Source organism: Parasteatoda tepidariorum, chromosome 4, assembly GCF_982258835.1.
Source record: "Parasteatoda tepidariorum strain Cologne lab strain chromosome 4, Ptep-v5.0, whole genome shotgun sequence".
Lineage (NCBI taxonomy): Eukaryota > Metazoa > Arthropoda > Arachnida > Araneae > Theridiidae > Parasteatoda > Parasteatoda tepidariorum.
The window spans coordinates 27640609-27928966 of record NC_141758.1 but is presented as its reverse complement, the minus strand read 5'-3'; the positions used below and the strand labels follow the sequence as shown (position 1 = coordinate 27928966).

Genomic DNA, 288358 nt, shown 5'->3' with positions numbered 1-288358 from the left:
CTGTATGGGGGTGCTATAACCCTATTAAACAATTTTTTTCAATTATATAACCACTTTTTGATACCATACGAAGCTGATGAGTGTTACGTATGAGCATGTTAGTGCATCAAACAAAATTTTATTAAATTCTGCTTTGTAGTTCTGGAACAAATATAGAAATTCTCTTAACTTTGAACTCCATGGGTTGATCTTGCACCTGGAAAATTATTTGAATGAATGATCGTCATATGAGATAAAAATGAAATTTTTTTTGGCAGAAAAAATGCGTTTTATTGAGCATTTGGGTACAAAAGAAAAAAAACACAATTTGTGCGTATGAGAAAAACAAATGAAAAAAAAACGTGTTTCTTTAAAAGAAAATCGTTTTTAGCTATGGTTTCCTCGAACTGCGAGGAACGTTTAACACCTTTGAGGCATCGAATCAATGAGGTTTGGATTAAGTCAATGTGGACTCAATTGGGTTCGTGTCCGGAGAACACGCTGGCCATTACAATCGTATGATGCCTTCCTTCAAAAGGAAATCATTCACCAAGTTAGCACGATGTGGCCAGCAGTTGTCTTCAATTAACATCAAGTCATCTCCAATTGGTGCAGAGTAAAGTACTACAATAGGTTTCAGGATTTCATCCCTATATCGTCAACCGGAAAAGCTCCGTTTCGAATAATATGGAGATCGGTGCACCCATCAATGGAAATGCCAGCATAGACCATTACTCCCCCAGCTCCACATATTACACTTTCGTGTACGAAAGCAGGATTGTTTCTAGTGCCACATTGCGTCCGGGTGACCGTACGCCGATTATCAGGATGAACCGTAAAACGGGACTCGTCAGAGAAAATAATAATGCGCCATTCATTGCTCCTCTAGTTCACATTCTCTACTGCGTACTCATTCCAGTTCGCGTTGTCTATTGCATAAATTCGTTGAGGCATCGCACTCATTGGAGCAACGCGCTTACTGAATATAGATTATTCTTTTCCGCTTTGTCTTACGTTAAGTTGAAAACCGAATAAAATAAAAAGCCGTTAAAACGTCGTTTTCGACGTCAAACTCAAAATTTGCATTCTACGAAGTTTGAAAATGAGTACAATTTAAATTTGTGACTTTCTTCTTCCATTTTATGAAGAAAAAGAAATTATATCGTTATTTTATACAAGACTTACAATATCCTTTAACTGTTTTGAACAGTGTACTTTAGTATTCATTGTGCAATCGCTTTTAGTTCGAATTGCGGTTTCCTAATTTTGAAAAGTTCAAATTTTAATGTTCAAGAAAGAGAATGGAGGAAATTAATATTTCAAAGTATTGAGAAATGAAACTCAACGAACTTTAAAAAAAAATTCTTAAATAAAATCCAATAGAAAATATCTGAGATCCGTATCTTTAGCAAAAGAAAAAAAGTGTCCGACTTCTACCGCTGCTACGCGAATAGGAAATATATTTTCTGAGTGGAAAAAAATACCGTAGTAGTTTCGATATATGCTTCAAACGTCATCGTATGTGCCAATAACCAACGAGATTACTGGTAGAGAGCGAAATAGAATTATTCTTAGATCCCAGCTATCGATAATAGATAGCTTTTTATCAACAATTAGCTACAATTCTTCAATTTAATCAACATTGTAACATACCAAAACTATTATTTATAAAATATATTTATACATATAAAGAACGTAACTAAATTATTTCATTCTTAGCATTTATGTTTAAAAATAAAGACGTTTTTGAGCATTGTATCAGATCATTATTATCTATTAGGTTTATCGGCAACCTTTTTCAGCGGAAGATCACATCCCCTTTCACAGTAATGCTGATGGTTCTTTTATAAAAGAAAGTGGAACGGTATTTACTCACAAATTCAATGGTAATGTTCTACTTGAAAGAGATACGGCATAGATGGCGCTGAGTACGCTTAATTATTCAAATTCGTAACGGAAGTATCCGATCGAGTTGCTGTTGTTTCTATTGACACTTGACCAAGCCAAGCTTGTCAGCCATTTGACATTTGCGTTACGTTATAGAGCAACACACGTTTGATAACAGAGCACAGCAAAATTAAAAATGCGTCCAGGCTTAAAGACCGCACGAATCGATGGCATCCAGGGCATGACTTGATCCAAACGAAAAACTTACAAATTTTACACTGTACTGATATTTCGTTTAAAAAAAAACGTTCAATAAAGAAGGATACGTAAAATAAACTTTCTATTCGATTTGGGGCCAGGGGCAACTGCCTCGTATGCCCCTGCCTTAGTCAGGCTCTGATGGCCTCACTACTGATTTGTGACGCCGCGACCTCAAATTAGCCGTAGATTTATCTGAATAGGAAAGAAATTTGTTTCAGATTCCTGGACTCATGGTACTGCTCAGCTATTGGATTTCAATTTCTCAGATTTCAAAACCAAGTATATTGCATATACTTGAATGGGTCTTAGCGGAGTCAAGGATCGAACTCCAGTTCCTCCGGTCTCAAATCCAGTTCTTTAAATACATGACTACCATTGACATATCTGACAGAACTAAACCATACAACTGATAAGTAAATTTAAAGGTTAATGCCCTATTATTATTTTTATACAAATGCCTTTTGCGTCCTTGTATAATAAGGCGTGTTCTATCTCGGTCAGAATTTTCGGTACACTAAATATAATTAACTTTCTATTACTTTGAAATGGTATCACTGATATTTTTTTTCTGCAAATATTACAGATACGTATCGCACTAAGAGCTATGGTGGCTAGAGCACTCGCCTCCTAATGATGTGAACCATGTTCGAATCCCAGCAATGGCTGATCGATTCGAATTCTACACACGGCTCGCACCGGCCACAGTGCTGATGTAAAATATCCTCAATGATAAACGGATCATGGGTTAGAGATCCCTTGTCGTCAGGCAAATTGTAGGAGGTGTCCGTGGTTTTCCTCTCTATGTAACGCAAAAGGCGGGTGAGTCTCGAAAAAAAGTCCTCCACGAAAGCAAATTTCTCCGAGTATTTGGTCCAGGAGATTCCTTGTCTTCTGATTTGGGTTCAAAATCACAATGCTACAGAGTCGAACAGTGGTAGTCTTAAACACAAGACTGAGTCGGCTGTTCAACGGTAGTAATAAAATAAAACAAAACAGAAAATATTAGAGCGGTGGTAGCTCAGGGGATTCATTGGTAGCCTCCCAATAAGGTGAATTGGGTTCGAATCCCGGTGATGGTTGGTCGATTCAAATTCCACATCCGACTAGCACCGACCACATTCCTGACGTAAAATATCCTCAATGGGTTAGAGTTCCCTTGTAGTCAGGCTAACCGTGGAATGTTTTTGAGGTTTGCCAGTCTATGTAACGCAAATGCGGGTTAGTCTCATCAAAAAGTGCTCTACGAAGGGAAATTTCTCCGAATACTTAGTCAGTTCCCCTGTCTTCTGAATTGGGTAAAAAGTTGAAAAGCTACGGTGTTGAACAATGGTTATCCTGAACACAATACTGGGTCAGCTGATCAACGAGGGTTATAAAATGAAATATCCGCTATAATTCCTTACTGCTTTTTAATATTTATAAATGCAGTTTCATATTTTGTCCCCACTAAATGTAGAATTTCCCCCAAACAATGAGGAATGGATTTAAAAATAATAACCTTGATTGTTATTGAACAGTGAAAAAAGATAGTTAAAAGCATGCTTCGTTGAACCTCTGTGTGGCATATTTTCCAATTGAGATAAACAGAAATTCCTTTGTAATAATCCACTACACAATAACTAAATTCTCATATGATGGTATTGCCGGATATCACACCTGCTGGGCTTTACTATAAAACTATCACAAATCAATGATCTACTAGTAACTCAAGAGATTAACGATTCGGTTAAAATAATATTTCAAATAAATGGATTTTTCAAAGTGAAATTTCGTTTTCCAATTGAGACTCTCACATCAAACTCACAGATACATGTGAAAAATGGGAAGTTTTAACGCACCAAACGCTGTCATTTCTTTTACGAATGTGTATTTATAACTTACCCTGAGGTTGAATAGTTGTAATTTTCGATTTAAAAAAAACGTGTCTAGACATTGCTTTTATCAAGAGCTGCACTATTGATTGTTTATAGTCTATCTCTGTAAAGAAAAGTTTTAGTAGTTCTGTTCTAATAAACCCGAAAATCGTTTCCCAAAATAAAAATTTGTACCTAGGTATTAAATGAGTGTTGCTTTGTATTCATGTTAGATGCTAGTTTTCTCTTAACTCTTTCTCAGAGCTACCAGACGTCCAAAAAGGGTACCAATGAATTTTATCGCTTATAATTTCTATCCCCTGGTATTTTTAAGCTTTTTTCGTAATCATATTAATATTTTTTGTGCTGTGTGTATGCTTGATTAACTCCTGTATTCCTACTGCTTACCTGCCAACTTGTACGGGGGCTGAAAAAGATTTTACAAAGAGGTAATAAACCAGAATTAAAATTGAAAATAATTTTTTTTGTATTTATCTATGCTAAATTCATACTTTTTTTCATTGGAATTGTATGCATTTTAAGGCTTGTGAGTTCAATTTTGGCTTATAAACGTTAGTCAAATAGGACAGACAGCACAATGTTGAGAAGAGTAACAACGGGCTTTGCACAGCGTTTGGCGGGTCGGCAAGATAACAAATCGATCATATCAACATATTTTTTAATTATTGATTTGTCATGGAAGGTTGTAATTTTTTTTTAAACTTTAAATTTAAGATTTAATATGCTATAATGTTGCTACCACTAAGAAATAATTTTCCTGATTCCGTCCGAGCTGACAGCTCTAATTAATTATTATCCGATTATTATTTTTGCGAAGATGAATAAGGAAGTGATAGTATAAGTGCTTTAATATTATGATTTATTTTGAAGAGATCAGATAAAAACCTTACCGCAACATATAATTTAAAATAATATTTAGATTTAGATTTAAAACCTCAACTAAGAGCAGCCAGAATAAAATCATTCCTTCATAACTTCAGAGCATAGGACAAACCAGAATAAGATCAATCGGTTGGTGGCGCTATGTCCGAAATACGGAGGTATCATACGCACATATCTAGACCAGGGGTTTCCAACTTACATGAGGTCGTGGGGCCACAATTAAAAATACAAATCAAATGGCGGGTCGCAACTTTGTCAAAATTTTATGAAGAACTCTTTTTATGTTTGAAGGAACATTAAATATCACTGTCAGATTTTTACCAAGTAGTACAAAACAAAAGTATTGAATTACAAATTAAAATATGAAGTAGTTAATTTAGAATTTCACAGAAACGAAGAAATTAGGTTTTATTAGCGTGAAAAGTATTTTAAACCCATATAGATTTTTAACAAAAATTGTCCTCCAAAAATGACAACTAATATAGTTTAGTTCGCGGGCTGCAAAAAAAAGCCTTGCAGGCCGGATGCGGTCCTCGGACCTCCAGTTGGAAACCCCTGATCTAGACCAAGAGAATTTCTCCTCATCATGCCTGATACATCACTCAAGATGTTTTTAATTTTTTACAAAAGGGCCATTATGTCCTCAGATGCCCAGTTCCTAGGCAAAGAAGAAAAAGACCAAGAACATTTATAAAGGTTAAGTAAAAGTTAACAATAATGCGCTACTAATGTTTTTACATACGTTTTATTTTGTAATAGGAACCACTTTTTGTCGCTAGGTTAAAAAAGAGATAAACTAATCTTATTAAAGAAAAAGTATTTATGCATCTTAAGTCAACGATTCTTAATTTATATTATTTAATGAAATAACTTGATTAATTCTTATGTAAATCAAATTCTAACAGTTATTATAAATCTTCATGTTACAGAATAACAAATATGGTGGTAGTGGTAGTAAACTTCTTATCAAAACAAATAAACATTTCATAATTTAGTAACCACTTCAATTTAAACTATTTTCACCCCTCACATGTATCACATTTCTGCAAATGTAATAAGTTGCTGAATCATAGGGGTAATAAAGAACACTTCATCAGGGCTGTCAACCTTCTACGCTTTGTGGGAACATTTATTCCGGAGATAGCGAATAATATGCGTTGATGTGTGAGTCATTGTTTAATAAATTTGTTTAAAATTTTAAAGCTACCACATGTAAATGGTTCAGAAGCTTCTGTAAAAATGTTGAAAGCCACTTTGCTCCATCTCTCTCGTTGTGACGCTTTTAAAATGTTGGCAATATAATGAAATTTTTGCGTTTATTGATTGTTTACCACACTATAAAATATCTTGGAAAAAGCGTAATAGCTGGCCGCTCTGCTTCGTGATCAGTTTTTCGAGTTCAATGCCGAGCACGCGATATCGCTTGGGGAAATATTTTTCAGCTGTCACAAAAAAAAAAAAAAAAACAAGTAACATGATGAATATAATTATCCAAATATTTTTACTGAAATATGTTGTTTTCTCATAACAATGTGTTATTACTTTTTCTAAATAAACGACTGTAAAATTTAAAAACTATAATGATTTAATGTGTGGCGTAACTACCACTATAAATATCAGATACCAAATCACCAGTATATAACACATGTTAACTCGACGTTGTCTTGAAGTGCCGTTTGACTGTTAAAGTTAGTCATAGTCGGTTTCTATACCACTTCATTGGTGCTGTGGAGATTTGGAAAATACTGTGATCGAATAATGGTAATGAAAAATGAGTGAAATACTATATAACAATAATAAATGAAGAAAAATTATAAGGTGCAAATTGAAATAAAATTTTCTAAAGTGCCAGAAAAAGTCAACTATAGCAGTAGCTTCCAACTGGCTCCCCAGATGCCGCATCCGGCACGTGAAGCCTTTTTTTGGGCTCGCGAACTAAATTATATTAGTGGTCATTTTTCACGGATAATTTTTGTAAAAAATCTATAAGAGTTTAAAATACTTTTCTCGTTAATAAAAACCTAATTTCTTCGTTTCCGTGAATTTTATCATACCAACGGTGCAAAAATATTGATTTCTCAGGTTTTGCATCCAAGAAAATATTTATTCAAATGGAAAAATAATCGTGTATGTTGCTCTTTTTTTCATTTTGTGATAATAATTTAGCACGTGTGTATCAGAATTTTTCTCGAATATATTCTCCGATTTAACTTTTTGAAACCACTCATTTTGGACGAAAATATTTACACGCACATTTGTAAATTTTAAATGTAAATATCCATTCTCTGGTGGTTGCAGCAGACAACCCTCAATTTTGTCACTGAACATTTTGTGTGCCACTATGTAAGTTTTAATACCAACCTTTTTAAAGTTTTATATCTTAACAATTAGATATCTGCTGTACATTAATTGTTAATACATGGGTGCACATTAAATTTATTGTAGCCCGAAATTTTTAATATGCAATTAAATATTTTTAAAAGTTTACTTCTTATTTTAATTTGTAATTCAATGCTTTTATTTTGTACAACTTGGTTAAAATCTGACAAAAATATTTAATGTTCATTGAAACATAAAAAGAATCCTACATAAAATTTTGATAAAGTTGCGGCCTGCCATTTCATTTATGTTTTTAAATGTGGCCCCCGGCCTCATGCATCACCTCCTACATCAAAAAGCCTCCCCGCGGTCTTTTATAAGTAGTCCGCGCAGACTATTTAAAAAGTGAACCAGTTCTGCGCATGAACCCAAAACCTTTTATAAAAGTAATGGAGAGAAATTTATCATATATATATTTGAGAATTGAATCTGTATTGGTTGATAAGTGAATAAGACAAACCAATAATATTCAAAAATAAAACAAATTTTGAGTCATATATTTGCTACCACTTTCTTATTTTAACTAGATTTTGTATTAAGTGACTCGTTCGGAAAGTGGATATCCTTCACAGTGGTCTGATCGGACTACTTATTAAAAACCGTGTGGAGGCTTTCAGTTATAGGAGGCGTTGCCTCATGTAAGTTGGAAACCCCTGATCTATAGTGTCATTCGTTCATCGAATTTTATAACAGGTAAAATTGTAGAAGGTGAGTAATTTGGTGTAACTACCACTATAAATATTATATTATCACTAGTTATATAAGACATGTTATCTTGTTAACGAAAGTTGGTTTGTTAAAATAAGAAAATTCACTTCGATTTTATGTTCATAGATTACCACTCTTCAATCATAGGTATATTATGACCGCATGCACTCGGATGACAATGAGCGAGTTAAAAAAAAAGACAAAAAATTATAAATGCAAAAATTCCTGCATTATTCTGCTATTGTAGCGTATTTTTATATTCACGATTTATTGACAGAAATACAAATCTAACGAGAATTAGCTTGAAACTAATTTTTACGAAACATATTTAGCGTTATTTTTCCCTGGTGTATTATTTATCACACATTTTAGCAAAATTTCTGCTACTCTTAACACTTTTAATTTTCTCGAACTTGCATTTTCAACAATTAATGCCTGTGCAAGCCATGCGAAAGTTGACAAAATGTTCAATAAACAAATAAATACAGTGGTGGTGTTCCGAATAAATAAATTGTTTATTCGGAACATGACCATAGGAGCTATATTGGAGGATTAGACAATTGGTTTGACAATAGAGTACAAATGAATCTGAAAAATATAAAATATGCAAAAACACAATATTAATGTAAATAATGCATAATATAAAAAACGCACGAAGTATAACATAAAAAATAAATACATGAAAATACAAAAAATACATAGATGCAAAAAAAAAATAATACACATAAATTATTCCACATCATCAGTTTTTTCAAAAGAAACTGGCTCTAATACAAATATTGCAGCTGGTATAGAAATTCGGGTACCTTGTTGTGTTTAATTGCATTTTTAAAAAAAATTTGGCATTCCAACAGCTTCAGCATACCTTGTGTCTAAGCATTGTAGACAGGACAACAAACCTATATACAATTTTGTTACTATTGGTTATTCGGAAAGTTAAGGGTTTGGTTTCAATTAGTTTGCGATACTCATCGTCTAATTGTTGTTTACATACCTCAGGTTTAGGTTTATTCAAACAATTTGCTGCATGGCTAAGGTATTCCTCTCTTTCTCTTTAGGAGTAAGTTCAGTATAAATTTTATTACCTTCAGTACCTAAAAACTTCTCCAGGTTCTGGTCATAAATTCTTGAAAATCAGTTAACTCGTGAGGTAACTCATCATGTGACCAATCTTCCTCCAAGTAAGCTCTGTTTTCAACGTCATCAACAGAGTCAATTTTTTTCTCTAATTTTTATATTTATTTTTTTGAAGTTTGAATATATAATGCACCTTATAAAAGACACTGTCTCCAATGCATTACTAAATAAAGAAGACATATACTTTGCAGTTTCCGTTTTTTTTTTTTTCAGAATCCATCTGCAAATACACTTGTAAAGAAAAGAGAATATTCAAAAAAAATTTAACCATCATCTTAAGAGGCCGTTTCCAACAATTCCTCATCCACGTCAGTTTATTACTGTTAGGCAACTTTAATCGAATGGCGGCTGAGGTTCGCTGTTCTGAGCTGGCATAATGCTGAATTCCCTTACTCCCCTCCAAGTCTTTGAAAGAAGTACGTTGACTGATGTGAGGTGTATGGACGAGGTCTTAGAGTTCCATGTTCTTTTTTTTTCAGGGGTGCAGTTGGTCATGATTTCTTTTTAATGGATTCAATGTGACACCAAACAGGGCACCTTTGATCGACCATTTCAGGAAAAGGAATGTATTCACCGGATGGATTGACCAGCCAAATCTCCAGACTTCAATCATACAGAGCATGTCTGGGACACTTTTGGGCAATACTTAACCTCTTTCCGAGAACAATCCAGTGTCCAAACACAGTAGTACTAAAAGGGTGTAATATACTGCCATAGGAACTCATAAACTGCTTTATTTCCAGTTTGAAATCACGGTGTGGGGCCGTGTACATCTGTACGGAGGTGGTGTACCCTCTATTAAGCCATTTTTTTTTCATTTCTATTACCACCTTTTTGATACCATTCGACACTGATGAATGTTGCTCATGACCATTCTAGTGTATCAAACAAAATTTTATTAAATTATGCTCTGTAGTTCTAGATCAAATGTAAAAAAATCTCTTAATTTTGAACACCAGTGCAATTTTTAAATATTTACAATCAAGCCGACGGATACAATGTGAATGGACTCTTACCATTATTTAAAAGAGTTTTTAATTTGCAGAATTACTTTTCAACAGTTCTGAAGAATTCAGATATTTGTGTTATTCCATACATTAGAACATAGCTGCCAACTCTTCCGGTTTTCCTGGAAGATTTTATTTCCATATTTAAAGTGGTAGCAAAATTCATGTTATTCCGCTAAACTTTTTGATTTATAATAATAATTATAAATGAGTTTGAACACCACTACATATAAATAATTACAACAAATATATAAAAGCATATTAGTCCTCATGATAGCGAATTACCACCTGATTAAAATATAAATTTATTTTTGAGGAAGATAGTTTTTCGGTAATTGTTTTACTACTGCTCGGAAAATCTAGGTTTTTCGGTAATTGTTTAACTACCACTTGGAAAATCTATTCTCGAAAAGAGTGAATGTTGGCAGGTATGCATTAGAGTATAATTTATAGAATAAATAGCAGTAGTAGTACTTTATTTAAGACGCTCTTTTCGTAGTTTAAATTTTGAGTATTTATTCATTGTTGTAGAGAAAGGTTTCTCTTTTATTTTATAAGCTTGTGCTTGGCTTAATGGCAAAAATAACAAAAAAAGAGTAAATGTAATTAAAAAAAATTCTCAATATGTAATGAATGTAAATTAAACGGTGTGTTTATAACAAACATTTCACAATCATAATAATCGACAAATCTAGACTAAAATGCACAGCTCAAAATAATTAAAGGATATTGAGGTTATGGGTTGATCTTGCACCTCGAAAATTATTTGAAGAAATGATCGTTATATGAAATAAAAATGACATTTTTTGGCAGTAGAAATAAGTTTTATTAAGCATTTGGGAACAAAAGGAAAAACACACAATTAGTACAGATGAGAAAAAATAATAAAAAAATGCGTTTCCTTAAAAGAAAATCGTTTTCAGTAGGGAATGGTTTCCTCGGCCTGCAACGTTGAACACCTTTGAAGCATCGAGTCAATTAGGTTTAGATTGAGTCAATGAGTTCTTGATTGGGTTCAAGTCCGGAGAACGCGCTGGCCAATACATTCGTATGATTCCTTCCTCCGAAAGGATATCATTCTTCAAGTTAGCACGATGCGGCCTGCACTTGTCGTAAAATAGTATGAAGTCATCTCCAATTGCTGCAGCGGTATGGGACGACAATAGGTATCAAGATAATACATTTGGTCAATCGGACAGAGCTCCATTTCGAATGATATGGAGATCGGTGCGCCCATCAATGGAGATGCCAGCATGGACCATTACTCCCCCAGCGCCAATTCTTAGACTTTCGTGTACAAAAGCAGGATTGTTTCCAGCGCGACATTCCCTCCAGATGAAAATAAGCCGATTATCAGGGTGAACCGCAAAACTGGACTCATCAGAGAAAAGAATAATGCGCCATTAATTTCTCCTTTAGTTCACATTCTTTATTGCGCACTCCTTCCAGTTCGCGTTGTCTATTGAATAAATTCGTTGAGACATCGCACTCATTAAAATAACGCGCTTACTGAATATCGATTATTCTTTTCCGCTTTGTCTAACGTTAAGTTGAAAACCAAATGAAATTCAGAGCCGTTAAAACGTCGTCTTCTACTCCCAACTCAAACTTTGCATACTACGAAGTTTGAAAATGAAAAAAAAAATTATAGACGTTTGTGCGCACCATATCAGATCATTATTATTAGGTTTATCGGCAACCTTTTTCAGCGGAAGATCACATCCCCTTTCACAGTAATGCTGATGGTTCTTTTATAAAAGAAAGTGGAACGGTATTTACTCACAAATTCAATGGTAATATTCTACTTGAAAGAGATACGGCATAGATGGCGCTGAGTACGCTTAATTATTCAAATTCGTAACGGAAGTATCCGATCGAGTTGCTGTTGTTTCTATTGACACTTGACCAAGCCAAGCTCGTCAGCCATTTGACATTTGCGTCTTGTTATAGAGCAGTCTTTCTCAAAGTGGGCGATAACGCCCCCTTGGGGGCGTTTGAAACCTAGAGGGGGGCGTTAAGGGGCCCAGAAAAAATGGGGGCGTTGATGTGGGTTAGGGGGGCGATGCATAATTTGTAATTTCATTTACTTTATATAGTATTTTAAATTTCACTAAAATTAAAACCCACCTACAATACAATAACGAATAATTAGTTTATATTTCTACCCTGTATGATGTTATAAAAACTTAAAATACTTACATAGATTTCGTAGAATTGCCCGCACACCGTACGCAATCAAGTTGTAACAAGTTTCTGCGGATAGATAAAGGAACATGATCGATGATAGTTAAAAAATTAGAGCAATTTTGCCTTAATTATATTGCACCGGAAATTATTTTAAACATTAGGAAAAAAACTACCATGCAGAGTTTTAAAATATTATACATGCGTAAACTAACATAAATTGAAGTTTTCTTTACTTTCTTTCTTGTTTTTAACATAAGGGCATTTTATAAGAAATTACTTATGTAAGAATCATCATTTTTATATAAAATGGAAATACGTATATAATTATTGTTCAAAAAGTTGCGTTAGAAATTTTTGCTCAGTCAATGCTCAGGAGCATAATGCTCAGACAAGTGTATCGAAACTTTTTTCGATGGCTGCTAAGCAAGACGATGACAGACTTCGAGCTTCATACAATATCTCTCTGTTAATTGCTCAAACAGGTAAACCGCACACCATCGGAGAAACGTTAATTTTGCCGGCGATAAAAGAAGTTATAACTACTGTGCTCCATAAGCCGGCTGCAGATATAATTCGAAAAATTCCTTTGAGCAATAGTTCTGTCCAAAGACGAATTGATGAAATGTTTGAAAACATTGAAAAGTCATTGTGCAATCATCTGAAGACTAGTAAATTTTCAATTCAGTTGGATGAGTCCACTTTACCAACTAATGAAGCATTGTTGTTGTCTAACGTGAGGTTTATTAAAGATGAAAAAATATGTCAAGAACTTTTATTTGCTAGAAATTTAGAGACAGACACGAAAGGAGAAACCGTATTTAAAACACTGGAAAAGTTTTGTGATGAAAAAGGAATTCCGTTGAAGAATATTATATCAGCTGCTACAGATGGTGCTCCAGCTATGACGGGGTGTCAAAAAGGCTTCATATCGTACTTAAAAAAGAAAATTCCTGATGTGCTTGCTGTACATTGCGTTATACATCGACAGCACTTAGCTGCTAGAAATTTAAGTGAACGACTATTTCAATCATTGCATTTATCAGAGCAGTCAATAAAATCCGAAACAACTCTTTAAATGACAGATTATTTAATCAGCTTTAATGATGAAGATTTCAACAGATTGATCTTTCACACAGAAGTGCGTTGGCTATCAAAAGGAAATTGTCTGACTCGTTTTTACAATCTGTTTGACTCTGTCATAGAGTTCTTGGAAAACAAAGACACAGAATTGCGCGAAAACCTCATCACATCAAAGAATGATATCGCATACCTGACAGACCTTCATACATTTCTTAATGATATGAATCTCCAACTTCAAGGCGATGACTTGAACTTAATAAAAACAAAAAATGTCGTCGCTGCTTTCGTAGCTAAGCTGCTCTTACACAAAAAGAATATCGGCTGACGTGAGTTCCATAATTTTCCCAATTACTCAGTATTCTGCAACAACGACGACTTGCTCGTCTACTGCCAACATTTGGAAAATCTTCACAGTGATTTCATTGAAAGATTCCAGGACATTTTGAAATTGGAAATACCAGACTGGGTGTTAGATCCTTTTTCAAATGTCAACATAGCAATATCATCCCAGTTGGAAGAAGAACTTATAGAACTGACAACGAACGAGAAAATAAAAATCAAATACGAAAATGGTTACCAACAATTTTGGCTACAAAAGTCAATTCCTCAGTTGTGCCCTGGATTGTGGTCTATCGTTGAACAATTTTTGATAGCATTCCCATCGTTATATTTGTGTGAACGTGGATTTAGCGCTGTGATAACGCTGCTTACTAAAACGAGAAATCATTTGCAAGTTACCAAACGCGGCGACTTACGACTGTTTTTGAGTAAAATCGAACCTGATATCAACAAACTTATTAAATATCATCAAATTCATCCATCTCATTAGATTAGTATAAAAACGAAAACTAATTACATATTTATATTGTTTCTTTTAATTTGATTAAAATATATTATTAATATTATAAAGTTGGGTTTTATTTGCTCTCACTGGTAAAAATTTCTAGTTTAGAATGTAAGTTTAAACATCAGAACCGACTAATACATATAACTAAATTAATTAAAGTAATGAAATTGTGGTTTTTAAGTTTTAAGGGTATATAAAAATGGGGGGCGCTGAAAAATAATTGATTTTCAAAGGGGGCGGCAAAAGAAATAAGTTTGATAATCACTGTTATAGAGCAACGCACGTTTGATAACAGAGCACAACAAAAGTAAAAATGCGTCTTGGCTTAAAGACCACACGAATCGATGGCATCCAGGGCATGACTTATTCCAAATGGGACCAGGGGCAGAAACTTCTTTGGGACTCCTTCTGCTTTTATTGATTGCTTCTTCATTGCTATTTTAGCATTGAAGAATCGAACTTCATGGAGGTATTTGAATTGTCACAGCATTATAGATACGAAATATAGATTTTTTGTGCTCATATGCTAGATTAATGAAGAAGTTAGCATACAACTTACGAATTTTACACTGTACTGATTTGTGACGCGGTTACCTCAAGTGAGAAAGAAATTTTTTTCAGATTCCTTTACTCATGGTACTGCTCAGTTATTGACCACAGGGTTTCAGATTTTAAAAGCATGTATATTGCATGGGCTCGGTGGATCTTAGTGGAGTCAAAGATCGGACCCCAGCTACTCCGGACCTGAATCCAATTCTTCAAATACATAACTACCATTGACATATCTGACAGAACTAAGCGATACATCTGATATATAAATTTAAGGGTTAATGCCCTATTAGTTTTTAATACAAATGCCTTTTGCGTCCTTGTATAATAAGGCGTGTTCTATCGCAGTCAGAATTTTCCGATACACCAAATATTATTAACTTTATTACTTTGAAATGATATGACTGAAACTTTTTTTATATGAAAATATTACCGATACGTATCGCACTAAGAGCCGTGGTGGTTAGAGCACTCACCTCCTAATGATGTGAACCGTGTTCGAATCCCAGCAATGGCTGGTCTATTCGAATTCTACACACGGCTCGCACCTGCCACAGTGCTGACGTAAAATATCCTCAGTGATAAACGGATCATGAGTTAGAGTCCCCTTCTCGTCAAGCTAATTGTGGGAGGTTTTCGTGGTTTTTCTCTCTATGTAACGCAAAACGCTGGTGAGTCTCGCCAAAAAGTCCTCCACGAAAGCAAATTTCTCCGAATACTTGGTCCAGGAGTTCCCTTGTCTTCTAAATTAGGTTCAAAATCTCAAGGCTACGAAGTCGAACAGTGGTAGTCTTAAACCCAAGACTGAGTCGGCTGTTCAACGGTAGTAATAAAATAAAACAAAACAGAAAATATTAGAGCAGCGGTAGCTTAGGGGATTCAGTGGTCGCCTCTCAATAAGGTGAATTGGGTTCGAATCCCGGTGATGGTTGGTGGATTCGAATTCCTTACCCGGCTGGCACCGACCACATTCGTGACAAAAATATCCTCAATGATAGACGGATCATGGATTAGAGTTTCCTTGTCGTCAGGCTCACCGTGGAATGTTTTTGAGGTTTTCCAGTCTATCTAACGCAAATGCGGGTTAGTTTCATCAAACCGTTCTCTACGAAGAGAAATGTTTCCGAATACTTGGTGCAGGAGTTCTCTTGTCTTTTGAATTGGGTATAAAGTTGAAAAGCTACGGAGTTGAACAATGGTTATCGTGAACTCCAAATTGCGTCAGCTGATCAACGAGAGTTATAAAATGAAGTATCCGCTATAAGTTCTTACTGCTTTTTAATATTTATAAATGCAGTTATGTATTTTGTTCCCACAAACTGTAGAATTTCCCCCTTAAAAATAATAACCTTGATTGTTATTGAACAGTAAAAAAAGATAGTTAAAAGCATGCTTCGCTGAACCTCTACGTGGCATATTTTCCAATTAAAATATAAAAAAATTCTTTTGTAATAATCCACTACACAATAACTAAATTGTGATATGATGGTATTGCCGGATATCAAACTTGCTGAGCTTTACTATAAAACTATCACAAATCAATGATCTAGTATTCACTCAAGAGATTAACTATTCGGTTAAAATAATATTTCAAATAAATGGATTTTTCAAAGTGAAATTTCGTTTTCCAATTGAGACTCTCACATCAAACTCATAGAAACATGCGAAAAATGGGAAGATTCAACGCACCAAACGCTGTGATTTCTTCTACGAACGTGTATTTATAACTTAACCTGAGGTTGAAGAGTTGCAATTTTCGATTTAAAAAAAATATGTCTAGACATTGCTTTTATCAAAAGCTGCACTATTCATTGTTTATAGTCTATCTCTGTAAAAGAAAGTTTTAGTAGTACTGTTCTAATAAACCCGGAAATCGTTTCCCAAAATAAAAATTTGTACCTGGGTATTAAATGAGTTTTGGTTTGTATTCTTCATGTTAGATGCTAGTTTTCTCTTAACTCTTTCTCAGAGCTACCAGACGTCCAAAAAGTGCACCAATTAATTTTATCATTTATAATTTCTATCCCCTGGTATTTTTAAGCTTTTTTCGTAATCATATTAATATTTTTTGTGCTGTGTGTATGCTTGATTAACTCCTGTATTCTTACTGCTTACCTGCCAACTTGTACGGTGGCTGAAAAAGATTTTACAAGGGTAAGAAAACCACAATTAAAATTGGAAATATTTCTTAAATATTAAACTACTTTAATGCTAAATAAGCCAATTCATTTTCATTTTTATTAAAATTGCATACATTTGCAGGTGTGCTCAATTTAGGCTTATAAGCCTAAGTCAAATAGGACAGATAGCACAATGTAGAGAAGAGTAACAACGGGCTCTGCACGGCGTTTGGCGGGAGATACCGCTCGGCAAGATAGGCCCCTCTAGATAACAAATAGATCATAACAACATGTCTTAATTATTGATAAACTGCTGTTTGTAGAAAATGCAACACCATGAAGGAATCATCAGAATCAAATGAAATTCGCAGCAAATGTCAATTATAGGATATTATGCAAATTAATAAAGTTTCAGAGCCATCGCGCGTGCGTGGCGCGCGCAGCGCCCTCTGAATTGATGCTGAAAGCGTATAAATAAAGTGCTGTAGCGGGACGTTGAAAATAGTCTATGATTATTTGTTAGTGGCAAACGTTTAGTGAGACCTGAGTATGCCTCCACGACGGAAGAATAAGAAATTCAAGCAACTTACGGAGTTTGAACGAGGGAGGATAATCGGCCTTCGAGAAGGAGGATTTTCCTATCGCGCAATAGCAGCTCGTATGCAGCGGAACAGTTCCACAGTGATGCGAGTTTGGAAGCAGTGGACCGACGAGCACCGAACAACTCGAAAAACAGGCACTGGACGACAGAAGGTGACGTCAGAGCGCGATGATCGACACCTGCTCCGCATGGCGGTGAATGATCGCACAGCTTCCTCCAGGCAGCTGGCAGCACATTGGTCTACTGCTACAGGTGTACAATTGTCGGCTTCGTCAATTCGTCGTCGTCTGCTGCGCCGTGGATTGCGTGCAAGGGTGCCATTATACAGGATTCCCCTCACGGCGGATCATCGACGGCTGCGTCGGCAGTGGGCTCTTGAGCACAGAGACTGGCGAGCTGATTGGCACCAAGTTGTCTTTTCAGATGAATCACGCTTCAATTTGTGGACCCATGATGGCCGTGTTCGTGTTAGACGTTATGCCGGTCAACGCTGCCTTCCTGAGTGTATTATTGAACGACATAGTGGTCGAACACCCGGAGTTATGGTCTGGGGTGCGATTTCGTATCATGGACGATCCAATTTGATACGAATTGAGGGTAATCTCAATAGCAACAGATACGTCCGTGAAGTGCTACAGCCCGAAGTCGTTCCTTTCCTTCAAGGCATCCCTGGAGCTATCTTTCAGCAGGATAATGCACGCCCACATGTTGCGCGGACTGTTAGAGACTTCTGTTCAGCACAACGCATGCAACTTCTTCCTTGGCCTGCTTATTCGCCGGATATGTCGCCTATTGAGCACGTGTGGGATATGGTTGGTCGGCGTCTCACTCGTGATCCGCGTCCTGCAGTTTCCAAAGACGAACTTTGGTTGCGCATACAAGCGATATGGAATTCTCTTCCTCAAGCAGATATTCAACATCTGTTTGACTCCATGCCACGTCGTATAGCAGCACTTATTGCAGCGCGTGGTGGCTGCACCAAATACTGATTTCGGACGCTTAATTTGTTTCTTTTGTTTTGAAAATTTCATCATTTATTTGTATCAGTACAAGTCGTTTCTGCATTAAATTTCATTTGATTCTGATGATTCTTTCATGGTGTTGCATTTTCTACAAACAGCAGTTTATGTCGGGGAAGGTTGAAATTACTTTTTGAATTTTTAAATTGAAGATTTAATACGCCAAAACGCTATAATGTTACTATCACTAAGAAAAAAAACTTTTTTTAGTGACCATGTGAGACGACTGTTCTATTACTACAGATTTAGGAAAATTATTATTTTTGCAAAGATGAATAAAGAAGTGATAGTATAAGTGTTTTAATATTATGATTTATTTTGAAGAAATCAGATAGAAACTTTACCACAACATATAAATTAAAATAATATTTAAATCTAGATTTTAAAACCTAGGTACGGAGCATTTCTTACTTTTTTACTTCTGATGTTATTCTCACACTTATAAACATGCACTGAGTAAAAACACTCAGAATGAAGTTTTTTTATGATCTTAACGTTATTTATTATAAATATTTGTTAATTCTTACCATTTTTTTAAACAGTTTTCCTGCGTGTAATTTTCATCTCCCTACTTGCAAATATGTCTTGAACTTGTCTAAACATTCAATTATTTGTTGCTTATTACCATGGCAGAGTGCCATTCTTTTTTCTCTACCTTAACATGTGCCGTTATTTGTAGCATTTTATGTAATCTGTCAATTGTTTTTGCTTATGTTCTCATTACAGGATGAATGGGAAAAGGGCCATTATTGGCCTCAGAAGCCCAGCTAGACCAGACCAGATCCAGAGCATTCATAAAGGTTAGGTATAAGTTGACAACAAGATGCGTTACTAATGTTTCGTACATGCGTTTTATTTTGTATAGGAAGCTTTTTTTTGTCGCTAAGCAATAAAAGGGTTAACAAACTAATTTTGTTCAAAAAAAATATTGCATCTTTATGCATCTTAAGTATCTCTATATTATATCATAAAAATAACTTAATTGACTCTCGTGTGAGTCATTTCTTACAGTAATTATAAATCTTAATGTTACATAATAACAAATATGGTAGTAGTGGTAGTAGTGGCTTCTTATCAAAACAGATGAACATTTCCTAATTTAGTAACTACTTCAATTTAAACTATTTTAACAATTCATGTATCACATTTCTGCAAATGTAATAAGTTGCTGGATTATTGGAGTGATAAAGAACACTTCATCAGGGCTGTCAACCTTCTACGCTTAGTGGGAATATTTATCTCGGAGGTAGCAAATAATATGTGTCCATGTATGAGTCATTGTTTAATAAATTTCCTTAAAATTTTCAAGTTACCTCATGTAAATGGTTCAGAAGCTTCTGTAAAAATGCTGAAAGCCACTTTGCTCCATCTTTCTCGTTGTGAAGATTTCAAAATGTTGGCAACATAATGAAACTTTTTTGTTTATTGATTGTTCACAACACTATAAAATGTTTTGGAAAAAGAGTAATGGCTGGCAGCTCTGCTTTCAGCTTGTGACGGAAGAAGAGAAAAATCATGTAGTAACATGATGATTATTATCATCCAAATATTTTTGATGAAAATATGTTGTTTTTTCATAACAATGTCATATTGTTTTTTTTTTAATTAATGATTGTGAAATTTAAAAAACTGAAATGATTGAGCGCTTGTTAAAATTAGAAAATTCACTTCGATTTTATCTTTATAGATTTCCACTCTTCAATGATAGATATAATAAGACCACATGCACTCGGCTGACAATGAGAGTGTTAAAAACAAGAAAAAAAAGTGATAAATACCAAATTTTCTTCATAATTCTGCATTTAAGCGTGTTTTTATATTCACAATTTATTGACTGAAGTACAAATCTAACGAGAAATAGCTTTAAATTAATACACATATTTAGCGTTATTTTTCCCTGCTGTACTATTTATCACGCATTTTAGCAAACTTTTGCTACTCTTTAAACTTTTTTTTTGTTGCTCGAACTTACATTTTTAATAATTAATGTCTGTGCAGGGCCAAGCAAGAGTTGGCAAAATGTTATGGATACATTATTTCATAACAAAAAAAAAAGAAAAGAAAAACTAATTATATAAAAAATGAACACTTCGAATTGCTTTCCTAGTATTTAGAGCTCATTGAGCCACTTCCTGCATTTTATACGTTAGTTATAGAAAAATGCTTTCAAATCTGTTTTGTCTACATCAAAAGCAGACTTATCGTTTAAAATAATGATAATGAATGCTAATTATTAGGTAAATAGTCATTATATACATTTAATTCAGACTAACAATCGAACGATTACACTTTAAAATGATTAGATTTCGTATCTTTAGCAGCAAATAATCCAGAAAAAATTATAAAAATGCTTAAATTAGTAACAAATAGGAAGTAAGTAGTTCAAACGAAAGGTCACAGAATCACGTGCAATATAGCCCTTGTCTATCTCGAATATATAGAAACAATGTAACACTTTAAATCCTTCACAAAGAGACCCTAAATGTTCAAAGGTTAAAGATTGTTTAGCCACATAATCTCAAAGATTATTTTATTTATCAGTTGAAATGTATGAAAGCAGAAAACGTGACTAATGACTCGGTGAAAAAACCAATGTGAAACTATAGTTTTTTTATAGTACTTTTAAAATTATATCAATGTAATGAAATAAAAATCATGTATAAGAAAACTGGAGTTTTCTGGATTTTGGTTTTAAAAAAATTATGAAAGTTAAAACGCATTTAAACAGAAAACGTGACTATTCAGTCTACGACAAAGAGTGTCAAACTGTAGTTTTTTTTGAAGAGTGCCTTTAAAATTAGATCAGAATAATAGAAAAAAGTCATGTATAAAAAGTCTGGAATTTTCTTGATTTTGATTGAAAGATTGCGATGACGTATTAAAACAGAAAATGTGACTAATGAATCCGCGAAAAAATAAACCCAATGTGCAACCGTAGTTATTTTTGAACAGTACTTTTAAAATTACATCAAAATAATGAAATAAAAACCTTTTATGGAAAGACTGGAATTTTCTTGATTTTGGTTGAAGGAGTGCGATGTTTAGCTAAAACCTATTAAAACAAGAGAGAACATGACTATTGACGCTGCGAAAAAGATAGTCAAAGTATAGTTATTTTTGAACAGTACTTTAAAAATTAGATGTGAATAATGAAAATAAAAAAGCATGTATAAGAAAACAAAAGTTTCCTTGATTTTTGCTGAGGAAAAACTATATTCAGATTATAACATATTGAAACAAAAAACGTAATTATTGACACCTTAAAAGAATTGTGTAATCATAGTTATATTTTATAATAGCACTTTTTAAAATTAGAACAGAATGAAAAATTTAAAAAAAAAACTGTTATAAAAAGACTGAAATATTTTTGATTTTGTTTGAAGCATCACGACATTAAGAATGTATTGAAACAGAAAACGTGACTATTGACAACGCAGAAAAGTCAGTTATGATTTTAAAATTTTAATAATAATATTCCTTCGGGGTCCAGCCCAGTTTTCTTGACCTTTAACACTGGGATAGAAGAATAAGTGTAACGGTTGGAGGGTCAGCCTACTGAGGAGCCCTCAGTATTTAGTCCCCAAGCATGCCTGATACTCATTTCCTCAACCTACAGAAGGACTGCTGAACCAATCTGGCCTGGTTCTAGGATGAAACCTCGGAACTGTGGCACGATAACGCAAAGCATTTAACTCAGTCAACGAAACTTAGGGGGGGGGGGGGATTTTTTTACCATTATAACCAGCGATGCCAACTGCTCCGGACAAGCCAAAATAATTAATAAAACGGTTGATAATTACCAAGTAAATTTAGCAAATATTTGACTATTTTTGCTTGCTTTTTAAAACGTATAGCATGAAATAAGTAATAGAAGGTGGTGAATTATATGAGCCTACAAATTATTTAGAAATAGTGGTGGATAAAAATCTACTAAACTGAATTTATTAAACAAAGAATCACAATTGATAAACTACCACTTTAAAATATACATTTGCTGTCCGGAGCAAGTTGGCATCTCTGTTATAACTACAGTAAAACTTGTGTAAGTTGACCACTTGTGGTGCATTGTTTTAGTGGTCAACTTAGACAAGTGGTCAACTTATAGAGGGGGTGGGTCATTGTTTACTTTTTCGTTTCCTATATCATGTTGCTATATATTTAATTTTTTTTTTTTACTTGACTTAAAAATTTTATTCAGAAAATATGCAAATGAATATCTTAAGAAATGTGTTTAAACCTGAATGAACTTCAATTTGATACATATATTTCTAATATTTAACTAATTTTTTTTTTAAAAAATTATTTCATTAGTTATGCATGTGAAGTGTTTAATAAATATAATTTCTTAAAATATCAGAACACGAAAACATGTAATTTGAAAACTTTAACAAAATAAAATTATTTGAACACTTTAAAATTTATTTACTACACTTTAAGATCAAAGACCATAAATAAAGGATTCAGCATTCATTTATTCAAATGCTCACTATTGCAACTGGAAGAGCAACTTTTCAACTAACGCACCTGTTTTCAATGAACGGATGAAAGAAATGGTCAAAAGCTGACCCCTTACAGTTTCCCCTGATGGTCAACTCACAAAAGGGTTTAGATTAGTTTTTTACACTATTTCACCAAACAAGTGAAATTTTAACATACATTGCCAAAATGACAGAAAATTTTCTGATTTTTTTTTCTGGTCAACTTATGAGGGTTTTGGAATAGAATTTCATAATACTCCTAGATAAAATTGACTTATTTCAGTGGTCAACATACAAGATAGACAGGTGGTCAAGTTACAAAGGTTTTGCTTCTTTATATTATATAGGAAAAATTCCGTTCTTGATAATTGAGGTCAACTTATGCAGGTGCCCAACTTACAAGGGTGGTCAACTTGGCAGGTTTCACTGTACTACTATTCTATTTTTTTAAAAGTATTATAATATCCAGGAAAATCAATTGTTCCTATAATATGAAGCATTAACAACATTAAATAATGATCTTTAAAGTTCTTAAGTTAATATTTTTTATAATGTACACCGATCGCTTTTTTGGAATGCATATACATGATTAAAAATCGTTTCGTAAGAGATATCTTTAATCAAAAACCATATCCAGTAAAATATTGTATCTCTTATTATCTAATGTTCGATTAAAATGTAATTATTTGCGTCAATCGTTTGAAAAAGGTATTGTTTGAAATTTTATTGAACATTTCATCAGTTTACATTGCTTCTTTCTTTATCAGAGAATAAGAGAAAATCAAATTGTGTTACAAAATACACTTCACTGTAAACTCTTCCGGATTTCGCTGGGAAGATTTTATTTTCATATTTAAAGTGGTAGAAAAGTTCATGTTATTCTTTATTCATGTTGTTCTGTGACTTTTTGAATTATAATAATAATAATTATAAATAAGTTAGACTACCACTACATATAAATAACTACAACATACATACTTAAGCATAATGCTCTTTAAAGAAGCGACTTTCAACATTATCAAAATATAAATATTTTTTTGAGTCAGATTGTTTTTCGGTTATTAATTTACTACCGACAACTCTGAAAAAAAAAATTGAGCTTCGATCATTCTGTAGGATGAAAATGAAAGGTTAACAGGTGGTAAAATATATTTGATCTACCTTAAATACATGTCAGGTTGGCTCAAGAAGCAAAATTCAAAAATTGGGGACCAATATTTTATGAGGTTATCGCAAATTCCATAAACTTTAGTTACATGACCATTTTAAGGACTTGGCCAGTTGAAACACAGGTATATTCAATTTACATGTATTTTTGGTCTATAACAATTAGTTATATCATGTAATTAAAATATTTTGTTTCTCTGACCTTTATCTACCAACTTTTAAATTTTTCTCAGATGGAGCTGCGGTTCTGTATGGAGTGACAAAAAAATGTTCGGATAGGGTTTAAGAAATATTGAAAAGATAATTTGTTTTTACTAATTCCTGCTTCAAAAAATATATTTCGAAACTAAATTCATATAAACGATAATACCGATAAACTTTATTCCTAAAATTAGCCTGCAGTTGAGAAAACTGAATATTCCTAAATTTATTACTTACTCATCATACTATATATATCTTGCTTTGAAATCGAACAATAGTAGCCTTTTTTTAACGTAATTAGTAAACTAGAAGAAAAAAAAAATTTTAATCTAATATTCAAACCTACTACCACGTTCTTCTGAAAGGAACTCTTTCCTATGGATGGTCCGGGTTACTTACTATTACTTATTCCAATAATTATGCATTTAAAGACTACCATTTGAAAATATATACATACCTGCCAACTTTTAATCCTTTCGAGGATGGTTTTCCCCAGGGGTAGTAAATTCGAATTTAAATTACAATTCTAGGCAGAAACATATGCTATTTTTGGATAACGCTTATCTGGACAAACACGACAGTATTTTACATCAATATATATGCTTAAATTTTTTGAAAATGGTGGTGGTCAAAAAGATTTTAAATTAATTTTATAAATGGAAGGAATATATAGAAAACATACATTTTACTACCACTTTAAATATGGAAATAAAATTTTACGCCAAATGCGTAAAAGTTGGCAGTTATGTAATATCATACCTGCCAACTCTTCCGGATTTTCCGGAAGATTTTATTTTCATATTTAAAGTGGTAGTAAATATATACTATTTCTTCTTTTATAAACTTAATTCTCAAATGATTTTGATCACCACTATTCTTACAAAAATTAAGCACATATATTATTATGCGTTACTATCATTGTTTTCAACTTAAATTTTTTCAAATACATCGCATTTGTTTGCTTAAAATTGAAGTTTTAATACCACTGGGAGAAATGATAATGGAAGGGATTAAAAGTTGGCAGGTATGTAATATATTATTTGTCAAGAATACAATTGCAAAACTAATCAATGTTCACCTAAACTGTTTTTTCAACGATAAAGACTGGTAAAGGAATTATTTCGTTTTTTGAATTTATTTTGGGGAAATAAAGCATTCGCAGAGATGCCAACCTGCTCCGCTTTGTAAAAAAAATATTTTCTAACGGTAACGAAATTTAACTTATTTTTATTTTATTATTATTATGTCAAGCAATTTTTCTATCACCACATATCGAAAATTCAATGTATCATATGAAATGTAACTTTATTTTAGTTTCATCGTGGTTACACTTGTAAAGGGTCGGCTTAACTATCCCTACTCTGCAAGTTTTACTATTTCATTTCCATAGCTGCCAACTCTTCCGGTTTTCCCGGAAGATTTCATTTTCATATTAAAAGTGCTAGCGAAATTCATGTTATTTCACTAAACTTTTTTAATTATAATAATAATTTTAATTCAGTTTGACCACCACTACATATAAATAATTACAACATATATATAAAAACATGTTGGTCCTTACAATAACGAAATTCAACCTGATTAAAATATAAATATATTTTTGAGGAAGATAGTTTTTCGATAATTGTTGTACTACCACTTGGAAAATCCATTCTCGAAAAGAGTGAATGTTGGCAGGTATGCATTTCCTACTAATTAATTTAATTTTTTACAGTAAGCGTCCCTCCATTCGTATTCCCCCAAAATATATGACAGTTGCAAATATGAATATTATTATCAGAAATTAGGTGATTATCATACATTAAGTTTAACCTTTTGGGGACGGGAGTAGTTACTGATGTATTCGTATGGAATCTGAAACAGGATAGTAAAAATAAAATGCAGTAGCTTAAGTTTGGGCATGACTACTTTGACAGACTTGTTTTTGCTTTCACTTTAAATCTAACACATCCAATCCATGTTTGCTAACACGTTGAATGTCACGCTAATATTACATGGCTTGCCCGTATGGCCAAGCGGTAAATAACTACAAACTTAAATGGTGAAAATATCAGACAAGTTTTGCTGGTTTTTATAAGGTTTCAAATAACATTGCTGAAAAAGTGGTGAATAATATTAGCCTACAAATTGTTTAGAAGAAGTGGTGGATAAAAATCGACTAAATTGAGTTTATTAAGCCAAGAATCACAATTTATAAACTACCATTTGAAATTATTTATTCTCTGTCCGGAGCAAGTTGGCATCTCTGTGTATATAAATAAAACTATTTTTGTGTGTTCTATATTGCATTAATTTCTTTAAACCATTTTAGTAACGGTAATAATATAAAAAAATTAAAAAAATTTACTCGAATTATGTGCTCTTAATAATCTTGGCTTCGCTGGTCACCGGTGACCCCCGTGACGCTGCGAACAAACTCAGTGCCGGTCACCGATTACCCCATGGCATTCAACATGTTAAAAGATTAACAAATAAGTTTTTATTTGAACTAAGTGGTGAATTAAATAAAGCAAACTATTACTACCCTGCCCGCAAATAAACTGCTGTATGGCTACCACCAGCATCTTATTTTTACCCTGATAGTCACCACTTGAGAATGCATATTTGACTCGCTCGTCTCGAAGTGGTTAAAGAAGTATAGTTCATTAACCAGGAGTTGGCACTTGGCTCCGCCTTCGCCACGTGGTATCGGATGATACTATTTCGCTATTTTGGGGAGAAGGATGTGAACAAGGCTGCTATTTGGCGATCGTATGACAAAAATATTTTTTTCACAGTCTTCATGTGCATATTTTGAACATGTGCATTTTATCTCATAAACTTGTTGATATTTCTCTCCTTTTATTGAATAGTTTGTTCTTTTTGAGATATTTTGCTGGGAAAATGTTTTTAAATATAAATTAGCTAGAATAATGAAAGGTATAATAGCTAATGATAAAGCGAAGTAAGTGACTGAAAAAGAATTCACTGTTTGTGTTTGGCCATCACCTTCTACATCAGAAAGCCTCCATACGGTTTCCTATAAGTAGTCTGCGCAGACTATTTAAAAAGTGAACAGTTTGAGCGCATGAAACCAAATTCTATTTTAAAAGTGACTGAGAGGAATTTGTCATATATATTTCAAAATTGAATCTGAAGAGGAAGACAAGTAAATAAAACAAACTAATCATATTCAAAAACTAAACAAATTTTCAGACTCATATTTGCTACCACTTTCTTATTTTTACTAGATTTTTCTATTAAAGGCTCTTTCATAAACTGGTTTACCTTCATAATGGCCTGATCGGACTACCTAAGAAAAACCTTGTGGAGGCTTTGCGCGCATTTGAGGTTATCTCGATTTCAAACGGGGAAATGTTTTTCCTCTTACTCCCCCGCGTTGAAATGAACTCTGCGTCCGAGGAGGTGGAGCCAAGTGCCAACTCCTGGTGAACTAACTATAGTTACTAACATAGAAAATTCAAGACTAGTTTAATTGTTCCACTGTATTTCCCTGATGTGCTTTCTAAGCCGAAACAAACTCAAGGTTTTTGCAACACTGTCTTAGATACCTAATTCTGAGGAAAAAAGCAAGCTGAGAAGCAAGCTATCTTGATTACTATGTGAATCTTCGAATTTCTTTTGAAATAATATGGTGTAGGAGAAATTTATGAATTATAATAATTAAGTTTTAATAAGTGGTAGTGACTTATCTTTCATAAATGATTTTGCCATTTATAGAATTATGTTTAATGTACTTAACTTTTTTCAACCTTTATTTACTAGCAATACGTTATATGTGATGTTATATGTACGTGTGATTATATGGGATGTTTAAATTCCTCTTCCCCAAAACAGTGGTAATAGCATCTATTTCTTTATTAAGCTAATAGAGACGAGATCTGTATTCATCATTATATATTAACGCTTTAAATATTCTGATTTGTTATTTGTCGTGACTTTTTTTAAACTTTATGTTATCTAAAACAGTGAAAATAACTACTTACTTTAAATGTTACATTCTTTTGAGAAGTCACCATTTTTGCAGCGGGAAATTAAATTAAGTCTTTAATTGAAATGTTATTTTTATTTTATTCTTATTTTATTTTTTATTACTTTTTAATGCTCAACTCCGTAGCTTTGTAATTTCAGGAAGGACATTTTGATGAAACTCACCTGCTTCTGCGTTTCTTAAGAATAAAACCTCTACTTCTCGGTTTGCTTCAGATTCAGTTAGCTAGGACTTTTTGATAAAACAAACTCGCATTTGCGTTACGTGTACTTTAAAACCACGAAAACATTCCAAGGTTAGCCTGACGACAAATGAATTCTAACCTATAATCCGTCTACCACTGAGGATATCTTTCGCCAGCACTGTGGTCGGTGCTAGCCTGGTGTTGAATTCGTATCGACCAGTCTTCGCTGGAATTGAAACCTGGGTCATCTCATTGAGCGTCTAGAACTTTATCCCCAGAGCCATCCAGGACCCTAAATAAAGGGTTAAGTGGGAAAGTAACCAGCCAACATATCCTATCTTCCCATGATATAAGCCACATACTTGAGATCAGCTATCGGACCATTAAAACAGTCGAAACACTGCTTACAAAAATCAAGAACTTAAAAAACCTGATTCTGCATTGTAGCCATTTTTCTTTTTATTATAATGTACTGTTCACAAAAAATAAATAAACAGACACCCTTAATAACCTTTGACATAATGATTGGGTCTTTACGTTTTAGAAATCAATCTTAAGGGCGCTTTTTCATTACACGACACGATACCGACAAAATCGGACGACAAATGTGTGAACGACAATATGGTTGCCGGATCGTTCAAGCAATTGTTTTTTCACTTGTCCGATATCGTTCGTCCGAGAAGTAGAAATTCTTGTTCATTCAGTGTTTTGAGCTTCAGTGAGCAGTTGTTTGTGTTCTGCTGCTATTCTTTTTCTGCTAACTTTATTTATGCCGGATGATAATCATCGTCTCAAACTTCTTACTTTATTTTAGAAGAAAAAAGCTTGCAGTGCAAAAACGTTTTTGGGTGCACGAAATGGTACTTACATATTAACGCCACCGCAGCTACAGATTTGGCTGTTTTTAAGTGCCGCCAATCTACTCCTAAAATTTTTACGACAAATCATGAAATAAAAAACTTTATTTAAAATCTAAAAATTCAGAACACTTTATTTAAAAACAAAGTAGTCAATCGGATTTCGGTGGAAAATGGGCCGATATAGAGTTTAACATATATTCAAAACAGTCTCTTTTCTTTCATCAGATGCTGTCGCCATATCGTCGCTTTCAAACTAAACCGTAGTAACTCAAAAACGAGATATTTAGGTCATTTTGTGTAAAAAAAATCACCCTTTTAGAGAAACAACGTGTCATCTTCATAGTTCCATAAAATTAATTTAGAGAGCAGATAAATCATTATCGCATTGGCGCGATTCGCCATCTTAGTTTTAGGGAATAGTGTAGCAGTGTGCCAGTTGCAACAAAACCTTGGAGGAGATAACGTCGCTTTGAAACTAAACCGTGGTAAGTCAAAAAAGCAAGTTTTTCAGGAGAGCGATTTTTTTCCTACACTGTTGTATGTCAAAATTTGAAATGAAATATGTAATATTTGGGAGGATATTTTGAAGAATACCGTTGTATTTTGAAATAACTCTCCACTTTTAATAAAAGTTTTAGAGAAAAGTGTTGCAACTCAAAGTACCTTAACTTATTTTGAAATTACCACAAAATTAGAAATGCTACAAGAATCTGGCCTGGTTCATTAAAAAATGTAAAGAAACAGAGCTTTTTTAAAGTAAACTATTTTGTAATAGTCGCCATAGCTTTGAGTCAACCTGCGGTGGAAGGCTTTTATGTTCATATTTTACATTTATGACATGATCAAATAAACGATTGAAATTGCTTAAAAGAATAAAATAATGATATCAAAAGAGGAGATAAAACAGGAAAAATACACAACATCTAATAAAATCGCCACGATTTGAAGAGAACTTGCTTGCCTAACCGACATTTGATTCCGACAAACGATTTCGCCTTGTCGGATACGACATAATCGTTATCGTATCGGTGAGTGGAAAAGCGCTCCGTTGCTGACCATGTATTTTACTTGACCCTATGTCGTTCGCCGACAATCGGATCCGTTTTGTCGTTATCGTGTCGTGTAATGAAAAAGCGCCCTAATGATTCGAGGGGATGACCAGAAATATGTTGATTAACACGTTGAATGCCAAAAATAGTGGTGGATAAAAATCTACCAAATTGAATTTATTAAACCAAGATTTACAATAATTAAGTAAATTTTGAATAAATTTTCTGCAATTCCATAAAAGAGTGTAAATTTTATAGTTCTATATCATGTTATACGCTGTCAGCCAGCTGTTTTTCGCGGCCTACGTGAAAGGTCAGTGTCAGCAAGCGGTGGCAGACGCAGCCTAAATGTAATTTCAGTGACAGCCACCGGTGGTTGAAGCAGCCTAAATGTAATTTCAGTGTCAGCCACCGGTGGTTGACGCTGCCTAAATGTAATTTCAGTGTCAGCCACCGGTGGTTGACGCGGCCTAAATGAAATTTCAGTGTCAGCCACCGGTGGTTGACGTGGCCTAAATGGAAAGTCCAGTGTCAGCCACCGATGGCTGACGCGACGCTCAACGTGTTACTTAGTGCAGACGAAATTTTAAGTTCCAAAATCAGACACAAAAACGTACTGTCAGTGAATAAATATTTCATTTTTTCGACGTATTCGGATTGCTGATTCCTCTAATATAGAGTGTTGCTGCAATCTGGGAAGTATAGTACGAAAAGTTTGGTCAGGAGAGTAGTTCATTTTTTTACCCCTTAATATTAATGTTAATTTTTGTGTATTCTTGCGCCATATCTCGAGTAATTTTTAAGCGAATTGAAAAAATTTTGCTAACAATTATAAAATTCGTTCAGCCAAAGATAATTCCATGCAAAAATTAACTTTCTGTGAGTATTAACTAATTTTTATTATTCTATTTAAAAATAGTCACAATGATTAAAAAAGCATTCTAATATAAATATTTCAATAATACAGAATGATTTTGAAATTTCTGGGTTTTTTTTAATTTAAAAAAAAAGATTATTAACTTAATTCCTCTACTCATTTTTATCCATTTGAAGTTTACATCTGTAAAATGGTCGTCATTTCAGAAAAGCTTAAAGCGTGATCCTTCAAGGTCTACCAACAGTTAACATATAAAATTTCCCAAAACATTTGCTGCTGTATTGAGTTAGTTTAGATGCGTTACCTTACTTTTGACCCACCTTTATAGATTGTTTACATCGATTTTTTATTTCGCGAAATATAAATTAATTAAATTGAAGCCATCTTCATGAATACATCTGTATTACAAGGTACACAAATGTTTAATTTTTGCAAAATAAATCAAAAAAAGTTATAAATTTTTATCTTTATTTAAAAAACGAGGGACTAGCTGCTCAAAAGATAATATTAGCACTTAAGGTATTAAACATACAATTTCTAATTTTCATGATTGAGTAAGATTGCAAAAATGGTCATAAATCGTGCTAGTTTTAGTTTAAATACTTCTGATACACATTTCTATAAATATTATATAAACTTTTTCTAAATTTAATTACTAAATTGTAATTTTTTTTAAAATTTTGGCCAAAGTAAAACATAAACTTATTGAACTAGAAATTAATAAAAAACCTAAATGGAAATAGATTGGATATGTTTTACGTAAACCTAAGAAATTTAAAGTAAAACAAGTTTCCGATTGAACCCTCGAGGCAATAGAAAAAGAGAAGGAACTAAAAATATTTGGCGAAGGGTGATAATATTTTATTTTATTTTATAACCTTCGTTCAACAGCCGACCCAATTTTAGGTTTACAACTACCATTGTTGGACTCAGTAGCCTCGTAATTCTGACCCCAATCTAGAAGACAAGGGAAATCCTGGATCAAGTATTGGGAGAAATTTTCATCGAGGACTTTTTGGTGGAAATACCCGCATTTCCGTTACATGGAGAGGAAAACCACGAAAACCTCTCATGTTTAGCCTGGTGGCATGGGGCATATCATCCGTCTATCACTGAGGGTATTTTACGTCAGCACTGGTCGGTGCGACCCAGGTTCGGAATTCGTTTCGACCAGCCAAAGTTGTGAAAGTAACAGTAATTGAGCAGTAAGTGAACAGTAAGTGAGGTATGAAGAAGAAGCAGAATATCTAGATACAAATAAAGAGAAATAGCGAGCTATGACAGACTTCCTATGTTCTGATTAAAAGTGTATGTCTTTGTATGTTATCTTTTCTTAAAGCATATTTTGAGAAATTTCTAAGAATTGGTTTAGTCGTATGGTTATAGTGTGTAGAAAAGCTGTTACTACAGAAAAAAAATCGGTTGAAAATAATTGTTATAAATGGAATTTTAATTGCTTAAAATGTCTCAATAACCCAGTTTTTAAGATAATATTTTGCTTTGATTGATTATTAAATGTAATAAAACATTAAAGAAAAAAAATCAGTAGTTTGCAAAATATTTCATAACTACAAATTTTTATACTAAATTTAGTTACCTAAGTTCAGTTTTCCTCGTTTGAATTTAAGATAGAGAATTAAAAATATTCTTTCATCCTTTTAAATAGTCCTTTTTTTCTTTGTTTGAATTGTATAATAATAATTTTATAACTTGTTTGTTTGAATTGATTAATAATAATTTTATAGCTTGTTAGTTTGAATAATAATATTTCTTGTTTGAACTGAAAAATAATATCTTCTTTTTTGAAGAGAATAACAATTTTAACACAGCTTTAGTGAAATTTTCATCAAAAAATTATTCTTAATGCCATCAACTAACGCTTTGCCCTTATAAATAAATTAAATTCTATTTTCATCCAGATCTCACAGAAGGTGGTCTCATTAATTAGCACAAAGCAATGTTATTAAACCTACTGACCTCTTTTAACAACTACAGCACATTTTTGTAAAAATATTTTCTACATTCTTACCACATGCTTCTCTGGAAGGAGCTGTGTACAAAATCAATATGACAATTCGCTTAATTTTTTTAGCGTAACATATTATCAATATTTATTCGTTAATCCTTTTAAACTACGCTAGTTATAACAGTAATTTAAGAAATGGTATTAAATGCAATATACAATTTCTTGAATATGTATTTTGTATTAAGTCCACACTTTCAAACACGCAACTTGAGCTTTATCTAATTTTTTTTTCTCTATATGCATTTTAAACTACGTATTTGTTAAATCTCGCGTATATCAAATTTTTGAACGTGCATTTTGAATTTTATCTCATTTTTTCTAAACCCAAATTTGAAGCGAGGGTTATTTTCTCAAATCCCCTATGCAAACTATGTTTAACACGTCAAATGCCACGCTAATTTTACATGGCTTGCCCGACTGGCCAAACGGTAAATAATCACAAACTAAATTTGCAAAAATTTGACAGATTTTGCTAGTTTTTTAAAAAAGGTATAGCATGAGATTGCAAAATAATGTGGTGAATTATATAAGCCTACAAATTGTTTAGAAATAGTGGTGGATAAAAATCTACTCAATTGAATTTATTGAAAAAGAATCACAATTAATAAACTATTACTTGAAAATATTTATTCGCTGTCCGGATGCAAGTTGGCATCTCTGTGTATATAAATAAAACTATTTTTGAGTGCATTAACTTCTTCAAACTATTTTTGTAACGATTATATATATAAAAAAATTTACTCGAATTATGTGTTTCTAATTTTGACTTCTAATTTTGTTCAGTGCCGGTCACCGGTGACCCCATGGCATTCTACGTGTTAAAGATTCATTTGATGTTTAGACACTAAGGAAGGTTCCCGTACATAGAAGTGAAACTATAGTTTGTCCAATGTACTTTAATTCTTACATTCTTTAACAATGCATAGTCCATTGTATTGTGTCCAATATATCGATAATTGACACAAACTCACAATGTACTTTCATTTGTGTTTTTTTTTTTTTTTTTTTTTGCTTTAGTCTGCAGAGCACAAAGTTTACCACATACTTTCTTGGATCTGTCTAAAATATTTGATATGTGTCCAAAACAAAATTTTACCAATTTTCGAAATTAAATTCTCTCTTCCCAACTTTTTTTTCTACTTCTTGCATTACTTAGTTAATCAATCACATTTTTGTACCAGCGTACTATGTAATTAGAAATGCCAATTTGTAAAATAGTACTTTCTAGTGGTAACGAAATTTTAGTTATCTTTAGTTAAATATTTTTCCTTCTAGGAAATATTTCCACCGCTACACAGAGATGCCAACTTGCTCCGGACATCCGGTTATCAATTGTAATTCTTGGTTTAATAAATTCAATTTAGTAGATTTTTATCCAACACTATTTCTAAATAAATCGTAGGCTTATATAATTAACCACTTTATAGTACTTATGTCATGCTATACATTTTACAAAGCAAGCAAAAATAGTCAAATATTTGCGAAATTTTCTTTGTAGTTGTTTACCATTTTTTGAATTATTTTGGCGTGTCCGGAGCAGTTGGCATCTCTGGCTACATATAAAAAATTCTAAGTGTCATATCAAATGCAACTTAATTGCAATTAAATAGTGGTGACAATTTTAACCCTTTAGTGATCCATTTCTAGAAAAGGTAAATCAAAGACTTTTTGGAATTGAAATTCATATAAGAATAGCAATTGTTATAAGAAAAGAAGAACTCAATTATCCTATAAAAATTTCATTTAAATTTTAATGCCATTTTTTTCGTGGTAAGTATATTTAAGACGACCTATTAGGAACTAAATTACTTTTAATTTTCTTTATTTATTAAATAAATTTTATAGATGCTATAAACTTCAGAAGGAATTATACATTTTATAACTTTTATATGTTTTCTGATACTAAAAAATGGTTGCCAGTTTTATTCAAACGCACTCTAAGAAAACTGAAGTTATTAACAAATGGAAACCTAAATTAAAAGTGGTAGAAAAGTTAATATGGACATTAAAAATTGGTGGTAAGTATACTTACCACGGCTTTAGAAAGGGTAAGTAATTTAGAAGGTAAGTAATTTAGAAGGGCGTAATCATCTTTATTCTACAAGATTTACTATTTAATTGCAAACAATTTACGGAAACTTTTCCAAAAGAGGAACAGTTGGCATCCCTGTATTATTTTGCTTAATACCGCTCAATTTTTATTTTTCATTCTAAGCTTATAAGTTAAAAACTAAATACAGCATCAAATGAAACCTTTGAGCTTCTAATATAAATTAAACTATTTAAGCTCCATATAAAGAATCTTTCACAAAGTTTTGAAAACAATATTTTATTGTCACTCATGCACATCCAAATTTACAAAAAATAAATAAAAAAATCCAAGAGACCGATTTCGAAACGAGGGAAAAGTACAAAATATGTAAGGAGGGCAAATCGATAGTGAAGTCGTTATTCTTCCATGTCAACTTTTCCCAAGAATCTACAAAAAAAAAAAAACTATGACAGATGATCCATGTCTGTGACGGAGGGTCAACCCAAGCCTATCTTTCCACTTAAGCCCTTTTTGGAATAGAAATGTAAAGCTTCATATTGTAATGGATTTTCTCTTGTTGGAAAGAAAGGCTTAGAAACGGTTGATTCTCTATGTTCATCGAATTTTTTTAACTTGTCAAAATGAATTTGAAAATGGCGAAAAGAAGTCTTTGAAACTTTGAATAATGTGACAATTTCATGTGACTTATTGTGACAATTTCTCTCTTATTTTACATTGAATTTGCTTCTATTAAATCCTAAAAATTACTTTTATATGTTTTTATTAAATTGCTTTCGTGTTTGCAAGAGTGAAATTATGCTATAGAACTTTTGAGAGCTTTCTGATTATCATATAGCAGTCTTTCTGAAAGTGGGCGATAACGCCCCCTTGAGGGCGTTTGAAACCTAGAGGGGGGCGTTAAGGGGCCCAGAAAAAATGGGGGGCGTTGATGTGGGTTAGGGGGCGATGCATAATTTGTAATTTCATTTACTTTATATAGTATTTTAAATTTCACTAAAATTAAAACCCACCTACAATACAATAACGAATAATTAGTTTATATTTCTACCCTGTATGATGTTATAAAAACTTAAAATACTTAACATAGATTTCGTAGGATAGCCCGCACACCGTACGCAATCAAGTTGTAACAAGTTTCTGCGGATAGATAAAGGAACATGATCGATGATAGTTAAAAAATTAGAGCAATTTTACCTTAATTATATTGCACCGGAAATTATTTTAAACATTAGGAAAAAAACTACCATGCAGAGTTTTAAAATATTATACATGCGTAAACTAACATAAATTGAAGTTTTCTTTACTTTCTTTCTTGTTTTTAACATAAGGGCATTTTAAAGCATTTTCCTAGCATTTTATAAGAAATTACTTATGTAAGAATCATCATTTTTATATAAAATGGAAATACGTATATAATTATTGTTCAAAAAGTTGTGTTAGAAAATTTTGCTCTGCCAATGCTCAGGAGCATAATGCTCAGCCAAGTGTATCGAAACTTTTTTCGATGGCTGCTAAGCAAGACGATGACAGACTTCGAGATTCATACAATATCTCTCTGTTAATTGCTCAAACAGGTAAACCACACACCATCGGAGAAACGTTAATTTTGCCGGCGATAAAAGAAGTTATAACTACTGTGCTCCATAAGCTGGCGGCAGATATAATTCGAAAAATTCCTTTGAGCAATAGTTCTGTCCAAAGACGAATTGATGAAATGTTTGAAAACATTGAAAAGTCATTGTGCAATCATCTGAAGACTAGTAAATTTTCAATTCAGTTGGATGAGTCCACTTTACCAACTAATGAAGCATTGTTGTTGTCTTACGTGAGATTTATTAAAGATGAAAAAATATGTCAAGAATTTTTATTTGCTGGAAATTTAGAGACAGACACGAAAGGAGAAACCGTATTTAAAACACTAGAAAAGTTTTGTGATGAAAAAGGAATTCCGTTGAAGAATATTATATCAGCTGCTACAGATGGTGCTCCAGCTATGACGGGGTGTCAAAAAGGCTTCATATCGTACTTAAAAAAGAAAATTCCTGATGTGCTTGCTGTACATTGCGTTATACATCGACAGCACTTAGCTGCTAGAAATTTAAGTGAACGACTATTTCAATCATTGCATTCATCAGAGCAGTCAATAAAATCCGAAACAACTCTTTAAATGACAGATTATTTAATCAGCTTTATGTTGATAATGATGAAGATTTCAACAGATTGATCTTTCACACAGAAGTGCGTTGGCTATCAAAAGGAAATTGTCTGACTCGTTTTTACAATCTGTTTGACTCTGTCATAGAGTTCTTGGAAAACAAAGACACAGAATTGCGCAAGAACCTCATCACATCAAAGAATGATATCGCATACCTGACAGACCTTCATACATTTCTTAATGATATGAATCTCCAACTTCAAGGCGATGACTTGAACTTAATAAAAACAAAAAATGTCGCTGCTTTTGTAGCCAAGCTGCTCTTACACAAAAAGAATATCGGCTGACGTGAGTTCCATAATTTTCCCAATTTATCAGTATTCTGCAACAACGACGACTTGCTCGTCTACTGCCAACATTTGGAAAATCTTCACAGTGATTTCATTGAAAGATTCCAGGACATTTTGAAATTGGAAATACCAGATTGGGTGTTGGATCCTTTTTCAAATGTCAACATAGCAATATCATCCCAGTTGGAAGAAGAACTTATAGAACTGACAACGAACGAGAAATTAAAAATCAAATACAAAAATGGCTACCAACAATTTTGGCTACAAAAGTCAATTCCGCAGTTGTACCCTGGATTGTGGTCTATCGTTTAACAATTTTTGATAGCATTCCCATCGTCATATTTGTGTGAACGTGGATTTACCGCTGTGACAACGCTGCTTACTAAAAAGAGAAATCATTTGCAAGTTACCAAACGCGGCGACTTACGACTGTTTTTGAGTAAAATCGAACCTGATATCAACAAACTTATTAAATATCATCAAATTCATCCATCTCATTAGATTAGTATAAAAACGAAAACTAATTACATATTTATATTGTTTCTTTTAATTTGATTAAAATATATTATTAATATTATAAAGTTGGGTTTTATTTGCTCTCACTGGTAAAAATTTCTAGTTTAGAATGTAAGTTTAAACATCAGAACCGACTAATACATATAACTAAATTAATTAAAGTAATGAAATTGTGGTTTTTAAGTTTTAGGGGTATATAAAAAATGGGGGGGGGGCGCTGAAAGATTTTCAAAGGGGGCGGTAAAAGAAATAAGTTTGATAATCACTGTCATATAGAAATGATCTTCCTCGAAAGAAATAAGACATAAATTTTTCTTTCAAATTTACTTTAGTTGTTGAATTTAGTTTGAAGTAGAAGAGAAAATTTTGTAATCCTGAATTTGTAGCTTAGTAAGACAATTTCCCTGTTTTTTTATTCGAATTCCATTTTGCTACATCCTTAACAGTATTATTTCTATTTTTTATCAAAGCGTTCCAGACTATGCAATCTTACTTGAAATCTGATGATTAGCTGAATTTCCTGATTAGCTGAACTTTTTCTGATTAACTAAACTTCCTGATTAACTGATAGGACTTCTTGATTAGCTTATAGGACTTCCTAATTTTGTTTAGAGCTCCTTGGAGCAATCTTGTTTTCCTAGAAAATGAAGCCACGAGTGTAAACAACTATTGTTTTGAAAAAATATTTTTAACTTTGCCAAACTCGAAGCGATAGCTCAAATCAGGGCTTGTAGTGTCCCAAAAAGAGTTTTGAAAGTGATAGCAAAAATTGAAAAATATAAAGTGCATTTTTATAAATTTTTGTTCTCTACTATTCTTAATTTTTCCAAACAATCATAAGTTAAAAAATCGCAGTTTATAATGTTTTTACTATTTAATTGGAAGCCTGATAAAAATAAATGTTTGACTTTTTCATTTGAATATTGTCATCACTTTTTTTTATATTAAAGAACAGTTTGTGCCCTGCTTAAATAATGAACTAACCATGACGCTTGAAATCTAACAACCATTTTTTTCTTATTTGTGACGTTTTGCAAACATATCGTTTTTGTTTTACAGATTTTATGTTTCCTTTAAATATATATATATAAAGGGTTTAAGATTTGGTATGAACTCATGTAAATAGTAATAGTGACTTAGACATTAGAAAAGTTGCTTGGAGTAAAAAAATATTGTTCGTAACAACTTCAAAAATAAATGAGTATTTCAAAAGGATATAAATCTTTAATCAAGATAAAACATTTTATAAACTTTTATTTATTTTTTGTTAGTCTCTAGGGCCAGTATAAATCAAGCATCTACTAGCGAAATTTTTGTTCCGTTTCTTACACAAATAAAAAAAAAAAGTAACGTCTGGAAGGACAAATACTAGCAAATATTTCAGAGAAATAAATCAAGAAACGACATATGAGAAAAATAACTAAGATTGTAAATGGCTTAAGGGATCATGCTGCACAATGAACAGGAAAGAATAAGTATTTATTGGGAATTTAATACAACTATTGATCGAAATAATACGAACATTTCTATATTAACTCTATGTCAATAAACTTTCTTTTAGTCGAAAATGTTTTCGAAGATTTTACCATGGCAAAACAGTTGAGGAAATTTTAAAGATAATGCTTGATACATATCTGCCAACTTTTACGCATTTGGCGTAAAAATTAATTTTTATATTTAAAGTGGTAGTAAATATATACTATTTTTTGTTTTATAAACTAAATTTTTAAATGATTTTCATCACCACTATTCATAAGAAAATTAAACATATGGATATGTGTTGCCATACCTGCCAACTCTTCCAGATTTTCCAAAAGATTATATTTTCATATTTAAAGTGGTAGAAAATATATACTATTTTTTCTTTTATAAACTTAATTTTTAAATGATTTTGATCACCACTATTCTTACAAAAATTAAGCACATATATTTAATATGCTTTACTATGTCAACTTAAGTACTGGTGCTTAAAATGGAAAACTGCAGTAAATGCTGGAAAATCACAAATATTAATTATACAAAAAAGAAGAATTAAAATACTTCCACAACTTCAACCAAAAATGTTCAACATACCAATACCAATAGTTAAAAAAGCAAATTATCTTGGCCTTATAATCAATAGCAAACTCACATGGAATGATCACATCAAAAGCACAATAGATAAAGCAAATGCAGCAATAATAGCCATACAACCATTAATATATAATCAGAATATGTCACTTAAACTAAAGAAGCTACTATATACAGCAATGATCCGCCCAATACTTACCTATGCCTCACCTGCCTGGACAACGATACCTCAACATCTACTGAAGAAATTAAACCAATGCCAAAACAAGATCCTTAGAAAAATAACCTGTGCAAGATGGTTCATCCGGAATACCAATATACATGCAGATCTCAAAATACCAACTCTATCACAGCATATATACAAGCTAAATGCAGATTTTTTCGATAAAGCCATAGAATGTAAAACAGCAAATTTTAATGAAATCTTTAAATTTGAAAATTATATCAAAGATAAAAACTACAGACCAATAGCTGCACATTTCACCTCCGACGCCTCATATCATAACTATCAAAACAAATAATTTCATCAACTTTTCTGAAAATAACGTTTACTCATGCTGATACAATTCTGAACAACTCCAAAATCAAACAAACACAGTTTAGAGCAAGCTGCTCAATTTATTTTTGATTCTTTTTTAGTTATTCAAGCAAAGAGCTTGAAACATTCATAAAAGCAACTCCATTGCCTGCTCACCTCATTGCTCAACCAAAACTGTTATAAAATTCCAGATGAATGGGATAGGGGCCGCTTCGCGGCCCAGGTGCCCAATAAAATCAGAACACTAGGACTAGGATGTCAACTTAAGTTTTCTCAAATACAACGTAATAGTTTGCCTAAAATTAAAGTTTTAATTTCATTTTAATACCACTGGGAAAAATGATAATGGAAGTTGGCAGGTAAGTCTTACTATTATGGTAGGCCCAGCTAGATGAAGAAGTGAGATGCCCACTCCGCGGGCAGGTACTTTGCTCAACATCCCATCAAGTCAAGTTATGGTAGGCAGCTTAAGCTTTCTCAAATACAACGTATTTTTTTGCTTAAAATTGAAATTTTTATTCCATTTTAATACCACTGGGAAAAATCATAATGGAAGGGATTAAAAGTTGGCAGGTATGTTGATGCTTTTAAAAATACAGTGAAACCTTTCAGGAGCGACCACTCTCTGTTCCACAGTGAAATGGTCGTTAATGGAGGTTGGTCGTTCTAAAAGGTTACCTCCATTGACTTCAAAATATTTTATCGAAGGTGCAAATTTTTCGCAAATGATTTTAATCTTAGTCTGAGTTATTTTCTTGCTGTGGAATTGTCACTTATGTTGGTGTAATGAAAACCGGATCGATGGATAAAATTTAGCGTCAGTAAAGATAATTCCTATTGATATAATTATGTGTAAAAACAAATTTACCTGCATAAATGTGAGAAATATTTTAAATAAATAAACAATTATACTTTTTTTTTGTTTAAGTGTGCATATAATTTTATGTGAAAAAAATTAGTTAGCTTTAAAAAAATAAGAAGAGATTTGTTAGTTTGTGATGCTTAGTTTTTTTCTAAAACAACCTTTTTTTTCTATTTTATTAACTTTCAACTCCAAAAATAAATCATTGATAGCTTCGTTTTTAGTGACTGCAATATGAGGTTGCAGATCTCTTTCAGAGATCGTCAAAAAGAACGCTCTGAATAACAATATGAGAAGCGAATATTCGAAAATTGCAAAGAGTGCTCTAAAAAAACAGCGCTTCACACAATTATTTTGAATACATTTGTATCTATTTATTTGTTTTATTAATATTTTTTTCGTGTTTCCTCAATTAGCCATTTTCGCACTTGGTGCAGAAGTTTGCCCAGTAGCTGAAAAAGGTTTTAATGATCTCTACTAAAGGTTTCCTTCAACACAATGTCTACAGAAAAAAATTCCGTGCCATCCAAAAGAAGTCGGAAATAGAGGAGATCGCTACATAGAGATGATCTTTCCTGGAGGTTTGACTGCAGTATCCTTTTTACTCATGCAAAATTTGCATCATTCAAAATGAAGCGAGGAAAATAAAATTTGATTTGCTTCTCCAATACTACTTTAATTTCAAAAAAAACAATCTTTTATGGATACTGCAATCCTATATAATCTTTTCAAAATTGCTGATATTAGTAGTTATTAACTTTCAAAGCCCATTTTGGTCGAATGAACTTAGCCTGGTTAAAAATGACGTCATTTCCAAAAGCTTCAAACGTGATCTTTCAAATAATTGTGCCCAGCAGCTTTGTCATGTAATATCTAACAAAACATTAGTGCCTAGCAGAAAAATTATTTGCACAGAGTAAATAAGGAAGTGTTCCGATTATTTTCATCATCCTCTGATCATATATTTTTGCAAATCTTACTTGAACTCTTCTACTTTTTTTTTAACTACATTGCATTTGTTTGCGTATGTTCTTCATCGTATCTAGGATGAAGTTTTTACATTTTTAATTCCGATGAAGAAGAAGTCATACATAAAATTGGAAGATATGTAACTTTTCATTATAGAATTACGTTGGTTTTTATTTTAGACTTTATTGTTAGCGAAATATAACATTAAAAAGTAACTGAGAAAAAAACACTGATTCATTGAGGGAAAAGAAACAGCTTTCATGTTCCTTTAACAGTGTTTTAATATTAAGTAACAAAGTATGAGCCAAAAAAAGTAAAAAGTGCTATAAACTTTGATATGTTTTTTTAGCGAGAATTTTAAAGGCAATCATTATTATTAATACATTGAAAGAAATGTGCTAGAGAATGTTCCTAATTTTATTCACTTTTTGTCTCACATAATCCTTTAACGCGTCATAAAAGTCCTTTTTTTTAACCCATTAACTGTGTTTTCCGAAGCTCTGTCACCACAGAAAGTAAGAAGACCATAATTTAAGTGTTTTACACTTGGAGCTTAGTGATCATTTCTAACCATATAATCTTGATGCGAAGAATTATCTGGACTTAGGAACAGAGAAATAACTTTTTTTAAAAATCGTCAATTTGGCGACATAATTTCCATCTAGATGAAAAGTATCAGAATCACTACTGCCTTATTCTCAGTTTTTGCAATTTTTTAAGAGTCCAGTTAATGTAGCATTGGAGTAAGTTTTTAAATATTAAAAAATGAGACCACAAACGCTTATCATTTCTTCAAAACTGTGCCATTTTTAAAATAAGCTTAGACTGTGCTGGCTATAGATAGGCTAAACCTGACCTAACAATCATGAGTGAAAGTGGCAAACTCCCAACATTATATAAACATCATTTCATATTACGACGGAGCCTTCGAAATACAGGCTTAACTAAGGCTCCTATACTATCAGAGCTGACCTATCAAGCAATATTGGAGCAAACAAGTTCGCAAGTTAACGTTATTTTACTATTCGCTATGTTATTACAGAGATGCCAAATGCTGCGGACACGCCAAAATAATTTAAAAAACGGTAAATAACTACAAAGTAAATTTTGCAAATAGTAGACAATATTTGCTTGCTTTTAAAAATGTAAAGCATGTTATAAGTACTATAAAGTGGTGAATTCTATAAGTCTACGCATTGTTTAGAAATAGTGGTGGATTAAAATCTACTAAATCGAACTTATGAAACCAAGAATTACAATTAATAAACTACCACTTGAAAATATTTATTCGCTGTGCCTATGTTAGCTCTTTGCTCCAACAATGATAAGTCGGCCTGTCTAATAAATGATAAGTCGATAAATGATAAGTCGGCCTGTCTAATTCAGGGGCTCTAGGCTTTACCAACAAAAATCTTGTAATATTGAGTACTTTTTTCTAAAAGACAATAATTGGTTACTTAAATATTTCTCTTTTTAAAATTTTTCAACAAGAACGTTCGTTTTAAACTAATATATTAACAATATTATTTGAACTGTGACTTTAATAACTGGGGCTCCAGAGGGCGCTAACCGTCCATCTTGAATTGTGATCTTTGTGTTGGTATTATAGGTTAAAGGAACTCAAATAGTTTTGAGCATGGTGGGGACAGATCTCAAACAAAAATACTTTGGATTGATGCATTAGTCATATCGGAGAGACCATTGAAGATGACAATATAATTTCGAACTGAAACTATTAATTTGAAATATTTTCTTTAGAAAACTAAAGTGATAGATTGTCAAATTATTTCGTTTTATAACCATCGTGAAACAGCAGACCCAATTTTCGGTTTACGGTTTCACTGTTCAACTCCGAAGCCATGTAATTTTGAACCCAATTCAGAAGACTAGGAAAATCCAGGATCAAATATTGGGAACGAAAATATACTGGGACCCAGTATAAGATCATACCAGTACTGATCGTAAATACACGATTCCGAGTAGAACACCGAAGTCAAGCATCATTGGCTTCGGTCAGTAAGCGGATAGGTGATCACTTTGATCAGCCTGCATAGGGATTGAGGGTGAGCGATATCCGTCTTCGTTAAACTGTCCAACCGTAAAGTGCTCGACTTCTCACGCAGGTCGTCGGGATACCAAAGCAGGGGAGTCATCTCATTTGCAGAGGATCAAAAATGTGATGGCATGTCTTCGGATTATCCTCATGGATGTTTCCCAGACCACCGACAATAGCCTATTGTGCAGTTCTAGTAAGACGTAAATAAAGTTCATTCTAAAAGCATACATATGCTGTCTTATGTTGTTCTCAATTACATAATTAAGGCTTATAAACATTTGCCAACTAGAAGAACAAATAGCATGATTCAGAAAAAAAACAGCGCGATGATACGTTCAGAGCTGCGATGGGATTCGAACTTGCTACCACCACTCTACAGAGCGTTATGCACCATTCGACAAGGGAGGCTTCTTCTGTGATTAAATGCTGCGAACCCCATGCAGAAAATCCTTTCGTCTTTCTGAAATGTAAATTGAAGTTTAATTAAAGAAGCCCTAAAATTTTAGATGGCGCTGTAAGCTTTGCAGCAATTTCTCTTGTAATAAACTATGCAGGAGCTGTTAAACAAATAACCCAAAGAAACAGAAGCGGTAATATATTACTTGATTCAAAAACTTCATTGGCTTCAAAAAATGCAAATGAAAATAAATGTCGATATTTTTCTAGCACTGAAATATACTTATTTATTCTCAGGATTTGCGAGGAGTGTATGAGAAGAAACAAAAGTGATTTGAGTTGTTAGTTTGGTTTAGTAACTAAACACTTTTGCTTTTTCTTATTCGATCTAATAGGTCTTGAGAATGGGTGCCTACTTTCAAGCACTTAAAACGTATCGAATTTTATTTCTATCTGCATACTTTTGAAGCCAATGAAGTTTCTTCATCAATCAAAGCAATATTTGTGTAGATTAGGTTACAGGTGATTTTATAGTAACTGATGAGTAATCTGTAAAGCAATTTCTAACAAATTTATACAAGATATTTTTACAGTGTACAAAGATATAAAGTTTTGCTACCAATTTAATTTTAGCTTACAAACAAAAGTTTTAGTTCTATTTAAAGGTAATAAAAGGAAATAAAATAATAATGTATTAAATAAAATAATAAAAAAGGCGGTAAAATAATAAATAATGTAATAAAGGTAATAAAAGAATATATGCATTTCACCTTAAATTAATGATAACACAGTATGCAGTTTTAGAACTAAATATTGTTTGTTCAAATTGTGACTTGTTCGAATTAATGACTTGTTAGTTCAAATACTTCGTTTACTATGAAATATGCGAAAATGATCATAATTTTCCTACCACTATTTTAATTTTATAGGGACCATGCGACCACTATCAAAACAGGATATTGCAGTAGATTGTTGTCTATTTCAAAAGACGTTTTTCTTAATTCATTAAAAACTCACTTCACTTAAGAATATATTATTTTTAACACGTTTACGCCAGAAAAAGTGAAAATACTGGTAGAAGAACTATTTCTATATTCTCAACAGTAACTATTCACTGTAGGGAAATTTATCACGGCGAAGAAGTAATTCAATATAAAAATTGCATCCGTTAAAAACAATTGGTAGTTATAGATTTTCATTATTCCCGGAAAAAAAATAAAAAATGTCATTTATTGTTACCAGTTTTTACTCCGGTGCGCTGCCGAAATGAGAAAATCTAGCGTGACCCACCAAAGGGTCATCCCGGAGTGAACGTGTTAAATAATGAGAGGGAAAAAAATTAGTAGTAAAACTGCAACTTTACTAGATTGTTTTCAGGTGTAGAAAATATACGTGTCTAACACAACTTATATTACTGATATTATCATAAGAAAAGTTCATGATAGGTGAAACTTTTAACACGTTGAAAGCCATGGGGGTCACCGGTGACCGGAATTGAGTCAGTTCGTAGCGCCACGGGGGTCATCGGTAACCGGTGAAGCAAAGATTACACATAATTCGAGTAAATATTTTTTTGTTTTGTATTATATTATTATCGTTACTAAAATGGTTTGAAGAAATTAATGTAATATAGAACACACAAAAATAGTTTTATTTATATACACAGAGATGCAAACTTGCTCCGGACAGCAAATAAATATTTTCAAGTGATAGTTTGTCAATTGTGATTCTTGGTTTAATAAATTCAATTTAGTAGATTTTTATCGACCACTATTTCTAAGCAATTCGTAGGTTTAGATAACCCATCATTTTATTCAGTTATGCCATGCCAAACCATTTAAAAAACTAGGAAATTCTGTCAATTTTGCCAATTTTGTTTGTAGTTGTTTACCGTTTGGCCAGACGGGCAAGCCAAGTGAAATTAGCGTGGCATTCAACGTGTTACATGCCTGCCAACTTTTAATCCTTTCTATTATCATTTATCCCAGTGGTATTAAAATGGAATTAAAGCTTCAATTTTAAGCAAGCAAATATGTTGTATTTGGGAAATTTTAAGTTGACAACCATGATAGTAACGCATATTAATATATGTGCTTAATTTTTGTAAGAATAGTGGTGATCAAAATCATTTGAAAATTAAGTTTATAAAAGAAAAAAATAGCATACATTTACTACCACTTTAAATATAAAATCTTCCGGAAAATCCGGAAGAGTTGGCAGGTATGGTGCTAAAAACCAAAGTGAAAGCTAAAATATTTGCTTGTGTATGAAGTGATATACAAAATATAATTCACTATTTTTCGGATGGTAACAATGATAATTCGCCACATTTAAAAAGAGATAACGTCTATGTTCATCATCTTATATCTATGTAACATCTTCTTAAATTTCCTAGAAAGTTATAGATATTTTACAACTTAGAGAAATCGCGGTGGAAGAATTGTTTTACTACCAGTTAGTTCATCTACCCAGGCTACAACTCTTCATCTCAACCAATTAATGTTTAGACGCAAAAAGTGGTACATAAAAAAAAATTCCCATCTGAGTAAAAAATTGGTAATTCATATTCGTTTATACCAAGTGGATATTTGATTACACCAATTTAGCTTTAAATAAGCACTGTAGTCTGATTTTAAATCCAAATGTAAATATTTATGTATGATGGCAGACAGAACTATTTTGCTTTAGCAAAATAAACCGTAATGTTGAAACACTCCACCACTACTTTTAACACTTTTTTTAATAACGTTGATTTAACCAGACGCAAGGCATGACACCAGGCTTCATACACACTCATTTAAAAGTAGTAATAAATTAACATAACTTTATATATTATTAGATTTATAGCTACCAGAACATTTTATTTTTCTAAGTAAATATATATTTTTGAAAGCGGTGCTAATTATTAATCATTAAACAAGCTTATTGTTATTCGAAAAAAAGCAGTTAATTCTAAGGAATTTACAGCTTTTTCGAAATGAATTTCATACCAATTATTATTATTTTCCAGCGGCGTACGAATCTTGGAGTGAGCTCTTTAACCCTTTGACGGTCAGGGAAATGAGCAGTTTTCGTTTCATTAATTCGCACAGTATTACGTGCAAACAGCAGACCTGCGAACTTTTACGCATTTGGCGTAAAATTTTATTTCTGTATTTAAAGTGGTAGTAAAATGTTTGCTTTCTATACATTCCTTGCATTTATAAACTTAATTTATAATCTTTTTTGACCACCACTAATTTTAAAAAAATTAAGCATGTATATTAAAATGCATTACTTTCTTAGCACTCTAAGCTTTTTCAAAATATAGCGTATGTTACTGCCTAAAATTGTAATTTAAATTACATTTTACTACCACTTGGGAAAAGCATCCTCGAAATGATGAAAAGTTGGCAGGTATGAAACAGTAGTCGAAAGTGGCATCTGTTTTCCACCTCCGTTCTTCCGAAAATGTCACCCTTCTCTGGTGATGCCAACAGCTCCGTCTTCTGGAATTGTTATAATAAAAAAGTAGCAAATTATGTAGTAAATTTCGTTGGAGATGACAATTACGCCTACTTTTTAATTGAGTAACCAGTATATTGTTGCTTTAACGTTGCATTTCATATGTTACTTATAGTTTTTGATATTTAGTGGTGAAAAAATTACTTATAAGGAAAAATACTAAACTGAAAGTAACTTGACTTTCGCTATCACTAGGAAATACTATTTTACAAAGCGGAGCAAGTTGGCATCTCTGGATGTGGTAGATAGCTCGCCTCATGCGTTTTAAAAATTTCTTAAAGTATTCGTAGTACATAAATAACAGTTTTTACGTACTTTTCGTTTTCAACATAGTCAATGCAGAATAATAATGGCGAACGAGCTCAGCTCATCAGCGCGCATTGGGGAAAAATTTCACTACGCGAGTAGTGCTCGTTACTAACCATTACGGTCAAAATCTTGCTCCCGAGCGGAACTCGTTTGTGCGCATTATGAGGTACGATTCGATTGCGAGCTGAACTCGTTCATAACCGTCAAAGGGTTAACACTAGAAAGACTGAAACTTAGTATATACCTATGTCAGGATCCTGATTCCTCTCCCACGCATTTGATTGACCCCTTGACCTGAGGGTCAGAGGGTGAAGGACACTGGAGGTGTCGTCCCCTACATTGGGGGTGGAGCAAAGGACTGTTTCTTATGGGAAAGAGGATTTTTTAGAGAGGAGATTAGTTTTGAACGCCGAAGAGTAGAGTTGTAATTGAACGATGATAGATTTAGTATGAACGGAAAAGAAAGGGAGCAGTTGCGCTCCAAAAACATTATACTCAACAGCTCATGTATCTATTTGTAACTTTTCTGTAAATAATTCTATAATCAAGAATTTAATAATAAATAAGCTATAATTGAAATAATCCTTGGTCATCCTTAATGAGGAGTCTTTAAAAACGAACCAAGAGACAAAATGTCTCACAAATTGTCGCAGCCTGACAGGATGGAAGGAAGACTGCTATGCTAGAGAAAAGAATCATCGCCGATGCCCACTATGAGAAATGCCGAGTACAGAGTGTTGCCTGATCTTGATGGAAGGATGCCTACTATGATGGGAAATGCTTAGAGCGTGGCCTGAAGGAATATGTTGAACGACCACATCGACGGGTGCAGAGTTGGAGAGACGGTACTGGAAAGGGACTGTTATCGCCGGAGGCGATAGGCAGCCAGCGCTACCCCCCGTGACTTGTGACTATAGAGAATAGAGTGGTGGTTTCAACATCGACTCTCTGCTAAAGAGGACAATTGAAAAGATAATAAAGGGAGGTAAGCTTTATCTCATGCATGAAAAGATAAATTACACGCTCACATTTCTGGGTAGAAGTTTAACAAAAAGGGTAGTTAGTTAAGGGGATAAGTTTATTTTGTTTCGGTTTAAAGTCAACCTGATGTGTTATTTTATTTGAGCTTAAGGGATTGGCCAGTTAGCTATAGTATTGTTGGTTTGTTTAATGAGTATAATTATTATTAATAAGTATAATATGTAATGATTTGGTGATTTTTTTAAGTAACTTAGTGTATTGGTTGGTTAAGAGTGTATTTTTTTTGTATTGCTTTATTAAGAGTGTATATGAAAGAAGAAGAGTATTGATTCAATCGCTTGTAAAGAAGTGTAGGATTATTTAAAGATGGTGTTTTTATATGTCAATAGCGAGCTGAGTAAACAAGATTCTTGGTTTATTATTATTTAGTAGTGATTATTATTTATAATGCATTCTGTTAAAATAATTTTGGACCGAAAAAAAAGGTCAAGGAAGGGGTTTGCTTTTGTTTAAATGATGAAATGGTTAATTATTATGACTGTAGAATCTATTAAATTTAAGAGTTTTAATTTTGGGGAAAGTTTAGGTGTATATTTTAGGGGTACCAAAAGAGTACAAAATTTTATTATTTTGCAATGAAAGTTGAAAAGAGTAACTTGTATTTATGTGCATCAAGAAGTAATGTTTGAATAGTGCATGTTTTGAATATTGCATGATACAAATTGTATTGTATATGCTATGGTTACATGTGAAGGGTTAAATTTCATAATAGAAGGTCGGTGTATGAGTATAGGGGAAGGTGTTGCTAAGTTTAATTTTTTTAAATTTTATTTTTAAATGGGAATATTTTTTTTGTGATTAGGGAATTATAATTATATTGTCAGTATGAGTTTTTTTACAAAAGCAAAAAAGGAAGATCTGATAGTTCTAGCCGAGGAGCTGGGGATAACGGTTCCCGAGAGCGTTAAGCTGGTTGAGTTAAAAACATTGATCACCGGGAGTTCGGATTACGACGAGCAAGGTACGAAAGAGATTTTGAATGGGATTAAAGAGGATCGGGAACGGGAGCGAGCGGATCGGGAACGGGAACGAGAGGAGCGGAAGCAGGAACAGGAACGGAAACGAGAGGAGCGGGAGCAGGAACAGGAGAGAGAGGATCGGGAATGGGAACGAGAGGAACGGAAACGGGAACAGGAGCATGCGGTTAGAATGCAGGAGTTACAAAAATTGATAGACGATAGGGAACGGGAGAAACAAAAATTAAAAGAAGATAGGGAACGTGAGCAACAAAAGTTAAAAGAAGATAGGGAACGCGAGGATAAAATAAAGAGGCAAAAAGAGCAGGAACGAGAATTAAGAGAAGGTAGAAAACGGGAGTTACATAGAAGGATACGTGAACTGGAATGGCTAAAACGAGAACGGGAATATGATCATGAGTGGATAAGATGTACTATACTAGGGATTGAGATGTTAACAAAAATTTTAATGGAGGACCAGGATGAGGAAAGTAAAACCCAGGATTTTAAACCCTTAGTCAATTTAAATGGATCGGTTGGATGTTTAGGCACCGTGGAATCAGCGGAGAGGCCGGAGTCCCGAAGGTTTGGTTTTGGAATTGAAGGAAAGGAGGTGAATGTGAAGGGTGGGGTGAGACGATTTCCTGAATGGAGTGGTCCGAATGTTAATAGAAAGGGTAAGTTTCCGCGTGAATCGCTGAGGAAAAATAGTACCAGCTCAGGAAAATGGTCCCCGAAATGTTATAACTGTGGAGAGGTAGGACACTTAAAGAGGGGGTGTCCGAAAATTAATAGATTTAGGTTAGATCTGAAGAAAGATCAGGCTAAGCAAGATTCCGTAGAACGCGTTAGTCACGAAAAGAGGGTGAAGAAAGACGAATCGGATTTGCGTAAAATCGAGGTGGTTGAGGAGAAGTCTTGTTTCTCAAAAATAATATACAGTGTTCCTAAATTAAGCGTATCAAGGCAATCTTTAGATCCTGAAGAAAATTTTGAGATAGGGAGATGGATCTTTGTAAGTTCAGAGATAGGCCTTGCTGTAGAAGAAAAGTTCAGTAATGTTCCTAGTAACTGTGGGATAGGGGAAGGAATTGTAAACCCTAGTGAAAAAATTCAAGTAGTGGTCAAAAGTGAAAACGAGACGACGGTGATAAGGGATAGGGAGTTTAAATTAAAGGAGCAGGTTTTTGAAAGTGTAAGGGGTGAACGGTGGGGAAAAGAGTGGGAGAAAAAGCTGATCGGTTCTGAGGGAAAAGAACAAGAAGGGAACAAGGGGATTGAGGCTAAGAGCACTGACCTTGATTGCGAGAATTCGGACAGGAGAGGAGTGCGAATCACTCCGGGGGGTCTCGAGGTGTTGGAGAGAAAGTCAAGTGGGGGTGAGGACGAAGATCCACCATGTATTTTAATGAATCCGGAGTGTGGGGAGAAAGTAGGGGGTGGAGATAAGGAATCACCCTTTTCTCATAGCCAAAGACTTAAAAAGGAGCAGGTGCAGGGCTCGGAATTTGAAGGAATGTTAGAGGAAGTGAGGGAGGATTTTAAAGGCAAAGAAGTTTGTGGTCAGCGAGGGGTTGAAGTGAAGGTTATAAGTCCAATTAACGCGTTGAAGAGGATGGATTTGTCCTGTGAGAAAAGAAAGGGAGATAGCGACGGCGTGATGGAATCTAAACTTCGGTGGTTTGAGGGGAGAGAAAAATGGTTTAAGTATCCTAAGAAGGATTTGTACGCAGCTGCGAATTCAAACACTCCCGATATCAGAATTAAACCCCGTAAGGTGCAGATGAAAATAAGGATTTGTTTTCAGAAAGGGGGGTCGGAAAGAAAAAGTAGAGCAAAAGAGTTAGCTAGTCACTTAAGAGGAAGTGGTATAGAAAGAGATATGTTCCAGGGGATTAGGTCAATGAACTTGAAAGAGTGGACATTTGGGCAATTTGGACGGTTAATTTTGTATGCTAATTATTATTACTTGTTAGGCAGGAATTTTGGACATGACTTTAAGGATTTTATTTTGATGGAATTTTATAAATGGATTTTCGCATGGATATTTTATTTTTGGCCTGATAAAAGTGATTTTAATGTTTTGATTGTAAAAATATTAGGTTCTTTTGTGCTATGTTTTGATTTTGTATTTATTAGTTTGTCAAGTGTCCTAAGTGTAATTTTATGTTTAATAAGGTATAATGCGGCCAATCTCTTTTGCGAACGGGAATGTGTGCGTGTTATTATTTTTTGGTGCAGGGATGGGCTTGCATTGATTTTAGGTTTCACTTGTACGACCAGGGAAGAAGGTCGAACTAGATGAAACCGGGGGGGGAGGTGTCAGGATCCTGATTCCTCTCCCACGCATTTGATTGACCCCTTGACCTGAGGGTCAGAGGGTGAAGGACACTGGAGGTGTCGTCCCCTACATTGGGGGTGGAGCAAAGGACTGTTTCTTATGGGAAAGAGGATTTTTTAGAGAGGAGATTAGTTTTGAACGCCGAAGAGTAGAGTTGTAATTGAACGATGATAGATTTAGTATGAACGGAAAAGAAAGGGAGCAGTTGCGCTCCAAAAACATTATACTCAACAGCTCATGTATCTATTTGTAACTTTTCTGTAAATAATTCTATAATCAAGAATTTAATAATAAATAAGCTATAATTGAAATAATCCTTGGTCATCCTTAATGAGGAGTCTTTAAAAACGAACCAAGAGACAAAATGTCTCACAACCTATATTACCCAAAAGCAGTCAAAATGACTGGGATTGTGAAAGAATAACTAATGTGTAAAAAAAATTGTTTAAAATTAATTTTTTTATATTACCTACAGTTATATAACAAGTTATTAGTAAATATTAACAATAAAAAAAATATTTGTTCAACAAAAAGTCATAAAATTCTAAGAAATTGTGCCATTATATACATCATTGTTTTTCTAATTGAAATTAAAAAGCAGTCCTTGTCTATCTAGTGTTAAACAAAACTGAACATACGTACAAATATATTCACGAAACAATCCCCATTAACATTTAAATATACATATCTAAATATATTTATAAGAGAGATGATAATCATCCGGTGATTTTTCTGAATGCTGATGTTTTATTATTTATTTATTTTATTTTACTAGTTAATTATTTAAAAAAAAATAGAACTAACTTTTCCTTTTATAACTGTACTTTAATTGCTTTTCTCATCTACAGTGTTATAAAATCTTTCCAAGAAAGTGTAAATGTTGGTCATTATGAAATAAAGAACAAAATGTAACAACACTCAAATCTGTCAGAAAAGTGCATTTACATTTCTTAGTCACAAAATTATCTTAAGTAATTATTCTTGAAATCTTATCCATCAAAAACCCATCATCTACTCATAATCGAAAAAGTTCTTTTTCAGGAACTAATGGAACATTCCTGGTAATAAATCCAAACAGAACATGATTTCCGGAATCTACTAAATCGCTAAGAATAAAGGATTTTTTAAGTGATTGACACAAGCGTCTATCGATCTTCTAGTCTATCACGAATGTGAATTTCTTCTAAGAAGTGTCAGGAGACAGTGTTCGTGTTCTGAAAATCCCCTTTCAAGGGTGGGGTCAAGGACCCTAAAATAAAAGAGTGGGCATGGTCGGCAGATGGGTTTAATGGGAGGGTGTGGATTTATCTTTTCTGTTTCATCATAATGCGGATTTACCTTTTCTGTCGTCTTCCAATGATTTTGCATCTTTGTAAATCCTTTATTTTATCTTTTATGTGGAAAAATTAGCTAATTTTTCAGAAATTGTTCGTGTTTCCTCGGCATTAAGACTTTATTTTTTTACTTAAATTTCAAAAGCAACGATACCAGATAAATATATTCCTTAAAATAAGCAATATCTTTTTTTCATAAAAAGGAAAAAGTGGTAGTTTAAGTGCGTTTATTATTTACTCAAAGAATTTGGAGTTTTCTATCATATGTTAATAATTAATGTAATCAGCATATCACGCAGCTGCCAGTTTTTCTGTATTTTAAGTTTTAAAAAATATATACTTAAAGTGGTAGTAAAACTAGCTGTGGCATTACTACTTTTCTCGTCTCTTTAGCATGAGCTAAAGCGAGTTAAATTTACTTCTGTTGCAAGAGCTTGTGGCGAACTACCACTACGAAACTTAAACATCGATTCACTGGTATATAAGCCATGCTAGCTGAATTATTTGGTGCCTTTTAACAAATGAAAGTGGGCCCAATTAATAATTTTTTGCATACCCTCCAACTTATGAAGATTTTGAAAATAATTCTTTCTAGTGGTAGCGAACCAAAGTAGAAATTTTCAAAGCAAATGGATATCTCATAAAACTCTTATCAGAAATTAAGAATCTAGCCATATGGCCTGCACTTTTATAAGTAATAGTGGACAAGTTACGCTAAAATTAATTTTTTTTAAATATTAAGACATTAATTTTGCTACCGTCTGAAAAGAAGATTTCTGAAACTACGGAAATTCCGTAGCAGTTGGAGGGTATGATTTTTTGGAACACAAGCTGAAAGTAATAAAATAAAAAAGTTTAAAATTAAAGTGGTAGTCACCATTAATAAATATTAAATTATTCTTATCTAGCCCACTTTTATATCTCTCGTCAATGGTCAGAAATAAGTTAATAGTTCTTCTTTTGATACAATTGCATACCTGCCAATTTTCACTCTTTCCGAGAATGGATTTTCAGAGTGGTTGTAACACAATAAACGAAAAACAATCTAACTCAAAAATATATTTATATTTTGATTCCGTTGAAATTCGCTTGCTCTTGGATTATTATGCTTTGATATATTTATTATAATTATTTATATTTAGTGGTGGTCAAACTCATTTATAATTATCATTATAATTCAAAAAGTTAATTGGAATAACCTGAGTATTGCTACCACCTTAAATATGAAAATAAAATCTTCCGAAAAATCCGGAAGAGTTGGCAGGTATGCAATTGTATTTCTATTAACAGGAATCTCGATATTTTTTCTTAATGGCATCTTTCTCAGTGCAGTGTTGTTTGAAAGCAATTTTTTCTTGTAACCAATCAATACCTTTAAATTTTTTTTGTTCGATATTATTTTGAAAAATAAATAATTAAGATTAAATAATGCAGATTAAAACAAGCTTTTCTTGCATTCAGTAGAACTGTGCAAGATAACTTACGCTTCTGATTCCCTAACTTTAATTTCTATTTCATAAATAATTTAAGTTATGCCGCCCTGGGATAAACTCAGTCTTTGCGACCCCTTTCAAGATTGTACGGGAACTTATTGGAATCACTTTAAAACTTAAATCTATTACATTCAATTTATTTTTTACAAATTTCAATTAGAATAAGATTTTGCAACTTTACGTAATGGTTTTTAAGTAACTTCATAAATTTTCGTTCGATTCGGTTTAAAAGTAACAGTGTATGTTACAAAGTAATTTCCATTACACTTGGATGCTTAAAATTGCATTTATTGTTCCTACTGAAAAATAAGCGTTTTTGAAAAGATATTTTTCACTAAACAAAACTCCAATTTGTGAAAATTATAAAAACAATAATAATAAAAACCTACGTCCGAAACAAACTATAATATTAATAGACATCTCGATCAATTTTAGATAAATCGAATAAAATTTTAAAGAAGTTATGGAGCTTTCAATCAGCAAATGAAACAAGGGTAATTTGAAAGAGAAAAGTATTTTACTCTAGAATTTATCTTTAAATTATTTTTCATAAATTCTGTGCACCTTTAAGGTTGTCCCCCTGGAACATATATTTCCTGTCACCCGCTATCTACATTACTGTATAGTCTAAACATTAATATGCTACCAATTTACGTTTAATTTAAAATTGAAGATCGTATCATTTAAGCTCTGCAGATGGCAGCACTGGATCGATACTTACTTTAATGTCTTAAGTTTTTATTTTCTTAAGATTTATTACGATCGGAACATGATAATACAGCATCAATAACAAATTAATTTTCAAAAGTTCAGCTTAAAATCAGAGAGTCAAAACAAAATTATATCTAATTGTTTTAGTTTTCGTTGGAAATATTATTTAAAATTTAATTTAATTCCTCCAACAAACACATTTTTAAAAATATCAAAATAAATTTTATATTTTCAACATTATCACCATACATATTTGTTTTCAATCAAACGTTTTTTTTTACAATTAAAGAATGTATAAATAATTTTCTAAACTAATTTTAAAAAAGAAGCAAATTTGCATTATCGGTTCTTCTGATAGCTGATAACTATGCTTATGTAGAGTTAGCTTTTAACTTTTATTTTACTATAAATTTTATTTTAAAAAAATATATTCATTTCTAATAAAGGCTTTTAAAAAAATATCAAACATATTATCAGATCGTTAGACAACATTTTAATTTAGATATTGCTTAAAATGAGAACTCTTTGATGCAGAATTTTTATTAAACATGTTTTTAATTTCTTTTCATTATTTTGCATTAATTTATTTTAAAATAAATAAGAACATATTGTATTTAGCATTTTAATAAGTTATGGTTATGAAATACAGCATAAAACAACTGAGTCTTTTACAGCATTAAAGGTAAAAACTTTCAAACAATAATTTCTCAAATTAGCACTTATTTGCAGTTATTTAGATCTAAGAGAAACAGTTATTCATCATTAAAATTTATTTAGTTTACTAAATCAATTATTGATAAATTTTTAAATATGAATAAAAAAAATACTTTTTTTGGATTTTATATTTTTGTACAAATGCAATCCCGACAATTTAATAGATTTTTTTTGTAAATATTTGATTATTTTTTATAATTAAAAAATTCCGAAATATATTTTTGCTTGCAATTAAAGCGTCAAGAAAAATACAAAAGAGATACCAGAGTCTTATCTGCGTCAAAGGGTTAAAATTTGAAAATTATATACAATTAAATAATACGACACAAAATTATATACAACTAATTTTTGTTTGAAAAATTACTTTAAAATTTAATTTGATACATCCAACAAACATATTTTTAAAATTATCTTGATTAATATGATATTTTTAAAATATCCTCGCACTTATTTTTTTTCAATAAAACGTTTTGTTTATAATTAAAGAATGCTTCCATAATTCTCATTAAAAAAATAATAATTATAAAGACAGAAAATTATGGTTACAGGTCCTTATGATAACTCATAAACACGTTTATGTTGAGTCAACTAATGAACATTTTCATTATAAATATTATAAAAAATATTTAATAACTGTTTTTAAAAACAATATTATGCTTATTGTATCGTCGGAGAACATTTAAATTTAGGCACAGCTTGAAATGAACGTTTAAGAAACTAGATATTGCTTGAAATGCATGAAAACTTTATTCAGACGAAGTGTTCATAAATCAACACAGTTTGATAAATAGTTGTTTGGAAAGAATTTACTCAGAGCGCCTCGTGCATGTATAGAAAATGGACGAAACTTATAAATATATCACTTGAAACTAACTTTATAGCGCATTTCATATGTTATGTCCATCTTTTCTTCAAAAAAAAAAAAAAAAAAAATTAGGTATCTTTAGTATAGGAATTTTTAGAAGCATATTTTTTTCTGTATTTTGATCTCAAAAAATTTTCTTCTAATACGCATACTAGCTAAAATAATAGACCTCAACTTTAACACGCATTTTTAGCTATGTCCATTTTTTTCAAACACGCGTTTTAATTTACGTGTATTTTCTTTGAAACGCATTTTGAGATAACCATTTTTTTTTAATACGCTTACAAGCTATGATTTCCCTAAACGCGCATTTGAAGCTATAGCTAATGTCTGTTTTCTTCGTTGCGCATTGTGAGATGCATAGTTTTTTTTTCCTAAGGCGCATATAAGCTATGTCTCTTTCATTTGTTGTAGTTGTTGTTACTAATGTCAAATGTCAATATCAGCAAGCCTGTTAAGAAACCAAGCGAATTTTAAGGCAGAGGGTGCGTTTCTTATTTTTCAGGGGCGTCATCTACTTTCAAGCATCTATGGACTTCAGCTACACACACGTCACAACCCGTTTTACTGGAAGGAACCATTTATTCATCCATATATCGTAATTTTGACCTGAACCAGGAAATGTCCCTTTCATTAAGCAAACATATTGGGCTACGTTCATTTCCTTAAACTTGTATGTTAAGTTATAATGTCTGTTTTCTTAGTTACGCATTTTGAGCTCTATCAATTTTTTCAAACGCGCATTTTAAGCGATGTCCATTCTTTTGCCAAGTCCGTTTTGTCAAACGCAGATGTCCGTTTTCTTGAAAGTGCAATTTGAACTTTGCCCAAAATAAAAAGTTTATTGACATTAGGTTAATTATTTGTGCAACTTGTAACTGAAATACTATTACTTAAACAGGAAAAAAAAATTCACAGGATTTCAAATTATGACGTTTTTGCTTCATAGAATAATCAAGCGACAACAAAACTAAGAGACAAAAAAGGGAGAATAACCTTCTAGTTAGCAACCTTTTCTTAAAGTAAGATTGTTTTTATTCCACCAGTATAACAAAAAGATGATTCACAAAATATAACTCCAGCCTTTCTGTAGGGGTTTTTTATTGCACCGAGTCGAACCTTTTTTTTTGAAAAGACGCCAATCTAAGTATATCCTCCAAAATCTTCCAGCACAGACAAGCCGCAAAGACGTTTAAAAATATATCCCCGCTGCGTTTCTTTTTTTTTTCTTGTTGATTTCCATGGGATGCTCTACCATCTTTTAGTATAGGAAGAAATTTGTCGACATGGTAAGAGAAGTAGCCACAATCTAACGTTGCTGTATAAAAGTGACTAAGGTCAAGGGATTGTTATGATTGGCTACTGCTTGATGGATTTTTGTATGTTTTGAAGCGAAGTGTTTTACGTCATTTTATATCTGTGTTGTTTTTTTGTGATTTGTTCGGAGATTTTTATAAAATTATATATTTATAAGCAATGTTAAATGCGGATACTTCTTCTTATCTTGATTAATTAAATTATAAATATTAAACAATAATAATTGGCGCTTGCCGGAACTTCTGGAAAGGACAGGGTAAGTTTGTCTTTAGTATGCAATTTTCAGCACTTACAAATTGTAATTTTATACATTTAATGTTACAAATCTGTTTATGTACAGTTTTTTTCTCCAAAAAAGTAAAAATTGGATGTACAGATTTTATATTATTAGAACTTATATTGAATAAAAAATATGGTTCAATCAACCAGGACTATAAAGATATATTGCCCAAGATTATCGAATGAGACAAAAATTTCAATTGGTCATGTATTTTTACCCTTACACGGCCTATCGGGTTTGTAAACAATTAAATGAGATTAAACGCAACTCAAGTTTCGACAAAAATCTATTATATTTGTTAAATATTAAAATAAATTTAACTAACTTAATATCAATTAATAAACAAAGCTAATTTATTCAATATTATTTATTCCCTTTACCAATTTATAAAGGCATAGCCAGATCATAGATCATAGCCTCCAACTCATCACAGAATTTTCGTATTTTCAGAAACAAATCTCCGTTGTAATAGTAAAAATAATGCTCTCATATTTCATTAATTTAGAATTAAGAAAGTTTTGCCAAGCACTATTGATAAACAATTTGAACAATTATATTGAGAACAGGTAGGTGTACTTTGATTCCGATAATAGTTTTATAAAATTCTTTTGGTCTTATGCATTTCTGTCATGATTCATGAGCACGCAAAAAATCATTTCTCTAAATCATCAAATATATCCCGATAACCTTGCATGAAAAATTCAAATTGCAATGTAAAGTTTGTTTATAAAACTTGTCCTACTTGTTTTTTTCTTTTGCTGTTTTTTTTTCTTTCTTTCTTTTTTTTTACACTTTCTGGAAAAAATGAAGCATTATCTTCAAATAAGTTTCTTTAAATGAATTGTTAAACATCCTAAATCAAATCGTGCAAAAATGCAGCTTATAGTTAATAATTTATTAATAATACTAAAAAATTCAGATCCTTGAAGTTAAAATAAGACTATAGGTTATATAGTTATGCAATGTCTACAGATCAATAGTAATTACATTCATGTATTTCCTTTAACGTGCATTAAAAAAGAAGTTAGAATTTAAAAGTTTCACTCGGCATGTATTCTGTTAGACCTGAAAATGTAAATTTTCAGTTAGTAGCCGGTTTTTGATACACTCTAATAATTTAATAGCCATTTTTTGATCAAGCCTAATTAGTTAGTGACTGATATCGATAGGAACTTTGCATTTAATAAGCACTTTTTGCAAACTTTTTATTTGCTTGGATAAGATTATATTTTTTTAAAAAAAACTCATATTAGAAATTATCTGCGGTTTTAAACACTCTCAATTCAACACTTTTAACTCAACAATAAAAATAATATAAATATATGACAAAATTGAGTTAAACGCTCTGACTTTAAAGAATTTTATTTAAAAATAATTTTGGAGGCTAAATGAATTGAATGCATACATTATAACTTTGAAATATTTGAACTGTTAAATAACTCTCCTTTCACATGAATCTTTCCACAACAAATTGATGGATTCTGAAAGATCAAAATTTTGAATGGAAGCATCTGACATTTTAATGAAAATTCGATTTTTTAGTCTTTCGGCATTAATGTACTTTTATCATTAAACAATCTTCAAAAAAATAAATAAATAGATAAATGAAACGATGTGGCCGGTTGCTCACTTAACCCCTTGGGGACGGGTGATTCAGAAAAGTATTCGTACAAATCAGAATCAGGATGTAATTAAATAAAAATTGGTAACTTAAATGTAGTCGTTTCTGATTTGACAGACTTACTTTGCTATTTTGAACAAAGTAGTGGTGAATTAAATAAATCAAACAATTATAACTCCTCCCACAAATAAACTGCTAAAGAATTACTTTGATTACCAGTTTTATCTTTTTACCCTGGTTGATACGGCTTTATGCTGGCACGTATTTGTGACACTCGGCGCGAAAGGGTTAATTTCAGTCGCCACTTTTTTTGTTGAATCGCCATGTAGCGAGCGGTTCATGTCCATATTCTGCTGAGAATAACATGCCCTACAGGGTATGTAAAAGGATTGTTTACCATAATATATTAAATGACAAAAAAGAGATTGCGTTAATAGATATGGATTTTTTATGGTAATATGGTGAGTAGCAGAAGCTATATGTGTTTGGACATTAATTACAAATCTGCCAAACTCTGAAAATTCCAAGTCTGTTTTTTCTTCCATGTATTATTAAAGTGCTGTGGCATAATGTTTAAATAGAGCATGCATTCAAAAACAGTTCTTTTTGGACTTTGTAATATTAAGCAATCAATACTTTCCAAAAAAAAGTTATATATCTTACATAAAGTTAGAGTATTATTTAATAAATACGAATGATTATCTTGAGACTAATAAAGATTTTCAGTATCGTTAAAAGTATTTGTCTAATAGTAATAAACGAATAGTGTTAAAGATTAAAAATTGTAGTGAAAAAGATTTGTCAATTCTAATAATGTTTTGAATTTTTTGATGTAAGTATTTATTTACGACTTTAAATGTATTTTGATTTAGTTTTTTGTGGTGAATGATTTTGAACATAGTAAAAGCGATGGTTTGAGAAATACATTGTAAAATAATTAACTATAATATTTCGAGTATTTATAGAAGAATTATGATTCAGAAAAAATGATTAAAATAGACCGCACAACTATTTTAACGAAAGGCATTGGCGCGATAGCCCATGAAGGGCCAAGGAATACTGTGCGCATCCCTGTTTGCTTGATTTTGGGCTCTGAGATGCAGATGTTCTAATTGGGTGGTCAGCCGAACGTGGAACCCCCGTGTTTAATCCCCAAGTTTGTTTGGTACACATTTTATTGATCCATTGCAAGGGTGAATGAAAGGCTGAGACAACTATTTTAACTTCTTCATTTATACCTTAAACTACTTTTAGGTTAAAATAAGGATGTTTTTTTTTCTTTTCTTTAATGTTTTATGAGGTTTTTTGAAAGGTAGCTGATTTCAAATCTACAATCGGTTTCTCTCAGGAAACAAAATTTTTTATGCAATTTAGTTTTTTGTTCCTCACCAGGATTTTTTAAAATTCACTCGGGTGAATATTTATTTGCCCCACTTCTCTCTTACGCAGGAAGTGGTAGGAAGACGATAATAATACGTTAAGGTCATATTTGCAAACGTATTATGCTTGCAGATGTGTCGTTTTAGTTTTGAACCAGCGATATGTTTCGTGTCTTAAGTGTTACTTTCAAACGAGAAAACGAGTGCATATGCATATTTATAATCGAATGCATTCTTTATAAACTAAACTAGTGCATTCAGATAAAAATCAGTTTATGATGAGATGCACATTCTTGCCAACTTATTCCGATTTATCAGAATATTTTTATGTGTACATTAAGAGTGAAATTAAATTTTATAGTTTAACATTTTATTATAGATTTAATAAATTTAATTTAGAATGAGTCTACCGCTACATACAAGCAACTTAAAACAACCGGGTTGGCAGCTATGGTCAAGTGTTGTTTCTCAAATGTTATATCAAACTCAAGTGTATATGCATGTATATAAGTTTAAACGTTCTTTATAAACTTGCAAATTCAGACAAAGAATAAAGTAAAAAGATAATTTTGAAAAAAAAATCCCTAGATTTCCGAACAAAACTAATTTTAGATTTGAAATCCCCGGCATCCGGATTAGGTAAAATCAATATAAATCTTGTATAAATGCAGAGACTTTTATTGCTATGGATTCTCCGTTGTTTTTTTAACCCTCGTTGAACAGCCGTCCCAATTTTGGGTTTACGACAACCAATGTTCAACTCCGTAGCCTTGTAATTTCGAACCCGATCCAGCAGACGAGGGAGCTCCTTGATCAAGTGTTGGGGGAGAAATTTGCCTTCGTGGAAAACTCTTTGGAGGAACTTATCCGCAATTGCGTGACATGAAGAGAACAACCACGAAAACCTCCCACTGTTAGCCTGATGGCAAGGGCACTCTAACCCTTAATCCGTCTAGCACTGATGATATTTCACGTCAGCACTGCGATCGGTGCGAGCCACGTAAGGAATTCGTGTTGATCAGCCACCGCTGGGATTCGAACCCGGTTCACCTCATTGAAAGGTGAACGCTCTATCTTCTCTGTTGCTTTATATTTCTTTTATATCCGTCGTTGAACAGCTGACCCAATTTTGGGTTTACGACTATTAATGTTTAACTCCGTGACCTTGTAGTTTAAAACCCATCCAGAAGACAAGGAAACTCCTGTATCAATACCCCCAGAGGTTATAATTTGTTACGGGAACATGGAGAACGTTGCGATTTAACGTGCATCAGTCACCATTTACTACACGGGGAGTCTTCGACCGGCGAGGATCGAACCCACGGACTCTTGAACATGGGTTCAGTGCCCTACCAACCAGGCTATCCGGCCTTCTGCCGCTTGGAATTGAAAATTGGCTTAGAAAATAGGCCCCCTGATATAAACTTTACCATTAAATATATATTTTAGTAATGGCCTACAGTCGCGAAAAAAAGCTTAGCAATTTGCTCTTTCTGGAATCGTAAAAGTACTGGTTGTAAAATCATTAATATGTAGCTTATTTTCAGGGGAAGTGATAATTTTTGGCAAACAGAGGAGTAAATAACACCCCCGCATCCGCCGCCATGCAGTAGTGAGGGACACGAGATTTGAGGGCGCGCAATCCAGAAATAATACACTAATGACAAGAGTGAACAATCGGCGGCTCGCCAGCTTCTGATGTGTGGCCCAAGACAGCACCTGAACATAACACAGAAAAATTATTATAATTTTTATGGAAATTAAAAATATCGGAAATTTTGAAGAGCACATTTAAGTTTTTGAATCATCAAATCTAAATCAGGGCAGTGCTTCGATCGCTGTTTTCTGTGATTATCGCTACGATTTTCCGAAGTTTCAAAAATCACATTATTTTTAATTCGACAAATTATGGTGCTTGAATTTCAAATTTTAGTAATTATTTTAAAGCTCTTTATTTGTGTCCAGTTTGTATATTAACTAAAGTTAATTCATGTGTTTTTTCGATAGTATTTTCGGTGGCTATTATCGGATTTCAACGTGTTTTTCAAAATATCAATCTTTTTAATGCATACATAATAACCACTCTCGAGTATTGTAACGTTTATCTCAGTATATTTTTTCTTTTTTGTTTTTTCAGCACTTATTGCTACGCATTTCCACATGTGAACTTGTAAATCCCGATTTTTTTTTTAATTTGTATTAATATGAATATACATTGTGTTTAAACGGTTTATATAGCATTGCGACATGGGTGTGCCTCTTTGTATATTCTTTAAGCTTAAAGTAATAAATCCGTTTATTATTAACCCTTTCGCGCCGACTGTCACAAATACGTGACAGCAAAAAACCGTATCAATCAGGGTAAGAAGATAAAACTGGTAATCAAAGTATTTCTTTAGCAGTTTATTTGTGGGCGGAGATATAATTTTTTGATTCATTTAATTCACCATTACTTTGTTCAAAATAAAACTATTTAGTTATACTTTGAATTAACATTGATTATATATATGATTAAGCTAACAATAATTAAAATAAAAGCAAAGTAAGTCTGTCAAATTAGTAACGACTACATTTAAGTTACCGTTTTTTATTTAATTGCAACTTGATTCTGATTTTGTACGAATGCTTTTCTGAATCACCCATCCCCAAGGGGTTAATACTCACCGGTCAATATTAATAATAACCGGTTCTATTGGTCAGAGTGAGAAATAAAAATTACGTGATCTGTGGCACGATAATCGAAAATGCTTGGTAACTTTCGGGCAGCGGCCCGCGAAAAAATATTATAAACATCACAAAAAAGTAACCAATTTGAAGGGTATAACTCGCAGCCATCCCCAAACAAACATCTACGAGTTTTTTTTTTTTTTTTAATTTTTCCAGTTTAAAATCAATTTGGCCCCTCAGTGATTGTAGTTAGTCTAACAGATCACGATACGGAAACATTCCTATTATATACGCAAAAGAATGACATTGCATACCTGCCAACTCTTCCGGATTTTCCAGAAGATTTTAGTTTCATATTTAAAGTGGTAGCAATACTCAGGTTATTCCAATTAACTTTTTGAATTATAATGATAATTATAAATGAGTTTGACCACCACTACATATAAATAATTTCAATAAATATATAAAAGCATAATAATCTATGCACAAGCGAATTTCAATGGGATCCAAATATAAATATATTTTTGAGTCAAATTGTTTTTCGTTTATTGTTTTACAACCAGTCTGAAAATCCATTCTCGGAAAGAGTGAAAGTTGGCAGGTATGACATTTTCTTAACTTCATTGGTTATTATTAATAATAACCGATTAATGTGATAAATTTGCTTCATTTATTCACTCTTACTGGCTTATTTGGTTGTTATTAATATCGCACTATTCAAATTGACCGTAACATAAACACTACAGAATCATTTATGTTTGTAGAAATCACGAATGGAAAATTTCTTTGAAAAACAGAGCGAAAAAGAAGTAGTTTTGCTACCTCTTTTTAAACTTATGTATGGATCGCAATAATTTCAAAAACGTATTTTTACGTGACCCGCTTTTAATGTGTATGTCAGCCCTTTTGATGCGCTTTATTTGTGCTGATTTCCTCATCAGACCAAGTTATTTTTCAATCGTTTATTTTTTTTAGTTATAAATGGTTGCAATTTACTAGTTGCAACTAGTTAAATTTTTTTTTTAAATCTTGATATTCTTTATACAATATTTTTATAACCCACGGAATTCAAACCTGAGTTTTTTTAAACTATTTACTGTTTTTGTACTTTGCTTCTAATTTTTTTGTAGCTTAAACCATTTCAAGATTTAACATTTATAAAATACTCTTATAATTCATTCATTCAATCAAATTATTTTTTAAAATCATTTTAGACGGAATACAATTTCTTGCATTAAAAAACTTAATTCGCATTCATTTGTTCTACTTTACGTAAATTATTTTATTTTGCTCCATAAAATAGTTATCTATTCCTCTTTTTTCTTTTCTTTTTTTTACTTGCATTCAAGAATATTAAAATTAACTTATTTTAAAATTAAACCTTTGCGTTATGCGATATGATTAAAAAAACTTTACTTTTCTTTATCTTTATATTTTTTTCGACAAATCTGTTTTTTGGTTAGAAAGATTTTTTTTGAAAAATATTAGGTAATATTTGTTTAATATTAGGTAATATTTTTTTTTAATTTTGAATGAATTTTAACATTTAAATGAATTTAATTTTATGCTAATATATTACTAAAGTGACAAATGAAAATAAAAAAGAATTAATTGAAAGAATTAAAATAATAAAAAAGAATTATAATTATTTAAAAGAATTTAATTTAATGCAAATATTATAGTAAGTTGAGTGATGAAAAGAATTTGTCTGAAACACTGATTTTTCTATCTGAAACACTGATGTCATAATTGCCTCTAACATATCTATACTCTGTTGCAAATTAAGAAAAAAACCATTATTCCTAAGAAGAGAGCCTGTTAACATCTAAATGCACGCCAAATGGATGCCAAGCTCCCAACGAGAATTTGAATAAATAGCGCCAACTTTTGAAACGACGTTGCACAATCTATTTTTTGCTTACTTTCTTATGTAATAATAGTAGTTTTTAGCTAGAATAATCAATTAACAAGTAATAAGAATTAATCAAAATGTAACAAACGTACGTCTTTCTGTTCGCAATTATAGAAACTGATGAAAGAATAATAAATATTGCTCCTTGGATACGATTTTCTTCTAAAGCGAAACAAAAGTAGAAATTCTTTATCTCGCATTTGATTTGTTAAGGGCAGATCAGTATAATGCTCTCCATTTTAAGTGGTCCAGTCAAATTCAAAACTCTTGCAGTCATATAGTTGTTTCTTTTAGGCTTCCCGTATGAGTTTTCTCTTGACGGTCAGTCAATATACACATCGAAGATGACAGTATTTTTAACCTACATTCTGCGAATCTCAAAGAGAGTTCAGTACCTAAGCTGTTAGTTCATGGATCTATTGTTTAAATGCATAATGGGATTCAACGTAATTGAAAAGAAGTCATGAGTAAGAAGTTGAAAGGGAGCCAATATGTTTATTTTTTGCTCTTCCTCTTTGAGAATGGTACAAACAGCCAAAGTGGATCAAATAATTCATTCAATTCTGAAGATTTTTTTTAAATGCATTAAACAAAAAAAGTTTTTTTTTTAATACAACAAGTTTAAATCATGCAAAACACGCAACATAGCGAATGTTTTCGCAAAAGAACAAACTCGATAACGTAAAATATAAAAGTTCTAATTCGTTATAATGAATAAAAATAAAATCTTTCTTGGCATGCAACCATTCAAATTGAAGCAAATGGAACATTTATGAATTAAACGAGGCCGCATCATTGCAATTGTATTATTCCACAAGTGTATCCGTTAAGTAAATTTATTTATTATTATACTGTGAGTAACTGGTAGCAAAATTATTTTGTTTTAGAAAAATAATATCAGTTTAGGTATATAAATAACATTTTTTTCCAATGCCCACCAGGAGAATGACCTAGGTCCTAGGTCAGGGGTGGCGAACCTTTATACACCAACGTGCCGTTTTCTCTAAAAAAAATTGCTTAATGAGGTCATAGACGTGCCGTCAAGTAATTTTGACTTCGTGATTATTGGGAAAATAGTACTAAAAACTATCAACTCAAAACTCTTAATTTACATTGAAAAAAAATACATTTTGCAATGTCTCAATTATACAAGTAATTCAACTTAAAGTAACATCAATGTGACTTTTGTTGTTGCAGATTAGATGACTTATTTTAGGTTCTAAGATGTTAGTTTAAGCAGGACCGTTGATTTTTTTTGCTAGTTATTTATTGTTAGCTTGTTTTTTACGGTTATTAATTGTTTTTTAATATTAATTTTTAATTTTTTTATTAGTAAATGTTTAATATTTTGTTTGTTTTTTGTGAATTTTAATTTAATTGTTTCATAGCGTAATAACAATTGTGATCGGTGGAGTGCCCAAAATATTGTGTCGCGTGCCATAAATGGCACGCGTGCCATTGGTTCGCCATCCCTGTCCTAGGTTAAACAGGCATCTCAGGGGTGAAAGCGAGACGGAAAAGAGGAAAGGCTGGTAGTAAAACCATCTCAGTTATAGCTAGTTTTGGGGAGGAGTTTACTTATTCTTTTTTTAAATTTTTTAACAATATCTACTTTATCTTGGAAAAGAAGCAGTTTTATATATATGCCAGAATTATAAAAGAAATCTTGATAGTTACAGATATTTCATTTTTTTTCGAAAAAAATGCTGGAATGAAATGTTTTACGTACCAGGTTTTTCTCTTTTCCGTCTTGCTATATAAGGGCTTTCACCCATGAGGCATCTGAAGGGCAGATTTGTTGGCCACTCCTTCAGGGGCACCCACAGTAAAAACAGATAGTACAGGGAAAGAAAGAACATTCATGCATTGTCCGGGATTCGAACCCAGGAACTTTCTGATGCAAGGGCAGCTCCCTAACCCCTACGCAGGCCGGTCGGCTATATAAATAACAATAATCATCTAATTTAGATTTGTAATCTTATTGTAGAATTGGGATTCTCTTAAAAATTAGATGGTAGCTAATGAAATGAAAATACCCAGTTGATTTAAATGTTTATGTACCATCAAACTTTTTAAAGTACTTTTCAACTTGTTGCAATGTAAAAATGCCGAAGCTTATGGGTTCGCCAAATAAGGAAAGATATGTGAAGAGCCCATGATAGTCAAGGTGAGCAATTGTATTTTTACTTCATACGAATATTGTGATCAAACAATAAAATAATTTAAATATTAGAATTATATTAATACAATCTTTCATCTTGTGCATACTGTTTCACTGAAATATTGATAATGCAGGACTGCAAACTACTACACTATTTTAAAAAAATATTATAGGGTTGTAGAGAACTACAGATATTCAAACTTGCTCCTCTATGGTGAAAAAAAGAAATATTTTCTTTTGGTAACGAAATTTAAGTAATTTTCGGTTTAATGTTTTTCATTTTAAGCAATTTTTCCACCACTACATGCCAAATATTCAAAGTATTGCATAAAATGCGACTTTATTGCCGTTTAACCTGCGAAAAGAATGCAAGGCGTTCCCTCATGTAGATACTTTGCTCTCATCTGCGAACAAAAAAACTAATTTTTGAGCAAATTACATCTGTACTTTTACGTATACTATTTCCTGGGGCTAAGAACCTCATCTACAGCTAGATAACTAAAGTTTTTGAGCAAGTTGCTTCTTCAGCCAGCAAAGTGCTTGAACTACTTATCCAAAAATCACACGTACAGCTGACCTCACCATGGGTGAAAGCGAGGCGGAAAAGTGGAAAAACTGGTAGTAAAACCATTTCAGTTTTAACTAGTTTTCCGGAGGTGTAAATCTATTCTTTTCTTTTAACTAATCAACAATATCTACTTTTCCTTAGGGTTCGTTCGTTGTAGTGGAACGGGGCTTGTGAGGCCTTACGGCCCTTTTCCCATTCCTCCGGAAATTAGACTAAGAAACATACATGACAAAAATAAAGTTTGGGGAGCAAAATAGAGTTCTTGAGAGAGAGAAAAAAAATGGCACTTACCCATTATTAGGTAATAATAAAATTACAAGCAATAAAAAAGTGCATGAAAAAAGGTAGAATGCATTTTTGTAGTGGTAGATACACTACAGTACTCCCCCACCAGAATTACATCTGTGATAGAATTCGATGAATGGATACCACTAGTTGAATCATTGCTGCTTTTGTGCGAAGCCGGGAGAGCTGTATTAAGATCACCGTACTTTTGAGTGCGGATCGTGAGAGCCGTGTAGTGTATCTACCACCTCATAAATATAATTCTAATTCACTAGTATATAAGACATGTTAACTCGATTCGCATGGTGCGGTACCTTTTCATAGATGAAGGTTAATATTGTGTGCGATTTGGACTGAGTGGCAACAACGCGAAGACTTGGATACACTACAAATTAAAGTGCAATAGTAAAATAAACACTAATGAATATTTACGGTTTGGGAATGCATACGAAAGGTGGGTGAGTTAAAGCATCACCTCCTACATCAGAAAGCCTCCACACGGTTTCTTATAAGTAGTCAGCGCAGATTATTTAAAAAGCGAACCACTTGTGCGCATGAACCCAAATTCTATTCTAAAAGTACTTAAAAGAAATTTATAATGTATATTTGAGAATTGAATCTGTAGTGGTTGACAAGTAAATAAAACAAACCAATTATATTCATAAATTAAAAATAAATTTTAGATATATATTTGCAACCACTTTCTAATTTTTAATTGATTTCATATTAACACTTTCATGTCCGGTGACACCAACGTGTTGTCACGTGACAACCAAACGTTAGCTGCCGGTGACAACACGTTGGTGCCATACGCCATACCCTCCAACTTATGAGGATTTTGAAAATAATTCTTTCTAGTGGTAGCGAACCAAAGTAGAAATTTTTAAAGCAAATGGATCTCTCATAAAACTTTTATCAGAACTTAAGAATCTAGCCATATGGCCTGCACTTTTATAAGTAATAGTGGACAAGTTACGCTGAAATTAATTTTTTTTAAATATTAAGACATTAATTTTGCTACCGTCTGAAAAGAAGATTTCTGAAACTACGGAAATTCCGTAGCAGTTGGAGGGTATGCATACGCAAGCCATACACTAACAGCCGGTGACAACACGTTGGTGTCATGTCCAAGCCAAACGTTAGTGGCCGGTGACAACACATAGATGTCGCGCTTTGCAACCTGATATTCATGTGACATTTTGTCAAGGGAGAATAGAGTACAGGGATGCCAACTGCTCCGCTTTCTGGAAAAGTTTTAATAAAATGGTAGCAAATTATATTGTAAAATTCGTTAAAGAAAGATAGTTACGCCTACTTTTTAATACAGTAACCAGTTTACCATTGCATTTTATATCATACTTATAATTTTTTATATTTAGTGGTGAAAAAATTACTTATAATGAAAAATACTAAACTAAAAGTAACTTAAATTTCACTACCACTAGAAATACTATTTTACAAAGCGGACCAAGTTACACGGAACCGGTTACATGGTAAACTTATCACTAAATATATGCGGACCGCATAGTATTAAATGGTTCTTTCACTAATTGGTTTACCTTCATAGTGGTCTGATCGGACTACCTACAAAAAACCACGTGGAGGCTTTCAGTTATAGGAGGCGTTGGTTAAAGGGATGTGTAAGTAAGTGTGCCGGATTAGCTTACCCCTAATCAGACCCCGAGGGGTACTTTACCTTAGGAGGGGGGGTAAGAACATACCTGCCAACTTTCACTCTTTCCGAAAATGGATTTTCAGAGTGGTTGTAAAACAATAACCGTTTAACAATTTGACACAAAAATATATTTATATTTTGATTCTGTAGAAATTCGCTGGTGCAGGAATTATTATGCTTATATATATTTATTGTAATTATTTATATGTAGTAGTGGTCAAACTCATTTATAATTATAATTATAATTCAAATAGTTAATTGGAGTAACATGAGTATTGCTACCACTTTAAATATGAAAATAAAATCTTCCGGAAAATCCAGAAAGAAAAAAAATCTCGGTAGATACATACATTTAATTTTTCTCGAAAAAATGCCAGAATGAAATGTGTTTCATACCAGTTTTTGCACTTTTCCGTCTTGGTATATATATAGGCTTTCAGTCCTGGACCTCACACTTTAAACCAAAATATTACTTCAAATCATGACGGATGGGATAGGAGGCGCTTAGCTGTCCTGTTCCAGAGACTAGTATAATTATGGAGTTATCTCGTGTTGACACTTTTAAAGTGTAGGTGTAGCAACCCTTATTCTACAAGTTTGCAATTTAATTCGCTACCAGTTTATTAAAACTTTTCCAGAAAGTGAAGCAGCATCATCCCAGTTAAAAAATTGAGTTTTCAGATTTTTTTAGTAATATTTGCTAGCATTTTAAAAACCTTGCAACCACAATGATGACATGAAGCGACATTTTTTATGAACTTTTAAATTATTTAGACGTAGTGGAATGTTAATAAATGCTAACTTTAGAATAATTTTACAAAACATTTTAATTTCGTAATTTTGCTAGCATTTTAAAAACTTTGCAACGACAACGATGTGTGGAAGTGGCATTTTTTATGAACTTTTAAATAATTTAGATGTAATGGAATTTTATTAAATAATTGTGAATTAATTGTGAATGAATGTGTTAAATAATTTTAGATTAATTTCACAAAACAAAGAATCACAAGTAAGCAGCCTTGATTCGATAAATAGAATTTTATGCACAGCAAAATTTGTAAACTACAAATCGTTTGTAGTTGCCTCATTTTTACATAATGGACGCTACAGGATGGGGGGTTGGACAATGTGAAAACCACCCGTAGGGTCAGCTAGCTTATGAATTAAATCAAAGACATTTTACATTTTCTAAATTTTTATTTTAATTATTATTATCATTATTATTATTGGATTTCTAAGCCCTTTTTGGCTGGTTTTAACATTTTGTGATTCATTGGGTTGAAAGAAGATATTAATTGCATTATTCTTCCTTAATTATGCAGCGCAATATGAATGGTGCGATGACTGTGATATTTGAGAAAATAAATGGATGAAGCAGGTAAGTGACATTTTCAGGGGTATTTATTAAGTAGGGAAAATTACATGAAATGGTCACATCAATCCGTATATGTTTAAAGTAACAAAGTTCTTTTGCGTAGCAAAATCATTTTGATGTAACTAATCCAGAACAGATTTGAGTATGCTCTTGCATGATTCAAATTAGGTAGTGGTAAATGAAATAAAACAAAACCTAATAAATTGATAATAAAACAGTTAGGGGACCACTGTTTTTCCTTTTCACCCTGATTACAGCCACTCTGAAAATGTCACTTACCTTGTTCATCCACCATTCTCTTCAATCGACGTATTATTTTTAGTGAAATTTAACATTTTCTATATCACGGTATTTCTATCATGACACTTTGACGCAAATGGTACACCCCTCCCCCTTTTATATATTTTTTCTACACCTAAATTACAAGCAAAAACCTATTTTGGTATTATTTAATTTTAAAAAAACAGTCTAATAGTTACTAAAAAAATCTGTTAGATTAATCGAAATTAATTTATACTAAAATATAAAATTCAAATAAAGTTGTTAGAAATTTTTTTCATACATATAGAAAAAATTATCACTATTTGATTTTGTAAATTAAATAAATTTCAGAATAACTGTTTCTCTTAGATCTAAATAACTGCAAATTTAATAATTATTTTTTTGGAAGTGAGCCGTGTTTGTAAGATTTTACCTTTTTAAGACACCGCTGTTTCATGCTTTATTTCATAACTGTAAGTTATTAAAATGCTAAATATAATATTTTTCTCGCATTTTGACATAAATTGATACAAAATAATGGAGCAAATATAAAGCATGTGTTTAATAAAAATTCTTTGTAGAAGGGAATTTTGTGTCTAAAATTGCAGAATGTGCTCATCTATAAATTATACAAACACTGAGGCAGAAATATTTTGCTAGTTTAAAAACGTAAAGTATATTCCCTTTTTAATGTTTTACAGGCTGTTACGACAATTGCTGTGAACAATCACTGGACGGTGATAATGCTAACATTCGAAAACGTTATAGTGTTAATTTTTTTATGATACAATTATCACCATCGCTTTTATATATCTCCAATCCTTGTTAAAAGTCACTTGAAATGGTACACAAAATCTAACGTTTCTAAATAAACTTGAAAATATAGTAGAAGTAGAAGGAGATCTAAAAATAAAAGAGCCATTGCTTTAGACGTTCAATGACACATCAGCCATGTTTTTTGAAAGAAAATCTTCGAAAGAGACATACAATATAAGTCAATCCCCCTTACACCAACAAAAACTTTGGCGACATTATCCTCCTCTTCATATTTATTTATTTCTGGCAGCTGATTCCAGCATGTTTTCTTCTGAGATCATTGATCGAGTTCGCCTCAGATGGCAAATCATTTTTTTGCTTTTCCAAGTGCTTCAGCAACCATTTAAAAGTAAATTAAAAAGCAATATTTCAGTATGAAAACAAATTGCATAGCTTAGATAGAATTGTTTCGTGAGCTTTCACAAAGTGGATGGAAAAAAACATATTGAAACAACAACACTGAGAAAATATCGTTTCTATATTGTGGAAATGAAATTTTAATAGCAAATTTTTTTATTTTGTTCAAATGTATTTATAGCAACAAAAAACAATTTGTTTTTTTAATAACTCAGTTTAAATTCAGTTATTTGTTTTTTTAATAACTCAGTGTTTTTTTAATAACTCAGATAATATTAAATTAATAACTCAGATATTTTTTGATATAAAGGTTTATAAAGCTACAGTAAATAAAATCTGAACTATCTCTTTACGCTTTCCTTTTTTTTAGGGATATAGGAATGATTTTTGAGTGGGGGAACTTAATTGGATGAACCTCTGGGGGTACTGAATTGGGGATTGATCATTCTCTGATTGAGGTCAAAATTACGATCTGCGGATGAATAAATGGATGTATGGTGATTGGTTCTGCCATAAAAACGTATTGAGACGAGCGTGTTGCTGAATTCGTATTCTTGGCCTTGAATGGCTCCACTGAAAAACAGGAAACGCACCCTCTGCCTTAAATTCTCCTGGTTTCCCCAGCAGGCTTGCTGGATATTGGCAGATGTTATTTAGAAACAATAACAACAAATTTAAATCAGACTTTACATTCATATGACACTTTTAATTGGTATAAATAATGTGAACTTTTGATTGCCAATCAGTTTTATTCAACTTTATTAAGCCAAGGCAAGATATTTTTTACTGTTACATTTTTTTTTTCTTTTCTTAACATTTATACTCAGGATTTGAGATTTAATTTGGAACGCACAATATAAAATATGCATGTTTAATGCATATAGCCTCTCTCGGTGAGCCAACTCTCACCATCAAAGATTTGGATTATTTTCATGAATTTTATGATATTTTAATTTAAAAGATATAAATGTACAAATAGAGAGTAGAAATTCGTGTTAAAAATATGTAAAAAAATGTTAATTATAATAACATTTGGCATAAAAGTGTAAGCATTAGAGTTTAATAAATTGAAACGCATTATTGTTGTTACCGTGGGGAAATAAAGCAAGGGGTGCGATTGTTCTTGTATTCCAATGGGTGTTCTTTTGGGTTTGATGGCGCGCGCACCTTCACACTTTTCAACTGTGCTCAAGACTAATTGTAAATAGTGCGCATGCGTCGTCATTGCATGCGTTACTATGGCGACCGCTGCTGTTTGATAATTTTTTAGATTTCTTCTTTTTTTCACTTTTAATTTTGTTATGCATTAAGCTGGTAAGTTTATTTTTGAGATATCAGATATGAAACCAGAGAGATCCCATAAATACTTCTTGAGTTGGGAATAAAAGAGAATGTCATCATTTGAACGATATTTTTGTTTTATTGTTTTAATTAAGAATCAGAAATTCTAACCTTCAGTTCAAACTGGATCGTTTTCAATACTAATTTAGGTGAATATTACAAATAAAGGGGTTTCCAAACTGTTTGTCACGATCCCAAAGGTTGAAGCAAGAAAAAGAAAAAAACGATGCCAAGGCCTAAACTTATCGAGGCTGAATAAAAAAATTAGACAACAAACATTTTGCCTATGGGTAACCTGTGATAGACTTTCGGCGATCACATTTTCTTCTTTTTTTAATCTTTGATCTTTCTTCAAGAATTTAATAGGTAGTATTTGTATTAAATTTGCTTGCACTATTGTATTTATTATAAGTGAGTCGATTCACTTATATTTACGAACAGTTTGCGAAAAAAAGAAATATTCTTAAAATAAAAAAATAAAAATAGATTACAATTCAAATACATCTTTATTTATATCATTTTCAGAAAACCATACTTAGAATGTTTTTTAATTTTTCACTTTCAAAACATTTTGTATAATTTTTTTCCGACAGAATGAGATTTTCAAAGGATTCGCTGTTTTAAGATTTATGTTTTAGTAAAATTTTAATTTGTTCTTTTAAAATTTGCTCACGCCATTTCTAAGAAACCTTCTCAATGAAACGCTTTAGTTATTAATGAAACATTTTTCACGCTATCTCCACGTACTTAACTTTTTCTGCTTGAAGGTCAAACTATAAATAAGTTCATCTTATAAATGTTTTGGTAAAGTAAGAAAATTATTTTGAAAGAGACTTGCGCTTGAAATAGTAACATAATTGATAAATTATAAAGAGAGAGAGTTTTTGTATGTTTTCTGAACTTTATAGAATAAAATTGCTTACACGTGAAACAAAAGTTTTCGCAGCTTCTATCAAAACATTAAATTTTTTCTTCTGGTATATGTTTAGTGATTACAGACAAGGAGCTAAATATCTAGTTTTAACTTTATTTTGAAGCTACTAACTAAATTATTTATATATTTATACATTTACAAAACTAAATGCACTAGTAGAGAGATGCCACCTGCTTCGCTTTCTGCAAAGGTTTTAATAAATTGATGGTGAATAAAATAGAAAAATTTGTAGATTATGGAAATGCCTACACTTCAAAAGCGTCGTTACCGCAGTAAAGTTTCAAATTCAAATTTCAAACCTGCCAACTTTTACGCATTTGGCGTAAAATTTTATTTCTATATTTAAAGTGGTAGTAAAATGTATGCTTTCTATATATTCTTGCATTTATAAACTTAATTTATGATCTTTTTGATCCACCACTATTTTCGAAAAAATTAATTGTTTACATAAATATGTAATACTGTTGAAGTAGTTTGCGTAGACAACTCCAGAATACTGCGCATATTTCTGCCTAAAATTGTAATTTAAATTCCCTTTTACTACCGCTGGGGAAAATCATCTTTGAAAGGATTAAAAGTTGGCAGGTGTGTATTATAACACGTTCACGCCGGGTGTTGCACCTGAAAGCGGGACGGAAAAGAGAAAATACTGGTAGAAGGACTATATCAATTTTAGATAATATTCAGGAGGAGTTAATCTATTCTCAACAATAACAATTCACTGTAAGGAAATTTATCACGGCGAAGAAGCAGTTCAATATAAAAACTGCATCCGTTAAAAACAATTGGTAGTTATGGATTTTTATTATTCCCGGGAAAAAGCTAAAAAATGAAATTTATTTGTTACCTGTTTTTACTCCGGTGCGCCGCCCGATGAGCGTGACCCACCAGTGGGTCACCCCGGCGTGAACGTGTTAATATTTCTTTGAGTGGTAGACATTTAAAAACTAAAAGCTTTCAGAATTTTAGGCGAATTCGCCAACATTTTAACCCGTTTTATCTCGACTTTTTATATTGAAGTGGTGCAAAAAGTGATTTTATGAAAAAAGTGGTATAATATGTTATTCAACTAAATGGTTAATATCAACTATTTGTTACCATTTCAGTTCGAAATGTCCCTGTACATTATAGTTCTAGATATAGTGATAGAAACACTAATAAATTATGGTGGAAGGGAAACTTTTAACTCTCCTAGATAAAAGACAAAATTGAAACAATTATCTTACCACAATGTATGTTTTTGAAAAAGGAAACTGTTCTATAAATATTACACTGGGCATTAACAGGTTAAGAGACACAGGTTTACCACGAAATATTAGGAATTAAATGATTTTTTACAAGCTATCGAATATTTACAAACCGTGAAGTGAAAAATAATTTTAAAGCAAAAATTTATAAGAGAAAGATTAATATATTAAAATATAAATTTAGCTACCACTCTATGAATTTTCTCCAAAACGCGTAGAACGCTAGCAGGCCTGCTTTGAATTTTTGATATATAGTGGTGGAAAAATGATTTAAAAGAAAAAATACTAAATTAAAAATAATTTAAATTTGGTTACCACTAGAAAATATTTTCTTACAAAGCGAAGCATGTTGGCATCCCTGCTGGTGTACAAAATGTTTAAAATCATACTAAACTTTTGGACTTCGGTGCATCTGCTCCGTTCTATGCAAACGATTTTAGAAAGTGGTAAGCAATTAAAAACTCGCAAATTTTTAGGGAAATTTGTAAACTGTGAAAAACACTCACCATAAGAAAACAGGAATAAAGTGGTGTTGTGGTGCATGAACATTTAAATAACTTGCATGTAGTGGGGAGAAGTGTAACATTAAAAATAAGGGGAAACAATAACAGTGGGAGTTCTTTTTTTTTTATTTTTGTTTCTTATTGCAGGTGATCTTAGATACTTTCGCATCACTGATTTCAAATCTGCAATCAGTTATCTCTCTAAGCTACGGTTTTTTTAATGATATTTTTAGTCGAAATGTACAACATAATGTACGAATTTTTAACCCTGTTAAAAACATTATATATATATATATAACAGAGGGTTGCATAAATGTTGGAACAATTTGCAAGGTGAGTAAAAGCATGTCCTCGGGATTAAAACAGCATGTAAACCCATGCTCGGAAATGTCATAAGCCGCAGTAGGGACATTTCATGATCGTGAATATTATTAACTGTCTTTATGTGGGCTTTTAAGCAGATCATAATAGGGAAGTGCTCCAGCTGCATACGACGACATTTACGGGCTTGAATTTCTGGGCAGTTTTAATCCTAATAATATGTTGTAACTCCCGTAGAAGTTGTCGCAACATATACGTAAGTCAACAGTTATATATGCCTTTAAACCTGCACATGTCAAGAAAAAATACACTAAAAAAGTCATTTTAAAAAAATCTTTAGCAACAGTACATATTTGAAATCCCCATCCCCAATAAGGCTAGATCAAGTATTTGTATAGATGCAACAAAAATGTGCTTCCCTGTGTTATTAACACGTTCACGCCGGGAAAAGTGAGAATACTGGTAGAAGAACTATTTCAATATTAAATAATATCAGGGAGGAGTTAATCTATTCTCAACAATAACAATTCACTGTAAGGAAATTTATCACGGCAAAGAAGCAATTCAATATAAAAATGGCAACCGTTAAAAACAATTGGTAGTTATAGATTTTTATTATTCCCGGAAAAAAACTAAAAAATGAAATTTATTGTTACCAGTTTTTACTCCGATCTGCTGCCAAGATGAGAAAATCTAGCATGACTCACCGGTGGGTCACCCCGGCGTGAACGTGCTAAGGAAATTTTGTCAAAATATGTTGACTCGATGATGGTGATTTTCGATAGATGGAGCTTCTAATGGTCTTCCAAAATTATTCAAGTAGTCGCAAACTACTTATCAAAACAATTTGAAGTTTTCCTAATTCCGCAACTACTTTTATTTAGGTAATTTACATATATCAGACTTTTATGCATGCAATAAGTTTCCAAATCTTTGTGGTGATCAAGAGAATTTAATACCCCTTTTTTACAAAAAACAAGAAATTTTATATAAATTTTTTTCTACTATTTGAATATTTTTGGCTGATTTTTTGGGAGTTCTTCCTGTTAGAAATTGGCACGAAATTTCTGGACGATCCCAATATAAATCGAAATTAAATTGATTGTGAGGGCAAAATAGTCATGCAGGCGTAATGATCATGTCGGTGAAACAACAGTGTGATTAAAGTGAAATATAGGCGAACTAATCATGTCTGTGAAATGATTGTTTTGACGAAATGATCGTGTTGCCGAACTTAGCTGTTGACAAAATGATCGTGTCATGGAAATGAGCAGTCGGCGAAATGATCATGTCTGCAAAGTGGTGTTGATGATGTGATTTGCTGGTGAAGCGATATGAGGACAACTCAAATATTCGTTTAGACACATCAATCAAATCATTGATACTACTAAAATTGCCTGTGTCAAGAAAAGAAAAACCGATTGCAGGTTTAAAATAAGCGACGCGTAAATAATTACGATCATTTAAAAAATCTCATTCAACGGGAAACAAAAAAAAATCTTGTGGCCCAATATTATTGATTTTTAAATTTGCAAGAAACTACCATTTAAGAAAATTTTTGAAAAAAGCTAATAGGTTAGCTCTGATTAGAATTAAATTTTATGCTTGTACGCTTGAACTATTGATTTATTTTTCTTTTGATAACTTAAAAAACTAAAACATACACATTGAAATATACTATTAATAATAAAGTTTTTATTCGATGAGTTGACAGGTATGCATTACGAATTTATTGGCTGTATGAAATGAGAAACCTCGCCAAGCAACTCGTCATTTTCTTCAATCAGAAAAAAATTAGAATAATTATTCGACGTCTTCTGTTTGGCTTTGTTTCAAACATTGACTTAGTATTTTCCTTTTAGGTTCTGTAATTATAAATTTTAGGAAAAACTACGAAATTTCGCAACTAAGCGGAAATTTTTATTAGAACAATCTGCAACAAAAAAACGTAATTTGATCAACAAAATGTTGACAACCCACGATCTAAAAACCGGAAATGAAAACAAAACAGAGTTCTCGTCATTCGGAACAAAATCTAAAATTAGCGCCAGCAAAGAAAACTTTGTATGTTAAACTTAAGTTGGCGAAGTTTCAAATGGACGGTTAGAATGCGAGGCCAAATTTATCGTAATCTCAAAAAATAGAAGCAATGTCAGGAAGATTAAGAATTTATCTTAATTAATAGGTGCGGAGAAAAATATATGAGCATACATTATTTAAGGGAATATAAAACGCGACAAAAATAAATAAATAAACATCGTTTATACAGATACACGTAAGGAAAATTACAATTCATCTTAATTTTGATGTATTCCTAACACTTTTGGCATTACACCCCTACGCTAGTGACGTTAAATATATTTTTGATACACGTATTTCAATCGTAACAAATATCTGAGACGTAAAGATAAAGACTGGTAACTTAGTTACTTTAATGTTTGCATTTATCTAGGATAAGCAAAATATTCGGATTCACCGAACTATTTTAATTATGAACTATATATTTCATTTTGAAATTATGTCTTTTATGAATTTTTAAACCCGCTTAAGAGCTAATTAAATAAAATTACCACTAAATTTAATCATAAATGTGCTATAACTTTTTTTCTAATTTTTTCTTTTTACTTAAAAAAAAATATATTAATTACTGATTCGTCTAAACCTGTTAAAGATTAGTAAACTTCATGGCCTGTATATACGTGATTAAATAGTTAATATGAATCGGTTGGTGGCTCTTCGCGCCGAATACCAAGCTCCCACCAATATCCAGCATTCTGCTTCTACATCAATTAAGTTACGGAGCTGCCAACTGCTCCGAACAAGCCAAAATAAATAAAAATACGGTAAATAACTACTAAGTAAATTTTGCAAATATATGACTATGACGGCATGACATAGTCACAAAAAAAGGTGAATTATATAAGCCTACGAATTGTTTAGAAATAGTGGTGGATAAAAATCTACTAAATTGATTTTATTAAACCAAGAATCACAGTTGATAAACTACCACCACTTTAAAATATATATTTGCTGTGCGAACAAGTTGGCATTTTTGAAGTTATTAATTACGCAGCGAATGTTTTAAAATTTAACACATTAAATGAAGGTGTCAACCTTAGAAAACTAAAGAACTAGCAGCAAAATTTCTTAATTAACATTCAAAACTCATCTGCTTACTTTAACAAGTTTTTAAAGAAATTATTTCAGTAAGAGAATCACTGCAAATGTTTTCTGTTCTCATAATATTAAATTGGGAAGGTAAAGCGGTTAGTTTTCAAATGGCCATATATAAATTTAATTACCAGTTTTTTTAGTTTTTTGAGGAAGCTGGTTTCATTACCTTGAATTATTATTTATTGATAAGTAAAAGATGTACTGTGATTGCACCTGCAGTATAAGTTAATTGTGTAATAATAGTCACAAAAATTTACTTTTAAAAAATGAAGAAAAAATTTAAATGTTCTTATTTATTTTTTTTAATCTTCTCCGGATAAGTATTAGTTACTTAGTTGAGTTCTAACTATAAAAATTTTAAAAAAAAGTAAAAACCTAAAACCACTTCAACGCAGATGGGATACCGGTATCCCTTTTACAGGAAAGCTGACTAGAAATGTAAGAAGTGATAAAACTTCCATTTATTTTTTATTTATTTAATACATATAATTATTCACTCACATCAATTATTCAGCATGACATATATTGTAAACTACTCAAAAGTAAATTTAAAAAATTGCATTCTCTTTCAATAGGCAACTCGTTGAACGGCATTGCGGTCACCGGTGTCCCGCACTTAGTTTGTTCATAGCACCACAGGGGTCACCGGCGAAGCCAGGATTATTCGAAACACATAAATCGAGTAAATGTTTAATTTTTTCGTATTATTATTGTTACTAAATAGGTTTGAAGAAATTAATGCGATGTAGAACACGCAAAAATAGTTTTATTTATATACACAGAGATGCCAACTTGTTCCGATAGCGAATAAATGTTTTCAAGTGGTAGCTTATTAATTGTGATTCTTGGTTTAATAAATTTAATTTAGTAGATTTTTATTCATCACTATTTCTAAACAGTTCGTACGTTTATATAATTTATAATTTTTTAGTTATGTTATGCTAAACCTTTTAAAAAACTAGCAAAATCTGTCTAATATTTGCAAATTTAGTTTGTAGTTATTTACCGTTTGGTCAGACAAGCAAGCTATGTAAAATTAGCGGGGTATTCAACGTGTTAGCTAAAAGAAGTAAGCCAGAAAAAGTTGCTTATTTTAATGTCTTTAAATAGATTTTTGATTTTATTCAATCACTACTTTTTACATTTTTAGTCGCCTGTGGTATCCTTGCTTCATTATCTTTTTTTTTTTTTTCATGACGCTCTTATTACAAGCAAAAATAAATCTGTGTATTTTTTAATTGTAAAACCCAGTCTAACTAAAAAAAACAGAATATCGAAATTATATTTGTACTAAAATTTAAAATCCCAAAAAAGTAGTTTGAAAAAAATAGTGCGTGGAGTCCGTCCGCGCGGAAGAAGTTAAACTTCGCAACCTGTGACGTTAATTGTAAAAGAATCAGCAGTCGTAGAAGGATCACTAGTTCTATTCAACGACTGATGTATGTGAATGTGACTGATGTATTGTCGACTAATGTATGTGAATGCGTCATAATGTAATTTCAGAAGAGATAACAATCAATTGATATTCACAAGAGACGTTAATTGACATAACCTTAAATCCGTTGCATTGTCCGTGGGATTGTTTTCCACTAAATTTGAAAATAAAAAATACTATCCTATTAAATTATATGTGTATTGAGTATTGAGTATAGTAAACTGCGGCGTGCTCTCTGCTTTCGTTTATAGCACTGCGTTTCAATAGGTAAGGCTTAATTTAGTCTAACATTGTATATTAACATTATATAATATTATATGTGTATCAAAACAAAATAAAAAAATATTTATAGAAAAACAATACTTTTATGACTTTTATTATTTTTATGCAAGTGAGAACCAAAACAATATGGAAATGAATGAGGGAAAACTGGATTTCTACCACGTGATTTCCCGGCCAATAAAAATGTAGCGTTAAACGTTTAACGCAACCTTGTTGGAAGTCGCATAGGAAGTATAACTTCAAAAAAAACTTTTTTTCATTCTTATTTAAAGGTTTATCAATGAGTGATTTTAGACGTTAAAAGAAATTTCAAAAATGAAAAACTATTTTTCTTAGATCTAAGATAATTGTAAATTTAAAAAAAATTCTTGTTTGAAAGACTTTACCTTTAATACAGAAAAAGAGATCGATGATCCATGCTGTATTTCATAACCAGGATTTTTTTAAATACTAATTAAAATATGCTTTATTTGTTTGGACCTAAATTAATTCAAAATAATGTAGGAAAAATGTGTTTAATAAAAATTCTACGTCAGAAAGTTAATATTTTATTTTCATTGCCAACATGGACGTAAACTTCACGGTTATCATTAGTTTTTACAATTAAAATATATAGGTTTACGGGTTCATGAAAATCTTGCGTACTGCTCAAAGAGTTTAGATGGATGTTATTCATATGCATGTAGACATATTTTAGCATACAATAAATGTTCATACATTGTGAATTATTTTCATCTTTCAGGAGTAAACTCGTAGATGAAAATGCGGAAATTTTTTTTTAATTTGTAATACAGCTGACTAAAATGATGTAGTGGCATTTCTTTCATAAATTTTTTTCTTTATTTATGCATTTTTTTTCTAGTAATTATGCAATTGCATACATATTTATGTCTAAGATTTACATGTGTTAATTATAAATAATGAAAATAATAATAGTCAGGATAAAGTTTTTCATTCAATGTAACTGCGCAATTTTATGTTATTTTTACTCAGTTTCAATCATAAATGTACCGGTTTGAGAACATTTTTAAAAAAATGCCTTCCATAATTGTTATTATTTCTTTCTTTTTTTTCAGGAATAATATCTGAATGAAAATATGATGCATAAAGTAGAAGTACGACGTGAGTATTATAACTCGTGATTATTTTAATTCTAACATTTATAATATTTATGAAACATTTCGTTATGATAAGTTCTATCAAAAGTATATATAGCGTTAATAGTACACAATTTAAAAGGTAGAGTAATAAGCAATGACTCTTAACCTATGAAAAACATCAATGTAGGGAATACCGGGTTGGTACCGGGAAATGTCTGCAAGTTCTGAATTGAGTTTCGATTCAGAACTTGCAAAAGGTTTTTTTCCTCGAGTTGACGACAGCATTCACCCTTAAGTTAAATGAGAAAAATTGTCAGCGTCTTATAAAAACGGAAGTGCGGAAAATACCTCGGTACAACTTCAACTCAGGGAACATAAGTGTTACGTCAAAACCCAGGAACCCAGTGACACACACATTTCCGGGTTTTATTTCGGTTATACCACGTAGACAACACTTCGGTAACACCCACGTCCTTAAATAAATGTGTTAAAAATGCACATTATCAACATTGCCCGATATTCCTCATGCTGACATTTTTTTTTGTGTTTCGAGCCATTTCCCAGTACATACCCGGTATTCCCCACATAGATGTTTTTTTTTGTTTTTGTTTTTTTTGGATAAGAGTCGTTGCTTGATATTCCCTATATTGACGTTTAAGGTTAAAAGCCATTGCTTAGTGCCAAGGCGCACCTGAGCGGTCTGGGTCCAAACAAGCATAATTACCAATGAATTCATTAAAATTGAGATTTAGTGCAATTTGAAAATAGAAAAGTCTATTAAATCATATTCGTTTACTAAGCCGCATATAAAATATATCCTCAACCAATTTAAAACCTCTTCAAAAAAGACAGTTTCGTTCTATTCCAAAAATAAGTTAACACGTAGAGCGCCGCGTCAGCCATCGGTGGCTGACACTGACTTTCCATTTAGGCTGCGTCTGCCACCGCTTGCTGACACTGACCTTTCACATAGGCCGCGAAAAACAGCTGACTGACAGCGTATAACATGATATAGAACTATAAAATTTACTTAATTATTGTGATTCTTGGTTTAATAAATTCAATTTAGTTGATTTTTATCCACCACTATTTTTAAACAATTCGTCGGTATATATAATTCATCACATTTTCACTGATGCGAAATGCTAAGCCTATTATAAACAAAAAAAAATCTGTCTATATATGCAAATTTAGTTTGTAGTTATATTTACCGTGTAAAATTAGCGTGGCACTTAACGTGTTAACTTACACTAGTATTAACTTTCGATATTTTAACGATATTTATCTCCCTGAAATAAACATAAGAAGCAACTATTTTTAGGTACTACATAATTATAACTTTTACATTTTTCTAGCAAATAAGCCGAGGGATGGCCGCCATTGTGATCTTTGTGGATGTTCGCAACCTGCTGTCAGATGCGACAAATGCGGCTGCCAAATATTTTGTCTGTCGTGCGATGACATGTACCACAGACATCCAAAAAGACGATTCCATCTCAGAAAAGCTGTGGATCCAACGCCACCCACTTCACAGGCACGGCCTGTTTTGCCTATGAAGGTGGCCCATTTGGCTACCTCTCCTGGTGACCCTTCGAAAATGCCATTGCCACCACCCAGGAAGAAGAAACCAGGAAAGTCATTTTTTGACACTTTCAGGCGCCCGAGTCCATCTTCAGATGTAAGTGTTTCTATCAAACATCTCCTAAACATTTATTAATTTGCTAAAAAAGGAAGGCAAAGCATCATCAATTTTTAAGGACAATTTAAAAACTAATATATTATTTAATAGATTATTTCATGGATTTTATAAATTACATTAGGTTGTTATCAAAAAAATGCATTCCTTTGTTATTCACTAAATTCATCGTCGCTTATATTCAAACTTATAACACTGAAAAACAATTCATTTTTGTTTTGCTTTCTGTTCTTCCAGATTTATGAATGGATCTTAAATATTTTCGCGTCTCATTTCAAAAATGCAATGAGTCTCTCTCTACAAGCTACGATTTCTGAGCAACTTAATGATTTATCCCTAACTTGCAGTTTTTAAAAAGTGCAACTTTGTAAAATTCTCTCGAGTGAATACAAAGTGCCCCCGCTTCTCTGCAACGTAGAGAGTGGTAGGAAGAAGGTAATAACATATTTCAATTTATGATGTGATACATCAAGAAGTCATATGTTTTTTTTTTCCTCTTAAGTGTTATTTTCAAAGGAGCTGACTAGTGCATATTCACATAACGTAACCTATACATAACCTATATGTTCTTTTTAAACTAACCTAAATGTTCTTTTTAAACTAACCTTATGTTTGTTCGTAAACCTGTAAGTTCTTTTTAAACTTGTACATTCAGACAAAAACTAAATATATCATTTTAAAGAAACTGTAGCTCTTAAAACGAAACTAATTTCAAATTTAAATCCTTGTGACCAAATCAGATAAAATCAAGTCCTTGTCTAAACGCAACAAAAAATGCATTCTCCAGTGTAATTGATCTAAGAGAATAAAAGCAATAAGCAACATTTTAGTGAATTTGAGTAAGTTAGCTTTAAGCTTAAACGTTATGAATGATCTTTATTACTTCAACACTCGTTATAAATTATGAAACTTAGAGCTGATACTGGTTCACCACTTCAAATTAAAGTGAACGCACAAATTAGTAGTGACCATAACGACATAAGAGAGAAATTGTATGTTTACATTTATTGAAGAAGAGGATATAAAGACAGAAAATAGAAACTCGCGTAGACTAACGACACTGGGAATGACACTAACTCGATGACTTTCAAAATCAGCTAAACAACTGAAAGCCTCCACACGGATTTTTGTAGGTAGTCTGACCTGACTACTATGACGGTAAACAAGTTTACGAGAAGAACGTTTAATACAGAATTTAGTAAAAATAAGATAGTAGTAGCAAATATATGTCTAAATTTTTTTAAATTTATGAATATGATTGGTTAGTCTTATTTATTTGCCAACCACTACAGATTCAATTCTCAAATAAATATGATAAATTTCCCTCGATTACTTTTAAATTTGTAAATAGTGTAAATATTCTTTCTTTATCTTCAATTTGTTCCCTTTATTATGTATCAACTTGAGATTTATTTTTATGTATGACTCAGACTTGATTTTATCAATTATTGTTCATTCTGAGATATAACTTAATGTTAACGCAGTACCTCCCTTCCCTTCCACCACATATTCTTCAATTTAGATGAAAGAGCAGATATCCATACATGGATAGGTACTCTGAAAAACTTGATTAGTTAGTTAGTTAGTACTTTTAAAAAAAGATTTTCGAATCATGTGCACAACTGGTTATAAAAAGCCATGTGGAGGCTTTCTGATGTAGAAGGTAATGACTTAACAGTGATTAATCGACCATTCTGCCCCTTGGGAGAAAAACGTGCAACCACCAAAAACCAAGTGAAAGCTAAAAGATCCTCATACATAAATAAAAATAATAATTTGGCTCGTAACGTCAGTAAATCAGGGTTTTTGATGTCAACAATAGGCGAAACTTTTGAACTGTACAAATCACGTAGCATTTGCCCTCTATGCGCTTTTATTCGATACCAGAAAAAAAGCAACTTTCCAAAGTTTTTCGTCGATTGTTTGTTCTTAAACATGTTTGGAACCTTCCTCAAAACCGAAAAGACCGACAGAGTAACTTCAACTATTGAGATATGTATGACAAAATAAATTAATGTTGCATTATTAAACAAACTAAAGATATTTCTTTCTCAAATGTAATTTTTTTAGCGTCGTAGAAAGCCTTCATCCACTAAAATCGTTTTCCTCAGCTTTTCTTTCTTATTTTAAAATAGTTAATTTAAACAATTAATACACGGATTAGTTTGCTGAAAAAAGAACAATATTTGGTTAGATAGATAAATAAATACTGTAAAAAAATTTTAAAAAAAAGCCCCTCAAAGTTTTAAGACTTTAATTTTGAAACTTTTACCCTCAAGATTTCGAAACATATAAATAATTATTGTGCTGTCTAGTAAGGACTTTATCGAAAGCAGCTAAATAATACGTTGAAAAACGAATCTAAGTTTATAATAAATGTATATAACAGTTCTTTTCTTCATTTTAGCACAGTCCACCTCTTCCTAAAAAGGAATATTCCTGGACAGATCGACTTGGGAGTATAAAAAAGTTCATGAGCAACAGACCTTTACCTCCACTCCCTGCAAACGATTTAGAAGAGAATAATATTCAGTTAACAGGTGTAACGCAGAAACACGATCTTTCATTCATTCACAAAAGAGGTAAATTTTACTGAATATTCAAAGTTTTCACCTTATTATATTAAAATCGCGATATTTATCATTATTATTAAATTTTCTTTCCCAAATAGTGTAACAAAACTTTTAGCAACCAAAAAATTTTATTGCTAATATGTTTGCTATGGATTCTTTTTTCACTATTATATTAATGAGTGAGCGATTTTATACTTATTTATTCCACTAACTAAAAAATAATAATTAATGAACCATTTTTTAAACAAATATAAAAATAAATAAATAAATTTACAGTTAAGATGAAGACATCATTTTTCATTATCCCATGAACCGAATAACAAATAATTTGTTGACGGGCAAATTTCGTCGAATACTAAATAGAAATAGAATATTCTGGCAGCCGTTCTGGGAGTCGTTTTAGGAAGTCGCTCCTAGTTAATAATCCATTAAAAAAAATCATAAATAAAAAAAGCTGTAAAGATCAGATTATTCTACTCACAAATGTCTTACCACTTTTCACATATAGGATTTTTTGAGGGGCCATAAGAAAATTTTTTGCATTTTCACAGCAGTAATCAGATAAAGTTACTGATCTGACTACTGCTGTAAAGTAACTTGAGTTAACCAATTAACCAATAAGTTAAACCAATCGTGTTATCATCATGCATTTTTAAACATGTTTAATTCAATTACATGTAGAGCTAAACCAAAATTATTTTGAGTTAAATTTAGAAAAAAGAAAAAATTAAAATGAAACAGCATAAATTATTCTACCACTTCAAATTTAAAAAAAAACTCGAATTTTCATTCCAGTTACTAGAAAATACTACCTAAACGTCATTAACTACAAGATGGAAGGGAAGAGAGTCGAAAGCAGATTTTGGTGCCGGAATAAATATTGATGATTATGTTTAGAAACTCAAATAGTCAGTTTTTTCTTGTTAGATTCCTTTTTACATTCTTAGGTTAGATTCCTAATATACGTTGCTAGATCAAATTTCATTTAATTATTCCGAATCCTCTATAGATATGTATCACATAGGTAATTTTTTCAGGCAGTGGAAACCAAGCGAAATTTGTTTTGGGTGTCATGGAGATTAACCCCTTGGGGACGGTTGATTCAGAAAAGCATGCGTACAAAATCAGAATCAAGTTGTAATTAAATAAAAAACGGTAGCTTAAATGTAATCGTTGCTAATTTGACAGACTTACTTTGCTTTTACTTTAATTATTGTTAGTTTAATCATATATATAATCAATGTTAATTCAAAGTATAACTAAATAGTTTTATTTTGAACAAAGTAATGGTGAATTAAATAAATCAAACAATTATAACTCCTCCCACAAAAACAACTGCTAAAGAATTACTTTGATTACCAGTTTTATCTTTTAACCCTGATTGATACGGTTTTATGCTGGCACGTATTTGTGACAGTCGGTGCGGAAGGGTTAAGACTCCACTATTTCGTGAATAACAGCATGATTGTGGCAATGTGGTCAGTTTTGCGTTCAGGCCACCTTTACCTCCCATCCAAGCTGGTACAAATTGATCTGAAGCTGGGTGACATCAAGCCGCCACTGTGGATCGAACCCCAGTTCTTCATAACGGCACTGAGGCAACGAGATGGATATGTGGCTTACTAAAATATTTAGATATAGGTTTCGAAGAAAAAAAACGTAGTTTTTGTGATTCAATCTGAAATAATTCTTCTCTTTATTAAATTCAGAGAAATTTAAAATCTAGGATGGGCTTTAGAGTGTATAAATTAAAAATAGAAATCTGATGTTTCTCTTTTCTTTCTTTTCATATATCTATTCATTCTTACTACTTAAATTTTTCATTTTAGTTGACGAAAAGCCCCCTCAACTTCCACAACGTAGTTATAAGCAGCCACAGGAATTTTTTGGGGGTATTGAAGAAAAGGAAAACCATTCCCATGGTGAAAATGGTATAGATGTAAGTATATTATTTAACTATTTCAAAGTAACTATCTATTCTCAAATTATATATATATGCTACAGTTTAAACTTGAAAGCGATTAATATGCTAATCGGCGGATTAACTAGGACAATCAGTTAGACCGTAATCGGCATTTTTCCACCTATATACCTACGTAATGCGCACATTAAGGGTTTTCATATCGTCAAAGTTCAAGAGTTTGTTTCTGGCATATTATGATATCGATTTATTTGCTGATTGTAATAATCGATTGGAATCTTTCAATAATGAAAAATAAATAAATGATATAATGTTAATTTCCTTAATTGTAAAAATATTTTAAACCATTTGATTCTTTATATAAAATATTTTAAAGTGATTGAATATTAATTCATCCAACTAATGTGTTAATTGCTTGATTGTAGGTTCTTGAATTTTTAAAAAGCAAAAAAAAGTAATTATCTTTTTCTTCAGTTAATAAATATTTTTCAGTAAAAAAGTAATTATTTCAAGAAAACTGATCTGGGCACAGTAAGCCTTGGCCTTCTATGGGTTGTCGAGATACTGAGTTTTTTTAGTACCAATTTAAGCATGAAGAAAAATCCGATAAAGATCTTATTTACACTTCAACGAGTGAGTATTAGGTAATGTGCGTAGTTTTTAGAAAACCTAGTTCACACACTAACATACATTAGTTAATGAATTATTGAAAGATAATAAACAGTGTTTATATTTAACATTATTTTGTTTTTCGTTGTCACCTCTGAATAGACATCAAAAATAACTACTCTGAAACTTAACTTTTTTATATGAGTCGCTCAAAAGCCAATGCGGTTAAGTCCAAAACACAAAAATTGAGAAAATTAAGGTTTTTTGATACATTAGTTTTTAAAATTCTTGGTTTATTAATTTAATTAGAAAAGTGTATGAAGTCTTTTTTCGAGGTGTAAACTCTGCAAAAAAACAAGATATGTACAGGATGTGTAAAAAAAAAGGTAAGTATTTATTGAAATAATGACAGCATCTTAAAAATTTTAAGACTTATAACTTTTGGCAGCTGAAAAAGATAAGAAATATATATAGTCTACTAGTATAAACGAACTTTTATTTTTCACAATCATCACTAGATACAGTGACTAATAGAAAATAAACTGTTGGATTATTTCAAAAATTGTTTTTTACTTCAAAACTAGAGTGGCACTTTTCTTTGTTTTGGGAAATGAAAATAAAATAAATAAATAAAAAAAAACTAAAAATACCACATTTTAAAAAAATACTACGAAAAATACCATACCCCTTTTTTTGGTGAAAAAATACTACCGTAGTATTAAAAATACTACGTCTGGCAACCCTGATTACTAAGAATTTCTTGTTTTTCAGTGTTACCAACAAATATCGAAAGAAGAAGAAGAATTTAATTTTTATTTCAAAGTTTATGTAAAAAAATACTGATAAAAGGTGGACTTATTCACAATGGCTTCTGAAATTATTATACAATATATTCAGAAGCTATTAAAAAGAGGGCTGTCTAACCTAGAAAAAGTAACCAACGAGTAAATCCTTTAATAACTAAGAAGATTATTATTTATTTCATCAAAATTTCCAAAAATCAGAAAATATCAAAAAATGGACATAACCGCATTGGCTTCTGAGCGGCTCATATCGTAATAATTAATTACCACAGTGTTTTATGAAAACAATATCAATACAAACGAATAATTTTATTTGGTTTTATTACAATACGAGGTCGCAATCCATAAATTATGTAAAAAAATATTGAGCAGTGAAGTTTAAATTATTTAGTGCTTATGTTAGTTTAAGCAGCATAAATATTCGGAGTGCAAGAGATTTAAACTAACTCAATCTACTCGTTTTTGGAATCGTTCCGTTTCTTAGTTTTGTAAGCCATCGTGAGCGATCTTGTAGAAAAACATCTTCACATGTTTATTCATTTACATTTCTTAAAAAAAACATTAACATTTGTCTAACACTGTTACATTACTATCTTATTACATCTACTCTGTATTAATATGTGTAAGTAACTGATATAATAACGCTTTACAGATTAGAAATGGTTCTGTTCATGGACCACCTGTTCAGAGAAATGGAGGTTTCAGTTCTCCAGAAGATAATCAGTGGACAAATAGAAAAAATGAAAATCAGTTTCCTCGCCAATTACACACCCTGGACAACAGGCAAAACCATCCAGGATTTGTGCAACAGGGCGGGTATGTAGTATACATTATACAACAGTCTACAACAGGAGAACAATTTTGTTAAATTAATAAAAATAGCAATTAATGTTTTTCTTAACTCCTGGTCTACAAAAAACAGGAAAAAAGCTCCTTTTTTTATAAGTATTTAAGAGATTTGCGATTTTAAAATGAACCGAGCCTAACCTAAATGTCGATACATTTTGTAGATCTATAGACCTATAGACTCTGTCTGTAGAATGTCTGTCTGATTCTCACATAATTTTAAAATTAAAGTAGATAAGTTTAACGTTTAAATTTTTTATATCGAAATCTACTACGTCTAAATTGCTCTTTAGGATTCGCTGTAATATTATGTAATCTACTGTTTCAGACCTGGATATCCACACAATTTTAACCAACCACTTCACCAGAGCATCAGTTCGACAGATCTGCAGAGTCTACCAGGCATGGATGGACATCCAACAATGCCACCACACTATCCTCATTATCCTATGAATGCCCCTATGCCTCCTCATTATCCTTACCCCATGTATCCTCAGTATCCTAATTATCCTCCTTATTTCGGAAATTCTTTTGCAAACCTCTCAAGTCAACCTAATACAGAAAATGACTTCAGTGATAATTCAGAGGCCTCGTCCAGACAACACGGAGGAAGAAGATACCCATTCCGTAAAAAAGCCAAGCGTAGTCAGAGTGTGATGGTTGACAGAATGGGTTATCCTGGTAAGTTATTTCAAGAGCTACACGATCTTTGAATATTTTACTCTATTAGTCAAGTACTCAAAATAATATTTTGCTCTATTAAGATTTTAAATCTTTTTGACTATCAACTTACATCTAAATTTACCGATACTTATTGTATCGTTTTTATAAAGTGTTAGAGAAATGTAAAACTATTCTGCTTAAAATAATAGTTTTACGAAATGTCTTTTGTGACGAACGTTAGAGCTAGACGCTATCATTTAAATAGTCCTAATCTTATATATGTTATTAATGGATATCTTCATTGTAGGACAATATTATCCTTTTGGTCCGTATCCACCTGGTTACGCACCACCACCCTGGGGTCCACCTTTCCAAATGGAAGCACCTCCCTCACCAGCCAGCTCCATTAGGTCGCTGAATCGTGTGGGTAGGACAAGACGTCGAAAGAAGATGACCAGTGAGGACGATGATGAAGAATTTTCGGTTTCGAGTTCTCCTCTGAGTCGTCCAAAATCTTCATCTTCAGAAAGACCTGTTCAAGGATTCAGAAAAGCACAACCACATCCTCAATCCTCCTCTTCAGAGGAAAGTGAAAATGAAAAAGAAATCAGTAGGAGCAAAGGATCTAGGGTGATTATTTTGTTGCACAGTACGGAACAAGAACAAATTCGCACAATAAAAACAGACATTTAGATGCTAGTTTAACACGTTGAATGCCATGGGGATCACCGGTAACCGGTACTAAATTTGTTCGTAGAGCCGCAGGAATCACCGGTGACCGGCGAAGCCAAGATTATTAGAAACACATAATTTGTGTAAATTTTTAATATTATTGTCGCTACTAAAATGGATGGAAGAAATTAATGCAATATAGAACACACAAAAATAATTTTATTTATATACGCTAAGATGCCATCTTGCTCCGGACAGCGAATAAATATTTTCAAGTGGTAGTTTATTAATTGTGATTCTTGGTTTAATAAATTCAATTTAGTAGATTTTTATATACCACTATTTCTATACAATTCGATGGTTTATATAATTCACCACTTTTGCAACGGCGTCATGGTAAACCTTTCAAAAACTATCCAAATCTGTCTAATATTTGCAAATTTAGTTTGTAGTTATTTGGTTAGACGGGCAAGCCGTGTAAAATTAGCGTGGCATTAAACGTGTTAAGGATGTTTTTTAAGGCTCCTCCGTCTCGTGAAATACCGCTTTACAGTGCATAATTTGTAAATTTGAATGCATAATGTTTTTAACTTCATCTCTGATGAAGAACGTTTGAATGTAATTGGCGACAATATAACAGTTTTAAGAAACATATATAATGTGATAATATTATATTTACCGGAAAAAACACGACCCATTCTACAAGCATGCAAAAGATGCCTTTAAAAAAAGTGGTAGGGCGTTTTCTCTTAAATATATGTATCAAATGTACCACTCATTTCTGTCGAATACTTTTGTTGCAAGTTTGAACATGCATACACGTGTTCTTTCATGCCATACATGTTGTGTCTCTTTAAGCTAGAACATAACCATTGAGTTAAAAGGTAAACGCCCTACCTCTTTATATATAAAAAACAACCTTTAGGATTTTCCAGTAAACCATATGTGTTTAATTCTTTAAGACGGTTTGTAGTACTTATTTAATTTATTTTAAAAAAATAAAAATCAGTGGGATTCTTTTTTTAAATAAAAACAACGAATGGGCAGTGGTAAACATACTTATCATCAAAAATGTGGTGTTAAAATTTGAATTAATTTTATTTTATAAGGTAAATGAGGTTTTTTTTTCTTTTATCAATACCAAAAATATTTTGATTTACGATCACTAGAAATGAATGGTTTACTAAGGGATTGATCAAGAATTTAAGGTTAAAATTTACCTTTTTTTAGCCTATACTCTTTATACTAATTCCATAGCTGAAAGACCTCATATAGCAAGACAAGTGCAAAAACTGGTACGAAAGACATTTTATTTTAGCATTTTTTTCTAGAAAAATAAAATATCTGTAACTATCAAGATTTCTTTTATCATTTTAGTCTAGATATGAAACTGCTTATTTTCCAAGGATAATGTAGATATTGTTGAATAGTTTTAAAAGGAATAAGTTAACTCCTCCCGGAAACTAGTTATAACCGAAATGGTTTTACTACCAGCCATTCCTCTTTTCCGTCACGCTTTCACCTCTGACTAATTCTAAAAACGGTGCAAAACGTCTATGAAGAAAGAAACCCACATTTATAAAAGCGAATAGTGTATGTTATCTAATTTCTTAAAATTTAAAAATTTACTTCGACATAACACTATTTACGATTAATTCCAATTAAAACCTATTGTTTCCTTTAAACAGTAAATTTTTGCAATGTTTTAAATTTTAAAATTTTTCAGTAGGCTTGAGAATTACAGTTCGAATTAGTCAGAGAAAACGTTAGTTTTAAAAATACACCACTGTATAAACACTCTTCGCAATACCATGACATAAAAATGATCTCACGTTTTTTGGAAGGCAGAGTATCGTGTAAAAACAAATTTATTAAAACCAATATTCAAGCAGTAATAAAACATAAATGTTGCTCGAACTGAAAAAATCATACTCAAAATAAGTAGAAGATTACAGGGAATTGATAATATCAACGTAATAATGAATTTATTAATGATCATTATGCCATATTAAAAGTTTATTGTAACCATAACGGTTTCCAATACTTTTAGACGAATAGAAAAGATTCAGATCCGAGACGGTTGCCATCTCCTGCAACAAGAAGCCCTCAGGTCCACAAGAAAAAAACATCGAAACAAAAGAAAACTGCTGTTTCGGAACATTCCGATGCTGATGACAGTGAACCGAAACCTTCCAGAGTTGAGACACAACACATAAGGGAAATCGTTTCGAGTAAGTTATATCATAATTCATTTGCGTCATATATTTTATTACAGAACCCGTTATCCGGAAATCAGAAAACCGGAAAACCAAAAAACCGGAACGAAATTCGATAAATTTTCCCGCTATTTTAAAAAAAAAAAATTTTTTTCCTCATAAGATTTTAGGATTTTTCGTTCTTTTTTGAAAGATGTTTACCTTACCATCATTTTGGTAATAATCATTAGTGTATTACTTCATCGTTTTTTCTCCTTTTTAAGATTATTTCCAATTTTTCTTTTTTTTAGTTGGTTTTAGCAATAAAAAAACGGCTTTTTTTAGCGATTCAGAAAACCGGAAAAATCAGTTATCCGGAATATCGATGGTCCCGATCACTCCGGATAATCGGTTCCCTATATTAATTTTTTAGTGTTCATCACTAGATTGTTGGAACAAAATGATGCATAGCGTGAACAGTCGTTCACTTATGTAAATGCAGTGATGGAGAAAAATATTGTTTATTTCAGTTAAAATATTTTGTTTTGTTTTCGTTTTGTTTATTCTGTATTTGTTTATTCAGTATACTTACTCCTACGGGGGGGGGGACAGAACTACTGAAATGAATGACTTATTCCATAGGTTAATAACAAACATAATTTAAATGAACTATACTTGAACGTTTTCAAACCATAAATCATCTTATAAGAAATATTTTCGCATTTTAATCTGGGGTTTTGCAGGAATCACCAAACATTTTACAGTTTGTCCAAATGAAGATAATGTATACTTTATTTTACTTATGATTAAAACTGACCAACGTGTATAAAGCGCATATATCGTTTCAAAAATGGACCATTTTGGACCATTATTAGCGCTTCATTCATATTATTTAGATACATTCTATAGAATTCTAATAACTTTTTGCATGACTGTTCTAGCGTTGTCAATTGTGCCTTAATCCTAATTTTTTATTCACTTTTCTTTTAATTCTTAGCAACTGGGTTGAAATTTGTTTTTACATTTTTGATCTGTATTACAAATGGAACATTAAAGAACAAATCTAGAACATAAATCTAGTACAGAGTGGGCTCCATAAAATGATTCTAATGTACTTCTAAGATTCTTATGTACTTCTAAGATTCTTATGTACCTCTATTCTTATGTATTGTAAATGTTTCTTATGTACTGTTATATGTTCAGTATTTTTCCCTTTTCCCATTTGTAATTGTTTTAGAGCATTGTCTTCTTGCCAAAATGATGTCTGTTGCGGGATAGTTCGGCATTTTCTTCATACTGTGTCTTGCACTGATTATAGTACCGAAACTGTTATCTATCTAATTTGCTTTTGTTTCATATTGGTTTTATATTAAATTCATTACATTATAGGTCCAACACCACCACCCGGTCCATCAGTGTCATTGACTGTACCATCCAGCCAGTGGCAGTGTAAACATTGCACATTCATCAATTCACCGCAAAATAAAATATGCCAGGTGTGCTGCAAAACAGCGTCTCCTGCAGAGGACACAACAACTGCTTCCAGCAGACCAACCAGTGCGAGCAGTAGAAAACTAAGCCTGAGTTCAGAGAAAAGTTGTTCTTCTCCAGAGAAAAGAATCGAGGATGACACAGAAGACATGAAAGCCAAACAGGACATGGAAAATTTGAACTCAGCCCTCGATGAGGCCGAAAAAGTGAGAATTGGATCATTTATTCTGAAAATAAAATTATTAAAAAGAAAATACATATATAATGATTGCAACTTCCTTGTAAAACATTTTGCTACCTTCCGAACCAGACTAACAAATTAATGGACCTCTTAAAAACAAATTTGATCTTAAAATGTTTTTAATTACCATCGTTGTAAAGTTTATGAAAGTTAATACGATTTTTGCTTGTGAAATATTTATTTGTACCTGAAATTATCTACGGTATATTTATTTTTTATTATTCTCTGCTATTCCGTTTATTTTTAGTAAAGTAATAACTAAACATGCATAACATAAACATTCATAACATGCATAACATAAATATTAACGTACATAAACGTAATATACTTTGAAAAACGTTTTTAGTTTTTACTTGCTATGAAAATCATTTTTACTTGCATTATTGAACTCTCAAAAATACGATATGATGCATAAAAAGAGCCACCCATAGGTCATTTACAATTATTCTAATTAATTTTGTGTTAACATATAAACTTAGAATATACTTTATAGAGTAAATATATCCAAAATTGTAAGCAGAATTATAGATTTACTTTTTACAGAATTGTTAAGTAATTTCATCGTAAAAACATGAAACGGATCTTTTTAATACTCAAATAAGAAAATATACAAATTCATGCATAAATTTGCAAATACTGTAGGATAGAAACTGAATTCCTTATTGTAAGCTTGTTTGATTAACGAAATTATTAATGCACTGTTAAATATTGAACCTAATTATTACACTTAAAAAAAACTAAATCGATTTTAAGACGTTTTTTAACCTTGGAAAGTATTCAATGTTGACTCTTTATAGTAATTAAATCAGAAACAAATCTTTAGGAGTTGCGAACGTAAACAAACAGTTTTTATACAGAATGTGTTACAGTTACAGAATATTTCTTTCAAAAAACATTAATAGAATTTAAAAAAATTGCAACTTTTAGCAAAACAAAAGCTAATACATAAAGAATTGTAAACAATTTTTAGAATTCAGAAACGGTGCAAAGCTCACATTCACAATATAAAGTCCTGTTCATATGTCCAACATATTTATAAGCAAGAGCCTATAAATTCCGCCACATGATCGCCTGGGTGGCAATTATTTTAGTAAGACATAAACCAGAAAAATCTGAAGATATTTTGGGAAAAAAATGTTTGGAGAAATAATTCTAATCATAATATCTAATTAGAACATTTATATAATTTACACTTCCGATAAACTTAGGCGATCTCGTCACTTGTACTTTATTTGTTTTTAAATAATACTCTTAAATTTTAAGAAATACTTACCGGTATGTAATTTCTAAAAATAAAAATCTATTACCCTACGTTACTTTCCATAAAATAAAAGTCCTTTACGCTAAAGCTCCTTAAAATTATACCTGGCTCTTAGAAATTTTACACTTTTACTGACCCCTGTTTGTAAGTCATATTACATTGAATCGCGATGTGTGGTCTCAATAGTATGATATAATTGCATTTTTTATTTTTAGGAGATCAGTCGTGGAATAGAAGAACTCATGAAGCTTAAGGAAGACTTTTCTTCACAGCAATCAAATTCACCGAAAAAAGACTCTCCATCATCGAAAAAGCCACCAGTCGTCAAAGACAACGTGGAAAACTCAAAACCAGTTTACAAATCATCCGGTAAAATGCGAACAAGGATGCTGGACAAACTGAACTTAAGCTTAGAACCATCCACCGCTTCAGCATCGACCGAAACCCAAACTGGCACCAGTCCCGTTGACTCTTACGACTCAACGGACAAAATCATAGAAGCAAGACGACCATCAACATCTTCCACAACATCAGATGCCTATAACTCGCCAATAGCACAAAGTCCAGATCCTCAACAAGCAGCAAGCAAAACAAGCAAGCGTAATACTCAGAAAGATTCTTCATGCCAAACACACCAAGATAATAACATGGATTATCCAGATCGGGGGCCGATGGAAGATGAACCACGTTTTGGAAGGCAGACGAATGGATTTGGTTATCGCTATGGTGACAGATTGGATATGGTTACGTCACCTGTGCCTTCAATGTATGACAGGGAATTTGGTGGTGGTTTTGGTATGATGCCAAGATCTCGTTCACGAGCTTCGTTGTTTACCGGTAGAATGAATGATCCTGGGTTAATGGAATATGGAATGGGAGCGAGTCCTATGTATAGGAGCGTAAGCCGAACTTCACTAACTGGTGACTTTTCTGTAAGCGTTTATTTTATTATGGTTTTATCAAATTGTTTTTTAAAGCTATTTTCTAACCCATTTACGTTTATTATCCTTCAAAAATAACGGGTTACTTATTTTCATTAAATTTTGGAAAAAAATCGAACTCATCTGTTTTATTGGAGACAGTTTCATGCCTTCCGACTTTTCTGAATTTTCTGGAAAATATTAAAAAATATTATCTCTATATTTAATATGTTAATAATATTTTTACATTCATGCTTGATTGTTATTTTAAAATATTTAAATTGAAATGATTTTATCTACCATTACATTTACACAGTATAAAAAACACAAGGGTAAATCACTAATTATTTTGTTGCGTCAACAGAGCATATTTACAGATTAAATGCCGACTTTTTTGATGAAAAAATTAAATGTACAGCTGCAAACTTTAACTAAATCTTTGAATATAAAAACTATAATGAAAACATCCATCTCTGACCTATTGGGGTAAACTCAGGCCTGCCAACTACTATGCATTTTGCTAAATATTTTATAGAGTAGTAAACATTTAAAAACCAAAACATTCTATATTTTTGGTAATTTTGCAACGTTTTAAAAGCCTCACCACTGAAGAGCTGGAACAAAGTGAAGTTGCCTATGAACTTTTAAATCACTTATGTGTAGTAGTGTAGAAAATAAGCTTAAATGAATAAGAAATAATACATGAAAGCTAAAACTTAGCTACCACAAGAATAAAATTTTATAAAAAGCGTAGAAAGTTGGCAGCCCTGCACACTTCTTCAGCGACTCCTCACTAAAGAACTACCAAAACAGATAATATTCAACCTCACCATCTCCAACAAAAGAATAATTGAATAAATATTATCCAAAAGGCCTTACCACACGTCTGTGTCTCACCTCCATGCTAATCATCCTCAACTGATTTCACTGCCTGGTCGTTAGGAAGCAAAACAGCTGGTTTTCATATCACATTGTTTTTATTTTACGAGGAAGGACCGCACATATATAAATATCAACCCTGCTGACTACCAACTCCAACAATTTCAACTCATTGTTTTCATGATATCAAGATGAGTGGTATAAGATCCCAGATCCCAATACATACATAGGACTAGGATTTTTTTATACTCTAAGTATTACACAAATGTCAATAAAATGTATGTTAGCAATCTATATCCCTTCAATTGGAATTTCAAACTACTTTGAAGAGCGTAAAATTTGGTAGGTATGCAGTTTCATTAGAGAAATCAATCTTTTGTATCTACCTATATAAGACTTGAATAGAACACAGATTGTATTATTGTACACAGATAACACTATAATTTTATTGCTTATTAAGATCTTGCAACTTAACTTTAAAAAACAAACATGGAAATTTTGTTGCAAACAAATTTTAAATTGACAATCTTTAATTTAATCACTACTTTTCATTAAAAAAAATAAAACCTTAACTAAAAATATTAAGTTTACCGTAAAAAATTTTTACGAAAGATTACGTTGTATTATACAATGATGCGAAAGGTAGGCACGTTTTAAAAAAAATAATTAAAGTGGTACATCATTTACCCTTTAATCCATTTAATGAAAATATTGGATGTACCACTTAGTTCTTTTCAATACTTTCGTTACAAATTTGAATATGTATGCGCATGTTCTTTTGCGATATATACGCTACGTCTCTTTAAGCTAGAACAATACCATTGATTTAAAAAGTAAATATAGAGATGCCAACTGCTCCGCTTACTACTAACGTTTTGATAAATTGGTAGTGTAAAACTAATTAGTAAATAGTAAAACTAATAGAATTAGGATAATTACATGCATTTCATAAAAGTCTCACAAAGAGTGAGCTACAATAAATATGCTTTCACATGATATTTTGAATTTTTGATATTTAGTGGTGGAAAAATTACTTAAAAGGAAAAATACGCAACTAAAAAATAACTTCAGTTTCATTACCACTAGAAAATATTTTTTTACGAGGCGGAGCAAGTAGGCATCGCTGTAAATACCCTATTTTTTTTTATTTTATAACCGTCGTTGAACAGCCGACCCAATTTTTAGGCTTACGACTACAGATGCTTAACTATGTAGCCTTGTAATTAATTTTGAACCTAATACAGAAGACAAGGGACCACGAAAACCTCCCACGGCTCGCTTGACCGCAAAGGGACTCTAACCCATGATCCGTCCACCATGGAGGATATTTCACATCAGCACTATGAACGGTGCAATCTGGATGCGAAATTCGTATCGACCAGCCATCGCTGGGATTCGAACCCTGTTCACCTCATTGGAAGGCGAGCGCTCTATCCATTGAGCCATCGATACTCGTAAATACCCTATTATCGTTAATTTGCATTATGCACGCTTCTCATCCTCCCCCCTCTTCCATCATTTTAATATTCAAATTATATTAAGGAGCATCTAGTCCTTCGAGCTAGGTACTCCGTACACTATATTTAAACCGGTAAATGCCCTACTACTTTCTTTGATAAAAGAACCTTTTGCATTTGTTTAAAATTACGTTACTTACGTGGATAGAACTTATCGGTAGACCTAATATTTTAAGTTTTCAACTATAATCTCTTAAGCGTAAATTATTAATGTAAAGTACCAATGATGGCGAATATTTTTAAGAAAAGGGTTTAAATGCTGTTTTTTAATTTTTCATTGTTTAATTTTAAATCTATCTTTTACGTTTAATCAAAAAATTTGCTTGAATGTTTTTTGTTATTTTTTCGATCTTTTCTTCCTTTGTATCTTTTCAATTTCTTACAATAATGTCTTCACTTACTGTACCACTTGTTTATTTTATGTTTTGTAACAATCTGGAGGTTAGTAAACCAACAGACTACTATAGTTACTCTACGGCAAGAACTCCCTTCGCCCCAAAGTCTGAGGCCGTCTGCTGCTATGGAAACAAGAATAGTGCATTTCAGGGAGGGTAGCTACTCTTTCTTCAAGAGCTAACATAGACCAAGGTTAAATTACTCCTTTTTTTTCGCCGACCCCACACCCCCACTTGAAATATTTATACTTCGTTACCATAGTTACCGCCACGGGTCCAGATGAATGGCTAAGGGAGTTCTTACTTTAGACAAACTATAGACTAGCTTCTTGGAAATTACAAATTTATTATTGTTTTCTTTTATAATGGCTTCTTAGAAAACTATTTCTATACCAATATAATTAACTGCAGCTTAGATTGAAATGAAATATTCCACTTTTTTTTTCAGGATAATAGATTTTCAGAGTTTCACAATTTGCGAAAACCGGACTATTACCTGAGTATGGAGGAACTAGTAGAGCGAAGACGTCAGGAACATATCAGAGCTCAAGGCCTAGAGCTTGTTCGAATGATACGAGTACGTAATTTCACGTATTTTTTATTCTAAAATTAGCCCCTTGCATGTATACGTAGCTCTAGCATGTATACGTAGCCCTTGCATGTATTGATATGTATTTGAGATTGGTCTAAAATATTCATCACTAGTCAGACTCGAGAAAATAGAGCAAGGGGTAGACCTGATTTAAACAATAAAAAAATTAATAGATATAAAATGTTTTTATTATGGGGTATATTCAAGAAATCTAATTTATATTTTATTTGAATTATGTTAAAGTTGACAGTTAGACTATTATATTTTTAATTTTAATCCTATTTTTTGAAGTTTAAAATTTTCAATATATACCTTAGTATTCACATATTCACCGTATAATATTTCACTACATATAACAATTGTTAAAAAAAAAAAAAAACAATAAGAAATAAAATAAAAAATTGCATGTTATAGGTAGCAATGAAAAAAAAAATCTTTCGAGTGTAAAAAGGTTAAAATTGTTTAATTTAACTTTCTAAGGGAAAAATTAAAAAAAAAGCACTTTAATTATGACTTATATTTAAAGTGATTGAAACAAATTTGACTTTTTATCTCATGAAGTAGACTGCAATTTCAAAAGCTAAATTGATCAAATCGAATAAAAAGTATCTAGAAAACCTTTCTCTATTCTATATTTACTTTTATTTTATACTTCTGTAAAATCTAACTCCATTTTACCTTTACTTTTATTTATTTGTTGATTTGTTTATTTATTTATTTATTTTTCAAAACTAAATTAAAATCCAAGCATGATAATTACCTAAAATAACAAGACCGGCAACCACTTAATCTACCGGATTTACTGTAAAATTTTAATCTAAATGTACCTGATCTGAATATTAATGTAAATACTAAAATGGATTGTCTTACGAAATATTGTGACAAAGTTAAGACACAGAGAAATCAAATCTTTAAAAGTAACTATCCTCTCGATGACTTTGATATGCTTGCTCACAGATTATTGAACAAAAATTTTATTTTTCATGTTATAAACAATTCTTCAATGTATTATTTGATTAATTGCATTTAATCTATGTTAGTGGCAACTGTATTAAATAATTACTTATAGCTATTATATTGAAATTGAGCAAATGAGAAGAAATTAAATGCTTGTTTGCATGACTACAAAACTCTTTTTTTTTTAAATTTCTTAATACAAGCATCATGTAAACCTAACCTAACTAAACATTAAGTAAACCTGAACTAACCAAGCATTATGTAAACCTAGACTAACCAAACATTATGTAAACCTAAACTAACCAAATATTATGTTAATCTAGACAAACCAAACATTATGTAAACTTAAACTAATGAAACATTATGTAAACCTAAACTAACCAAACATTATGTTAATCTAGCCAAACCAAACATTATGTAAATTTAAACTAATGAACCTTTATGTAATCCTAAACTAGCCAAACATTATGTAAACCAAAACTAACCAAACATTATGTATACCTAAGGACATATCACTTTTTGAAACTAACTCTTATTAAATATAATAAAAATACTTACTGTCTTTTGTTTTAAAAGGAAGCAGAACAACAAGGTTTTACGGCCGACGACATTCAAATAGCTTTGAGCAAAAGTGGAAACCAAAACCCTTTGAAATGGTTACAAGAAAATTGGAAAAACATGGTGGAAAATGTTGTCAATATGTCAACCAATTATGGCAACGAAAAGAAGGAAAACGATGTTGGCGCAGTTAGTGAAGATGAAGCAAGAGAAGCTTTGAGATTACACAAAGGAAATATTTGGGCGGCTGTTACAGAATGCGTCGAAAGTCGCCAACGAAAAGTAAGAATGATGCCAAATTTCAAAATTTAAATTACCTTATAAAATTCAAATTATAAATCATGCATTATCATTTGTTACTAAAGTGAAACATAAATCCGCAAAGAAAGCGATATTCCTAGATTACTTTGGGAGACAAATTAATTTTTTTTGTTCTCTCTTACATGAGATTTTTTTAACAGATCTTAGACAATTTCGTATCGCTAATATCAAATTCGCAATTGCTTTCTCTTTCCAAACCCCTACTTTTTTTAATGCCTTTTTTAGTCCATTTTGTCGAAATGTGCATTTAATACGTTGTATATAGCTGGGGTCGCATAAATGTTGCGACTAACTTCTAAGGGAATTAGGGCACATTACATTTGCTTATGAAACCATGTTCAGAAATATCCTCATGCGTCGCTAGGGACGCTTCCCTATTTTGAATTGTTTCTCTGTATGCTTCTGAACAGTTGATAATAGAAAACGTACCACGACTAGGCGTCCTCTTCATTTTATGCGTGCTCTAGACTCCATCTGACGCCGGGGGACGTTTATAGCAGTGCATTTCGATCTCATTCTCATTTTTCTTTTATCCTTTTCTTGAATATTTACTCTGCCAGAGATTCAAGTGGTTTGCCAGCTTTCTCATGCATTCTAAAATATATCTGAAAAATAGAATGAGATGCACACACTTACTCAAATGTGGAGACTTCTTTTTTACCACCCACGTCGTGCGCCTTAATAACTCTGGAAATAGAATCGTCACCTAGGCGCCATGACTTGTTTTATACAACGAGACGTATCTAATGATGCAAGATCATTGAAGAACTGCTTATGGAATGGTATTTTCTATTTTTGGGGTGTCAAATATTATGCATATTTTAGATAAAAGTTTAAAAATAAAATATGTTTTCTACAAAATTTATTGAGAGACTTTAATAGGAGGTTGAAAAAATTTAGAATAACATTTTTTCATTGTATAATTTAATAAATAATTGACGGTATATAGATATCATTATATGGATTGAGGTAAAGCGAGTATCAAATCTTAATTGCAATATTTTTTAAAATGTTGCAATTAAAATTTTAAAAATAAAATATGTTTTCCGTAAAATTTATTGAGAGACTTTATAGGAGGTTGAAAAAATTTAGAAGAACATTTTTTTATTGTATAATTTAATAAATAATTGACGGTATATTAATATTATTATATGGATTGAGTAAAAACGAGAATCAAATTTTAATTGCAATATTTTGTAAAATGTTGCAATTAAAATTTTGAAAATAAAATATAGATATTATGAATATTTTTGAGAAAAGTTTAAAAATAAAATATGTTTCCTGTAAAATTTATTGAGCGACTTTTTAGGAGGTTGAAAAAATTTAGACGAACATTTTTTTATTGTATAATTTAATAAATAAATTACGGTATATAGATACCATTATATGGATTGAGATAAAACGAGTAGTCGACCACGATAATAGTAGCTCTAGCCACGTACCACGACGTTTCTGAACATGAACTCCAACGTATTTTTATACCGGATAGTGTGCCCTAAGTTCCCTAGAAGTTAGCCACAAGATTTACGCGATCCTCTGTAATTAATTACAATTATAAATAAACTTCGTTACCGAAACTAATTACAATTATAAATCAACTTAGCAACCAAAATTAATTACAATTATAAATAAACTTCGTTACATAAAATTTACACATACATATTTGCATTTTTTTATTTATTATAATTTTTTATTACTTTGCTGTCTACATTAGAATTTTATTTTAATCCATGCTACTTATTCGGAACTGACACTCTTTTCAGTTTAAAATAATTTCCCTGTAATCCTAAATAAGCACAAACGGTTACCAATAGCTGCAAAGAAATTATTTAAAAATACAATTAAAAATGTATAAAAATTATTATTATACAACAGTTAATCCTTAAAATTGTGTTGCCTAAATGTCAAATGAACAGTGGACACGTTTGATAAAGTCGTAAACGAGAAATTTTATGGATTTTAATCATATTTTAATTTTACAAATTCATTTCGTCGGTTTTAACCTCTAGGTTGAAGCTCCTTTAAATTACAAAAAGTTTTTGTAGGGAAGATTGAGTTAAAACAGTTTGTATTGTCACTTTTTTAGGTCACTTTCAAATTTTTTCAGAATGTGACCACCCTTGTAGATACAGCAGCGCTATTAAATATGGTATATTATGAAAAGTTTAAAAAGTGAGTCGCATATTACGTGTAACTGATTAACGTGCCGTGGTGGCTCAGGGGATACAGCGCTCGCCTTCCATTGAGGCGACCAGGATTCGAATCCCGGGGATGGCAGGTCGATTCGTATTTCGAACCCAACTCGCAACTACCACAGTTTCAACGTTAAATACCCTCAGTGGTAGACGGATCATGGTTCAGAGTCCCTTTACTGTCAGGCTAATCGTTTTTCCTCTCCGTGAAACTCAAATGCATGTTAATTCCATCGAAAATTCATCCACATTAAGGCAATTTTCTCCCAGCACTTGATCCAGGAGTACCCTTGTCTTCTGGATAGGGTTCAAAATTACAAGGCTTCGGAGTTGAACAATGGTAGTTGTAAACCCAAAATTAGATCGGCTGTTCAAGTTATAAAATAAAATAAAATAACTTATTATAACCTGCTATGAAGAATTTAAAGGCGTTTAAAAAACTCATACTAAGTATGGATGCTTTCACAACACTGAACGCGCAGTAGTAGGGTTGATTGGAATAGGATGGCTTGTCAGGGATGCTGAGGGGGTCCGGAAAACCCTGAATTTCTCAAGATGAAAAATTTATAAATAAATATATAGATAGATAGATTGTTAGAAATTTTCTGAAAAAATAAATAATTGAATCACCACAAATATTCTCACCTAGCTAGTCGGTTCCTTTACTCAAATGTAACTCGGACTTACGTCTATTCTTTCATTAACCCCATAACGCACAAATTTTTTGAAGAAAAAAAAACGGCCAAAAAAAATAACATTTTTTTATGTAAAAAAAAAAATTGATTCCGCTCCTGGTTCAACTTTTCTTTCGGTGGACAATTTTTACATACTGCGCTTTTGTTTCATGGGAAAAGGCTATATTTTATTCTTGAATAAATAAGTGTTATAGCTTACAATCCTAAGTAAATGACAAATATCAATAAAACGATTTTTTTTCCTCAGCTTTCATATAGCAGCATAAATTACAACACCGCTAGAATTATCTCTAGAGTGTGCAAAGTTTGCCCTGTTCAGAGGGCTCGAATTAACTCGAGCGCACAAGTTAAAGGGTTAAAATCAGCAATTCATTGCATTTGGTAGCCCCGGTCTTGATAGATCCAATATTGACTGCCACCTGTCATGCAAACTCTTACAACACAGCTGTGTATCCTTCATGAACAGCTCCCATCCGACGATAAGTAATGTCAACATAAATACAACTGAAAATTTTACTAAAGCGCAGTGTTGTATGCTGATAGCATCCGTTTTTGGTAAAACTTTTAATTAACTCTAAATTCTCTCGAGTTATTCGCAATCTGCAATGAACTTCTGTTTTTTTTCTGTCTTAATGGCAACTTTGTTCTCATAATTTCATTTGGACACAACTTATAAATAATAGCAAAATTTTAAAAAAATTCTTAAATAAAGCTAAAACTTGTTCGTTTAAATACAGTTGACTCTTTTTCGATTCATATTCATAGTGTTTTTTTTTTCCTTTTTAGTTTTTTGAACTAAAAGCTCGAGGGAAATTCAGCTCCAAAGCAATCATCGAAGCACTTACAGCAGCGCAAGGTGACGTAGGTTTAGCCTACTCTAAGCTCACAAAGTCCTCTTCGAAACCCTTCTTAATGCGTATATGGGGAGCAGGGGAAGGAGCTGAAAATCAAGACGGAGCACTCATACCTATGGGCAAGAGTCCTTTCCAAAGCGAGGAAGACCTATATATGAAACAAAGAAACCAAGAATACGAAGCTCTTAGCGACGACATTTGGTCTGAGGATGAAGATGTGGAGTGGGAAGATGATGCTGAAGAAGATGAAGAACATGAACAAGGTGATTTGGATGATCTCCAGACTTGCCGAGAGGATTTGGCTAATGATATCATAACGCCAGAAAGTGATAAAAGTGATTACGCCGATGCGTTTGGCACAAGCACTTTAGAAAGAGTACCGTCTTTGCCTTCGGAAGAAGAAGTTTTCCCAGTACCAGATGAACAAAAAGAAAAAAGGCGCAGCGGCTTATTAAGTAAACTTGCTGCATTGAGAAAAGATGGTAGTAAAACAACTTCAAAAACAGTTACGGACGATGAAAATCAAGCCAGTGGTGAACAAATCGAACAGGCAAAAACATACGCACCACTAAATATAATAAAGAACACCATATCAGCAATTCGCGATACAGTAAGTGGGCCATTGAAGTCTGAAAAGAAATTGCCCTGCGCAGCTCCAGAGCGTAGAACTATAATCGTAAATAGTCAAATTCCACGAGATGTGAAAGAAGAAAATAAAATTCCAGAAACAACACCTACTATAAATTCCACCGAGGCAATTAGTTTAGAAGTCGATGAACAGATTAACACCGTTCTGAAAAAGGGTAAAAAGAACGTGTCAAAAGCTGAATTTAAACCAGAAATTCAAGAAAACATTTATAAAGACTTAACCCAGTCAGAAGCCAAACAACAGAAACAAAAGCCATTAGAAATAAAGGAAATACAGTCAAGAACTATTGAAACGAGTTTAAATATATTAACTGAAAACTCAAATACAAAAACAAATCATTCCGATAGTAAAATAAATGACAGTATGCCCATTTATGATGATCCACATACAAAAAATGAAAATGTTATCGTAACATCATTTGCGAAAGAAAAAGAACATAGTTCTGAAAAACATAATAAAGAAGGGAAGGTTGCTTTAGAAGTCAAACAAAACTCACATCAGTCAAATAAGAGCATTGAAAAAGGTTTACCTATTAACAAAACACAATCAACTGATGCAATTACTTTAAAAGAAACACAAATACCGTCAACAAATGCTGTCAGTTCCATAGAAACACAGATACCATCAACGAACTCAATCACTTCACACGACACACAATTGCCATCAATTAATGCAGTCACTTCAATATCAACTGAAGAAAAACCTGTGTACGAAGATAAACTAATCAAAGATAGCCCAAGTCATATTCAAATTACGCAAAAAATTGAAAATCCTGAGAGCGCAAGAAAAGGAAACAGTTTAAGCGAAATATCTTCTTCTGAAAAGCAAAACTCTGAGAACGTAGCAATGAACCTAGCTGTTCAAAACTATGATGAACCTTTACCTATCCCTAAAACTGCAACCAAGAATGAAAAAACTACAGCAAATGAAACAAGAAGCAATATTATTTCACCAATTAATCCCAATATGAAAGAAACTAATCCAACTAATAACAAAACGAGTAGTTCTGTAAAAGAAAAGACTTTAACCCAGCAAAATGAGAATGAGATTTTAAATTTATCTATGCCGAAAAAAGTTACTACAATAAAAAATACAAACTTAAATAAAGTTAAACGTATTAATGATTCGGTGGATTCAATGGAAAATTTAACCTCTATAGCCAAAAAGGGAAAAGAAATTGATCAAAATTCTTTAGTTACGTTTGAAAAGAATAATGTTTCTGTGGATAGTAAAGAAAAAACTAATCTCATTATTCCAGACGAGAATGTTGCCTCTAATTTATCAGTCGAAAGTAATGAATGTCCATTCGAATCAAATGATTCAGGTAAATCTGGAAAAATTGAGGACACTTCAGTATCTGCTTCAAACAACTTCCAAACAGGTGGTCATGTGAAAATGACAAATGCTTCAGTCGTTAATAAAATTGTTTCAAAAGCCTTCAGTCAAGAAACAGCTGGCAAAGCTGATATTAATAAGGAAATAGAAGGTTTAAATTACATAGATTCGAACGAAGTAGTTGAAGAAATGGCAACAGTTAAAATTTTTCAGAAAAAGAAATTCCAACCAGCAGAAAAAGCTGAAACTGAAGTTGATATAGTCAATCATGACAGCGAAATTAAAGATTCTGTTACTAACGAAGAATCCAAAGATTTTGAATCAAATAAGAAGTTGATAACTTCAGATAAAGAAAAAACTAAACCGCAAAAGAAACTTCCTGAAATAGTTTCCGAAACTGTTACTACCAAAGTAGAAAAATTAGATGACACACCAAATGGTCAAGATAAATTGGTGAACCAACAAAAATTATTGTTTGAAAAAGTTACAGAATCTTCCAGTAGTATGTTAGTACACCCAGAACATAAAAACTGTGAAAACGCTGAAGAAGAAACTGAATTAACAGACTCAAAAGAAAATGAAGAATTTTCAGTTGTACTTGAAAATAGAGAAACTGATTTAGAAATGCCAAAAGGACACTGTAAAGCTGATGAAAACGCTGCATCATCAGCCGCTGATCAAAAAGCGAATATTAGTGATCGAACTACTGATACAAGATCAAATGAAAATAAAAGTGAAAAATCTACCAATCAAGAAGTACATAATTTAGGAATGGAGAAATTGCCAGATGATGTTATAAACAATTTAAATACTAATGAGCGAGAACATTTATCTCTAAATATACACACCCATGATGAAAATATGAATGGTTTGACAAATCCTCCTTCTACATCCAGTATGGAAATCGAAAAAAATTCAGTATTAAACATAAAAATAACCGAAGATCAGAGTCACGAACATATAAAAGAAACGGTTGTCAATGATGTAAACGTTTTGAAAAATCAAGTTGAGGATATAGCCTCAATCAGAGACTCTTCTATTAATCAGGTAGATGAAAAGATAATCAATTCAACTTCTCAGCAAAACTTTGAAGCAGAATCGTCAACAAAATCTTTAACTGGGGATGCCAAATCTACCAATCAATTTTCTAACAAAACTGAAACAGTAGATTCCAAAATAGAAAGTCTTAGCGAATCTTCGGGTAAAATAAAAGACATTAGAAATTCTCGTGAAAAAATTCCAGCAGTTCCAGATTCTAAAATTTCAAAACAAACATCCCGTACAACTGAATTTCAGCAAAACACCGAAAATTCTAGTAATCAAAACATTCCAGAAAATAAAGCAGTTTCCCCAAATTTAATAATTGATCAAACAAATGATCAGCATTCAGAACCCATTCTAGATACTGCGCAAACTGAGAAAAACATTTCCGAAGACAGAATTATGTCTCCAACTCCTTCAACATCAAAAGTTGGTACAGAAGGTGAATCTTCATCGAGTTTTTCGCCTCCAAAATATCAAAATGATGTAGGTATCAAACAGCAAGAAGAACCAAAAAAGAAGCATGGAATCCTTAAAAAGACACCAAGTACGGAAGGTCCGAATCCAAATAAAGTATCATTTGGCTCCACAGACGTTAAATTCTCTAATGAGGATCCCTCGAAACTCCAATTCTCAAAAATTAAACATAGTTCTTCAAGTGAGAGTTCTTCGAATGAAGGACAAGAAGTCTCTGATACATCAGATCAAGAAGATAACTCCTCCTCAGCAGATTTATCCCCCACTGGAAACAGAAGAAGTAGCATAGATTTCTTAAGAAGCAGGTTTGAAGGATTGATAGAAAATGGTGCTACTGCGGGACCTGTAATTCGTCCCCAAAGCCCTTTCAGAAGGATGTCTTTCAATTCGAGGAAAGCAGCCATTGCATTGGAGAGAACGAAAGAATCCACTACAGATAAACCATGGGTTCAGCCAAGACCAAGAACTGAACCAGCTAAGCCTGTGACAAAAAGAACCTTGAAGCAACAGTTAGAAGTCGAGGTAAGATTTGTATTAATGCCTAAAGTCCTAAATCATCTGAAATTTAAGCTACTAGAGAACATTCTCCGTTGTTTGGGGGAATTTTTTTTCTCAGACAGGTCTGTTGCTTAGTTAATTTTCCCTAAGCACCGTACACTGTTTACCATTGCAGTTACAATTGTTAAAGTTAGTTCAAAGCAAAAGCACTTGTTTTATCCAACCCGTTGAGTTACACAGAAGTTATAAATTGCATTTATTATGTAAAGTGCGAGGGTATTACTTGATTAACACTAGATTGCCCAAGGAAGTCATTTTGACTGCTTCTTAATTTCAATTAGAAAAACAACGATGTATATAATTACACAATTTCTTAAAATTTTGTGATTTTTTATAATTATTTTTATTGTTGATTTTTACTAATAACTTGTTATATAACTGCAAATAAAATCCAAAATATTAAAAATTAATTTTAAACATACTTGTTTATACATTAGTTATTCTTTCACAATGCGGTCACTTTGACTGCTTTAGGGCAATATAAGTATTTCAATCTTTCTAGTGTTACTTCATTCGCTTCAAAAATATATAAATTTGAAATAACAGTCGACATATTTCAAATACTGAAACACAGGCTCTCTTTTCAAGACTTGTAAGACGTGAATGAGAATAAAAAAAAAGTGATTTAAAATATAAAATGTAAAGTTGCCAACGAAAAAGAGAAGATAAAGGCAAAAGCAAAACTAGGAAAACCACAGTAACCGAGAGAGAAATAAGATGAAAAACAGAACAAGAAAAACCACAGTGACCGAGAGGGACAAATCAGGGTAAAGATGCGATCTATCAAACCAAAATAAAAAACAAAAGAATAATATTAAAAAATTAAGAGTTAGAGTTGCAGTTGCTTTCGTTTTTGAAACTGAAATGTTTTTAAAACATCTAAAATATTTTCAATGTCGCATTTCAGAGGAAAGTCAGAAAAATGGTTGCCGACCGGAAATGCAGAACTTACAGAAAGGCGGAAATTGTCGTCCAATTGATGGAGATGAATTTCGAAGAAGAGGAGGCAATTCAAGCAGCAAATGAATGTTCCACATTAGAACTGGCCATCAGTTTTCTTCAACAAGAATGTTTGCTTTGTACGGGATATTTTCCAGTGTCACAGGTATTTCTTTTCAATTTCTTTTAAATTCTGGTATTTCTTTTCAACAGTATTTGATGTTTACATCACATATTTAATTTTCCACTTAAGAATCTTAATTCTGTATGTTTGCTTGTTAAGGTATATTATGCTTTTTTTAATTACATTTTATATAGTTTCGTTGTTAATTGCTTTTAGTAAAATTTAATAATAAAGTAAGAAAACTTAAAAAGGTCTCTGGTTTGATTATAAAACCATGGCGCATATTATACAAAACTGATGAGATTGAAGAAAAAGCTAATACACTTTTGAATAAAAAAAAAGGATTAAAATCACTACGAATATAAAAATGAGTATTTCATACCTGCCAACTCTTCCGGATTTTCCTGAAGATTTTATTTTCATATTTAAAGTGGTAGTAAATATATACTATTTTTTCTTTTATAAATTTAATTTTTAAATTATTTTGATCACCACTATTCTTACAAAAATTAAGCACATATATAAATATGCGTTACTATCATGGATGCAAACTTAAATTTTCTCAAATGCAACGTATGTGTTTGCTTAAAATAGAAGTTTTAATACCACTGGGAAAAATTATAATGGAAAGGATTAAAAGTTGGCAGGTATGGTATTTTAAATCTTTAATGACTAGTCAAAGTGCCTGTTTTTACTTAAATTTTTGACTACATTTCTAAGATGTCTGTTCTTATTACAATTTTTAACAATCTTTTAAGATACAATGAAAAAGAGTAATTCTCTTCATTGAAATGGAAGGAAGTTGAGCCCTTGACCACAACGCTCTATCAGTCATATTAGTCCTTGAAGTTTGATGGTTTTAAGTTAATGTTACATTAAACATATTTCAAGTTCCGATAGTCTATAGTAATCCGATAGTCTTCGTTTAGAATCATTCACATAAAATTACTGAATTTTTACTGCAATTAAATAATTTTAAATGTTGAATGTCAAACGTTTTGAAAAAAATATTGTAAAGAGACAAATAGAATTATTAATCTTCAAGCTGGCCAGTGTTTTAAATGTATTTAGGCGTATCATTGTACTAGTAATTCGCATATTAATTTTTTTAGATCATCTCTATGATTCATTGCTCTCATATGGCGTGTCGTGAATGCATCAGAGCTTACTTCACTGTCCAGATAAGGGACAGAAATATTATGGAACTTTTGTGCCCTTTCTGCAATGAACCTGACTTGACAGACGAAGACATCGCTCAAGATTATTTTAATCACTTAGATATTATGGTAAGTACAGAAACTAGTTCCTTATGCGGCGTTATATTATTTTTTATCAATAGAAGCATTAAAGGTCATTAGCGCTAGTCATTGATTGAAATATTAGTACGTTAAAATAATTTATGCAGTAGCAAAAGTTGCATCATGAAACTTCTCTTTTTAATAAATTTGTCATGGAATGATAATAAATAATAACGCAAAATAATCCTCAAACTGAAATATATGTGTTACTGTGAATAACTGAAATAAGTGGATGTTGACTTCCGATGAATGTTGACAATCACACAGTCGCTTTGGTAAATATCCAATATATATAGAGTCTAGTTAAGTGCCATTGCACAATATACATTTAACCGGTACTCCTTACATTAATATTTTTCCTAATCTATCCTTAGCATATAACAAGCTATCGAATAAATATAATATTAACAAATAAATTAATATCAAGTCGGATATAACAAATATTTCGGACATTCACAGCAAATATTTCGGTGAAAGTCGACATTCTCTTGATTTCGGTCAGTCACGGTGACGTATGCATCGAAATCTAATATCAGAATAATTATAAATTGAGAAAGCACGGAAAATAATAAAGATTAATTAAAATAGCAGAAGAAAAATGATAAAAATAAAATTATTTTTAAAAAATATTTCAAATTTTTTTTTTATGTATCTTAAAAAAAAAAAAAAAAAAAAAAAAAAAAAAAAATACAACGTTGAAATTTCAGAAAACAAAATTAAGGAAAAAAGATATAACCTTTTTATCAGCTCACACGGTTATATCCACAAAAAAGAGTGCTTTCTAATCTTGTATCTATAAATATTGCGTAAATTGACATAAAATTAAACTAATTAAAATTTTAACATTTTTTTGGGGAGGGAAGTAATCTATGGAGGCACCTTCGAGTGCAAAAGGGTCAAGATTGGCATTAGAATTTGATTACTGAAACGAAAGTTATTCTTTTTTTTCCTTCTTTTTGTTTCAATTATTGTTCTTATTCGAATTCTGAGTTCAACCTGTGTATTTAACTTGTTTCTTATTTCAGTTAAAGAAATTAGTGGATGAGGAAATCCACGAGTTATTCCAAAGAAAATTAAGAGATAGAGTTTTAATGAGAGACCCTTCATTCAGGTGGTGTTCAAAGGCAAGTAGAATTCCTCGAATCGTATATATACTACCAAATAAATTTTTCTAAAAAATTCATTAATCATAAATAACCTAAAATCATGAATTTTTTCGTGATTTTAGGTATTTCTAATTGTTTTGCAGATTAGAAAAAAAGAGAAAGAAGCGGAGAAAAGATTTTAAATAATTCTCGAGATAAAAATTTTCATTAAATATATTTTTAGAAAAGTACTTCTCTAATTTCGAATCTAATAATATGGCCTTAACGTTTAAGTTACTTAAATGTAAACACTTTAACTTATCTTGAAAATTTGGTGCAATATATCGGATGTAAATACAACAGTTTTCAATCTTATTTATGTTTGAGTCCGAATGTTTTCTTATCTTATGTTGTTATTACAACTAATTCAAAACATAGATGGCAGCACTATAAGCTTAGGATTTATAAAATTTTTAGATTTCATTTTTAGAACTGCTTTGGAAATGTACTACATGCATTTCATACGTTTTTTTTCTTCTTCGTTTGAATTGTTTAAATTCATTATAGTTCTCTCTTTACAATTAAAACCTCAAACACATCACCTTCGATTTTAAATACATTAACTTAGATTTGTCACGATAATTTTGTTGTTACAAAAATAATAAAATACAATTTTATATCTTAATATTATTATTCGGTTAGAACAAATCACCCAGAAAGGCAGCGAGCTTGGCGTATTATTTTTCCTCTAAATTTTATTTTTATTTTTAAAAAGCAAACAAAGAGATGGGGGGAAACTGCTGGCATTCCTTTTTAAACCATTCAAATTCAATTTATTAAACATCATAAATTTTTTATGCACAGTTTAGCACCTTAAATTTGCAAATTTTGTTACAAGTATATTGCTTTAGTTTAGGCTGAATTTTTGACTGAGATCCGAACAAAATTCTCACGCAAAAGAAGAAAAAAAATGTTCCTTGTGTAATCTCTGTCATGATGCCGTGTACAGGATAAAGCATTAAATTACATGCAAATGTCTTATGGCAAAACAAAAAAATATCTATATATTAATTTAATAAATTATTTTTTTGATAAAATAATATAATTATTTCTTTTATGTAATAATATAATTATTTTTTTATATAATAATATAATTACTTTTTTTATATAATAATATAATTATTTTTTTCATATAATAATATAATTATTTTTTTATATAATAATATAATAATATAATTATATTTTTTATATAATAATATAAATATTAAGTTTTTTTATTTTATTTCAGTGTTCGTCTGGATTTCTAGCAATGCCCAATTTAAGAATGCTTGTGTGTCCAGACTGCAATGCTGTAACATGTGCCTCTTGCAGACGACCGGTAATACAATTATTCTACAAAACGTTCTAATTCTCTTAGGGACGGGCGAGTCATTATTGCATTCGTACAGAATCAGGATCAGGAAGCAAAAAAAATACAAGCAATAGCTTAAACGTTAGGCGCGACTAATTTGATAGACTTATCTTTAACGAAAGTCAAAACTGACAAAAATATTATCAAAGTGTAATTATATAACAGCATGCATGGGAACTAAACACTGAGGGTTCCGCCGGGCACAGTAGGCCCTGGCTCTCGATGGCTGTCGTGCCACTGAGTTTAGTTTAGTTTAGTAATTATATAACATTAATTTGAATGGAGGTGAATTAATAAATCAAATTATAAATACCCCGCCCTCAAATAAGCTCTTGACGAAATAGTTTGGCAACCAGATTTTTCTTTTTTTACCTTGTTTGCCGTAATCCTGGGAGTGCATATATTGTTTTAGTGAAATTACATACATTTGCAGGCTTGTAAGCCTTTGACAAGTAGAAGGACAGATTGAGCAATTCAAAGAAGGACATCACAAAGAATACATCCATGGTTACAGTGGGAATCGAACCCGCTACCCCCACGCTTTGCACAGCAATTGGGGGGTGATACCGCTCGGCCAGGGAGGCCCCAATGCATATACATACCTACCAACTGTTCCTTTTTCTGAGAACGGACTTTCTAAGTGGTAGTAAAACAATTACCGACAAACAATCTTAATCATATAATTATTTACTTGTAATGGTGGTTAAACTCAGTTATAATTATTGTAATTCAAAAAGTTCAATGGAATAACATAAGTTTCGCTACCTCTTTAAATATGAAAATTAAATCTTCTCGGAAAAAAACGGAATAATTAGCATACCTGCCAACTCTTCCGGATTTTCCGGAAGATTTTTTTTTCATATTTAAAGTGGTAGTAATTATACACTATTTTTTCTTTTGTAATCTTAATTTTTAAATGATATTGATCACCACTATTCTTACAAAAATTAAACACATATATTACTATACGTTACTATCATGGTTGTCAACTTAAGTTTTCTCAAATACAACTTATTTTTTTGATTAAAGTTGAAATTTTAATTCCATTTCAATACCACTGGGAAAAATGATAATGTAAGGGATTAAAAGTTGGCAGGTATGAATTAGTAGCTTTATATGACTCGCCCGTCTCGAAGAGGATAATATTGAAGGATGCTGGAACTTCATTGTTGAAATCTATGTTATTAATTATAGAAGTTCATTTAAACAGTGTCTTATCTAATATTTGTAGTGGGAGAAGGAACATCAGGGAATATCTTGTGAAGCATTTGCTGCTCTGAAAGGTTCTGAAGATCTTGAGGCTCAAGCATTAGGCTTAGCAAAGCTCCTTACAGAAGATGGCATAAGTAAGTATCAAAACATATTACCAGGGCCTGATTAAGCGCCTAGGCCCAATAGGCACGGGTCTAGGGCCTACACTTTCTCGGGGCCTCAAAAATTACATTAAGTCCACAATATTACATTTTAAAAAAATACTGAAGGAAATAGTTAATCTCAAAAAAGGCATTTTTTATTTCAAATTTTCTTTATATTGTGATAACCCAAACTCGTGCAAACATTGCACTAATTAATTTCGAAAGTACAGCTGAATTTTAATTGATGCAATTTTTACAATTTTTGCATTTTTAAGCAAATGCAACGAGAATGCATATTCGCAAAGTTTCTTATAAATGATTAGTGTCAACAAGAACTTAACAAATATGTAAAGCTGTAGATGGAAGGCTGCAATCTTTAAAATAATTCAGCTAATCAGTGACTTTAGCAAAAATCACTGATTTCAATTGTTTGTGGTCGCAAAACTATTTTTATTTTCATACAACAGTGTTGTGTTGTTTTATATTTTGCTTTAATAATTACTTGTTTAAACTTTATTTTAGAAAAATAATCCTCAATTGCCTGCTTTCAAAATTTTTTAGAATGTTTCTCTTGAATCATGCAGTTCAATAGATTCTTTTTATAGTTAGGACTACTCTTCAGAAACTTAATTTCAAAATATTTTGTTAGGGGTCCCGCAAATATTTTTTGGGCCTTGGGCCTGAATTTGTCTTGATCGGTCCCTGCATATTACTCATATTTACATATTACTCACATATTACATATTCATCACTATAAAACATATTACTCACTCTATGAAACTTGTTTTAGTACTATTCTACTATAAATATAAAGGAAAACTACAATAATTATACAAATACCGTACGAAAATTATACGATAAATTGCTTTGCAATAACTTCGCTCTCAATATAAACATGTTTTTATTTTTTTTCTCTAAATAAATATCAAAACTCTACGAACAGACCGATGAGAGACCGATTACTAATGAGAAGACCGATTACTATGTTTTTTGTAAAATTTATAGAGTGGTAGACATTTCAAAACCAAAGCTTACAGAATTTTTGGTCATTTTATCAATATTTTAAGAGCTTCTCCCCAAAAGAGCTGTAACAAAGTGACGTTGCATATGATATTTTATATAATTTATGTGTAGTGATGTGAAAAATAAGCTTAAATGAATAAAAAAATAGTACATTAAAGTATTAACTTAGTTACCACTGGAATAAATTTTTACAAAAATCATTGGAAGTTAGCAGCCCTGCACTATATAGGAAGGTAGACAACAGAAATTTAATACTTTCAGACTTTTGGTGGACTTCGCCAGAATGGATAAAGCTTTATGACAAAACATACATAAAAAGTGGCTTTTTATCAAAACATTTGAGTCATTCATCTTCTAATGCTTCTTCATACCCTCCAACTGCTACGGAATTTCCGTAGTTTCAGAAATCTTCTTTTCAGACGGTAGCAAAATTAATGTCTTAATATTTAAAAAAAATTAATTTTAGCGTAACTTGTCCACTATTACTTATAAAAGTGCAGGCCATATGGCTAGATTCTTAAGTTCTGATAAAAGTTTTATGAGAGATCCATTTGCTTTAAAAATTTCTACTTTGGTTCGCTACCACTAGAAAGAATTATTTTCAAAATCCTCATAAGTTGGAGGGTATGCTTCTTGCTCAACAGAAAATCGTACGTTAAAACGTTAACTTTTCTACCCCTAGAAGAAATTTACCTAGAATGTGCAAGAAGTTGGAAGCCCTGCATTTATTGCTAATCAATTTAATGCTTTTTAAGTATCTCATCAAGTTTATTATTATTATGTCGCAAATTTAAGCTACGTATGCCTCTCACTCCCCCCCTCCTTTCCTCATTTCATAAAATTCGATTTAGATGAAGGAGCAGATAGCCCTTCGACCTAGGTCATCACCACCTACATCAGAAAACCTCCACTCGGTTTCTTATTAGTAGTCTACGCAGACTATTTAAAAAGCGAAAAACTTGTGCGCATGAACCCAAATTCTATTTTAAAAGTACTTGAGAGAAATAGTGTAGTGGTTGACAAGTAAATAAAACAAACCAATTCTATTCATAAATTTTTTAAAAAAATTTAGACATATATTTGCTACCACTTTCAAATTTTCAATAGATTTTATATTAAATGATTCTTTCACTAATTGGATTACCTTCATAGTGGTCGGATCAGACTACCTACAAAAAACCGTATGGAGGCTAGGTACTCCTATGTTTAAATCGGTAAAATCGTGTATTGTTAAAACAGAGTAGTATAAAAATGCTTCAATATTTTTCTGCAACCTTTGCTGTATCTCTAGTTAATGCCATTTATGTGTAAAAGCTTATACATGTTAACGATACATTTGAAATTTTCAGGTTGTCCAAGATGTCATTTTCGGTATGCTTTAGCGAAGGGTGGTTGCATGCATTTCCGATGCCTCCAATGCCAACACGATTTTTGCAGCGGATGTTCCAAACCTTTCAAAATGGGACAGGTAAAATACTTGAATCCAATAAAATATTTTTAATTAAATTTTCAAAATAAAAAAAAAAGTACAGTAATTATTTTAAGGACATATTATAACAGTTTAGGAAACAAATGAAAGTACTCTCCGGCAATCACAAAATGAACCACAGAATTAACTAAGAGCAACATAACTGACACCTCAACTCGTGATTCCCAAGTAAAAAATTTGGGAAGAAAACCTTAAAAAAACTGTAGTGGTTTGAACTAACTGATGAACCTGTAGTTTTCGTATAACCTTTACAAAATCTGCTGGTCAGACTCATATAAAAGGAACCTTTACATTGGGAGTAACTATAATAGAGGTTTTTATTAGTCTTTTAACTGCAGATTCAATAAATGTTGTCTTATGCCACTGGTCAATACTAATAAGCCTATCTTATGGCAGAAGGGTACGCTTCTTCTTGTTTTTTCCAGTCGCGCCATAAATGGCCAAGAATTCTGCCACACACAGCTGTCTTACAGGGAGGACACATTCACACACCATCCATCGATCCGCAAATCGTAATTTTAACCTGAAATGGATCATGATCAATCCCCGATCCAGCAGCCTCAGAAGTACTGATTTGTCAGGAGAACTTGGAAAACTTTGTGAACCCGATCATACATCAGACACCATTTTGCACACTGCTTGTGCATTGTTAGTCTACAGTCAGCGGGAATCAATCTCATGACGTCTTGAACATGAGCCCAACCCCCTACCAACCAGGCTATCCCGGCCTTCAATGAAGGTTTTCAAACTTTATGAAAGGTACCATCCGGAAACACAAAGGTTTTCCTTAAAGTTTTATGTTAAGGGTTTAGTAAAGAGTTCTTTAAAATAAATTTTTTTTATTTACTCAGTAACTTTCAATTATTAATGCAGTGTTTAATTTAAAAACAGAAATTATGAAAATTGAAAATACTCTAGCAATTTTTGATGCAATATTTTTACTAAACTAGATTTATAACATAAGCATACCTGTCAACTTTAAGCTTTTGAAAACTGTGTTTTCCTACTGGTAGGGTAAGCCATTGAAATTGAGATTGCATGTTGGTGTTAACGATAACGATATAATTTAACTCATTACCATATAAAATTGAATTATGCTGCTATATTTTACATATTAAAAACAAAAATAGAGGATTAAAATTTATTTTAGAAAAATCGAAGATTTAAATTAAAGCAAATCTTAGTTAATTCATTTAATAAAAATTTAAAACTTCCATCCAATCTGCTCTTATTATCAGAGCAGTAGTAAAATTGTGAATTTCTATCCTTAATTTTCCATAATTGATCGCTCCTGCATATTAGTATTATGTGCTAATCTAATGTTGTAGTTTTTTCCTTATCAGAAATGTGGAGTTTCAGAGTTTTGTGCAAAATTGGGATTACATGCTCATCACCCAAGAAATTGTCTATTCTATTTACGAGATAAAGACCCGGAAGATTTACAAAGGTTACTCCATGTAAGATATATTTTAATTTTAGCACACATGTTATGACTATTTTAAAATCTTATTTCATGGTTACAATATTATCTTGGAATGTAATTAATAAGTTTTTGATAACTATTCTGGTGCTACTCCAAGAAGAACATACTAAACTACTTTCATTCACTACGCCAATCCGATTGTGTTGTGGTCAGGGAACTGACCAATACAGAAAGGTCTCGGGTTCGAGTCCCGGATTATTCCCGGTTGTTTTTTCATTCTCTGTACTATCTGTCCTTACTGTCTGAGTAATGTTTGCTCAATTAATATGGTACCCCTGAAGGACTGATCAACAAATCTACCCTACTCAAACCTGAATGACAAGTATCAATTATTTGGGCATCGGAAAATAAAGCAAAAAAAATTATTCTCTAACATTAGCTGAAAACATTAAAAAGAAAAAACACGCTCTATGCTAGCTGCCATCATGGGTGGGTTCAAAAATTATTGCTCGTGGATTTAGAAATTTCATGATGCAGAAGAAATCTATAAAAAATTGAAATCAACTAGCATTAATTACCTCAATTTTATTTTATTGCTTACCACAAAAAGTGCCTTGCTTTAGGATATTTTAAATTAGATTAATATTAAATTGCAATACTTTTAAAACACTGTTTTTAAAATACGGCCTAGTACGAAATAATCTGTAAGTTAATTCGTATTTTTTTAAATAGTCATATTAGCTTTATTGTTTTCCAATAAATTTTTGACGTGAAAATTTGAATTATTCCTGTAAGTGACCTGTGCTGTCTTGCATAATTATTGTCTTTTCTCCTATGCTTAATTACTAAATCTCGCACCTTAGTTTATTCTTATTATAATAATTCTTCTAGCATAATCACTTCTGTGAAAATTTCCAAAATCTCACTATAATTTAATGATCCTTGTTTATTATTGCCTATGTATAAATTGGCCTACATATAGTTGCATTATAAAATTACATAATGCTAAGAAATGTTGCCATTGCTTTCGAAAAAAATTTATTCATTGGTTATAGCACACCATAGTTTTATGGTAAAAATGTACTATTTAAAAAATACCATGTGGTATATCCAAATGTGGTTTCATCTATGGTAAAATTTTACCATACACTTTTTGCCATATACGTATGGCAAAAACTTGCCACATTTGCCATACACTTAGGAAAAATTTTTTGACATACGTTTTGCCATGTGTTTATGGCAAAAGTATATGGTAAAATGTTACCATAAGCAAAACCTCATAGGGATATCCTATGGTATTTTTTATAGCAAATCAGTGACAAATTTTCCTATGGGTCTATTACCACTACAGTTATAAAATGCAATTCTGTAGTTTAAAATCAAAATTCAATGGCACAGAGAGTATTTTTTAGAAGAAAACTAACAAGTGGCACACTAAACGTCCGAAAAAAATAAATTGCAATTGTTCGCCATCTTTGCTGGTACGTAAGATAATGAGAAGTGACAGAATTCAAATTATATAATTATGCTTTCAAAACAATGTAAAAGCTTTAACAACTTTATCTCGTCAGACAGAAAGTTAATTTTTGCTATTTTTCATAAGCAGCAAGAACGCCGTACTACGTCGCTTCAAGAGTGGAGATTTTGATATTCATTCGCGCTTGGAGCTTAGAATCCACTTATCGTGCACTTAGATGCAAACAGGCTCTCTCCATAGGGATTACGGTTTTTCTTAACTTGCAACAGAGTTTAGTTGTAGTTTTCCTAAAAAATATGAAACACTTTTTTTTAGCTTAGCGATGTGGAATACGATACGGAACCCCCTGAAGGCATGGAGTCAAATAAAACATGCCAAGTCATGGAACAAAAAGAAACTGCAGATGGCATGGTTGATGACTATTGCGGCAAAGAGGTTGAAGCGGGCTATGCTGGTCTATGCAGGTAACTGTACAAAACTGTTCCGTAATTTCCAAACATTTTTGTTCTAGTATGCATTATAAAGTGCTCAGGGTGTATTCTCTGTTTTTTTTTTATCCTGTTTTTTAGTGCTAAAATATCAACATAATAAAAGAAATTGTATTGCTGTATACATACAAAATATGATATTATTTATATTCACTGAATAAAAAAGAAATTATTTCCATTTGCGAAACTCAGCACTCTAATGGATTATCAAAGTTTCATTCACATTCGTTTGAAACAATCTCGTCTCAGAATTTTAAGTTCCTTTTACGCTCTAAGTGTTAGTCCCAGTTTTCTTCGAATTAAAGTTTCTGACTTTCCTGCATTAAAAGACCGATTTTTCCTACGTTATTCACCAGCCACAAAGATTTTGAGGTTTTTGCGAAAAATGATTATCAGCTAATAAAAGCCGACATTTAGTTTTTTTTATAAAATTTTTATTATGACAATAGACTTCGCTAATATATGTTTAAGCGAGGGAAGACTGGAAAAATAAATAAAATTCAGAAGCACCCCTATTGAGACAAGCGTTATTCAAAATCAGAACCAATTTGATTAGCAGAGGAAGTTTGATGGTGTTTCTTAACATCTTCAACTTTTTAATGTTTTTAATTTGGAAAGAAAAAAGGTTTCGAAATTAAAGCCATCTCAGCATTGAGTTTTCAAATATTCATTTGAAAATTTTATACCAATTTTTTTTAGTTTTTTCAAGACGCAAGTCAGCTTATTCTAAAGAACAGTGATTGGCAAATTCTGCTCCAAAACCTCTTTTGCCTGCCCTAAATCTAAATAAAAGCTGCTCTTGAATTGCAGAAGTATCACACGTATCTGACGAGCCACAGTTTATTGACCACTGATACTTATAATACCAAGTACTTGTAATGGTATTACACTGCTGTAGCTTTACAGGGCTTAATTCTATCATGCATAGGCACATGTGGCTCAAATTTCATTTAATACACGTGGATGCACATATGGATCGTTTTGTAAGGCTGTAATTAATGTTACCGAATAACAGGAAGAGAGATATCGCCAATTCTATAATCCCCTGAAAAACTATTACATAGTGTAAGAAGTCCAAACGAAGATGGGGTATACTTTAGGTTAGGTCTGAATAAAGAAACACTATGTAAATAAAGCACACAAAAATAACTTTACGTATTTGTGCTTTATTCTCGTTGTTTTGCTTTATTCATAGTAGCATACAAAGTGTTCCCAAACATTGCTATTAATTTATAACTTTACATAACTTCTCACAAATGAAGCAAAAAAAATACAGATGTTACCAACTTTCTACACTTTTTGTTAAAATTTATTCCAGCTGTAGCTATGTTTATGTTTCATGCATTATTTTTTTAATTCTTTTAAGCTTAATTTCCACTCTACTACTTAAAAGTACTCATGCAACGCTACTTTGTTCCAGTTCATTCGTGGTAAAGCTTTTAAAATGTTCGCAAACTTACCAAAAATTCTGAATGCTTTGATTTTTAAAAGTCTACCACTCTCTAAAATATTTTGCAAAAAGCGTAAAAGTTGGCAGGCCTGCTTACATTTAATCTCAATTTCATTGACTTTATCCTACAACTAATAATACACCTCATTGAAAAGTGTAAAAAGTTGGCAGGTATAAAGACTATTTCACGATAGAAATTACAAATTATTATTTATTAATTATAGACTTCATTACGTTGAATATCTGGGCCAGTTAGTGAATAAGCACATGGTAGATCCTATTCAGATCTTCGAGAAAGATGACTTGGAGCTTGTCCTAAGAAGAGCAAATGTCAGGCTTCCAGCCAGGAAATACAGAGAAACAGATGACCAATACAGGGAAAGACTTGTCCAAGTAAGTAACATCAATACAGTAGAAACGACATAATCAATTAAATATCATAACACACTATGTTAGAGTTAAGAAAGTATATTGGTATTCAAAAGGTTTTCTCATTTTGGAGTTAATAAATTTATTTAACACGTTCACGCCGGGAAAAGTGAAAATACTGGTAGAAGAACTATTTCAATATTAGATAATATTCGGGAGGAGTTAATCTATTCTCAACAATAACAATTCACTGTAATTAGAATTTAAAGATTTTTGTACAAACTAGTAATTTTAACAGTTAGATATTAAATTGTGTAGACGAATGCTTAAAATCTTAAGTTTTATTATTTTTTTTAAATATATCGCTTCAAAAATTCTGCTTGATTTCACTACCGCTGAAACAAATAATTTGTCTATTACGGAGAATCAGTCGTAGTTGAAGTCTATGATGATGTAAAAATTAGCATACTTAATAATACGAAATTTTCCAAGACTTATTAAGTAAATTCAGGTCATTCAGACCTCCCTCAAATATTTTTTATAGTATAAAGGGTTGCCATATTTCTCTATTTTTTACATAAATTTATTCTACGGGTAGCTAAGTTTATGTTTTAATGTTTTATTTTTAACTCTTTTAAACGTATTTTCCTCACCATTATATATAAATTGATTTTAGATTTCATATGATATGCCACTTTGTTCCAGCTCTCTCATGGTAAGGCTTTTATAGTATTGATAAAATTGTCAAAGATTCTGAAAGCTTTGGTTTTCAAATGTCTGCCACTGTATAAAATAATTTACAAAGCGCATAGTAGTTGGCAAGATTGAGTATAGGTCAACTTATCATCGAAGTAGTGGAAACTCTCATGGTTGAGCAACCTCTGCAATTATCTTCCTGGTACTTTTTCATTCAACATAATTCTTTATTTGTTCTTTTGTAATCAGTTTATTGTGGTGAAGCTATTAAAATGTTTCTAAAATTATCAAAAATTCCGAAAGCCATCAATCTGACATGTTTACCAAACTGTAAAATCTCTTGCAATAAGCGTAGTAGTTGGCTGGCATGATCATTAATCTTTTTAACTTCGATGTCATCTCTGAATAAACATTTAAAATCACCACTCTAAAACTAATTTTTTTAACATAATTACTCTTTAAGTAAAAATGTATCGATAGTATTGCTGCGCGGCCCAGGCACCCAATTTTGGATTAATAAAGTAAGTAAAGTAAGTATCGATAGTATTTTCAATAGTAAAAAGAAAGGTAGAACTATTCCTGATATTCTCCTCTATAAGCAGATCATTAAATCCACAAAGAGTGCAAAATATCTAGGAGTCACTATCACCTCTAATTTAAGTTGGAAACAACACATAAATAACATTATTAAAGAAGCGAATGGTGCCTATTGGGCCCTCAACTCTATATTAAACTCGAAGTCATCTTTAGACTTAAAATGCAAGCGCACTGTCTATCTAATGGCAATCAGGCCAATCCTAACTTATGCCTGCCCCGCCATTAACACTCTCTAATTGATCATTTAAAAAATAAACTCTCTATGGCAGAAGGGAAGATTATTAGAAGACTCGTCGGCGCACCTAAATGCTTTAGCAATAATAGCATAAAAAGGGATCTTAAAATTGATGACATCAACGTCTATATAAAAAATTTAAATAAAAATTTCTACGATGAAGCAAAAAACTGTACCACCAGCAATTTTAACTCACTCCTAGATATAGAACCAATTGCCCTCAACACTAAATTTAGCCCCATCACTGCCTTTTTCCTTAGGGATATGTTGCCCTAGCACACTAAATACACTCAGCCACAGTCGACTCACACGAACCCCCTCTCGATTTTTTGGTGCTAAGCACCCCCTCTTCTTCCCATCTCCGTTCCTCCTCATCATCGATTTATTATTACAGATGAATCGGTTAATGCCGCTTCGCGGCAGCTCACCGAGATTTATGTGATTTCTACCATTCTACCATGTATCGATAGCTTATCAAGTACCACCCTTTCTGCAAAATAATTTATGGAGTGATAGACTTTAAAAAGACCAAAGCGTTTAAAAAATTTTGATAATTTCGCCAACGCTATAAATGCCTAAACGCGATTGAGCTGGAAATAAGTAGCTTTTCATACATATTTTATACAAATAAGTTTAAATGGGAAAAAAATTACACATTAAAATTAAGACATAGCTACCTCACGAATAAGTTTTACCACAAAAAAGGGTTGAAAGTTGGCAGCACTGGTAAGATAGCAAGCAATTTCTTAGTATGGAGGTGACCGATACCTAGTTTCAGCTCTATGTCTTATCAATTTTCACCATATTTATCCCTTAACAATTAATAACAGCATGATTATATGAATTATACAAAAATATATTACTCAAACTGCAGAAAGCAGAACTTCAACGCCTTCTCTCACTCTGCGAACCGGTCAATTTTTGATAATTTTACCCCTGCTCGCTAAGCAAGGGTGGGGAATGACAACGATTGAATGAAGTCTGAGTTGAAAGTACAATAATGTGAATTGTATACAAAGAAAAAAGAAAATTCCAAATAATATAATATTTGCAAGAACGAAAAAGAAACATTTATAAATAGCGGATATGAATGAGATAATACAAGGAAGAACTATTTCGCAAATTAATCTAACTCAGTAACTTATACAGGAACAGACTACATCATTCTTCTGACTCGTCCATTTGAAATTAAATTGTGAAAGAAATACAAAACGATTCTCACTGGTCTTTACAGTTACAGAGATGCCAATGCCAACTTGTAAATAGTATTTTGTAGTGGTAGCGAAATTGAAGTTACTTTTAGTTCAGCTTGTTTCATTATAAGCAATTTTTTTTACCACTAAATATCAAAAATTATTAGTATGATGAAAGTGCAGCAGTTGGCATCCCCGCAGCTAAAGAGTAGCATGTGACTAATCCATTTGAATTATTTAAAATTAGTGGTGAATAAAAATACTATCGAATTTGCTAAACAAAGAATTATACAAGAAAAGACTACCACTCGAAAATAATTTTATAATGTCCGGAATAAGTTGGCATCCCTGATCATGTGCAGAATAAATGAGAGTTTAAGGCAGGCATGAATTGACTTGAGCTATGTTTGGCTCAAGTATCCAGAACCTTTCAGGGCTGAAAGACCATATATATCGAGACGGAAAAGAGTAAAAACTGGTAACAAATAAATTTCATTTTTTAGTTTTTTTCCCAGAATAATAAAAATCCGTAACTACCGATTGTTTTTACGGATGCAATTTTTATATTGAATTGCTTCTTCGTCTTGGAAAATTTCCTTACAGTGAATTGTTATTGTTGAGAATAGATCAACTCCTCCCGAATATTATCTAATATTGAAATAGTTCTTCTACCAGTATTTTCTATTTTCCGTCCCGCTTTCAGGCTTGGCTCCTTTTGATAAGAGAAGTCCTTGAATTCCCATGCAACAGCAAACTAAAAATCAGTCAAAAGATTTGCTAATTTTAATTACTTTTAATACATTTTTGCAATTTATAAATTACAAGCTTTTAAATTTTTTATGCCCAGTGGCATTCCAACTTTAATTTCATTTAAATGGCGCGTCAGTTTGAAAATATATACTACACATTTAACAAAACGATCTAAACAAAAAACGGCAACGCTTTTTTCGCACACTATTTATACAATTATTTATAATATTTTTATTATATAATTTATAAAATTTTATTTAAATGGGATTGAGCAGTGTTCCCCAACCCCCGGTCCGTGGATCAAATGTTACAGGGCGGCCCATTTCATTGAAACTAAATTTAATTTCCTAGCTTTATACCCCAAATTAAAAATATTTGTGTTCTAAAATTTTATTTATTTTAAAAAAGAAGTCCCCTAAGGTAATGACATAATTTTTTTAATATTTGTAATGTATCATTGTCACCGATTACCCCCAGATGGAACCATCTCATTGCAAAGAAACAAGCTCAGGTTCAACAAGCTCAACATTAAATCAATGTAAGGATTCTCATTGAATTAACGTTCGAGTAAGTTAAAATGTTAAATCACTTTATATTTATTTTGAAGGCATGTTTAAATGCAATTAAATTAAAATTAATAAATCAAAATAATCTGAAATATAAACAATTACCCCCCCCCCCAGCTGGCCGCGATAAAATTATCAAACGTTGACAGGTCCGCGGTGATAAAAAGGTTGGGGTACGCTGGGATGAAGGACAGCAGTGACAATTTAGTCATAGACCCTCGAAGTAAGCTATCAGGCGCTAAGTTTGTGATCTAGACATTTTAATGCTTTCAAAATGTTTATTTCGTAGGATTTGCTCGATTTTTTTCTAAAAAAAAAAAAGCGAAATCAACAGAAGAGGAGGATATAAATATTGCACTTTCATCAACAGCAGCCTCATTGACTGCAGCATTCCCTTTACGGGAGACGCGAATTGACAAAACATACCGTAGATTGTACTAGCCATGATGAATAAAAATAACTCATTAATTCATTTTAGTAGAGAATTAAAAAAGAAAAAACCCTTTTATTCTTAGGATCACGTTACAAATAAACTGTATTTATATTTTATTAAGCGCAATAATTTGTATTTTATAAAACGATCTAGTTTTTTGATATACAGATTTAATTTTTTTTACAAGAATTGTGTTTGTGATGAAATAAAAATAATTTATTAATGAACCAATCACAAAAAATAACGTAACATTTTAATACCATGTTTTATTGGAACGCTATTTTAAAGAATTTTATTTTACTTTTATTGTAAGAAAACATAACCTGTTTTAATTTAGTGATTTTCTCTGTTAAATCAATCTTGATAAAAGAATAATGTAAACTTTTTTATGAACATTTTTTTTAGAAATTAACAAAGACATATTATTTATTAGAAAAAAAAAATGGAGTATTCAAAAATGTTATCACGCTTTAAAGTAAAAATTTCTTGCAAATGAAAAAATAGATATTTTTAAAATTTTAAAGTAGTCGGAAATTCGCTAGTGAAAAAAGAAATATGTGAAATAATTTCAAGAAGGGAAAAATGTACAAATGAATGGATTTTTCTTCAATGACCTATATCGCGTTTGTTTTATTACTAGAAGTATTTATTGTAAAAAAATATTTATTAAATAACTCTTTTTTCAATGGGATGAGATCTTAAACTTCGTGAAAAATTGATTCAATTCCTTAATATACATAAAAGTCCGTAAATACTTCATTTATTATGGAGGTCATAGATACCTTGATACTCTTTCAATAAAAGAATAATAATTGCAATTAATAGAAAATGCACAACATTTTTAAAAATATATTTTATTTACATATATTGGGTGCAGGTTATTCTGCAACGATCATACGTAGCATAAATTTATAGATTCCTAAATACTGTTATATGAATTAGGTAATTAAAAACATAATTAAAAAAATAACAGAATTAAAAAATAACATAATTAAAAAATTTTTCAACCTTTAATTGAAAACTTCCTGTTGTCAAGTATTAATAATAATTATAATTTTTAACAACTTTTTTAAACAAAAATTTTTAATTCTCAAACTTAATACTATCCTTCATATGAAAATATCCGAAAATTTGTAAAAGAAAAACTATATTTTAAAATTGAGCCATTGGCGACAACAGAGGTCAGATGTATATTCTAAGTTTAAATAAATTATATATTATAGAACTCACATTTAGGACTTAGATCAATTTATTATCAGTTCATAAGAGTGTTTTTTAATAAATAAATGTAGTGATTGTTTGATTTATAATTGTAAGTCCTGAGTGTTAATGTTAAGTTATGTTTCCTTTGAAATAATTTTTGAACTATGCAAAGCAGGGCGAAATTCATTTCAACTTAAAATGATAAAAACTTTAAATGAAATACTTTAAGAAAAATACCTTCCAAATAAGATTTAAATAAAACGCAATCACTTCGCCTGAGTGATTTTGTAAAGAATTCTAAACTTTTTAATTTTACAAGTTAGGTGAAAAGTAAATATCTTACAATAGTGGTAGGGAATGAAGGAAATTCTAAATTAAATGAACATTAAAACATTGAGTGCAAAAAATTTTCAATTCACTTAAAAGTTCACTGGAAAGTTCCCAAGATATGGTGAAATGCGCAAAAAGTAAGGTTAACACTAAGAGGTCCTAACATTACATTGCTTTCCTGACCAAACTATTGGGATAATATTTCCAGATTGCGGCAACCCCTATATACTGGGGATCAAAAATCCGAATACGCAGGAAAAATATTTCTCAAACTAGGCTCGTTTTAGTGTCTGATTTCCGAACTTAAAATATATTGTCTGCTATAATTAAGCGGTATATTTGAATTCACCCTCTCGATCCATTAAGATTGAGTCCTAGAACGTAAACATCTGATCATTAGATCAAAAGTTAGTTTTAGATTTCTGTTTACTGCTCACTGTACACTAAAACGTGATCTTTTTTTCTTTTGAAATTTCGATTTTAATGCCATTACTTCAATCTCCTTCTGGTTGTGCTTACTTTATAAATTTAATATCAACTATATTTTTCTCTTCACTTTTAAACTGTAAAGACTTTTTCTCCTCTTGCAAATTATGAAAAAAATTATTAATCTGATTGCGTAAACAGTTAATTCATTAAAATTGGACATTCTCAATTAATTCCTTTCAATAGCCATTTATATTATTAATAATAATTATTTACACAAAATTATAATGAAGGAAAGTTTGATTAGAAATTTAAAAGTTTTTGCTGCTATAATTAGGGAATTTCTATCGACAAAATTCAAGCAATTTTTTTTCCTGAGCAAAATGCATTTTTATTTAAAAGGGAACAATACTGACTTAATATTTATACGATAAAAGACTCTCTAATCGCTAACACCGATGACAGGAGAAATTTTCAATTTTTTCTTTTCCACAAAAAGTTTAAAACTTAAATTGTTGTTCCTTCATTATAAAGCTATCGTATAATATTCTCGTATCATGTAAAACTTTACAACGACGCTACTTATCTACCGTTTTGCAGTTATAAAATGAAATAATTATTAAATTATACTTGCATTTTAAAATGTATCACTCAATTGTTCAATGAATTTTACGATTATTATTATAAAACTGCGTATAATGAACATTTCAATTAAAATAATTAGTACAAAATAGCTGCTAAAAATTCTCTTAAATATTTATAAATATTATACATTTATAAATTTCAGCTTTTCGCATTATTGCTAAATAATCTTTACGTCGAAAAATATTTAAAGAATTTCATAATAACAGAAAATTAAATAAAATTTTAAAAAAATTGTAAATGGTTATCGAGCAAAACCATTAAGTTTAATTAATGAATATAGAATCGGAAACAGTCTCTGCTAAACAGTAAAAAAAAAAATTTTTTAATCTTTTCAGTAAACAAACTTTATTATAATAATCATTTCATTATTAAAGGATTAAAGGTTATTGTGAAATTATTAATTCGAATTAGTGGATGAGTAGGAAAAGAATTTCACTACTCGAAATACATTTAATGAAAGTTATGAAACTATAGAATATGTAATAATGTGTAATTTTTCTATCTTAGTTCTATTACGACCTTTTAAAAAACGCTAATAAACACAATTTAGTCAACAGATACAAACGATTATGTCGGCGCTATAACAAAAAAATAAGCTTTATATTTTATTTGATGCAGAAGAATCAAATGAAGACCCGCACCCATATCTAACTTGTTGAATGTTATGCGATACCGAAAACAAAACAAAATCATAAGCACGCAGCTGTTTGGCGATTTGCGAGAGCGCTCCTTTAACGCTAATAGAAATTTTCGTCAACCCTTTGCAATCTACGGTATGTTTTGTCAATTCGCTTACGGGACACATGTGGACATATGAATAATCTTCATTATGGAATATTTCAGATTTTACAAACTACCGTTTTAGAAATTAAAATATATTTTATTACTAATTTTAAACGCTCAGCCACATTTGATGTTTAATTCAATGTATTTTTAAAAGTATATTGAAAGAATCCGCTAGCAATATATTTGGCTGGTGGGTGTTAAGATCTAAAAGAATGAATATTCCTGAATTAAGTCTATGTCATTGGAAAAGTTTTTCCCTTAATTATGATAGTAATTAGTACTAAAAAAGTCTTATTCTGGGTTAGAAAAAACGTTGAAAAGTATTAATTTACATCAGAAAATTTCTTCTCTTCTCGCGTATCGCTTTTGAACAGATTTCCCAACAATTTAAAAGGGATTCAATTATATAAACACAGCTATTTATAATTTGGTCTGTCTGAAAGTTCTGTCCGCGAAGAAACACGTACCACTTTCAAAATGCAAAAGGTGCATTTACTTACGCCATAATGAATTACAATTTTTTTTTTATTTTCTAATGTATTAATTTTCTTAACGAAATTTTTGGATATTTTTGCGTTACTGATTTCAAATCCGCAATTAGTATTACTCTACAAGCAACAGTTTTAATTCAATTTATTAATAAATATCTAACCAGGATTTTTTTAAATTTAATGTAAACAAATATTAAATCTTTCTATCCCTTTACTCCATACCAAGCGGTAAAAATTTTTTTTTAATTCATTTGAGTATATGATGCGATACATTCTGTCTGTAATAGAAAAATAATCTATATCATATTTTTCCATTGCACAAAAATATTATTCCATAATTCATAGAAACCAATTAACGTAAAGTCGTGTTCCTTGCACAAGATATGCAGGTCACCACAGGCGACTAAAAATGTAAAAAGTGGTAGACATTTTATTCATTTTTATTATTTATTACTCTTTAGTTATTCAACACTACTAGGACTCACATTTCGAGTTGTTCATATTTAAAGGAAAATCATTATCAAAAACATTATCATAAATATATAAATCATTATCATAAATTCGCTTTCAATAGTAAACCAGAAATGAAAAACTGTTCTGCTTTCTGCAAAATTTTAATAAATTGGCAGCAAATTGAAGAATAAACCTTACAGAATTAGGATAATTACGCCCACCCTTTCAAAGCGTCACCACGTGACAACAATAATAATGTTGCATTTCTTATGATATTTTCAATAAATTAAATTACAAAAAATGAAGTGAAAAAACGTTTGTTTTACAAAGCGAAGCAAGTTGGCATCTCTGGTAATCTAAATAAAATATACCACATCTGATCTATAATCCAAATAGAAATGCACATTTTAATATCTTTTATTAAAATTCTATTTTTTAATCGCCACCACTTTTTGCAATTTTAGTCACCCGTGGCAAACCTGGATATGCATGGTTTTTTTCAACAAAAAAAAATCAAATCTATTAATAAATAATGATATAGTACAGGCTTATAATTGGAATTCATTGCGTAAAGTGTTTCTTTTAACTTTATCTTGTTTGTATCTCGTTTTCGACGCAGAAAAATAAAAACTTTGAATAACATACGAACTAATGATCGGAATTACACCTAACAGATTTGAGTGATTCAAGGGTCAAAACTTAAATTTTCATTAGTTAATTGCATAAATTAATTACACTAGTTAATAACTGAATCACACAGTATTTTAAGAAACAAAATCACTCATATGACAGTACAGTTTTTTTTTTTTTTTTAAATTTTTTCTCGACAAATTCGAATTCTGTCGACATGGATACTCTAATAGGCGATATAGTCAGGCAAGCGATCAAATGTTTAGTTCTCTTTATTTTCATTTTACGTTTTTCCTGTTTCGCAATATCTCAAGAAATTTTCAAGCTCATCAAAACATGTTGCACACAGTCATAAAATTTTTTTTATCCAAGTATCAATGCCAAAAAAATAGCTTCAAATAATTACTTATAATTTATTATTATTTTTGTGAAAACGTTTTAAAATTTCATGAATTTTAAAGTATATAAATTATTAAATCATTTTAAGAAATGTAATTTTAAATAAAATTAAAAAAATGCACCTTCTGTTTAATTGAGAGATGTTGAAAAATAAATAATACTCACTGAAGTAGTTCAAAATTTTGAAACTACAGCTTCAGAAAATCGAATATATTTCGTAAACAATTTTAAATTTAAAATACTTAACTTGCAAAGTACTTTCTTTTTACACAGTCATATAGTATGCACAAGTTTGAGCAATATTCTAAAGATACAAAAATATTTCCCTTGCAAGTTTTCTATCTAAAAATTCTACAATATTTCAACTATAACACAGCATTACCGCTAGAATCATACCACAGTACTAAGTGGTTAGTTTTTTAAAATCTTGTATTATTGAAAATAGGGGTAGCGTATCACAGTATTTCATTTGGGGGAAAATAATGCCGAGACAGAATTTTATCAGGTGGAAAAACAGGTGTAATCCACTGGAAGCAATAACTGGACAATATGGTGGATGTTCAAATACTTCTCAGTGAAACTTTCAGCAAATTTTTTGTGGTTTTTTCCGAATTCAGACAATATATCACCGGCACTGAGAATGCCACACCTTTTCATCTCATCACAAATGCTATGGTTTTGCCTATTAATATGCTATTGCACAGTAAAGTTCCACACTCATGCAGCAGACTTTTAGGATACTGAACTACAGAAATGTATTTCACGGCAGTTCAATTGTTACAACTCTAAAAGCATTTAGTCCTAAAGTAGTAGTAACATTACAGCATCTTTTCCATTAAATCTTTTATGGTAATTTTGTCGTGTTGGGAAAATTAAGGTCTGTTTACGCGGTCTAAGTGTTTGAATCCGAGAACTTAAAGGAATTTCACTCTCCAAGAAATTGGATGATTTGTAGACACTCTTCAAGTTCTTGAATGTCACTGATGGGTCAGATGAAAAACCTGCGCATGCGCATTGTTAATATTAAACATTACAAAATCGCACTTACATGAGTTCAAAATTACTAAATAAATAAAATCATAATAACACAAATAGACCCAAACAGATTTATTTAATTTAAAATACATGAAAACGGACAACTAAATGACATAATCTGATGCCTGCTTTCTGACGTCACGAAACTTAAGAAGCTGATTGGTGAAGGGAGGAAAAACTTGTATGAAAAGCAGAACATGCTCTATTATCATCCACGAACTTGGACCAAGAACTTGGATGATCGTTTACACGATCGTGATGAATGACAATCACGGTTTGTCATTCATCTCGCCGATGGCCGTGTCTGGATACGCCGTCTCCAGGCGAACAGTTGCTCCCTCAATGTACAGTAGGTCATACACAGGCCGGTGGTGGCGGTATTATTCTTTGGGGGACGTTCTCTTGGACGTCTCTGAGACCCGTGGTTGTGGTAGAGCAGACATTACTACAGGCTACAGACTACAGGCTATCTGAACATCATTTCGGACCAGTTGCACCCTTACATGGCCTCTTTTTTTCTAGCTGGAAATGGAATTTTCCAACAGGACAACCCGTGTCACAAGGCTCAAATTGTGTTGGAGTGGTTCCAGGAACATGATTCTGAATTCCAGTTAATGTCCTGGCCACCTAACTCACCGGATCTACGATAACAGCGACACGGAAAAAGATACAATTATTATTCCTCTGCTTTATTGTTTTTATTATAATTTATTGTGCTTATATTAATGCAGATTGGCTTTTTCAATTTTTAGCCGATTGATAATTTAACACCGTGCACATTACCCATAAGAAAATGTCAATATGACCCAAAAAAAGAGTAAACTCAGGTGATTCCATCAAAAATTCAGTTATTAACACGTTGAATGCCACGGGTGTCACCGGTGACCGGCGGAGCCAAGATTATTAGAAACACATAATTCGAGTAATATTTTCTATATTATTATCGTTACTAAAATGGTTTGAAGAAATTGATGCAATATAGAACACACAAAAATAGCTTAATTTATTTACACAGAGATACCAGATTGCTCCAGACAGCGAATAAATATTTTCAAGTGGTAGTTTATTAATTGTGATTTTTGGTTTAATAAATTCAATTTAGTAGATTTTTTCCATCACTATATCTAAACAATTCGTAGGCTTATATAATTCCCCACTTTTTTCAGACATGTCATGCTAAACCTTTTAAAAAACTTTAATAAAAAACTGTCAAATTTTCAAATTTAGTTTGTAGTTATTTATCGCTTGGCCAGACTGGCAAACCATGTAAAATTAGCGTGGCATTCAACGTGTTAAATTATTGGGTGGGTGAAAGCTACAATTGTTTACGCGACTGGACAACCAGGAGTACAATCATTATTAACAATCTAAAAGCCATTATTACCATAAATCATAATTTATAGAGCTGAAAATAAATGTTTAATGTTCTTTCTTATTTGTATTATTTTTAGCTAATACAAGAAGAATTGCCATTAGACAAAATAGAGGGAAGCTGATTTGACTTGAAATTGAAGAACTAAAAGAAAATGGTGAAGTGATGCACTGGTGAAGTGGTTGCACTGCAAACAGCGGGACTGTTTGAACACCTATTGTAATAACTATTTTTAAGATTTTAACGCAGATACTAATGATACATATTAGTATTTATTTCCACCTATCCAATATTTACGGAAAATGCTTGAGTAAAAATATGATTTTCTAACTTGAATTGCGCTTCTTAGGTAAATAAGTAAATTACTGCTTTTAATAAACTACCAGTATCTTAAAAAATAAGTTTTTATACTCATTTATTTAAAAATTTAATTTTGTTAGACTAGAGTCTTTACAATTTATTTATAAATGTAGTTACAAATACGTATGCAGGCTTATAAGCCCTTGTCGAATTTAAGAACAAATAGTGACGAACATCACAAAGATGTATCCAGAATTATTATGTGATTCGAACCGACTACTTCCGTACTATAATATTCCACGTTTTTAAATCGATAATGATTATGAACAGTGCTGATTAAATGTTTTAATTTATAAATTTATTTTACTAGAATTTCTTGTACCGGTTTTTCAAAAAAACATTTTTTCTTCGAATTAAAAAATAATTACTGACTGTATTTGAATACTTGAGCTATAATGCAATTACGTAAGTATACGAAGTATACCTACATAATTGCAAAACTAAATTTAAACTTCAAAACATTACTAAAGAGTGTATATACAATAGGTTGTTTTCAAGATCTACTGATTTTTAGTTTGAAAGATCTATACGTTGTAATCAAGATCTTTTTAGAGCTATGTTAATGAGGCAACTGATAATGAATTACCCTGTTATATTTATTTCACACTTTACCACTGATAAATAGAGTAGCTAATAAACTGCTTTATTTAATTTTAAAAATATTCATGTAAATATTAATAATCAATAATCTGTGAGAGTTTTTATAGAAACGAATTATTTCATTGAAATAATGTAAACGTAAGTGTGATGATGTTTTATAAGAAATGAAATTGTATTTACATGTTAACAATTGAACTCTAAATGAAAGTTTAGTGTTTTCACTGTATTTTGTATTGTTATTGTAAAGTAATAGATATAGTAAAGTTTGTTATTGTTATAAGTTTTCTGTTATTCAATTCAAAACTAAAAATATTCCTCTGCGGGACAAAGAGCATGTGTCCTTAGCCTTAAATTTTGGAGCTATTAAAGATGATTGTTTCACACCTTTAAGCTACAAGCAAAAATAAACTCGTATCACTTCATTTTCTCAAAAACAGCCCTTGCCAAACGATGAAGGCTGTTGTTTTATGAATTAGAATAAAACCTTACAAAACAACCAAATTAAACAGTTCGAGCCTATGGGTAATACGAAAAACTAGCTTTGCTCGTGCGGAAGCTCTTTGATTCCAAGAGATATCCATGAAATTGTAAAAGTTAATTTTGCATTAAATTTTAGCATTAATTTATAATCTATCAGGCAGCCATTTAATCTCACAAGCAAGAATAACATTTCTGCTCGGGATATTTCAATACAGTAGGCATCAAGATTATTAAAATTATTTCCTTCGTTGTCATGAAATAGAATAGAAAATTCATCCCAATGCTCGCTCCATTACATGCTGTACTACTTCCACATGCACCTCTCAAGACATAACTTGAGTATATATATATATATATATATATATATATATATATATATATATATATATATATATATATATATATATATATATATATATATATATACACTCAGGAGTCAAAACGTTATGACCACCCCTACATTTTGCAATGAACTCTCTTGGATGACGTGGAAGGCACATGATCAGGTGGAAGTGGTATTTAACTGTTGCTGGAGAGTTTGAATAATCATTATTTCACTTACTTCTGTGCGTGATGGGAAAGGCTGCGGATTTAAGCGACTTTGATAGAGGGCAGATTGTAATGGCTCGAAAGCTCGGAACAAGTATTTCCGAAACTGAAACTGCACGACTCGTGAGTTGTTCGCGATCTACAGTTGTTAGTAATTATGCAAAGTGAATGAATGACGGTGAAACCAGCAGTAGACGACATGGTGTTGGACGTCCATATGCTATCAAAGAAAAAGGTCGTCGGAGATTGTCTCGCTTGGTGAAGCAAAACCGGAGCCAGACAGTGGCTCAGCTGACAGCCCAATACAATTCAGGGTCAAGTAGAATAGTATCAGAGCACACTGTTCAGCGGACACTGTTGGATATGGGGCTACGCAGCAAACATCCCACTCGTGTGCCGTTGCTGACCAAGTGTCATCGCCAACTAAGCCTGCGCTGGCCCCGGGAACCTCGCGACTGGTCCATGGATCAGTGGGAAAGAGTTTTCTGATCAGATGAATCACGGTTTGTCATTCATCACGCCGATGGCAGTGTCAGGATACGCCGTCTCCAGGCGAACAGTTGCTCCCTCAATGTACAGTAGGTCATACACAGGACGGTGGTGGCGGTATTATTCCTAGGGGGACATTCTCTTGGGCGTCTCTAAGACCCGTGGTTGTGGTAGAGCAGACATTGAATGCTACAGGCTATCTGAACATCATTACGCACCAGTTGCACCCTTACATGGCCTCTTTTTTTCTAGCTGGAAGTGGAATTTTCCAACCGGACAACCCGTGTCACAAGGCTCAAATTGTGTTGGGAGTGGTTCCAGGAACATGATGCTGAATTCCAGTTAATGTCCTGGCCACCTAACTCACCGGATCTCAATCCGATAGAACACATTTGAGATGTCATGGAAAGGCAGCTCAGAATTCAAAGACCACTAAGTCGCAATATCTCGGATTTGCGTGACCGTTGCTGTAACATCTGGAACAATCTGTCTCCGGCCATCTACAAAGGACTTGTGGCATCCATGCCAAGGCGGGTAGCAGCTGTGTTCCGGTTAAAGGTGGGCCAACTCGTTATTAAGAGTTGGTCATAATGTTTTGGCTCTTAGAGTATATATATATATATATATATATACACAGAGATGCCAACTGCTCCGGACACGCCAAAATAATTAATAAAACGGTAAATAAATGCGAAGTAAATTTTGCAAATATTTGGCTATTTTTGCTTGCTTTTTAAAAGGTATAGAATGACTTAAGTACTATAAAGTGGTGATTTGTATAAGCCTATGAGTTATTTAGAAATAGTGGTGGATGAAAATCTACTAAATTGAATTTATTAAACCAAGAATCACAATTGACATACTACCACTCTAAAATATATATTTGCTGTCAGGAGCAAGCAATATATATCTATGATCTTTATTAATCTAAACTTTTAAAAGAATTCATCAAGTATATCTTAAGTTAGAAAAATGCCAAGCATTAATATAAGAAATATCAAAGTTTAATTTTTACATTTTACCAATTTATTAACTGAAATGTATTTTATAAATAATTAAAATTTTATAAAATAAACCGTTACAAATTTTATAATTTTTTTTTCTAAGTATACACTAGCTGAAAATTATGCTGGTGAATGTAATGAATGAAAAGAAGTATTATCCAACTAACAAGTTGTTGGCTGTGGGGGGTAACATTTTTTATCATTAACACTTGGTTTACTGGACGCATGGGCTGAAAGCCTATATAAGTTCCAAGACGGAAAGGAGCAAAAACTGGTAAGAAAGGCATTTCATTCTACCATTATTTTCGAGAAACATTATATTTCTTTAACTACTGAGATTTTTTTTCAATTATAGCATATATATGGAACTGCTTCGTTCCTGAGAAAAAGTCGATATTGTTGAATAGTTTAAAAAGAGAATAGGCTTACTCCTTCCTAAAACAAGTTAAAACTGAAATGATTTTACCACCAGCTTTTCTTCTTTTCCGTCTCGCTTTCATCCATGCTGGACGCGTCATTTCGAGTTTAGTAAGATCTGATCACGTGCCTTCCACATCATCTAGGAGAGTTCATTGCAAAATGTAGGGGTGATCATAATGTTTTGGCTCTCGAGTGTATATATATATATATATATATATATATATATATATATATATATATATATATATATATATATATATATATATATATATATATATATATATATATATATATATATATTCACTCGAGAGCCAAAACATTATGATCACCCCTACATTTTCCCACCTCGATTTCACGAATTTTTCGATATCTCGAAGGAAATATAATTCCTTTCAAATTTCCTATACACTCAATGTTACAAAAAACTTGATTTTACGAATTTTTTTTCTGATCCCTCGATAACTTTAATTTTTTTCCATAATAGTGTAGATTTTTTTTCTGAAAATAAAAAAAAAATCCAAAAAAAATTTTTTTTAAGAATAAAAAACCAATTCTTACTGTACGCTGTAAAATGTAGTACTGTAAGGATATTTATTGAGAGGCAGAATATGTCAGAGGAGACATTTAAAGCTATAGTCCACTTAGAAAGTGTTATAGACAAACTTTCTTACTCATCTTTAAATCAAACAACAATTGAATCTTTTTTTTTAAATGAAAGTGTAAAAAGTGTTTTTAGAATAAATATGGAATATATAGTAAATAAGGTATGTAAAGAGCATTTTTCTTTATTCTACCATCGATAACATGCAATTTTCGATAATTCGAATTTTCGGTATCTCGAATTTTTTCTCCTCTCCCTTCAAGTTCGAGATATTGAGGTTTGACTGTATATGGGTCATTCTCACGAAAACTGTCATTTTTCAGTTCATAAAATCCCAAAAAAGTAAAGTGAATAAAAAGCTCTGAAACTTTCTATATTAATAGAAATATGTAATGGCATTATAAAGAAAGTATATATCCTATAAATTATACTTAATATTTAAATTAATTAATTTTTTAAATAATTAATTTATAATTATTAATTTATAATAATTAATAATTAATTTAATAAATAAATTAATTAGTTTAATAAATCAATTTATTAATTTATTTTTCAAATTAATTAATAAGTAAATTAATTATTTTCACTATTTAAAAAGTGAGGGACTGACACTAATAGTGAGGGAATGATATTTTATTTTAATACATGTTTTTATCTAAGTTACATCTACCTAAAGTTTGAAAATGATAACATACTAAGTATATCTAATATTTATTATAATTTAGTCTTATATATTTAATAGTTTTTACAGGTTTGGGAAATAAAATTGGCTGGCACGATTGAACAAAAAAAAATTTAATAATATACTCATCTTGAATCATTCCCTCACTTTATACACTAGTGAGGGAATGACGAATTCAATAAAATTTAAAAATAACAGTTAGGCTTTATTAATTTCTGAAGTCAATCACATACAATTATATTCATACAAGAAAGCAACATATAATTATCCACTTTCCCGATGAAGTTGTATTTTATTTTACTCTAAAAAACGACATGAGGGAATGACAAATGTAAAAAATTTTACCTGGTTTGATTCATTCAAATTTATTCCACAGCAAAGCTTCTTTAAGTTGAAGATGGAAACATACTGCAATTTTGTTCTATGATGCCAGTTGTTAACTTCTGAAGTTTTTATTGAAATATTTTTATTCTAAGATGATTGCAGGTGATAAGAACATTGTTGTGAGGGAATGACGCGAAACAGTGGGGACAAAGTTTAAAATAGTGCTGTGTTAATATTTTTATCAGAAATTAAATTTAAAATTTATTTTCTGAATTCTATATTTCAATATTCTCAAATAAAAAACACAAATTTGTAAAAAAAAAAAATTTTATTTCAGAAACAATTTTTTCTTTTTTTAAATCAGCAGTGGGGACAAGTGAGGGAATGACATATTGGTATATTTTTATTACCTAAAATTAATAAAAAATAAAAATTGATAATTTTATTTTTATTCGTTTGTTAGCTTGCATTCTGAAGGACACTTTCCCTGAAAATTTTTTTTTCGTAAGTTGTAAAACAAACATAAAATATACTGGGGACATGAAAATGACTGTTTTTGTGAGAATGACCCATATATAAAATGCTTTTCTGTAGGAGGTTAAAATTTAAAATCAATTATGTACAACTTCTAACTGTCAGAAAAAAAATAAAAGCAACAGAAGAGAAATTAAAGACATTTTATTGAGCACATATGTATATAGATATAGATATATATATATATTTTAGAAATTACACAAATCAAACATTTAGTTATTCTTCAAAATATATAACTTTGATACTCATATTAAATCACCGGTTCCACAAATACCATTTGACACTTCTTCATAGGCAATAAAAAAATTCTCTCGGGAGCTCTTGCTAACGAATAAATATTTTTAAATGCATCATTTTTCTAGACAAAAATAAACTTTCTTTTCACTTATATGCACTTTGCCCAAATAAGGTATTGAATGTAAATATAACACATCATTCAATATAATTTGAAAAATAATATATTCAATATAACTTCAATATTCATTCAAATTCAAAACAAAATTAATCACATAACAATCAAACACTATCATCCAAAAAAAAAATTATGGCAATATGGAAAGTATTTTTTGTTAAAAAATCATTTCACGTTAAAAATATTCTCTCTATTTTATACAAGTTTACAAAATATTACAAAAAAGCCACGATAGCAAGGGGAAAAAAACTTGTGTATTTATTAAAACCACTCATGTGAATTACATGCATGTCTTAGCTCTGTGGGGTAATAATATTTTTTTCACTCACATCTATAAAATCAATATTTAACATTGGTTTCCATTTATTATTTACCATAAAGTATTTTTAAATTAATGAAAATGTCAATACAGTGTTAGTTCAATTACGAATAGAAATAAATATCATTACATGAAAAAATAATTTTAAATTGCTCAAAATTATGAAATTTTTTTTTAGAAAAAAGCTATATGTTTAAAAAATGTTATAACAATTAACAAGAAAGTACAAAAATTTGGTACAGTTATGCTTTTCGTTTTTCAGAATTACAGGTATGTATAAGCAAACTCATCGGTAACTATTTTCATAGTTAATATTCTAGACTTACATAAAGTTATTGAAAAAATTATAAATGCTTTAAAAATGTTAACAATTAACAAGAAAGGACAAAAAATTGGTACAACTTTTCGCTTTTTAGAATTGCATGCATGTATAAGCAAAATCATCGGTAACTATTTTCATAGTTAATTGGTCTTCATAGTTAATATTCTAGACTTACATAAAATTATTGAAAAAATTATACATGCTTTAAAAAATGTTAATTATTAACAAGAAAGTACAAAAAATTGGAGTAGTTATGCCTTTCACTCTTTAGAACTACATGTATGTATAATCAAACTCAGTGAGAGATATTTTTATTTGCTGACATCTATAGAAATAATAATTTAATATTAGATTTAATTTATCTATTAATAATCATACATAATTTTTTTAACTATTACAGAGGATTCCGTGCAATATTTGTCCAAGATGTAAAGATAAATAATTGCTTTTACATTACGATTATCTAAAAAAACACATTCTTAAATTGCATGGATTAAATGTTTTTAAAAAAAATCTTTATTGTTAATTAGAAAAAACAAAATTTTGATTACAAAAACCACTTACGCACTTGCATTTATATTTTCACTTATAACGATAATAGTTTTGTTCCATCTCATCTTTTAAACATTGGTTTTCATTTATTCATTAGTAATCATAAACTATTTTTTTAATTACAATTGTATGCATCAGTAAAATTCCAGTAATAAATTGCATTACAGACTTGAGAAATATTTTCTTCAGATTATGTCAAAATAATATTAAAAAAAAGTAATAAAATTATTAAAAATATATATTTATATTCTTAAATTGATTAAAGTTTTAAAAAAGTATAAATTTCAAATATTAAAGGGAGTCATAAGTCAAATTTAAAAAAAAAAAAAAAGAAGAATGCATGTAATGAAAACCATTCATGTGAATTATGAGAATGTTTTAAACTCAGCGAAGAAATGTTTTATTTGGTCATATAAATTAAAATCATACTTCAATATTGGTCTTCATTTTTTTGTAAGTAAACATAAATGAAATCATTTAAAATGTTTATATAATTACAGTTTAATTGTTAATATAAATAAATATCTTTGCATTAGGGGTGTTAGAATAAAATACTAGCAAAAATATTAAAAAGGAAATATTTTAATTTTTATTAGTATAATACAAATATTCTAAGAATCAAATGTTAAAAGAAAGTACAGATTTTAATTAAATATTCAATATGACAAATTTCGTATACAATATAACTTATTATATTGAATTATTCTGTATTCAATATAACTTATTCTGTAATATATTTGAATATTTTGCGTCTGATTAGGTATTGCAACATCCCATCATTTAACGTAAATACAAATTTTGAGTACTCCTTTTGAGATAGAAATTAAAAATTTTGAGCTTGAAAAAAAATTGATAAAAAATTTTGAGATTGATAAAAAAAAATTTATTTTGAGATTGAAATAAAAAAGATGCATTTTTAAACGATATTACTTGCGATGTTTATACCAAATTTGCAAATCATTTTTCAACGCTCTCCAGCACTGCAAACAGCCAAGTCATAATATTTAAGAAAAGAGGAAAAAACATTTATATTATAATTTAATATTCCAAAAATAATACGGAAAAAATGAAATCACTTATTACATCGCATTTACATCATCAAACTCATTAAGTTTCAAATTTTTCGCCAAAGCTTTTTCTGTTTAAAAATCCTTGAACTCAATGTTTTATATTGAGTTCTGAACACATAGTAATAAATATTTCAAATGAAATGTGATAAAAAAATTACTTTTCTGAACGTAAAAAACATAAAAATAAAATTTTGATTTAATAGTTGATCACAAGATATTAAACAATTGATTAAGAACAACATAAGGTTTAAGTACATTTTATAAAACTACACAATTACAATAAAATGTTTGCTAACACCATTATAAAGATGTAATTTTACTATCTGTAAAACTTTGAGAATTCATAAACATTAGAAACTAAGAAATAAAATAATTTACAGCCAACAGTTTGAATTACAGACATTTACAGATTGCAAATCCTCAAATCTTTTTTAAACAGTTATTTAAATAATTTCTTAATAAATTTACATAATAAAATTTTGATTATTTTGATTGCCCCGAAAATTCGTAATTTCAGAAATTCTTCAAAGTCTTACAAACGCAATCAATAACTTACAAGTATTTTGATAAAACAAAATAAAAATTTCAGCGTTTGGTTACTCTAATTTAAAATTAAGGTAAACAAATTCTTTAATTTTATAATTAGTAATCACTATATCATTGAAAATATTGCAATTACCGTAAGTAAACGTAACCTTTGCAATATAAGACATATAAAAACTTTTTCTGATAAAAAAAGAAATAAACTAAGATTTATGGAATTTTTCGTTCATGATGTTTGAATGTTGTAGAGTTTTTAAAAACTTTAGAATAAGGTAAACATCATAAAAACATCTGAACATTTTTGTTTACCAAAAAAAAATATGAAAGAAATAAAAGGCGATTAAAACATGTAATTGCAAAATTGAGAAATGGTTCGATATTTTTTAGGATAGTTTTGCTTTCAAAGATACAATGTTTTTTCAATGAGCAGTAAACGATGGAATTGTCTTCAAAATCCACGATTTGAATTTTGCGCGTCGTAATAATATCGTAGATATAACAGGAAGATATAACGAAATAACAGGAGTGATATCATCCGAAAAAGAGACATAACATAACAGGGATATTTGATGAATTGTAAAAAATTCGTCGGAAAATAAATTTTTGATTTGAGGAAGTTCGTCTGAATTATCAGACAAATCACATACCAGGCGATAATTAGAAACTTCTGCAATCAAACTAGTTTTAATGCTTTTTAATCCACTTCCCTCAATAGTTATTCGTTAGGTTTCGATAAGGTTTCGTTTTCCTTTCTCTTGAATATTAATTTGCGATCCTTAATATATTTGACTTAGTTTTTGACAAAAACTAGATATTAAGCGTGATGATTTATTAACAATCAATACTTCCTAGAGTCTTAGATGTTATGAATACGAAAATCTTTTATGTAAATACAAAGAAATCATTTCAGATCTTTTTTAAGGATATTTATGTCTATATTAGTTTACATATTTATGGTTTCAGTAATAAAAAATACTGAAATAATAGAAATTAGAAGTCTTATATAGATTTAAGTATTTGTTGATTGTTGTTGTAAGGAACCTTTATAAGTAGGTCCTCATTCTGTTTCATTTACTAATTCTTTTACAAGAACTTATTAACTGAAAACTTTATATTGATACTTTAAAAACATTAAATTAACTTCAACTTCACTAATACAGTGTGCATTAGTGAATATTATAATAACAACATATTGAAATTCTTTAAAGTTAGTAATCATAACAAATTATGATGAAGTAATTAATAAACTTCGAACATATTTATAAGTTTCGATTCTCGATGACTTATTATAAAACCATCGAGATTATAATCGAAGTTCTCAATATATACTTTTCGTTCTCAATATATACTTTTAATATCTTAGACAAAAATAAAATAAAGTATACATATTAAGAGTCGCTAGTTGATATTTAAGCGAGGAAAAGAAACGTCTCGAAATCAAATATCAAGTGACGAAGGCAAGATAAAAAGCATCAAAACCTGCTTGTATATCACTTAAAAATTGTAGATGTTTCTGATAATAGTCTGTTAACTACCATCTTCCTTTTCTGGAACAATCAAGCATGTTTTGATGTTTACGATTCCGCCTTCTTCACAAGTGATTCGTGAGATTTCTATGACGTTTCAGGATTTTGCTATCCTAAATATTAATATGCGACCCCTAAAATGCGTAATTTTTTTGCAAGAAGTCAAAAATCTAGGTTAAGGTCTGTGGCAACGAAAGATCTTGTGTTTGCAAGTCCAATCCAGCAATTACAGATATAAATGATGATCTCTCCAATATTGACAAATAACAAAATATTATAAAAATTGAAGTGGCAACACAAAATTTGAATGCATGTGTGAAAATAGAAACATCAGTTTTGTTTTTAATACACAGAAATGCACAATTCTTTAAGATGATATCCGGTTATTATTAATGAACACATGAGTGGCTTACTGAATCAGATCATGATAAAAATTAGTTTCTCTCAAAAAAATGGCATGTATTTTTAGAAATCATGCAAGATTAGCGGTAACTGTTACAAAACACAGACATATCAAGCAAGTAATTTCCTCGTGTCTCTTTTTTTTAAAAAAAAAACGAAGTCTCACATATTTTTTTTTATCACAGTATATAGCACAGGATGATATTTTCTATCATAAATATTAAATTCTAGTAACAAAATTTTCCCAACATTCGTATAATTTCACAGTCACAGTTTAAAAATTATCGTGATATCTTCTTCTGTGCAAAAGAACTTGATATTCGTGCCTGAATTTACTGCTGCATTTGTGGCAACAATACTTTTTTAGAAAATGGTGCCAGAATAGGTGCCGAACAAAATTAATGTTGGTTTTGAAGATCAATGAATGCGCATGGTTTAGTTTGCAACGCCTTACAAACAAGTTTGCACGTTTGAGCAACTTCTTCCGGAACTGATATTTGAACAGTTTTGGCGCTTTTCCGCGTTTAGTTCGTTTCTTTTTATCACAGACATTTTTCCTTTTACGAACGCGTGTCTGTTTTGAGATCATATTGGTATTTAAAAGCTTTCTAGGAAAAGTTTGCTTCCTAGATTTCCGTCCACGATTGCCATTATCTTGAGCAATCACTAAATCATCAACAGTCATCTGCAAAGCTTGTGGAATGGATACAGCTACTTTAGACATTGCTGCGTTGCAGTGGGCGTAAGGTCTAATGCCACTTGAACGTTTAGAATAAGGATTGTGATGAAGATATGGTTTGACTTCTTCTTCTGATTGGTCCTTGTTTGCTTTCAGAAGCAACTCTAAACTCTCATTGCTGTTGGCGTATTTTGGATCCAAGCTTCTTTTGATTACTTTGCAACGATTGCAAGATTTGGAATGGTGACATTTTCTGTAATGTCTTATAAATGGAATTCTCTCGCAGCAGATTTGCCCACAATGCGGGCATCTCTTCAAAGAGTCATTATGTTCGGTCTCCACATGCTTCTCGAGGGTGGAGTCGCAGACAGTTTTAAAGGCACATTGTGGACCAGCTCTGCAATGGAGAACTTCTCCAGTGTGGTATCGCATGTGTTCGATGATAGTTCGTTGCTTGTCACTGTTGAAATTGCAAATGGCGCAGGAGAATTTCTTTGTTTTAACAACAGCTTGGTCTTTTTTCGAGGAACTGGTAGTTTCCTTCAGATCCTCTCGGTGATAAAGCTCTGTGTGGATTTGCAAGGAGGACGAATTGGCAAACTCACAGCCACAATGCCAGCAGACGATATCCTGATCATTGTTATCACTGGTTAAGTCAGTAACTCCACTGTCGCTAGCTGCAAAACAAAACATGCTAATTAATTTCTAGTCTAACCGAATGAATGGCTTCTTTGTCATGCCTTAAAATATCACGATAAAATTACCAAATTTTATCATACATAATAAGTTATATCATATAGTATAAAGTCATATTTTGTTTTTAATTTCACCAAAATTATTACCAAAGAGCTTCGTTAAGAATGACGGAGCTTCTTGGTGTTCCCATAGAGCCAGAAAAACGGTAAATTTTACCATGTTATGTTAGTTTTGACCATACTTTTTTTTATTCATGTAGCCTTAAGGTAAGACGGTAAAAATTCTGTATAAATTCTATGAAGAATAATTTCCGTAAAAAGGAAATTAACTTCGGTTTATCTAAGAGTTTAACATTAAAAACATTCAAAACTACAAAGTTAATTATTCTTGTCGAATTTACTCACATTTAAATAACATTTATAATCAACATAAAATAGGGTTCTCAAGTGATTGGGTAAAAAAAAGTAAAAAAGCGTTAAACATTTAATAAAACGGACTTTTTTCAATTTTCTTGTAGCAAATACCATAACTGTTAAGGTCTGTCTATAATTAGAAAAAGTGCAAAAACTAAAATATTGGCTAAAAGAATAATAACTCTTGAAAGTGAAGATACTCTATCAACTCGTTGCTTGATAAGTGAGAAAGAAATAATTTCTTTCTCACTTATCAAGTAAAATCGGGTAAAATTTCTGAGTTTTTTCGAACCCTGCTTCATAACTAGCCCATTTTGTTAGAGGTTTACAGAGCATTAAATACTCAAAGGCATTATTAAAATCTATAATAAATAACAGCATAATATAATATCATATAACATCGATTAAAATAATATCTGTCATAATAACATGAAGGCTACTAAAATCTGAGCAAAAATTAACCAGGTCAGTTGCATCAAAAATTAAATTAAAATTAACAAAAGCTGGTTTGAATGTGGGTTGCAAATGTAGAATAAATAATGAGAACAGTTTAAAAAGTTAATAATGTAAAAATTATTTCTTATTGTTTATACAATATTTCACAAAAAAACGTTATAATTTGTTTTTTTAGAAACACATAGAATTTATGAATGGCCTTTGAATACTTACAGCTCTGAACAGGTGACGCAAGCTCTAATTTGCTTTCTACTTTGCCATTTGTGGCAGCTTTTCCATCACCATTCACCAAGACATCTGGCAACTTTTCCCTGAAACTATTCATTCCGTTTGTTCCAAATGCTTGGGAAGAAGGGAAACAATACGATATGCTGTTATGCAAGGGCATTAAGCTGACAGAACCCTTCAGGTCCAAGGCCATGCGGTGATCAAAAAGTTTGGCGGTTTCTGGGAGAACAAAAGGTGTGATGGGTGGAATTTCTGATGGTCCAGGTGGATCTAAATTGGCTTCGATATTGGCGTCATCACTTTCGATCAGACTATCTTCAGAAATTTTTTCGATGTTTGAGCCCTCTCTTATCTCCACACTAGGAGAGAAAAAAAGATCAATAAATGCAAGAATTTAAAAACTGCTAATATATTTTGGTGAACTAACAAAAACACTCATCAAATAAAATGGAAATTGAATAATAATTGAAAATAATTAACAAAGCAAACTTAATTCTATGTACATATTTAATACAGACATATTTAAATGGATATACAGCCGAACCTCATTCCGTTTTCTGTTATGTACCGTCTTGTTTTAACGGCCACAACACAAATGCTTTTCTTATATTGTTAATAATGCCCGTTTAGATTGTTTTTAAAACTAGAGAATTCCCACGTCTATAATGCCCGCTTAGATTGCTTTTAAAACTAGAGAATTCCCGCGTCTATAATGCCCGTTTCGATTGTTTTTAAAACTAGAGAATTCCCACGTCTATAATGCCCGTTTAGATTGCTTTTAAGACTAGAGAATTCCGACGTCTATAATGCCCGTTTACATTGTTTTTAAAACTAGAGAATTCCCACGTCTATAATGCCCGTTTAGATCGTTTTTAAAACTAGAGAATTCCCACGTCTATAATGCCCGTTCAGATCGTTTTTAAAACTAGAGAATTCCCACGTCTATATGCCCGCTTAGATTGTTTTTAAAACTAGAGAATTCCCACGTCTATAATGCCCGTTTAGATTGTTTTCAAAACCAGAGAATTACCACCTATATAATGCCCGTTTAGATTGTTTTTAAAAGTAGAGAATTCCCTCGTCTATAATGCCCGCTTAGATTGTTTTTAAAACTAGAGAATTCCCACGTCTATAATGCCCGTTTAGATCGTTTTTAAAACTAGAGAATTCCCACGTCTATATGCCCGCTTAGATTGTTTTTAAAACTAGAGAATTCCCACGTCTATAATGCCCGTTTAGATTGTTTTCAAAACCAGAGAATTACCACCTATATAATGCCCGTTTAGATTGTTTTTAAAACTAGAGAATTCCCACGTCTATCGTACAAAAATTTGTTTTAGGATGTTTTTTCTTTCGCTCTGGGAGGTGGGAGAAGAAAAAAAAGCAACTCTTGATGCAAAATTATGAAGAAAATAAGGATTTGTAACAGTTTTATGAAAATGTTTAAACTTGTGGCATCGTCGGTTCAAGAAATGGTTGCAAAAGCTAAAGAAGGCGAAACGCAACCACAACCGGTGCAAACATTTTAGAAGGTATTTGAAACAATGAGCAAGACTATGTATTAATCAGAGTGTACAGAAAATGACAGCAAAGTGTTACAACCGTCAAAAATTTTATTTTTGTGCTGAGGGAAAAAAAAGAGTGTATTGAAACCAAAATTTTCAACTATTTTAAATAAATAAATGTAGTCAATTCTTATACATCAAAAGTATTTTGCATTACGGACATAATTCTTTCAACAAAATTTTCAAATCCATTACTTTTAATAAATCTTCAAGTCAGTGCTTAATGTTTTATGTTGATCGCATTCATCGTTTTCCCGTACCTATCGTTCGAAATGAATGTTCCCTTGAGGAACGATCGATTTAGGGACGACTATATTTGTATTCACGTACATCTTTAAATATAAGTAGAACAAGATTCCACTAGCTATATAACTTTTAAAAAGTGGTAAGGAAAAAGTATATAAATTCGATAGCTTAATATATTTGTGACAACCATCATAAGTCATTTTTCAAGTAGAATATATTTATAGGAAAGTTCTATCCTATTAGAATTTGAACTTTAAAGTGGTATATTAAAAAGAAAAATTCTGCTATCATCAACGAAAACTTTATACCACTGTTAAATACTTCTAAGTTCCTTTTTTAACATTGTAGCAGTGATCCCCAACGCCCTTTTTACGGACCGATACCGGTCCGGGGATCAAATTATACCGGACAGCCCATAGAACATTAAATTATTTATATTTCATTTACAGCGGTGTATTTTTCTCAGGTCTATGCATTCTATGGACGAGAGGTTAACTGGAATCTGAGATGAAACTTAATCTGAGATAAACTTAGAATTAAGTTTCGTTCCTTAATCAGCACCTATAACATACATGTAACTGCACTAGTATTTTGCTTTGAAGGCGTGTTTAAATACAATTAATTAAACCATCTAAAATGCAAGTAATCAACGTCCTTCTTTCAGTGGACCACGGTTAAATTATCAAACATGATCAAACATGTATCCCGCGGCTATAAAGAGGTTGGGAAGAAGTGACTTATAGCATGAGAATATAATAAGATTTGCCCAAAAGTTTAAAGTTTATAACTGCCTAATCGGAAAAGTGGTCATCTTTTTCGTGTTAACACAATCATGGTTACTTACAATATCAAGGGACTTGCTAGAACACTGCTAAAAAGCTGTCTAAACATTAATAATAGTCCTAACAATCAATTCTGTATTACGGTAACTTATAACTACTTAAATATTTATTTTAAGATAAGTTTTGATGCACATAAATTGTGTATAGCAATTAATAACTATCACAAAGATTTGATACCAATTTGACAAATATTTGAAATATATACGGATAAATACGCAAATAATCATTTAATGTGATATACAAATTTTAAGATGACGCTATTTAAACTCACCAACATTCTTTGACATGAAGATCAAAATCAAAGGCGACATCAGTGACAAACTTGCATTTAGTACAGATCAACTTTTTATGTGCTCTATATCCATGCGTGAAGAGTCTCTCAGCTTTACCTGCTTTAAAATCACATATGGGACATTCGAAATTCTTCAAATGAACATTCATGTGTCGTCTGAGGCACCAACTATCCACTCCTTCCCATTCACAGTAGGGACATTGAAATGTCTTCAACTGTTTCGTTGAAGCAGTCTGTACCGAATCCACAACCGGCGAAGATGTTCTCTGACTTAAATCCATCACTTCATTCTTCATTTTGATATCGTTATCATTAGATATAAGTTTATCAACACTAAAATTGTTCGACAGTCCATTCGTTCCATTGCTGGTGGTGTTCGTTGGAGAGCTCGTATTCCCTGCAGATGAAGACATCCTCGGAGGTCTACGCCTTACTAAGCTAATATCATAAGGATGTCCTCGATGTATCCTCAGAAAATGCTTTTTCACGTGATCTGCACGATTGAATAGCTTAAAACATATATAACAGTGGTAAGGCTTGTCCTCTTTGTGTATGTTTTCGTGTCTCAAATAAAGATCTCGTCTGTCTGTCGTGTAGGGGCATTTCGGACAGATGAACTTCTTGTCACATAATTCAGGATCGAGTCTTTCCCTACCTTGACTATCAACAGTGGTCTTAAGGTTGGTCAAAAGCTGGAAAATTTCTTCAAGAAGAGGCTGGCCTTTCCATAAAGAGGGCGGGGCATTGGGCACGCCATGATGTTTAGCCATGTGCATTCGTACACAGCGAGACCATGTGCTGCTGTATGGGCAATGTAAGCACTGGAATACCTTTGCACTTGTGTGAGTGCCAAGGTAATGTTCAGCTATTCTTGAGAGGAATCCAACTGCATTGCACACCACGCATCGAAACATTTTAGTGTCTGGATTGTAACTGGCAACAGTGGAATTGTCCCAGCTGAGTTTCTGTTTCCCGAGAATCCAGGTGGCATTTTTAGATGATCCATTCAAAATCTGATGGAGAAAAAATGAATATAAAATGTCATCGAATTATTTTAGTTTTATAATTCCATGAAGAAACACAAAAATATTTTTTTAATAAATTATCATCTTGGTTGCATTGTAATTTATGGAATAAAAAAAATATATATCAATCTCTAGAGAAAAAGTCTTATTTGACTATACTACATTAATTACGTCTTAAAGTTTCGCAGATATTAGTGGATGAAGGTTTTAAGATCGTCATTGAGTTTTTACAGAGTGGAGGAAGGTTCCGAGATCCCCATTTATTTTAACCCCATCCAGAAGACAAGGGAATCCTGCACCTGTATTGGGAGAAATTTGCCTCCGTGGAGGACATTTTTGATGGAACTATCCTTCACATGGCGAGGAAGACCACGAGAACCTCCAACGGTTAGCCTGACGGCAAGGGGACTCTAACCCATGATCCGTCTACCACTTAGGATATTTCACGTCAGCACTGCGGTCAGTGCAAGTCGGATGCGAAATTCGTATCGACCAGTCATCGCCGGGATCGAACCCCGGTTCAACTCATTGGAAGGCGAACGCTCTATCCTCTGAGCCATCGCGGCTCTATTACGTAAGGCTCGTGGCTATTTCTCATTCGCTCAACTCGAGCAGATGGTCCGAAGAAATAAAATCTCCTTCGACAGCGTGGCTGCGACAAAAACACGGATTATCACCTTGCTTCCCGCAAACTATAATTTTTTATTTTCCTTGGTGTCAGAGCATCGAAAAACACGGTTAAGAAAATGGGCCGAGGAGACCTGCAGTTATCAAAAACTGTGAGCTGAAACTCCAAGCGCCTCAACTCCAAGCGTCTTCTACAGTACTTCACTTTTACTTTTTATAAAGTACTATGTGAAGTAAAAATGATAATGGGCCGAGGAGACCTGCAGTTATCAAAAACTGTGAACTGAAACTCAAAGCGCCTCAACTCCAAGCGTCTTCTATAGTACTTCACTTTTACTTTTTACAAAGTAGTACTATGTAAAGTAAAAATGATAATGGGCCGAGGAAACCTGCAGTTATCAAAAACTGTGAGCTGAAACTCAAAGCGCCTCGACTCCAAGCGTCTTCTATAGTACTTCACTTTTACTTTTTATAAAGTACCATGTAAAGTAAAAATGATAATGGGCCGAGGAGACGTGCAGTTATCAAAAACTGTGAGCTGAAACTCAAAGCGCCTCGACTCCAAGCGTCTTCTATAGTACTTCACTTTTACTTTTTATAAAGTACTGTGTAAAGTAAAAATACGGAAAAAGTATATTACTATAGGAAGTCGAAGTACTATGTAAAGTAAAAGTATAGAAAAGTTACCGGTAAAGGAGCTGTTGGGTCAGTTGGCGAAGGTGACTTAGGTGATGTGGATGCGGGAGGAGTTGGTGGTTTTTCTTGCTTGATGGCGAAGTTCAATGGCAAATCAGGATCTGGTGGTTCGCATTTCATGTCTTTGTACACCTGATACCTGGCGGATTCACTAAGGGTTGGATACACGAAACCATCAGGATGGAGGGTCGGTTTCATGAAGAAACTTCCATGCTTAAGAAGATAATCGTTGGAAAAGGTGGGATGAAAACTACCATACTTGGCAGTCATAAATGCCTCACTGTGCGTCATCAGGAATTTAAGAAAAAATTAGCAGTTCAACATCATGCTTCTGATCTGGAAAAAAAAGAATAAATATTCGTAATTTAAAATTGTACGAAATATAACTGTCCATCAAAATCCAACGTATGGATATAAAATGTACAACATGCATGAGTTTAGAATTAGTACACGAAAAAGCTTGAAATGCATTGATATAGGATTCGCATAGGTTTAAAATGCATTGGACATGTTTATTGTTTTATATTTTGTGCATAAGACAAATCCATAAAAAGCTGTGATATAAGAATTTTGCCAACTATTGCAGATATCTATTGATGATCACTATCACTGATAAATCATACGAATTTGTAAGGGAAAAATTGTTCGCGAAAACAAAAAAATCAGAGAAATACATTTCTACAAATATAATCGTTACTAAATGCATGCATAATTGTTTTATGACAGCGTAGCTTCCAAAATTTAAGGTCAAACTCGAATAATTCAGTCTTTTAAAACGGCTTTTTTTAACTTATCCGGATTTTAAGGGCGAAATCTAGTAAAAATTTAGATATTTTAGGTAGTAATTTAGAAATTTACATTTTAGATTTTTTCATAACTAAAAAATTTTTTGGAACTAATTCTTTTTTAAGAAAACTTAGGCTGGGCTTTAAGTTATTATAGAGGATGAAATCCATAGCAATTGGTATAAATAGACAAATATTTTTATTAGTAAAAAAAGTTTAAGACAGCTTTCTTTGGAAGATATTAATTAGCGAATTTAACATTAAGGGAAAAAATATTGATGAATACAAACTAATCTAACTTTGAAACACATACTATTTATTCCAAATTTTATTATTTCTTTCAGACTTTTATTAACGTCTAAAACAAATATTTACCTACATAAATAATTTAATAAGTTTAAAAAAATAAATTATTTTTGATTTCTATCTCATGCTGCAATATTTTTTATTTAAATTTCTAAATATCGTTTTTTTTTTCAGTATTACGTTGTGCGATTATTCCATAAAAGATCTATCTAAGCAAAACATCATATTATATCATATTCGGCCCATTGACAATGGCCCATTTAGATCTAATTCACTCCGCTATAAAAACAAAATATTGTTCAACTTAACTTAATTAATTCACTTAAGTATAATAAACACATTATTAATATTTTTATCACTGACTTCAATGTTATTTTTATTCATTTTCGATTAAATAATAAAAATAGTTTTCTTTTTTGTCTAAGAATTATGATCAATATCAAAGATTATGATCATTGAAACATGAGTGCTATCTAAAATTTTTAAGACCAAAAATTTACGTTTCATGCTGCTGCCATCTATTGACAATAGATTTAACTACTCGTACTTAGGAAATTATAAATGGGTGAAAATTTTTCAGTTCAGTTTCCGGTTATGTTTTTTACTTTTCCATGATTCCAATCACCTAAACTTCAACAATAATAGTGAAAAAGGTTTAATTCGTAAGAATAATTTCTTGAAAAGTCATTTAAAAATATTTGCATTCGTTCTACAAAATATAAATAAAACAGCTAAAAATTGATGATTCAATGATAAACTAACAAATCTCTTAAATTAATATAATAATGTCTGCATAGTCTAATATTTAAATATGTTGCAATAATTAATAGTTAAACCAAAACGCTACTGAACTTTTCTATATTTAGTACATAGCGGTCATATAATTATAAAATTCCCTCTTATAGTGCATAGATTGATCCTTTATCACATCAAAACTTTAACCTATATTAATGATTTATCAGAAAAAAAGTAGAAGCCTATAAAGTAGAAATGAGAAATTTCGTATTTAAGAATTTTGTTTAAGTAATTATCGAAAAATAATTAACTACATTTATTTTCTTATTCTATGGATTTGATTTACATAAATAGTTATCTTGGGTGCAGTGCTTAAGGATATGAACACCACCAAATGCAAGAGCCATGCTTAGATTATTACTTATAAGCTTCAAATTGAAAAACTATTATATATTTCTCAAATTTTTAATACTAGAAATAATATTTAAAAAATATCTCTAAGTTTTAACAGATATAAAATAATTCTTTTTATCTAACTTGCGTCGGATATTGCGTCCCAAATGATGTTCGCGGAACCCTGGGGTTCCATGAAAGCGTCACTGAGGTTCCGAGAATTAGGAATTTTTTTTTAACCAGTTATGATATCCGAAACCTATAATTAAATTTATATGCAATTAATAATGACTTATTTACTTAATATTTCCGTTTTCATTAAAGCATTTCATTGAAATGGTAGTGAAGCAATATTTTTCTAATAACAATATTATGAATGAACTATGAAAAGGATACGTATTTATGAAAAATTTCAAAGTATTTCACATCGAATAAAAATAATCAAATTCAACATTGAAGATGTATGTTTTTCTCATAACCATTCTCAACGTTTTTCTCCCCTTTCCTTTTTTTTTTTTCCGTAACTGCTTTTTCCGTTCGTTTTCACTTAATGCATGCATTAAAATCAAATTAAGAACCAGACTAGATGCCACTGTACTATACACCTAAGAATTCAACTGTCTGACGTAAAGAGAAATTTTAAGACTAATATTGATAAAACGATATAATAAAAAATAAAAATAAAAAATCATACTTCATTAATTCACTAATCTATCTAACTGGATATTTTTAAAATAATTAATTAAGTTTAGGTTATTACGTATTTTAAAAATAATTATAATTCAAATTAATTTATATGTTAAAAATTGCTAAAGAAGTTTATGTCTTAAATCTCGGATAGCGTCAAAAGAAGATCAATCAAAGGTAGATCAAAAAAATTTGAACCGCTGCTCTAGAGTTCTCGAACTATGGGGACCTGATCAAATACCTCGTGAGCCCCATCCTTACGACAGAAATTTACTAAGTGAAGCTCGAGGGCGGAAGAAGCTCAAGAAATTTGTCATAATATTCCTTAAAAATATCCGTCGATTTGACCCAAAAACATTCAAAATCATTCTTGAAAACATTTGCTGTTGATAATTTTATTTTATAACCGTCGTTGAAAAGCCGACCTAATTTTGAGTTAACGGCTACCAATGCTCAACGCCGTAGGCTTGTAATTTTGTACCCAATTCAGAAGACAAGGGAACTCCAGGATCAAGTATCGCGAGAAATTTTGCCTTCGTGGAGGACTTTTTAATGGAACTAACTCGCATTTGCGTTATATGGAGAGGAAAACCACAAAAAAAACCCACCGCTAACCTGACGATAGGGGGACTCATTGTTGTTGAGAATTGACAAAAAGTTTTCATTCTAATTACCAATCGGCGATGGTCCAAATACAGCTAATGGTTTGCAGCTACTTATGTTCAAGCCTAAACCATAAAACAACGAAACTTCTGGACCAACTTACTTGCGTGGAAGATTAATCAAGTAAACTAAACTCATATTTGCGTTACTTGGAGAGGAAAAATACGAATACCCCTACGGTAAACCCGATAGCGAGATAACTTCGATAATTAGTCGTCACAACAAAGTGAAGGCCTCTGCTGAATTTTCGCGAAAAATTGTGAAAGGGGATTATAATACGAGATAATTGGAGGGAGATACCAAACAGAAACAGCTGATTTTTATAGAAATTTATTGAGGAAATGAAGATCAGTTGTCAACCATGTCTTTTTAAAAAAGGTGAGAAAGAACAATTCTAATAAGTCTACAACTTTCATTCAGTAATTGTGTAAACTTCGTCGCTGAAATAACTGACAGCAATACAATAACATTTCTGAGATGTTTTTCCCTTTAACGACAACCCCTAAAAAAACGTCTACAAACCATTCAAAATCACCTGACAAGTTTAGGGGAGAAAAAAAAAGAATAAGTTTGCTTGAATGATTTTCGTAAGAATTTCGTAATGGGGAAAATATCCTTGCCTTAGTATTAAGAAGTTCCTTGAAGTTGACGATGTTTTTGCTTTTCAAGGAAAGCGCTACCTTTCCTTCAAAATTGTCGCCAATTCCACATTTTTTCCCTTTTAAAATCATATTACGGATAATGTTCTAGGGTGGTGTAATTATATTGTTGAATAAGTCTCTTAAGTAGTTGAATAACACTCTAAAACAGTTAATTTTGTAACAAGTTTAGTAGAGGTATTTTTGGCGGGATTCTTAATATGCAGACATTTATTTTTTCATTTCAATTAAACTAACATATATGCATATATTAATGTTTATGAAGTAATATTATTATTTTAAAAATTAAATTGAAAAATACTATCACCACTTTTTATTTTCGATGCAAGAAAATAAAAACACAATTCAATTTCTTGTTAGCGGGTTGAGTTTTATTATTGTCATTATTTTATCAACTTATTATAATAAGTTTTATCTCTTTTTCATAAACATTTATATTTTGGTGAAAAGTAAAATTTTAATAACTTATAATAAAGATATCATCAGTTTTAATAATAAAAGATAATAAAAATTTCACATAAACGTGAAAATCTTATAAACATTCTTTAATAATAAATTATTATTAAAAAATGTTATATTCATATATATTAAGAAATTTATTATAAATTATTATAAAAACGGTTAATAAATGCAACATAAAGGAAAATATATGCAATATAAATCTATCTAATATCTCTCTAGTCACACTAAAATTGAAACTATAAATAATGCGTTATAGTTATACTTTCTCTTTTACTATCTATTATACTATCTCTTTTAATTGTAAAATTAATTTAATTTAATTGCAATTAAAGTAAGATAGTAAGATTTTGTAACTATACATTATAAATTGATTTTGTAACTATATATTATAAATTAAGTATTAGTAGAAACTAATATAAATGATGAAATATCATGAATATATGAAAATTAAGTATCAGAAAAAACAAAGATGCGACAATATTTTAGTAAACAAGACTAAGGAAACGTAACTACTGATTTTGCGATAGGAAATAGGCTTAATTCTACGGTTATGGTTAGAAAATTGAAGCGAGGTAACTTCCGGCGATAGAAAGTTCTGGAGCAGTACGATATGGTTTTCAGAAGAAATATGGGAATGTTCACATCCGTTCTACAGAAACTTTGAACTTCCCCTTTTGGCAATAGCGGATAAAGAAAATAGCATTATAAGCTAAAAAGGAATCAAAATTCAATCCGCAAATTTCGACTTTTGCTCAGAATATTTGACGAAAAAGTTCTTTGTATTATAAATTAAATTATGAATGATAATTCCAAAATACGAATAATAATTCCAAATTTCTTTGTACTATGAATGATAATTCCAAAAATATTGAATTGAAGCATGAATTTTGGATTAAAAATTTTAAATTTTAATAATACTGTGCATACAAAAATTAAACATCAGAATTTAGAATTAGAACATCATAGAAACAAAGTTAAATTTTTAACATTTAGGAAAACAATTCGTTAATGGAAAAAAATCATATTTATTTCAATATCGCTGGTAAAAATCTCGAGACCAAGAGGGACCCCGCCGAAAGAGAATGAAGGGGCCCCAATAAATGTTTTGTTTAGGGCCCCACAAAATTTGGTGATGGTTATGACCTCATTTAGCAATTTATATAAAATCAATAAAAAATTTGATATTAAAATTTTAAAAAAAAAATAATTCTAAACAAAACCTAAGTTGATAAAACTTCATAATTGTATAGGCTGAGCCGCGATGGCTCAGGGGAAAGAGCGTTCGCCTTCCAATGAGGCGAACCGGGTTCGAATCCCAGTCGATACGAATTCCACAACCAGCTTGCACCGACCACAGTGCTGACGTGAAATATCCTCAGTGGTAGACGTATCATAGGTTAGAGTTCCCTTACCATCAGGCTAACCGTGGGAGGTTCTCGTGATTTTCCTCACCATGTAACGCAAATGCGGGTTAGCTCCTTCAAAAAAGTCCTCCACGAAGGCAAATTTCTCCCAATACTCGATCCAGAAGTACCCTTGTCTTCTGGATAGGGTTCAAAATTACAAGACTGCGGAGTTGAACATTAGTAGTCGTAAACCCATAAAATTGAGTCGGCTGTTCAACGACGGTTATAAAATATAAAATAAAATTGTATGGACTAATTAGAAAATTTGCTACTTGCAAGCTGCCGATGTTATTAATTAGGCTTATTGCAAAGAGCCTTGCATGCGTATTGCTGAGAGATGTCGGCAGTTTACAAAGGGCTCGACCATCCAATTAGCCTACGTCATACACAGGTTTAAAACAAAATATGCATACTTAAATATTAAAACAACAGCTATTTTTGTTTAACAAAGTGAACGAAAGTACATAGTACTTTTTGATGTACTTTTCACAGAGCACGGATTTATTCATTGAAAATGAAAGAAGTCTATTTTTCAACCCACGTCATAACAAGTACAAATTGACACGCCCGCATTGTATTCGCTAATTCATGTATGAACAACATACATTTTGAAGAAAACACCAGCCAATTAGGGCGGATATCACACCTGCAAACTGAGTAGAAAAATGAATGCGGTTTTGGACCCCTATCATTTGTTTTTTAAAAAGCTTTTCCTGTCTTTATGCATGCCATGCTATTATTGGGGGAAAGTTATACTCAATTAGAATGAAATAAGTGGGTGAAATTTTTTTTCTCAATATTTTCAAAAAAACTCTTAAAATATTTTGAGGTTTGTTTTTGAATACACAGTACAGCAGAAAACAGCAGAAAATATTAAAATAGCAGTTTAGTAAGTCATGCTGTATCCAAGATCTTTATGCAAATCAAATATAATCTTTAACTTTTTAAGATGATAACTAAGTTTTGTTGTTGTTGTTTTTCCAATTGTGAGTGGGAAATTTAAAGTACGTATAAAAAATTATAAAATCCATAATTTTCAGATCAATTTAATTACTTAGTTTTATTACGAAACAATTCACTTACTAGATCCAACAGCTAAATAATAAATGGCGATTTAATATTTGTATTATTTTGTGATTAATATTTCAGTTTTATAAATATTATATTTTTATTGTTCTGTTATTATTTATCATTATTTCTCCAGATTTAATGATTTCTGACTATCAGAATAGATTTTTTTCTATATATATAAAAAAATGAGAGTATATTTTGTGAATTATAGTAAATAGTATAACAAGAACATTTCGCCATATTTCCCCCATAATTAGGCACAATTCAGCAGCATATATTCTGTTGCATACTTCAGAGTGTTGTAAGGAGATTAAAATAATATAACGTTCGGAAAAATGGATTCGTATGATCTCAGATGATGATTTCCCAGTGAGAAAGTTTTGCTGCCAGGATTAATATTTACATAGTTGGATTAGCATAGGGATATTTTTGCTGTTTTCCTCTGATCATAACGCAAAGGCAAGTGCCATTTTTTTAAAAAAAAATAATTAAAGGAAAAAAGCAGTTCTAATGTTTGATTTAAAAGTCCTCTTCAGAATTGGATTCAAAATTACAGATCTACGAGGATATAATAATTAGAGTTGGGGGTAATTATTTTATGGTAGATATTATGAGTTTAATGCAACTCCTTCCATTGGTGCGGAAAGTAAGTTAGAAAAAGGGAAGAGGTCACGCGTAAATGGAAATCGGTTCAGGTGTCGACCACATCACCTGGCCCAGCTACCGACAAAAAAAAAACTAAACAATATATTAAAGCAGAATGCAAAAGTCTATTTATGCAGGAGATTCTTATCATATCTGCTAACATACTTATCTTTTATATGTCAAGTCCAATATCTCGTATTGTTTTTATTTGTTGCATGAAAAAAGAATATTTATGTTTTATAGATCTTTTATTTATAGTAGGACGCCAAGGTATAACAATATCAACATAAGTTTTATGTTTCATTATGTTTTATTACATGTTTACTTATATCTTTTATGTTAAATAAAAGCAAGGCACATTACATCCATGAGAAGACAGTAAAAAAAAAAAGTATAAAACAAATGATGCCACGGTATATTGGAGAAAATCTCTATTCCAATATATAAATTCCAAAATAAGCAGACGAAAAATAACGAGCAGGTTCTTTTTTTTTGGTTGGAAATAACACCCACTTCTTCATAATACAAAGCATAAGAAAATAAGCCATTTTTATACAATACACGTTACTACAAGACACCCCCTGATGGATCTTATCACTACTCAACTCCACTCCATTCGGAAACCCTACCATCCCTTGAAAAATTCCATTCAACACCCCCGCAAGGAACACGCAACGCTGAAACTGCACAATAAAAGGCGTCTACCAGGAAAACCCGACTCTTCCACCCTCCCTCACCCTTCTACTGTCACATACACACAGAACAACAAAATAAAAGAACCTTTTCATCAAAAACGTACTTGGGCCCACCCCCGTTAAACCCACCTACAGTTTTTGCTGGTCTACACACCCAAACACTCACTACTACTACCACCTGAACGCCAGGAATTTCCTCCTCTACAGGTAGAACTAGATTTTTTTTTTAATGCAGCATCTTCCTAGCGTCATTTTTTCCTCCCCTCCCCCCATTATCTCCTACCACATTTCGTAATACCAGCTGCTTTTACCCTCCCTCCTCCCACCAACACCACTTCAACCCCTACTCATCGTTTAAGTTCAAACGATTTTGTCGTGTGTGTGTCTAAATGAACTTTGGCAACCATCCGTGGGGCACAACACATAGCACAAAACTGAATTTGAAATTAAATATTAAGGGATTATTTCTCGTCTGCTTACGCAATTTAACCTTCCTGTAAGTTCCTTCCCCCCTGCCACCGTCCGCTGCGGGAGACATCTCTTAATGTATGAAATGGGGATTGATAGGGGATAAGTTGGAGTTGAAGTCAATGACTTTCTAAGGAAATATGGTTTTAACCCAGGGATTTGTTTAAATAAATCGTGCAGACGATCATATTTTTGTTCGTTAGAAATCTCTGTGTAAGTGGCGTGTTAAACTTCTGAGAAAAAGTGTATAATCTAAGATAAATTTCATAATTTTTTTAAATTAATTTTTTTGTTTTCGCTGAAAAAAGTAAAATTTTATATGCCTTTGTACGCAGGATATAAAATACATATATTTAACGAGCAGTATTCAGAATTATGTTAAAAGATTAACTACAACACTTATTAATAGTAAGTATAATTATTAATAACATTAACTATAGCAAGCGTAAACTAAAGAATATATAACTAAAGAATATTCTCAATTGCAAAGAAGTATTTCGATGGTTTTTCGAATGCTACGAATAATATTTTAGTGAATTATGAACAAAGAACGGATTAAATCTAATTCAACAGGATATTTCAGATTTATACTTTAATTGAAATCTGAGTTTGACATTGCATATCATACGTGCTTATGATATTTGATTAAATATTATAGTTAAAACTTAATTAACTATTTCTCCCCTTTCTATTTAAAACTGGGCTTAATTAAAATGACATTTATGCCATATGAAAAATTTAATTTTATATGGAAACTTGTACTTTGCATTTTAATTACTTTTTCTTTAAAGTACAGAGTTTTGATGTCAGAGATAGTTTTTAATTTATTTATTTAAAAAGAAAAAACATTACTATTTCTTGTGCCATTTTCGAAGTCGATATAATTTCTAGCAATAGCTATCTTAAATAGATATAGCTATCTTAAACATTACGATAAGTGATTGTTTTCAACTTATTATATACATAATTATTTTCCATTTATTTATTTACTGTAAATTTTGATTTCCCCCCCCCTTTTATTATATCATTCATTATTCACAACCTATCCTTAATAATATCCTTGTCATTGACCAATAAATTTCATTTTTATTTATTCAAAATTTTCTTTCTACCTCATTAAACTGCTTCGATTTTGTTAGAATTTAAATTGACAGTTATTAATAATAAAATATATAATTAATTTTTTCAATTATTTTATTGAAATTATTTTTCAGTTAAAAAAAAAAAGAATCTGTTGGAATGTGCATAGCTTTTGAAAAGACAAAAAAAAAAAAAAAAAAAAAAACTTTAAAATAAAAAGAATTTAAGCATTTATATTTTATAATAATACTCAATTAATCCAACTACATCATTCGAAATTACAAACAAATTACTTCAATGGCATATTTAAAAATGCATGCTATAACATATTTTATACACAATAATTGGTTTTATTTAAACGGGAAAAAAATATCAATGCCAAGTTTAAATACCACCTCCAAATAGCGAACCAAAACTACAAATTCAACAATTACAACGTCAAATAAATAGTCATTATAGTTTGTAAAACGTAAGTTAAAATACTTAACCTTGCTTAATGATACCGTACATAACGCTTACTAAACAATATAAACAAAAATAACAATGAAAGAATTTTTAGCTCGGTAATATAAAACATTTTTGCAAAAATAGAGACCAATTAGTGTTGACATAGGAGTTATAAAGTTTTTAAGCGTTGAAAAAAAATACAAAAAAATTTTTTTAAAAAAATACCAGACAAAACTTTTAACAACGTTGTGCATAATATTAATTAGTCAAGACTTGTTGGGGGGAAAAAAGATGCAGTGAAGTATTAAATTGATTTAATAGATACTTGCACTTATTTTGACAAAGAAATAGAAGGAAAAAAAGAAAGAAAAGAAAACCCTTTGCTTATGTTTTGGAACAAAAAAAAAAACGGGCTTGTATTTCAGAACATTAACTATCTTAGAATAGAGATCAATAGAACGTAAAGGTTTACTGTAAAATAGTCTTAAGACATTAATGATAGCAAGAAGGTGTATTCAGATTTTTTTTTTTTAAAGGAGTTTTTTTTTTTCTTCTTCATTTTTTTACCCCTCCTCACTTGAAGTTTGTTGTGTTAGGCAAGGTCAGCGACCGGAAATCACGTGACTCGTTTACTAAAAACTTCCTAGGAACTAATTGGGGGATTTCTCATCTAAGTATTGTTTATTTTGTAATCCCTTGTAAGGAGGTCCAGGGGTAGAAAAAAAGTTTTTGCGTAAATTTGATAGAGGTGTGCAGCAGTGTTATTATTTTTTCAAATATAACAACTTTCTCATTTGCAATTTGTGAGTCACAACTAATTTTATTTTCACGCGAAATTTACTCATTAAAAATAATGATATATATTTTTTTTCCGAAATAAAACATGCAGATTTTTATTTAGGATTGACTTTCCTACGTTTCCCGTGTTTTACTGCTATTTGTTACGGAAAAAAATCATGAAATAAGTTTTTTTTTTCCCTCTTCTTAATTTTTGATGAGTAAAGTTGAACGTGGGAACAGTGAAAATTAAATAATATTGATGTCAGAAACAAATCAAAAATGTAAATTAATTAAAGGTGAACATAGTAAAAACTAAAATGATTTTAAACACAATAAAAAAATTAAAAAAATCAATAAATTAAAACAACGAACGGTGAACACTTTAAAAACTTAATAAAGCTAAAGGTGGGCACAATAAAAACTAAATAATATTATAGATTAAAACAAAACAAAAATGTAAATTAATTAAAGGTGAATATAGTAAAAACTAAAATAAGTTTGAACACAATAAGAACTAAATAAAGTTAAAGGTGAGCATAGTATGAACTGCATTAAAGCTAAATTAAGTTAAAGGTGAACACTTAAAAAACTTAATAAAGTTAAAGGCGGGTACAGTAAAAACTAAATTTTTTGTTGATGATCACTTTTGTCAAACTGAACCCAAAGGATTTTCTTTTAAATCCAAGTTAGAGTCCACCAAGGATAAATTATTCCAATTGTTATCACTCCAATTTTAGTAATAATGATAAATAAAGCTATAAAAGATGGACGAAGTTAAAAAAAAACTATACATATATTATTGTAATAAAATATAAACATATATGGATGCAATTAAAAATAATAATAAAGTTTATGATGGAAACTATAAAATTCAAATAAAGGTAGAAACCGTAAATACTAAGTTTTTGGTTCAAGTTTACTTTTAAAGAAACGAGCTTATTTGTGTTTATTTTAAATCTGAGTTCGCCACATATGAGTTATTCCAGTTATTATGCACAAATCAACAAGACATTTTTTTTAATGAGAATAACATTGTTTTCAGTAATATATATGTAAAATTAATTAATTTAAAATTAATTTGTACTATATTCTGCACTTAGAACAATTAGGATTTATTTATTAATTTTTTAAAAATATAGTTTTGTGAAATTGTAAGTTTATTGTCGATTGTCTGATAGCTAAAAGACAGTTATTACTTCAATCTAATAAGCCTTAGCTAATGAGCCTCATCTTTACTTTTAAGAGGCCTCACCATTCTAGATTTTTGGTTTAATTTGCAACTCTCGTTTCTTTGCATCTTTGTTCTTAACAAGCTTTTGAAAGTGGGGCTGAAAAATACAAAAAAAAAAAAAAAAAAAAGAAAAGAAAAGAAAAAAAAAAAGAAAAGGTGAAAAACAAAGGCATTGGTTTATTATGTGGGTAAATTGCAGCTGATGTCTTTGGAAACTTCTAAGGATTTTTCCAAAACAAACAAGACAGGAAAAACAAGCAGTTAATAATTTTATTCACGTTCGTCTGCTTTTAGATTTTTTTTAAATTTATTTTTATTATTGTTCAAACTCATGAAAACCGATTTGGACGATGTTAAAAAAAATTTATACAACGTAAATTACATAAAAACAAAAACATTAATCAAAAACAGACAAAGGTATAATAAAAAACCACCTTTCGAAAAATGCTGATTTCAGGATTGTATTGCTTTAATTTTATCGGGGCAAAAATTCAGCATAATTTTTTTATATTGATTTTTACTTTTATTAATGTTCAAACAAATGAAAACTGAATTGGGCGATGCTCAAATATTATCTCAACGTAAATTACATAAAAAAATAAAAACTCTTTAAAAAGACAAAGGTATAGTAGCACTAAACTACGTTTCGAAAAAGGCTGATTTCAGGATTGTATTGGTATAGTTTTATCAGAAGAAATCAATAGAAAATATGAAATACCGCACACTATATTTCTCGAATTCTCATTGGGTGATGACTTTGTATATTACATGTTACGAAAGATACTAACAAGCAGAGTAGAATAAATATCCAACATTAATTTATTTACGAAAATAATAAATGAATTTTGAAATGGTTAAAGGTATAGTTAGAATTTTCCCTTACCGTTTTTAATCTTTTGATCGATGTTTTCGATCAGGAAGAAATAGGCCTCTTAACCCTTTGGAGCAGTTGGGACACCAATGTCTCTTATATATATATATATATATATATTTTTCTGGCATGATTACCAGCAAAAATATATTTTGGTATTTTATAATTACGGCTCAGGGGATAGAACGTTCGCCATCCAAAGAGGTGAACCGGGGTTCGATCCCGGTAATGGCTGGTCGATACGAAATCCGCATCCGGCTTGCACCGACCACAGTGCTGACGTGAAATATCATCAGTGGTTGACGGATCATGGATTAGAGTCCCCTTGCCGTTAGGCTAACCGTGGAAGGTTCTCGTGGTCTTCCTCTCCATGTAACACAAATGCGGGTTAGTTCCATCAATAAGTCCTCCACGAAGGCAAATTTCTCCCAATACTTGATCCAGGAGTTCCCTTGCCTTCTGGATCGGGTACGAAATTACAAGGCTACGGAGTCGAACATTAGTAGTCATACCCATAAGATTGGGTCGGCTGTTCAACAACAATTATAAAAGTTATAAAAAAAATAAAAAATTATACAAGACTGTCGAATAGTTACTGAAAAATGCATTAGAGTATTAGAATTATAATTGTACTAAAATATAAACTCCAAAAAAAGTAGTCTGAAATTTTTTTTTTTTTATTCATATTTAAAAATTTATCGATAGTTGATTTTGTAAATTGAAGAAATTTCAATGATGAATAACTGTTTCTTTAAGATCTAGATCTAAATGGCTGCACCTAAGTGTAAAATTGAAAATTTATTGTCTGGTAATGAAGTGCGTTAGGAAGATTTTAAATTTAACGAGGAAGACACAAGTGTTACATGCTATATTTCATAACCATAAATTATTAAAATTCTAAACATACTATTTTTCACTTATTTTGACCCAAATTAATATAAAATAAGGAAAAGGGTATGAAAAATATGTTTAATTGAAATTCTGGGTCAAAGAGTTAGGAATACTTTAGGGTCAGAAACATAAACTTTTATTTCTCAAATTTTCAATACTTATTAAAAATTTGTATTAATGTGTAAGTTTACAATTGCAAATCTTTACTAATAACCAAATTACATATTTCGCTAAAATATTTATCATTTTTATTAATTAAAAAATTGTTTACAATACATCAATCATTCTCAACCCCAAACCCAACCTTAATTAAAATCCTACGCACGTCCTTGATAGATATATATAAGTAAATAGGACTATTTTTGTATGAAAACTATTCAAAACACATAAAACCACTGTCATAATTTTAATAATAAACATTATATGTTATAAAAAAATTAATTGTATTAAATTTAATATTCAAGAGTAAAATTAATACTCATTTAAATCAAAAAGAGTTACCCGATGAAAATAAGGAAATGTAATAATTACAACTTCACAAAAGAGTAAATTACAATTTAAAAACGAATTTCAAGAATACTCAATTAATGAAGATAATATAACGAAAATTAAGAGACTGTTTTAAAAGTAGCACACAGTTAAATGAAAAAGATGCATTTAATTACCATAACCTTTGTTAAATAAAAAACCCATAGAATCTCACCATTAACATTAGGTTCTTAACATCAAAAGTTCAACGGAAATTAAATTGTTTTTATCACATATTTACAACTCTCTAACATTAAAGATATAATCGTGTTTTCTAAATGAAACCGATTTGGGAAGAAATAAACTACATTTATTATTTATTAAACCACCCCTCTCAAAATGCAAAACATGTCTTCTCATCAAGGCAGACGGGGTGCGGGTCTTTTCTGCACCCACCCTCAGACCCCTGCATTAGGTATTCAGGTAACACTTTGGGCGTAGTGGCTGCGAACAGTGGGTGTCGTTTTGGGATTGGAAGGGGTAGTCGTGTCAAGGTCCCGAACGTTTGGATACAGTGATTAAGTTAATGTGGGCACGCGAAAGAAAGAAGCCACAGGATTAAGCAAAATGAGAAATATTAAATAAAAACCGCATTCATACTGACATTGCACGTGTGGCGAAGTGCACTTGCCTTTTTATCACTTATTGGTTATTTAAAATCATGTGATCTAGCAACTATTTCAATTTACTCAAAATTGAATCAGCAAAGGTATTGAAAGATCATGCACCGAGGACCAACTGATCCAAACATTAAAACAAAAACCGCATTCATACTGACATTGCACGTGTGGCGACGTGCACTTGCGTATATATCACTTATTGGCTTTTTAAAATCATGTAATCGAGCTAGCAACTATTTCAATTTGCTCAAAATTACATCGTCGAAGGTATTGAAAGATCATGCACCGAATGCCAACTGATCTTGGGATGCCTGCAGACTTCTCCCTCACTGAACCTAAGCTGACTATCAGAACACATAGGCCGCCTATCTAGGCTGGACAGTAGTTGAAAAATATCTCTTGTACTATAGAAATCTATATAGGTTCAATGTAGTAAGATTAAATATAGTTTTTCTCATATTAAAGAAAGAAGTCACAGGATTAAGCAAAGTGAGAAACATTTAAAAAAAAAACACATTCATACTGACATTGCACGTGTGGCGAAGTGCACTTGCGTTCATATAATTTATTGGCTATTTAAAATCATGTCATTTAGCAACTATTTCGATCTGCTAAAAATTGGATCGTCAAAAGTATTGAAAGATCGAGGACCAACTGATCTTGAGATACCTGTAGACTTCTCAATGAACCTAGACAGACTATCAGAACACATAGGCCGCCTATCGAGGCTGGGCAGTAGTAGAAAAATATCTGTTGAATCATAGAAATCTACATAGGTTCAACGTAGTAAGATTAAATATAGTTTTTATCATATTAAAGAAAGAAGTCGCAGGATTAAGCAAAATGAGAAACATTAAAAAAACAGCATTCATACTGACATTGCACGTGTGGCGACGTGCACGTGCGTTTATTGTTATCACTTATTGGCTATTTAAAATCATGTGATTTAGCAACTATTTCAATTTGCGAAAAGTTGGATCATCGAAGTTATTGAAAGATCATGCACCGAGGACCAACTGATCTTAAGATGGCTGTAGACTTCGCCCTCAATGAACCTAGACAGCCTATCAGAACACATAGGTCGCCTATCTAGGCTGGGCAGTAGTTGAAAAATATCTGTTGAATCATAGAAATCTATATAGGTTTAATGTAGTATGATTAAATAGAGTTTTTCTCATATTAACAAACTCACGGGGAATGATTCCTGTTTCAGTTGTGTCCAGTTTTTAGTTGAATCGAAACGTCTGTTTTGTCAACAGTAGAAAACGCATTAAAAATATTATTAACAAATTTGGACTTACCTGGTTTTTGCACCAAGCTCCTCGATAATCAGCTAAAATTTAACTCGTCCCTGAAAAAAAATATAACTGTTAGCTTCAGATCCAAACCAACCATTTATTTTTCTTTAATATTTAGATCAACACATTAACTACACATTTATAAGCAAACACAATTAAAATGCATATATAATCTAAAAGTAATAATGGAAAAGTAATAAATTTACACATAATGGATTAAATTGTTCGTACAAAAATCAATGTGTATGAAAATTATTAAACCAAAACCAGTCTATTAATCGAGTTAAATTAGTTTAACGATAGAAGCGGAGCCAGTTGAATAATACTGTAGATATAGTTAATATTTATCTATTATTGGTCAGTTGTAACTCTAAAACATTTTTTTGATAAATCGAGTAATTTATAACTTCCAGGAAAAGCAACAAATAACAAGAAAAAATTAGAATTATTCACTGATTTATCTCGATTTCACTAATTTATCTCGATTTTATTTTTGTACTCTTTTTCTATAGCTTGGTTAAATATAGGCTAAGACACATTCCAATATGTTTAATTAAGTTTGTGGTGAATAATAATTTAAATAATTGCTATATTATAGGTTTGAGTCATACTTTTTCATAAATATTTGTGTAAATAATTTTATGAAAAACCTCTTTTATAATCCATGTGACTCAACTTTTAGCAGAGACTCCTACTCTGACTCTTGTAAAATGTACTTCACCTCCGACATCAAAGCCTTGTTCAAAAATTAGGCTAAATATTTATTGATATTAAAACTAACAATACAAATTTTGAAACTAATTAAATTCAAAAAATTAAAAACATCTTTACCGACATGGAAGATACCAAAATGGAATAAACTAAATCATTTAATAAAAGTATTATCATTTTTCCGAACTGAAAAAAAATATTGAAATATCAAGTAGCAGGTAGAAATACACGCATTTCTGTAAGAAAAAATAATAATAATAAAATTAAGAGATAAATTATAAAAAAATTGAAAAGTTGTAAAAAAAAAAATGAACACAGGGTTGAGGGTTGATTAAACTAAACTACAAACAATATTTAAAAATCAAAACCTTTTAACCCTTTGGCAAAAAGGGCTCATACAATTTTTTCTGGAGCTCTAATTACAAGCAAAAAAATATATTTTGGCAATTTTCAATTATGAAAAACAGTTTAATAATTATTAAAATATATCTGTTAGATTATCGGAATTAGATTTTAACTAAAATGTAAGATCCAAAAAGTGCTTTGAAATTTTTTTTTTCTCATTCATGTTCAAACATTTATTAATAATTGATTTTGTAAATTAAAGAAATTTCAATGATGAATAACTGTTTCTCTTAGATCTGAATAACTACAAACAAGTGCAAATTTGAAAAATTATTGTTTGGAAGTGAGCCGTATTTGGAAGATTTTCCCTTTAATGCAGAAAAAGACACTAATGTTTCATAATTGCTATAGTTCATAACTCTAAATTATTAAAATGCTAAACTAAATATATTTTTCACTTTATTTAAACTAAAATAATACAAATTGATTAAAAAAGTATGAAAAATGTTTAATGAAAGCTCTGCGTTAAGAATTTAAAAATACCAATTGAAGCAAAATATATTTCTATTTCAGAATAAACGAAAAATTAGGCAACTGCATAAATTAAACTCAAACCAGAAAAAAAAAATTAAAAGAATTAATCATAAATAATCAAGAAAATTTTACTAATAAGCAAAATTAATCATTGAATGATCAAAAACAGACTTTTTAATCAGCTGACAAGGCAAAGTGGCGGGGGAGGTCAAAAGAGGGATGGTCGCAGTTAAAAAATTCAAAAGGCGTAGGCGTCTGCGGCCTGCGTGCGTAGCAGGAAGTGTCGGGCCCCTTTGGACATTGAGGGGAGGGAGTCAAATGAAAGGGGTACACATCAGGAAGGTCAGTGTGGGAGAGGTGGATTCAGTGGCGTGTCCATATTTGGTTTACGATTATTGCGAAATAATGCCAAGTTTGCGGTGTTTTTTGCAGAGACAGCGCTAACAAACAGAACTTGCATCAGCGACTTTCTCGTTCCCTATTGGATGAAACAATGAGGAATGAGTCAGATCATATATCTTAAATTTTTAAATTAGTTTACGAATGTGAATGCAATAGTTTCAAATTTATTTATAATCATTGGGTGTATTAGAATTTCAACTCTCAGGTAAGCTATTATAAAATTAAAAAAATTTATTAAAATAAGCGGTTAAATTTAAAAATTGTTAGTGAATGCGGTTAAATAAAAATAAAAATTGCTTTTAGTCGAATACACAGAGTCAAATTATATAGTTAAAATATTATTTCTTCTTTTAACAACTGCTAAGCTATATCGGAAATTTAAAATCGTGATATATCATTAAAATGTATCGCGATAATTTTTAAATTATTCCGTTTTACATTTTTTTTTCTTTTTACTAAGGATGTTACTTAAATAAGAAAATCAAATTTTTTTTTCAAAATTGTCGCAAACAATTTTAATTATCATCACAAAAGAAATCTAGCTGCATAACTAGCATATTCCAGATAACGTTAGCAATAGTTATTACGTTATTATCATCGTATACAATATTTAGCGTTATGCATACAGTTATCGTATTCGATCATTAATATTGTGGGTAATAATTATTGTATACTCTTTATTTATCAAAAACATGATATTCACGATGCATCATGAGTATACACTTTAAATTCACGTTACCGAAATTTTAAAAAAAATTCAGACTATCGATGTAACACTTCAATAAAACGCAATTACAATAGACTAAAAGTTTTAATCTAAAAAAAATTACAAAAAAACTCCATAATCGCATGAGTGTTATTATTTAAAGTTACAGTTATCAATAAATAAGTAAGTAAAAAAATAGCATTTGTGTATTAAAAAAGTAATAAAACTGCATCAAACATAGTTGTTTAAAGTTATAAATGTAATGAAACAGAATTTAAAGACACTTTAATCTATGTTGTTTTCCATAAAATCGTTCTTACGAAGTGTAGTGCTCCCTAGTTCGAAATTTAATATTTTTCATGTAATACTCATATCTGAATTCTGAAGGGGAAAAATGTATAAATTAGATGCATCAAATATTTTTTTAAAATTGAAAATGAAATTACTATTCATTTGGAAAAGAAAAAAAAAACACATTCATTTTTTTTTTCCTGCAGACGATTCTTTTTGAAGATAAAGAAGACGAGAAAGACATCAAAAGATCTCAAGCTGATAGCACGATTTATCGTTTGCGAGAAAGGAGAAGAAAAAAAATTCTTTAAAGTTATGGTGACATTTTGCACTGAAAAAAGGGGTCTGTTTTAAAAAAAAAAATTATAAAGAGGGATGAAAGATATTGCTGGAGGGATAGCAGGTGAAAGAAAGGGGATAAAACACTACATCAGCCTATCCTCATCTATATATTCTTCAAATACATATCACCTAGAACACCAAACGATACAAGAGAAGAATTTTCTCCTGGTAACTTCATCTCTAAGTTTGTCCCCCCATTTCTTTATTTTTTCTCCCCTCCCCGGGGTTGACATCCACCACAAGTCAAAGTGAGTTAAGATGGCTGCAAGGGCAGCGCAATAATTATGTCATCTTTGTCGGGAGGGGGTACTTCTATCCACACAGGGGATGTTCAGGGAGAAAAACGATGACAGAGGAAGGGATAGAAGGGAAAAAAATGGGTGGGAAAAAATATTAGAAAGGGTGGAGTAGGGCGCATGTTGCTATAGCAACGACTAACAAGGACTAGGGAATATTAGTATGTGAGATATTTTTTTCTCTCTTGTATTTCTTTTTATCTTTTTTTTTTTCCTTTTCTTTTTTTTAACGTTTCCCTTGTTGAGAAATATAAGCGATCGATAAGTACATTTTTTTCCTCGAATCGCCCCCGAATAAATGAAGTTTTTTTTATATTTTTTATTGGGGGATAAAATCGTTCCATCCCCTATACTTCCATATAAAAACTAAAGGGGGAAAAATTATAAAAAGATGAAAAAAATTCTCATCTGTGTGGGAAGTGTTTCGAATTTCAACGTGTTTCTTTATTTCTCATTTAGTTTTTTTTTTAATCCTTTTTTTTTTAATTTTTTTTTTTACTTTGCATTCCGTTAGTGAGGAATAAAGTTGTTAAAGAAAATAATTCGGAAAGCCTATCGGAATGAATTGAAAATTAGAATATAAAGAGATAGCAAGAAAAAATATTTTCTTAAGGCAGATTTTCAATTATTAACAAAGGCGCACTGGTATAAAAATATTTTTAATTTTATGTTGTAAAAAATGAACACTTTTTTGTCATACTGAAAAAAAAAAGATTAAATAAAAACTATTCGTATCTTTCAAGCGAAAGAAAATGGCTATACTTATCATTTTCATTATTGTTTTCAAAAAAAGAAAATTCTTAATATTTTAATAAATTTTTGTTTACTTAAACGCTTACTAAATGTATAAGGTGCTTTCGAAATATATTTCCAAACCAAGGGTCAGTTTAGGAAAAATGTAGGTCTATTGACGGACCCATTAAAAAATATAAATCGAACCCTTCACAAAATATTTTACCGCAAAAACAAACTATTCATATTTTTTAACGTAAAATATGAACCGTCCTCAAATATTTTATCAGAAAAAAGAATCCTTTACAATATTTTTTTTTTTTAAAAAAGCTGCACAAAATTCTCCATTTCAAAAATGGTTTTTAATTCCTAATTTTAAACCACAACTTCTTGAAAGACACAGTTTTTTAGTTTTTTTTTCTCAGGAAACTATTAATTATTATTTAAAAACAGGAAACTATTAATTACTGTTGCTAAATTATTATTTTGTATTTTTCTATGAAATTCTGTATACTAAATACAATTATGTTTCATTTTTAACCAATAGTTAACTAAAATAATCCCTCATACATAGTTTACACGTATTAAAGTACACGTATTATCAGGACACTATTAATTATTATTTAAAAACAGGAAACTATTAATTACTGTTGCTAAATTTTTATTTTGTATTTTTCTATGAAATTCTGTATACTTAATACAATTATGTTTCATTTTTAACCAATAGTTAACTGAAATAATCTCTCATACATAGTTTACACTTATTAAATTTATGAACGCCATTATTGTCAATTTCATTTTAAAGTTTAACTACAGATAGACTATCATAATCATATATCTCTTTTTAGACCATTCAGTAGTAACTAAGATGTATTTCGTTCTTTTGGCAATTATTTCGTCATGAAATCACATGATTATTGACGACTTTCAAATATTTGAGGCAACTCTTTTCTTAGCGCATTTATGCTTTGAGTTCTCGAGCATTTTCATCAAATTAGAAATCTATTCGCGAAGTATGGCGAATTACGAAAGTTTGACTTACGAAACTTGTCATTGATTCGAATCATGCTAATAACTCAAAATTCAATAATTTATATTTCTTTCATTTTGTGTTGTACTTCCTACTCAATTGAGTTAATTGAAGTACAGCATAGTGCTTAAATTATATTTTTGAAAAGATTCTTATCCTTAAAGATAGTGAAGATAGATAGTAATTTTTTCAAATTGAAGGTCTAAAATGGAGTATATTTCATGCTTTTGAGTCATCTGAGTATATTGAGTAGTCTTGAGTTTGAGTATATTTCATGCTTCTACAGTGTGCAAAATTTTTACAGCGTGCAATTACAAGAAGAGGGCTAAGATCTGCTTCATTGTTTTATGACGAAACTGGTCATAGTTGGGTTCTATAACCACAGAATAATCAATAAAAATAAGACTAAAATAAGGCAGTAGAACTATAAAAATGTTTACTAATTGACCATAAAAACAAATACAATACAAAGTAATTAGTAAATATAACGATTTCTTTATTTCATTTTGATGAAATATTCAAACGGCACATTTTAACGAAAAAATATTTTACTGAAAACAAATAAAATTACGTGATTTTAAAAATCCATTTTTAACAGTGCGCAATTTCTTTTACTATTATTATTATTAGATGAAAAGAGCTGTGGTGGCTCAGGGGATAGAGCGTTCGATTTTCAATCAGCTGAATCGGGTTCGAATCCCAGCGACAGCTGGTCGATACGAATTCCGCACTCGGCTCGCACCAGCCACAGTGATGTAAAATATTCTCAGTGGTGGACGGATCATGGGTTAAAGACCCTTTACGGTCAGGCAAACCGTGGGAAGTTTTCGGGGTTTTCCTATACAAGTAATGCAAATGCGGGTTAATTCCATCAAAAAGTACTCCAAGAAAGCAAATTTCTCCCAATACTAGATCCAGAATTTCCTTTGTCTTCTAGATTGGGTTCAAAATTACGAGTTGAACATTAGTAGTCGAAACCCCAAAATTGGGTCGGCTGTTCAACGACAGTTATTAAAATATAAAATATTCGATGAAAAGAACAGGTGATCAGCTTCTTTTTGCTATGACTTCAAACTATAATAATAATAATAACAGTTGAGATCTATAAACCTACATCTTAGAATTATAAATAAAAACAAGACTAAAACATAAGAGCGGAAAAAATAAAATATTTACTAATTGACCATATCATATGCAAACACACATAATTTCACGAAACTTTACACTGGGAATTAAACATAATTAGCTTATAGATTTTTTTTATTTCATAAACTAGTAACATAACTAGTTAAATATAACCAAGATAGTTAAGGAATCAATGTTAATAAATAAGAACTAACATTCCGTTTTCCTATAGAATACATATACGCGTTTTGCTATAGAAAGTAAATAACATTTCACATATTTGTTTCCATTATAGATCAGAAAACAAGTAGGTAAACGTCTACCAGAACTAAAAATATTAGACGAATATAAATATTAAAAAGGGTTTTCTTCCATTATGGTTCATTGTTTAAAAAATATTAACTTTCTTTTTTATTTAAGTGTCAAGACAAGTTTTTATGATAGTTTTCTAGTTAGACGAAACTTGAATACCAAGTAAATGGAATGCATCTTTAAAATAGTGATAAAATTAAAAATAAACAGGTTATCGATAAGTGACCATTTTCTAATTTTTTTCAGTCAGCATCTAAAAGGAAATAGGAGATTCACAAAGTATCATTATATATATATATTTCAGCTAATATATGAAATAAATTCATGGTGATTAAATTGGTGAATGTATGGTTTTTTACATTTTTAATTTTGTTTGTTAAACATGAAAAGATTTCATATGAAAAAGTAATAATTATAAAATAACAGATGACAACGATTGGTATAACAGAATACTTTTTGATATTCGCTTTTGAATACAAAATAAGATTAGAATAGTTTTGTAACAATTTCAAATCAGCGACATTATTGGCCTGAATAAAAAAAATAAAAAACACTTAAAATAGTTAGGTTAATAAATTTAACTTTGTTCGCAAAGTTAAACACAGAAAATTCGTATAAATAAATAACTGTTCCGAAAGATGGGTTTGGAGTTTGTTATTAGTTAAAAATTAAGAAAATAATAGTTTTGTAACAGTTTGAAAACAATCTAAGACTCTCGAAATTTTACACTTGAAATTAACCATCGAAAAGTTTAAATTTGTGTGAATGTTAGCGAAGCAAATCTTGCAAGTAATGTTAATTTCATTAAATGCGGATTTCACCATGAATCTGAAAGAATTATGGCAATTTAGTAAGACTCTTGTAAGACTCTTTTATCCAAAAATAATTCCATACAAAATAATTTTGAAAAATTATTTATTTTATTTTTATGATTTTATTTAATAACGACATTTGTTTTTAAGTTTTAGACACACAAATTTTTATTCCATTTTTAACTACGTAATTTTAAATGAAATTTTGTGATTGGCTTAAAAACCTATCGATATACAGTAAAACATGCAAAGAGTAAACTTAACATTGAGGGACCTAAACTTTCAACCCATCTAATAACTAAACTATTAGAACCACAATTACTGATGACGGCTATTTCAAATTTAGATAGCCAAAAATCCAAATCTGCCACAAAATGTATGCATATTCAGAAAGAGTATGTTTTTGTGTCGTAACTAGCACAGATTAATTTGCATATTAGAGTTCAATCCTTCTACGTGAAATCCAACAAATTTCAAAAAAGTACTTAATTTTGTTTTGTTTTTTCTTGCTATTGTATATTTCGACTGCTATCTAGAAACACATTTTAAACACATCTTTATAAAGAAAGGGAATTCGAAAAATAAAATTGTTCTATCCAATGTTCCATGCTAAATGAAGTACATTAAAAATTCATTTAAATATAAACCAAGAGATTTTCATTTTTTGTCCTCACATCAACTTTAACAATTTGAAGTCAATGAACTTGGTTTATCCGGCACTAATGATGCAAAATTGACCACTTCATGAATAAATTATTATTATGTCTTCAGTATCTTTTGGAATAATTCATAAATTCCGATTTACAAAAATAACATAGATAAAATTAAAATAAGTATAATCCTTATCTCATGCGGTTATGAAATGAGCAATACAGTCACGTGGTTGCCTTAATTAACGAAATGTTTTTTAATCTGATTCATGCAAAATTATAAAAAATATGAAATTAAAAATAATTGTTTACGAAAGTTCGTTGAAGCATCTTTCGCCATGCAACATAAAATAAAATATTTCCACAGTATGAGTCATACTCTAAAAAAAACTTATATTTTTAAAAATATATATATTATCAAACTGAAAGTAATTGTCTGAACAAAATGGATAAATAGCTTAAGTACTTAAAAATTATAACGCGTCTCTTTTTGTTGCAAAACTTTTGATAAGATGTTGAGAAAAGGGTTAATCTTCATTATTATTATTGTTCAATTATTAAACTCGAGATAATTTTTTTATGTTTGTGGAAATAAATTGAAAAGTCGTCACTATTGTAAAGGCCATTTTTTTATTTATAAAAAGTTTGAATGGAATGGGAAAATGGGGAATTAAAAATGAAATGATATAGATTGAATGGAATCGAAAAGAAAGGAATAGAATGCAAATTTTTAAAAAGGATATTTTAAAAAAAATTGAAAAGAGGAATAGGAGAAAAAGAATAAAAATGAGGTGAAATAAAAAGTCTGAAAACTAATGTTTTAAAAATAAAAGGAATAGAAAGAAAGGGAATAAAAAATTAAATGGAATAAAAATTCTAAAAAAAGTAATAAATAAAAAATATCAACTATGGAATTAAAGAATGGATTGAATGGAAAAGAAAAAGTGATAAAAAAATGTAATTTGTAAATGTAATTTCTTTTATTCATTAAAAACTTGAATGTAATGGAAAAAAAGGGAATAAAAAAATGAAGTGGTATGGATTGAATGGTGTCGAAAAAAAAGAATAAAAAAGGAATCGAATACAGATTTTTAAAGAGATATTTTTAAAAAAAATAGAATGGAAGGATAGATTAAATGTAATGGAAGAAATAAAGAATGAAAATGAGGTAGAAGGAGAATTTTAAAAACTAATTTAAAAAATGGAATGAAAAGAAAAAGAATTAAAATAAATAAAATGGAATAAAAATACGACAAAAAATTTAAATAATAATAAATAAAATTTGAAGAATGGATTGATTGGAAAAAAATAATTAAAAATGTTATTTCCTTTATTCATTAAAACTTGAATGGAATGGGTAAAAGGGAATGAAAATTCGGGGAAAGGTGTTAAAAAATTGAAAAAAATAAACGCCATTTTTGTTTCCCAAAAAACCTGCTAAAATATAAATAAATGGTTTCAATATTTTAAAAATTGCTGACATAAAAAGGGGTAAAGTCGAAAGAAGAACCCTCCTGTCACGTGGTTTTAGGGCGTTTGAGTTTTGGTTTGTGGATAAAAGAACTCACTTTAGTGATGTAAGGCTTATTCTCATCCAAAACTAGCAATCTTTAGCCTAATTGGATGTTAAAAATGTAGGTGAAAAACAAACCTCAAAACAAGTGAAATGATTCCTCAAATCATTTAGCAATCATTATTTGAAATGGATACGTATTCTAAGAAAGATTTATATCAGCTAGCGGGTACAAAGTAATCGGTCAGTATTATCACGCTAAATTAGATAATCGTTATATACCAATAAGACATAGTAAATAATTTCACAATTCGAGAAATGAAAAAAAAAATATTCTAATTAGCACTCTATTTGAAAAAGCATAACATATACGTTACTAATTGAAGTTCTTTTTTACCACAGGTGAGTTTTTTTTCTTCTCCCCAGAACTACAAACTCATAATACAATCCAAGAAACCTTTTTTTTTTTCCCCACTTCGCTTTGACAGCCTCTCCCAACCCTAAAGGAAAGAACATTTCGCTAATGAAGATTCCTGGTAGAAGGTTTTTTTTCTTCTTTATTTAAATCTTTTGACTCTAGCCATTAAATATGGACTAAAAAAACTTTATGTTGTTCTGTGTAAAAGAGTAAATTACGTAACGTTTCAGCAAGTAAGCTTTCAAAAACGTCTCTCATTTTTTCAAAATTGTAAATACTTTCGATTATTTCAGTATTTACAAAGCTGTAAGATATATCTTTAAATATCGATATTTTCTAACATCGCTTCAATGATAATTTAAAAAGTATTCTCAAGATAAAACCAGGTAGCAGTTTTTTTTTTATTCAATCCTTTGATGTCATTAAATATGGACTAAAAAACTTTATGATGTCCTGTGAAAATTAAGTAAACGAGTTAATTACGTAGCGTTTGAGCAAGTACGGTTTTAAAAATAGTAAATATTTTCTATTGTCTCAATATTTATAAATCTGTGTGATACATCGTTAAATATCGGTATTGTTAAATATCAGGCATAAAATTTCTAACTCCTGTCCATTTAATCCGAGATATCTGTTCACTAACTAGATTTAAATAAATATTAAATAATTAAATAAAATAGATGCAATAATCATGTTTGAAAGTGATAAAAAACTGCAGAAAAACAATAATTACTTATTTTCTGTTACACGAGCTGTGCACGAGCAGTTTCTACTGGTTTACTATAGCAAACTGTATATGCCGACTCATGCTCATGCAGCCTTATCAGGTGTAATAGTTATCAACACAATATCAATAAGGCCTTTACCAATACTACACTAAGAATTTCTATTGGTTAGCCAAATTTCAACATTCTGAATGAGCAGTTTCTACTGGTTTAACCAATAAAACCCGTCCCTGATCCTGCAATGCAGACTTATCTACAGTATCAATAATATTATCGATACTGCCTGATCAATACTGGTTTTTATTGGTTTAACCAGTAAAAACTGCTCATGCAATGCAGCCTTATCTACAGTATCAATACCCCACATCAATACTATAGCTCGCTTGATTTTCAAGATTTCTACAGGCTGCATGAGCAGTTTCTACTTGCTAAACTGATAAAAATTGTCCCTGTCTGTGCAATGCAGACTTATATAGACTATCATTTATATTATCAGTACTACCTTATCAATACATCTTAACAGTTTCTACCTGTTAGCGTATAGAGCTGTATTAAGATCACCGGACTTTGAGTGCTGATCTTGAGATGTGTATTAAGTTCATGGCTGTGGTCGCATTTTTGTGTTGCCATTAGCAGTCGAGTGTATACAGGTCGATGTTGTGTGTGATCGAGATTGAGTAGCAATAACGTGATGAGGATAGTGTAATAGTCACCAAGTCAACTGTATAATAAGTACTATTCAGCGAAGTATACGTGCTGAAATCAAAGTGGGCGTGTTCAGATCACGTCCGCAGGTCACTATGAGGGAGGCTATGCTACCAACAATGTCGACCGTCATCTATCAAAAGGTACCCAGTTATAAAATTCAAGTTAATGTGTCTTATATAATAGTGAATTGGAAATAAATAATTGTAGTGGTAGACACAATTACACGGTCTTCAGTAGAAATTGTTATTGTCTTGGATAGCTAGCAAGACTCTGGTATTCTGATGGTATATAGGATTCGTATATCGCATTTTCGATTGTTTACAAAGGTATTTATCGTATTTTCTACATTTTTACGTATTAAATCGATAAGTTATGCGATTTTAACTAACACATTATGAAATCTTTCAAATGCCTTATGAGAAAAAAATAGTTTTATTTTTTTACTCTGTGCTATAATTATTTACATGCTATTAGAATTTAAGAAATTTAAAAAAACAATTTTATTCAAGCATATCTGGAACCAATTAAAAATCCAAGTTGTTGTTCAAAAATAACAAACAAAGGCTTATCCTTCAAGCATACAAATAAAAACAGATGTTTCGTAAAGATTAAATGTATTACGAAATAAAAACAATTCTATAGTTTGAAAAAAAAACTGTTTTATTCAAAACATTAAAAAAAAACCACTTTAATTGGTCGGTAAACATAGGTTTTATACCAACATCAACTACCAAAAAAAACTATTTTTATACCACTCGATATAAAAGCACCTCCCAACCCCTAAGCAAGGAAACTCTGCTAATAAAGTTTTTTGTTATTTTTCGTGTTTCACTTCCATTCCTAGGTTGGTATCAAGGCAACCCAGCAGTCGAGCATGTCCTTATCTGTGGGTGTTTCGTGCCATTATATCCGAGCAAGGGCTATTGCAATAACAATCTCCCTAGGGGTGTCGTCATATCGAGGTCCCCCCTTTTAGGCTTAACAGAAGAAAGTTCTTTTCTTCCTTGCTGACTTTCTCTTTTTCTTACAAGGATCGGGAAAAGAAAAGAGACAAGAAAACTGAAAATGAAATGTGTCCGACCTTCCTTGTCCCGAAGAGAAGGACTGGTACATTTCCGTTTTTTCTTTTCTTATTTGTTCTTTTTTTTTGTCTGTCCTTCTCATATTATACTCTCCACTGGCGAAGTTTTTCTGCAACATAACCCTTTCTTTAAATGGGGGAACATTCCAATATTGCCGTTTTTCTGGGGGAGTTACTTTAATAAAAAAAAAATGTAGAAGACATGGCGGTAGTGCAGCTTTGCACTTAGAGATTTTGGATCGTTTTAAACAATAATATAGTTTGAATTAACTACAACCTTAATGAGGAAACAAGCTAAACCATACTAACCAACAACGATAATTTGGTTCAACTTAAACGAAAACACTCTTCAATTTAATATCTTATCAAGGTATCAATATTATGGTTCAATGCTTTATTTTATCAATAGCGTATAGCAAATTTTTCAAATCAGATTTACAGCTGTATAAATTTTGTAGTCTTTTAATTTTGAAGCCAACCCAGAGGACCTGGATCAAACATAAAGAGAAACTTCTTTTTGAATGAAACTAATCTACATTTTCGTTAGGTGTAGAGGAAAAACCACGAAAATTTCTCATGGTAAGCCTGACGGTAAAGATACTCTAAGTAACTGCTAATCCGTCTGTCAGTTTGGGATATTTTTCATCTGTGCTTAGTCCTGTTTTACATTTTTTTTTGGTCCGTGCAAGCTGGAAGCAGTATAAGAAATACTTTTCAGAAATTTCCAAAGACACTTTTGAGATTTTCCAAAAACACTTTTGAGATTTTTTTTAGTGAAATTGTGCCAACAGTGCAAGCAATAGATAAAAGCTTTTCTTGATAATTTGTTTGTAAATAACTTATGAATAAAACAATTTTAAGAATTAGAATAAAATGTCTCAATTTAGTATCAAATTAAGACAGCAGCGAATTTTTACGTTATCGTAAACGCTAAATACGCTTTACAAGCTAAGTGAAATCGTGCCAATACTACAAGCAATAGATAAAGTTTATCTTGACAATTTATTTGTAAATAACTTATGAAGAAAACAATTTTAAGAAGTAGGATAAAATGTTATCAATTTAGTATCATATTAGACTGCTTTTAAGACTCACTGAAACAAGAAAGTGGGGAAGGCTGCTATTGAAATGGGCTGACTCGATGGAGTCTGATTTTCTTGCAATTAATGAAAAGAATTGGAGATCAAAGATAAATCGGAAGTCGTTATGGAGAAATTTTCTGAGGAAGGCATTGGCCCACATTGGGCTGCCTGGCCAACTATGATGATGATGATGAGTATTATATCAGGATAGCTGCAGGTTATAACCAGGGACTAATATAGGAACCTACATTTATATCTATGGTTATAACAACATCATATATGCTCAATTCACTAATTACTCTTTACAAAGTTTCTAACTGAAACCATGCCAGTATTGCTATAGATAAAGCTTTTCTTGATCATTTGTCTCTAAAAAACTTACGAATAAGACATTTTTTTACAGTCTTAAGAGAAATTAAAGAAAATTTTATTGTTCTTTTGTGGAACTAACAAACAAGTAGCAATTATTTCCCGCCAGGTACTATTTAGTTTGGTACAGAAGATATTTCAAAAACAGGATCTTTCCCAACATCAGGTTTTGATGAAGAAAAAGAGGTAAGAATTTGAACCGACTTAAAAATAAAGAAATAAGTTTGAGAAAAGCCACAATTTGGGCTGGTTATTACGCCAAGCTGACCGGGACTTTACGAGACGTCCAGAAGAAGACATTCTGAGAAGGACGTTTACTCTTCATTTTGCAGTAGATGTTCTCAGAATTCAGCCAAATGCCAGAAAACCCTCGGGATGTTTCTTTTCTCTCTTCTCAAAACATCTCACAGCATTAAATAAAGGGGAAGGAGAGAAGAAAAAAAGGAACATAGAACGAAATAAAAGAGAAAAAGAGAAGCGTTCCGCAACTTTCAACCATTTACTTGCAGAATGACATGCTTGGGGACAAGAAGGAAGACTTTAGAAAAAAGGAAAAGAAAGGCAGGAAAAAGAATAGAAATCAAAAGGAAACTGGATTAGTTTCTGGCTTGGGGAGGAAGTAAAATAATGGGAGGGAAAAAAAGAAGGTTTTGACCACTCCTGAGGTATTAGTACAGTTTTTCATGATGTCCATTTTGAAACTATAGTTTAGTTTTACTGGGCAAGGTATCATTTACAGTTTTTTCCCATTCACGTATAAACTTATAAAATAGGAGTTTTTGTTAATCAAAATTGTAAATAATTATACATGGTTTGTATATTTTTCTCAATAAATAATAAATAGGCGCAGTTTCTTTTTTCGCGTTTTTTTTTTCATTCTTAACTTTCAAAAATGGCGTTTTGCTTATTTAAAAATAAAAATAGATAGTTATTATTAGTAACTTTGATTATCTCCAAAAGGCTACATTCTGAAAAAAAAAAAAAAAAAAAAAACATTTTTTCTTCCTATTTTAACATCAAAAAGGTTGACAATTACTTTACACCAAAAGTAGTGCATTGTAACACCAGGAATGTTTATTTACACTACTTCTGGTGTAATGTAGTTGACACCATTTATTAAGTTCAGATATACTAAAATTAATGATAACAAAAAGATCTGACATAAGATCATAACAGTTAGATCATAACAGATAGTTATTTTTACTGTTAGTTAGTAAAAACAATTAGTTTAAGACGCATACAAACACTAATTTAGAAAATAAAATAAGTTAGTAAATGAAAAATACACATAGCACCGAAAGAATATTAAGATAAATTCGAATTAGGCTTAACACAAACTAATGTCACCTCGCTCTCGATTGTAAACAATCTACTAACGAAATCCAAAGTACGTCAAAATTGGTGTTTCCTGGAGGTAAAAATGAGTAGAATGAGTGTGAGCTGCGTGTAAACATTAGTGTTTATATTCAACCTTTAAAGTGTATAGAAGCTTTGATGCAAACTTGAAATAAAGTGTTTCTTGACTCAATGTTCCGGGTTATTCAACACAAAATTCGGAGAGATATGACACCATTGTTTTACAGTTCATTGATATTTTATCAGGAATATTCAAAGTTTGAAGAAAAGATGATATTGTTAGCCACTTTCTATAAATAATCAACTGAGTATCCGTTATGAAAAGCAATCATCGAATTAAATATCCAATTAACTTAGTATCCCTCATAAATATCTATGTGCAAACAAATATATTGTACTATATCAAGCATATGAACTTTACGATGAAATGAATTAACTGTCTCTGTTTATTTACATAAAATAAAAATTTGAGAATTAAATATAAAGCATAAAACTAATTAACTTCAAACATATTTAATTTAAAATTAGTGCATCAATTGATTTATTAATATTTTTGAAACGCTATTCCTCTTATGAATTACTAGAAAATAAATACAATAAAATTAAATCATTTCTTTTGATAAAATCGAAATGAGTTCAAAAAATTATCGAATCAAAAATTTTAAATTTTCGTATCTTAAAACATGTTCTGTTGAAATGCGTTCTTAATTTATCTATTGTTTTAAAGTCTATTAAATGGAATCCGTGAAGAAATCCTTCATAAAAATGAGAAAAACAACAAATTCACTTTTTTTTGCACTTCCTTGAGAAGAATAATTACATTCTGTACTCAGTTTTCGATTCAAACTAATACCCTATCGAAGAAAAAAAAAATCCATTATGAATGCATCCTTATCCGAGACATATGTTAGCCAATAGTAACGGTTCCGTAAACATGGGAGAAATCTTGACTCAGGTTCTTTAAAAAAGATGATTTAACGCGTTTGGAAACAGAAATAACGTAAATTCAAAAACAAATTTTAGTTTTTTCAAACTTTTCGAACAATGAGCAATTAAGAAAAAAACGCCAAGTCAAACCAAATAAAAATAGTACCTGGTAATAAGCTTTTCAATCTTTTCTCTCTTAAGATGTTTTATTTTATAACCGGTGTTAAACATTTAATCCAATTCTGAGTTTAAGACTACCTATGTCCAACTCCTTAGCCTTCTTATTTTGAACCCAATCCAGAAGACAATGGAACTCCTGGATCAAGTATAACGGAAAAATTGGCCACCGTGAAGGAATTGTTTTTTTTTGTTTTTGTTTTTTTTTGTTTTGTTTTTTTATGGAAATAACCTACCGCTTTTTGGACATGAAGAGTAAAACAACGAAGACCTCCCATGGTTAGCCTGAGTGAAAGGGACTAAGTTTATAATAATTTTTCGACAATAATGAATAATGTTAGACTACAACATACAGTTTATTTTAATTAATTATAATATTAATAAACTTTAAATTTAATATAAACAATATTTTCAAGCATTTGAAGTAATTAAAAAATACATTTTCTTTTCAAAGCAATAATATTTGAAAAATATTCAGCTTAATTACTTTAAAATCGTTAATTAATTTAAGAATATTTTTTTTTATATCTAAAATAAAATGTATATATATATGATTCAAACCTCAATCAAAATTTTCTTTAGCTGTTTCTGTAGATGTTTTTCTTATTTAATGTTAGATTTTAAAATTTAATATTATATTTTAAATGTATTGTTATATTTATTTAATTATTATATTTGTTTACACACATCTTCTTCGTTGAAACTTATTATGAAGACAAATAATGAAACCTTTTCAAGCATAAAGTATTAAAATGATGTTAATCTAAAAAAAGTAATTTGAATAATCTTAAATACGCATCTAATTAAATATTTTCAACAAAAAAAAATCTTAATTGAAATATTCTAATGGAAAAAGATGGTTGAATAGTGTTAGGTAAACAAGTTAAATAATATTGATAATTAAGCAACTTTGCTTATTTAGTCTTCAACATTCAATAAACCTTATTAAGAAAAGTAAATAAAAAGAGTTTCACATATTTGTTTTATTATTTAGTTTATTAAGTTTTATTATTGGTTAAAGCAATAAATATTTTTTATCAGAAGTATTGATTTTATAAGAAACGTATGAAAATTTAGTATTGCGAAAATTTTATGAACCTATTTAGTTCAATGTTTACTATTATTGCAGATTTAAGAAACTTCATTAAAAATGTTTTGGATTATGTTTTAGACTTTTTTGACAGTTTGCGCATAAATATTTAATAAAAAAGTATATTTATAGCTTTTGGAATAGTTAAAGATTCTAATAGGCTATTTTCTGTAATAATACATACAATAAAAATATATACCTCATATTTTTTTATTAAAAAAATTCTATAAATATAAATTATAATTAAAAATTAAGACTTGACTATAAAATAATGTTTATGTGCATTCAGGCTTTAGTTATGAATATAAATATTACAATTTCTTCAAAGAGAAAGACTTAGAGGAAAAATTACGAAATTTCTTATAACAATAGATTAACTAATGCAATTCATTAAACATTTTAACCAATTAGCAACTTTAATATATTCCGGTGAAACCTCACTATTAAAACAACCTACTGTAGTAATTACAAGCAAAAAAAATGAAAAACACTTTTTTCTTTCACAACTTTCTTTTTATGGCGCACAAATAATCGTTTAATAAATAAGTCCCAAAAAAAAATTAAAGCTCAAAAAAATTTGTATAATAAATTTTTAAGCTTGATTGTTATTGTAATTCGTTTACGAAGGTTTCAACCAATTTACATGTGATTATATATGTGTGGTGTTTAACTTTTTAAAGATTTTTAAAAATCAAGCACAAGCTTACTTGATTTTTTTAAAATTATATTTTTAGAGTCGACAGAATATATCTGTCAAAAAAAATTTGCATTTTTTCAGAGCATATTAATATGGATAGACAAAATTAAACTCTCAAACCATTTAAAATCGCATCTTTTTAATATATTGGATTGTTTGAAAAGTATTTTTCTTTTTTAAGAAAATGAGAGGCAATTTTCTTATAGTGAAGAAATATTTCATTAAATTATTTACTGGCCATTCTGTTTCTTACTTTGAAGTCTATTTAGGAAAATCTTACTTATATCGCCTTTTAATCTTTATATAAAAACATTTCATCATAGACCGAGCCATAGAATGATCGGCAAAAGTGAATTAAAATGCGTCTATGCAGCTTAATTTGGAAAACTCACAGATTTATTCTCATATAAACAGTTTTACTTAAAAAATAATAATAATTTATGTTTCTTATGTTTTGTACGTCTATTCATAATCTTACAATCATCGCATTTTCACCCTCATATAAAAAAGCTTCTCCAAAGATGATCATTGAAAGTGAATTAAAATGAGTCTATGCAGCTTAATGTTGGAAACTTACGGATTTATTCTCATATAAACAGTTTTACTTAAAAAAATAATAATAATTTACATTTTTTAATTTGTACGTCTATTCATAATCTTACAATCATCGCATTTTCACCCTCATATAAAAAAGTTTCTCCAAAGATGATCATTGAAAGTGAATTAGTATGCGTCCATGTAGTTTAATGTTGGAAACTCACTGTTTTTGCCTCATTTAAACAAATTTACTTTAAAAAAAAGAAGATAAAAGCTACTTATTAATATAATTAAGAACAGATTATTTTGAAACATTTCTTAGCTAATTTCCCCATACACCATAAAAACATTAATGAAAATATAACAAGACAAAATAACAATAAATGTATCATAGTTTAAAAGCCATTATATTATCTTAATTAAAACATCCACACGTGGACATCATTAAAACATTAACGACAGAGCATGGAAATCGTTTCTATAGTTAAAATAATAATACCCATAACAAGTGAAATGTAATAAACGCAAGCCTATGGGCAAAACCTAAACCTAAACTATCATAAAACAGTATACAACTATAAATGCAGTAGTAGATAATTGCGTTAGTTATAATAAATCCGAAAAGAAAATTCTCTTGACTTAATGCTTTTTGATAATAATGAACGATTACTATTCAAATTAGGATGATGCTATTGGTCTTCATTGATATTCTACTAACGTAGTCAATTGATCAACTAGTTAATATCCGATTAATTATGCCCCGGGGCAATTGACAACTTCCTTAAAGATGGTTAAAATGTGTTTTGTTTATTTTTTTTTTTTTACTAATTCTTAGAGAAAATGTATTCTAATAATTAGGATAAACGGATGAATCTAATTTAATAATAAATGAAATTCAATACGAGAAATGATGAGTTATATTTTTTTTAAAAATGCTAATCTATCATGATATTGAATTTGGCATAGTTTCGTTCAATTACAACCGTTAAAGAGATTCAAAAAATTTAACTATGCTAGTTGCGTAACGGTTATATAATTTTCAAGTTCCTTTTTTTTCGAATAATTATCTTTACAAGAAACACATTTTACAAATTAGATCATAAAAAAAGAAACAAAAATTGTTTACTACGTGTTTGTCAAAATATATTCCTAAAGGTAGTCATATTATATACTAGTCAATTAATATGGTTTTTTGGTATTTTAATTAAATGATAATAAATAATAATTTCAATGTTTTTTCAGGTCTATTATCAACTTTTAACATCATAAATTAGTTTCTAAATAGTCTGAATTAGCGGTATATAACCTAGTTTGAATTCATTCGAATCATTATCAATCATTTGAATCATTAGCAACACATAATTACACAGTTGTACGTAAAAAATGCTATTCTTTAAGTAAGGTAAATAATACCCACTGCTGTGCTAAAAAAGATATGGAAAATTTAGTGTATGTCGTAGTTAATTTGACTTTGACCTCAAATCATTCCAAAAGAACAAGAATTCCCCTAGCATAGATAAAAGTTCAAACCAATGTTGAATCAAGTAGTCCGATATAAATCCGACCTATCGTGTGATTTTGTAGCTAACTTAATTAGTTGTCAGGGTGAAAATTACTATAGTACAAGTTAGTCCGTCGTATACATGATTACAAGACATTATGGTTCATCTTGCACTGAAAATAAAATTACGGTCATAACTACTGGAATATGGTAAACTGCGGTAAAACCAAAAAGCACGATAATTTTTACCGAAGCGCTTTGCCATTAATCTTGGTAAAATTAACAATAAAATAAAGCATTAGAATATATGATAAAATATGTCGTAAAATTTGGAAATTTTATCAGGATGCCTTAGAGCATGGTATAAAAACCATTTATTCGGTTTTGTATTTTCTGCTAAATATGTGGTATTAAAAACTAAAATTTTGAAAACCAATATTTTCGGTAAACCATTATCATTCGAACGGAAAAATTACCAAATGAATGATTGAAATACCGTATATTTTGGTCGTGTTACCCAGAATTATGCTGTTTTTCTTTTTTTTTACCAGGAATGTTTGTTTCATTAACATACAGTACGATATTTTTACAAGAACTCTTTTCTCCGTGCGAAAACAACTATGAATGAATTAACTCATGCAACAAATTATCGTGAACTAAGACTCAGCAAATTTCTGCGACCAAGATACAAGGTACCGATTTTTCATAGTGTATAATACTATATAATATTTCACAATTTCGATGACTACTAACAAAAAGTGTTATGCTAAAATTATGCATTCTATTATATTAGAAAAATTCTTTTTTTCAAATCGGAGGTGTTAAGATATGAAGGATTGAGTTTAAAAAGTTCAATAACAAGGATTAACATAACATTGTGCAGATTTGCGGTTTGGCGATATAATAGGGCATTTCCTTCCACGTTAAATGTATTTTTCGCCGATTATACCTAGTAAATAAATTATTAACACCAAATAATTTCTGTGCGTTTGTTTACAGGTTTTGCCTTTTCCATTTTTTTATACAAGAAATAAAAAACCTAACGTGAAAACTAAAGGAAACAAACTTCAGCGTTCATGTCAGTCCATTTATTACAAATGCCCACTGAACGTGTACAAATTTCTTATAGGATTTTCACTTCTAAATATACTCGATGGATCATTTTCCCCCATCGATACGCAAAACAGCATCGCCGTTACCGATAATTGCTTAGTTGATAATAAATATTCACCAAATGTTCTTGTGAATATTAATTAAGGAGGATGCTGGGGGGGGGGCAAAACGGGGCGTGTGATAATCACGACCCAGAAAAACCCCCTTACCTTGTCAAGGTAGTCCGGAAATCGGCAAGCCTTTGATGCATATATATATCCGTACCCAACGGCTTGTTGGATGGACTTGCAGTACGATGAGGTCGTCATGAAATTGCCTGCCTGCCCCGCAGATTTCACCTGACATGGATTTGTAGGGAGGTGTCCCCTAGGAAGAGACCCACCTGACCACAGCCATGATCGTGAGTCGGTCAGTCTCATTAAATAAAGATCGAAGAGTAGAGGACTAAAAATGCCATCAACTCGAAAGGATGTTACTTTGTAGAATATACCACTTAGTTTATTAATAATGGTTTTTAAGATAACAGGTTTGGTTATGTGGTGTGATCGCCTAGAATTAGAATCAGACGCGGTGTGTTTTTATGAATATATCTACGGATTCGTTAAAATCGTTTTATCTATGCAAACGTTCAATGATTTGTATATATCGTCAGTCTTGAATTAAGATAATGCAAGCTTTTTGTCTTCGGGACATTAAATGCTTGATTTCAGATTAAAGGTTTCAATGATGTTTAATTTCGGAACTACGTTATCAGCTTTCTTACTAAATAAGTGTAATATAGTGAGTAGGTCAAAATCTGTGCAATTTTTGAGTTGAATATTTACTAGTTATTTAACTCATATTAAAGTTATTAAGAAAAATTATGACGCAATTCGTTTTTCTTTGGGGGGGAGGGGGTTTTCAAGTAGAGGCAAACTGCTTGAAACATAGTTAGTAATTTTTAAAAAAATTATATTTCAGCACTTTTTTTACATTTGAAATCTATATTTTACACTTTACAAACATTTTGTGAAGGTGCAACTGTGTGGTACAAGAAATGTTTTTGTAGGAAGGTGCAAGAAATGTTTTTGTAGGAAAGGGAATCAAGTGTATAGTTCGGTGATAACAAGAGCTTCCGACTCCCTTACTTGCAGTTACTGTGGTTACCAAGATAAGTAACTTAGAACATGAGGGTGGGGTTAATAGCTTCACATTGGTTCAGGTTGCGATGGTCACGTGATTTTTCAATTCTTTCCCTTTAAAAATGGTTTTACTCTTGTTTCCATAGCAGCAGGCAGCCTCAGACATTCTGTCGCGAGGTGTTCTCGTGACAATAGCACAAAACTTTGATTTCAAATTATTTTTTATAGATTCTATTTTCAAATATCTTATTTCAGACCACTTTAAATTCAAAGACCTACAGACAGCTCCATATTGATTTCCCGATCATTGTGAGTACCGTTAAATTAAAAATGCCTTTAAGTAAGCTTGAAGCAATTTCTCCGCATCTATTGTTCCTTTTGTAACCATATTAATGGTAAATGCGATTAAAGTGTTCCTTCTTTTATTTTGCGCACTTTACACAGTATTACTATAATATACTCCAAATAGCAACATGTATGTGTTTTTTATAAATGTTTTGTTGCATCAATTATTTATAAAAAAAACGCATATTTTTTTCATAAGAAACTAAGTACAAAAGCATCCTAAATTAACAAATACCCTTGCTGCAATTGAAAACCAAGTCATCATTGTAACATTGAAGTTTAAAAAAACTCGTAGTTTTATCTATTATAAAATTATTTTGATAAAACCCAAAAAAACATAGCTAAATATCACAAGCCTAAAGCTTGAGCCGTAATGGCTCAGTAGTTAATGGTATTGAACTATCATAGCAAAGAACTGGGATTAAATTACTAGTGGCAGCTTGCAGCAACTTTTTCTTCCGGCAACTTTTTGCCAAAAATATGGTTCAGCTCCCCATTAAAAAATTGGTATGGAAAATAATTTAAGATTTCGAAGAACTACAACAGTGCTTCTGAGAGTACTATGATATGAGTACAATTTCGCACTGTATAATCGGACATGAAAATTTAAATTTTCAGCTAGTAGCCGGTGACTGGTAGACTCTTAATTACTCAAAAGCCATTTTTTAATCATATCTAATGAGGCTGTGACCAATACCGATTGGCCCTATTAATTTAATAGCCAATGTTTGCTTATTTCATTTATTTATTTATTTTTTGGCTTGGATTAAATTACATATTTTTAAAAAAAAATTATATTAGAACTTTTTTAAAGCTATAAAAAGTTAATTCAACAATAAAAATAACATAAATATGCGAAAACATTTAGCTAAATATACTGACTTGACTTCACCGTGTAAGAAAATTCGATGCACAATAAAAAAAAATTCCCCCCTCCCCAAAAAAAGAAGAAGAAAAAGTGACTAGTTATTCATTTAATTTAAATCGCCATTTTTCTTTCCTTCTTTTTTTTACTTTTTTTTTAAAAAATTTAATTGCCAATTTTTGCTCATTTATTTCCTTATTTTGCTAGGAGTAAACTATATATTTTTTTAAAAATTCATAATCGAAATAATTTACAGCTATAAAAACGTTAATTCAACAATAAAAATAATTTAAATACAGTGAAACCTCTCGGTAAGGGCCAATTGTCGTTCGATTGAAAATTGGCCCTTATGAGGGGTGGCCCTTAAATGGGGGTTTCCAAAAAATAAAATGAAGAAATCAAAATTTATGTAGAAAAAAACTGCTTATTAACATTTTAAGTTTTTATACATGTTTAAAAAATTTCAATTGAAGTTTGTTTACTTTTTACAATTTTTTCGCAAACAATTTTAGTTTCTAATGATTCCTTAACTCTATAGAACAAATTAGTTAAATTCGCATCATTTATTAATGCCTTGGATTGGGATATCAGTTTATTTACTTCTATTAGCGTTTCTTGGTTTGATAAATATGGCACGGGGGACTCATTCTCATTATCTGAATCAGACTGAACTCCTGAAAAAATTTAACAAATAAGTTTAAAAAAAATATGTGTTGTATTTTTTTAAAACTTAAAACAATATAATTTTTGAGAAATTTTTTTTAAAAATAAATGGCCTTTATTGGAGGTAGTCAGGAAAATGTGGCCCTCTAATGGGAGGAAAATTAACATTATGTCTATGGGGAAAATTTTCGTTCCTCAAAATATTGGCCCTTAATAGAGGTGGCCCTTAAGTAGAGGTGGCCTTTAGGAGAAGTTTCACTGTATGTGACAAAATTTAGCTAAACATACTGACTTGACTTCACCATGCAAGAAAATTCGATGTGCAATAAAAAAATCCCAAAAGACAAAAAAATAACGACGGGAAAAATCGACCAGTTATTCATTTATTGTAAGTCGCCACTTTTTTTTTCTACTCGCCACCTGGTTTCATGTCTACATATTACTTATTAAATTGTTATCAATTATTTGCTGAATCCTGATTTGAATAGTAAATGTTTAAAAAAATCTCTTATCAGTTTTTTTTCTTCAAATTATAGATAACAATTGAACAAATAAAAGTTAAATCACGTAAGAAGTAAATTCAAGCATTCTCTGAAAAGCAAAATGTCTTCTTTCTTTTGACAACCAGTAGCAAGGACTTTCACGTCCAATGCATAAGAACGCAAATGAAATCGAAACAGTCATAAATTGACGGAGTGTGCCAGATCTTTAAGTCCAAGCAAGTTATTGTTCTTCTTCAGCATAAATTCATCTTCTTTTTTCTCTTTTAAATACGCGATGTTCCCATTTTCTGTTATTTCCCAACTGTGAAGCAAGAATTGAACTTGATCCACATGTTTCATAGAGGGTTACGTCAAATACTTGCGTTTTTCTTATTTGAATAAACCTTTTATTATAATTTACTGACAAGAAGTAAATAAATGATGTTTTTTTCCCTCTCAGAATTTCTCACGGAATAATTGAGGTTCGATTTTAATTTAAAATAATTGCAGTCTGAATGCATCTAAGAAACGTTAGGCTGGAGAAAATCGAATCGACAATTGAATTTGTAGTTATTCAGTATTATTTTTCACGAAGAAAACAATTGAAGTCAATGATAATAATAATAATTAAAGTAAACACTACAAAATTTTGAAATCAATGATAAAAATAATTGATAGTTAGAGTTTAAGTTATTGAATTAAATTTTAATGTAACGGAATTATGATAAATGCTAAAAATTTGAATTAAATGACGAAACCAGTTAAACATAATGTTAAAAGCAATTAAAAAGGGTGAAAAAAATTGTACTATTAGTTATGAAAAATTGAACTAAGTATTAAAAAGACTGAAAAAAATTGGAATTAATGAGAAAATCAATTTAATTAAGTGTTTAAAGCGATTAATGTTAATGATAAAAATATTTAAACTAAATGTTATAAGATCGGGAATGTTAAAGGTCAATATAATTTTACCTAATTGATATGAACTTTTGATTTTAATGTTAATGATAAAAATAATTGAACTAAACTATTGAACTTCATGTTGTAACAACTAAAAAAAATGTTAAAAATTTATTTAATGATAAAATCTTTTAACCAGTTGTTAAAAAAACTGAACTAAATAATTAAAGCAATCAAACAAAAATTGATACATGGGAAAGATTAAAAATTTGAAACATTTTAAGCTCTTCGATCCAATGTATCTTCGATCGTCGCATCATTTATATGAACCATTATGTGATTGATGGAATGTGATTGATGTGAATGAGAAATGTGATTGATGGAAAGAGAAATTATCTAAAAAAATGTTTTCTTCAAGTGTAGTTTCTTGTCTTTTTTTACTATTTTTTTCTCTTTGTGCGTAGAAGATATTTAAAAGACTGCTATTTATGCACAAGTGATTTCTGAGAAATGTTTAAAAATTGAAGAATTTTAAACTTTTTGATCCATTGTAGAGATCTTACAAATGATCTCGTATTATTTATATTAACTACTCATAGCATCATAAATGAAACATGTTTTAATTGTTGTTGTTTTAAACTTTAAGCAAGTTTCACTTCGATTAAGAATAAATAACTTTAGAAGGGTTGATTTTCAAATTGTTTGTCACATACTGCAATTCAATTTCATTAATTGTTTACATTTCACTAATTATACAACAAATAACATAATTTTATGAGAATTTAAAACAAGTTTCCTTAATAACCTAAGAAATTTTAAAATTTAACGGCAGAATAAAACTCTTAATTGCCTGATAATATCCGAAATAATATACCACCAATAATCGAATAAAATTCTTGATTGTCAGAAATTTAAATAAACTTCTATTTAAAAGCTAAATATAAATCTCTTTATTATTTTATAACAAGCAAATTTAAGATACACTGGCTTAAGTTTTTGGGTTAATTAATGCTGTAAATAGATATATAGATTTACCTACAGCACCTATACGACAAATTTTTTAGTTCTTAAGAATGTTTAATTAAATTTTATCGATCACCTATATATTTTTAACTATATATATTTTTAACTACATAGATTTTTACAATACATTTTTAGTTAAATTAATACATTTTACATTACATACATACATAAAAAAAAATTTCAAACATTTTTAATTAAATTTTTGATTGTCGGAAATTTATAACAGCTTTTGTTTACAAGCTGTATATCTCTTTGATATTCTTAGGGCAATTATTCTCTAATGAAAAGAGAATTGTCTGAGATACACTGATTTCAGTGTTTGTTGATGTTGTTTACAGGCAGAAAATACGGTTTTTATAAAACGATAAATTCAAGTGAAAAAGTTTCATCCTAACGATCCTTGTCTCATTCGTAAGCGCGAAACATATCGTCTGATATCTCTCCCTACCCCTCTAAAATCTTAAATACGACTCGTGACGGATAAATGAGAAACGACCCTCTTAAAAGATCTTGCATTTGCGTCAGATAACGTTCCAAATTCGAACAAACGATCATAAAACTCGACGACATTTAGAGAAAAATGCCCTCAAACGACAAGAAGAATTCTTTCACGCTATCGCCCGCAAGCTGTGTAATAAATACTTCTAAAAGAATCCCCAAAGAAAACAATTACATTTCTTTTTTGTTCCATTGCCTCCTGCATCTCAAGTGAAAGGGTCGGGCGTGCACAGAAAAATCTTTTTAAAGGGCCTTTCCCCAGTTCAGCCCACATTTTGAAAGTCGCAGTCCTTGAAGGTGAACGCCTAGGACTGGGGCACAACGAATTCTTGTTTTTTAAATAGAAGGGGTAAGGGAAAAATGTTAAGTTTATTCAAGTATTGTTTTTTTTAAATAAAGAACAATAAAAAGTGTTAGGGGTGTGGTTGATTTATTCGAACTTGGGGATGCAGCAAGCGAGATCAGAAAAATAAGAACCTTGGCGACATTGCAATTGATTTATTTCTGCACAATAAGTTTTGATAATCACGCAGCTTTGCCATTTATAATAAAATTCATTTATCAGAAATGTAAACATAAAATGTTTTTATTTATAAAATAAATATATAGTTACTTAAAAAAAAAAAAAAAAAACAGAGCGTTAGGCCATAATCTCGGTATATCGAACACCAATAAGGCAAAAAATTTATTGCAACCTCAATAAGATGTTACAACGAACTGAGTATTCGTTCAAATAGAATCACAATATCACGTAAAGATACAAAAGAAATGTTGCAGTACGATTGAAACTAGAAGCATATTAAAATTAACTTATTTTTCATTATTAAAATTAATAACCAAATAATAATTATTATTAATTATACTAAACATAATTCTTCAATCTAAAGCTTTATTTAATTAAGAATTTTGCTTATTTACATGAAAATATATAAGATTTCAAGTTTAAGTGTCAGTGAAAACATTACTAAAACGTCAGATTTTGTTTAATTGATTATAAAATTGAAATATATCTAACAGGGAGAAAAATATTCTGATTAAATTACGGTATTGTACATTTAACAGTCATGGTAGGAATGACAGGCAATTTGGATCCCGGTCAGAGGGTCAGACGTCGTGGTCAGCGTCTGAACTAGTACCCCTCTCTCCAAGAACTTACAGCTACGACAGATTTTACAGTTGTTGTTTTGTCTACTTCCAGAATATAATTTACAAGCTCCAGCTCTCAAACAAAGGTGTGAGCCACACTTTAACAGACTAAATTTGAACAATATCACGGTAGAACAGTTTACAAAATTTTTAATGGTGTAGCATTACGATAAAATTCTCCATTCACAATAAAAGAACTGTTCAAATCTCGAAACGATCGGAGAAATCGCTTCATCGTTGAATTATTATATCGGCACCTTGAATGCTATGCTAGCTTTTTGCAAACTTAATAAATAAACTCAATCGCGTTTCTCTTTAAGTTACATTATAATATCCTGTTATCTTATTTAAGAAGGGTTAGTTTGAATAATAATATTGTTTAAATTAGTATCGTATTAAATCTGTTGCAAATTCAAACAATGTTCTGGTTCAAACGCTCCAACATTTTTAACAGTGCAGAATATAAATTTGATCGACATTTTTATGGAATTTTCATTATGAAAATTGATCCATCTTGAATTTAATTCTACAATGAAATTGTCTGTTTTACAATTCTTTTACTTGATTCGAATTGAAAATTATAAGTTCATTACAAAAAATTTAACTATGCAAACTATAAACAAAAGTAAAAATCGAGTTCAAAAATATAAAATTATTGACTTGGATTTTTAATAATCAATATTTCAGTTTGCAGATCAAATTACACACATGTATGAGGATATAAATTCATATTGTAAGAGAATTTGGATTTATCAAAAAAAAATTAAGTAGAAATTTAAAACATTTTAAAATGCTGCCAACTACCTTTCTCTATGGAAGAAAATTGCTTTTTATTTAATTTATTTTTCATAAATTGATAATTTCTTTTAAATTAGTAATTGTTAGAGAAAAATATTGGCTAAGAAGAAAGCTGCAAGTTTCAACATAACTCATAAGATTTTTCTACAAGTTTTAAGTATTCAATAAGTCAAGAGTTACATAATAATAAAATTTTATTTTTTTATGAAATATTGTAATTGATAAAACTCTTAGACTGAAAGATCCAGATTAAAATAAGTTTTTTCCAAACAAGGAAGAATATTTTTATAGCTAACCTAAACTATTTTTATAGCTAAAAAGTTAAACCTAGTGAAAAAATCTAAATAGGTTTTTCTATTTACATTGATGTGAGACAAATGTTTGACGAATAAATCTGATTTAAATCTTGGATTTAATTTTGATGACTTGTTCCACGATCAAATCTGTACCTTCGAATCAAAGATTGAGATTATTTAATGTGAGGTTTAAACGCGTGGTTATGTGAGGTTTAACGTAAAATTTTGAGTACACAACGATTAACTAAACACATAAATTCAATCTTTCAAATTTACCATGTGTATTTAGTTAATCTATGGATATTAAAATTAATCTATAAGCAGTTATTCAAGTTTTATTTCGATTATATAAATATTAATCGATATTAAAATATTTAGTCAAAAAAATTAAATCTAAGCACCAAAACAATTTATCAAATATTGCTCGAATGTGGGAAAATCGAAAACTTCAATACTCGAAACAGTTAATTTATGTTTCCCCTTTAATCAATAGCTTTCCCACAAACTTTTACGAACAATTACGAAATTAATCAAAAAACGATCATTGAAAAAAAAAACGAAACAAAGATAACCGGAGAAGTAAATAACAAATCTGACCACACACTCAACCATGATTCGAATCGTAATCACCGAAAGAGGGTCAAAGTGGTGATTGCGATCGAGACAAACTGACGGACACATTCTATAAAGACCCCCTCTTCTTTGCATAATCACAAGTTATTTTGCATGAAATTGCTCAACTTAGGTAACTCGTGGTGAGGTTTTCAGGGTAGAGCACTGGATGGACTACAGGTATTAATCCTCGAGTACGTCACTGTGACCTAATATCTTCTGCCGAGTAAAAGCAGTGGTAGGAAAATAACATATATCAACGCGAGAACATGCCGAGGACGAAATTAAATTATCGTTTGAGCAGACGACATTTATCTCCAGATCAGTCAACAAGCGATTTCCACATTTTGTAATGAATGCAAACGACATGCTGGTATCGTTATGAAGTGAAGCGTTATGTTTTGTGTAGGATTTTTGTGTTATAGAATAAAAAGGAATTTTATTTTTGCTTCCTAATGTTTTTATTTCACACCGTTTAAATCTTTTATTTTGTTTTAAAAAAAAATCTGCTTTAGAGTATATTGAAGACGCTTCACTTTGATTTTCATTTAAAATATTAACTATGTGTAAATAAATAAATAAAAAAAATATTTAAATAAATAAAAATAATATTTTTTTCCAAAATATTGAGCAAGAGAGATTTTTTGATTAATATATATGAATCCTTTTTCGTTTCGTTCTTTATCTCGTTTTCTTTTCTCTTTTTTAATATCTCTTTTGATAGTTGAAATACATCTTCGAAAATGATGTTAAGATAATAAGTGTAACATTTTCATAAAGAAAACTATTAAAAATCGCATAAGAAAAATAAGAGTTCGACATAAAAAAAAATATATGCCATGCCTAAAAATGTTGTAAAGCATACTATTGTTCATCAGTTTTTGAAAAAAATATGTAATAAAAAATATGGCTTAAATATTGATGACATCAACAATAATAATTTGTTTAAAAGGTTTAGGAGGTTTTGATTTCATTGAAGAAGCATAAAAGTACAACTTTTTTCGACATTTTATAACTTATTTAAAATTTAACTTAATATTCCGAATTTTTCATAGGAGTTAAACATAAGTGCATAAATTATTTAAATTCAGATACTTTTGTAAAATAATGCAAAAAACTTTTATATTTTAATTTCCTTTGTAGCTGAAATTTGAAGGGGGAAAAAAGATGTTCTAACGTCTTGCGCGCACGATAATAGTCATAAACACAATATTATGATCTTTAAACAATTTTTAAAAGGCTTTCAATGCTCTTATATAATATAATACTCTCTTAAATATGCTCTTTTCAAAAACCATACTAGCTCAAAGAAATTGAAAAAAAAAACGTTTTTTTGAAATTAGAAAAAAGAAACAATTTATTTTGACTAAAAAAATATAAAATATTTAAAATTATTCAAGTGCTACTATGAATTTAAGAAACATGTTATATTCAAACCAACTACCAAATTTTAACTTAATGGGTTTGTTAGAAGTGGAGAAAACTAGCGCGCAAGATAAAACGATTTCAATTGGGTCTTGCACTTCAAGAAAAAGAACATCACGGATACCCACACATGTGACTTATCACGTCAGTTTCAGCTGATCTCTTATAAACAAAACGGCGTGTTCAAGTCGAACAAAGTTTCGCCGTATAAGTTAGAATGTTAATTAATATGAAGTTAATTAAATACAACAATGTATCGCACATCGCATTTGTTATAATATAATTCTTTCTCGTCTACAGCTTTTACTTAACTCTTTCTATTTCAATGTAACCGTAACATATTTCTGTTTTGTGTATCTGGCTACTTCGATGCATGATTAGTTTGCTGATGTTCAACATGGCTTCGTGCGTGTCTTGATGTTAAGTTACATATATATAGTGAAAGAATTGAAATTTATGTGAAAGAATCTTTAGGAAAGAATATAAAATGCGTCTCTTAAGAGAATGGGTAAGATAATTGATACTTGATGCTTTTGCTCATTCGAAATGGAATGGAAAGAACAGTTGCTAACGTAAACAAATGTGACGTTTCAAAAACCAATCAAGATCGAGAAGTCCACACTACGTCACTAGCAGCTATCCCATTGAGAAAAACAGATTTAAACACAAAACTATAAATAAATTACAACTAACAAAATACTTGAGATTGCAGACGATTCCAATTTAGAAAAATGGTGAATTATTTTATGCTTTCATTGAATGGGACTCAATATTTTTGCTAAACTTTTGTAAGTTTTTTTCGGCATTGTTATGTACTCGGTGTCAAATTGCTCATAATAAAACAGGCTATAATATATATTTTAAAAAAATTGAAACTATTATTAAGAAATACCCTCTAGATCCCTTAAAAATGGTTTAGAAGTTTGAAAGCAGGTATTGTTGCATAATTTAAGAAACGTCGCATTTCTTATTATTTTATCAACGAAATACAAAAAAAAAAGAAAAGAAAAGAAGAAGAAGAAGAAGTAAAGAACGAAGAACAAAAAAATTTGCTGATATAACAACCTCATCGCAGCCTAAACATCCCAAACCGTTTCATAAATACAGCAGGACTATACAGACAAGCAACAGAGCTGTCAAAGTCCTTGTTTAGTTCTTTAGAATCCCCTTTTGTACAGAAAAATGCACGCTTTGTTCTGAAAAAGAACAAAATAAAAGGGGGCAACCACAAGAACAAGTCTTGAGTTCTGTCAGGTATTTGGAGATTTAAGTTGGACGGGAAAAAAACTAGTCCACCCTTTTCCTAAGTCGTAAAATTCGCCTTTTTTCAGAGATAGCAACTTGGCAATAGTTGCTCCTTTAACTTCGTTGCACGTAGAAATCGCAGATTACTTGACATGTTTAGTTGTTCAGTTGCATCAGAAATAATATTAAAAAAGAGAAGTTTCAGACTCTTCTATCTCAAAAGGGTTACAAGTTATCCAAGGGCACGTTCTCACAGTACTATCCCCCCTATGAGATGCCATGTTAACCCTTACAAAGCGGTTTCTGGAAAGATGAGAATATATTGCATTGGTTAGGAAATTCTTTGAAAAAACTCACCTTGCAACATCATAAGGATTGGAAGTACTTAGGGTATATCACCTTATCTTTAGCCTCAACAGCAAGAAACAGTTTTCAGTTTATCTGCAAAATAAAAAAAAAGTGAAATGTAGTTAAATCGTTTTCAAGTTACAGTCAAACGATTTCTTAAAAAGAAACGTGATAGGAATGAAACAAATAGTTATTTATACAAATTTTATTTGATAAATGCATATTGGTTTTTAAAAAAATCACATAGTGACGTCATGATCACATGCGCTTTAATTAATTATTATTTTTTTATTAAATTATTATTCTATTATTTAATTAAATACTAGATTATTTTAGATGTTTTTAAGAATGCGAATTATAAATTTTTTACACATTTTAATGTATAATGAAAATTGTTGGGTTCATTACATTTGAAATGTATATTTTTATAAGTTTGGAATTTGTACCAAAACATGTAAATTAATTCCAACAAGTTTTGGAGTACAGTTTTGAGATCATACACCGTATACTGTATGTAAACAATTTTACAGACATATATAGTTTTGGAATTCTATATAACATGTTTACAATTCTACAGACATTATTTTTAATAATCTATATCGTAAAAGAATAAAGCATTCTTACGATAGTCCGTTGTGGGCCAGGGCGGTCATAGAAGTTTAGACTATACAATTTCGAGACCATATCGGCATGATTGTATTAATGTGGCCATCACTGCGCACAGACCGCCTTTACTTCCCAGACAAGCTGGTACCCATTGATCTAAAGCTGGGTGGGCTTCAAGCCGGGATCGAACCCCGTTCCTCACAATGACAGTACAATGACAGTACTTTAACCACTGTGCCATCACGGCTCAATCTGAAGTGTATGTTTATTAATGTTATTGTAAAATAAAAATTGGCTGTTTCATGTGAAATGTAAAATTTTTCACATGATTGAGAATAACTTATAATTTAATATAAATTTATGGTAAATATAAATGATGAGAAAATTATTTGTGATTCTATTTTGCATGTATGTAATTTTAGAAGTGATACATTTTGAGTTCATAATTATTATTGTAAAATAAAAACATTTGGGTTATTAAAATGGTAAATGGAAGTTTGGTACATTTTCGGAAAATGTACCAAATTTAAATTCAGAAAAAATTTGGAATAGATGTGTAAGTTTCGATATTTCAATATTCAAATCCTATTTTACATGTTTTTCTTTATGCAATATAAAAAGGAAAGGTTGGTCGTTTTTTTTATGAAATGTCAATTTTTTATAAATTTGAAAAAATTTATTGACACAAATAAATTAGTTTACACATGTGGTAAAATTTATAAATAAATTCTACAAATTATTGAGATTTTACTATCTTTACTCAAATAAAAGAAATTTTGGAGGAAAAATATATAATTTTATTTTTAAAAAAAAACAGGTCTTAACATTTGTAAGTTGCTTAAATTTTATTTAAAAAAAACTATTACATGGTTGTAGAAAAAAAAATTGAAATGATACAAATTACTGCTTTTATTATGAAATTATTTCTTTAACAAATATGTAACATCATTCAAATTTTACACAACATGCAAGAATTGCTTAAAAAATATGATTTGTTTTCCTTCTAAAAATTCAAATAATAGATTAAAAAAACATAATATATTATCCTCAAATCTCCAATTCTATTTTGACAAAAATACAATTTTGAACGTTTAAGTTATAAAAAACTAATTTAATACATAACCCCATTATTTTAAATACAATTAGTTATTTAAACATAAAAAAAAATATAAAATACTAAATAATTTTGTCTTTTAAGTATTCAAATTGATTTAATACCATTACCTATATATAATACTATTTATCAACACTTTGTACAAATTAGTGGAATAAAATATGAAATATAATATATTTAGCAATCTAATCGTGACAGTCGTTTTTTTTCCTTTCCGTGACAGATGTTTTTTTATTTATATTTTTCTATCATATTTTAGATACCTTAATTGTTATAATATTCTTAACTACAAAACGAATTATATGACATTTTATGCATTTACTTGGTATGAAAGATTTAAGTTTATTTATTTATTTATTTGTTTCAATACATAAAACTGTGGTATAATTGAGAGCTTCAATGTGAATATTAACTGATGTCAAATAATGAGCTACTTAACTGTTTAAATGAAACAATATAATACTTGATATGTTAAGCAAGGTATTTTAAGAAACGTTAAATAATGTTTTCCTGATGCTTTTAAATTTTGATATTATTAGTTTATTTGATATTTATACTTTATTGATAACTAACCTTATTATTATAAAATGTTATTTTACGGATATAAATTATATCAACAATAAAAATAAAATTGTAAGTTATTTGATAGTTTAATTAAAGCACGGGTACAAAAAATTATTTATTTAAGTACCTAAACTGCAACATCATCATTAACAGAAAAGAAGAAACATTTGATTAAATTATTTAATTTAATCAAATGGATATAAGAACATGAAATTTCTAATGAGAACGCTTGTGTAAACTATAACAACATTATTAATTACAATCGGTAGTATTCAATATTAAACGTATTAAATATCGACTGTTTTGCTTTTTTAAGTAATTGAACTGTAACAATTATATAAAACTTTAACATCATTATTAACAAAAAAGAAGAAACATTTGATTAAATTAAATATGGGTATAAGAACATGAAATTTCTAATGAGAACGTTTGTATAAATTATAACAACATTATTAATTACAATAGATAGGATTCAATACTAAAACGTATTAAATATCGACTACTTTGTTTATTTAAGTAATTGAACTGTAACAATAATACAAAACAAACTTCTTAAGAATAATTTCAGATCCAAGAATTACAAACATGTCATCGAGGGATGCCTTTTTTTTTTTTTTTTTTCTTTTTTTTTCCCCAAAAAAAAGAAAGAAAAATTCACTAGAATAGAAGAAAGGCGCGCACGCATAGGTAGCTCAAGGCGCGAAAATCAAGTTGGGAAGGGAAAAGAGTTCTAGGCAAAAGAGAGAGAAAAAAAAGAACTAATTTAAAAAGAAATAATAAAAAAAGAAATAAAGGGAGAAGGGAAGAGAAAGAAAAAAACGCAGGTCATGAGGCACAACTCGCATAAGTCATAATCTCTTTTATAATATTGTCACGTATCAGCTCTCACCCGTTGAATACACGCTTGTTCTTCTGGGCCTTAAGTGGTTATGCTAAAAGGCATCAGAACATTACATTTTACAGAACATATCTGTATCAAGTATCAATTAATACGCCGCTAACCATTTAAATTAGTTCTAAAATAAATAGACTTTTGCTTTTTTTAATAATAAATTAGATAATAAATATGAAATTATATCAAATATTTCTACAAGCATTGACAAGTATCAGCTCTCACCCGTTGAATACACGCTTGTTCTTTTGGGTCTTAAGTGGTTATGCTAAAAGGCATCAGAACATTACATTTTACAGAACATATCGGTATCAAGTATCAATTAATACGCCGCTAACCATTTAAACTAGTTCTAAAATAAATAGTCTTTTGCTTCTTTTTTTAATAATTAATTAGATAATAAATATGAAATTATATCAAATATTTCTACAAGCATTATCAAGTATCAGCTCTCACCCGTTGAATACACGCTTGTTCTTTTGGGTCTTAAGTGGTTATGCTAAAAGGCATCAGAACATTGCATTTTACAGAACATATCTGTATCAAGTATCAATTAATACGCCGCTAACCATTTAAACTAGTTCTTAAATAAATAGTCTTTTGCTTGTTTTTTTTTAAATGAATTAGATAAAAAATATGAAATTTTATCAAATATTTCTTCAAGCATTTTCAAGTATCAACTCTCACACTTTGAATACACGCTTGTTTTGGACCCTAAATAATTATAACAATTCATCATAACAATTTTTACTAAACATATTTGTATCAAGTATCAATAAATAGATAAGCCATGCGATAGCCATTTTAGTAAGTTTATAAATAAATAAATTAATATTTTTCAAATTAGATAATAAATATAAAATTATTTAAAAAATATTTTAAATATTGCCCCGTATCAGCTCTCACCCGTTGAGTACACGCTTATTCTTCTGGGTCCTTAAGTGGTAATGGTAAAAGGTATCATAAAATTTTTTATGAAACATATTTGTATCAAGTATCAATAAATATATAAGCTAAATGATAGCCGTTTAATTAGTTTTAAACTAAATCAATTATTATTTTTCTATTTAGATAATTAATATGAAATTATTTAAAATATTTTTTTCAAATATTGTCATGTATCAGCTCTCATGCGTTGAATACACGCTTGTTCTTTTAAGTCCTAAGTGGATATGCTAAAAGGTATCATAACATTATTTTTATTAAACATATCTGCATCAAGTATGAATTGATATATATGTTACCTGATAGCCGCTTAACTTAGTTTTAGAATAAATTTTTTTTTTCAATTCGATAATAAACATGGAAATTTATTAAAATATGCTTTTACTCACATAAGTAAAAGATGTTTTAATAACTAATTACAAGTGCCAAGCTTTAAAAGTAGATATAAATTATACAGTTTAAAAAAACATTAAATTCCTAAAACTTCTTGATTGAAAATATCTATATATAGTATCATATCAATAAACATATACGCTACATGATACCGTTTAAATAAGTTTTAAGATAAATCAAATATTACTTTTGTTAATTAGTTAGATAAATATAAAATTAATTAAAATATTTTTAAACACACAGAAGATGTTTTAATAACTAATTAATAACTAATTAAAAATGCCTACCTTTAAAAGTGACATAACTTATTTAGTTTAACGATACATTATTATTTCAAACTTTATGAGAAATTGAAATATAAAAAAAAATATTGATCAAATGATTTTATTAATCAGAATTTTTTTTATTTTATTTTTATCGACAGTTGAAAATTTTTATTCTGTAATAAAATATGATATAATTTGGAATTATATTAATACCATTATTTCGAATGATGCTTCGATACAAAATTTTGTACAATACATAATAATAGAATAAAAATTTTAATTTATATTTAACAGGAACTTTTAAGTACAAAAAAGTCAAATGATTTCAAGATCATTAATCAAGCCATCTTGAAAATAATGATTTTTTTAACTTTATTATTATTACGAATTTAAACTTTTATTTCATAATAAATTCGCTAGAATTTGAAATTATATTATCTTCAAGATTTGCAATAAAATTTCAATAATATAATTTATATATTGCGTAAAATTGGAATAACACTATTAACTTATATGTAATAGTGAATGCAAATTATGGAAATGAGGCAAAATATGAGTACAGAAAAACGAAAGTGAAAATGAAAAACGTTTGTGATCTAATTGTTTAATGTTAAATAAATTTGCTCCAATCACTTAAAGAGTATTCATAAAAACGTGAAAAATATTTATTATTGTACATTGATTTTAATAATTTGTATTTAGAAGGAAAGAACTTCGTCAAATTATCGATTTTTTGTAAGAAGAGTTTTTATTTAAAATATTCAAACGATTATTTTTCCGTTTAAAAATACAGACGATCCTTTCCTGCAAAATAATATTGAAGCATTGCTTCGTCCTATTAACACTCAAACTGTGTTATTATTTATTTTCCTTGATAAAAGAGATTTATAACATCACCTTTATATATATAATAAAAAATAAATAGAGACACAAGAAAATGGTTAGTTTATTTAAGTTTTAAAAAAAATTTAAAATATTTAACAAAGACTAAATAAATGAAAGGAGCCTTGAAATAAAGACAGAACTATACACGTTGCAAATGACTAAAATTCTAGACGAAGTGTAACCGTTCAATCTGTTGCCACTAACAGTAAAGTAAACTTTAATCACGTACTGCTTTTTCCTTGCGTTTAACGTAGTTATCTCAAAATCATTCAGACAGAAAGACCTTATTAATTTCACACTTAGTGAAACACAACCTTGTGTTCTTTACAAAATCAAAAAAAGATTAAACTAAAATACAATTTAAATATTATTTAATTAAATAAATAAAAATTAATTTTCTCAAAACGCGCTTGATTCTAAAACGATAAGATTTTCTACCTGATATGCGTCCAGTTTTGCTTTCGAATTTAAAAATTTAAATTCATTGAAATTCAATGAAAGTTTTAAAAAAAGCATTTTAAGTTGACGCAATTTAAGTATAAATAATCAAGTTAAAATAATAGTATTTTGTTCTTTACTGTTCGAACCAATTAAGATAAAAATTAAAAAAAGAATATATAACATAAAATTCGCAAATTTCCAAAAAAATTTAAAAATGGTTTATTGAAAAAGTGTACTTAAAGTAAAACAAAAGAATCAGAATATTATTACACATGATTTCTTTAATAATGTTTACCATTATTTTAAATTTTAATAAATGAAAGTAAAAAACAAAGTCTAAGGTAAAATTCTAGTGAAATTCTAAAATTGCTAAAAGTGTTAAACAGAAAAACTAAATACACAGTCCACATATATCTATTATAAAATAACACAAATTGGCAAAATAGTGGATACTACTGAATATCTTCACAATTTAATTTAATTTTATAATATTAAAGAATATTTTCGTACCAATTAAACTTCAACTAATAAAAGAAACAATTAGAAACAAAATTTAACTACTTAAAAGAACAATTTATAAAATGTATTTATTTCGTTAAATTTAATAACTTAAAAACAAATAAAAACCTTATTCCTGAATAACATGGTCTATTCCTCATATAATAGTAAACACGTTATCGAAAATTTTTAAATACACTAATTTAAAATTATTTTATAAGCTACTGAATAACACTTTACAAAATTTTGTTATCGTCTCACTTCACACTATGACTATATTTTTAGTTATTCTCACAATAATACCAAGTTAGTTTATAAACTATTTTATCTTCTTTCATAAATTTTTGTAGCAATATTAACAAAACACGAATAAAAAATTAATAAACAAGATGAGTACTGAGATAGTATCACTAGAAAGTCCTAATTTAAGGCAATATTAAAAAAAAATACAGTATTCACTAAAAACATTATAAGAACATGAATGAAATATATGAGCACTAAAATAAGTAAGATAAAATTCCTATTTCTAGCACTATTCACAAAACATAACACTCGCGAAAAGTTAAAATTTAAAAATAGTTAAGAACATTTAGAAGTACTAATATGTCGCAATATTAACAAAGCCTTTTCAGAAACACTCCTCAAAAATTAATAGACAAAATAAGTCAGATAAAGTACCCATTTGTAGCAATATTGAAATACACAATATTCTCAGAAACACTAACGGAAAAATTTATGAATAAAATGAAAACCAGAATAGACTTATAGAAATTATTAATTTGTGCAATATTTACCCATTTGTGGGAATATTAAAATACACAATATTCTCAGAAACACTCACGGAAAAATTTATGAATACCAGAATAGACTTCTAGAAATTATTAATTTGTGCAATATTTACCCATTTATAGCAATATTAAAATACACAATATTCTCAGAAACACTCACGGAAAAATTCATGAATAAAATGAATACCAGAATAGATTTCTAGAAATTATTAATTTGTGCATTATATACCCATTTGTAGCAATATTAAAATACACAATATTCTCAGAAATCCTGACGGAAAAATTTATGAATAAAATGAATACCAGAATAAACTTCTAGAAATTATTAATTTGTGCAATATTTACCCATTTGTAAGAATATTAAAAAGAAAACAATATTCTCAGAAACACTCCCGGAAAAATTTATGAATAAAATGAATACCAGAAATAGACTTCTAGAAATTACTAATTTGTGCAATATTTACCCATTTGTAGGAATATTAAAATACACAATATTCTCAGAAACACTCAGGGAAAAATTTATGAATAAAATGAATACCAGAATAGACTTCTAGAAATTGTTAATTTGTGCAATATTAACAAAACATTTTCTACACTCTTCGAAAATTAATAAACAAATTGAGCACCAAAATAGGTAAGATTACTAGAAAGTACTAATTGGTGTTATTGGAAACTCTTAATAGGGAAGGCCTTTGGTCAGTATTTTTTTTTGTCTACCGTCTTACGTACTCAATTTCACCTACTTTCCCAATTACCAAACGATTCCCTACACAAGGGTTATGCGTGTGTCGATCCCCGGAGCTATCGAGTTGGTGGGCTCAATTAGAAAGGTGATCTGTTTGCTTGAAACGAACTGAAGTGAAGGTATCACTCATATTTCAGTTGTCAATTATTTAGGTCTTACTGAACAAATGAAATGCATTGATTTCTATTCATATTAGATAATGATAGTATTTTTCCGTTCAATTTGTATTTTTTAAATCCTGAGAAAGTCAGAAAAGAGTTTTTTTTTAATTTTATTCATTTACAATGCGTGAAAATCAATGGCATTAAAATACAACACGATTATAAAAGACTGCATTTATTTTCATTTTTGTCAGAGAAAAAAAATGGTTTAATTACCGGAATATGGTAAAATCTACAGTGTTTCTGGGTCTATGGGAACACCAAAAAGGTCGGTAATTTTTCCCGAAGCTCTTTGGTAAAATTAACGATAAAATACGGCTTCATAATATGTGATATAATTTAATAAATATAGTAAAATTTTGTATTTTTATCATAATACCTCGGGGGATAACATAAAAACCATTTATTCGGTTAAATTTACTTTTCATATTTGCATTTTTTTTATTAAATTTGAGGTAATAAGAACTATAATTTTGAGAACCAGAATTTCGGGTAAATCTTTATTATATAAACGGAAATATTACCAAATAAATGGTTTAAATATAGTATATTTTGATTTTATTAACCAAAAATGTGGGGTTTTTTTCACCAGAAATGTGATTACCGCACATTACGATAATTTTACCAGAATGTTTTTCTACTTATAAATTATTTTTATGTAGTAAATATGGCATAAATTTAAAAAAGAAAAAAAAATACAAAAAAGTTTTTTTCAATTTTTTAAAATGACAAATTATAACTATATGGGGGAGGGGACGGCATTTTTTAAATTTTAATTAGATTTGATTTTGTAGTTTAACCTTAAATTATTTTCAAAAAAAAATTCTGGTTTTCAAAAGTTAGGTTTATAAGAAGATTATAACAAGCAAATATCCATAATTGCAAAAACAGCAAGATGATTTAAAGAAGCTAATTCAGCTTATAATGCGAATCTAATTTAATCCCGTTTCATTAATAATAAAAATAAGATAATTGTATCTCAACTATAAAAAGAATATTACATGCAGAGCTTTTATTGATTATCATTGTTTTTAACAAACTTAATTTAAGTAGGTTTGGGAATTAAATGCTCTCATAAAATATTCCAACAATAATACGGTTGAAAACATTTAAAAATATTTTTTGTTGTTTACTGCCACACTATGAATTGCATACTTTTTACAAACTTTCTTCTTCATTTACAGACGATCCATTCGAGGATTCACAAATACGCCAATTCACTGAATCGTTCATTTATCAATAGCACGAATCAGAAACTCGTTTTTTTCCTTATTTCCTATTTTAATGTCGTTTATTCACTCGCTGTTCAAGGACCATTCATAATTAAACAGCGATTGATATTAAATAACTTCAGATTAGCATAGTTTAAGATAGCAATGCCCTCTCGGAATAGCCAGTAGTCGTTCAAGTTAAGGCTCCCTAATTTTGAGACCGTTGCATTATGGCGGCAGAAACCATTACTTTAAACATTGATGCTACTTACAAGCTGGAAGGGCTAAAAGCCAACACAGGGAATTGAATCCCGTTCCTTCACTTAGTGTCTAAACCACTGAACATTAGCAGATCGCTAACATAAGATATTGAGCTAAGATAGTCATTGAGCTAAGAAGGCAAGATATATATTGAGCTAAGAAGGCTAAGGAAATAGAGCTCTCGCCTACCAATGAGAGGACCCAGGCTCGAATCCCAGCGATGACAGGTAGATACGAATGCTACTCTCGGATCAAACTGACAACGCTGCTGACGTAATATATCCTCAGTGGTAGACGCCATGGTAGGATCGTGGATTAGAATTCTCTGCCTTGTGAGGTTTTCGTGGTTTTTCTTTCCATGCAAGGGTAACATGAGTTTATCAAAAACTCCTCCATGAAGACTAATTTATCCCAATGCTTGAACCAGGAGTTTCAATGTCTTCTGCGATGGTTTTGAAAATAACAAAGCTACGGACTGGAATATTGAGAGTCGTAAACCCAAAAAGGGATAGGTTGTTCAACTTAGGCTATAATATAAAATAAACTAACAAAAGATATTAAACCTAAAAAATAAAAAAAAACTTTAACTTTCAAAAGGGATTGATTTTTATCGTTCCAGAAGTTTTAAGAAAATTTCCAAAATAAATCTGACACACAAAAAATAAAAAGTTCGAAATTGATGACTTCTTAGAACAAATCCGATTCAACAGAGTGTAAAATTCGTTTTAAATGAAGTTTAAAAAATAATTGTTAAGAAAAAAATGCATATCTCGAGGAGGAATAAAATTAGACCACCTATAGGATGACACCGGTCACAATCATCCCACGCACCTTCGGAAAACAATCAATCATGTTACAACATGAAAAAAACAAAAGAACCAAACATCATGAAAGAACGGTGTGGTCCACAGGTAAAAAACAAAAAAGGATATCAACTTCTATTTTCAGTCAACCGTACAAATATTTTACAACCCCCCTCAAAAAAAAAAAAACCTTCTACTTTCTCTTCATTAACTCAATCCTCCTTGCTTCAAACTCGGTGTTGGGAAACACCAGGAATCATTAAAAGTTCATCAACGTTCAATTGCCCAAAGCATTCCCTGATGAACTCTCCTTAGGAGAGAAACGCTGAATCACTTTTTGTTTGGAGACTGGGGGAATCACTAGAAAAACAGATTCGGAATGTTGACACCCTTGACTTTTTTTTTTTCTCGATCGGAGTGTGTTGCGTGGACAAAACCGTATATCGGTTGCCGAAACTTTACGGTTAGAATAAATTACGGAGTCGATTTTTTTTTTGTAGCTATTGGCAACATTGTAATCAATATGTTAAAAGTATAAATCGTCGCCGAAGGTTGGGTCACATAATTTATTCGATCATACACACTGGTGATTGGTCTCTAATTAATAGTTAAAGCAAACAGGTTTGGGAAGGTTAATGAAATAAACGTTAGGTGAAATATTGCCACAGATCAAATCAAAAATCAGTGGGATTTTTTTTTTTTACATTGCTTGTAAAACGGAATTTTATGTAAACTAATAATATTGTGTAGAGAAAATAAAAGTTTTCCTTTTGTTTTCTTGAACGATGAAGAATTTTCATTTTTTTTTCTTCATGTTTTACACTGAATATCTTAATTTGATGCATTTCAACTTTCAATTTCTGTAGAACAAGAAAACTACCTCATTATTTTTTTAAAAAATTTAAACTAGGAAAAACTTTTCAATTTTATTTTGCATTACACTTACAAAAAATAATATTTATTGAAAAAAAAATAATATGTTGTATTTATTAGACAGGACAAATAAAACCATGCTTAAAACCGTATAAAACTGCCAAAAACTTACCAACCCTTACTGGAGAACTAGTATAAAAGCGTTTCATTTTACAGAAAAATACTGTTATTTACAAACGGACGGGTGCTTTTTAAGCAGATAAGTAGTACTGTTTTAACAAACAAATTCTGTTAGTTAACAAAAAAAAATTATTATGTCGGCATCACTTCCGGTGCCAGCCGAGAGCAGAATTTGCATGACCAGTCGACGCCGGTATTTGAACCCATGTCCCCTCATGGGGAGGCGAGTGCTCTGTCCTCTGAGCCGAGGAAGATATAGTGTTTGGTTATGAAGAGAAATCTTGTACTATCTTTATCTTAAAAGCCTTATAATTGAAATCATATTTAAGTGTAAAAACGTTTAAAACTAAATTGGGCCCACCCTTATAAAAATGTCGCAATTTAATTTAATTAACCGAATAGTTATAAATAAAAACAGATAATAATCAGTTAGAGTAATATTATACCGACGATGAAGTTGAATCGCAATTTTATTTATACGGTGTTTAAGACCATTAAATAATTTCTGAGAAGTTAGAACGAAAATAATCGTAAAATGATTTCAAAAAGAAGAAAAGATTAAATTATATTACGGAAAGCAAAACTGCATGGCAAATACTAGAATTTGAATCGACAGTTTTAATCCGTTTATGATTAAGACGAAAAACAGAGAAATACTGTTTTGTGAAAAACAGCTTTAAATCGTCAAATCTAAAGAGCAAGTTTGTAGGGAAAAAAAATTTAAAAACTAAATAAAAGAAAGAAATGAAAAGAAAACGGAAATTTTTTGAAGCGCGCTGGTAACGATGAAAAACAGAAAAAGCCTGTATTTATCATTAAAACAGTTCCTTTTCCTGTAAAATATGTTTTTTTTTTTGTAGAATTTACAGTTATTTTTAACAATATATATATATCTCATAGGTATATTTTTGTTATTCTTAAAAAACTACACTCAACTATATATCTGCTTTAAATTGATAACATACAGTTCTAACTTAACATCTTTTAAGATATTTATGTTGATCTTAACATAGAGACAACATTGGAACAATTTAAATTAATGGCACGCATACAAATAGATGTATTTACGTTGATCTTAATAAAATACAACATTGAAACTGTTTAAACTGATGACAACATAAACTAATAACTTTTATTTTTATTTTTGGATATATTTAGTTTTGATTCATCAAAAATAAATTCAGCACAAAAAATATTTTAGAAGTTTATAATATCGTTGAGTATATGCATTTAAACCTTTTAAGAAATTGGTTAAATGGTTTAACGTATAATCTTATGTAACATCTGGTTAAATATCTACTTTTTTTAATAAATATATTCATGCTGATCTTAACACTATGCAAATAGCTTTGGAAATGTATAAACACACACGCCTAAATAGTTTGTTTGATAATGCTAAACTTAACTGAATAAATAAAATAAAAAATTTCCGCTGAGTATGACGATGAGTGATTAAAAAATAAACTCAGCGCAAAAATTAATTTTGAAACTTTTACATGCACTAGTATATTTAAAAATTCTAACCAAAAAATTTATTGGTTTTAAAAATGATAAAAATAAACCCAAAACAATAGAAATTTTATAATACCAAAAATTCTAACCAAAAAATTTATTGGTTTTAAAAAATGATAAAAATAAACCCAAAACAATAGAAATTTTATAATACCAAAAATTCTAACTAAAAAATTTATTGGTTTTAAAAAATGATAAAAATAAACCCAAAACAATAGAAATTTTATAGTACCCTTAATACGAATAGGATAAATATGATGGTATCAGAAAGATCAGCACAAATAGTTATAAACAAAAAATAAAATAATAAAAAAAGTTTTAAACTTAAGGGTATGGGAAACATTTAAGTTCATTTAATTATAAAAAGGTTAACAACACAAAATGATATCGTGATTTGCAATAAACAAAAACCGTTTTCCTCAAAATCAGAAATAAAAAATGCATTTTAAATTTCCTAAACACAATTTCTATGAACTGTTTTTAAATAACAAGAAATATTTCATAATTCAAAAACCACTTATTTTCTATCCCTCCTCCTACTTTCATAAATAAAATAAAAAAACTACAAAACATTAAAAAAAAAATTTCACTTCCTGCACTAAGTGAAATAAAATAGATTAAACTGGCAATACCACTTCTTTTTTTAAATTTTTTTTCTCACTATTATCATTTCGCCTCTGTGCTAAAAGAAATATCCTTTCTATATCTTTTCTTTCCTAAACATCTCATCCTTTGGCGAGGGTTGAAAGGGGGGGATTTCTTCACATGGTCAGAGTTTATTATACCTGTCCAAAAGAAGAGAGAGAGATTCTGCCTGATAATAAACGTGGGTCTGGGGCCGACTTCTTGTAAAAAAGAACTGGAGTCGACATATCTTTTCTTGGGTCTTTGGCCTCTGTAAGTTCGCCACTGGGGGCGAAGTAGTTTCCTGCCTGAAGTGTAGGTTCTTTCATTTCGCTATTTTTTTTCTTCTTGTTTTTGTGAAAAGTCTTGGACAAAAATGGCCATTCAGACGAGTACCTCAAATACTAGTTCCTGTCCATTTACAAGACACATTTATTTTCTTTCGTTGTAACGTAAATCGTGTGGGTTAATACCGTTATGTGTGTACAATCGCTAAATTTAGTGTTGCGCACGTGAGTTTGAAAACATAATGAATCGGGCACAACTCTTTATTATTTCGTCATAGCTATATTTTTATAGTTAATTATCAAGTTAGTTCATTAAAAAATAGTCCCAGAAAACTCTTTGGGCACTAATAGTATACGGAGTCGGCCGTATGAAGTATAATTTATTAATTTATATAAATTATTATATTAATTTATATTATTTATTAATAAAATATGTTAATTAATTTATTATTAAATAATATTATTAAATAAGTGTAATAAATTAAGTGAAATTTTTGTTTATTGTCATGTAGCTAGACTAAAATACAATAAACATAATAGAACTACTACTATAAAAGCTCGATTTTAATCTTAAGTGGCATTAGTTTAATTAATTCATTTATTCAAAGCGAAAAATATTAAATACCGTATAAAAGTTATTTGGTTGAAGTTTTATTTATCTAAAATCAATTTAAATACAGGTAATGGTACAAGTTTTCAAATTTATAATTAATTTAAAACATGTCTAAAATTTTATATGTTTATATTAAATTTAAATATTATAAACGTTTTAGCACAGATGGAACACCAATGTCCCTTTGATGTATTTGTTTCTGACACTCTAATGATGATATATGCAAAATATTTGATAATAATATAATGATGCAAAAATATTTGTTGTATTTTTTAATTATAAAAAATAGTCTATAGTTATTTTTAAAAAAAATCTTTTTGATTATAGGAATTATATTTGTATAAAAATATAAAATCCAAAAAAAAAAAAAAAAAAAAAAGTTCGAACTGTTTTTCTTATATTTAAATCACTGCAAATAAGTGCAAATTTGAAAAATTATTGTTTGCTGAGTTTGGAAAATTTTATCTTTAAAGCAGAAAAAGACACCGGTGTTTTATGCACAATTCCATAAAGATAAATTATTAAACTGCTAAAGATAAATTTTTTAATTTATTTTGACCTAAATTAATACAAATTAATGTAAAAAATAGGAAAACAGGCTTAATAAAAATTCTACATCAAAGGTTAATATAATAGTACAAGTTATCATTTCTGTAATGCATATCCACAACTATTTTTTAAATAACTCGAATATAATCAATAATACAAGTTATGTAACCTAAAAATAGTATAATTAATCCTATATGTAGTTTTGAGACATGTTTAAAAAAGTTTTAAGATAGTACTAATAACATAAGGTCATAAATTTACACAGGTATTCCTTAAGCAATTACAACATCTACTTTAAGCGAGCCATTGTATTCAGATAGTTGATGAGGGACCGAATTATGAGCAATCGACATAATTTTAGCCGACTATTTCCCCTATGTTAAGAGCTATCTGCATTCAGTAGAAGAGACATTCTAAATAATTTGTTTGCCTTGGCTGCATATTCTTCGCATTGTTTCTTCTTTCACTCATTTTTGAATAGTTACACGTCCGACACGTGAGATATCTGCTCGGTATGCACTCGTGCGTGTCATGGTCAGATAAGCATCGGTATAAACAAGGAAACAAGCGCTGAAGATTCAGCAAAGATGCTTTCACTTATTTAATGATGCTACAGGATGAGTGTGACTTTTTTGTGAAATAGTTAAAAAAATCACGAGTGTGATTTCAAAAGATTAGAAAAAAGCAGACGATTGTTAAAAGAGTTTGATTTCAAAATAGTTATTAAAAAAAAACGATTTTTAAAATGAAATTCAAACAAAATTTTATTTTGTAAATGAAGGAAGATAATTTAAAAGATAAAAAACAAAAAAACAGATAGCTAAAAAGAATTCAAACGAGTTAAAATGAAGCAGACGATTTTTAAAATGAAGTAGACGATTTTTAAAACGAAATGAAAACGTAGTTATATTTTTTAAATGAAGATGCAAAATTTATAAAATTTCAAACAATTAAAAAAGCAGACGATTGTTAAAACAATTTGACTTCAAAATAATTGAAATGAAAAAGATGATTTTTAAAATAAAATGCAAGGAAGTTAAATTTTTTTAATGAAGATGTAAGAAATATGCAATTTTTAAACATTTATAAAGCATACGACTGCTAACAGACTTTGATTGCAAAATAATAAAGTAAAAGCATTTTCAAAGGTAGAAATGAATGGTGGGAAATTAAAAAAACTAACATATAAAATAGATTGTTTGGGATTTGCACATGATATTTAAAATAGAAACTCAGCTTATTTCCCGATAAATGGCATTTGCATTGATCAATATTTAAGAAAATAAACGCTTTTTCTTTCTTTTTTAATGCAATTTTATGTAGTTAAAAGCAAACATAATAACGCATTGCAGTACGTTTTAATTTTGCTCGAAAAGAATCAATAGATATAATTAACTGTTTTAGCAATAACTTTTCTAGAATACACAGTTCTAAATATTTAAGAAGAAAAAATTTGCACCCATGTTGATTTAAACAATAAGCCGCACAAATGACAAAAGTGGATAATTATTTTCAAGATTAATTAAGCAAACTAAATGAAAACGATTTCTTAAAAAAAATAGATAAAATAATACAGCTTAATTTTCTCATATCTTTATCAAACTCAACAAAAAAAAGTCTTCCTGATTCAACAATATTTTTCGAGCAAGAAACATACACAAACATATCATTTAGTTCTTGAAGGCAAATATCCAATTATTTGTTTTCCATTACCAAACAAACACATTGCCGAATTCTATTTTGTTGCTACCCAAAAGTTTTTGATCGGAAACTTAGAATAGGCTGAGACCCCACCCACCTTATCATTTCCCCCCTTTCTTAATACGTACTCCGTAGAGAACATTGCCTCATGATATACCTCTACTCTTCAATCAAAAGACGTTTTTGTGAGGGGGGCAGAGAACAAAATGGGAGGGGGAAAACAGATGGCGAAGGCACCCACACGACACAGCGGACTTTGTCTTCTTTTTTCTATATCGGTCCACTCCAACAGTAAAGAAGGGGGGGGGGGTTGTCATTGAGATGATTCATTCATCCTGGATAGTCTCAAAATTTGTCTGGAAGATGTTTGGGGTAGAAAGGGGTTTAAGAATTGCGCAAGGACGACCCCAACAGAGTTCATGAAGAAGAAAAAAGAAATATTCTTAAAAAACAACAGACGATATTTCTCTTTCTTTCACTCGTGAGGGGAACGTGATGAAAAAAGAAAAATATAAGTATTATGTGTCTGTAAAGATGGAACAAGGGAGTGGAAACAGCCTCACTTTGTACGCAATAAAATAAGTAATATATATATTTAGAGGTACCAAATAAAGTAATAAAAAAATTTAGAAGTACCAAAAAAATAAACAAGTGCCAGAAATCCATAACAATAACAAATTTTAGATCAATTAATTATTCAACAATAAAAGTACATTGAGTAAATGGAAAGTTTGCATTAAACATATTGTCCATGTATCAGTTTTTATCACGTTTTGAATGTTGGTTATTATATTAATTTTCATGTTCAACTGCAGATTAATATGACGTGAAATAGTCATGCATTTAATTTTATATCGATTAAAGTCACTATGTTAATGTCGATGTTAATAGAATGAATGAATTCTGTTCCATAACATTGGAAATATCCACTTATTAATCAGTTGAATAAGTTTCGATTCATTAACAGTGGAAATATCAACTTATAACAGTGTGATAAATTTCAATTCATTAACATTGAGAATACCAACTTTTTGATCAATTTAATAAATTTGATTCAATAGCAGTCGGAATATCAACTTATTAACAGTTTGTTATGAGTTTCGATTCGTTAACATTGGAAACATCAAATAATTTTCAGTTTGTTATGAGTTTTCAGTCAATAACATTCGGAATATTAACATGTTATTAGTTTAATAAAATTCGATTCATAAACATCGCGGGTATCAACTTATTATCAGTTTATAATGAATTTCGATTCAATAATCTTGTGAATATAAACTGGTTATAACTAAAATGAATTTCGATTCATAAACATCGCGGGTATCAACTTATTATCAGTTTATAATGAATTTTGATTCAATAACCTTGCGAGTATTAATTGGTTATAACTAAAATTAATTTCGATTCATAAACATCGAGGATATCAACTTATTATCAGTTTATAATAAATTTAGATTCAATAACCTTGTGAATATTAACTTATTATAACTAAATTGAATTTCGATTCATTAACATCGCGGGTATCAACTTATTATCAGATTATAATGAGTTTTGATTCAATAACCTTGTGAATATTAACTGATTATAACTAAAATGAATTTCGATTCATAAACATCGCGGGTATCAACTTATTATCAGTTTATAATGAAATTTGATTCAATAACCTTGTGAATATCAACTGATTATAATTAAAATAAATTTCGATTCCTTAATAAAGACACGCTTTATCAAAAAGAGAATCGATAACGTATCGATATAATCTCGTATCACCCGAAAATTAAGTCTACGTACTTTTCATCAACCTGCCCTGATTAAGACAGAGCTGAGATGCTTAAGAAAGGAAGAAACAGTCAGAATTTATAGCTCAATTCATTTTACTTGACAGGTTTAAGCTTATGTTTATTTATAATGACTGCTGTCGGTGACATTCGATAAGATGAGGCTTCTGAATAAGGAAGAAAGATATGTTAATACTTTTTTATATGTTGAACAGAAACGAAAATGTTATTTGAAGACAGATAGGATTTAGAAAAATACGGTATAATTATTACTCGATTCCCCAAACAAACTGAGACGTTTGTTTTGATCATGTCTTGGGTGTCGGCTACCAGATTTGATTTTTATGTTAGATTGCAGGTTAATATAGTGTGAAATACTCATTCGTTTAATGTATTTTCTGAATTGATATTTGTTAATGTAAAATGAGATTCGATACATTAACGTTGGCAATGTCAACTCTAGTTAAATATATAATATAAAATGAGTAATTCGAAATTAAATATAGAATGAGTTCCCATTCATTACAATGGGGGGGGGGTATCAAATTATGAATAAAATGAGTTTCGATTCATTAATATTGGCAACAACAAAAAAGAACAGAAAAAAAAGAAAAAGAAAGACATATACCACAAAAAAACTTTAAAAAATTAATACATAAATAAAAGATGTTCCAACAACTTGCAAGTGTATATTCGAATGTATAAAATAACTAACGTGTTATGATTAGAACTATTTTTGCATAACTTCTTTCATCATTGTTACAACTATTTATTATTTTTAATAATGTCTCTTAATACTACTTCTGCTTTAACGATACAGATGTGAGACAATTTAATGTCTCAAAAAAAAAAAAAAATAAATAAAAAAGAGAGAGAGAGAGAGAGAAATTCGCAAACACTAATAATTAATTTAATTTAAAGCCATTTATAATTTTTATGCAGTTTTTTTTTTTTTTTTTTTTCAAATTTAAAGATGAAAATAAATATTTGACTATTGTAGAATAAATATTTGACTATTGCACATATCCATACAATTACGACCCTTTAGGTATTACGTATATTAGTTACTTACTTACATACATTAATTATTTAAATGTTTACATTGGTAATTCACATACGTAAAAATTCACAACAGGCAGAATTGGTATTGTTTTATAAAAACAAAAGCATTACTTAAACTACAAATTTTAAATTTTCGTAAACAAATTAAGTAAAAAAAATTTCAATCTGATGAAAGCATACTTAACAAACATAAACAAAATCATATCTTAAAAACACTTTAATGGTACAGACTGTTAGATATTGAAATTATTTTATAAGAACAAAACTTCCTGGTTTGGAACCATATTATTTTAAATAAATCCTTAAAATTTTTATAAATAAATTACTTGAAAAAAATCACAATATGATAAAATATACTAAAAAAAACTTATCTTAAAAATGGTCCAAACTGTTAGATATTGAAAGTATTTTAAGAGAACAAACCTTCCTGGTTTGTAAACACATTATTTAAAACGAAAGTCTTAAATTTTTACAACTAAATTAGTTAAGAAAAACAACAAAATATTATAAACACATACTAAGAAAACATATCTTAAAAAACATTTTAACGCTCTAGACTGTTAGATATAAAAATTATTTTATAAGAACAAAACTACCTGATTTCGAATCACATTATTTAAAACGAAAGCTTTAAGTTTTTGTTTGTAAATTTATTAAAGAAAGCTCAATATGATAAAAGTTGATTAAACAAAAGAAATAAATAAAATCTTTACCAAAAAAAAAAGTTTATTTTTTACAAAAACTAATATATTAATCATTCACAAGGGTAAAAATAAAGAACTTTACCTTCCCGACACACACACATGCTCGAGGAACAAGGACACCCCTCTTCTTCCAGAAAAGGTTTATGAATTATACAGCACACATGCGGAGTTGCACACTGAGTAAGTGATATTATTTACGAACGGTAAAAGACAGGGGAGTTAGTGCAGCATCAACATAAAAATAGTTCATCCGGAATGAACGAGATCGCATTTATTTTCTCAGAAAGGACAAGATATGGGAGGGCTTCATATCTATTCCTTCAACTCTTCCTGTTTGGTTTGGTAGTTCGATTCTGGGCTGCACCATCCTCTCCCTCCCCCGGAACTTACTGGGAAATGGATGATTTCTAAGAGCTTAAGAGAATTCACCACTTTTCAACATCCTTTTGGGAGCGATTACGGTTCCTGCCCACTCATTTCCTTCTTTGTGTCGAGAGAAATTTTTTTTTATCTCTAATTTTTGTTTTTCATTCTACGTCAACCCCTTCGAATGTATGAGGTGCCCCCAACAACGAATCCATTTTTTTTAATCAAGTCGTTAAGTTTACATGTGGCTATTTTTTCATAACGGCAAACGACAAAAAGAAGTTGTAAAATAAGAACTAAAAGCTTTAGCGTTTTATCGTCTGCTTTGCTGATAACGTTCTATCAATAAGAAAATTTAGAAAAAAAAATTTAACTATTTATTGCATGCATCAGTTATGAAATTATTTTAGGAATTAAGAGGCAATGTGACAGTAATAGTTTAAAAAAAATCGTGTTTTAGTTCGACACAAAGAACATTGAAAAATATTGTTTTTTTTTTTTTTCTTTCTTCTTTTTCATTTAGACTTGGTTTTGTACAGGAATGGAACATTGAACTGCGAAATGTACCTATTTCGACTTTAGTAGCGATATACAAAAATTGAAATAGCGGTTTTAATACTAGCGGGCTTGATAGCACGGTAGAGCCGTAATGCCTCAAAGTGTTCGAATCTCAATGAGGTGAACCGGATTCGAATCCCAGCGATGGCTGGTCGATACGAATTTCACACCCGGCTCGAACCGACCGCAATGCTGACGTAAAATTACCCTTACCGTCAGATTTACTGTGGGAGGTTTCCGTGGTTTTCCCTTTCCATGTTCCTCTCCGAATGAGGATTAGTTCCATCAAAAAGTCCTCCAAGAAGGTAAAATTTATCCCAATACTTGATCCTTCTGGACTGGGTTCAAATTATAAGGTTACGGAATTGAACATCAGTAGTCTTAAATACAAAATTGTGTCGGTTGTTCAACGACGGTTATAAAATAAAATAATATATAACAGCTGTAAATGACGACATTCAGCTGCACTTCAGGTGAATGTTAAATAAAGAATCATTATCTTGCTTATTGCAGTAAATGTCAACATTTATCATGGATTGAACACTGCGATACTCATATTTGCGTCATATACTGTATTTTTCTTTAATAATAATTGTTTTTAAATTCTACTTTCAACGAAAGCTACATGTTGCTATACTGCAAAGAGGTGTTGATAACAAAACTAGATGGTGTAAGAAAAATTTATTAAAAAATAATCTGCGTAATTTTTAATTTTTCAAAAGCAGGATTTGAAATTTTATATTATTACAAAAGAAATTTAAGGACCAGATAAAAAAAAAAGTATTTTGAAAATGAAACAATGCAAACTAGGTTCAAAACCTTGAAAACTTTTAAAAAATATAAATCTTTCACAGTTATATTTGAACAATGGAAAGTCCTGAAACACTGTGGAATTCCCAGAAAATAAACATAATTTTTTTGGCATTTTTTTTTTCGCATTGTTATTCACACGTTCCGCCGTCCAATATAAAAAACACTTACGCCAAATTAAGAAGTGAAAAAAAAATCCCCACGCATTGTAAATAGCGCCAAAGAAGCCAATTTGTAATGCATCCCGATATTCCCATCTCATACTGCTTATGAATACTTTTCTATTTATTTATAAACAGGATGTCATACGCTCTTCATAGACAAAAATACAAGCTTACAGAGACAATGGGGTCCCTGAGAATTCATATCGTCTGCCTCTAAACCACAATTCGCCAAGACAGCCATTCAATTATATGCCAGCAAGGGAACTGAAACAATGCCATTGCCCAATTGTCCGACGGTCCCAAACTTTCAAAAACATTCTCATCTTAAGTCCTGAGACAATATTATCCCGATATTGTGTCTTAGGTTACATCTATACTGCGATGACTCTACGGAAGAAGAAAAGAAGATTCTGATGGAAAGAAGACGCGCAGACGATCGTTTCTCCACCCTTCCCCCTTGCGACATCCACCAACCCACCAGTAGAAAAACCCATTGTCCCTCTTTCCTTGATTTGACAAAAGCCAAAAAAGATAGACCGACCGCCCTTTCGAATCTTTCGCAGAAGACCTTGTGAGAAACAAAGCTTTTTTTTTGGTAGAATAGCTGTACATGTTCCAGCAAGGACAATGGGGGTTTGTGTCCGTGAAATATTCGAAAATTTACGGCAAATGATCCGTATGGTTGCGATTTTTATGTCTGCTTTAATGGAGATGTAGAGGTGCAATTTCAAGGGGCTACACGAATGGTTTGGAATTTCGTCACAGAGTTCCGAACAATTTTTTTTTCTTCTCGAAAGCAAACGATAGTTATTTGAAAATAATCGTCTGGCATTAAAAATATTAAAATCAATTAAGTAAGAAATTAATGATGCGAAACAATAAGAAGAAAAATAACTGAGAACATAATTTGAAATAAACAAGCAATGCAAAAAAAAATTTAAATGTTTTCAAGATTTAAAATTTTCCGCAGAAGCTCTATATAACTATTCCTCTAATAATATATAATTAATTTAATAGGTAAATTAATTTTTGCGTTTATCGTTGCGTTACATCTTAGTCAGACACAAAAATCGTGAACAACGTTTGCTCAAATATAGCGTCATACAAAACAATAATAATTTTAACAAATATAAGGCTTTTTTATTATCTCTATTATTATAATAACTGAAAAATATTTGAACTATAAGATAGATATAAATAAGACATTATGTTAAGTGACTTAATTTTATATTTCAAAACGCGAAAATTAAAATAAATTTATTAAACAGTTCCAAATGGATAAACAGTCGGAAAATATATCCTATTAATGATAAGGTTTAAATATTGTTCTTTAAGTAACTATATAAACATATTTTATTTCAAATTTTGATTACTGAAAAATAAAACGAATTCTCTCAATAACTTTTAATACATACTTCAACTGAATCGGTTGAACGTTGAACTTTAATATTGGTATCTCGTACAAGGGGGAAATTTAGTTACAAACTTAATAAGGCATTAAATAAAACCATATTTAATTTCAACTTGAATCAATAGTATCATGTAAATGAGTTTAAAATATACCATAATATTCTTCAACTTAGCTCCATATTAAGATTGCAACACATTTAAACGATATTAAGGTTGAACAAGCTCCAAAACCTTTTCAAACAACACAAAATTTTTATTGTTAATCGAATTAATATGATCGTGTAATTGAGTTTAAGAAGTTGTTAAGGAGCTAAGTTAATATGCTTCAACTTAGCTCCATATTAAGTTTGCAACAAATTTAAACGATATTAATTGAGTTAATATGATCGTATAATTGAGTTTAAGAAGTTGTAAAGGAGCTAAGTTAATACGCTTCAACTAAGCTCCATATTAAGTTTGCAGAAATTTAAACGATATTAAGGTTGAACAAGCTCTAAAGCCTTTTCAAACAACACAAAATGTTTATTGTTAATTGAGTTAATATGATCGTATAATTAGAAAGTTGCAAAGAAGATAAGTTAATATGCTTCAACTTAGCTCCATATTAAGTTTGCAACAAATTTAAACGATATTAATTGAGTTAATATGATCGTATAATTGAGTTTAAGAAGTTGTAAAGGAGCTAAGTTAATACGCTTCAACTAAGCTCCATATTAAGTTTGCAGAAATTTAAACGATATTAAGGTTGAACAAGCTCTAAAGCCTTTTCAAACAACACAAAATGTTTGTTAATTGAGTTAATATGATCGTATAATTAGAAAGTTGCAAAGAAGATAAGTTAATATGCTTCATCTTAGCTCCATATTGATCGTATAATTAGAAAGTTGCAAAGAAGATAAGTTAATATGCTTCATCTTAGCTCCATATTAAGTTGGCAACAAATTTAAACGATATTAAGGTTGAACTAGCTCCAAAACTTCAAACAGATTTATTATTTTTAGCCAGCAGTAATTTTTTTTAAAAATTTTATTACCATAACTAATATTTTTAAATATTAGTCAATATTTTAAAGGGATGGTCATATTGCTAACAATTAAATTTAAAAAGAAAACAATCTTACTTATAGTACTATCTGTTATCCCATAACGTACCGAAACAAAACAACTATTAACTCATAACCATAATTGCAGTGAACATTAAGAAGAAGACCAGGAAGAGGCCATTGCGTAAAAAACAAAAAATAAATAAAAAAAATAAAGACAATAAAAAAAAAAGATAGAAATTAAACAAAGCAAAAAAAATAAAAAGCTCTTATGAGAATAGTGCGTGTTTTTGGCCTTAAGCCAAGTCAAGCAAAGAGGTTCACATTCACAATTCTCTTCAAAAAAACAGAAAGAGTTGTTAAGAGTGAAAGATTTGAGGAGGGGATGCAGAAAAAAAATAAAAAGAAGAAAAATGATGAATTTGAGCAATGGGTGTCATCTGAGCAGGTTGCTCAGCGTTGAACCGGTTACGGCCCGATTTTCGTCATCTTTTTAGACTGATGCTTTCCCTTATATTGTTCACATCGTATTTTACTTTTTTTTTTTTCTGTTTTAACTAATTGTAGGTTTGGTATGAGGTAGCACGTTAACTTGTTTAGTTTTACATATAAATAAAGACAAAAAAAAAAGTATACACGAAGAAGAATTATAATTTATGTATCTGTTGCTTCGAATGATTGGTAGATGTCGCAATATCCGTGGAATTTTGGAGGGAAAAAAATGAATAAATAAAAAAAAAAAAAACACATGGGCGATGTTATGAAATGTTCCATCCAAAATATTTGTTGAATGTCATTATTTTTCATTTACAATAGCAAATATGAACAATTAATATGATGGGGTCTGTTTAGAAGAAATTTGGGTCCGTTTACGGACCCTTCACAAAATATCTTTTCATAAAAACGGACCCTTCACAAAATATTTTAACTTAAAAACGGACCCTCCACAAAATGATTTTTCTTTTAATCGGACCCTTCGTAAATTTGTTTATCTTCATTATTGTTTTGTTAATTGAATAAACCCTTCCCAGGGCAGAAAACAAGAAAGATGGATGTAAACGAATTAAGTTTTGTCTTCGGCAGACGATTCTTCCATTATTCGTCCGAAATGAATATTCTGCGTATAGGCTAAATACCAAATATTTGAATGTTGCATCTCTAATTTAGAAGCAGCAATTGCTGTTTATTTTTGAAAATTAAATTTTTTTAATTATAATTTTACAGTGCAGAGCATAACCTTTACAATTTAAAAACTCCTTGAAAAAGTTTTTTGCAATAACCGGACCCTGTTTGCACTGATTCATAAAAGCAGGACCCTATTTGAAAGAATGTGAATAATTTTTTCATAATTTCACAAAAACCGGACCTTCCACAAAATGTCTGGACAGGCCCCTGATATGAGTAAACAAAAATAAATTGTCAACTGAAGTAAATAAAATGCAAATTGATATAACACAGCAAAATATAGCATTAAAAATATTCTAAAAAAAATTCCAATTCCACTTAAATAATAATAAGAAACTGAAACATTTTTCAATAGTTTATATTACGTTTTTATATTTAGCAATAAAACTTTTTACTGTTTATTCATATTCAACAGTATTGATGTCATCGCAAAATCCTTCTTTCAGACATTTTTGACACTGCTTCTCAAAAATTCTGATTTTGTTGAGACGGTTTAAGACGACAAGTGTAAATAATTCAGTATGGGTACGTTTTTGAAATATTTAGGATTTATTCTCTGGGCTGTCGACTCTGATACCTGCAACGCTGTGTTTTATAGAAATCCCACTTTTTAGAGAAATTTGACTTACGTAATGCCTTTTTTTCCTAAAAAAAGGGAAAGCAAGAATGAAAGTGTCTTATCTCTGTGTATCATACTCAATGCTTCTACAATATTCACATGAAAGGAGAAGGGATTTTTTTAGGGGAAATATCATGAAATAGGAAGAAATAAATCGTTTTGAAAGGAATTTTTGATATTTTACGTTTATAAAGTCGAATGCAATGTTGTAAATATATCCGGGACCATAATATTGAGAGGCGTGGAGTCGGTTGAATATTCAACTCCGACACCGGTTTTATCTGACTCCAACTTAAAATGTATTAAAATTTCCATCGAATCTTCGGAAAACATTAATACCAGTATGCTGTAAAAATAATCTGTTTAATTTACAGAAAAAAACTGTCAGCTAGTGTGCCTGTATAAAACCATTTGTTTCACAGAAAAATACTGTAATTTATAAACGGAAGGCAGTTTTTAGCAGATAAGTACTGTTATTTATAACAAAATAATTCAGTTATTTTAACAAAAACTATGTTTATAAACAACAACAAAAAAATTCTACAAAATAACGATATCAGCATCGCGGTCAGTGTTAAGAGTAGAATTCACATGACCAATCAAAGTTGGGATTCGAACCCGGGACACATAATTGTGAGCCGAGAGCTCTGTTGGTTTCATTTAATAACCGTTGTTGAACAGCCGACTGAATTTTTGAGTATACGACTACCAATGCTAAACTCCGTAGCCTTGCAATTTTGTACCCAATCCAGAAGACAAGGGAACTTCTGGATTAAGTAGTGCGGAGCACTTGCCTTCGTGGAGGGCTTTTTGATGAGACTAACACTCATTTGCATTACATGGAGAGGAAAAGCACGAAAGGCTCCAACGATTAGCCTGACTGCTAGGGGACTCAATATACCGATGTTCTAGTGCAAATACTGATAATATGGTTCAATGTTAAAAGAATTTTACAAAGAGGGTTATCTAAAATTTATGATATTCAATATCGAATATTTTATATGTATTCTTTAATTAAACTTGTCGATTTGGAAGATATTGGAATAACTTGGTGCATAAAATGTCTATTTGAAAGGGAATAATTAAATTAAATGAATAAAATAACATGCAGTTAATTAACTAAGATGGAAGCATACCCTAGTTCGATGTGAAAAACCATAGATGATAACAATTTTAAAACTGTAGAGAAAATATTATATTTGGATAAAAATAAGTAATTAAATATATTTATTTATAAATGAAGCGTTTTTTTAAAAGTAATGTGGAGATATTTTATCACGATTTTATCAATTACTTCAACACTAACTTTCCATAATTTATACAGCATTAAAACATTTAAGAATTATAAAAATATTATTCTTTTACTATTTTAATAAAAATTTTCGATTTCAAAATCAATTTATTTTTAGCCATTTAGCAATGAAATATCTCAGATGAAGTTTAAATTAAAAAGATATCATTAAGAATTACTGTATGCAAAGCAAAATTAAATCCTTTCAACATCCATTAAAATATTAAATATTCATTAAGCGTTTCAATCTGACTTAGTTTTTCAAATTTAATCTGATACAAGCCATAACAAACCATAAAAATTGGGGGGGAAACAGCATTTCTTCCAACATTAAACTTCTTGGAATGGTCGCCTGTTCGAGATGTTCTTATTTGAATGGTTTTATTCCATTTTGCAATTAAAAGCAAAAAAAAAAATTTTTTTTTCTTCTCTTTCGTGAAAAGAGGTTAAAGAAGATGACTGCTCCTACACACATAATTAAATAAAATTTGGAACAAACAGATAACATAAAACATAAGAAAGTTAGATATGATTCAAAGTATGATTATTCCTTCATTTTGAAACGATTTGGTGCAACAATTTTGCAATTTTTACGAAGCTTGAAACTATAGTTTCTCTTTTAGAGAAGTTTAAATGAATGTTATAACTCAACCTGCAATTGAAATTGTTAAGATTAATTAAATTCATTATAGATTAATTATTAAAAATACAAACCTAAGTTTACAAAGTTCTTTTAAATAAACTAATATTTTGAAGGAAGTTTATAGGGCAATAGAATATTTTGCAATAGAAATAAAATTTTAGAACATTTTAAAAAAAATTTCAATTCTAGTGCACACTTAGGATGAACTAGAGCGTGGTTTGAGTAATTTGATACAAAAATGTTTATTTTAGAAGCGTTTAGAGTGATTTGGAACTTAAATGCCCATTTTGAAAGACTTAGGAGTAGTTTGGTACACAAATGTCTTTTTTGGATGAGAGTAATTTGGTAGATAAATGTCGATTTCGGAAGAGTTTGGAGTAATTTGGAACATAAGCACCAAATTTTTAAGAGTTCGGAGTGATTTTGTAAATAAATGTCTATTTTGGAAACGTTGAGAAGAGTTTGGTACAATTATGTCTATTTTGGCAGAATTCAGTGTAATTTGGAAAAGTTTGGACTAATTTGATTCATAAATGTCTATTTTGGGAGAGTTTTGAGTAATGTGGTAAATAAATGTTTATTTTGGTAGAGTTATGAGTAATTTGGTATATAAATGCCTATTTCGTAAGAGTTTGGAGTAATTAGAAACATAAATGTCTATTTTGGAAGAGTTTGAAGTAATTTGATACATAAGTTCCAATTTCAGAAGAGAATCGAATAATTTGGTGCATAATCGTCTATTTTGGAAGAAATATCTTTGAAATGTATGAGCATAAATGCTTCATCAGGAAGAGATTGGAGTATTTTGATACATAAATGATAAATTAATAGCTTGGAACAAAAAAAATCATAATTAGTATTAAAAAAAAACAATAAATTTCCTTATTTTTTTGCGAAATACGATAAATATTTCTTTTCCTTTCCAAGCTACTTAAACAAAATATTTCCGTTGTTTACTACGTTTGAGTTGACAGGAAAACTTGGTTAAATTTGAGTTTCTCTGCAAAGCCGCATTAAATCAAAACTCTGTTGACGATTTTTTACTATAGCGCATCTTAGAATTCTAAATTTCTCCTGAATTCCCTATTTATCAATTTCTTTTTTGGCATGAAACACGAATAAGCACGTCTATAAAATCATTAAATCAAAGAAACTTCTTTGGTTCAATCAAAATAATTAAAAACGACTTGATTTTTGATTTCATCGAATCACTTATCCTCAAGAAAACTCATGACGCATAGTGCAAACGATTATTCAAAGCTGATCATCCAAATGATGTGCTAATGATCAAAAACACTCGCGAGTAAAGCAGATCGTTTCACTCATTTTAATCACAACAAAGGGATTACCAGATAAATTTCAAACTCAAGCATCTGTTTTTTACTCTTGAAAACAACACTTTGGAACAAAAGCACAAAGCCATTTAAGTTAAATCGCAAGAATAAGAATTTCAAACAGAAGAAAGTCTTTTGGAAAGCTTACCCCTACCTACGCGGTTGCTAAGGATTAAGGTTAGGGAGACGCAGTGAGCCCATAGCAACGCTCTTCTAAGCGCTACGGAAACATAAATTCTAATCTCTAGTGCAAACGACATAGCTTCGAAACTTCATCCTGTTTTATGTCTTCTTCAGTAAGAAAACGATAGTACCTCTTATTAGAGAGAACTTTTTTTTCCCCCTCACACAGATCTCAGCAAAGCCTTTTTCGTCTGCGTTTTTCTTTTTGTTATACTATACAAGCTACAAGCTCCTCATTAGGTAGAAGCTGGACTTCATGTTAGATCAGCTGAGTCTAAAGATGAATTCGCTATCCTGATGAAACAGGTGTTGTGGTTATTCGAAGGAACAGGGGATGGCGGAAATGAAGAAGTTATAATCAGGTGTCAGACAGGAAGGTTATGATCAAAACGATTTCTGTGAAGTAGAATTCGATCGTTTAAAGTTACAGTTAAAACATGACTTTTACTAATGGATAAGAAGGGTCACTTTTCTTTCCTTTATTTACTTTTCCCAAAAGCAATGTATAAAACTATTATTGATGTATATAAAGTACGATGTAGGGTTTTGATTAGAACGATTTCAATGAAGAAGAATCTCGAGATTATTTAAAGTTACGGTTACAAACATGACTTTTGCTAATGGATATGAAGAGTCACTTTTCTTTGCTTTATTTATCTTTCCCCAAAACAATGTACAAAACTATTCTTGAGGCATATCAAGTACAATGGAGGTTTTGATTAGAACGATTTCTATAAAGAAGAATCTCGAGATTATTTAAAGTTACAGTTACAAACGTAACATCAACAATGGAAGATAAATAGTTTTCCCATGTTATTTATCTTTGAGAAAAAGAGGACACGACTACAAATTAAATTCAGATCCAAGCAGTTTTCGTGAAGCAAAATTTAGAGTTGGTTAAAAATTAGAGTAGCAAATATGATATTGTTAGTCAATTTTTTTCTAGTTTCCATTCATGTATTTACCATAAATACAAGATTACATAAATCTTTGAAATATTATTAAAAAAATGCTCTCATCAGAAATATTTTTTAGTATTCGAGTTTAGCAATAGTTTCAATGGTTTATAAACATAGTTTTGTCAATATTCATGTTTATTTCCTTTATTTCACATTTTGATAAAAACAAAAGACTTATAAAGTACGTTTAAAATACTATATAAAAGTACCAGAAATTTCAGGTCGAAATCAATTTTCAAAGAATGGAATTTAGAATTATTTTAAAGAAATATAGGTGTACTAGAAAATAACTCAGAAAGGATGAAGTTCTAATGGACGGAATAATATTTTATATAAAGGTCTTCGAAAGTTTATGTTCAAAAATAATGTTTAAAATTAATGTTAAGCTTTTACATTTACAGTGAAAGATTTTCGAAATTTTCAAACGGCAACATTTTATTTAATACCGACCCAGTCCTGGATTTGAAACCATCAGTGTTCAATGGCGAAACTTTGTAATTTTGAACCCAACTCCCCCCCCCCCCAAAAAAAAAATTTCTGGTTCTAACATTGGGGCAAATTAGCCTTCGTAGAAGAATATATAACTCGCATTTGCTTTACATTGAAGTGGGAAACCACGAAAACCTCACATGGTTAGCCCGACGGCAAGAGGATTCTAACGATAATCCTATCAATGAGGATAGTTGTCGTCAAAACGGCAACATTTTATTTTATAACCTTCGTTGAACAGCCGATCCAATTTTTGAGTTTACGACTATCAATGCTCAACTCCGTATCTTTTGTAATTTTGAGCCCAATCCAGAAGACAAGGAAGATCCTGGATCAAATATTGGGAGAAATTTGCCTTCCTGCAGAATTGTTTGACGAAACTAACCCACATTTGCGTTATATGGAGAGGGAAAGCACGAAAACCTTCTACGGTTAACCTGACGGCTGATCTGAGAGTGTTTTTCTACAAAATGTGATACTAGCAGTGAAATTTTGTATGAAGTATGAAATATTTTCGACATGAAAAATAGCGGGCGCTAGGCAGAGATGAAGAAACAGGTATTTTTAAAGTTTGCCACACGTAAGTGGTTCAGCTATACTGAAAGATCGTATAGGAATAAATGGAATCTTATAGGAATAATAGATAATAATAGGAATAAAAAACAAATTTAAAACACAGAAATTCGTGTGCTGCATCTTGCTCTCTTCATCTCCGATTAACACCGCTATTTTTCAAGCCACAAACATCATTTTTAACTGATTGTATAGCGTTACAATAAAAAGAATAAGTGTTTCCATTCAAAAGTATTAAATTTTAGTCACTGTGTGTAGCTGTCACACAGTGAAAGCTCTTTAGTCGTTTTTAAAGCTAAAAAGACAATTGCATGTTTATTTAATTCGAATAAACTTTATATTATTTTCGATCTTTTTTAATATAAACTGGACTGGATTAAAATTTATAAAATATGCAAAAAATAAAAACAAATATCGGTTATTTTTGAACAGGTACTTCAAGTAACAGTTATCATTTGCATACAAATAACTGTTATTTCTGAACTTTACGGATTGGTAGGAGTAGATATAATATCAGTTATTTTAAAACAGGTACATCTGAATAACTATTACAATCCACCTCTATTAAATAAATGTTGAACCTCGTGTTAATTCAGCTGCTCCATAGATAACTTTATTTCCCTGATGGAACAGGTGCTGTGGTAGCTTCAAAGTACAGGGGACTAGATAGCAGCGGAAATGAAAAAAGTTACGATCTGGAGTCTGGTTTGTTTTGATCAAAATCATATCGGGAAAGACTGTTTTCGGGATCGTTTAAACCTGCAGTTATGGACAAGTAATCAATACTATTTATTTTCGATAACAAGAAAGTAATATAGTATCAAATATTGCAAGGTAAATACAGCTGAACATAAAAACTATAATTTTCTCGTCAATCCACTCTTGGCTAAGACTTGAATTAAACAAGCATAGACAAATGACTTATAAGGAATGGAATCAATTGATTATCATACAAAATTTAGAAAGAATAGTTTTTTTAAGTAAATTTAATTTCAATAACATATTATTTTAACAATAATCTATGCAAATAACAGGTGAATAAAGATGTAAATATTTCAAATTAGTTAAAGCTAGTTAAGGAAGTATCACTATATTCTAATTGTACAAGTGCGCAAAATAAAAAACGGACCACCATGAAAACTTTTGTTTCTATGATCGGATATTCACGTTCTAGGACTCCATCTTAATAACTTTTCTTCTTATGATCGGATATTCACGTTCTAGGACTCCATCTTAATAACTTTTGTTCTTATGATCGGATATTCACGTTCTAGGACTCCATCTTAATAACTTTTGTTCTTATGATCGGATATTCACGTTCTAGGACTCAATCTTAATAACTTTTGTTCTTATGGTCGGATATTCACGTTCTAGGACTCAATCTTAATAACTTTTGTTCTTATGGTCGGATATTCACGTTCTAGGACTCAATCTGAATGGCTCGAGGGAGTGACCTCAAATATGCTAATTAGTGCAGACTATATTTTAAGGTACGAAATTAGACAGAAAATCGCACTTTCTCTGAATACATATTTTTCGATGGATTCGTATTTCTGAGCCCCGAGATATACGGGGTAGACGAAGTCTGGGAAATAAGGTTCCAATATTTTGGTTAAGAGAGTGGTCCAAATTTTGGACCACTTACTGTTAATTTTACTTTTTGCTTTTTTCACCTTATCTCGAGAAGTTTTTAAGCGAATTGAAAAGTTTTTGCACACAATTATGAAATTCCTTTCTCTAAAGATAAGTCCATATAAAAAGTAACTTTCAGTAAAAAATTATTTTATTTAATAATAGTCGAAAAAATTTAAAATTGTAGGGTACACAATTTTAACGTCATTTCAAAGAGTGTAATTTTAAATTATACAATACGAAATTTAAGCAAAATCGACCGAATAGTTCCTGAGAAACCAAATTAAATTTTTTTTTTCGTCTGCGTTGCCGCTAATTGTTTTCGCAAAATTTTCGAACATTCCCGAGAATCTTCTATAGATTCCGGTCCTTCTTTCCAGCGTTAAACTAAACCTAATCGTAAACTGCAAACAAGCTAATAACATATATAAAAAGAAAATTTCGTTTCTAAAGATTTTACTTAACACTAAGTAGTTCTTTATAAAAAGGAATTGTTAAGGTTCTTAAATATTTTTATTCACTTTAATTACATCAATTATTTAGACAAGCTGTTTATATTTATCAAAACAAACAACTATTAAGGTTCATTAAAGAATCACTTAATAAAAGACAGTCAATTCTTCAACTGAAAATATTTATTTTCAAATTTGAGCTGTGGAAAAAAAAACAATCTTAAAAAGCGAATATAAAAACAACTACCTATTTATTTAAACTACAGAAAGTATTTAGATGACTATCAGTAAAACATATATTTAATTAAGAATAATGTAAAGAAAATAGAAGAACTTGCGTAAAAAATACTTTTAGTTATTATTACAATAGTTGCAAAAATTATGTTTACTAGTTTGGACGATAAAATAAACGAAACCTAAAAAAACAAACAAAGTCTTTCAAAGCTTGCAGATTGAATAACTCAATTTGAAGCAAACGAATAATAATAAAAAAAAAAAATAATCAATCCGACTACTTAAAAATAATTAATCACTTATTAGTCTTAAGTTAATTTTAGTTTGTAAGTGTCGTATTTAATATTAAAATTAGTCTTAAAAATTTCATTTCTTAAAGGAATGCATTTAATTATAAAGTGCAAATTTTAAAAATAAGAAAAAATATATAATTTTTTAAAAAAAAAATAATTAAATATTTTTTTTTAAAATATGTTTTCTCTTGTATAAATGCATTTTAGTGAATAAAATTGTATCAGGGCTCTTAATAAAAAAATTTCAACGCACTGTAGTTTATGAAGCACTGTCATCTAGCTGCACCTGCCTGATAAACTGTTTTGGGTGTCTGATTTCAAAAGGGGAAGAGATGATTTCTTATTGTTTGTTAATGAAGGAAATTTTTTTTTTACTTTTTCTCTTGATCTCTATTATATTTAACAATTTTATTTATTTTAATAAGATAAAAGAAACTCGATATTGTCCTGTCCCCCAAGCAGTTTATTATTAATGTCATTAATATCATCACAGCAGCTTATGACTAGCAGTTAATATTACTTTTATTTTATTTTATTTTATAACCGCCGTTGAACAGCCGACTCAATTTCGGGCTTACGATAACTAATGTTCAACTCCATCGCCTTCGAATTTTGAACCTAATCCAGGAGACAAGGGAACTCCTAGATCAAGTATTGGGAGAAATTTGCCTTTGCGGAGGACTTCTTGATGAAAATAACCAGCATTTGCATAACATGGAGGGGAAAACCACAAAAACCTCCCACATGGGAGACTCTAACCCATGATCCGTCTATCACTGATGATACCTTACGCATGGTGGTCGGTGCGATCCAGATGCAAAATTCGTATCGACCAGCCATCGCTGGGATTCGAACCCGGTTCACCTCATTGGAAGGCGAACGCTGTATTCCTTTCACTACTCTATTAATATTGGTAGTTATTACTGCTAGCAGTTATTATTATTATTCGAAATCTAGGACAAAATAAATCTGCAGATGATGTGATAATCTGCAGCGCCCTCTGACGATCCAAAGAGTTTCTTCTACCGGGTCCGTAATCAAGTTTTTAAAAAAAGTGCTAGAAATAAAAGGGGTTTCGCTTTTACACCTCCCAAGAGTAAAAGGGGTTCCGCTAGTTACCACTTTTTATGATTAATGATGAGTTTTGAAACCTCTTATTATATTTAGATCCAACCTATAATTCATAATTTATTTAATCTTACAGTTGCCTTTATGAAATTATTTCAAGTGAAAAAATGAAATAGAAATGGCCTTTTTTGAAAGAAAATATAACATTTCTAATAACAATATATTGAACAAATGACGAACAAGCATTTATAAAATATTTCATTAGTATTTACGAAGGCGCAATTCAAATCAAAACGACAAAATTCTTAAATAAAGCAATATGTTTCCTCAAAAACCATTTTCGTTTATAGCAGTACATTTAAGCTTTCATTCCGAAGTAGTAAACCATCATTCTGCTCATTTTAATCATTTTCAGCTTATGCAAAACAAATTCATAGCTGGACTGAATATAGCGCTAGGACTGCACATTTAACTGTCAAAAATAAGACCTAATTTAAGATTATTAATAATGTAAAGCGATAAAAAAGAGTATTTGTCCCTCTAATTAAATATTTTAAATTCACTTTTTTATAGATAATAACTCTTATAATTGTCTTAAACTAAGAAGGAAGGTTGATTATTTAGGGTTGCAAGCCGAAAAAATTGGGAAACCTGATGTAGTTAATTTTTGCACTGTATTAAGGCTGCGCAGATTTTAAACAATGCAATGGTAGAGAAAATTTCCAAACTTTCAAACAGTGTTGTAGGTTAGGCGAAATGAAAAATAAAGTTCATCAGGTATGCTGTATGAAATAGTGCATTTATACGAAATAAAAAAATATATTTATACACAAATGAGTAAATAGTTAAAAATTTAATTTTCCAATTAAAAGTAGAAGTTTCCACACTCAGAAATTCCATAGCGTGTTGAACTAAAACATCGTGCTTATTTATCTGTAGTACAAAGACTATTATAGGGTTTAACGTGAAAAAAAAAACATGATTCAACCAAATTTAAAGCCTTATGTTTTGAAGTAAACGATATTAGGATTCAAAATTTTAAAAACTAGAATTTTAAGAAAGTAAACCAAAAATCGAAAACAAACTTTTTAGTTCGATAATTGCCCAGTAATTGAAAATTACATTTGATACATGTAAAAAAAAGTTTTCAATTTTAGATGCAATTGAATTTTTTTGTCTTCTTAAGTGCTGTTTTCGCAACATTTGAGAAGTTATGCAAAGGGAAAGTTACAGAAAAAGGCAATAGCAGTATTTCAACGAAAAATCTGGTTTTTCTGAGCTTTCACTTTAGGGTTCGAATAGATGTGAAACTGCTTTCAATAATTGCTTTCCCCGTGGAAATAATGGAAATATTAAAGTACCGCATATAAGTCCTAAGTTTTTCAATTTGTAAGAAAATTTTCCACAAACTCCGTTCTTTATCCAATTTTGTAATTGTAGACTCCGTGTGAAAATACGGGCTTTTTCCTCATAAAACCTTCATTTAAAATTGAGGTCAGGCTAATATTAGTTCAAGTTTTAGGAAAAAAGGCTTCTTTTTAAATAAAAAAAAAACTAAATTTAATTATCTTTAAATATTCTTGAATTTTACACATTATAATAACTACTATTATTTCCTGTTTTGTTTCATTATTTTTTCATTTACTTATTAAAATTGATGGTGAGAATTAACAATTTTATTTACTTTAGTAATGTTTTTATCTTAGTTTTAATTTTTTGTGAGAGAAATTGTAAAATACTTATTATTATAATTTATAATTAATTACAATAATAGTTTTTTTAATAATATAATAATTTATAATAATTGATAATTAGTATTAGTAAATAACTTTAATAATAATTTTATTTTACTACCCGTGTAAACAAATTATTTTAACTAAAAAAAAAAGAAAATCATTCATTATATGTATTTCTGATACTTATAGATTCATACTATCTACTTATCAAATTGTGCATAGATAATTTTTGATCACTGTCATCAGAATTGATAAGTTTAATTTACTTTGAAAATATTTGAGACATTTAGTAAGCAGTTTAATTAATAATTCCAATTGTGTGCACCAATATTCCTTATTTAATTTCCATGAAAAACTAATATTGATTAGAATTCCGTTATACATTTCCTTGATAGATCACGATTCAACGTTCATTGATTGGAAATCCGTTTTAATATCGTCGATATATCATGGTTCAATATTCATTGATTTGAAATCCGTTTTACCTGCCATACATATATCACAATTCAACGTTCATTAATTAGAAATCCATTTTATATATCGTTGATACATCACGATTCAACGTTCATTGATGAAAACTCCGTGATACCTGTCATTGTTTTCTTTTTACAATTCAACGTTCATTTATTAGAAATCCATTTTACATATCGTTGATATGTCACGATTTAACGTTTATTAATTAGACACATTTTTATATCACAACTCAACGTTCCTTTGTAAGTTTATTAATTATAATTGCGTTTTACTCCGTTCCACGATTCAGCATTTACTATTAAAACATGTCAGTTTACTATTAAAACATGTAGTGTCATTTACCTTAGATGTATTTTAGTTTTTACAACAAAATAAGCAAATAAATACTATTTTTACACTTCTAAATTTATGGTACCTTTATGCTATGTATCAATATTATCTATATTTATCTATCTACAATTTTATTGGATTAATGTAAACAATTTTGATAATTTTTATTTATTTTAAAAGTAATATATGATGTTATTAAATAGGTTGGATTGTATTAAGAAGAGCTTTTCATTAATATATATATATAGTTCTTTCTAAATATCTTTCGTTATTTTAAATTGAATAAATGGCTAACAAATGTTCATGCACGCTTTATTATGATACCATCAAATCATTTTAATTTATTTTGAGATTAAGTGTTATGTTTTTAGCTTGTTTACTAAAATTTAGCCATACATTTATTTAATAATTCTATGAAAATAAATAGTATCTTCTTATTTTAATGAATAATATCTTATTATGTCCCATATATATGTCATAGTTAATGTATCGAACTATATATAAATCTACGATTTTTTTCAAAATTTTCAATCTATATACACGGATATAAAGTACTATTTCACAATTCACACGATCATAATGATAAAATTTGACTTTTATAAGTTATACACTGTTCAAGTTATACAAGGGCAATTTTCATCCTTGCTTTTTTCTATCCATTATAACATAAAAACTTAATTTCTTCCTTAAGGAATATATGAAAATATTCATCATCATATTTTTAATTAAATCCGTAATTATTTGTATCATCATTTATAGTTCAAAACTCATTAGATATAGTGTGTCGATTCAAAAACAAAATTCTCGACCAATAATATGTCATATCTATTCTTGCAGCAGACAAAATATACGCATTTCCACGGAATTTTGACGAAGGATCCCTGACAACTGTGATGATAGGACTATCAGGGATTATATTATCTGTTCTTTGGGGGTTTGTAACGACAAAGAAAATAAGTAAGAAGACATGTGCTTAAGATAGCTCGCAAATAGAGGACACAGCGCTTATCACGTGTTATGAGAAACACAGTTGTTCAAATGAGATATCACTTTATCTATATTTATGATTTTTCCCAAAAAAGTCCTCAATTTACTTTAAAAAAAATGGATTTAAATTCATAAAGTTGACAAATTACACACTGTTAAAAACTTCTCGGAAAAAATGGTTAAATAACAATTTATTTAATTACTTAATTGTTATTTTATCACATTTAAACAAAACAGTTAAATAAGTATATATAAGATAGTATTCAAACTGTTACCTGAGAGAAAAACTGTTTTTTAACTGCTTTCACCTAATACAGTTAAACAACTAGGGCCACCAATGAAGCCACTTGGTTCCTTACAGCTGGGAATATATTAAAGCCGAAAGGACAATCTGCCAATCTCTTGACAGACGGGACAGAAGTTCGAGTCCCAAGGCTGACACCACAATATTTCCTCTATTCCCTTCAATGCATAGAAATTTTTCAGTGCACTCCTCAATTTGTGTCCCAGGACAATCAGAATATGATACTCTCATATGATACCCCGAATATGATACAGAATATGATACCCCGAATTGATGGCAGCATCATAAAGTCTGCTTTACACAGATAGGTCTAGTATTTCCCTTCTCTTACGATAGGTGAAACAACCAGATAAGCTAATTAAGCCAAATTCCACGGTTCATTTAAATATAACACTACTCAACCACAACCGAACTCCAATGTCCATTACCTAGCAAAAGGCATCACTCCAATGATCCATTAAATTTTTTTTTACTGTTTTGAAACCATACTAGTTGTTAATGGCCAAAAAACCTGTACAGTTTTGTATTTATGGTTTTTTTCTAATCATGCTAGTTGCAAGCGGTTTCAAACCCGTAAAGGTAAAAAATGTTCTTTATCGTAAACTTTGGATGGAGAGATTTTACTGGTAATTGGTTAATTGGAAGGGCAGATTTTACCGTAATTTTAGAACGAAAATTCTATTAGTGTAAATATATAATATGAATACATGCCAAATCCCTATTAATGCCGAAATATATATTAGATGGATAAACATTTTACAAATACACACAACACTTACAATTTTCTTAAAAAACGAATTTTCAAACGAAAAAAAAATTAATGGCAAAAAACGTAACCGTTAAAGGGGAAAATATTTATTTTATAGAATACTTATCTTACGTTAATTTTTGCTATGATTCTTATTTTAATATTTTCAAATCTATTAGAAATCTACACTAAGAAAAACAGTATGATCAAAATTATCAGAATATGGTAAAATATACCGCGTGTCTGGTTCTGCGAGAGCACTAAAAATGTCGGCAATTTTTACCAAAGCGTTTTCGAAATGATTTTGGTAAAATTACAAAATTAAAAAATAAATAAAAAAGTATGATAAAATTTGGTAAATGTAATAAAATGTGGTAATTTCATGATACCCTTAGAACAAACTATTTATTCGGTAAAATCTACTTTTCAATTTTGGATATTTCACTAACTGTGTAGTGATTAGAACAATAATTTTGGAAACCAGAATTTCCGGTAAACCGTTACCATATAAACGGAAAAATAACCAAATGAAAGGTTAAAATACCTTATATTTCCGTTTTATTAACCAAAATCATAGTTTTTCATTCCAGAATTGCCACTATCATATATTACGGTAATTTTACCAGAATTGTTTATATATGAATCCATACTGCGCAATAAAATGTCATGATGAAACCAAAATATCATTCAAATCAATAAATATTTTGAGATTTTCTTCCAGTCTTATTATTACTTATTACGGCGTCAATCCTAACAAATAAGTCTGGATATTATGGATCACATGACATGAAAGAAATAATAACTATATGCTATATGTTAAAAAAATGCGCACTTGTCGTTGAAAATGACGATCTTCTGTTCCATGTACATTTATAAATAATTCATTTGGCCTTTTTTCTTCATAAATGCTTGATAAAAATTATAATAGAATCATCATTATACAAAAAAAAAAAAAACTAAAATCGGCTGCAAATAAAAAATCTGATGGATTAAAATTGAAATTGAACTAATTTTCGATATTTTGGTCCTAAAATATAAACTCGACACGAACGAGTAACTCATATATAAATATAAACTTTGATAACCAACACCGAAGGCACAGCGAATCCAAGTTAAAAGCCCCTTAAAAATAATTCTTTATCCTGTCTGTATAAGTTAATGGACCCGTAAAATGATTCTTTATATGTAGATAAATCCAATAACAGCAATGTGAGATATTATTTTAGCCAAATCGGAATTAACCACCTTCATAGATCATTAAATAAATAAATACGGATATTCTACTTCAATGGAACCAATCAATTTTAAAAAAAACGTTTGATACCAGGAAAATTTATTTTGGTCGTAATTTTTTTTAAAGCAATAATTATTGACGTTAAATTTACTATTTAAAAAAAGAAAAGATTGTTAAGGTTGGACTGTTAAGGACAAAAATTGTGATTTTTGTTTAAACGTTTCTTTAATCGATCCAAGTCTGATTTTGTAAAATTAAGCTTTATTTGGTCAAGCTTAGAAGAGTTTTAGTGTTTATTTTGCTCGCAGTTAATGTGAGTATAAACTGGAAAATTAAAATATACAGAATTAAACCAAATTCATCCATGATAGTTTACAGTTCAACAAAGCAAATAATTTTTACCATTCGAGAGTCTTAATTTGTTATTTACTTTAGCTTTTATTATCTAATTTGCTCAGCTATTGTTGGCTTTAGTAATAAGCTGGAAAATTAAGACATTGAAATGTAAATAAAATTAGTTTCTGATGTTTCCGAATTAGTTTCCCTGATGTTGCTGAACAAAACCAACTTCAAAATGTAAAAAAAGCAAGATCATATAGTTTTATAAATAATTTCGGATTAATTAATTATTAGAGAGTATCTTTGTATTGTTAATTTTACATAGTTGATTGAGATGGTAAATTGGAAAATTGATAGGTATAAAGATAAATTAAGTTCATCTCTTATAGCACCAAATAAAATACGAATTCAAAATTTTTAAAAAAATAAAAAAATGGAAATTTTTTTAATTTGTAATATTTGATCAATTTATTGTCAGAGTTTTATTTAAAGAAAAAAAAATTCGAAAAAAGCTCTTAAAAAATTCCAATAACTTTAGAACAAGTTGGAAGTTCGAAAAAGAAAACTCGCACGAAGTTAATAATTCGAAATAATCATATCAAAATGTCAAATTTAAACTCTGTAGTTGCATTTCAGCACGCTGTAGATGGGTCAACATATCTTCTTTTCTTCAACTTTAACAGTTATAAAATTTCGAAAAAATAATCGAATTGTAAATTTTTTTTACTCCTTCGAATATTTTATACAATTTTCTGCACACTTTCGTAATTTCAGTTTTCTAAGTTTTAGAAGCTTTTGCAAGGTAAAATAAAATCTAACATAAAGCAAAAGCAGGCAGACAAAATTTGCAAAAGATCACCTAAACTTGCAATTACTTCCGAATAAATCAGAATTTTGGAAAAAGCTTTAGCTAAGTTCACAAACGAAACGTCCGAGTTTATTTCTGTGTTACTTTAAGTCTTGCAGATTATAGAGCGAGCCGCATGGTATTTTTTCTCACAAGTTTGACAGTTTAAACTCATTCTCAAAAATTCTCGAATGTTATATTTTTTATTCCTTTATAAACTTTAAACATATTTCTCTCCTATTGGAAATTACCATTTTCTAGGTCTTATAGTGTTTGCGCAGCGAAATGTAACGTTAAGTTAAACGCCCAAAACAGCAGCGACCGTACGATTTTTTTTAATATCGAAAAAAAATCACCCAATGACACATATTGATATAATAATTTAACTTGATTTCAAGAAAAACTAAATAAAAAAAACAGCAATTTTAACTTTTTTGTAAGCTTAAATGTTGCTCATGTAACATGGATTGTAGAAAGAAAGAAGTAAAAATTGATGAAGAAACATTAATAATTTTTTGCTGGAAATAACTAAACTAATCCATCAAAATCAGAACTTAACTGTGATGATAGAAATCGTCGCATAAAAAATCTCAACTTATCAGCTCTAAAGCAGACATGCATTTGTGTCGTCTAATGAATTCAATTTTTTCCAAAGTTGTGCTCAAAGTTGTGCCTATCTGTGCCCAAAATGAACAACAATTAAAATTTGCCAATTTCCTACTGAATTTCCAAAAGTTGATCTAGATTTTTTGTGGCTGATTGGGGGAAATATACTCATAATTTTGATATTGGGGGAAATATACTCATAATTTTGATATTGGGGGAAATATACTCATTTTGATATTGGGGGAAATATACTCATAATTTTGATATTGGGGGAAATATACTCATAATTTCGTGAATTAGTGAAAATAGGATAGTATTTTTGTTAAATGCATTAATTTTTGAATCTTGTACTTTTTGATTTTGTGAAATTTAAGACTGTATTCCGAATAAAAATTATGATGACAATTATGATAATAATAATTACAAAACACCCTGAAGAAATTGTAGGTTATAAAGTACGCTTAATCTGAAACATCATAAATATGAGTTAGGTTATAAACATCATAGGTTATTCCAGTCTTATAGTGAAAATTCCTTTTTTTTTTTGTAAATTTGAGAAAATCACGCATAATTTTCTTAATCTAAAATCAGCATAAAATCGTTGTTTTCACAGCCAGTTTTTTGTGACTGTATGAAATTAAAAATCCTGGTCCAAGGTAGAAAAAATATCAAGTTTTCTATGTAAATTATTAAATGACTTAAAAATACGAATTAATGACATAATTGACTCCGTTTTTTTTTTCAAAGACAGTTTATTTTAAAAAGAGAAATATTACGAAAGATCTGTTTTCAAAATAAAATATTATTCTTCAAAAAGTGTCCATTTTTATGATAAAGTAAGCAATTAATTGTCCATTAACGGAATAAAATTTCTCTTAAATTGCCCCTTGTTAACAAAACAAATTTTAAAACATTTAAAATTAAGCTTTGGTCACATAATCAGTTTTGACAACAAAAAGTTGGATCTACAGAAAAAGTTGGATTTTCAACCCTGTAAAAAATTTACAGATCAAATTAATTAAATAATTGAACCGTAAAAGAACCGTAGAAAAGAACCGTAAAAATTAAATTGACAGTGTATCAAATTTTACCGTAAAATGCATTTTTACCAGAACATACTATGGTACAAAAAGTCTGATATACCATCCTTTTTACAGCAATAATTTCCGTAAAATCACCGAATACTCTATTTAAATGAATAATACCGTAAAAATTACAGTACAATATTTTACGATGAAAATGGATATTACGAAGGATGCATCTGAAGTGCCGGTACTCAATACCGTAATTTGATTCGGAATTCTTTACAGTATGTAAGGTCTAAGTAACGAAGAGGTTAAGGCGATTTACACAGTTTCAAACACTTGTCCTCATTTTTGTCCCTTATCGTCCAAATTCTTCAAGTACATCTTTTCATAATCTAATATAAACTCAAACCCTAAGGGCGACAGAGGCCGTATTCTCTTAAGAAGGGGCAGTAAAAAGTGGTTGGCGACTTTCGTAAGAACAGACCCCTTCATTGTATGTTGTTCTAAGTGGTGCCAGAATCAGTGAAAGTTCTAATCCCTGTCGCCTCTTCATACAGAACTCAATTCCAAAAAGGAAGCATTGCTTTGTCCACTTGTATGTAAATGATAGGGACGTCTCCAGCGATGCGATGAAAATACATTTCATCGTTATTTTTTTCTGTTTCATCGTAGTTATTTTTTTTCTTTTTCTTGTTTCATCATCCTCTCTTTGGGATTCCGGATTCCAACTTTTTGACTCTTGGGGCGAACTTCTTGTTCCATTGCACGCAACCACTAAATTCAGAGCGCGTGCTGCTTTGGTGTTGGGGCCCACGACAAGGGGTGTTGTTGAGTAGCTTTTCTTCTTTTTTTTTCTTCTTCTCTGGGAGTAAGAAAAGGGTTATAGAAGATTATTTCTTGGTTCTTCTTGGCTCAGGCCAAAGTGTTGCCAGAGGCATATTCGTTTGGGTGGTTTGAAAATGGCGGCGAAGATAAAAAAAAATGAGTAATAAGGTCGTAGAGAAGGCATTTCTTTTTTGATGGAAGAGGACAAACTATTTTTAGGAAGGGTTTTTGACCGGTGCTCTTAAGTGTTTTGTGGACTCGGATGGTCTTACGTTATCAGTGTGTCTTCATCAGTTCAATAGAGTGTCCGGCGGGTTTTCCCACCAGCTGAAATTGTTGGAATGACTTCAGTTTTTTTCATGTCTTAAATCTTGGCTAATACTTCTCCGATACGATAGATCTTGTATGACCTAAAATGCCCCTTTAATTTTTTTTGCGGAAAAATGTTGCTTTTATTAACGTTTGTCGGTTTTTAGTATTGTGCTTGAAGTTCATCTTAGGACATGTAGTAGCTTTAACGTTAAAATGAGAAAAGTCAGTTTTTTGTTAGATGGTATTTTATTGCGTTTTGTATTAAAATAATATGCACATTTTGCAATGGTGAAAACAAAGCTGACTAAATCATTCAAATAGCTTTGTATATATATACATAAATCCTACATACATCTTATATTTCCAGGAATATATTTTACAATATGTGTATAATTACATTTGAAGATTGAAATAAAATTCTTTGCTGTGTTCATTTATTTTAAAAAAATAGCTGATTAAAATTTTTATTCAAAAAATTAAAACTTTTAAAAATGATTTCCTTTTCTTTTCTTTCTTTTTTTTCCAATATCAGGAGTTCTTTAACATAAATACGTTATCTAGTCTTTAATAAAATGAAAGAGCTTCCTATCTAATAGAAGAAATGCATACCAAAGATTTAAATTCTTAAAAAATAATAAAAAATAAAGCAAATTTTTGTTTCAGGCTATATATTTCCTTCCATGGTATTATATATGTAATATATTTATGTTAAATAAATGACAAAATTTTAATAGTTTTTCGTGCAGGGAGAGGTGCGCCATTAAAAAAAAGTTTTAGCTGTTTCATTCTACTACAAACAAAATTTCAAAGACTAATAATCTTGACATAACAAAAAATCATGACATACTTAAAGCACTTTACCATGAATCTGTACATTAATAAATTGAAGAAAAAAAAACGGTTATTTAAATTTGTAATTATAAAATCATAAAAGTTTAAGACAATAATGAAACAGTCCTTTTCATATGAATCAGTTAAAACTGAGAAGGCAATACCATAGGCAATATTAAGGTTACCTTAAAATTAAGACAAATAAACTTAAATAATCGAAAAAAATTATCCATTTCTCTACATCTCTTATTAGAAAATTTTAAGACAATTTAAAAGTGTTCTACACATAATAATGACTTAGACTAAAAATTAATAAGTACATTTAAGTTGGATGATAATTTTTGCTAAAATAAAAGTAGGTTTGTATTCATTTAATTTAAATTACGAAACGAATTAGTCACTTCGAATAAGCAGAAAAGCTAATAAATTTAACACGAAGTAATGTTAATATAATATTTAAATAAAATGTGTCCAAAATGAAAGGAGAAATCCATCACATACTTTTAGCCTAAATAAACCATGCCCCCAAGCACCAATAAGGGATAGGATATTAAATTCTAAATCTTGTTTTAGGTCTTCGTCGCATATCAATATTCGGAAGGGAAATAAGATTTAAATATTCAAAATATCCCTCACTCATGATTGCAGGCCTTCCTCCAAGGCGTTCGTGTCACTCACGACCATAGGTCAGACTCCTTTGGCAAAGGTCAACAGTTTAAAAAAAAATAAAAAATAGGTGTTGCCTAATTCAAAGATTTCCGGTCTGAAACCTTCCGTGCGCCGATACACGATTTTAACCCCTGAAATGAATTTCAATTTTCCACCCATACAATAATTCAAAAGACAGGCCCTGTTGAGAAAATTATTCATGAAAATATGTTTTAAACTCTAATAATCTGAAGAGGATGTCTATACACGGAGAAAAAAGTATGGTCAAAACTAGCAGAATATAGTAAAATTTACCATGTTTCTGGCTATTTTGGAACAACAAAACGCTTGGTAATTTTTACCGAAGCGTTTTAGTTTTGAGTCTGGTCTAATATTAACAGTTAAATATGGCTTTTATAATACGTGATAAAATTTGGTAAATGTGGTATAATTTGGTAATTTTATCATGCACCTTAGAGCATGGCTTAGAAACGGTTTATTTGGTTAAATTTACTTTTCGGTTTTGATTTTTTTACTGAGTGATTGAGGATTCTGAAAACCATAATTTCCGGTAAACCATTACAACCTGAAAGGAAAATTTACCGAAATAATGGTTTAAATATCTTATGTTTGGTTATATCAACCAGAACTTTTCCCTTTTTTTTTACTAGAAATGTCATTACCATACAGTATGGTAATTTTACCACAACTGTTTTCTCCGTAGAGGACAGGGCCAATTTTTTTTACACTTCAATTGCATTATGATTGAAACCTCATAATTTTTCAAGAGACTGGTTTTGTTCTGAATATTTTTCTTGCAAATAGCTTTTAAATAACATAAACTTTTGATGATTACTTTAGAGCACGGTTGTGAGCTAGTTGTGATTAAATTAAAGAACATTACTAATAATACTTAATAAAACTTAGTAAAATATTAAGAATAATTTTAAATCAAGATTATTTTCAATTACACTGTTAGAACTTTCTCGGAAAAAATAGCTAAATAACAATTTATTTGTTATTTTACAAGTTTAAACAGTCAACTAACCATGAGTAAATTGGTTATCAAACTTTTAACTTTGTGAAAAACCGTTTAGTAACTGCTTTCACCTAATACGGTTAAACAACCAGAATTTTATCGCACCAACTAGAACCACCTAATGAAGCTACTTAGTTTCTTGCAACAGCGTACATATTATAGCCGTAAGGGCTAATCGGTCAGTCTCGTGACCGACAGAACTGAGGTTCGAGCCCCAGCTTCGACACCAGGATATTTCCCATATTCCTTTCAAGACATGAAGATTTTCCAGTGTCCAGCACTTTTCAATTTGTGTCCCGTTCTCTCCAACGCTTATTACCTAATGAAAATGCTTAGCTGATATATCGTGGTAAATTTCTTTTTTACGGTTTTGGAGCCCCACCCTAGCTGTAAATAGTTTAAAAAAACGTATAGTTTTGTATTTATAGTTTTATAACTCTAGTTGAAAACGGTTTTAAAACCGTAAAAAAATGTTCCTCACCGTTAAAAACATTTTCCTCACCGTAACAAATTTTTTTCTTTTCTTGTTCAAGATAAGAAATGATCTTTACCGTAAACTTCACGGTTATTCGGATAGACAGACTGCCACCGGTCATTTTAACATAATTTTAGAATGAAAAATCTAACAGTGTATGACAATAATTATTGTATTGTTTCAACAGAAAAAATCCTGTTGTGATTATTATTATTTTATATACAAAACATGACCCAAAAGAAATTATTATTAAAAACAATCAAATATTATTTGTATGTAGAAGGCTTGCAAACAACATATGTTTCGTAAGATATGATTTTTCGGGAAAAAAATGATCTTAAAACCTCATTTCGCACCATGAAGCTTATCAATGATAATTTATGGTCTCTCAATCTTTGTGGTTTCTCAAGGCTCAACCCGAGGCGACTATTTCACACTTAATGAAGAACCTCCTCAGAATTTCAAATAACATAAATGTATCTATCATAATTAATTATAGTGGATAAAATTATTACAAAACAAATGCAATTTTTGTTTTTTGTTTTTTCATCCTTTTTTGGCTTTCAATTGATACTTACCACGCAAATTGTGAGTAGCCATTTACTATGTAAATTTAGTAAATAAAAATTAATGGAAGTAAATGCAATGATTTTATGTTGCATTATTTTCAATTTTTTTATGATTTCACAAGATGGCAACCGATGATTTTTCATAATTTTCATGATTTTAGAAGTAGAAATTAGTAAATTTTGACTATAACGCTTCGATTCTTATGATTGTAGGAGTGGACATTAGAAAAGCTAGGTAATTTTTCTTTTAAGTTATGAATATTTTTATGATTTTAGTAGGTAACATTAGATTGAAATTCTAGTTATTATTGTTAATCTATGGCTTTTGTGATTTTTAAAAAACTGACATTAAAATCGTTTATTCATTGCTCGAAATATTTGATGATTTTTTTCACTTTAACTCTCATGAATTTCATAATTTTACAAATAAGTTTTAACGAAAATAATTATTTCAAATATATGTTTTCTATAATTAAAATAATTAAATTCATTTTTCTAAATAGTTTTCATATAAGCCTTGCAATACTTTTCGATGTGATATTAAAAAATGTTAAAACATTAAATGCTTATTATTATGTCTTATATAGAAGCTATATACAATAATTACGTTAAATCCTTATATAAAAGATAGTAGAGTACTATAAGTTTCACAAGAATCAACCATAAGGGACTATTTGACACTTAATGTAAACGTACCATCTCAGAATTACAAATAACTTAAATGTAATTATCGTTATAAGTTATAATAAATATCATTGATCTGTATTGTTTTTATTTTGTTTTATTTTGCCACAAGTATATTTGTTCATTGTTCTTGTATTGTTTTTATATTATTTTATTTCGTTATACGTACATTTGTTTTTATCTTCCTGACATTCTGTTGATACTTTTTATTACTGTTAATACTTTTTAAATTGTTACTTTTGTAACCTTTTAATTGTAACCCTTAAATTAACCTTAAATTAATATAACCTTTAACTAATTGTAACCATTGCTTTAATTGTAACATTTAACTAAAATTTATAAAATAAAAATTTGTGGAAGTAAGAAACAGTGAATTGTTTCACGAATATTATTTACACTTTTTTGCCTGATGTTTTGCTTGTTTACATGAAAATAGTTTTCTTTATTTCAAGCTCAAGATTACAAGTGGAAACAATTAAAACGTATTATAGTTATTGCACTTAAATTTCTCTGTTTATTTATATATAAATATAGAGAAAACATGGAAAATATTAATGATTAATGAAAAGAGAAGAAGAAAAATTATTAATATAAAATATTACTGCAGTAAGAGCTCGCCATAAAAGAAAACACCTCCACTTACGCTCTTAGCTCCATTTGTGCTTCAGTTTTCATATTTTGTAATCTGGCAATCTTATTACGGAAATATTTTAAATCATTCTTGAAAGTTTCCCGTTCATGTAAGTTCATTTGAATTTACCACTCGCTTTATAGATTTCGACTTGTGTTTTGTTCTATTTTTTCTTTATATTCTATTTTATACGCGATATTTATCACTTAATGTGTTCTATTTTGTTAATGCTATTCAGAAGATCCTAGAAATTCAAAAGTTGTAATAGAATTAATTTTATTATGTTTAATAAATTCTAAAATCGGTTCATTATTAGTGATAATCGAAGAAAAACCTTCTTTAATAATATTGTCAGTAATTTTATTTAAGTAGTTAAAAGAAAATGGTGCCAGGTTTAGTTAGGTAAGTATTAGACCCACAAGTGATTGTTCTAAATTTTATAGGAATTTTTTAAAATTTAGGACTGATAATTAAGTAAAGAAATTGTATATTACTAATTTTAATTTTTAATCTCTTATATAGAGCTAACATTTTTTTAATGATAATATTATTATTTAAACTACTAAGCTTAACATTTTTACTATTTTTTAACTCCGTATTTAAAAGCTTAACATAGAATTTTTTACAGAAGATTGCATAATTATTGTTAGCTTTGCCTATGGAGGTACTTATAAAATTGTTTGTATTTGCTTAATTGATCGAACAATTTTAGAAAAACTCTGGTGAAAATCTGTTATTTAAATTTTCCTTATAATTTAAAACAGAGTTTTTAAAGTAATAATAAACAGCCCATTTCCATTCTGTTAACATACATAACGATAAAGATAATCTATTTGATATCTTTAAACAAATACTATGGAGATCATTAAGAAAGTATTTCAGAATTTTATTAATGTGTATATGGTAAATGGGCTTAAATTTTGTGCCTTTTATCATTATAATTCCTAAGTTCTAAGTTTTCTATAATATTTAAATTACCGTTAATAATATGTTTATGATGTTTATCAACAAAATCAAAATTTTTTTCCTCGTCACAGTGACATTCATAATTGGATATTATTAATCATCCCTAAATTTTTGCTAACATCATTATAATTAAATATAATTCTAAAAAGATATTTATTACATTTAAAGCTTTTAATTATGTTAAAATCTTTTAATGGTAATTTTTTTTTTAAATTTTCAAAATTATTATTAAATATAATCTTATCAAAAGTACTGTTTTGAAAGTTAATAACGAATTATAAACTATCTAAATTTTTCTTTTTATTTGAGGAAATTTTGCTCGTTTTAGCTTTTGCACTATCGAAACAAAGAGTTTTAAAGAGTAAATTAATAAAAGAAAAGTTAATGATAAGATCTTGAAGCTTATATACATCATTATTAAGGGGGAAAACAAAATCTTTCATTGGTTTAATATTATAATGTTTATTAAAATCTATTTCCTTTTTAGAAATAAAATTTACATTTAATTTGTCACTATTAAGAGAGTTTTTATTACTTCCTGATTTTTTCTATTATGTTTTTTTTTTCATTTTAATAATTTTTCATCTTTTCTTTTCATTATTCTGTAATTTTTTCCATGTCTTCTCTGTATTTTTAACTTATTTTATGAGTTCTATATATTTGCAACTTATGAGCAGTAAATAAAACTTGTAAACTTGTTTCTCTTTTTTCTTTTTATAATCTTTGTATTCATTTATTGTGCTATATATTTACCTATTTATTTACCTCAAGCTAATTACTACACGGTTTTAATATTTATAAACTTAAAACTTGACAATTAACAATAGCGTATACACATCAGATAAGAGGTGCGCCTGTTTAAAAATTAAGAAAGATTTAAATTTCTTTGCAGTTTTTTGCAAACAATTTGATTTATTCAAAATAATTATATATCAAACCAAATGATTCTAAAATGCTTGAAAATGCATTAAAGCTGTCAAATAAAAGAATTAGATAATCATAAACTCAAATCATAATCATTAACTTATGAAAGTTTTTAAACCATGTCGAAGATTTGTTAACAATTTAATTAAAAAAAGATTAAAAAGTGGTGCTTTAGAAAAAACACATTGTATTAACTTTGTATTTCAAGCCGTTACTAATGATAATTTACCTAAAAAATAATTAGCAAAAAAGGGGTTATGCGAAACCTAAATAATGCTTTGATATTCAAATTATTTAATTGAAGTCTTTAAAAACTTTTGCTTCATTAAGAATTTCAATAAGTTGAAAATCAGACAACCTTGAATGAGACAACTGTGAAAAATAATAAATTATTTATGTCGATGAGGTTTGGTAATAAGTTTTTAGTTGTTGAAATGGAATTAAATAACCGCAATTCAAATCTAATTTTCTACATAGAATATGTAGTAATGAAGGCACTTCAATTTAAAAATTATACATCTTTTATTTTATTGAATATATTTATCTGACAGTATAAATTAACTTTATCGTTACAAAATGTATTGCTTTAAATTCACAATGGTATAACAATGATGATCACAAAGGCATAATAATGATAATTTACATGAAAATTTCGCATCTGTTTCGCTGAAACTTATTCTTGATACCGAATTCTGATCATTAATAACCATCGACCATTTATAACCAAAACAGCCATTTATAACCATATCATCGGACCATTTATAACCAAATAGCCAACCCAATGTCGGGTTTACGACTACTAATGTTCAGCTCCATAGCCTTGTAATTTTGAACTCCATTCAGAAGACAAAGAACTCCTGGATCAAGTAATGGGAGGAATTTGCCTTCGTGGAGAACTTTTCGATGGAACTAACCAGCATTTGCGTTGCATGGAATCTGCATGCGAGTTGCATGTAAGTATCCCACTGCTTGCCTGACGACAAGGGGACTCTAACCTATGATCCGCCTACCACTAAGGATATTTTACGATATCACTAGCAGTTATTACTGTTATTATTACTTTATAACCGTCGTTGAACAGCCAACCTAATTTTGGGTTTACGACTACTAATGTGCAACTCCGTAGCCTGGTAATTTTGATCCAAATCCAGAAGACAAGTGAACTCCTAGATCAAGAACTGGGAGAAATTAGTCTTTGTGGAGGATTTTTTGGTGAAAATAACCTGCATTTGCGTGACATGGAAAAGAAAACCACGAAAACCTCCCAAGATTAGATTGACGGCAAGGGGACTCTAACCCATGATCCGTTTACCACTGAGGGTATCTTAAGTCAGCACTGTGGTCGATGCGAGCCTGGTGCGGAATTCGTCAGTTATCACTAGGATTCGAACCCGGTTCACCTCATTGGAAGGCGAACACTTCACCACGGCTCTAAGTCCTGAACTTTAGTTGTAAGAAGTTCGTTTAGGTAATATCTAAGTGACAAAAAGAATGCGTAAGGAAGTTGATGAAATAAAATCACTCCCCGCATAAAATTATTCATATTTATTTTCGCAAATACATCAAAGAATAGTTATTATATAATAAAAAGTTAGCTAAAAAAGTTAGTGCTTTGTTAGTTTACGTAATTTAGTTCTGGATAAAAACGTCAATTCTTTACAAAAAATTGACGATTTCAGGAAGTTAAATTAGATATATGTATAATAAAACTTTTTCAAAAGTTTTATTTTTTAAGTCGCTTTGACACAAACATAAAGGTAAATATAAATAAAATACATACATGCAATTTGTTCTTGAATTAGAATAAATAATGCTAATAGTTTGTCAAAATGCTTTATGCTAATTATATCTAACACAAATAAAATTATGATTAGTTTTAAATATAATAATTACTATTTAAAAATATAATAATTTCTATTTAAACATTTTAAGTTAAAACTTAAGCTCATTTAAAGATTTTACTACTATAAGGGTGCTTTATTACTAAATGCATTAACTTTAAGGTAATGGTAGAATATGATTAGAAGTTTTTAATGGAACATTCGATCCTAAAAGACGAACAACTTTCTACTCGATCTTTTTAATAACTTTAAGCGACTGAACCAGATATCAGATGATGTTAATTAAGCACGATTTACATGATATTTATAAAAGATGATTTACTGGGAAATTATCAAATATAGATGCAGGTGTTTATTTAAAAGTTATATTTATCGGTAACGGGATACTTCACACTTATAATTTTGTAATAAAAACGAATTCCTCTCTAACTATTTCATGATGTAAATAAACCCCTAACAAATAATTTTATCGCAAAAACGAACCCTTCATAAAATATTTTTATCTTAAAAACAGTTCTTTTACGATATTTTTTTTTCTTTTAAAGAGGTTTTTTCTTAAAATAATTCCTTTAAAGATTCGACCTTTTTCTTTTTAAAGCAACCGAAACCGAGAAAAAAAAAACAGGATAGTTGCAGAAAGAGGATCCTACCAGAATAAGGCTACGCTTGTTTTAAATACGGAAAATAAAGATAAATTTTTTTTTTTAAATTTTTAAAATCAGGACCCTTTATAAAATTACAAAAAGACTGTACAACGCACTTGCGGTTTCGTTCAAACCAAATTCATAACAGTATTCTTTTTATTAAAAAAAATTAAGAAACTTATGAGTGGATTTTACACTATTTTACCAAAACGCAACGTTTCGTAAAATGTCTAGATCAGTGTTTCCTAAACTTATGACTTTTGAGTACCTTTTCTAAATTTTTTGTAACTCTGTGTAGCACTAATAAAAAAATTAACGTATTTTTTACTATAAAAAAATGTCCAAAAATTAAAAATCACAACTGGCTGTTGACACCACTAATTATTAACTGTTAAGTCTGCAAAAAATAGCCAATAGAAAAATACGCAATTGTAAATTTTCATAATATTTTGAAATTTTCGTTTGTTGCAAGATATTTCACATACGAACGCGTACCCCCGCTAAACTGTTCTCGTACCACTGGGGGTAAGCGTACCACACTTTGGGAAACACTGATCTAGATCAACCACTGATCTTATGCTTCAACTTTCAAAGTTTAAAATATCAGAATAACGTCTCGTTAATTAAATCCTTAAACAAATTAAGAAAGACAAGTCTTTTTTAAAAAATTCGTCCTTTCAATTATGTGATAATCTGTACATCAGAGTAAAAAGGATTATTAAGAAATTAAGAAAAAATTTTGAGTTAAAATTACGTGAACTTCATCTTTCGTTTATGTCAACTAGCAGCTATCAAAAGGTACTTCAACAAGTATCAAGTTAATATGTATTATATAGTAGTGAATTGGTATTTAATATTTATAGTGGTAGTTACGCCACAAAATAACTCTCTCCTTTTGTTTATTGTTCTGCATAAAACCTTTTTTAACATTAAACCTGAAGCAAAAATTTTGTTTCGCTTTCCAAAATTCAACGTTTAAACAAGCAGCTGATATCCTACATTATTTAAAGACCTAAATTTATTTTTGGAGAAATTTAGAATGCATAAACTTCTTTTTCATAGTTATTTTTCAATAAATACTTCATCATACACTGTAAAAAATTCCTGATTAAATTACGGTAAAAGCACTTTGCATGCATCTTACCAGAATATGCTACAAAACAAAAAAATAAGACATACTTTAATTTTCACAATAAACATTACCGTAAAATTACTGAATAACTATAATTAAATAAGTATTACTGCAAAAATTACGAAATAAAATTTTACTGTAAAAATGGATTTAACGGATGATATTCCACCCTAAGTGTCGGTACTTACCGTAATTTGATTATACCGTAATTATCAAGAAAATACCGTAATAATTATACCGTAATTTGATCAAGAATTTTTTACAGGACACAAAAATTGGAATATGCAAATTTCGGACATCGAAAAAAATACTTTTTGCTCACCAACTCTATACGGTATTTTCAATGTTTGGGTAGAAATTTTCAACCAATTGTTTTAGGTTTCATTTTCATTCTTTATTTTGGAAAAAAATATTGGCGCAGGCTGGCAATGTAGAGCGCTAAAGACAAGTTGATAACAAATTTCGCGACTGAATTTTTTATGATGAATTCGTAAACGAATTTAAAATCAATCTACCTAATACCTGAAAAATTTAAATTATATGAGATGGAAATTTTAAATTTTGATGAGTTCATTTAAAATTTTCAAATAAAGATTTTTGAAGTAGGATTGTAGAAATATTACAAAGAAATAACTAAAATTTAAAAAAAAAATGCTTTTAGGAGAACAATTGTTTTTAGAGCAATACATCATTCCAATGTTAAATCATTTATGATGATTTATGTGAAAGCTTTCAAAAATTATTAACGATTATAAACATTAAAGAAAAATAAATCTCTGGTGTCAAGTTGCTTTCAGTTTATTAATTTCTAGTTTCAACGACATTTCGCACTGAATTGAAAAATTATGAAAATTTTCCTAAGAAATTGTGAATTTCAGTATAATGGATATCAATAGTATTTATTTATTATTTCAAACATATAAAGAATTTTTCCAAAGAAATTAGGAACACCGGCTATCAATACTGTTTATTTATTAATTATTGTTATTATTATCTAAATATTATTATTATTATTATAATTATCTAACGATATTTTCCTGAAAAACTATGAACTTCGGTATACTGTATATCAATATTATTTATTTATTTTTTCGAGCATCTAAAGAAATTTTGAGAGATTAGGAGCTTAATTGATGTACTGGACATTAATACTATTTATTTATTATTCCAAACTTCTATCGATAACCAAAAATAAACAATAACAAAACAAAAAAAAGCTGGATAAATAACAAACTAATATTTTATATATTTCATATATCAATAACATTGATTCAAAATACTCTGATTTTGAAAAGTATCATGATATTGATATAAAAAAAAAGATAAAAAAAATTTTTTTAACACCAAAAAGATCTAACACAACAAAGCACGAGATAGGTTGTTTACAACTTATTTTCTTTAAATTATATATTTAAAGCTTAAGATTTACTTTAGAATTTCTTTAAATTGCAGTTTTATTTATTATTTAGATTCATTGAAAATTACCATGAAATCCGTTGGCTAATATGAATGATTGGAAAAGGCTTTTTTTTAATCCTGAAATCGTTGACTAATTATAAAAGGTAAAAACATATTGAAAGCAAAAACTAATTTAAATTTTTAACCAGATATAAATTGGAGTTTATATAAAAAAATAACAAAAATTCACTACATATTTATGTAACCGGTTAAGAAAAAATTATATATATGTTACGGTAAATAGTTAATTAATTCGCCAACTATAAAATTACTACTCTATATTGAAGCTTTCGGTTACATAAAAATTAAGAGAATGATTTATTTGAAATAGTTGTTATTAAAATTGTTAAAACAAAAAATATTTGTTCAAAAAAAATTCATAATCCTTGAAACAGTTAATCGCTGCACCACATAAGGAAGTGAATATCATATAAACTATAAGTCAAAAAGTTTAAAATAAAAAAATAACCAAAAAATAATTAAATTTTATATTAAAATCAAATAAATTCTTTCAGTTGTTGAATAAAATTTTTTAAATTTTTTACAGCATTCCGTCAATAAAATAATTCAATCAGTACAAAGGAATTTCTCGATAAATCCTTTATAAAAAATATACTTGTCTGCTTAAAATTTACAATTTTGCTAAAAATATATTTGATTATTGTGATAGAACACATAAACACTAAGTACTGACACACATAGAACACATAGACACTAAGCATTTATGATGGAACACTTTTACTAATATTATAGTTAAAAATTCTAAAATAAATTTTAAAAAATTTAAATTTATAAAAATTAATAATTTTAATTTGAAATTTGATAAATTTACTTTAATTTATACTAAAACGTAATTATTAAAAAAAATTCTAGTTATCCAACAACTACAAAACTCCTTCAGAACTGAGGAATATCTGAATGATTTGTTAAGCAATCCAAAGGATTCTCATGATATGATTCTCATATGATATTCATCATGATTCTCATAATGAATAACGTGTATTACAACTTGATTAAAAGCTTCATTCACTTCAAAAATATACGAACTCCCATGCTTCAAGCTTTAAAAATAGGAGTCCATTTTCAAGACTTGCCAGACGGGAATCAATCTTAATCATAAGCAAAGATACAATCTTAATTGTAAGATCAACGGTCATAATCGTTATTTGCAAGCGTTTTACACATATTACATTTATTTAACATATGTTATAGTAAAAAATCAATAACAAATAAATGAAGATTACAAATTTAAATTTAATAAAAATTATTAAATTTTAAATTTAATAAAAATTACTTATATCCTTATAAAAATACTTATTACTCTCAAAAAAAAATTTCTGGTAAAGCATCAGCTGAAATATTCCAACCGGTCAAAAGAATTTATTGATAATTCTTTAAGAAAATGTTCCTTTTGATTGCAAACATTTACTATTTTGTTAAGAATTGTTAGCCATGATAGAACACATATTTAGTATTGCAACAACAAAATATGCTATCAAAAATATCGAAAAAATTGTAGTTTAAACTATGATGGTTTTAAATTGTAACTAAATGCTCTTTAAAAACTAAAAAAAAAAGTAATAGTTTATAAAATCGAAATTATAAAAATCCACCTGAACTGAAGAGTTAACATTATATCCTTAAAAAAAAACGCACCTACCTTAATGTTTCTACGTTCACAGGTGCGCGGAGTTTAACAGGTGTGCCGAAAATATTTTCCCCTATCGCTCCGACGTCATAATCGCTATTGCACGCGTTTTACACACACTACACTGTTCTTCCAATGGATAAAACACTACAAATCACACTTCCTCTCGATTCGCTCTCTCATCTAAACTGTGCTCACAAAAGTCGACAAAACTTGGACTCTTCGCCCTTTTCCCGCTTGCTCCTGTTGGCGATCCTTTGGCGCACTTTGTTTGGCAGATTAATTCTGAAGAAGAATCTCGTTTGGAATTTTTTTTTAAAAAAACTTCTTTTTTTTCTTCTGTTTATACCATTTCGAAATATTCCACGAAAAAAAAAAAAGAATTTGAGCTTAGTGAGAAGCCGCTGAGATTTAAGGGGACTCGAGTAATATCTCAATTGCTGATAACTTTATTTTCTTTTTTTTTTCTAGATTGTAGATCAAAATATTTGGAATTGGAATGATTTAACTCTTTTTTTTTCCATGTTTCTTTAATTTACTATTTTTTTTATTTATTGTTAATAAATAAAAAAAAAACGTGACGCGTTCAAATAACTCACTGCTTCTCCAAAAACATATAAAGAAAAAAGTAATTTCGATGTAATTTCCGATGGCTTATCATTTTTCTTTATATTTTGAATCTAATGAATCAATTTATATCGATGATTCCAATAAAATAAATCTGCTAACACCTCACAAATTTTTTTTTGAAAGGAATGAATCTTATTGGCTATGAATTCTATCTCTAATTCTATTAATCGCATCAATTCAAAACATTGGATTTTAATAATTCAAAACATTTTAAGTTCAAATTCCAATAAACCATGGAATAATGGATTCCAATAAACTGATTCACAGCTATCTATCAATAAAATAATTTCATTCAAATGAATCAACCCTTATTGATTGTTCTAATCAAATAAATCAACTTCAAAGGTTGATTTCCATAAAATGAGTATGATCGGCGATTCGGTACATAAAATCGAATCGGCTCAATTATATGTATCCTTCTATTAATCGGATCAACAAATTCAAATCCTTTCAAATTCAAAACTAGTATTTAATAGATTTTATGAAATTGAGAGCAAATGCCTTTCTTAATAAAGATTTCATTTTGCATTTCCGACTTTTTTTCAGAAAATGCACAACTATGATTTCTAGGAGTAAATAAAATAATTAAATATTTACCCTAATAATTAAAAAATATTAATTAATTAATTTAACAAAAGAGAAAATCGAAGTTCAAAAACTTGCTGTAAGCATTGTTTAGACCTAATATTTATCTAAAATTCATATGGTATTGTTTAATTTATTTTTAATGAATCTTTCAACTAGCATTGTCATGATTGTGTTAGAATAAGCCGGCTTATTTATAAAACTCTAATAAATACTTACTCTATGCCTTGTAATGGTCTTTAAATTTAAAAAATACAAAATTAAAAATTGCATTTTTTGAGACAAAATATGCAAAATTCACTTTAACAGTGAATCCTTATACTTTTTTATGAATTTATGCTATTTTTTATTTGTTATTTTACTGTTATTTTTTATATACGTCTTATTAATGTTAGTTCTGGTGATAAAGAAAGTGAAAGACAATTCACATGACGGAGATACATTTTAAAAGTATTTGTTAAAGTATTTCATTAAATTTTATTCGATAAAATTTAATGAAATTATTCAGACAATAGCAGGAAAGTTAAGGTTTTTATTTTGACATAACTCATTAAAATAAACCATAAAAAAAAGTTTAATAAAAAATATAAAATGTAAATAATTAAAAATAAATAAAATTGCGATAATAATAATGTTTTATTTAATATATTAAAATAGCAAAAATTAAATGAAATAGAATTTTTTTTTATTTTTGAACTAATAATGTTTTTTTCTTTTAAACCTTAAAGAAAAATTTTTGATTCTTTTGACAAACAACTAAAAATAACGAGTGAAGATCAAAGCTCTCATCTTTACAGTGAAAGATCCTCTCTACAGGATGGCCCCTAGTTAAGAAGGATGATCCCTTTCTTCTTCAGGGAGATTTGGATCACAGGGAGATGAGGATTATTTGGAGGGAGAAATGCCTCCCCGTGTGTTGCAGAAAAGCTGGGAATATGACTAGGTGTCATCAGAGTCCTTATTGCTTTTTAGAATGGGGATTTTCACCGTGTGTTCCGCTGGCTAATGGTGGTCCGTCCATAATATTTTAGTGCCCTGATGAACTACTTAAAACAATTTAAAACAAAATATTGCAAAAAATTATTAAGCGCGTAGAACAGGATTGGTCGACCTTTCTGAATAAAAATAATGCCTGTGTCTGGAGAAAAAAAAAGATTATAGGTTACTAAGTTTTCCAACTTACAAAAAAATGTAAATACCATAAAAAATACTATTTGTATTGAATTTCCTATTTATTTATTTATATTTTATTTATTTATCTACTTTTATTTTTTATTTTATCTTATTTTTTATTTTATTTTATTTTTTTGTAATTCTGGGCAACATCTGTTTTAAAGTAACTGATAACAATTAAGTAACTCAACTAAAATGGTCCGGACAAATGATCAACTAAAATGGTCAACTAAAATGGTCCGAAAACAAAACTACAAACTTGATTTTAAGGGGTAGGGCATAAACCAATAACAAGATACTGCTAAACAAGACACTGTTTCATTTTTTTTTTATACAGAATATTTACATATACATGTTTACACTGTGATGACTGTATACATTAATCTTTTGCAGAATTTTTTTAGAAAAACAATCAACTGAAAACTTTTAATTTTTTAAAACGTTTCATCAAAAATCTGTCATAACTCAAAAAGTATTCCTGTTAACGCTGAAACATTATCGCAGCAAACAACTGATATAATCTCAAATACCGTCAAAAACTTCAAAGCGATGTCATAAGTAGTTTTTTAAAAAAACTGCATCGAAAAAGGTCAGTTTTAGCATTATTGATATATGCCCTACCAACTCCCCTTAATGGGAATAAAAAATTTTAATTGTTCAGTCAGTTTGGTTATGCATGAAATAGATCTAAGCACAAAATAATCATTAAATAGCTTGTTTTTAATTAAGGTGGCTTTTAAATTTTGAGGTTAATTTTCCAAGTTATCAATATTAAGATTAATACTCGAGTATGATAATATAATTAAATATTTGAAATGTGTTAGTTAATATCGAATGTTTTCTTTATTTTATTATGTTCACAAATATATAGTGACCTTTGTTCACTGACATATAGCGATCCAAACCTACAACAATGACTTGCGGATTTTGCTAAGTTCCTAACGGCGACATTACTTTTTTTTCTTTTTTTTTTAAATTTATGAAGTTTTCTCGTGTATTATTGAAATAAAATTATATTTAAATCCAAATTAATTTCAAACAGTGATTATAGCGAGATTTTCTCAGTTTGGTTACATTTTCATTTTTCTTTGGCAACTCTCTGCCTATTTACTTTCACAAACCATAAACTGGTTTTACAGACATCACTGTTGGAAATTTCTTGGTGAAATTGGTTAAATAGCAATTTATGTAATTGTAGTTTTACCATATTCAACAAAAATAATCAAATAACCGCAAAAAGATGGTATTCAAACTGTTAAGTGTGAGGTAAAATGTTTATTGATTGCATCTTTTATTTAATACTGTTTAACAATTAAAATTATATCCATGTAACCTTCTGAAGCATTTTTGTTTCATGCAGCTTGGTACATATTGTAGCTGAGAGGGCTAATCGGTCTCATGACTGTTAGAATACTAAACTATTATTCACTCATAAATGAAACAACACTCACAGAACTCCAATGCCCGTAGTTCTATGGCTTAGAAACTATGCCTAGTTGTAAATGGTTACAAAACTGTATAGTTTTGTATATCACGGTGTTTGAACCGTACCAGAGTAAACGGTTGATATACAGTAAAAGGTAAATTTTTTTTATTAACTATGCAATTTATGGTTAATTGGGTGGACATACTGTTGCTGGTTATTTTACTGCAATTTAGGAAATGAAAATTCAAATAGTGCTCTGTTTCATAACTGAGAAATTCTTTTGTGTTCAATCATTTTATTCTATCAATCACTTGAATACGAAAATATAAAAAACTTACATTTTGTTCTGATACTGTTGAAACTTGGAGAAGCAATGACAATAGGATATGTCAATCCATATATTTTAACGAAAGGAAAAAAACACTAATACAATCGTTGAAAAAAAGATGTTTTTAAGATAATTAATGAAAGGGAGTTGACCAAACACAAATGAACGAAAGCAAATTTTTAGTTGGGTTTAAAATTTTTCCAAATATTGATTATAAATTTTCATCACATGAATTGAGTTAATATTTCAAAATTTTGATGTTATAAAATACATTTTCCTTAACCATGCCACAAGAAATGCTCTATGCTTGTCAAAAACATTTATGAGAAAAAAGTTGAAAATATGTACTTAGTATGAAATACTAAGTAAATATTTCTGCTATGCATTTCATAAGTAGTAATGGTTTTAAGTAAATAATTCTGCTATGTATTTCATAAGTAGTAAAGTTACTAAATAAATAAATATTTATTTTTTGTTACCAACCATTTTAGCTTTAAAACAGTACCGCTCTTGACTTTATTTCAAAGTAGCACTATTTATTTTACTTATATATCTTGGTATACAAAACTATCTTCTTTTTTTTGTTTAAAATTAATCCTAATTACACTGAGAAGAAAGTATGGTTTCAAGCTACCAACATATGGCAAAATTTTATATTCTACATAAAATCATTGCGTTAATTGTATGTTATAATTATTATAATTTCTTTGTTAGCTAAATTTATACTTTTACCACACGCAAATACAATTCGGGCAAATTCGGGGCTAAAAATCTTCTAATATTTAGTAAAGATTTTTTTAAATATTTTTTTTTAAATCAATGTTAATAATTTTTCTAAAATCATTAAAACTGTATAATTAAAATTCAACCTCATTAATTCTAAGCTTTGAATTATCCAGTATAATATAGTTATCATTCGCACATCCAGTTTCGGGATAATCCAAGGTAACAAACAAATCAAACGCGCTTCAGTAGAAAGTGCCATAAATTGATCCTTCTATTCTCTATTTAAACTTCTATTATCATATTTTGAAACCTGGCGAACTTGTTACGAAAATACTTTAAATCATATTTGAAAGATGCCGATAAGTGTAAATACATTTAAATTCGCTACTCACTTTATATATTACATTTTGTATTTTATTCTGTATTTTTCTTGCATTTTATTTTCTATTTTTTGGTCGATGCGTTTTATTTTCTATTTTTTGATCGATGTCTTTTATTTTGTATTTTTTACTTCGTATGTTCCATTTTCGTTTAAATTTTTCAGTGAGTTTCACACTAAAATTATTAATTATTAATATATTTTGATTTGGCTATATTAATACTATATTAGAAAGCACTTTTTGCGGATATAATCGTATGCGCTGATGACGAAATCATATATTTTACTGCTGATGGCGAAATTATAAATTTTACTTGTCAGCTATAAAACTCATTACATTGAATTTTAATGTTTGTTTACAGTTGATTAATAGTGGCTCAAATGCATCAATTTTAGGCGGTACTGTGGGCCATTAATCAGATGTAGCAATATTTTACAATCTGAAGTGCAGCAAAATGGTGAAGAGTAATTTTTTTAAAAATTTATCTTTGCTTAATAAATATTTATACTTAGTAAATATTTGTTGTCAATAAAACTTATAATATTGAACTCCAATTTTTGTTCAGTTGCTTAATAGTGGTTCAAATTTATCAATTTTAATAGGTGCAATCGCTTTTTAATCAGTTGTAGCAATATCTCACAATCTGAAGTGCAACAAACTGCGCAAAGTAACTTAGTAAATATTTATTAAATATTTATACTTGATAAATTTTTGTCGGCTATAAAACTCATAATATTGAATTGTAATGTTTGCTCAGTTGTTTAATAGTGAATAGTGGCTCAAATGTATCAACTTTAATCGGTACTGCGGGTTTTTAATCAGTTGTAGCAATATTCCACAATTTGAAGTGTAGCAAAATGATGCAAATAATTTTCTTTTTAAAATATCTTTACTTAATAATTATTTGATAAATATTTGTTAAGTAAATTTTTAATCAGTTGTAGCAATATTCCACAACCTAAAGTGCAACAAGACGCAACAATTTTTTAAATAAATATCTTTACTAATTAAATATTTGATTCCGATTTTTTCGTTTTTAAAATATTTGATAAGTTAAATATTTTCTGATATATGAGAAGAAAATAAAGAAAGCTTTATTGTGGTTCAAATCGAATTTAATTTCATTTTCCAAAATGTAAATAACAACATTATTTATGCTTATCATTTCTAATTCAATAACCTGTATTGATAATAAAACTGATAAATTGAATTTAACTTCTCGAAATTTTATAAAATTAAATTTTTTTAGAAACATTCTTGAAACGAAAATACAGTGAGTATATAGAATAGTTCATATTACCTCAGCAAAATAAACTCAAAAATTTTATTTATAGTTTATGCAGACAAAACCGCCGAAAAGTTTTTGTTGAATTTCAAATTTCAATCAATGACAACTGCGCGATTTTCTTATTTTAGTTAAACTTTTATTTTCCTCAAGGTAAACTCCTGGGTGTGTTTATTTACTTTTATAAACATATTATTGGTTTAATATATACTTCTGAATTGATATTTGAAAAGTTCCTCTGGGTTCAATCAGATTATTCCAACCGCTATACTAATAAGAAAATTTAAAAGAGAAACGCCTTAATCATCTTCTGCCTTTAAAATGTGCAGTCTGTTTATTTATTTAAAGTTTTTCTATTCTATATCAGTGCATTATTTGTTACGGTAGCATTTAGATAATATTCCCTTGCAGTTGTTCTAGTTATATCAAGTTGATATAGTTTGTTTTGAGACTTATAGATTAATAAACAAATTTGCATTTAAAATTTTTCGGAAATAAACTGTATATATTTTTACTACTACGTTCACCAACAAAATATGATCAGATAAAGCCAACTGCCATAAAATCGAAGCATATGAACGCTAACCACCTTTAAGGAAAATAAATATTTTTTTCCCTAATATTATAGAAAGCATTTGATTGATATTTGTGATAGCAAAAATGTTGTCCGAAGGTTTTTTACTCGTCTTATATTTAGTTCTTTTTCTTCTATTGAATTTCTGAATTTTTGTTCTTTCCCCTTTATGAAATTTAAAATAATATATTTTCAGTTTATGAGTTCAGTTAAAAAAGATTTAAAATATTTTATTATATCTCACAGCATTGTGTTCTGAATATGTATTGAGTACCTTATTGGCGTTATATTAAAAGAAAAGAGGTCGCTAACCCACCAAATTATGCAATAATTACACCATATTTTATGCCTTATTATGTTATTTATTAACTTATTTTCCAGTACTGAAAATGCAATGTTAATATTTGCTTTCCCAAAATATTCAAAAGCACTGAACATTCCCTCTTACTATGAATTCATTTTAAAATAAATAAAAAATATTACTTAATATTCCACTAACCTCTGAAGGCAGAATGTTTGTAAAATAATTTTCACGTACTTTAAATTTTAACAAGAACAAAAAAATTATCACGTAGTCATGGGCAAAAATCCTTCCAAAGTGTAATTATAAATTGCTATTTTTTAAAAAAATAATGCAGATTACAATATGTTTATAAAATAAACTTTCATACTGCAAAAATTTTCTCGTCTCTGAACATCAAAATGGTGGCAACTACTTAACAACAAAGTGGTGTTCCACTACACAATAACCCAATAATTCCAGTGTGGTGTAACACCACACTAAAATTTTCATATAACCTAGATACTAGAATATTCATATAGCCTAGATACTAGAATATTCATATAACCTAGATACTAGAATATTCATATAACCTAGATACTAGAATATTCATATAACCTAGATACTAGAATATTCATATAACCTAGATACTAGAATATTTATATAACCTAGATTCTAGAATATTCATATAACCTAGATTCTAGAATATTCATATAACCTAGATACTAGAATATTCATATAACCCAGATACTAGAATATTCATATAACCCAGATACTAGAATATAAACCAGATACTAAACATATAAACTAGAATATTCTTTTACACTTCTTGGTGCAAAGTGGCAGCAACTAATCACCATATTTGTTATTATGCACCGTGTTTTTATAATTACAGTAATATATGATACACGGAACTAACTTACGGAACACCTTTCCACTGAACCCTAAGGTTCCGCAGAACACCTTTCGGGAACAGCTGGGTAAATCCATGTAAGCGACAAAAAATTCAAAATCGAGATTTTTATTTATTTCAGTTTTGCCATATTAGCAATATATTGCAAGGAAAAAAAAATTTTTCTTTCAGCAATTATTATTTTTTTTTAATATCTGTATTCTGAAATTCTATTTTAGTTTTGCAAAGTATAAGAAAATAGTTGTCAAGTCACTTCACTCGAAATCTATCTTAGGACGTTTTTTTTCTTTTTCTTCTCTATAAATTGCACGGCGATAAATACTCTAAGAAATATAAATTATATTGAACAATTTAATTTACGAAATAAATAAATTTCGTTTTTGTTTTTATTGAGTTTCCATTAAACGTTCAATATAGTACCGAATTTCTCCTATTTCCAATTGGCGCAGAACTTGGCGAGTAATTCTTTTGACGTCACTTGATTGAAATCAAGTGGTCGCCAGGGTGGTTTTTCTGAGCGGAGGAGGGGATGGGTTGGGTGAGTTGTATATCTGTAGATGAAGGGAATGAAATAAATAAATATAAAAAAAAGGAAATAAAGAGAGTAAAGAAGATGAAAATCATAAAGATAAGGAAAAAAAACGGGGGCGCGCGGGAGATGCGGCGAATGTTTTATAAGGGCTGATACGGGACCAGAAAATTGTGTAGGCGATATCACTCAACTGTTGATATGAAGCCTATGTCACACCCTTATAACTAAAAAGAGACCATGATACCAGCTGCGCAAAGGGATTTCTTTTTACTGTTTATAAATCGTGGTTGGATTTATGAAATAAAAAAGATATGTGCTGGTCTAAGGTTCGTTTGTTACAGTGGGAAAAAAAGAGCTAGTCCCTTTCTTGCGAAAATTCACGTTCGCTTTTAACAACCCTAGTGACAGATATCTTTACACAGTTGCACAATTTTTCGAACTCAGGATGTTTGGTTGGTCGTCAACCCCTGTAGCTCCTAGAAAATTTCATTTCCACTTTTTGAATAACACAACAGGTGCAGCAATAAGGATTGTACTATACTTTCTGTGAGTATTTTTTTTTTATTGGCGAATAAAAGAACAACGAGTTTTGTTTCGCATGAACGAAAATTCTCTTACTTTTTCTAGAATGTTCTATCGTCTTCATTTTGTTTCAGACGAGAACCCGAATGGAACCCTTGGGTGTTACTTGAAGCCCACACACGGAGTTTCGTAGAAATACTTCCCAAAGTGTTGAAGTTCTTTTACGAAAACAAATGGAGGAGGCTGAACTTTAAATAAATGTCAGCAGTAGCGAATTTACTTAATTCATAGTTAAATTATATTTTTCTCCAATTAAATTAAAATATTAGATTATCCCACCTTCACTTACAAACTATATTAAACATTAAGAGATCTTTATTATGTCACCACGATTTATGCAAAATAATAAAAAAATAAAGATTGTTGAAATATGACTGTGGAACTCGTTAAAATTTTCACTGCTATTGTGAGAGTCGTTTGGCGTTTGAGCCTTACTCTCTTTAAAAAATATTGAAAACTCGCCGTTTTATTCTTTATTCATAAGTTATTTTAGCCTGCAAAAAATCGTTTGGTTGTCCTTCCTAAACCATTTCAACCGAAATCCATTGAATCTTTCCCATTTTTATTTCCCAAAAAGAAATTGCAGATATGAATAACCAACATTATTAATTTAATTTTTGACTGCACTAATTGTTTTCATAAATTATTCTAACTTCATTTATAAAAGAGACTTAAAAGATATTTTTCCATCACCACGATTCGCGGAAATAATATAAAAATTAGACTGTGAAACTCGCTAAACTTTTCATAATTGTTAGGAAATCGTTTGGCGCTTGAGCCTCACTTTCTTTCGAGAAAGGAAGAAAAACCGAATTCCGAAATCGTTTTCACCTCCGAAAAATCGTTTGGTTTTCTATCCCCAAATCATTTCAGGTATTCTACAATGAATCCTTCCCACCTTTATTTCTTAAAAGTCAAGCCGAATATACGGGGGGGGGGGGACATTATTAATACTTTTTTTATGCAAGTAAGAAAATTGTATTTTGAAACGTTATGAAACGTTTGTACGTTGGTGATAACAGGCATTTTTTCATATCAGTTAACAAATTTATTGACCCAAAACATCCTTGAGGCCCTTAATTTTACATTTTACATGTCAACTGATAAGATTGGCAAGATCAAATATCTTCACTGAGAAAAAAAGTATGGTCAGAACTACCAGCATATAATAAAATTTACAATGTTTCTCGTTCTATGGAAACACCAAAAAGCTCGGCAATTTTCAGCGCTTTGGTGATGATTTTGATAAAATTAACAATAAAATAAGCTTTCATAACATGTGATAGAATTTAGTAAATGTTGTAATAATGGGTAATTTTATCATGATGCCTTAGTAAAGTATGGTATAAAAACCATTCTTTCGGCTAAATTTATTAATCAATTCAGTATTTTTTGCTAAATGTGTGATAATAAGAACTATGATTTTGAAATCCAGAATTCCCGGTAAACCGTTACTCTATAAGCGGAAAAAATACCAAATGAATGGTTCAAATATCATATATTTTAGTTTTGTCAACCATAATTATGTAGTTTTTTTTACCATAAATGTCACTACCATGCATCACGGTAATTTTACCAAAATTTTTTTTCTCCTTGCAGATCTATTTGCGGGTCAGAAAAATTTTAACCAGTATTTTAATCAAGAAAACTCATAAGAAGTATAAATTTATATTGAGGTTAATATTTAATTTAAATTTATATTAAGAGTGGTGCTTATTTTAGATTTACATTAAGGTTCATAATTAATTAAAGGTTAAGGTTCATATTAATGTCAAACATAAGTGTGCCAGATTTTATCCTATCAACCCCTGAAAGGGTTAACAATGTCGAAATAGATTAGAACGCAGAAAGAGATGCTTGAATTTCATTTCTTCTTAGATTTTTATCACCAACCGAATGAAGTACCCTTTCTTGAAAGTTCCGCTCATAATTCAGTGGCTATAAATTAAAAGTCTCAATTAGATGGGCTGTATTGAACATAGTGCAGATGGGCCAGCTGGCGACACGTCATCCCCTTCGCTATCTATTTATATCTCATTTAATGCGTTTGTAAAATGATGTGGAACAAATTCCCTCAATCATGGTTAGATTCGAAAGGGTTGAAAAATGATTTCAGTCTGTTTGTGAATTCAGAAAAACAGCTGTTTTGAAAACTTTAAAACGAGAGTAATTCAATATGAATATAGTAATCACAAATGGCTGTAATTAATTAGTATGAATTTATGGTTAAAAATTACTCAGATTATAGTGGGGAATTCCAAAGATTGTTTTAATACTTAACCTTCCAACTACCAAGGAATTTCCGTAGTTTGTGAAAATAGTTTTCCCAGTGGTTGCAAAGGTAAGGTACTAATATTGAGATAAATTAGAATCAAAAGAATTTTGTCTACCAAAGCCTATAAATAATTTAATTTATTTTTACTAACTCTAAATAATTCAAATTAATTGAACTAAATAATTTAAAACACATTTTTATATAACTTTTAAAATTCTTGGTGATTTTTATTATTTTCAAAATTTAAAATGTGGTTACTAAGTATTAAGGCTTGAAAATTTCAATTTTAAAGTGGTGACAGTTGATGGGAAACCCAGGGGTAACATCGGAGACCAAAGGGTTAAAATAACCAAACTTAACAAGATTTTTTTATTTTTTTAATATATTTTTTTTGAAGGAGAAAAAGTAAATAGTGATGAATAATTTATAAATAATTGTAAGAGCTTCTTTTATTCCTTTCAAAAACTAACTATAAATGAAATGGTTTCACAAACAGGTTTTCTTCTTTCCGTCTTACTATCAGGTCTGCTGTGGACCACCATCGTATCACCGGACCATGTTTAATCGAAGTTGACCAGCGTCCTCGGAAAACCAAAAAACTGGTAGCGAAAGTTCGAAAGAGCATTTAAAATTAACCTCTCTACATTTCCAATAGTTTTTTTTTTTTTTAATTGCTTTCTTTAGAGAATGGGTCAGTTCCGCGACACGGAGCCCGCTCCAGATTTCTTCAACTTTTGAAGAGTTTTACGTTTAAGTAGTTTAACGGTTAGCAGTTGTCAATAGTTTGACGGTCAACTTTTCGAACTATGCAGTTCATAGTTTTCACTTGACGTCGTAATTCTTTATTTAATAGCAATTCTTTTTTCAACATTTTAAATATTTTTATCGGAAAGTTAAATAAAAATAAAGAATAAAATTAAAATCTTCATGAATAATAAAACGCAAATTACTATTTTTACAAACTTACGGTACATTCCTACTGTATGTGATTTGTACGATCGTTCTACTCAAAATGCAACTAATTTCAAATTTCTAAATGCATGGTTTAAGTAAATTTTTGTTTTGATCAAAGAGTGACAAAAAATACTGTCAGTGTATATTTTGTATCAAAAAGACAAGTTTATTTACAAAACATTTGAACTCTACATTTATAATAAAAAGGATAATACAAACATAATAAAGGACTTTTATAACAAAAAGATTTATATAGTATAGAAGAATATTTCCATTCTTCTCTTAAGATGAAATCCGATTAAATTTTTACGTTAGTTTACGAACGGTATAGTCAGAACAGCTTGAAGGGGTCTCCAAAACTTCCGTTTCAAGAAACTGTCACAATCTCTACGAAAGATTTCTGTTCTCGAATTATTAAATTTTATTTTTGTATTATTTTATAACCGTAGTTGAACAGCAGATTTAATATTAGATTTACGACTACTAATGTTCAATTCGTAGCTACTAAATTGATCCGTGCAGAGGCCTTTCCTCTTCAAGGAGGTGTTGCTCTGACCGATGATCCGTCTACCACTGAGGTCGCAGGAGTGCAGAGTTCGTATCGACCAGCCCTCGCTGGGATTCGAACCCAGTTGACCTCATTGGAAGACGAACGCTCTAACCCCTGAGCCACCACGGGATACTAATTCAGTTTTGAATTTTTTTTCCTTCTTTTTCTTGGGGGAGGGGTATTTTATTTACTTTTATATTTGTTTCCGTCCAATAATGGAAATAGCTCTTCTCAAAAATACTTGACCGATATCGAGAAAAAAGGAATAAACTTGATATCAGAATCTTTATAAAATACATTTTTTAAGCAGCACTTCAAACCAATTTTATTTTATTTTGAAACCGTCGTTGAACATCCGACCCAATTTTTGGGTTTGCGATTACTAATGTCCAACTACGTATTATTGTAATTTTGAACCCAATCCAGAAGACAATGGAACTCCTGGATCAAGTATTGGAAGAAATTGCCCTCGTGGTGGACTTTTTGATGGAACTAACCCGCATTTGCGTTATATGGAGATGAAGACCGCGAGATACTCCCGCGGCTAGCCTAATGGCAAAGAGACTCTAACCCCCTAAACCATCTACCACTGAGGATATTTCACGTCAGCGCTGTGATCGGTGCAAGCATGATGCGGATTTGTATCGACTAGCCATCGCTGGGATTCGAACCCGGTTCACCTCATTTGAAGGTGAACGCTCTATCCCCTGAGCCATCGCCGCTCTGAACCTATACTTTGAACTAATTAACATCGTACATAAATTAGGTATGGAAATAGCATAATCATGGCATAAATTTTTTATGAAAATAAAAAAACGTTTTTAGCCAGGTTTTGTTTTGTTATTAACATTTATTTTTTGTGTACTTTAAAAAAAAAAACAACTAATTTTTTTCATTTTTTTAAAAAATAGATAAAAAATTTAAATGGATAAAATAGCTGTTGGAAAAAAATGAAATTCTATAAAAAAGATAGATAAAAATGTGGCATAAAAACATCTCCGCATTCATGTAGTGAGTAAAGGGCGCGGTGGGTCGCCCGACACAAAAAGAATTACTGATCCGAGGCCATCAAAGAGATTTGAAATGAAATTCCCCTTCTCTGCCTTAACAAAAGGGGATGACTTTCTAAGAGGGGCGGGGGTCGTCGCTTCAGAAGTTACGGCCCGATGCACGGCACGGTCTACATACAAAACATCTCCTTATACTCACTTTCCAAGTTTTTCTCTAAGAATCTTGCATGATTGAGACTAAAAAAGAAAGAGGTTAAATCACCCTGCCAAAAAACGCCAAAATATGCCATAAAATCAGCCAAGTGCAAAATTTTACAAAATTTAAATAAATTCTACTTAAAATGATTATTTTTATGTTTGAAAAGTCTCGTTTTGATATGAAAATTATATATATAAATAATATATATATATATATATATATATATATATATATATATATATATATATATATATATATATATATATATATATATATATATATATATATATATATATATATATCCGTCGCTGAGCAGCCGACCCAATTTTGGGTTTACGACTACTAATGTTCAACTCCGTATCCTCGTAATTTTGAACCAATCCAGAATACAAGGAAACTCCTAGATCAGTACCTCCAGAGGTATTGATTTGTTATCTGAACGTGGAGGACTTTGTGACTCGGCAGATTTAGCGTGCATCAGTCATCACCATTTACTACGCGGTGAGTCTCCGGCCGGCCTGGGATCACACCCACGAAGTCTTGGACATGGGCCCTGTGCCCTACCAACCAATTAATGTATGGCAAAATTAACGGTCGCCTTCGGCTAACTTGTAAAATAACAAAGAGCGATTAATAAATTATCGCCAATCGCCACTCGATAGCCCAACTTTATATTCAAAAATGCACACCCTGTGCAGTTAATTATTATTTTTTTTAATAATAAATATAGAATTAATTATGAATATGTTATTATATTCTGCAAATTACTTTCTTTCACGCTTATTATTCTAATATATTTATTCTTAATGAATCGCATTATCTGTATTCCTTTTGTTAATTTATTTTTTCATGTACAGATAATTATTTTTTATATCCTTTTTAGCGACGATTAACATTGACGTAATGATCTTACATGAAATTACAATATTAGTATAATTTGAAAACAAAATGTTTCGCGTTTTTGTGGTAAATGTCGACGTTTAAAGGGCGAAAAATATACAATGAAAAATGAAAGAAGGGAGTTTTGCGAGTATGGGTGGAGTTTCCTAGTTATCTAAAAACAATGAGATAAAAAAAGAAAAAAACATAACTGCAGATCATCGTATCTAAAACTAACATATCCAAACGAACAAAATTGATAGGATGGACAGACAATGTTCTAGTCGGATGTTACATTTAGAAAAAAGAATTCTTAGAAAATTTTAAGATTTTCAGGTTTTCAAAAAGATTTAGTTAGTTTCTTAAGTGCTGTGGTTATAGTGCAGCTAGGAGTTGCACACCCCTCTTTGTAAATTAAAATCTGATGTACTCTTTTCAAACTTGTTATTTTGGCATAAAAATTTGAAAAAGGTTGCTTAATATTTCAAATCACAACTGCAATGTTCTTATTTAATTTTATTTTATTTTGATTGCAAACAAATATAAATACTGTATATACTTACCATTCAGTACGAGTGTCGATATTGTTCCTTAAAAAAAGTTTAAAACTGAAATAATGTAATAAATTACTTCATAAAACATTAAGCCCATACCCATAATATCCGTAAAATATAATGATGTTTACAGGAAATCAGGTGAAGATCCTGTAAACATCATTTTTTAAATAAATAAATTGAGTTAAGTAGTTACAGTTATTTTCAGAAGTTTTTATTATTAGCTTCTATATAAGCGTAATTTTTTTTCTCAATTGTCAATTCCTGATTACTTCAATGAACCACGCAGGCATAGTGGTTAAGGCACTGAGCAGTCATTGTGAAAGGCTGAAGTGCGATCCCCCATGGTGGCTTAAAGCCGGAGTGCAATGCTGACAACTTCGCTAAAATGATGAAATCGGTCAGGAAAACGTACAACTCTAACCTCGATGATCCTTTTAGATCAGTGTTTCCCAAGTGTTAGATAATAATTACAAATTACGAGATTGCTATACTTTCAATTATTTCTATTTCAGAGTCGAAAAGTTATTATGCTTTGTATTTCGCTCTGTCATACTATTTATTTTGTCCATTCCTCCCCTTACCTCTACACTATTCTTCATTCCTACCATTTATGAGTCAACAATAGTTTCTAATCTGTATTTTTTATTCTCATAAAAAAGTTTTTTTTTTTCGAAGACAATACCGATATTTTCCGATGGTATTTTCCATTCTCAAGAAGAAGAAAAAACTTTTTTATATAGGATATAACTGATATATTTCTATGGTATTTTTCATTTTCAAAACAGCTTTTTTTTCCCAAAGATATAACTGATACTATTTACTTATGGATATTTATTTATTTATGCCTTCAACGATGGTTATAAAATGAAATGTTGTCGTCTAAATCCGTGGTGGCTGAAGAGATAGAGATCCCAGTCTCTGCTGGCTGATTCGAATTCTACCCGCGGCTTGCGCCGACCACAGTGCTGACGTAAAAATATCCTCAGTGGTAGCGGATCATGGGTTAGAGTCCCTTTGCCGTCAGGCTTACCGTGGGAGGTTTTCGTGGTCTTCCACTCCGTGTAACGGGCTAGTTCCATCAAGAAGTCCTCCACGAAGAAAAATTTCTCCCTAAACTTGGTCTAAGAGTTCCTTGTCTTCTGGATTGGGTTCAAAATTACAAGGCAACGGAGTTGAACAATAGTAGTCGTAAGCCCAAAAGTTGGTCGACTGTTTAACGATGGTTATAAAATAAAATAAAAAAATGCTTAATTTAGTAGATTCCTTGTCTTCTGAGTTGGGTTCAAAATAAAATATAAAAAAAGGTACGGAGTTGAACATTAATTCAGAATTGTGTCGGCTTTTCAACGCCTGTTATAAAATAAAAAATTTAAGAAAAATCTTAAAATCTGAATGGTTCAGACTCAATCATAAGACAATTTTTGACAAGTAGTGTTAAAATAATTTGCAACATACAATAAAAATAATAACAAAAAAATGTCGGTTAAAGTTAAATGAAAAGTAATTTTTATAATTTAGTTCTTTAAAATTCAGTAATAAATATAAATATTAAATATAAATATTAAATAAATAGTTTATTAAAATGTTTAAAAAAATCGGGAGGTTAAAATAAGGCATAATCACCAACAGATGAATAGTATAGTAATTTTAAATCATTTTTAACAAAAAATTCGATTTCCCCCCAAAACGTCAACAGCATAAGGCGAGCTAATGAAAAATTTAAAGTAAAATGAAATCGAATGCTGCATCTTATCAACACACGTTCATAAAGTCTTTCCAAATATAAATGTCAGTGCAGGGTCTGAAAAAACACCTACATTCATTATGTATATATACTTTTTTATTAAAAAAAAAACTAAAAAAATCAATAATTTTATTCTATCGCTAGCGGAAACATCACAAAAAAAAGAAAGAAAATTTTCCTTTCTTTTAATAATAATAATAACGAAAAAAAAAGGTTTAAAAAAAAAGCAACTCAGAAAGCGAACTACCCCTAAAAAGAAACTGTAAAAAATGAAGCTTTCAACGAACAAATGTGAAAAACGGGTACAAAAAAAAGGTACAAAAAAGTGCTATTTAAAAAAACACAGTCGGGGATTATCTATTACTGCATGATTACAAAATGCAAATTGCAATTAGGCCAGCGCACTTTTTCCTTTCTAAATTATAATAACCACACCCCGTCTTCAAAGGCTTTTCTTCATTGCAGTTTATGATCGAGAGTTTTTTTTTTTTTCCTTCATCTTTTTAAATGTGTATAAATATATTTTTTTTATCCCTACTTTACCCCAGGCTTTTTCTCTTGAAGTGCTTGATGAGATACATCCAGTAGGTTTTTTCTTTGAGCAAAAAAGGGGAAAAAAATGTATTTTTCCCTTTAACTTTTGCTCTTGGTTTTGTTTTTAATGCCGTCTTTCCCCCTATTTGACAGGGAAGAGGGGATTATTTAAGTGGAGGGTGTAGGATCGTGTGGGGATGCTGCAGAAAAAAAATTAAAAATTGTGGATCTCCTTCAAAAAGGGTGCTGGGTTCGGATTTGATTTTTTATGGATAGTTTTCATTATGCTTTTCTTATAAAATGAAAATGGAGAAAAAATAAATGAAAAAAATCTCTTTAAAAAAAATAAATAAATACATACAAATCCGAGATGTGCTGAAAAAGTTTCCTTCTGATAAAACAAAGCGTCATGCTGGTTGAAAAAAAACAGTAATTTTTTTTTCTCTCTTTTAAAAATATGCAAAGTGACTCAATCTTCATTCAACTGTGATTTTTTTAACCAGCTTTTTATTTTATGAAAAAAAAATATACCGGTTTAAGATTATGCATTTGCTTTGTTGAAACATTTCACTCGGAGTCCCCTTTCTTCAGTTTAAAAAAAAAAAATTAAGAAAAAAAACATGCAAGTGAATAATTTAAAAAATAACTAACTTCTGCTTTATGATTTGAATTTTATGTATGTATATATATATATATATATATATATATATATATATATATATATATATATATATATATATATATATATATATATATATATATATATATATATATATATATATATATATATTTATATATATATATATATATATATATATATATATATATATATATATATATATATATATATATATATATATATATATACAGATAATAAATTAAAAATTAATATAAAGATAAACTAAAAATGGGGAATCCAATAGTCGTTATCAAGACACATTTATTGGTATAAATGCGATATTTCTGAATAAAGAATAATCATCCTAGGATAAAATTTATTCTTTATATTTGTCGATATCGCAAAAAAACATATTGTTGAGAAAAATCATGAAATAAAAGAAAAATATAAAAAGTAATCAAACTTAATGCGGATTAGGTTAAGGTTAGCAAAATGCGGTTTAGGTTTAAAAGTACAATAATTAAACAGTTAACAAAATTCGCGAAGAGGTAAAATATTTGAAGTTGTGCTTATAGCTTGAATCGGATAAAATAAAATTAAAAAATATATATTTGATCGAAGAAGAAGAAAATTTTATATATATATATATATATATATATATATATATATATATATATATATATATATATATATATATATATATATATATATATATATATATATATATATATATATATATATATATATATATATATATATATATATATATATATATATATATATATATATTTGAACAGTATGCTTTAATATATTTTTTTTTTAATATGAAGTCTACAAATATTCAACTTGTAGTACGATAAATTATTTATTTTTGAATTTCTATTAATTTATTGTAGAATTCA

The 288358-nt window shown here is 30.2% G+C and overlaps 4 protein-coding genes across 5 annotated transcripts; 3 read left to right on the top strand and 1 right to left on the bottom strand.

Moving 5' to 3' along the window:
* The first annotated feature begins 11236 nt into the window (after nucleotides 1-11236).
* Nucleotides 11237-13376, top strand: LOC147810828 (protein FAM200C-like). Its single transcript, XM_087162103.1, has 2 exons — nucleotides 11237-11408; nucleotides 12664-13376. Exons 1-2 carry the CDS (start codon nucleotides 11237-11239, stop codon nucleotides 13374-13376), a joined length of 885 nt encoding a protein of 294 aa, XP_087018229.1.
* Nucleotides 13377-35348: 21972 nt separating this feature from the next.
* LOC147810827 (protein FAM200C-like) lies at nucleotides 35349-37742 on the top strand. Its single transcript, XM_087162102.1, has 2 exons — nucleotides 35349-35368; nucleotides 36835-37742. Exons 1-2 carry the CDS (start codon nucleotides 35349-35351, stop codon nucleotides 37568-37570), a joined length of 756 nt encoding a protein of 251 aa, XP_087018228.1. The 3' UTR covers nucleotides 37571-37742.
* A 21999-nt stretch (nucleotides 37743-59741) lies between these two features.
* LOC107437665 (uncharacterized) lies at nucleotides 59742-141916 on the top strand. The gene is made up of 24 exons (XM_087160840.1): nucleotides 59742-60156; nucleotides 85571-85616; nucleotides 86950-87272; nucleotides 89698-89872; nucleotides 91693-91802; nucleotides 93849-94012; nucleotides 94371-94723; nucleotides 95013-95335; nucleotides 97428-97608; nucleotides 98962-99269; nucleotides 100781-101497; nucleotides 104725-104853; nucleotides 106402-106665; nucleotides 110378-114469; nucleotides 115413-115610; nucleotides 116681-116854; nucleotides 117892-117990; nucleotides 119240-119329; nucleotides 120594-120708; nucleotides 123090-123208; nucleotides 124573-124686; nucleotides 126445-126593; nucleotides 128292-128460; nucleotides 140756-141916. The coding sequence occupies exons 2-24, from the start codon at nucleotides 85592-85594 to the stop codon at nucleotides 140798-140800; spliced, it is 8436 nt and encodes a 2811-aa protein (XP_087016966.1). The 5' UTR covers nucleotides 59742-60156; nucleotides 85571-85591; the 3' UTR covers nucleotides 140801-141916.
* Nucleotides 141917-151624: 9708 nt separating this feature from the next.
* On the bottom strand, nucleotides 151625-269008 carry LOC107443229 (uncharacterized). 2 transcript variants are annotated; one of them, XM_043048580.3, is made up of 7 exons: nucleotides 268734-269008; nucleotides 209710-209793; nucleotides 176355-176404; nucleotides 159622-159966; nucleotides 157262-158295; nucleotides 154323-154696; nucleotides 151625-153221 (listed from the first exon to the last, which is right to left on the bottom strand). In XM_043048580.3, exons 4-7 carry the CDS (start codon nucleotides 159919-159921, stop codon nucleotides 152140-152142), a joined length of 2790 nt encoding a protein of 929 aa, XP_042904514.1. In that variant the 5' UTR covers nucleotides 159922-159966; nucleotides 176355-176404; nucleotides 209710-209793; nucleotides 268734-269008; the 3' UTR covers nucleotides 151625-152139. The 2 variants fall into 2 exon arrangements, with proteins under 2 accessions (XP_042904514.1, XP_042904515.1); XM_043048581.3 differs by lacking the exon at nucleotides 268734-269008 and adding an exon at nucleotides 230239-230359.
* Between the last annotated feature and the right edge of the window lie 19350 nt (nucleotides 269009-288358).

What these genes read in the sequence shown, in the direction of transcription:
- LOC147810828 (XM_087162103.1), top strand. Translation starts at nt 11,237, where the DNA reads ATGAAGTCATCTCCAATTGCTGCAGCGGTATGGGACGACAATAGGTAT. An exon ending in GCCAATTCTTAGACTTTCGT is followed by an intron (nt 11,409 to 12,663) that starts GTACAAAAGCAG and finishes ATTTTTGCTCAG; the next exon opens with TCAATGCTCAGGAGCATAAT.
- LOC147810827 (XM_087162102.1), top strand. Translation starts at nt 35,349, where the DNA reads ATGGACATTAAAAATTGGTG. An exon ending in ATGGACATTAAAAATTGGTG is followed by an intron (nt 35,369 to 36,834) that starts GTAAGTATACTT and finishes TTGTTCAAAAAG; the next exon opens with TTGTGTTAGAAAATTTTGCT.
- LOC107437665 (XM_087160840.1), top strand. Translation starts at nt 85,592, where the DNA reads ATGATGCATAAAGTAGAAGTACGAC. An exon ending in CACTAACTGGTGACTTTTCT is followed by an intron (nt 101,498 to 104,724) that starts GTAAGCGTTTAT and finishes TTTTTTTTTCAG; the next exon opens with GATAATAGATTTTCAGAGTT. An exon ending in AACCTTTCAAAATGGGACAG is followed by an intron (nt 123,209 to 124,572) that starts GTAAAATACTTG and finishes TTTCCTTATCAG; the next exon opens with AAATGTGGAGTTTCAGAGTT.
- LOC107443229 (XM_043048580.3), bottom strand. Translation starts at nt 159,921, where the DNA reads ATGACGCACAGTGAGGCATTTATGACTGCCAAGTATGGTAGTTTTCAT. An exon ending in ACCCAACAGCTCCTTTACCG is followed by an intron (nt 158,296 to 159,621) that starts GTAACTTTTCTA and finishes TTTCTCCATCAG; the next exon opens with ATTTTGAATGGATCATCTAA. An exon ending in TGCGTCACCTGTTCAGAGCT is followed by an intron (nt 153,222 to 154,322) that starts GTAAGTATTCAA and finishes TTTGTTTTGCAG; the next exon opens with CTAGCGACAGTGGAGTTACT.